Genomic DNA, 288,358 nt, shown 5'->3' on the forward strand with positions numbered 1-288,358 from the left:
ATCTTGTCATACATGACGTATTTATCAACCGATCTTCTTCAAATTTCGTATATTCAAATATTTTGAGAGTCTTGTAAATCTTGCATAATATCAGCCAATTCTATTTAGATTTAACTATAGCTACCATATATATCTTTCGCCCGATATGCATTTATATGGTGCCAGAGACCAGATTTTTATATTGAGTTGCCGAGGGGTACAACTAATGGTATCGTCAAGTGTGCCCCATGTGATTGAAATCTGTTGAAATTTAGATATAGCCTCCATACATATCTTTCGCCCGATTTACATTCTCATGACGACGGAAGCCAAAGTTTTACTCCGATTTACGAGAAATTTTGCATATATATATTAGCATTAACATTCTAACCATGCGTGCCAAATTTAGTCAAAATCGGTTGTGATTTAGATATAGCTCCCATATAAATGTATTTCGCCCGATGGCAGCCCGATATTTCAGGCTCACTTACACAATTCAGTCCATTGTGATACCACATTGGTGAACTTCTCTCTTATCACTGAGTGCTGCCCGATTCCATGTTAAACTCAATGACAAGGGACCTCTTTTTATAGCCGAGTCCGAACGGCGTGAAACCACCTAGAGAAGCTTTGAAACCCTCAGAATTGTCGCCAGCATTACTGAGGTGGGACAATCCACCGCTGAAAAACTTTTTGGTGTTTGGTCGAAGCAGGAATCGAACCCACGACCAAGGTGGGCATGCTAACCATTGCACCACGGTGGCTACCTTTTTTACCTCTAAACTAAATATGTTTCTTTTTGTTGTTTATAAAACACAACAAACATTTTTTTTTTTGAAAATTAACAAATACTTTGTTTTTCAAATTAATTTACTAAAATTAAAGCATTTATGTGCATATTTTATTATTTAAAGAAAATACAAATTCTGTAAACGTATGTAAACTTGTGTATGACTGTGTATATATATTATTCGTCCGATATACACACAAAGAAAATTTCATTAAAATTTAACCAACGAAATTTTTTTATTGATATAACGAAACATTTTCATTAATACCATGAAAATATTTATTAATAGTACGAAAATGTACGTTGTTTAGAAGAAAATTTGTTATAATAACGAAACATTTCGTTGTATTAAGGAATTTGTATCATTGACTTACTTTTAATGACACATTTCGTTAATATAACGAAACTTTTTCTATAAGTGTACACTCATATGGCCCAGAGGCCAGAGCTTCACCTTAATGTGCTTCAAATATTGTACAAAAAGTACTACTGATGGAATCGTCAAGTATGCTAGATTTAGTTGAAATCGGTTCAGATTTAGATATAGCTTTCATAACTTACGACCGCTATAAACTCATATGACCATCGGAGGCTAAGATTTCATTCAATTTCACTTGAAACTTGTGCACTGAGAGTAGAATTAACATTTTAGAAATACGTACCAAATTTAATTTAAATCAGTTAATATGTAGATATAACTACCATATATACACTAATAGAAAAAGTTTCGTTATATTAACGAAATGTGTCATTAAAAGTGAGCCAATGAAACAAATTCGTTAATACAACGCAATTTTTACGTTATTATAACGAATTTTCTTTTAATTAACGTAACGTTTCATACTATTAACAAATATTTTCATTGTATTAATGCAAATGTTTCGTTATATCAATGAAAAATTTTCGTTGGCTCAATTTTAATGAAATTTTCTTTGTGTATGGTAGAATCTAGTCTATCGAAGAGATTTAACATTATATTAAAGTATGCCGAATTTGATCCAATTCGGTTGAGTTCTTATGGTCTTGGCAAATATAGTCCAAATACCTACATTTTACTAAAAATTCTGTGATAATTTCCCCATATTATAGTGAAATCCTACACATTGTAATGCCTGACCAAAAAAAATTTGTTCAAATCGCTTAAGATTTAAATACATATATACAGTGAAACCTCTCAAACTTGGACACCCTGAAAACCGTACACCTCCCAAATGTGGACAGTTGTCTGGGGACGTTTGCTAAAGGGTGATACGGTCAAAATTTGGTCAATATAAACTTGACGTATTTCTTTCAATTTTGCATTTAAAAAACACCCTGAACACCCCTCATTTTGAAGGTGTGTGTGTGTAGAATGTTGCTCCTATTTTGATTTCGGAATTCACTGTTCAGTTGTCAAAATGCCGTCCAAGCAAGAAGAGCAGCGTATCAAAATTTTGTTCGCGCATCGCGAAAATCCGAGCTACTCGCACGCAAAGCTGGAAAAATCGCTAAAAGTTGCCAAATCAACCGTTACAAATGTAATTAAAGTGTTTGGGGAACGTTTGTCGACAGCCAGGAAGTCTGGATCGGGGGGAAATCGAAAACCGGAAGCCGCTGAGACGACAACCAGAGAGTTGCCGGTAGTTTCAAGCGAAACCCTAACCTCTCTCTCCGAGATGCCGCAAATAAGCTTGGTGTATCGTCTACAACCGTACATCGAGCCAAAAGACGAGCCGGACTATCGACTTACAAGAAGGTAGTGACTCCAAATCGCGATGATAAACAAAATACGATGGCCAAAGCGCGATCCCGGAGGCTGTACACGATGATGATAACGAAGTTTGACTGCGTGATAATGGACGACGAAACCTACGTCAAAGCCGACTACAAGCAGCTTCCGGGAGAGGAGTTTTATACGGCAAAAGAAGAGGAAAGGTAGCAGATATTTTCAAGCACATAAAACTGTCAAAGTTCGCAAAGAAATATCTGGTTTGGCAAGCCATCTGTACCTGTGGCTTGAAAAGCAGCATTTTCATAGCTTCCGGGACTGTCAACCAAGAAATTTACGTGAAAGAGTGTTTGAGTAAACGTCTGCTGCCTTTCCTGAAGAAACACGGTTGTTCCGTACTGTTTTGGCCGGATTTGGCATCTTGTCATTACGGTAAAAAGGCCATGGAGTGGTACGCCGCCAACAACGTGCAGGTGGTTCCCAAGGACAAGAACCCTCCCAACACGCCAGAGCTCCGCCCAATTGAGAAATACTGGGCTATTGTCAAGCGGAACCTAAAGAAGACCAAAAAAAACTGCTAAGGACGAGCAGCAGTTCAAGGTAAACTGGCTTTCTGCGGCGAAGAAGGTGGACAAGGTGGCTGTACAAAATCTGATGGCAGGTGTCAAGCGTGAGGCCCGGCAATTCGGATTTGGAAAAGCGAAAGCCTAAATGAATATTTTTCCTGAATTTTATACTAATTGAACTTGAAAATGAAATTTAATTTGATTTTTTAGATAAACGATTTCACCGATTTACACGCGTTTTCCCTTGACCAAATTTTGACCGTATCACCCTTTATATTAACACATTAAACCAGTAAGAACTGGACACCTTCCAAATTTGGACAAAATTTAGGCGGCCGTGGGTGTCCGCCTCTCAGAGGTTTCACTGTATACAGTGAAACCTCTGAAATTTGGACACTCTGAAAACCGGACACCTCCCAAATGTGGACAGTTGTCTGGGGACGTTTGCTATATTAACACATTAAAATTAACCAGTCAGAACTGGACATCTCCCAAATCGCTTAAGATTTAAATACATATATACAGTGAAACCTCTCAAACTTGGACACCCTGAAAACCGTACACCTCCCAAATGTGGACAGTTGTCTGGGGACGTTTGCTATATTAACACATTAAACCAGTAAGAACTGGACATCTCCCAAATGTGGACAAAATTTAGGCGGCCGTGGGTGTCCGCCTCACAGAGGTTTCACTGTATACAGTGAAACCTATCAAATTTGGACACTCTGAAAACCGCACACCTCCCAAATGTGGACAGTTGTCTGCGGACGTTTGCTATATTATTTAGAGCTTTATGCCGCTTCCAATAAATTTGATGAATTTCACATGGTACCAACAATTTTGGTTTAGACGGTGGTGGAGTGTATAATATAGTCGTCCCTGTCCAACATTCAACTGTACTTACTAGTTTTCTTTAATTTTGATTAATTTTTTCCTTTATGTGAGAGGGTAATTTCATGAATCGCAGTTGAAAAGTACAACAGGGCATTACATTTTCCTGGTTTTAACGAAATCTCAAAATATGGAGTACACACACAAAAAAAATATTTTTTGTCTCCAATCACAACATTAATTGATCCAATTAATTTTTAATTGAAATATCTTCGATCATGGTAGTATTAATTAGAAAATTAATTGATACTATTAATTTTTGTGATTGATTTTTGTTTCAATAAAAAAAAATTATTGAATCAATTAAATTTTTGATTGAATATTTTTTAAAACTCAATTAAGGCTTTAATTGGAAAAATTTTCGTGAAATTGTTTTTCTATGTAGTTATTGTTCTGTTTATGAATGTTTGGGATTGGCTACTCACTTGAGAAGTCTTTTTTTCCACAATCTTTTATAAAATCATAGCTTGTTTATATGATTTTTTTATTTATTATTTTTTTTTTTTTTTTGATTGGTCATGGTAGTATTAATTAGAAAATTAATTGATACTATTAATTTTTGTGATTGATTTTTGTTTCAATAAAAAAAAAATATTGAATCAATTAAATTTTTGATTGAATATTTTTTAAAACTCAATTAAGGCTTTAATTGGAAAAATTTTCGTGAAATTGTTTTTCTATGTAGTTATTGTTCTGTTTATGAATGTTTGGGATTGGCTACTCATTTGAGAAGTTTTTTTTTCCACACTCTTTTTTTTTATAAAATCATAGCTTGTTGATATGATTTTTTTTTATCCCATGAAATTTTCTTTAACAAAAAGTCCACACAAGTTTTTGTTTTGTTTTTTTAAATATTTTTCATTAACTTTATTATTAATTAAAGATAAATTGATTGGTTTCCATTTATGTATAATACAATTTATACGTTATTCAGTAAATATTTTAGATTTAAATATATAGTATATTTAATTATTTATATATATATAGAGAACATAAAAATAATGATAGGAAAAAATCAAGTAGGGAAATTTAAATTAAATAAAAATTCGAACACACTTTGAAAATATTTGTCAGCCATGTATGGAATAAAACCACACAAATACTAAAAACATGTGGTGGTAAGGCTTATGTTTATATTAAACAAAAACAAAAATAAAATTTAACACAAAATGCATGTAGGGGGGGGGGGAAACATAAAATGTTAATTAACTGGCAAAATATAATGCATAATGTCTGTCGTTGAATACCCTGGCTAATTCAGTTATAAAACATAAATTAAATCAACAGGACACACATCGAAGTGCGTGTATGACTTTGTGTGTCTGTGTGTGTGTGTGTGGGTGGGTGAGAATGTGTATAGTGGGGGGAAGGCAGGACATGTTTTGGTATGACATGGAAAGCGATTTTTGAACAATACGAGGTTACATACTAATATTCTTTTCCCTCCCAAATACAATTCTGTTTAGTGATTTATGCCTTCGAGTCATTGAAACTGAAACTGCACACATATTTAAATCACTTAAAATATATAAATTATTTTTGTATGTATATATAGAAAATATTTGTTGTTATTGTTAATACATATATGTAATATTAATGTATATATATAGGTATGTATGTAATAATTATTGGCAATGAATTTATATGTATAAATATATACGAGTTTTAAACATTTAGTGGCCAAAAAAATAAAATTGTTTATTTTATTGGTTTATTACACATTTGCTTATAGACATTTATTTTATGCTACACATTTGTTTTATTCATGTTTTGTTTTTCATTATATTATTGGATATAACAAATTAGGGATGGTGTTTAGTAGCCAAGAAGAGAAAAAGAAACAGAAAATATTTTATTTCTATATATATATTTTTTTTTTGTATGTAATTAGTGAATTCACCACAGTTTATAGATTTAATTATTATATTTGTTTTTTATTTTTCCTCTATGCTATGGTTGCTATTTTAAAAATACATTGATTTTTTTTTATATCTCAATAGGGGATGTATGGTGGTGGGGATATTGTTCCATTAACATATGTATTTAATTACTTTGTTCTGTTTTGGGATTTGATTTGATTGTATTGTATTATAAAAGTGATAAGAGAATAATAAAATTGTTATAAACCATTTACAGCTGGCCTTAGATATAAAAATTCTATGCAAATTCATTGTATTTGTTGAGTGGTGAGTTGTATAAGAAATTCACCACACTTGAAACATTTAGTTTATCTGGCGGAAATTCACAAGGACCACTTAAGGAATGCTGGTAATTTCCAATTTCATGAAATTCACCCTGTGGTGAGTATATGAAGAAATTCACCACACCTTAAATTTTATACCATTTAAAAGCCTTTCTCCTTAACATCCATATTTAAGTCTTCCTTTAGTTTTATTTGTTGTTATATTTCCAAATGATGAATTTCTTTCTATCCACTCTTCCAAACTCTCTATTCGTTTCTCTGTCAATTGAGCAATATTCTGTTTCTAGTTACTTAAATACTATAAATATATTCTGTTACTGGAAACTGTGGTGAAAATTCTTTCTTTCTATTCAATTCTATTTATGTAATTGTTCACATACATATATATCTTGATCACTTTTTTTGTTTTGCTTAATTATACGTTTGATTTGCTTAATTTCTACTATTAATTATTCTTAATTGCTATTGAAAAAAAAAGAAAACTCTTTATTTTAGAAAACACAGCTTTTTCATATTTTAATCCCAGTAAAACTCAATTCAAACTTCTTTCTCAGGCGGACCCTTATCCTACGTCACCCTTAACCCAGCCCCCCCTTTTCAGTCATCATTATTATTGGCTCTTTCCATTGCCTTTCATGTCTTCGTTTCATTATCCTCCGCTGCCAGTTGCTTCCACTTCTAGCTCCAAAAATCCACCATATTGACTAGTTTGCATTTCTTGAGCTCGAGTTTTGTGGGACGAGCGCGAAGTCAAGCACGTCCAAAAATGGCCGACACATCGCCAGTCGATTGAGAATGCGACATATTGATATTATTATTCGAGGCTGTTGAATGATGTGAGGAGGAGTTTAGCTGCGTTACATGATGATTGCCATTGTGATGGGTATGACCCAAAGTAGCTATGCCACCATATTTCGCTGATGATGTGGAGCCCACAGTGCCTGTGATTAAATGTTTACGGGAAGCGGATTGGGTGAGATGCGAGTTACTGTGGCCCCCCACTAGGGTACCATTTGAACCGCCTGTGGTTCCATACAGGCGATGCAACGAATATTGTTGCACCGATTCGAGATCTGAGACCGACGATGTAATCTTAGAGCGCACAGCCATTTTTTGCATGCTATTGTATTTATCACCAGCCGATAACTTAATGTCGGGTAAATGTCCCGATGATTGGGCATGAGTGGGATGCAGTGAGGAGGAGACATGATGATGACCATTGCCACCACCACCGTTAGTGGTGGATGTGGACATGTGATGCATATTGGAGCGTGTGGATTTATTGGTTGTTGTGGTGATGGCAGCATTACTAACTGTTGTTGTACTGGTAATGGAGGCCACCACTGGACCTCCGCCATTAGCGGCCGACGGTGAGATATCGGCAAAACTATAGCAGGATGATTTCTGCGATGATGAATTAAGCCCACCAGTGGAAGATGATGTTGACATACGGCAAGAGCGATGTCGCGAGGAGGAAGACGGTTGCAGGAATTCATGACGAGCTGCCTCATCGGGAGTCATACGCTCCGCTGGATCCCATTCCAAACAACGATGCAGGAAATCAATAAAATGACGATCATTGCATACGAGTACCTGGGCCAGGGTTTTGGTGCCCGGGGTACGTTTACGGCCCTTTGAGTTTGTGATACAACGTGGTGCACCACGTGAATCGAAGAACAAACGGCGACGGGTAGCATTGGCAATGAGATCTTTAGGTGGCAGTCCAAAAATTTCCATAATGCAGGCTAATTGTTCAACTTCATTTTCGCCGGGAAACAAAGGGAAGCCAGTATAGAGTTCAAAGAGAATGCAACCTGTGAATGAAAAGACCAAAAAATAAACATTAATTAACAATTTAATTTAAGCAATTTATATAATTTAATTTAAGGTGTTTTAATTTTTTTAATTTAATTAAATTTAGTTAAATTTAATATAAAGGTATACCCAAAAACTGATAAAACATCTCATGTAATTTTGGTTAATTTGTATTTAATTTTATAGAATTTAGCTTAATTCAAATAAAATTAAACGAATACAAAAAATGATAGTCAAGATTAATATCTTGGAAAATGCCAAACTACGTCGTTACCCTTGGCTTCTCAACAAAAAATTTTATGAATTTTCTGCGAAATTGTAAAGGAGAACTGTCGGAGGTGACGCTTGCCAATGTGGGGAATTCATTGGTGAATTTAACAAGAAAGGTCTCGCGAAAACGCGCTTGCTTTATGCATACTTAGGAGCTCATAAACAAGCACAGTCAAGTCAAGAGCAGTCCCTTGGTTTTATTACCATTCATTAGTTTCCATTTTAATTAAAGTTTGAAATATTTTATATGCTCTTAATATATTCTTCTCAATTTCAAATAAAGCATTTTCTCCTCAATGATTTCTTTCTTTTAAAGTTTTGCTAAAAGCTTGTGAGTGCATGGACAGAAATAAGTATAAATACACTCACAAAAAAAGTATACATCCAAAGATTTTTAACGTTTCATAAGGACTTTGAAATTAACTCCAAAAAATGCGACTTCTTTAAATTAAAATAATTTAAGAAGCTATCTAGCTTTAAATCTAGGCTTTCTAACAAAAATTAGATATTGATCTCATTTTTTGAATTACTCGAATTTATTCTCCTTTTGCCATCAGAAAAGAAAATCAGTTTAAAAAAGATCAAATTACCCCAGACGTTTGAAAACAAAAACTGTATTTCTTAATTTAAAAAAAAATATATATACAAATCAAAAAGGCAAAAACTTCAAAATAAATTTTAGTCTATACTTGAAGTATTTTAATCTTTAATCCAATGATATGTTAATTAATTTAAAGGTTAATTGACATAATTAAATATATCAATTAATTTAAAGATTATTTTTTTAAATCACAAATATTTTTCTTTTCTCAAAGAAAATGATGTCACCTTTGAAAAGCAACTTTAACGGAGACACTCACATTTAAAAGATTCGTCTCCTAAATTTAATGAAAACAATTTCAAGAGCAAGCGAAAAACAAGTATATACGGCCAGGCCGAATGATTTGAACAATCCAAGCGAAAAACAAGTATATACGACCGTAAATTTGGCCAGGCCGAATCTTATCTACCCTCCACCATGGATTGCGTAGAAACTTCTACTAAAGACGTTCATCCACAATTGAATTACTTGGGTTGCGACCGATGGCAAGGCATCTTAAAACTTCTTCACATCATCTTCTAAATTGTAAGTTAGTCCATGTGGGATATATATTAAGCAAAACAAAGACCGATTACATACGTATATATTCTGTTCTTGATTGGTATATATAGGGAAGGAATAATTACGAACCGATATGAATTTTTGTGCGGTAATTATAAAGCCAGAATTGAAATATGGGGGTCACTTTATATAGGGGCTATATACAATTATGAACACGATTCTACCAAAAATGGCAGATTTTTTACTGTTTGGTAGATTGGTAGAATTCTCTATGTTTTGGAAGATCTTACAAAATATTCCTCTCCAATTAAGAGATGCTTCATAAATATTCTATAGAAATAAAATTTTGACAAAATTTTCTATAGAAATAACATTTTGACAAAATTTTCTATAGAAATAAAAATTTGACAAAATTTTCTATAGAAATAAAATTTTGACAAAATTTTCTACAGAAATAAAATTTTGACAAAATTGTCTATAGAAATAAAATTTTTGGCAAAATTTTCTATAGAAATAAAATTTTGACAAAATTTTCTATAGAAATAAAATTTTGACAATTAAATTTTAACCGGATCGGATTCTGGCATGGTTGTTAGATATCATATACTAACACCACGTACCAAATTTCAACCGGATGTAATGAATTTTGCTCCTCCAAAAGGCTCCGGAGGTCAAATCTGGAGATCAGTTTATACACTGAAACAAATATTGTCGTGAGGCCAAAGATTTCATTGCATAGCATAAAAGACGCATTTCTCTAATATAACGCTTTTTTTCTATGTCAAAAAGTCAATAAGCTTTTCAATGAAGTCGTATTGTCCTTATAATTAAGTAATTTGACTTAAAAATGGGTATCATAACATGAAAGAAATTATTTTTGGGGTAAGGTCAACTTGACTTTAATAATTCAGAAAAATTCTTTAAAATTAATGAAATTGTCTTTAAATTTGTTGTCATTTTGCATCTTGACTACAAAGCAAAAAATCGTTCAAAATTAGGACATGGTTTTCAACACTTTATTTTAAAGACGTTTTTTACTTGAAACATAGTATAATTTCTACTGGAAGTCGAGTCTGAATTTGGAAAATAAAGTTGTCGTTAACTCGCTTAGCATATGAAGAAAAAAAGCTAAAAAAACGAAAATTTAAATTTCCTTCATAAAAGCAAGAACACAAAACCTAAATTTAAAAGAAAATTGTGTCTTAAAAGCATCCTTACTTGTATTCTTTGGCTCGTTATCAATACCAAATAATTTAAAGTAGGTTAGGTTAGGTGGCAGCCCGATGTATCAGGCTCACTTAGACTATTCAGTCCATTGTGATACCACATTGGTGAACTTCTCTCTTATCACTGAGTGCTGCCCGATTCAATGTTAAGCTCAATGACAAGGGACCTCCTTTTTATAACCGAGTTTGAACGGCGTTCCACATTGCAGTGAAACCACTTAGAGAAGTTTTGAAACCCTCAGAAATATCACCAGCATTAGTGTTCGGTCGAAGCAGGAATCGAAGCCACGACCTTGTGTATGCAAGGCGGGCATGCGAACCATTGCACCACAGTGGCTCCCAAAAACAAAAAATTTTTAATGTAAAGACAAAATCTTTGGAACCGGACATGTTTTTTTCCCAGGCCACATCTGGGGATCGGTTTATATGGGGGCTATATATAATTATGGACCGATATGGACCAATTTTTGCATGGTTGTTGGAGACCATATACGAACACCTTGTACCAAATTTTAGCCGGATCGATTGAAAATTGCTTCTCTTACAGGATCCGCAAGCCAAATCGGGGGATCGGTTTATATGGGGGCTATATATAATTATGGACCGATGTGGACCAATTTTTGCATGGTCATTAAACACCATGTACTGACTCCATGTACCAAATTTCAGCCGGATCGGATGAAATTTGCTTCTCACTATGTACTATGTTTCAGCCGGATCGGATCCAATTGGCTTCTCGTTGAGGTTCTGCAAGCCAAATCTGGGGATCGGTTTATATGGGGGCCATAAGCGTAGGAAGGCCTCTGGGGAGGGGGCTTAGACCCCCCCCAGACAAATTTTAGCCCCCCCAGAATTTGAAACTCTATTTATGATTTTCCATTTTTCAATAAATGTCAATAGTTTTTTTTAATTTTTATAACAATTAAACAAATATAAACAATCGCACAAAGTTCCGCTAAAGACTTTCATGAACAATCGAATTACTTGGGTTGTGGTAGCAGTTGCCGATGGCAATGTTTGAAGTCAGATATTTATGAAATAAAGCTGTGGTTGACCTTTTGATTGATTTAGTTTAGTCAATTTAATTAAGAAAATAGTAATTGATATTAAAACTATTCTTTCATAAATTAATATCTTAATAATGCTGCGAAAAAGCGTCGCCAAAAAAGTAGTGAATATGTTCTTTTTGGGTCTAGAAGTGGTGCAAAATTGGCGGAGAAGCAATGAATGTAATATGAGGTTGTCATAGGACAAATGTGAGATCCGAATTCAGTGTTTTGAATGTGAATTAAAAAATGTTGTGATATTTTCCCAAATAAATAATTTTTTTATTGTTTTTATGATTTTTAATGCATTCTGACGCTTGTTTGAAACGTTTTTCCTCGAATAATTTCCTAAATTATAGATTTTTCTATAATGGATTAGCAGTTTTATGGCAAAATTTGAATAATTTGTACCAAATTATTTATTTTTACTCTTTTTTTAAACTATTTGAAAAAAAAGAAAACAAAAAATTACACATTAAAATATGAAAAAATGAAGTAAAAAAACTTCCTGTGTAGTTAAACTAATTGAGGACATTTTTGGAGGTGCTTTTAAAGTTGTGCCTTTAGAACAACTCACAATTTTTTTGCTGGGAAAAGTGTGGAACTACTTTTAGTTGCTTTATTATAAATTAATTGTCGAGTTATTTTGATGTCTAATTTTTTATTCAATTTTATGAAATAAAACATTAATTGAACGTATAAGTTCAGTCTATAAATTTTTAGCTAGGGGGGCTATAGCCCCCCCTAGGAAAATTGTCTAGCTACGCTAATGATGGGGGCTATATATAATTATGGACCGATGTGGACCAAGTTTTGCATGGCTGTTAGAGACCACATACCAAAATTAGGCACCAAATTTCAGCCAGATCGGATGAAATATGCTTCTCTTAGAGGCTCTGCAAGCCAAATCTGGGGGTCCGTTTATATTAAGTGGCCCGATATGGTCCATTTACAATACCATCCGACCTACATCAATAACAACTACCTATGCCAAGTTTCAAATCGATAGCTTGTTTCCTGCGGAAGTTAGTGTGATTTCAACAGACGGACGGAGTTGCTTAGATCGACTCAGAATTTCACCACGACCCGGAATGTATATACTTTATGGGGTCTTAGGGCAATATTTCGATGTGTTATAAACGGAATGACAAAGTTAATATACCCCCATCCTATGATGGAGGGTATAACAAATCATATGGTTGCCTCGATCATACCTGGGGTAACCACCAACAAAGCCGAATATCCTTCGAAAGAAGCTTATGCTTTATATGTTATTTTGTGGCACTGGTTGAGTGTGCTGTACTATGAAAAATTCTTACGTCTAAAAATGTAGACCGAATTCTATGAAAGTGAGTTTATTGCATTTAAAACATCATAAGGCTATTTTCAAAAAATATGCCTTTCCGAAAATTTTTGTAGTACTTCTAAGTAATCTGCAGTTAAAATTAAAAATTAAAATTTGACCAAAAATGTAAAAAAACGGCAAATTCGAAATTAAATAATATTTAACACATTTGAAAGTATGTTAATGTTGATAAAAAAAACTGTGTAGTGTAAAAAATAATACACAATGAAAACGGTATTCCGTGTTGATTTTTCATGAACTTTTTCGTTTCATTTTGTTACCATCCGTTCACGATTTTGGAAAATAATTTTTCTCAATTAGTGTAACACTTGATCTGATTGAGGACGCATGAGCAGGCCGATCAGAATCATTCTTATGAGGAAACCAAAAATTTGGTCGATTTGCGGATTGAGTCTCTCATATCTATGTAGCCAGAAAGATAAAAAATAGTGATTATCGATGGACAATACTTCGATTGATTACAATTTTCTTCGAAATAAATTCTCAACATTCGATTTTTTTTATTTGCGCTCCATATATCAGTATTTTTTTTCCAGCGTATATCTCTACTATCCTTCACATTAAATCTTAATTATCCTATCCTATATCCTCTTCCGTCCGGAAGACTTCCAGAAGACTTATTTATTATATGCGTCTGCATAGAATGCCAATGACGCTGAAATGGTGTGAATACCATCTTAAACCACACGAGTAAGCAAAGGCTATGAAATTCTATAGTATTCTTTAAGAAGCTTTTATCGCATTGCTAATTTGCAAAAATTGATAATACATGAACAACGTTAAAACAGAAAACAGAGTATCCTTACGCACAAAGGACAATTTTATCCAGCAAAATTAACTTGGAGGATATATGATAATGTGTGTCTAGTACACGCAAAAAAATAATTCTTTCCCCCCAAACGAAATTTTAGACAAACAAAGTTCGTTTCTCATTTGCTTTTCGCTGTAAGGAAGTGTATTTGGAAGAAAAGTATATACTTTTTGTTATAAACGTTTATTCTTTTCCAGGATGTAAAAACAATTTCATAAAGACAAACGCAAAAAAAAAATTGTTTTCTTGTTTTTTAGTTCTTAACACTTTTTCATGTAATACCAACAAGGTAGAAGAAATTATACGATTTTATAAATTTTAAAATTTTTTTTACCTTTCGCCTGGGCGGAGAATCGAACCGCGGACCATGCACTTTGTAAGCCAACACACTAACCACTGAGCTATGTTCCTGTTATGGTCATCAATAGATAAATATCCATATAAGTTATATTTATATAGCATAGCTTGCGGCGCCCACGGACCGAATAAACAAAGTTTATTTAACAGAAACAAACATTTAGTTTGGCACCGTGGAGCAGTGGTTGCTACGTCCGACTTGCATGCCAAGGGTCGTGGGTTCGATCCCTGCTTCGAGCAAATTGTTTGTGTTGTTTTTCTTTTTTGTACATATATTCCAGATAGGTTCGGAAGATTCCGAAAAAATGTTCAACATTACATTGTAGTATATTAAATTTTGAACTGTAAAATGTGTCTTATTAAAGACCTAAAGTCAGAAAAGAACAGTGTTTGATATAAACGAAATGGACTGTGTTGTTGTTTCAAAAATAACATTTTTTATTGAAAAAATAAAAATTTTGTAACAAACGAATTTTTTTGGTGATAAAAGTTTAAAATTTTCGAAGCAATTCAAAAAACTCTAACAAAAGAAAAACGTTTTCGGTACACGTTTTCCAAACGTTTTTTTTCTTTGCGTGTACATATATGTTATGTGGCCAATAAAGGATATTTCCCTTGTTGTTCTTATCTTTAACGTATATTTAATATATGGCCAAAGGATACAATGAATATGGATTGGCATGTGGTTAGAGATAGAGAGAGGGAGAGATGGAGAGAGAGTGAGAGTGATTGTGTGTTTGAAACCCTAGTAATTTGTTAAATGTATACTTAATGACTTTATCCGGTAGGAAAAATGCGACACTTAGGAAATGTATGGGGGAATAACAATGGTGATGACGATGATATGGAGACTTTATAGAATAATACTAACAACGGAAACATTAGAGAAACGGCCAACATTGTAGTAAATGTCTTTTTGTTAACCATATGCACTTGAATTTGCCATTAAAAAGGAAAAAAAGTGACAACACAAAAGTGATATCTTTACATGGGGTCATTTACTTTTTATTACTTGACCCAGTTCGGGTATACAGTGGATCGGAATTGCTATAAGTTTTAACAAAATTAAGAAAAGTCATATTGGAATGTGATCACCACAACAAGTTAATTGTCTTAAAGGACATTTTACTCAACACACCTATGTGTGGATCAAAATACCTCTAGATTTCCAATTTCAAGTAAGTAGTAAGTCGTATAAAAATTGAGGCAAAGACCATGATATCAAATTGGGGATCTATTTATAAAGAAGCTCTATCCATATCATCTCCCAACTTGACCTGGTTGCAGACAGAAAAACGAATTTTTGTCACCTTTCGAAAGGATATCTCCATTATTGAAGGTTAGATTACGGGGCAACTTCATATTTATTCTACGAGTTTAGGTCAGCATTTTAAACAAGTTTTCCTAAAAGTAGGCAATATTGTCTTAACTCATCTCATACTATACAAACAGTAAGCAAAAAGGCTTTAATTAAAAAAATCTCCAAATCTCAATGGAACCACAACACAAGTATGAATTTAAACCATATCTATAGCTGACCAGATGGCTAAATATGAAACTATAGTTTCTTGTTGTGGTTTGCAATTTGCAGAAAAAATTTATGAGATACTATTTTTCGATAAAATAAGCAAATGTTTTGTAGATTTTCTACATTTCATAGAATTTCCCCCCAAAACCTTTTGTTTCAATATTTGGCTCTCAATCAAGGATTTTTCTCATAGTTTCCAAAAACAAAAACTGGACAAAATGAATTCGTTTTTCTTTCTTGCAGTTTCAATCCTACTAAGAGTTGGTTGGAGAACAAAATCATTAGCTGTAAAAATTTATGTTTTTAAAATCAAATACTCGTGCAGATGACCACAATGACAAAAACACTATTTGTGATTGTACATGGAAAGGTCAAGGATAATGCAGAATATTTTATGTGGTTGGATAAATTAAAAGAGAGACGATAATTTGTCTCAGCATTATCATCATCGTTGCTAGTCAAAGGGCTATTGAAACACAAATAGAAAAAAAACCTTAATGAAAGAAGATGTAAAAATTAACAGAAAAATATGTTAGATTCTTGGAAATAAGCAATAATTAAATGCTTGTATATGATTCCCAAGGACTTTTGTATATCAAGGAGAGCATTGTCATAAAAAAAAACACTAATTACAAGGATATGCAAGGTGATTTTGTTTGACATATTTGAAGTCAAAGTAGATTGGCTGCTAATGAAACATTAGAAAATGTTGTCAAACTTTTATTTTTTTGTCAAAATTTTATTTCTATAGGAAACTTTGTCAAAATTTTATTTCTATAGAAAATTTTGTTAAAATTTATTTCTATAGAAAATTTTGCCAAAACTTTATTTCTGAAGAAAATTATTCAATTTTTTATTTTTAGCGAAAATTTTGTAAAAATTTTATTCCTATAGAAAATTTTTTCAAAATTTTACTTCTATAGAAAATTATGTCAAATTTTTATAGAAACTTTCGTCAAAATTTTATTTCTATAGAAAATTTTGTCAAAGTTTTATTTTTATAGAAAATTTTGTCAAAATTTTATTTCTATAGAAAACTATGTCAAAATTTTATTTTTATAGAACATTTTGTCAAAATTTTATTTTTATAGAAAATTTTGTCAAAATTTTATATCTATAGTAAACTTTGTCAAAATTTTATTTCTATAGTAAACTTTGTCAAAATTTTACTTCTATAGAAAATTTTGTCAAAATTTTCTTTCTATAGAAAATTTTGTTAAAATTTTATTTCTATAAAAAATTTTGTCAAAATATTATTTCTATTGCGAATTTCGTCAAATTTTTTTTTGTGGAGAAAATTTTGTCAAAATTTTATTTCTATAGAAAATTTTGTCAAAATTTTATTTCTATAGAAAATTATGTTAATTTTGTATTTTTATAGCAAAATTTTACCAAATTTTTTTTCTAAAAAATTTTGTCAAAATTTACTTCTATAGAAAATTATGTCAATTTTTCTTTATAGAAAATTTTGTCACCATTTTATTTCTATAGAAAATTTTATCAAAGTTTAATTTCTATAGAAAATGTTGTCAAAATTTGACTTCTATAGAAAATTTATTCCTTTAGAAAATTTTGTCAAAATATTATTTCTAAAGCGAATTTCTTCAAAGTTTTATTTCTATAAAAAATTTTACTTTTATAGAAAATTTTGTGAAAATTTTATTTCTATAGAAAATTTTGTCAAAGATTTTTTTATAGAAATTTTGTCAAAATTTTTTATAGAAAATTTTGTCAAAATTTTTTATAGAAAATTTTGTCAAAATTTTATTTCTATAGAAAATTTGTCAAAATTTTACTGTTATAGAAAATTTTATAAAAATTTTATTTCTATAGTAAACTTTGTCAAAATTTTACTTCTATAGAAAATTTTGTCAAAATTTTATTTCTATTGCGAATTTCGTCAAAATTTTATTTCTACAGAAAATTATGTTAATTTTGTATTTTTATAGCAAAATTTTATAAAATTTTTATTTCTAAAACAATTTTTTAAATTTTATAGAAAATTTTGTCAAAATTTTATTTCTATAGAGAATTTTATCAAAATTTTATTTTTATAGAACTTCTTTTTAAAATTTTATTTCTATAAAAAATTTTGTCAAAAATTTCTTTTTATAGAATATTATATTAAAATTTTATTTTTACAGAGAAGTATGTAAATTTTTTTTTAGCAAAATTTTATCAAAATTTTACTTCTATAGAAAATTATGTCAAATTTTTAGTTTTATAGAAAATTTTGTCAAAATTTTATTTCGATAAAAAATGTTGTCAATATTTTATTTCTTCAAAGTTTTATTTCTAAAGAAAATTTTATTTTTATAGAAAATTTTGTCAAAATTTTATTTTTATAGCAATTTTTGTCAAAATTTTATTTCTATAGAAAATTATGTCAAAATTTTATTTCTATAGAAAATTTTGTCAACATTTTATTTTTATAGAAATGTTTGTCAAAATTTTATTTTTATAGATAATATGTCGAAGTTTTATTTCTACAGAAAATTTTGTCAACATTTTATTTCTATAGAAAATTTTGTCAAAATTTTATTTTTATAGAAATTTTGTTAAAATTTTATTTCGATAAAAAATTTTGTCAATATTTTATTTCTTCAAAGTTTTATTTCTATAGAAAATTTTATTTCTATAAAAATGTTGTCCAAATTTTATTTCTATAGAAAATTTTGTCAAAATTTTATTTTTATAGAAAATTTTGTCAAAATTTTATATCTATAAAAATTTTGTCAAAATTTTATTTCTATAGAAAATTTTGTCAAAATTTTATTTATATAGAAAATTTTGTCAAATTTTATTTCTATAGAGAATTTTGTCAAAATTTTATTTCTATAGAAAACTATGTCAAAATTTTATTTTTATAGAAAATTTTGTCAAAATTTTATTTTTATGGAATATTATGTCAAAATTTTGTTTTTATAGCAAATTATGTCAAAATGTTATTTTTATAGACAATTTTGTCAAAATTTTATTTCTATAGAAAATTTGTCAAAATTTTATTTTCATAGAAAATTATGTCAAATTTTTATTTTTGTAGCAAAATTTTATCAAAATTTTACTTCTATACAAAATCATGTCAAATTTTTATTTTTATAGAAAATTTTGTCAAAATTTTATTTCGATAAAAAATGTTGTCAATATTTTATTTCTATAGAAAATTTTATTTTTATAGAAAATTTTGTCAAAACTTTATTTCTATAGAAAATTTTGTCAAAATTGTATTTCTATAGAAAATTTTGTCAAAATTTAATTTCTATAGAAAATTATGTCAAAATTTTTTTCTAATAATAATAAATAATAGAAAATTTTGTCAAAAATTTATTTCTATAGAAAATTATGTCAAAATTTTTTTCTATAGAAAAATATGTCAAAATGTTATTTCTATAGGGAATTTTTTCAAAATTTTATTTTTATACCAAAAATGTAGCAAAATTTTATTTCTAAAAAATTTTTTCAAAATTTACTTCTATAGAAAATTATGTCAAATTTTATTTTTATAGAAAATTTTGTCAATATTTTATTTCTTCAAAGTTTTATTTCTATAGAAAGTTTTATTTTTATAGAAAATTTTGTCAAAATTTTATTTCTATAGAAAATTATGTAAAATTTTTATTTGTATAGCAAAATTTTATTTCTATAGAAAATTTTGTCAAAATTTTATTTTTATAGAAGATTTTGTCAAATTTTATTTTTATAGACAATTTTGTCAATATTTTATTTAAAATTTTATTTCTATAGAAAGTTTTGTCTGCAAAGCCATATTATAATATCATCAAAATGGAAACGTATTCAAATCTCCGTTCTTGATCATAATATTTTGCAATCCTTGTAGAGGCTACCTTCTCTTTAATTTGGTGGCTTTTGCTGTACTTTGGTCATTATGTTTTTAATTTAAGCCAATACCCTTAAGAATATCTAATCCTATTTTACCCATGCCTCCGATACTCATTGCGAAATGCTAATATTTATTATATTTGCCTTAAAATACTTAGGAAGATTTTATTTTGGTCTTTTGGGGATGTTTGTTTTTAAAAATTGAAAGTGTTGACGTAAAAAAAGTACAAACAAAAGTAGCTTTTACACTGATTAGCAGTCGCATATGAAAGAAAATATCTCCCTGATATATAACATACAAATACCCACTTGTGATACATGAATGTATTAGGATGCCATGGCAAAGAAAGTATTCATAAAATGCTATTTGCATTAAAAAAAATCCAAGTTTAAGGGTATATTTAAGAATTAAAAAAATAATTTCATCAATAGATCTACGTATATATTTTAAAAATCTTCTAATTAACAAAAAATAAAAGTTGAATATGATTTTTTTTAATAAAGAAAATATTTATTTCTCAGCGTACCCTAATATCTGTTTTTTTTTAATAAAGGATTGTTTACCACACAAACACCAACGGTTCTAGATGACACACATACTGAGAACGTAGGTTGCTTGTTGGTTTTTCCAGAAAGATGAATATGTATATTTTTAATTAAAAATATATGTAGTGAGAAATATTACACCAATTTTCAAACGTATGTGTCATAATATTAAGAAGATAAACACAATAATAATATACGTACATTTGTTTTAATATGGCACATGAAATAATTGACGCATTTTATTTAAACAACAATTTTAAATGACATTTTATTTTATAACATATTTTTAGGCGGTTGTTGTTTAACATATGTACTGTCATATAGATTTTTGGGTTATTTTTAAAATCCTTAATTCAGTATGTTTTTAGCTTAGGGGTTTTCATATATAGATAGCGATTTAAAAAGGCTATTGTTGAATTGGAGACATACGGGCAATAGACTTGCATCGTAGCCACGGGTGCCACAGTTCATAGAATTCTACCAAAAATGTTAGATTTTTAGTATTTGGTAGTTTGGAAGAATTCTTGACCTTTTGGTAGATTTTGCAAAATATCCTTCTTCACAAATTTTCTATAGAAATAAAATTTTGAAAAATTGTTTATAGAAATAAAATTTTGATAATATTTTCTATGGAAATAAAATTGTGACAAAATTTTCTATAGAAATAAAATTTTGTCAAAAATTTTTATAGAAATAAAATTGTGACAAAATTTTCTATAGAAATAAAATTTTGACAAACTTTTCAATAGAAATAAAATTTTGTCAAAAATTTTTATAGAAATAAAATTGTGACAAAATTGTCTATAGAAATAAACTTTTGACAAAATTTTCTATAGAAATAAAATTTTGACTAAATTGTCTATAGAAATAAAATTTTGGCAAAATTTTATTTTCTATAGAAAAAAAATTTTGACAAAATTTTCTAAAGAAAAAAAAAAATGTGACAAAAATTTCAACAGAAATAAAATTTTTAGAAAATGTTCTATAGAAATAAAATTTAGACAAAAATTTCAACAGAAATAAAATTTTTAGAAAATGTTCTATAGAAATAAAATTTTAACAAAACTTTCTATAGGAATAAAATTTTTAAACAAAAATAAAATTATTACAAAATTTTTAAATAGAAATAACATTTTGACAAAATATTCTATAGAAATAAAATTTTGACAAAAATTTCAACAGAAATAACATTTTGAGAAAATTTTCTATTGAAATAAAATTTTGACAAAATTTTCTACAGAAATAAAATTTTGACGAAATTTTCTATAGAAATAAACTTTTGACAAAATTTTTAAATAGAAATAAAATTTGAATTTCTTTTTTTATAAAAAATTAAATTTTAATTGTCGTTCTTCGTAAAATTTTTGTAGATGTTTTTTTTTCGAATTTCGGGTTGATATTGACAAAATTAATGATTGATTTCTTTCAGAAATTCTACTTTTGACTTACGTGAAAAATAATCTTTGAAATTTTTTGAAAAATTTAGTTTTGTTTTATTGAAATTCTATTAGCATTTAATAATTTAAATTTTACGGAAATTTTAACATAAGATAATGTCGAGTAGGGATTTATAATACTCTTTGATATACAGGCATATCTGTGTCGTATATTGTACCCAAGGTGAATCGATTCAGGACTATCTTTGTATTAAAAAAATTTACGGCAATAAAAATTATACATTATATATCAACCCAAGTGTTGGAATGGATAAAACCGCCAAAGGGCAGGAAAACATAACTCACAATGTATATAGAAAGAAGGTGGGGATTTAAGGTCCTATCTCATATCAGGGTTTGTGATTAAGCTGTGTACCAATTCTGCTTACAAGCCATCGAAATATTTATACTATACACAGAAAACATTCCAATTAATATTTGAAATGAAATTTTAAAAATATTAAATTAATTGATTTTACTATTTTTTTTTAATTAAAAACAAACCTTAATTCTAGCAGTTATTTTCTTAATTGGCATTGGTGATTGATATTATCATTTCTGTCATTGAAGGAATTTCAAAAGTTAATCAAAATCTTTCGTGAATGATTGTTGCCACTAAATGGCCTAATTCATAGGTTTTTTGACACCTTTACTTTTTAATTAAATCTTTTCTAAGTGCAAAGGTTTTCATAAATTTTGATGCCGGAATCCTTTAAAATTATGGATATGATGGGTTCGCTGTTATCAAGTGGAAAATTATGACGCCTGAAAATATGCTAAGATTTTGCTTTTTTTTTTTGCTTTCATAGATTTCTATTTTTTTATTTTATTATTATTTATTTTATTTAGATCTAATTTGAAACTAAAGGTGACTTCTTAATACCATAGAAGAAAGTTTAAAAAAATTTTAATTCGTATTTTTTTCTTCATAACAATGTGGGCACTTACTGTGCAAGTTTTGGAATTTTTCAACGGTAATACTGGACATTATCCATAGTGGAAATTATATAGGATTTCGAATCACTCATTTTTCGTCTATATTCATTTGCTATTTTTATAAAAATATTTGATACTTGTATATATATCAGCCTACAGGTATGCAATACTTTTTGTTAATTAAAATTAATGGATTTTTAATTTTTCTTAAATATAACATTTACAAAAAAAAAAAAAAAAACAACAAGAACAATCTTACCTAAACTCCACATATCAATAGCTGTGCCATAGGGTAGACCCAAAATAACCTCTGGCGAACGATAGAATCTTGATTGGATGTATGTGTAAATTTTACGATTGACATAACAGGAGCTGCCAAAATCAATAACCTTTATTGAACTGCTGCCACGTTGTTTCAATAGAATATTTTCCTTAAAAAAATTAATTAAAATTAAAAAATTACTTAATTATAATTAAAAAAATAAATAAATAAATGGCTACAATACTTACTGGCTTGAGATCACAGTGTATGATATTCTCCTTATACAGCAAACGAAGACATTTTACAATGGAGTTACAGAAACGTCTTATTAAACTCATGCTAAAACCATTGTAGTTATTCTTTTTTATCAGTTCATACAAATTAAGACTGTAAAGAAAAGAACGAATAAACAATAAACAATTAGAAGTTTAAGTATTGATTAGATTTTGTAACTTTTCCAATTTGAAAATCAGGCAATTAAATGTCTTCCACCATAAAATAACCAATCAAATCTTTTTTTTTTTGGCAAAATAATATTTTATACATTAGTTTAGCAAGGCAAGAACATCAGTTTGTCCTTGAAATGGTTGTCATAAATGAGCAGACAAAAAATATATTTTATCAGAATCCCCCTTATTCTACTGATTTAACAAGTTCTATTCTTATCAGCTAATTAATCTGTTTACCTTAACTTTAAGCATTTATCATTTCGCCATTTGATTTTTTTTCTTTTGTATGCAAATTTGTATGTTTATACTATAAGGTTGTTGTGCCTATAACTAACATTGCATTTTGCCAGTTTCTACAATGTAAAGGCACCACTAGTCCTTTTTAGCTAGTTAGTTTCTTTTTTTTCGGTTTCAGTGTATGTCGCCTAAATTTTTATTAAACATGCAAACCAAATTAAAACCACATAAAAATATATATAATAATAACAAATACAAACAAGAGACTTGTTGTTTTTTTGTTAAAAGGTTTCCATTGCCTATTGTTAGGCATGGGTTCTCTTCACTTGTTTGCCGGTTTATCGAAGACTTTTTGTTCTAACAAGAGATAGGAAAAGTCTTAGCATGGAATAAAATAAAAGTCAAAACAAAGAAAAATTCGTAAAGAGGTTTGTTTTTGTGTTTGTTTGGAACCGGCATCGACAACTTTGTTTATACTATAAATATATGACAAGCTGTAAAATCACTTAATTTTATTGATCCTTAAGGTAGGCAACAAAAATATTTGGAATTTTAGGATTTTGTTATGACTTAGGTGAAAAAGGTTCAATTGTTTTTATTTCATTGAACGCCAACACAAATTGGACTATATTTGCAGGATATTGTCAGGTCAATGGCTTACTTGTGGATTTGTATTGATCCTTAAGGCATGCAAGGTTTTTTTGTATATATTTGTATGCACATTAAAATAGGCCTAGATTTTCATTTCATTGTGGGTCTAATGAAAAAACTAGAGCTCTAATGACGATAAGCATAAACAAATATATAAGAATGAAGATTGGAATTTAAAGTACCAAAACCAAAAGCCATTTACTTATTGAATAATTTGAGACGGTCTTAATATTTTATTGTTGGACGTTCGGTTAACTTGCTTTTTTTAATTTTCTTCATAGCATCGATGCTTTTTGGAACTACAGGATTTTTTCGAAGCTTAGGTGAAAAAAGTTAAATTGAGTTTTCTTCGCCGAAAGATTTGTGGGGCTAATAATGTACTTGTGGAATTTTATTTATCCTTAAAATATGCTATGGTTTTTGATACAAGAGATATGACTTAAATAGGCTAACATTAAATTGTATTTTTCTAATGTTCACTTTTTTGTGAAGAAGAATGGAATTTTTTGGAATTTCAGGATTTTGTTTGTACTTTAGGTGAAATAGGTTAAATTGTTTTTTCTCATTGAATGCTAACACAAACTGGTCTAGATTTGGTTTATTTATAGATTTTTATTTATCCTTAAGATATGCAATGGCTTTTGATGTAAGATATATGTCTTAAAATAGGCTAACATTTTGATTTCAACATTTGAATATTTGAAACTGAAAACCCCAAGGTAAAAATTCATCTTCGTCCGTCCATGTACTTGAATGATTAATCTCAAATTTATTTTTCTTTTTCTTATTTCAAAGCCTAGAAGTGTGCTACATAAAAATACTTAACAGATTTCCTTTACAAATAATTTTTGAGTTTTACAAAATTCCAAATTATAAACCTTCTAACATTTGTTCAATTTGTTTGCAAAAAATAATTAAATCTAGATGAAGTCTAGTGGACGATTAGAAGACTTTATCATATATACATCGTTAGGCTTTGAGGCTTTCAGAAAATTAAGACAAGTCATTTTTTATAATAATCTTTAAGTTGACACTGACATCAGATCAGATTGAAATATATAAAATATATTTTTTTAATTAATAAATAATCAATATTTTTAACAGCCGTTTAGGAATTTATACTATTGCGCAGTTTTTTTTTTAATTTTTGATTGGCCTTAATTTAAAGGTACTAGACAGTCATTTAAACCCTTGAGACAAACAGCAAACAAATATGTTTCAAATATCCTCAACACCCACTTGTCGTTTTATACCTTGCCTGCAAAAGTTTCTTTGGAAAAGATTTATTGACCAACGATAAAAAGAAATGAGTTCATTACAAAGGATTTGTGTAAAAATTCCCCAAAGTATGTTGCCAATAAACAAATAGTCGTACACATTTGGCAAACATTTACCATTTTATGAGCTCACTTTCAAATGCGCACATTGCCACGTATGTAAATATAAACGTGACATTAATGCTTGAGTTTTAAAATATGTTAAGCTCCTAAAGATAGGCAATATAAATTTGTTCAAATTGAAATTGTGTGGGAGAAATTTGGTATTTGAGATTATTTCAGGTTATAGAGAAAAATGGACAATATTTTTTAACATTTTGACAAATTTTTCTATTGAAATAATATTTGGGGGAAATTTTGTACAGAAATAATATTTTAGGAAAATTTTCTACAGAAATAATATTTTGACAAAATGTTCTATAGAAATAAAATTTTGACATAATTTTCTATAGAAATAAAATTTTGACAAAATTTTCTATAGAAATAAAATTTTGACAAATTTTCTATAGCAATAAAATTTTGACAAATTTTCTATAGAAATAACAAATTTTCTATAGAATAAATCTATGAAATAAAAAAAGAATGTTAGGGTTTCTAATAACTAGAGCCTAAAAATATACCCCATATTTAGAAAATTTGACTTGAACCCTAAAGTCTATTTACATGCTACATAATTGTATACTTGAGTTTATATCAGGGTGTAGAGAAAATGCTTTGAGACAATTTTTTATAAAATAGAAATATATAAAAAAATAATACTAATATTTCTAATAACAAGAGCCTCAATATATACCCCATATTTAAGACAATGTGACTTGAACACTAAAGCCTAACTATATGTTTTTTTTTAAATACCCTTTTGTATAAAGAAATATACGTAATTTCAAAAACTCATACGGTGATTTATGGTTATACCTCATGTCCATAAACAACAACCTCTGACATATGCATCGCAAATTGTCAGCAATCAAGTGGGGTAGCAAAAAACACCCAACAACCTGTTGTTTTTACCTACAAAATTTAATTGATTGTATTAAAACGAAGCCTCTAACAATGAGCATTTGCTGTGGCGTGTAGAAATCTAAAATACAAAAAAAAAAAATCACTTAAATGGTGTACGTCGTATAGAAAGGTCTGCGCAAAAAACGCAAACGTATGCAATTGTAACCAATTGATGTCAAACAATCTGACATTATCGCAGAAATTGCGATTCGCACGCGATGCACTTTTTATAGAGTTTAGTTTCAGTCGAATGGCCAAACCACAAAATGCATTGCCTACACATGGGCGCAAAAGTTTTGCCGGGCAGGCACCATGGGGGAAAACCAAGGCAAGCTATTTAAGCCAGAAATGTATTTAAATTCTAGTGAAAACCTTTTATAATTTTTATGGTGGCAAATTGTTTTACTTTCCTTTTGGTGGCTATGAAGGTTAACCATTAAAGAGAAAGTAGCCTACTTTTAGGCAAAATTGACATTTTCAGCATTCAGCAATGGCAAGGAGCCTATTTAAAAAAAACTAATTGCATTAAAACATAGTTGTGGTTACTTTTAAATACCATACGAATTGACTAAAAAAACTTTTCTAGTTGACATTTACGGCAAATGAAAATATAAATTAAAAACTTCAAATGTTTATGGCTATACATCACAATGTTGACATCATTTGTTGTTGCCTGAGGTTTTATCGATATAGAATTAATAAATAAACAGGTGGAAAGTTATGCACGCAAGCATAATTAATTATATTTGTCATAAGTTATAAGAAAAAGGAAACTTAAAAGTTCGACAAATGTATTTTCCCCAAATAACTTGCAACCCCTCAAGATAGGCAACAGTTTTTGTTTGGGTTTCTAGAAAAACCCCAGAGTGTATGCTATTCAAACTACATAACTACCAATTTATGTAAATATTTCTACTTGTTATTTCTTGTCAACAACTGTTGCTTTATGTGGCATTGTTTGTTTTCGATTTTTTTGTTTGTTTATTTGTGGAATTCTCCACACTTCAAACTGAATTGAACTGCGTGTTTTCTTGTCATAATTACCATGTTTCCCTTTTGCTATTTTAAATAAATTATTTACCATTAAACAATAATATAATAAAAAGGCCAATGGCAAGTTTGTTATTAACACAGACGAGAAAGGTATATCGAGTTACCCATTTTTTTTATGTAACTTAGAATGAGTGAGCAACCATTTCAAAATACTTAATACGCACGCAAATTCTTCGATAGATTATATTTTTATTCAAGGTTCATTCAAGCCAATTAACAGGCTGGTATAAGGCTAAATAATTTTTTTCATTATTTCTCAAACTACCACCTAATTGTGGTGAATGTTGGTTACACCGCCTATACTCACTTATACGGGAACCTACATGAATGGCTTCTCCCACTTATCCGTGAAATAAAGTGTTGAAATTCATTTGTTACATATTTATAGGCATTTCATAAGATTGCATGTCTAGGAATTATATGTTAAACAAACAAAATTTCATGTTTGTCGTTTATGGTGAATGTTTGGGAAAGCGCGATTCCATTTTAGTACTTAAAATGGGAGTTCATGGGAGCCTATTTTTGGGGACATGTTTGACGATTCCACGAATGCGAAAAATTTTGGTTGATTTTTGGTTTCCTTGCAAGGTGAGAATATGTCGAAATAATTTCTAATTATTAATTTTAAATTTAGTTTTCACTATTTTTTTATTTAGATACTTCGCGTATAATCATACCGATACGATGCTTATATTTGGGATCCTAATACATTCTAGAAATATTTTTTATTTAGTTATATTCATTTAATCATATCATAGGCAATACAAACGATTACAGGCACTATCAGTGGTAGTGTCAGATGCAAGTTAAAGCATTTAACTTAAATCTCTAATACAAGTATTATTTACACAAGAAAATATTGAAATGTTTTAATCATCGTGGTATAGTTTGGGGACATTTTATATTTTAATACTTCGAGGATTTTTTAATATTTTCTATATTTTATGTTTCATACATATTTGCACTTGTGAAAGCGTATTATGCAGATCTTGATTGATAGTACGAAAGATTTCTTGAAAAAAACGTGCCTTGACGGAAAAAAAAATTCTTTAGACAATTGCAGAGGAAGAGGTGTTTCTTTGAGAGACGAATAAGCACAGTACTCAACTGTCCATTCTGAATTCTTTGAAATCTACCACCGCAGTAAGTTTGCAATGAATATTTCTATTAATCAATTTCATTAGTTTGGGGACATATTACTATACAGTGAAGATATAGTTTGGGGACACTTTATTTTGTTATTATTTCGAGTACATGTTGTTTTTTTTTTTTTTTGATGTATGAAAAGTTAGAAAAAGTCTTGAAAGAACTTTATGTTTATTTCCATTGCTAACGTTATCGTTGCAGTCATAATGTGCAGATAATGCTGTGCTTGGAGCATTCGAACGTCAGATAAATTGAAAAATAATTGAGGCAATAAACCGTTAGTGGAAATATGGACGTGTTTCTGGCCGCCTAATTATATGAACTATTCGTGGAAATAAAATTGCGGAGAAAATGGGAAGAAACGAAGTTTTTGTGAAAAATATTCGATACTATTAGTTCGGGGACCTATTCCTATACAGTTGTGGTATAGTTTGGGGACATTTTAGTTTTATTATAATTTCGAGGATATATTGGAAATATTTCTTTTCCATAGTACTTGCGAAAGCGTAGCATGAAGATATTGGATTGATAGTACGAAAGATGCCTAAAAATTAACTGTCTTGACAGAAAAATCCCTTTAAACAATTGCAGAGGAAAAGATCTTTCCTTGAGAGACGACTAAGCACAGTACTCAACTTTCTATTGTGAATTCTTTGAAATCTACCACCGCAGTAAGTTGGCAGTGAATATTTATATTAATCAATTTCATTAGTTCGGGGACATATTCCCATACGATCGTAGCATAGTTTGGGAACATTTTTTTTATTATTTCGAGGTACATGTCGTTTTTTGATGTATAATAAATTAGAAAGAAAATTGAAAGAATTTTATATCCATTGTCTATTTTAAGGTTTTATGTTAGAAGTGGTATGCCGATAAAGCAGAGCTTGGAGTGTTCAAACGTAAGATAATAAATAATTGCGCCGTGAGGGTTTCTGACGTGATATGAACTTTTCCTGGAAATAAAATTAGGGAGAAAATGGGTAATGGGCCGAAATTCTTATAAAAAATTAGATTATTCGATGCTATTAGTTTGGGGACCTATTCCTATACAGTTGTGGTATAGTTTGGGGACATTAAAACGAGTGCATTTTTTGTTTCTTTGATGAGTTTGAGTTAATATATTGAAAGGATTTTCTATTTATTTCCATTAGCTTTTTTTATGTTGTAGATGTGGTCATATTATGCAGATAATGCATTGCATCGAGTTCGAACGTACGATAAAATGGAAAATAATTAAGCCAATAAGCATTAACGGGTTATATAAACGTGTTTATCTACGTGTATATAAAATTACAAGAAGTTCTCGTGAAATTTTAGATTATTCAATACGATTAGTTTGGCGGACATATTCCTATACATTGGTGTCATAGTTTGGGGACATTTTACTTTTTTATTAATTCCAGTACATGTCCAATTTCATTGATATATGGAAAATTAGAAAAGCTATTGAAGAGGTTCTTGTGAAATTTTAGATTATTCAATACGATTAGTTTGGGGACATATTCCTATACAGTGATGTTATAGTTTGGGGACATTTTACTTTTTTTTGTTAATTCCAGTACATGTCCAATTTCATTGATATATAGAAAATTAGAAAAGCTATTGAAATTAGAAAAGCAATTACCTATTTTTCACACTAATTGTCTGCGCATTATGACCACAATGTGCAGACTATGAGTGTGCTTGGGTTACTCGAACGTGAGATAATTCGGAAATTAATTGAGCCATTAACCCTTGATCGGAAATATGGACGTATTTCCGACTTCCTAAATATATAAACTCTACGTAGATAAAAAATTGCAGAGAAAATGGGAAGGACCGAAGTCCTTGTAGAAAAATTAAATTGAGGAATGCATGTCAGTAATCTAGAAAAACCCTTGGAAGTCCAAGAATCATTGGCCTTTTTTCTCCCCAGAAATGTATGAGCAACACGCTTCCTCCGATTAAATAATAATTGTGCAAAATGAGAAATCCAAGGCTCCCATGGATAAAGATCATAGAAACCTGAAGAATTTCTCTACATTGAGCTGGAGGACAAATAATGATTTTCCGAAAACTGTCCAAAGATGCGTCATTTCTTAATTGTAAATTTATAGCAAAAAAGGCCAACTTAACTTCGTGAAGCGAATACAACTTTCCGAATTTCAGTAAACTTGGTCTTCCCCTCAACTGATAATTGAGAAAGAAAGGGTATATGAAATAAAAGGGTATATGTATATGAATTGCAGTCTCCACATTTCCAAATTTGTTTCCTTTCCTCAAAAAAGTCTTTATGCAGAATCCAATAATCTATTGCATACTTTTACGATCCAGTCTATTATGTTTAATAAACGTTTACAACCAGATAAGGTGAACAGCAACCCCAAATCATTGTCACCCAAAATTATATGCACAAGGCATTTGAAATATTTCTTCTAAATCGGATATGGTAATGCCATGCTACTCAACACATCATTTTCACAATAAGATTCATACTTAAGGCTGTTAAGCTAAATATTTGTATAGTATATTTTCCGGATGAAGGGCATATAAAGACTTTATTAGCTTCGAATAAGTCCTTCTCTCAGAAATACAAATTCCTAAGAACTTCATAGAATTTCCAAATGGTGGTATGCATACATTTTTGTATTTCTTTTTAAAGGAAACATGCCAGAACGACCTTGAATGTTTTTTCTCTTTCATGCTTATGGTGAGACTGGTATAATTTAATTTCCTAGCATAAAGTTAAAAAGTTCACATGATGTCATAAGCTATGTGTGCCAGACAGAAAAAAAATCGCAAGTTGAGTGACATTTTCTGCAGAGGGGAGATATTCTTTGGTTGTCATGGTTTAGTCGTTTAGGTTTTTTGTGAAAATATTAAATTATTCCTAGTAGCAAACTCTCATATAATATATACTTTGGCAATGAATGCCTAAAAATATGCAAATAAGTTTATTTGTTTAATTAGCCTTGTTCTCACACTTTACATGGATTTTTCTCTTCCCCTTTCTCTTCACTCTCTATTTGATTGCTGCTGCCATATCTATTTAATGATGACGACAGATTATTCACAAAGAAATTTATCTATGTGTCAGGCAGCACTTGTTACATTATTATTGAATCCATAAAATCCATATATTTTAACAACAGCCATGAACACTACAATAATTTATTAAATACCAATTTGTCATAATCCATCATTTGCATACATACATGGTTGGTGTAACTGGTAGTCAAATATACCGAATATCGGTGAGAACACGCAAGCAAAAATCCCTTCATATAAATTCTGCATGTGTGTGTATGTGTTTGTGTGAGAGGGAGGACTAAATCTTCTTATGTGTCGTTTCCAAAAATTATCTTAGGATTTTGGATACAATAGTTTTTCATTTATTTCTCTTTAAACTAATTGAGGTCTAAGTTCGGTCAACACTATACATATGTCATGTTATAAAATGTCAGCTACAACTATTTTTTGTGGCATTTGTTGCAATTTTTATTACATCTGTCACTGCCTAAAATTTTGTTATTTATATCTTAAGCATGATATCTTTGAGATGATGTTCGGAGCCATGTCTGTTTGGAACAGATGATGGTCAACCCATAAAGAGTATTCTAGGACAAAATGTCATAAACAAATTATGATATTATATTGTGGATATGAACAATATCAATGTGACAAGAGAAACGAAAGTAGGCTGACCACTACAAAAGCCTTAAAATAGGCAATGGATTTTAAGACAAATGCGTATATAACTCTTTCAATAATCTTTTCTTAATTTATTGTGAATTTCTTCGATATCCTTGTGCTATCTCTGATAAGAAAATATGCGTAAAATGAATATGTTCTTGAAAGTAGATGTAAAATAAATTTGTATAGTGTTATTTATGGACTTTATTTGCGTCGAGTTTTTAGCCTAATGGTATGCAATAATATATTTTTATTATAAAAAATAAATATTTCCGAAGAGAATTTCGCATTTTCATAGAAAAATAATATGAATTTATACAGCAGTTTTAGAAATAATATCGTCACACTGAAAAAAAAAAAAATTACTCGGTTCCAAAGACTTTCTCCCATGTTCTCAAATTCGGAATCGCAAATCGCAAAATTTTCGTTTGGCAATAATTTTGTAACGCTGAAACTTTTATACTTAAATCATTACCAAGATATTCCTCCTTAATGAGAAGTTAAAATTAAAATTGTATATAAGTCCCAGATTATATCTATTTGTTTCGTTACAAGAAAAATAAATTATTTCGATTTGCAAATTTCGGAATTTTGGTATTGATTCCGAGCTAACACTGAAAAAAAAAACTTACTCGGTTCCAAAGACTTTCTCCCATGTTCCTAAATTCGGAATCGCAAATCGTAAAGCTTTCGTTTGGCAATAATTTTGTATTGCCAAACGAAATTTCGGAATTTTTGTATTGATTCCGAGCTAAAGAAGAGGAGAATTGTACTAAAGAGATATTAAAACACATTCTTTTTCTAAATTTGAGATCTGTGTACTTTTTACTTGGAAACTAATTGTAATTTATTTTTTATTATTATTTATTTTGATTTATTATTATTTATTATATTTATCTCTTTACAAAGTCCGGAAATAATTAAAGAAATTATCATGAAAACGATTAAGGACATTTTTTTTCTTTGTTATAATTCTTAATAATTAATAATTTCTTTTGTTTATAATTTTATTTTTCATCGATTTTTTCATTTTGTGTTTATAAATATTCCCTTTTAATATTCTAGCACCTAAAACTATGCAATTATGCAAAATTAAAAATAAACCTAAAAGTATACTATACAAATCCTTCATAAACAAATTCCATTCATTCTTCTCCCCATGGCTCATAATCCATTTACCACTTCTTATGCAAAATGGAATTATATTCACATGCATAGACCACATTTATTGTTCAAGGTTTCATTCTGATATTTCAGAGCCCCTTAGCAATTGGTTTTAATTGCATAAAGTGTGTCTCGGTGGTGGTATATGCGGTAAAAATGCGTGCATTCAGTATGATAACATTGAGTTGCCATCTTATAATTAAAAACTGTAACTTTTATGGATGGAATAGAAAGACAAAGATAGTGAGTGCAGTAAGAACTATGGCATTTCATCCCCCATACCATAACAAAGATTTGATTTATGTAGTTTGAATGGCAGATTTGTTTGTGCATACACGCAAAAAAATAATTCTATCCTCCCAAACGAAATTTTAGACAAACAAAGTTCGTTTCTCATTTGCTTTTCGCTGTAAGGAAGTGTATTTGGAAGAAAAGTATATACTTTTTGTGATAAACGTTTATTCTTTTCCAGGATGTAAAAACAATTTCATAAATTTCATAAAAACATTATTTTCTTGCTAATTGCATTGTCCCGCACATCTTTCTCATATCCACGAGGATTTTTAGTTCTTAACACCTTTTCTTTTTGCTAAATAGTTTATATTGTAGCAATGGGGTATCAGGGGATCATTGTTAGAAGAAATTATACGATTTTATAAATTTTTAAATTTTTTTTACCTTTCGCCTGGACGGAGAATCGAACCGCGGACCATGCACATTGTAAGCCAACACACTAACCACTGAGCTATGTACCTGTTATGGTCATCAATAGATAAATATCCATATAAGTTATATTTATATAGCATAGCTTGCGGCGCCCACGAACCGAATAAACAAAGTTTATTTACCGGAAAAAAACATTTAGTTTGGCACCGTGGAGCAGTGGTAGCTACGTCCGACTCTCATGCCAAGGGTCGTGGGTTCGATCCCTGCTTCGGCCAAAGTTTTTTTTTTTTGCTTTTGTTTTTTTTTTTACATATATTCCAGATATATTCGGAAGATTCCGAAAAAATGTTCAACATTACATTGTACTATATTAAATTTTGAACTGTAAAATGTGTCTTATTAAAGACCTAAAGTCAGAAAAGAACAGTGTTTGATATAAACGAAATGGACTGTGTTGTTATTTCAAAAATAACTTTTTTTAATAAAAAAAAATAAAAATTTTGTAACAAACGAATTTTTTTGGTGATAAAAGTTTAAAATTTTCGAAGCAATTCAAAAAACTCTAACAAAAGAAAAACGTTTTCGGTACACGTTTTCCAAACGTTTTTTTTCTTTGCGTGTATGTGAATAATTGTTCTCATAAACTTCAACCGAAATCTATAATTGAGAGTGAAATTGCAAAATCACACATGTGGATTGATTGATATGTTTGGGTTTTGACATATTGCGTAGGAAGACAGAGGTAAAAGAAAAAATGTTTGTGGTAATAAAAATTTTACAAGTGAAATTTGAAAATCCCATAATTGGAATATATCAAAGACTTTGTGGTAACTATATTCAATTAATGGTTCTGCTTTATTTTTTTATTTCGAAAAACCCTAAAAAACAACAAATATACATACAAAATTTCAAATTTCCTTGAAATATGAAGCATACTTCTAGGAGGATTTATTTGTAATCGTCACCCATATTAGTATAACAGTTTTGGGGGAATTTTGATAAAAAGTTCCAACCGAAATTCATATGTGAGAATACATTTCAATATAAAAATTCATTGAAATGTGTGATTTTCGTTTATTTGAAATATTTAATTTGAGTAAAGAAAAAAATTATTGTCATAATAATTTGCATGTTTTAGTAGTAGTTTATATTCCGTGGCATACGTTTGGAATAATTTTGACAATTTTGAAGCATATGTTCGGAGGTTGATTAGTCCCTATAGTCACAACTAAATTCTCTACAGTGTACTTAACATACAAACTATCAGACGGAAAAGTGTCCAAACTTGGATGTTTATATGAGGTTTCTATAAATGTGTAGTGTTGCCAGCATTTTTCTGGCTCTTGTCCCCAAATTATGATGTTTTCGTCCCCAAAAATCCCCAATTTAAATTTAAATTCCTCAAAAAAGTCCCCAATACATTTTTGACAATTTTTTTGAAAACAAAAATAAAGCAAAAGGCTCTGCTGTAGAAAATCAGTAATAATAATCCAGCAAACTGGGGACATTAAAATTCAAGTTCGGAGTTCCTTGTATTTATGAATGAATATAGAAAACAAAATTTGGGAAAATGTTCTATATAGAACAAAAAAATTATTTGACAAAATGTTTTATATAAAAATACAATTTTGACAAAATGTTCTATAGAAATGAAATTGTGACAAAACTATAAATAAAAGAAACATTTTGACAATGTCGTATATAAAAAAAAAATTGACAAAGCTTTCTACAGGAATAATATTTACAAAATTTTCTATAGAAATAAAACTTTGACAAAATTTTATAAAAATAAAATTTGACAAAACTTTCTATAGAAAAAAAATTACAAAACTTTCTACAGAAAAAAAATTTACAAAACTTTCTACAGAAAAAAAATGTACAAAATTTTCTTAGAAATAAAATTTTGTCACAATTTTCTATAGAAATAAAATTTTGACAAAATTTTCTATAGAAATAGAATTTTGACAAAATTTTCTATAGGAATAAAATTTTGACAAAATTTTCTATAGGAATAAAATTTTGACAAAATTTTCTATAGAAATAATATTTTGGCAAAATTTTGTATAGAAATAAAAATTTGACAAAATTTTGTATAGAAATAAAAATTTGACAAAATTTTCTATAGAAATAAAATTTTGACAAAACTTTCTATAGAAATAACATTTTGCCAAAATTTATAGAAAAAAAGATTACACCGATTTCCCGAAAAAATACCCAAATTTATGGAAATTCCCCACCAAATCCCCAAGTCCCCAGCTCAAAAATTTCGTCCCCATTCACGAAAAAATATCCCCAATACTGGCACATTTTATAATTATCTTATCTGATTTTCAGGAAACTAACAAATCCAGCAAATTACGATATATTAATGCCGCGTTTCTTGAAATCGTACGAAAGCCCAATCGATGTAAAAGCAAACACTCGAATAAGAATCAATTTGTGTTTTTCTAATTCTGATAGGTAGTTTCGTTTGTATGATTCTCAAACTTTTCGATGTGGAATAATTGACACAATTTTTTCTTTTGAAAGAAAGAAAGATTGTATTCATGGGAGATAGGAAGCGGGGTATGAGATTAATACACAGAAAGAAATTTCACGAACATTTTTCCAATTAAAGTTTCAATTGAGTTTTAAAAAATATTCAATAAAAAATTTAATTGATTCAAAAAATTTATTAATTGAAACAAAAATCATGAACAAAAATTAATAGTGTCAAATTTTTTTTGAATTGGATCAATTAATTTTTTAATTGAGTTTCAATTAATTTTTAAATTGATATTATCATTTCTGAGATAGAAGATTATTGATCCAATTAAAAATTAATTGGATCAATTAATTTCGTGATAAAAGACAAAACATATTTTTGTGTGTGTAGTGACGTGGCTGCATACGGGCCACCCATGGTTGCATACTGCGTGGTGGAAGGTGTGTTTCCGCACATCCAGTATTTCCTACTGACCATCTATGAATCTTCATAATTGAAAATCTTAATTAGGAGAATGTTGAAAACCTGTGAGGCTCATATGCACAATGACTCGTGTTGTTGTTTATGATAAAAATATTTTCCATTAATTTAAAATTTATGCTTAACAATCTTTTTTGATATTTTAAAAGTGTATGTCAACAAAAATATAAGTTTACCAAAATTTTGAAGCATACTTTTCGGATGATTTATTCGATTTACCCAAAAGTGAATGCTTTGCATTTTTAATAAATTCTAGGAATAGTATTACAACTTCTTGACAACTATACCACTATTACATTAAAAAATTTTAAAAAAAAAGATGAAGTAGATGAATACTAAACATTATTCTGATCAAGAATATCTATGTAGTCCTAATTTGATATTTTGATGTGTTACACATGGAATATGAAATTGATTGTAGCACTATTGAAAGTTATACCAAAACATATATTCACTATAAAATATACAAGCTATAATATACAATAATTTGTATAAATATTTTTTTATATATGATTGCCTTAAAGTATGCTTTACTTATTTATAGAGCATATACCGACATATGGTAATATTCCATTTTGTCTCACATTAATAATCTGTATTTATTTATATAAATATATGTTGCTAAGCATTAATCTTTATAATTGAAAATCTTTTTCTGAATATAAATCATAATTTCATGGGACATGTTCAGCTTGGAAAACTACACATTAATATACTTGTCAACAAAAACCTTGAGGTATCCAGGTAACATTAATGAGTCTGTATACCATGGTCATGAATTGCAAAAATAAATTTTAAACAAAATTAATCCAGACAAAAATGGATGAAAAGGAAAGCCGGAATATATTGCAAGTGACAACATAAATTTTATTACGTATATTTTTTTTTTGTATTAAAAGACAAGGTAAGTGCTCTTCAAATTTATATCATATAAAAGTTAATAAAGTCTCAGGAAAACCATGTCAATTTAACCATTTATAATCTGGGCAAGTAATAACATTGAACTCACCTACACACACACACACAATTGTGAACACATTATTGTCCTACGATAAAATATTATCATCCTGCTTTTCTGTGTTTGCTCAACCATTTATGGCAAAAAAATATACTTCCATACTTATGGACTTTAGCAAAAAGAAAAAATTCTCTTTTTTCGTATATGTTCATAATAGCCCAACATTGTATCAGTAAAAGCCAACACGTTCAAAAAGGGCTTATGCCATATCAATATATCTATATACATAGACCATATTGTATGTGACTTTGTTAGCCATAATATTGAGTTTATGGTCAACACTTTTACCATTACACATTGACCATTAGTTCCAAGTAAATCACCAAGCATACACATTACAATGTAATAGTGAATTCTCTGGCAAAATCGTTCATACTTACATCTAGGAAACAATTTCGTATTACCCCACCTTTTCGATGTTGGTGGAGTTCTGTTGGCATCGGATTTTTTATGAGTTTTCTTTATATGAACGAATTTACCTAGGCCTCAATATGGTCTTTAAGTACTGTTCTGGTTTGCATTTTCTTTGTGTCACTATTTGCCTTGCGGATTGTTGGTGATGTTGTTTTCTATGTGGTGAGCATGAATTTTCTCTAAACTTTTTTCTGTAGGAGGGAAGTGATGAAAGGAATGGAATGGCCTTTTTCTATGTTAGGAAATTGCTTTTCCATGATGTTTTTTAGTATGTCTAATTTTACAATTTAATTAGTTATTTAGTATGTATATCCGACATACAAATTGTCAATGCTGATTTCGGTCGAACTCCAACAATAGTTCACGAATTATATTCATAGTTCATCAATAAACTAAGTCAATTGAACGAATCTCTGAATATAATTTGATTTCGTTAATCGTTTTCATCATGTCACAATGTCCAACGTTACAATTGAGTGATTTCTAAACAGTGGCACAAAAAGTGTCATTCGCCACAAAAGGTGGCATGAACATTTAAATACGAGTAACAAACAGTGTCATAACAAAAAACTATATGTATGTAATGTCGTTTTCTATAGGATTGTGAATTCACTTCTTTAAAGTTAAATTTAAAATATCCGAACAATCATTTTATCTCGATATCATAGAAAATCACCCTTTGAACTTATAGTTAATAGGAGTAATACGATGTACTTACTATAGACAACTTCCCTTGCATAGCTTTAGGTGTTACAAGTGTCCACTTGAAAACATTTTGGTATACGAAGGGAAAAGTGATCAGCAATACCGTACTGGTAACGTAAACTCGATTTAGTCAGTCGAGCTAGGCAGTCATAACAATCGCAATCCTAATAGGATATAGTCTCAAAATTTACAAAATGCTTGAAGTCGATAGCATTTGTACCTTATGCTTTAATATTTATTATATTTTTTAAAAATTTTAATATATAATAAATAAACTGATAAAAAAAAATATATTAAAATATAAAGGAAGGAGGAAAGGGGGCATAAAATTGTAAAAATATGGTATGTTAAGGCCACAGTTGGTAGAATTCCACAAAAAATGGTGGATTTTTTACTTTTTGGGAGATTGATAGAATTCTTGATGGCTTGGTAGATTTTGCAATAAATTTCTTTCCAACTAACAGATACCTACATTATATATAGAAAAAATTTTGGCAATATTTTCTATAGAAATAAAATTTTTCGTTTTGTTTTGTTATTGTTGGTTCGTACTTCATTCACATTTGTTGTTTTGATCTCAGCTTAAAAACCATTGTGTTGACTACAAGAGTAGCTTAACCAACTGAGGAAAAGAATGTTTGTCAAATGTATTTAGGCAAAGCACTAAAGACTGCAAGATGGTTGGATGGACCCACGTTTCTGAATTACCACATTCCTCATCAGCATCCTCTATTGCAACAAAACTATCAACCAATTATCAGAACAAATTCTGGTAGTTCACCAAACCCAAAATGAAACACACTTGAACCTTCCGAAAAAAAGGTAGTCGACTTTGGCCGAAATAAATCTTTGTACAAATATTTCCCTTTTCTTGACAAAAAAAGTTTTAACAAAATATTCTTATTCTATAAATATAAAATATTCTATATTTTATAGCAATAAAATTTTGACACAATATTCTATAGAAAAAAAATTTTCACAAAATTTTCTATAAATAAAATGTTGACAAAATTTTCTATAGAAATAAAATTTTGACAAAATTTCCAATAAAATAAAATCTTGACAAAATTTTTTAATAGAAATAAAAATTTTGACAAAATATTCTATAGAAACAAAATTTTGAGAAAATTATTTATAGAAATAAAATTGTCAGAAAATTTTGTTTAGAGATAAAATTTTGGGAAATTTTTCTATATAAATAAAATTTTAACACAATTTTCTATAGAAATAAAATTTTGAGAAAATTTTCTGCAGAAATAAAATTCTGACAAAATTTTCTATAAAAATAAAATTTTGACAAAATTTTCTATTGAAATAAAATTTTGACAAAATTTTCTATAGAAATAAAATTTTGACAAAATTTTCAATGTAATAAAATTTTAACAAAATTTTCTATAGAAATAACATTTTGACAAAACTTTCTATAGAAATAAAATTTTGAGAAAAATTTTCTAAAGAAATTAAATTTTGACAAGATTGTCTATAAAAATAAAATTTTCTATAAAAATTACATTTTGGCAAAATATTCTATAGAAATTAAATTTTGACAAAATTTTCTATAGAAATAAAATATTGACAAAAATAAGTTTTGACAAAATTTTCTATGGAAATAATATTTTGAAAAAATTTTCTATAGAATTAAATTTTGACAAAATTTTCTATAAAAATAAAATTTTAACAAAATTTTCCATAGAAATAACATTTTGACAAAATTTTCTATAGAAATAAAATTTTGACAAAAGTTTCTATAGAAACAAATTTTTGAAAAAAATTTCTATGGAAATTAAATTTTGACAAAATTTTCTATAGAAATAAAATCTCGGCAAAAATGAAGCTATGACAAAATATTGTAGAGAAATAAAATTTGGACATTTTATTTAGAAATAAAATGTAGAAAAATTTTCTATAAAAATAATATATTGACAAAATTTTCTAGGGAAACAATATTTTGACAACATTGTCCATAAAATTAAATTTTGACAAATAATAATAAATAAAATTTTTATAAAATTTTCTATAGAAATAAAAATTTGAGAAAAGTTTCTAAACATATAAAATGTTGACAAAATTTTCTATAGAAATTACATTTTGACAAAATTTTCTATAGAAATTTAATTTTGACAAAATTTTCTCTACAAATTAAATTTTGACAAAATTTTCTATAAAAATAAAATATTGACAAAATTTTCTATGGAAATATTATTTTGACAAAATTTTCTATAAAAATAAAATTTTTACAAAATTTTCTATAAAAGTAAAATTTTAACGAAATTTTCTATAGAAATAACAGTTTGACAAAAATTTCTATAGAAATTACATTTTGACAAAATTTTCTATAGAAATTTAATTTTGACAAACTTTTCTATACAAATTAAATTTTGACAAAATTTTCTATAAAAATAAAATTTTTACAAAATTTTCTATAAAAGTAAAATTTTAACAAAATTTTCTATAGAAATAAAATTTTGACAAAATTTTCTAAAGAAATTAAATTTTGACCAAATTTTCTATAGAAATAAAATTTTCACAAAATTTTCTAAGCAATAAAATTTTGACGAAAGTTTCTATATAAATAAAATATTGACAAAATTTTCTATGGAAATAATATTTTGACAAAATTTTTCATAAAATTAAATTTTGACAAAATTTTGTATAATAATAAAATTTTTACAAAATTTTCTATAGAAATAATATTTTGAAAAAATTTTCTATAGCAATAACAATTTGAGAAAAAAAAATCTAAACATATAAAATTTTGACAAAATTTTCTGTAGAAATTTAATTTTGACAAAATTGTCTATACAAATTTAATTTTGACAAAATTTTCTATAGAAATAAAGTTTAACAAAAATTCTATAGAATTTTGAGAAAATTTTCTACAGATATAAAATTTTGACAAAATTTTCAATAGAAATAAAATTTTAACAAAATTGTCTATAGAAAAAAAATTTTGACATAATTTTCTATAGAAATAAAGTTTAAAAAAAATCTATAGAATTTTGAGAAAATTTTCTACAGATATAAAATTTTGACAAAATTTTCTATAGAATTAAATCTTGACAAAATTTTCTATAGAAATAAAATTTTAACAAAATTTTTATAGAAATAACATTTTGACAAAATTTTCTACAGATATAAAATTTTGAGAACATTTTCTATAGAAATAAAATTTTAACAAAATTTTCAATGAAATAAAATTTTAACAAAATTTTCTATTGAAATAACATTTTGACAAAATTTTCTATAGAAATAAAATTTTGAGAAAATTTTCTAAGCAATAAAATTCTGACAAAATTTTCTATGGAAATAAAATTTTCTATACAAATTAAATTTTGACAAAATTTTCTATAGAAATAAAATCTCGGTAAAAATGAAGTTAAGTTAATAATGTATAGAAATAAAATTTGGACTTTTATTTAGAAATAAAATGTAGAAAATTTTCTATAAAAATAAAATATTGACAACGTTTTCTATGGAAATAATATTCTGACAAAATTTTCTATAAAATTAAATTTTGACAAAATTTTCTATAATAATAAAATTTTTACAAAATGTTCTGTAGGTTAGGTTAGGTTATGTGGCAGGCTCACTTAGACTATTCAGTCCATTGTGATACCACAGTGGTGAACTTCTCTCTTGTCACTGAGTGCTGCCTGATTCCATGTTAAGCTCAATGACAAGGGACTTCCTTTTTATAGCCGAGTCCGAACGGCGTTCCACATTCCAGTGAAACCACTTAGAGAAGCTTTGAAACCCTCAGAAATGTCACCAGCATTACTGAGGTGAGATAATCCACCGCTGAAAAACTTTTTGGTGTTCGGTCGTAGCAGGAATCGAACCCACGACCTTGTGTATGCAAGGCGGGCATGCTAACCATTGCACCACGGTGGCTCCCATAGAAATAAAATTTTTAAAAAATATTTTTAAAATAAAAATTTGAGAAAATTTTCTAAACATATAAAATTTTGACAAAATTTTCTATAAAAATAAAATATTGACAAAATTTTCTATGGAAATAATATTTTGACAAAATTTTCTATAAAAATAAAATTTTGAAAAATTTTTCTATAGAAATTAAATTTTGACAAAATTTTCTATAGAAATTACATTTTGACAAACCAAGACAAATAATCCATATTAAGCGCAACATCGCGTATTATATATAGTCATTTATAATTTTTAGATCTGGACAGCTAAGTCCTTTTTCCCTCTCCCAAGCTAAACGGCCAAACATCTTACCGTCCAAAAATAATATTTTGCTTAAGGAGTTGATCATATTTCTTCTCTGGGTGCATGGTAATTGCCGCACGCTTTTAATCTTTATTTAGGTAGGTTTCAAATTGTATATAATTTCTACTACTTTACTCAATGTGTTTTTCATTATCTCAAAGATTTTAATTTGCTATACCCCACCACATTATTTCTTTAAATTAAAAAGCCTTAGATAATGCACTAGAATTTGTTTCTTCAAAATATTTGCTAAAACATAATTACAACCAAATATTTTGCTATTTGTATTCCCTGACACAGTTATTCATCAATGTAATACTTTTTTTTAGATTTTTTCTATTTGAGTTCATATGCTTTTAATTTTATCAAAATTATTTCAAACAAAAATTTTTCTCTATACTTTTGTTTGCTGTAAATAAAATTCTATGATTTGAATATCTTATTCAAAGAAATTCTTTTCACTATCGCAAAATGACTTTTCATTCTCATTATTTTGCATGAGGCGAAAAAATTTTATTACATCCTAAAAGTATGCTTTTTTTGCTCAGCCCAAAACTATGCCATCCATTATTATTACAGCACCCTTATACAAACACATGCAGCTATGGCATATGTTCTAGATGTGTTTTCCGTTTATTTTCATTTTTATTTCTTCTTTTTTTTTTGTATGCTACCTTTTACTTTTTGGATGTGTGATAGTGCACTATAATGTCACTTTCTTCTTGGCACTTTAGCTGTGAGACTTTTGCTACTGTTTTTCTCTGTCGCTGTTTTGTCAGTACCTTTGCCTGGAATGGGGAATATTTTTGCTATTGAGGTTGTTGTTGAAAATTCGTATTTGGAAAAGACTAAATCTGGGTTATTGGGCAAATTGCTGGTATTTTATGTTGTTAATGGATTTTTCTGTTTTTATTTTTTTTTTTTGGGTGAGACGAAATAGCAACAAAACCCATAGACCACAAAAGAGAGACACAGCGAGTTAGAAACGGAAAAGGACGTTAAGGATAATAATGGCAATGGTTGGGTAGAGCAACATAACAAAAGAAAAACAATATCTGATAAATATTTACTATGTTGACCCATTGACATTCTTTTCTGGAGGGAGGTTAGATAGACCCTCAGTTACAGGCTATTCGTTTATTTATTTAAACACAATTTGTTAGTGACTGTCGGTTGGTGGCCAAGTCTTAGTAATCTGATGATTGCATATATCCTTTATTGCAAGAGGGAAAAATGAAAATGTCATGGCAGGAAATAGAAAAAGGCTGGGAAGGGAAATCAATGCTATTCTTTGTCAACAAATTGATGATGAACATTTTGCGTCATTTTCTATTCAATTAATACGTAAAAGAATGCTATCTGCCCCTCCAGAAATTTCTGCCTTCGTCTTGTGTAATTTCATTAGCCTTGAGGCTTGTTTTCAATATGAATTGCTAGAAATGTATCAATTTATTTCCAATGTCCTTTTTGTCGTCCTTTTTCTCTTAAGGCATCATAATAAGGATGCTATGCTAATGGTGTTAAAGACTAAAGCTTTCCATACCTTAGGATGGGGAGAAAAGACTAAAATTCTTTCCTATGTTATTTGTCAACTGTGTAAAAATTTTTATTTTGGTTTCACTTAAATGTGGACATTTTATTATACTATGGTGGTTGTGTAACAAGGACTGTCAAATAATTTGTATTTTATGGGTCTGCTAAAGTTTTTGGGCCAAAGTTGTAAAAAATGTCCACGACAAATAAAAACGAAGAAGTTGACAGAAAACCAACAACAAATTTTAAAGCCTAACTCTTAGGCTTTTGGAAAATACGAAACACAATTTGCATACTTTTAGCCTTTGGTATTTATCAAATGGCATCAAAATAATGTCTCATTATATTAATAAGGGTGTGACAATTTCTTTTTTCCATTTTCGATTTAGAATTTTTTCTGGGCTTTTTTCTTTTTTCCTTAAAGGCTAAGGTTGAGTATAATGCCTCCAGGAATACTTGAAACTTTTGCAATTTTTTTGTTTTTAATACAAAAAAATAAAATAAAACTTCTAAAAAGTACCCACAATTCATATCAACATAATTTGAAATGAACTGTTAAAGAACACCATCGGCAATAAACGCAAATTAGAACCTTGACTTTGTCTACGCCCAAAAATAGGTTGATATTATTATTAGTTTTGAAAATTTTTGTTATTGCATTTGTCCCCCTTTTTGAACTTCTAACCTTAGTGAAGGCTAAAGACAATGAACTTTTTAATGGAGACAGCATGTGGAAATGTGAATGGGTCATAAAGAGAATGGGTAAGAATTTTATGATAAATATTTTATACAGAATAATAGAAGACATAATATCACAAAACATTACAAAAAAATAACTTAAGAGCGTCTCCAGATATGCAGTATCCTAACTAGTTATCCCACTCTTAAAAGTATGCTTCAAAAATCACACACAAGTTATGAAAAAAATAATAACCGAATCAAATCCTAAAACTATGCTAATGATCTTAAAGTTTCGTCCATAAATTCAAAGCAAATGCAGTAGATTATTTGCCATATAATTTATCACATGTGGCACTAAATTACCTCATAATATCAATGCCTCAAAATAGAGGCTGTAATAAAATCTAGCAAATTTATATGTTGCCCTAACATTTTTATTCCACTCCTAAAAGTATGCTTTAAAACATACGCACAAATCTAGAAATAAAAAAATATAAATACAAAAATTTAATAAAATATATTTATGGGTCTGAAGAGACTTCATAATCAAAAATTAAGAACGAATATGAGAGAAGTTTAATTTTAAATACTAAACACGTTAAAAATCGATTATTTATTTATTTATTAACCTTAAGTTAGAACAAGAATATACGACCGTAAGTTCGGCCAGGCCGAAGCTTATGTAGCCTCTACAATGGATTGCGTAGAAACTTCTTCTAAACACTGCCATCCACAATCGAATTACTTGGGTTGCGGCAACGCTTACCGATGGCATGGTATCTTAAGACCTACTAACACCGTCTTCTAAATTGTAAGTAAATCCATACGTGGTATATATTAAATTAAAACCGTCCGATTAAATACATATATAATTCAGTTTGACAAACTATTCTAAAGAAATAAAATTTTTACAAAATTTTCTATAGAAATAAAACTTTGACAAAATTTTCTATAGAAGTACAATTTTGACAAAATTTTTTATAGATATAAAATTTTGACATAATTTTCTATCGAAATAAAATTTTGACATAATTTTCTATCGAAATAAAATTTTGGCATAATTTTCTATCGAAATAAAATTTTGATAAAATTTTCTATAGAACTAAAATTTTGACCAAAGTTTCTTTATTGAAATAAAATTTTGACAAATTTTTCTTTATTGAAATAAAATTTTGACAAAATTTTTTATAGAAATAAAATTTTTACAAAATTTTTTATAGAAATAAAATTTTGACAAAATTTTCTATAGAAATAAAATTTTGACAAAAGAAATAAAATAGAAATAAAATTTTTACAATTTTTTTTTTTTTATAGAAATAAGACAATTTTCTATAGAAATAAAATACCCTTTGTAACTTTTCGTCCGGTGTAGCACGAATAAATTTTCGATCGAAATAAAATTCTGGCAAAATTTCCTATGGAAAAAAAATTTTAACAAAATTTTCTGTAGAAATAAAATTTTGAAAAAAACTCTATAGAAATAAAATTTTGAAAAAAAAATCTATAGAAATAAAATTTTGACAAAATTTTCTATCGAAATAAAATTTTGACAAAATTTTCTATCGAAATAAAATTTTGACCAAATTTTTTATAGACATGAAATTTGGACACATTTTTTTATAGAAATAAAATTTTGACAAAATTTTTTATAGACATAAAATTTTGACAAATTTTTTTATAGAAATAAAATTTTGACAAAATTTTTTATAGAAATAAAATTTTTACAAAATTTTTTATAGAAATAAAATTTTGACAAAATTTTTTATAGAAATAAAATTTTGACAAAATTTTCTATAGAAATAAAGTTTTGACAAAATTTTTTGTTGAAATAAAATTTTTACAAAATTTTTTATAGAAATAAAATGTTGACCAAATTTTTTATAGAAATAAAATTTTGACAAAATTTTCTATAGAAATAAAGTTTTGACAAAATTTTCTATAGAAATGAAATTTTAACAAAATATTCTATAGAAATGAAATTTTAACAAAATTTTCTATATAAATAAAATTTTGATAAAATTTTCTATAGAAATAAAGTTTTGGTAGATTATTTTTGGCTCGAGTGGCAACCATGATTATGAACCGATATGGACCAGTTTTTGTATGATTGGGGATCGGCTGTATATAACTATGGACCAATTTTGGTATGGTTGTAGCGGTATATACTAACACCACGTTCCAAATTTGAGCCGGATCGGATGAATTTTGCTCCTCCAAGAGGTTCCGGAGGTCAAATCTGGAGAACGGTTTATATTGGGGCTATATATAATTATGGACCGATATGGACCAATGCCGGCATGGTTGTTATACTAACACCATGTTCCAAATTTCAACCGGATCGGATGATATTTGCTTCTCTTAGAGGCTCCGCAAGACAAATCAGGGGATTATATGGGGGCTATATATAATTATGAACCGGTGTGGATCAATTTGCAATACCATCCGATCTACATCAATAACCACAACTTGTGCCAAGTTTCAAGTCTTAGCTAGTTTCGTTCGGAAGTTAGCGTTATTTCAACAGACGGACGGACATGCTTAGATCGACTCAGAATTTCACCACGACCCAGACTATATATAATTTATGGAGTCTTAGAGCAATATTTCGATGTGTTACAAACGGTATGACAAATGGGGGGTATCCCCATCCTATGGTGGAGGGTATAAAAATCAATGTAATGGGAGTTAGAAGCATACTATAGGCGCATAAACAACATTGGCCCCGAAAGGGTTAATTTTATTCTTAATTTCCATCTTATTAAGGCTTATTAATTCTCTCGCCATAGACTGTATATATTGCATCGATAGGCCATACAAATATTGGCCATGAATTGCTGTTGGAATAAATGTATCAAGAAATGACAGCATAGCGTAAGGGGCTCTGGTTTGGTTGGGGGTTTTTATCGGAATGCATGCGAGCAACAAAAAAAAAACTACAAGAGAGAATAAACAATGTTTAACGTCATAAAAATCTACAAAAACAAGAAAAAAAAGCACTTGCATGTTCACCATGTGGTTTGAACCGATTTTTCACCCCTTTTTTCGACATTTCCTCTTTTCAGACGAAAGTTTTTGTCTAACTTGTAATAAAGAATAAAATAAGTCAAATCAAATTTGGAAGTAACAAAATGTATCGAAGAAATTCAAGTTCATGTATGCATGCTGATATCGTTATTCCAATCGTTACTTTTGTTGTGCTGCAGTTGATAGTAATAACACGAAAATGCATATTTTCTACGGTTGACTGCCGCCTTATTTTATTTCGATTGGTGGGAGGATAAGGAAAACAGTCTACGCCCCATCTTGGTAGTTCAATTGTTCAAGTTTTTTTTTATTTCTTATTATGTGCCCTTTTCTGTCATAATGCAGATTTAATATTATTATGAATAGCCCTGTGGAAGGGCGTCGACATCGACGTGCATGAAAACCGGCATTTCCAGCCATTCTATATTAAGGACCTTTTTTGTGGAAAGGAAGCAAGGGACAGGAGGAGGAGATTGTTCGCTTAGTTGTTGCTGGTTTTTGTTTATTGGCATATTATGACATTTTGACGATTTTTCTATGGATTTTAGTAATGATGTTAGCAAATATGTACACAAAGGATTTACTGTAGTTGTTTTGTATATTTTAGTAGGAAGGGTATACAGATCGTTGCATTTATTGAAATAAAAATAGGGAGATATTAAAAATTTAATTTTTTTGATACAACGCTAATAAATGTACTGATTTACTGTGTGCTGGAGATTTGAATAAGATCATTTTGTTTGGAACGCCTAGAAATATGCTGTAAATTTTAGATATTTTAAAAACGACAAACTGTTAGGTTTCCTACTACAATAGGAGGAAATGGTGCCACCTAAGTTGGCATTAGCCGAAATGGTTTATAAATTGGCTAAAATTCGGGTTACTGCGTCATATTTACAACGCCTAGAAATATGCTGTAAAATTTAGATAATTCAAAAACGACAGACTGTTAGGAAAACTACTAATCTCAGGTTCAATACTACAATAGGAGGAAAAGGTGACACGTAAGTTGGCATTAGACGAAATGGAGTTTATAAATTTACAAAAAATTCGGGTGATTTGGTCATATTTCCCATACACACAAACATTTTTTCTGATTCAATCACGATATTATTTTTTAATTGAAACATCTTCAATCACGACAATGATAGTAGCAATCACAAATTTAATTGGGCATTAAAAAAGTACTTGATTAAAAAATTAATTGATTTCATTAGCAGATTAATTTTTTAATTGAATTAAATAAAAAATTTAATTGATGTCACTTGCAAAACTCAATTAATTTTTTATTAAAAACGTAACTACCCTATTTTCAATTACTTTCTTAACTGACTTACGGCCATTTTCATGTAGCGTCGTTAGGCTTTAACTGCCAGTTAACAGAAAGTAATTTGCAAATATCATCTACCCGGTTAACTGAATAAATTTCAGCAGTTAAGTTCCTAACTGGTATGTGGAATACATCGGCAAGATATGTCCATAGTACGGTTTAAAAGTTCGTTAGCTAATGAAGCATAAACGGAGCTTCATGAAAATGGGCGTTGTATCAATTAGCTTTTTAATTAATTAATTTTAAAATTTTATCCCGGTTTTCCCACCACTATAAGAACTGAGTCGATGCAGATTACTTGTTCAGACAAATATCCTCAGTGTTTATTATTATAATTATTTTATTTTTTATGAAAAAAAGAAACGAGAAATAAAGTTTTTGCCTTCATACTTGTACAAAAGTAAGGGCTAAATTTCCTATTTGCAAAAATTTCTACAATAGGGGATTTTTTAAATTAAAAACGAAAAATAAATTAAAAACAAGTATATACGGCCGTAAGTTCGGCCAGGCCGAAGCTTATGTACCCTCCACCATGGATTGCGTTGAAACTTCTACTGAAGACTGTCATCCACAATCGAATTACTTGGGTTGCGGTAACACTTGCCGATGGCAAGGTATCTTAATACTTCTTAACATCGTGTTCTAAATTACAAGGTAGTCCATACGTAGTATATATTAAACTAAAAAAGGCCGATTAAATATGTATATAATTAAGTTTAAAGTTTCTATAGAAATAAAATTTTGACAACATTTTATATAGAAGTAAAATTTGGAAAAAAAAAAGTTCTATAGAAATAAAATTTGGAAAAAAAAAATTCTATAGAAATAAAATTTTGACAACATTTTCTATAGGAATAAAATTTTGACAAAATTTTCTATAGGAATAAAATTTTTACAAAATTTTCTATAGAAATAACATTTTTACAAAATTTTCTATAGAAATAACATTTTTACAAAATTTTCTATAGAAATAAAATTTTGACAACATTTTCTATAGAAATAACATTTTGACAATGTTTTCCATAAAAATAAAATTTTGGTAGATTATTTTTGGCTCGAGTGGCAACCATGAATATGAACCGATATGGACCAATTTTTGTGTGATTGGCGATCGGCTATATATAACTATGGACCGATATGGACTAATTTTGGCATGGATATTAGCGGCCTTATACTAACACCACGTTGCAAATTTCAACCGGATCGGATGAATTTTGCTCCTCCAAGAGGCTCCGGAGATCAAATCTGGGGAACGGTTTATATGGGGGCTATATATAATTATGGACCGATACACCCTCAAAAAAAATCGCTTCTCTAACATATGTTCCAAACATATTTTGCAGGAAACACATATATTATTGGATACTGCAGAAACATTAATATGTTTGTTTTATCTGAGCGTATTATATGTTTGGAAGCATTTTGAGTCCAAAAATAGTATATGTTTGGAAGAATTCCCCAAAGAAGATTGTGCTCATTCCCTCACATAATTTTCACTACCACGAAATTTTTGAGTTCTTCGCATCTTTTTCTGTAATACAAATATGCTGTTTTTTCTTTCAAATGTCTATTCTCTTGGTTCCGAATGTATATTCTCTTTATTCTGAATACTCATTCTAATATTCAAATTAAATAGTAATTAGACTTAAGCATATAAAATTTTTGGCCTTATCATGAAACAGTTTTCCGAACCAACATACAAGCGGTTTCACAGAAATTGCTCTCATTTCATTCTATCGCTGTGTTATGTTGATATCGTTTTATTCAACCATCCCGGTTTCCATCTCTATTTATTTCTCTATACTAACTCTCTCTCTCTCTGGCGCTCTTTGAATAAAGTATCACAACATATATATGTTTACTCGAAATTTGTAAATTTATATATGTTTACATTCACACATATTATTTTTATGAAACATTCATGCCCCAAACATAATATATTCTAACATATTAACATATGTGTCCCAAACATTTTGTGTTAGTTTAGGAACATTACATGTTTGCACTTAAATATATTGTGTTTAAAAATTGTGCCCGAAACACATTTTGTTTATATCGGAACATATTAAAAACATATTTTTCTAACAGTGTATGGACCAATGTTTGCGTGTTTGTTAGAGACCATGTTCCTGATACTAACACCATGTTCCAAATTTGAACCGGATCGGATGAATTTTGCTCCTCCAAGAGGCTCCGGAGGACAAATCTGGGAATCGATTTATGCGATTTATTAGAGACCATATACTAACACCATGTACCAAATTTCAGCCCGATCGGATGAAATTTGGTTCTCTTAGAGGCTCCGCAAGCCAAATCGGGGGATCGGTTTATATGGGGGCTATATGTAATTATGGACCGATATGGACCAATTTTTGCATGGTTGTTAGAAACCATATACTAACACCATTTACAAATTTCAGCCGGATCGGATGAAATTTGCTTCTCTTAGTGCGATCGCAAGCCAAATTTGGGGGTCCGTTTATATGGGGGCTATACGTAAAAGTGGACCGATATAGATTAATTTTTGCATGGTTGTTAGAGATCATGTACTAACACCATGTACCAAATTTCAGCCAGATCGGATGAAATTTGCTTCTCTTAGAGCGATCGCAAGCCAATTTTATGGGTCCGTTTATATGGGGACTATACGTAAAAGTGGACCGATATGAACCAATTTTTGCATGGTTGTTAGAGACCATATACTAACACCATGTACCAAATCGGATGAAATTTGCTTCTCTTAGAGCAATCGCAAGCCAAATTTGGGGGTCCGTTTATATGGGGGCTATACGTAAAAGTGGACCGATATGGCCCATTTGCAATACCATCTGACCTACATCAATAACAGCTACTTGTGCCAAGTTTGAAGTCGATAGCTTGTTTCGTTCGGAAGATAGCGTGATTTCAACAGACGGACGGACGGACATGCTCAGATCGACTCAGAATTTCACCACGACGCAGAATATATATACTTTAAGGGGTCTTAGAGCAATATTTCGATGTGTTACAAACGGAATGACAAAGTTAATATACCCCCATCCTATGGTGGAGGGTATAAAAAAATAATAAAAAAATAAATTTGTATTTTTTTCAACGTTTTGAAAGCCAAGGCTAAATTTTTTAATACAATTAATAAATTTAAAATAATAAATTAATAAATTTCCCCTTGAAAGTCATTCCTAAAATGGGGAATATTTTAAATTAAAAAAAAAATAAAAATTATTTTTTAGATCAAAATCTTGAAAGAAAAGGCTAAATTTCCTATTTTACAATCATTTTTATATATGGAAATCTTTAATTTTAACATTCTGTTTACAATTTAGCACATATTACAAACTTTTAGTTCGAGCCTAAATATATGCTATAATTTTTTGTAAATAATGTTTCCAGACAATAGAAAATTTAACCCAATTAGGATTATGATATAAACACTTACCTCATCAATTCAAATGTAATGCACAAATGTTTCCTAAAATACATATAATCCAGCATATGTATAACATTATGAGATCCATCGGCATCTTTTTCACGTAACTCATCCAAAATATTCAGTTCAACCACAGCCTGATTTAAGAAACGTTTCTTATTGCGTATGATTTTTATGGCCACATGTGTATTGGTCTTGTGATCCAATGCTCTAATGACTTGGCCAAAACTACCCTTACCAATAATTTCTAAAATTTCATAACGAAAAGCGATATGATCATGTTCCACCTAAGAAAAAAAAAAGAGAAAAAGGTCAGTGCAAAACAAAAATTGATTTCGATATAATAATATTGAAGAAAAACTTACAATTTTATAATTGCCCAATTCATCATCGTATCCCGAATTAGTAGAAGAAGCTGATGGTTTATTTGATAAATTTTTATTGGTTGCATTTTGGCCAAAATACCAGATCTCTTTGTAGACATTGAGTTCTACGAATTCTAAGTCAGTCAAATAGTTGTTGTATTTTCTAACAAGTTCTGGAAAAGAAAAGAGTATAAAAGAAATACGAATTTTAATAACCTTTCTTAGGAATTGAAAGAAATTTTTGGCAATAAACAAGTTTTTTATCATACTTGTTCATATTTCCCCTAACAGTATGCTGTACTTTATGGGTTCTCGGGAAAGTATGTTTTAGCTTCTATTCTTATTTTTTTTTTTTCACAAAACATAATGGGGACTTAGTTAATGAAATCTTTTCTACGTTTTCTTTTGAGTTTATTTTCGCTCCCTAATTAATACTTGACATTTTGCCCACTTTGAAACATTGCCTTTTGGCATGAATATTTTTGTATATGACATTTCCATTGCGAATCAAAAGCAGCTACGCATTATGGCCTTGACCTTATTGCAGCCTCATGATCAAATACAAAGGACGTTATATTTTCAATTTAAACAAAAACCACCAGGTCGCAATTTGCCATTCACAGCTATTCAAAACACTTAAATAAATATTCTAAAACCAAAGCATACCTTTTGGCGTTTAAATGCTTCAAAAGCAATGCATACAGCAAAAGGAAAAGAAACAGAAAAAAATATCTCCCAATGCCCTTACCTTTTGGTGTCATGGGGGTTGTACATTTCACATCATCTCTGCCTGAATTGCCACTACCCGTACTACTATTGGATTTTGTCGATGAACCTCTTTCACCACTTGATGAATTGCCATGCGACGAAACCGTATTCGATGATACTGGCGAACCAAGATTATTATTATTGTTGTTTCCATTATTATTGTTGTTGTTGTTATTATTCATATTATTCAAATTGCCATTTGATGGACTTCGTTGCGTGGTATGATGTGAATTTTGCTGTTGCATTTGAGACTGATGGTGATGACCATTTGTGTGATGATGATTGCGGGAGGAGCCACGAGTAGTGCCACCATTACAGAGATTTGGTAAATCAATGCGTGAATTGGAGAGACGTGCATCACGATCGCGACGACATTTGTCGTTGTCGATCTGAACCTGGAAAATTTGCAAAAGGAAAAAAGGAAGAATTAAATAAAACAAGTATAAAAGAAAGAATTAAATAAAGAATTCATTTGTAATTATGGAGAATTTTTTTCTAAATTTATTCGTATAGTATTAATTACCATTTTATAGTAAATATTAACAAAAAGTTTTATTATTGATATTGAAAATTTTTTTTATCGATATTCTGGTCTTATTTTTATAATATTTTTTTTATATATTTATATATTTAGTTTATATATTTATATATTTAGATTAAGATCAAAATTTGTACAATTTTTTTAATTTTTTTTCATGATACCACATGACAAACTAAAATATTACAAAACTGTATTATTTATAGAATAGCAAAAGAAAAATCATTAATTTTAGATATAAAAATTTCAAAGGCAAAATGTATTTCATTGTCACGCATATTGCATGTATAATTCCACTTTTGAAGATCTTTCAATATATCCTTGACATTCAAGGAAAACTAAATACTTTTGCAAGAACTTGAAATGTATTTTTTGCAAAAATTTCCTCATATCGATTAAGTAGAAGTGCGGGTCAGAAGTCATACAAGGCATATGGCAAAAAGTTTGTATACGCTAAACACACAAATTGACAAAGTTTGTCATTTGTTTAACAATTTCTTTGAATATCTAATCAAATTAGTTAAATTTATGTGTGTTTATTTAGTTTTTGGTTTGTAAGCAGAAATTATATCCTTTTGGGTTTTTGGGCTAGGAAAACTTTGTACTTGGGGATTATTTGCATAGTCTTGAAATCATTGTATACTTTTGGGATGATTATATTTGCTTAAAGTAGGGTATAAGCATTTACGGTTAACTAACCCACAAAATCATAGCATACTTTAAGGATATTTACATTTAATTAATATTTGATTAGTTAGGCCAGTATTTGTTTGCTAAACTCTGATTTTATCCTTTGAAAGTTGTTGGTTTACTTTTATTGTATTTATTTTGGGTTCCTTACTGTCCTGTCTAGTATCCTATTGACTTAAATGTTAGGCTCTCATATGAGTTTTTTTTTGGTAAACTTACCGGCATTTCACATCGATCCAACATTTTGTTTATTTTTAATCTTCCAGTTTTATTAGTCTGGTTAGTACAAATATTTTGTATTGTATACTTTTAAGAGGACTTTTAGAGATTATTTTCAAGTTACCGGAGACGCGTTCATTGGTGTTGAATGTGGTTGCGGTTTGCAAATCTGAAAATAGGAAGAAAAAATATATAGAATAATTAAAATATAATTAAAAATATATGTAATAAAAATAATAAAAAAAATATATTTATTTATTTAAACATTTGTATTGCTTATAGTTTTCTACAAACTTAAAATTTTGTACTGCATAAAATTTCCATAGAGATGAGCGCAATTTTAAGAAGTAAAAATATTTAGAAATATTATAACTTAGATGTAAGAAAATTAGGATTTCTAAATTAAACAAGTATATACGGCCGAAAGTTCGGCCCTGCCGAATCTTATGTACCCTACACCATGGATTGTGTAGAAACTTCTATGAAAGACAGTCATCCACAATTGAATTACTTGGGTTGCGGCCGATGGCAAGGTATTTTAAAACTTCTTAACATCATCTTCTAAATTGTAAGTTAGTCCATGCGGGATATATATTAGACAAAAGAAAGGTCGACTAAATACATATATATTCAGTTCTTGACAGGTGTATATAGGAAAGAAATAATTATGAACCGATATGAACTTTTGTGTGGTAATTATAGAGCCAGAATTGATATATGGGGGTCGCTTTATATGGGAGTCTATATACAATTATGAACACGAGTCTACCAAAAATGGCAGATTTTTTACTGTTTGCTGGATTGGTAGAATTCTCCAACTAAGAGGTGTTTCATAAATTTTCTATAGAAATAACATTTTGACAAAATTTACTATAGCAATAAATTTTTGACAAAATTTTCTATAGAAATTCCATTTTGACAAAGTTTCCTAAAGAAATAAAATGTAGACAAAATTTTCTATAGAAATATAGAATTTTGACAAAATTTCCTATGGCAATACAATTATGGTAGATTATTTTTGGATCGAGGGCAATCGTGATTTTTCTGTGATTGGGGATCGGTTTCTCTTGGGACTATATATAACCATAGATCGATACGGACCAATTGCGGCATGGCTGTTATCGGCCATATTCTAACGTACCAAATTTCGTTTAGATCAGATGAATTTTGCTCCTTCAAGAGGCTCGGGAGGTCAAATCTGGGGATCGGTTTATATGGGGGCTATATATAATTATGAACCGATATGAACCAATTTTTTCATGGTTATTAGATACCATATACTACCACCATGTACTAAGTTTCAACCGGATCGTATGAATTTTGCTCCTCCAAGGGGCTCCGGAGGTCAAATCTGGGGATCGGTTTATATGGGGGCAATATATAATTGTGGACCGATATGGACCAATTCTGGCATGGTTGTTAGAGACAATATTCTAACACCATGTCCTAATCTTCAGCCGGATCGGATGATATTTGCTTCTCTTAGAGGCTCCGCAAGCCAAATCTGGGGATCGGTTTATATGGGGGCAATATATAATTGTGGACCGATATGGACCAATTCTGGCATGGTTGTTGGAGACAATATTCTAATACCATGTACTAATTTTCAGCCGGATCGGATGAAATTTGCTTCTCTTAGAGGATCCTCAAGCTAAATCAGGGGATCGGGTTATATGGGGGCTATATATAATTATGAACCGATATAGACCAATTTTTACATGTTTGTTAGATACCACATTCTAACGCCATGTACCAAATTTCAGCCAGATCGGATGAAATATGCTTCTCGTAGAGGCTCCGCAAACCAAATATGGGGATCGGTTTATATGTGGGCTATACGTAAAAGTGGTCCGATATGGCCCATTTGCAATACCATCCGACCTACATCTATAACAACTACTTGTGCCAAGTTTCAAGTCGATAGCTTGTTTCGTTCGGAAGTTAGCGTGATTTCAACAGACGGACGGACATGCTCAGATCGACTCAGAATTTCACCACGACCCAGAATATATATACTTTATGGGGTCTTAGAGCAATATTTCGATGTGTTACAAACGGAATGACAAAGTTAATATACCCCCCATCCTATGATGGTGGGTATAAAAAATAAATTTCATCCCCGCTGGGATTTGAACCTGTGCCGTTTAACTTTTTCGCTTCCATGGAAGTTCTCTTGAGAAGGTTTTGCAAATTACGAGAATTTTTAATTTTTTGTTTATTTATAATGGAAAAATATATTTATATGAAAATATATGCCGAAAATAAAAAATAAAATCGATGCATCACATAAAAAAATAATTTTTTAGAAAAATATTTGATAAAAAAATTTCCGCTGGTGAGATTTGAACCTGCGTTTCTTATTTTTTCGTTCATACTAATAAAGAACATCTCGAGAAGCAATTAGAATGTTATTCCTTGGTGTCGTATTGCGATCATATCACAAACATTTGAAGTGACCTTTCGACGCTTTATGTTCAATGGCGTTTGCGGCTGAGTGTGCTAAGGCTTTCTGTTATGGTGCCAGCAAACCCAGGTTCAACCCCTGGTCGGAGCGAAAAAGTTTTTCAAATTGTAAAAATTAGATAATAGGAAAATAATTGTGTAATAAAACATATTGATGAAAAAAAGTGAAATTGGTTGAAAATTTTTTTTTCGCTTTTTAAATTCCTTCATTCAAATTAACTTCCAGGGCACAACTTCTAAAGCAATGCAAAGGATCCAAAAAAGGAGTACTTCCATCCTATGACAAGCCCATGTAAAATTCATTGGAGATAATCCAAGTTTGCACTACTTCCGGATCACGGATTGGGGATCCAAACTACTTTTTTGGAAGCTCTTTTTTTGCTGGGATGTTAATATATTCGATTAACAAAATTTTATATTATTCACTTATTGAAATTTTTGGAAAATAAATATTGAGCCTATTATATGTGAATCAGAAAAATACAATAAACAGCTAACGAAACTCCTTCGACCAAAACTCTCACAAGACTGCATATTCGATTGATAAATCCCAATTACACTAGATTCCCTCTCAACCTACTCGGTACAACAAGTTTTAAAAGCAAATGCTTCTGATGAGTATACAGAAATTCCAATAAAACGTTGTCTCATTTATGCATAGAAAATTTATTTAAAAATTTAAAGCATGCTTATAGGCTGGTCCAATACAAAGGGAATTATATACCCAGCAAAAAAAATTTGGAAGGCACAACTTTAAAAGCACTTCTAGAAGATTCACTCCCAATGATGTTCTTTATTTTAACTACCCAGGAAGTTCTTTTAATTCAATTTTTTATAAATTGGTTTTTTCATACTTTAAATGGGTAATTTTAACTTTTTTTGTTTCAAATAGGTTAAAAACAGAATAAGAATTCATAAAATGGTACAAATCATTTAAATTTTGTCAAAAAAAAATGCTAAATCCAGTCTGAAAAAATTGCGAATTTTTGAAAATATGTGATGCCAAACGTTCCACACAAGCGTAAGAATGCATTAAAACTCATAAAAAATTGTAAAAATTATTTATTTGTCAAAATATCACAAAATTTCTTAGTTCACATCCAAAACATTGAAATCGGATCACACCTACAGAAGTGATGCAAATTCAGTGCAACGGCTGTTGAAATGGAGGACTTCCGTCCTGTGACAAGCCCATGTTAAATTCATCGCTTCTGCGTCAATTTTGCACCACTTCCGGATCCAAAAAGAACATTTTCATTACTTTTTTGGCGACGCTTTTTTTGCTGGGTATTTAAAAAACTGTTACTCATTATCATTATATTCGTTTAAAGGAAATCCTTTATACTCAATTCCCACATTAATTTTATATTCGCTTAATAAATCTCTGTTCTTTTCATTTGAGTGAGATTTTCATATTTCCTGGCATTTACCATAATTCAAACATATCATGATGACATTATGTGGGAAACTTGAAAAAAAAAAAAAAAACAAAACACCAAGAGACATATAAAGTGAAAACCTATTATTATAAATCAATAAACCAAGGTAATATTTATAAAAGCGAATTCACACTTTTGTACTCCTGAGGCTGGCCAATGGAACTCTTTTTGGTTGTGGTAAATATACTTTCATTTTTTTTATGATCCATGAATGAAAAACTAGTCTTCAATAAGTGGGAAATTTTCTTTTAGCCGGATTTTATTTATTTTTTTTCTGAAAAGCTCCAGTCATTTGTAATACCAAGTAGTGTCTTATGTAATTTGTTTCTTTAGCTAATAATTTTCATAATTCCATCTCTTGCCAAGTTTGTTAATCCATTGATGATGACGACAACTGGTTGACTACAAAAGGTCATCCTTACAGGATGCACGGGTATAGCTGTTGGCGTTTGAACTGCTAAGACTCAACGACAAAAACTTTCGCTTATCTAATGTGACAAGATACAAAGTAACTACGAAAAAAATGGCAAAGTGCTAAATACAATGGAAGATAGGGTTTGCAGATATAGAAATCGGGTTATGATTTTGTGTTTGAAATATAATGAATTTTTTTCTCTATTTTCATATTCGGGAAAGAGATTAAAAAAGTAAGAGTATATTTATTTTTAACTCCACATGACATTTGAAAGTACATTGACAGGAATCTATAGCATACTCTTAGGCAGCTTCAAGGTTTCAAAGAATCACAAGAATCTATAGGATACTTTTAGGCAGCTTCAAGGTTTCAAATCAGAAAAACGGGTTCTTGTTTAAATTTCGACGATGTTTTTAATTTTTCGTTGAAAAATTATACTAATAAATGCAGACATGTCACGGCTAAAAACTTCTAATGAGGAAAACATTAATAAAATATGCAATTTCATTTCGCAATAAAATGTGATCATATAAAACAATTATAATTTAATTTATGTTAGTTAGCTGATGGTCTCAGTAGCCCGTGCTACTTTTCCTTTTAATATTATTCTTATATTATACTATAAGTCTAGTATTGTAAATAAATATATATGTAAGTAGATTTCTTAACTAAAAAAATATTTTTTTTTGTAAACATTTCTCATTTTTAAATTTTTTAAGTCGTCTTAGCTTGTCAATGAACTTTCTGTTTTCAAGTTTTCTATTTTGGAATTATCGACTTTTGCAATATCGATTTTTTGACAAACTGTTGTATTTCTTTATTAAATTGTTAAAAATAGTATGTATTTAATTCACACCTTAAGCTAATGAAGATATGTTACCTAAACCCACAATAATCCCAAATAAATTGGGATTAAAATATTCCTATTAGTTTATTCAATACACAAAACTCTACATGTTGAAATTTATCAAGAAAACAAACCACAATGCAAACCCTAATCATAACCCCAAAATGTTTTTCTGATGATTTCCATTCGTCCATAACCATCATCGTGACTGTTAGTTGGGATTAGAGTATGCAAGTTGGTTTGCTGTAATAATAATGGATAATCGTTTAACGTCAAATGTCAAAAGTTTGTCTTTAACCAAATAGCAAATGGCCAAAAAGTTTTTTCGGCTAAAATAATAATAACTTTATGTTATTGTTGGCCACGAAAACCACAAACGAAACCGAAACTATGGTTGAAATATAAAGCTTCCTCCTTTTCAACAGCCAGTCGCCTCCAAAATCTTGCAGTTTTGACAAAAACAAAAAACACACCATTTTTTTTTGTCTGCCGCAAGACTACCAGATTTGGTTAATAGCGACTGTCAAAATTTGTTTGATTTGGATTTCTCCTTTTGGGAGGTTTTTTTTTTGGTTGGTTTCTGTATCTGTTTCGTTTATGGAAAATCGAAAAACCACTTGTATGTTACTGTCATGTAGCCTTCATCACGTACGACCAGCTAGACTTACCGTCTGGCTTAGTTTTACGTCGTTTTAAATGCAAAAAAAAAATAAATAAATAACACCACCAAAATGGTAAGTGATTTTGGTAAACTAACAACTAACGAAATTATAATGAACATTGCTCGATGGCTTGGCCAAAAAACTATCTGCAAACCATTTTTCAATGTGTCAGCTGAAGAGGAAGTCTTCGAGGGTGGTCGGCCACCCGCTATTGGTTGGCTTCTCTGGAAAATTTTAGCACACATATGTGTTACGTACGTGAACCGAGGTAGGTCAACATAAATCAGAAAATACACTTCATGATATATGAAGTTATTAAATCATTTAAAGATTTGTGAATGAAAAAGAGCGATGGGTTAAAAGGTTAAGTGAGACAAGTTGATGAAGTTTATATATTTGATAACCACAGTTGGTTAACTTCCGTGAAAATAAATAAAATCTAGTACCATCGCACAACGCAATAGACGTTGTGAAACCTTCTAGCTGCCCGTTATTTTAAATTCACTTATAGTGTTTTCTTTTCAAAAAAAAGAAAAAGATTTGCAATAAATTTGTCATAGACTATTAAAGCTTTGTAACACCACTCCTGAACTTCTTTTTTCTATCACTGAGTGCTTTTTAATTCCTTTTTTTTATAGCCGAGTCCAAATGGCGTTTCACATTAGCTTTGAAACACTCGCCAGCATTCCTGGGAGGGCATAAACCATCACTGAAAAACTTTCTGGTCTTTGGCTGAAACTGAAATTGAACTCATTACCCTGTGTTTGCAATGCACGCATTATCCTGATCCTTTTTTTTCGTCCGTTATTGCGTATCTATAATGGTATGTCCACTGTAGAGAACATCGGTAGTCAAAGGGTTAAGAATATTATCGTGTCGAAAAAAAAATCTTTTTGTTTTGTTTGTAGAATTAATTCATTCTTCAATTTTGCTTCTTATTTTTCTAAAGATATTTATAGAATATTTAGGTTTTAAAGAAAATTTTGTCAATATTTTATTTTTATAGAAAATTTTATTTTTATAGAAAATTTTGTCCAAATTTTATTTTTATAGAAAATTTTGTCCAAATTTTATTTTTATAGAAAATTTTGTTAAAATTTTATTTTTATAGATAATTTTGTCAAAATTTTATCGTTATAGAAAATTTTGTCAAAATTTTATTTTTATAAATAATTTTGTCAAACTTTTATTTTTATAGAAAATTTTGTCAAAATTTTAATTTCATATAAAATTTAAGTTTTAAAGAAAATTTTGTCAAAATTTTATCGTTATAGAAAATTTTGTCAAAATTTTTGTTTTGTCAAATTTTTATATATATAGAAAATTTTGTCAAAATTTTAATTTTATAGAAAATTTAAGTTTTAAAGAAAATTTTGTCAATATTTTATTATTATAGAAAATTTTGTCAATATTTTATTTTTATAGGAAATTTTGTCAATATTTTATTTTTATAGAAAATTATGTAAAAATTTTATTTTTATAGAAAATATGATCAAAATTTTATTTTTATAGAAAATTTTGTCAAAATTTTATTTTTATAGATAATTTTATAAAAATTTTAATTTTATAGAAAATTTAAGTTTTAAAGAAAATTTTGTCAATATTTTATTATTATGGAAAATGTTGTCAAACTATTATTTTTATAGAAAATTTTGTAAAAATTTTATTTTTATAGAAAATTTTGTCAAAATTTTATTTTTAGAGAAGATTTTGTCAAAACTTTATTTTTATAGAAAATTTTGCCAAAATTTTATTTTTATAGAAAATTCTGTGAAAATTTTATGTTTATAGATAAAGATTAGAATTGTCGTATAATAAATTAAATTTTTAGGTTTAGTTTTTAAGGATGATGGGTTTGAAAAAATTAAATAAAAATTAAATTTGCCTTAGTATCTGTACCTTTTACTGAGCCTTTCTTTGTCCTCTTATTAAGCTGGATGCAGATTAATTCATTTGGAATCTCTTGAGAACAGTAGATTAAAATGTTCTGATATGTTTGTTTTTAAGGTAATTAATAGATTTATTAATTACCTTCTAGAGATTATTAGTTGTAATGTACCAGTACGGTATCTTAGACGTCATGCCTATTTTACTTTTCCTTTTCATAGGAGTAATTATGCTTCTTGCGAGCCCATTTTGAGAGTTCTAAAAGAATTTAACAAATTGAATAATAATTTTAATTGAGATTTTTCAATTTCCCTAAATAAATTTTTTAATATTTAAGATTTAATTTATTTTTAAAATTGCTACTCTGTAAGGATTGTAATCCATAGACTTAAATAATAAATAAAAATAACTATTTTCAAAAACCTTCTATACAAATATAAGTAGAAAGATTTATTAAACCATTTTTGACTACTGATACCATCCCAGCGAAACAATTGGTAAGAGTTTCTAAAGTCACCACACGTAAAATGGTTTCTATAATTAAATTATTTAATAAAATGGCCCAAAAAAATCCCTTCTAAAGAAGCTGTAAATATTTGAGAATAAACATTTTGGATGGATTAAATATCATAAAAATCATAAAACTCTTTAAAAATTATTTATATGGTAAAATAATTAAGGCACATCAAATGCACAGAATTTGGTTCATACCTTGAGAACTAATGGCAATTCAGTACAAAGGATACTGAAGGGTTGGACATCTGTCCTATGACAAGTTCGTATTAAATTATTCTTCTTCTGCGCTAATTTTGGATCTCTTCCGGATCCAAAAAATTTCATTATTTTTTAGCTACCTTTTTTTTTGTAGGGATGTCTTATTTGATGAAGGATTGACATTGACACTATAGCCATCCTTATTTTTAAATATAATATTTCAGCATTAAAAAATTTCATATGAATGGTTGTGTAGTTCTAACAAACAAAACGTTTATGTTTTTAAACAAATACTTGGTATATAAATAACCAATAGCAAACCAATTTTAGCAAGATAATATTTAATGACTTGGAATTCATTCTAACTTCATTTCCGTTGTTATTTCTACAATCATCTAAGCATAAATCATTCTAAAAGCAAACATTTTTCAATTCATCAGTAGATAATCGTAGTTTCTAATTTCTCCCTATGCAAATTACTTTATTCCATATATATGTTATATGGTATTTCTTACGCTCTCTCTCTTTCTATCTCTACAAACGTCACATCAATTAATGGCAATCATATGCATTTCTCATATTCGTTTAACAGTGATTAGCGTATGAATGAATCAGTTATGCATCAAATAAAATTAATATGTTAGTTATGAGCCCCGCCGTTGGGATTCTTTCATCCGTTATGTCTTTGTGTAGGTATCATAGTTTTGAACAGCAATTTCTGATGTTAACTTAATAACTTCCGTTTTGGTTTTTGAGTGTAACGACACACGTTCACATCAATAGCTCTGTGGTTCAATAGTTGTCTAACGTCTAGACTGCAGTAACAGAAAGCAGTATAGCAAACAATAACAGCAGGTCGATGTCAATGACGCCTCGTTACAATTACTCTAGGCAATAACAACATGGGCTGGAATGCGTGTGTATAGCATAAAATGTTAACGACCACATTGTACTCACGAGTGAGTACACAGAGCCAACACCATACATATTAGAAAACAGGAGTATCTTTACACACATGGTTTGTTGTCACTTGATGTTTGTTTTGTTTTGTACTAAAGTAACATGTAGTTACATATAAATATAATAAATAAATCATGCAGTGCGTTTGAAGTCAATTCACATATATTCATATATAATTCTCTATAGCGAAGTTCAAATGTATTTCTTAAGAGAGGGCGATTTTTCAGAAGTTTTAAGATCATTTATAAAACATAAAATACAGACGTATATACGAAATATTTAGTTGAATCGATAAGACGGTTCATCTAATTTAATTTAATTTTCTATAGAAATAAAATTTTGACAAAAATTTTCTATAGAAACAACATTTTAACAGAACTTTATATGGAAATAAAATTTTGACAAAATTTTCTATGGAAATAAAAAATTGACAAAATTTTCCATAGAAACAAAATTTTAACAAAACTTTATATGGAAATAAAATTTTGATAAAATTTTCTATGGAAATACAAATTTGACAAAATTTTCTATAGAAATAAAATGTTGCCAAAATTTTCTATAGAAATAAAATTTTGACAAAATTTTCTTTAGAAATAAAATTTTGACAAAATTTTCTAAGAAATAAAATTGTGACAAAATTTTCTATAGAAATAAGACAATTTTCTATAGAAATAAAATACTCTAAAATACTTTTCGGCCGTTATAGCACGAATGAATTTTCGATCGAAATAAAATTTTGGCAAAATTTCCTATGGAAATAAAATTTTAACAAAATTTTCTATGGAAATAAAAATTTAACAAAATTTTCTATACATATAAAATGTTGCCAAAACTTTCTATAGAAATAAAACTTTGACAAAATTTTCTATAGAAATAAAATTTTGACAAAATTTTCTATGGAAATAAAATTTTGACAAAATTTTCTTTAGAAATAAAATTTTGACAAAATTTTCTATAGAAATAAAATTTTGACAAAATTTTCTATAGAAATAAAATGTTGACAACGGTAAGACGGTTCATCTAATTTAATTTAATTTTCTATAGAAATAAAATTTTGACAAAAATTTTCTATAGAAACAACATTTTAACAGAACTTTATATGGAAATAAAATTTTGACAAAATTTTCTATGGAAATAAAAATTTGACAAAATTTTCCATAGAAACAAAATTTTAACAAAACTTTATATGGAAATAAAATTTTGATAAAATTTTCTATGGAAATAAAAATTTGACAAAATTTTCTATAGAAATAAAATGTTGCCAAAATTTTCTATAGAAATAAAATTTTTTACATAATTTTCTATGGAAATAAAATTTTAACAAAACTTTATATGGAAATAAAATGTTGATAAAATTTTCTATGGTAATAAAAATTTGACAAAATTTTCTATAGAAATAAAATGTTGCAAAAATTTTCTATAGAAATAAAATTTTGACAAAATTTTCTTTAGAAATAAAATTTTGACAAAATTTTCTAAGAAATAAAATTGTGACAAAATTTTCTATAGAAATAAGACAATTTTCTATAGAAATAAAATACTCTAAAATACTTTTCGGCCGTTATAGCACGAATGAATTTTCGATCGAAATAAAATTTTGGCAAAATTTCCTATGGAAATAAAATTTTAACAAAATTTTCTATGGAAATAAAAATTTAACAAAATTTTCTATACATATAAAATTTTGCCAAAACTTTCTATAGAAATAAAACTTTGACAAAATTTTCTATAGAAATAAAACTTTGACAAAATTTTTTGACAAAATTTTCTTTAGAAATAAAATTTTGACAACATTTTCTAAGAAATAAAATTGTGATAAAATTTTCTATAGAAATAAGACAATTTTCTATAGAAATAAAATATCCTAAAATACTTTTCGGCCGTTATAGCACGAATAAATTTTCGATCGAAATAAAATTTTGGCAAAATTTCCTATGGAAATAAAATTTTAACAAAATTTTCTATGGAAATAAAAATTTAACAAAATTTTCTATACATATAAAATTTTGCCAAAACTTTCTATAGAAATAAAACTTTGACAAAATTTTCTATAGAAATAAAACTTTGACAAAATTTTCTATAGAAATAAAATTTTGACAAAATTTTCTATAGAAATAAAATTTTGACAAAATTTTGTATAGAAATAAAATGTTGACAAAACTTTTTATTGGAATAAAATTTTGACAAAATTTTCTGTAGAAATTAAATTTTCACAAAATTTTATATGGAAAAAAAATTTTGACAAAATTTTCTATAGAAATAAAATTAAAAAAAAAAATCTATAGAAATAAAATTTTGACAAAATTTTCTATAGAAATAAAATTTAGACAAAATTTTTATAGAAATAAAATTTCGACAAAATTTTCTAGAGAAATAAAATTTTGACAAAATTTTCTATAGAAATAAAATATGACAATATTTTCTATAGTAATAAAAATTTGATAAAAATTTTCTATATAAATAAAATGTTGCCAAAACTTTCTATAGAAATAAAACTTTGACAAAATTTTCTATAGAAATAAAATTTTGAAAAAATTTTCTATAGAAATAAAATTTTGACAAAATTTTCTACAGAAATAAAATTTTGACAAAATTTTCTATAGAAATAAAATTTTGACATAATTTTCTATGGTAATAAAAATTTGACAAAATTTTCTATAGAAATAAAATGTGGCCAAAATTTTCTATAGAAATAAAATTTTGACAAAATTTTCTTTAGAAATAAGACAATTTTCTATAGAAATAAAATACTCTTTGCAACTTTTCGGCCGGTTAACACGAATAAATATTCGATCGAAATAAAATTTTAGCAAAATTTCCTATGGAAATAAAATTTTAACAAAATTTTCTATGGAAATAAAATTTTGACAAAATTTTCTATACAAATAAAATTTTGACAAAATTTTCTATACAAATAAAATTTTGATAACATTTTCTATACAAATAAAATTTTGATAAAATTTTCTACAGAAATAAAATTTTGACAAAATTTTCTTTAGAAACAAAGTTTTCTATAGAAATGAAATTTTGACAAAATTATCTATAGAAATAAAATGTTATCTAAATTTTCTTTAGAAATAAAATTTTTCCAATATTTTCTATAGAAATAAAAGTTTGCCAAAATTTTCTAAGAAACTAATTTTGAACAACATTTTCTATAAATAAACTATATAAGTCCATTGTGAGTTTTTGTAGAAGTAGTAACTTTTCCTTGTTAGTGCAAGCTAAAATCATTAATAATATCATAATATATAATAAAGTAAAAAGAAAAAACACATAATTTTATCAAAAACTTTAAAATAAGATTTTTTAAATTTGGTAGATTTTTGATAAAATTGTGGTGCATAGTTTTTGACACGAGTGATAATCATGCTTCCAATGCGAGAATTACCGCGGGATTGTATCTTTAGATATGAGCATAGCCCTACAAAAATGGGCTAAATCGCACAATTTAGACGGCCAATTGACCGGCCCCGAATGTGAACTAAAATGTTCACCGAACTCGCCTCTTAATAACTCCATTGGTCACCAGCAATGCTCCAGGCTGATATTCACTTCAAATTTAACAATTCTGCTTGCTCACGTACCATTAAGCCAAAAACGATGGCGCGATGAACTTTCTTAACATATGACGCATTTTGATAATAATATTCAATAATTATCAATCATTTATTGAATTAATTAAATTTATGTTGGTGCGAATGCTAATACCACGTTCACACTATGTCCTAAATCTCGATTTTTTTGGCATACAAAACCAAGATTTCAAATGCCATTGTAGGAACTTAGTAAAAGTCAACCTTATACACAAATTGAGTTAACTCTAGCATTGGAAAAATATTGGAATTTAACATAAATTCCAATCTAATTAATGTCGTTCAGATTATCAGTTTATTCGGACGAAATGTCTGTGTAAATAATCTTACAATGCAGCCAAACACAGAGGATAAAGACGATCCAATTTTGCCGGTGGTGGCTGACACTAAAGTTTTGCCTCCCGCGGCAGCGGCTTGACAGCTAAGCCAATATAAATATGTCTACTCGACGGCGGGCAATTAAGGTTGAATTACATATCATGCGTTAAGCCGTGCGTTGATGGAAGGGTTGATATTTTTCAGTTTGAAGCACTCTAACAAAACTGTCCCTTTCAAAGAGAAAATTCAACTCTTCAATCAATGGACGCATTAACGCATGGTATGTAATTCCACCTTATTATAGTCACTTGATACTGACGGATTTTGGGTGGAAAGTTAAACATTTTGCCAAAAAATACAACAATTATTAATAAATTTTTCTGATTTAAATCAATATTTTTGATTAACTGGTATAGAGTCGAGATGAGTCGACATATTCGGCGGCAGCTTCACTGACAAAAACCGGTCTCGAAATGTTGTTGGATAATGCCCGTTATAATCCGGATAAACTTATACTATGAACGATGCATAAAGTAATTTAAATAACGTCCTTTATCCCTATTATCCTTTATGAATTTCCATGAACATCTTTAAACTTGTTCGCCCTTTAATAATCCATGTTTCTCACATTTCTAGTGGGTTAACTTACAAAATGCTTTTACTTGGTCAATGGCTTTTTCTTGATTCTTTAAACAATTTTTCTCTCTACGTTCTTCCAATGTGTCTAGCAATGGGCAATAGTTGCGTTCTCCCCCTATTCGTGTAAACTTTGTATACCTTTTTGTCATAGGTCATCGTTTTAGAGTTCATAGAGTTTGTTGTTAGTTTGTTAGTTCCATCCGCTATTTTTTGGCTGGTTTGTTTAATACTATTTTTCGCCCTATCCGAAAAGCCGGTATGCTTTTTTTACCGGCATGCCGTGTGGCACCCCTCGCCGCAAACTAACTAAATGCCAAAGAGAGTGTTGAAGCTCCAAAAGTGTGTCGTTAGCTAGTATGTAATTGCTGATATTATGTTCAACAAAAACCAAAAGGGAATTATGGTTTATTGGCTTAAGTGCGAGTCCATTCGAACGATCAACGAACCTGGGGGACTGGGAACAATGTGTAAGTTTGGGTTTCTAGCAAACTATTGAAATGGGAATTTTGAAGCAATTTTCCCCTGATTAAATGAAGTTTATTTCACTTTAGTTCGTCGAGTGGCACTTGTGTGCTTGAAAATGGTGAGGTTGTTTGTTTGGTGGGCTTGATTGCCGTTGTTAGAATTTCGGCAAAGACCGGAAATATTTAATTTGTTGCCGGTAGAATGTTTTACAAGCGCGATGACAATAGCCTTCCATAACCGTATAATAAACGGGCAGTAGTGAAGCCTCCCATTTGTTTTTTTTTGAACAACATGGGAAATGATTTAAATATTAGTGAAAACTTGGAGAAATAACGGTAAAAATTAGGTTAATTTTCAATGTAATGGAGTGGACTTATTGAGGAAGGGGCGGCATTTTGTTATGGCAATTAATTGTTTAGATAAATTGCTATGGTACACAAATTTATGGATATAGGCCAAAAAAGGTTTATGGCATACTTGGGGTATATTTAAAGAAATTACAAATACAGTTAATCGTTATGAAGAGGATTTTAAATAATTGCGTATAACACTTCAAGAAGAGAAGAAGAAGTAATGTTCATTTTTATTGAAAGATTTTAAAATTTCAAGCCTATTTGCTCGATTTTTGTATTAAAAAAAAAAAAACAATATTATCTTTGAGCTTAAAAAATGTATACATTCCATATTTCATGTTAGCCTCACACCGAAACAGGCACTTGACGTCCAAATGCATTATATCTAATTATACAATTATTTTTCGAGCTTTATGGACAGATATAGATTACTTTGATACTTTTTTCTCTTTTTAAATACCACCAACTATTGGTGGTATTTATTAACCCATGAGAAAGCAATTAAGTATAAATTGCAAAATATTGAAGATAATTGAATAATTAATCAATAACCGGAATGTATAGTGATATTAAGCTCAAGGAAAATATATCACTTTTATTTTGGCACGAAAATTTTTTAAACTCATTTAAAAAAAAGTAAACAGTACGAAACAGGCGATTTCGATATATAAACTTTATACAAACCATCATTAATTTTAACAAAAATTGACGAAAATTTTTCCAATTGAGTTTTAAAAAAATATTCAATTAAACCTTAAATTGATTCAAAAATTTTTTAATTAAAACAAAAATCAATCACTATAATTAATAGTATGGTCTTTCAATTAATTTTGTAATTTATACCATCATTTCTGTAAGTCAGTTAAAACAAATAAGGAAAGTCTAAAGTCGGGCGGGGCCGACTATATTATACCCTGCACCACTTTGTAGATCTAAATTTTCGATACCATATCACATCCGTCAAATGTGTTGGGTGCTATATATAAAGGTTTGTCCCAAATACATACATCTAAATATCACTCGATCTGGACAGAATTTGATAGACTTCTACAAAATCTATAGACTCAAAATTTAAGTCGGCTAATGCACTAGGGTGGAACGCGATGTTTATTTATTTATTAATGATGTATCGCTCGATATATATGTATTAGAAGTTTAGGAAAATTAGGAACTTTTCGACTAAGCAGTGGTGATTTTAAAAGGAAAATATTGGTATTTTGACCATTTTGGTCGAAATCAGAAAAATCTGAATCGATTTCAATTAAATTTCGCACGCATAGCTACGATGCTAATTTTACTCCCTGTGCAAAATTTTAACTAAATCGGAGTTAAAAATTGGCCTCTGTGGTCATATGAGTGTAAATCGGGCGAAAGCTATATATGGGAGCTATATCTAAATCTGAACCGATTTCTATAAAATTTGACACGCATAGCTACAATGCTAATTCTACTCCCTGTGCAAAATTTCAATTAAGTCGGAGTGAAAGATTGGCCACTGTGGTCATATGAGTGTAAATCGGGCGAACGATATATATGGGAGATATATCTAAATCTTAACCGATTTAAATAAAATTTGGCACGCATAGCTACAATGCTAATTCTACTGCCTGTGCAAAATTTCAACTAAATCGGAGTAAAAAATTGGCCTCTGTGGTCATATGAGTGTAAATCGGGCGAACGATATATATGGAAGCTATATCTAAATCTGAACCGATTTCAATAAAATTTGGCACACTTAACTACACTACTATTGGTACTCCTAATGCAAAATTTCAACAAAATTGGGGTAAAACTCTGGCTTCCGGGATTATTAGTCCATATCAGGCGAAAGATATATATGGGAACTATATCTAAATCTGAACCGATTTCAATAAAATTTGCCACACTTGACTATAGTTCTAATTGTTCTTCTTGTGTAAAATTTTTAAGCAAATTAGGGTAAAAATCTTGCTTCTGGGGCCATATAAGTCCATATCGGGCGAAATATATATATGGGAGCTATATCTAAATCTGAACCGATTTTTCCAAAATCAATAGGGTTCTATTCTGAGCCAAAACACATACTTGTGCCAAATTTGAAGTCGATTGGACTAAAACTGCGACCTAGACTTTGATTACAAAAATGTGTTCACGGACAGACGGACATGGTTATATCGACTCAGGGACCCACCCTGAGCATTATTGCCAAAGTCATCATGTGTCTATCTCGTCTCCTTCTGGGTGTTACAAACATATGCACTAACTTATAATACCCTGTTCCACAGTGTAGCGCAGGGTATAAAAAGTGATAGAAAATTTTTTATTAAAAATTTATTTCAAACAATCAATTTTTTAATCAAATAGTTACGTTATTAATTAAAAAATTTATTGAATTTTGCAATTAACATCAATTAAAAATTTATTTAATTAATTAAAAAAGTAATTGAAATTTGCTAATGCAATCGAATAAATTTTTATCCAATTATTTTTTGTATGTTCAGTTAAAACTGTGATTGATACCATCATTTTTGTGATTGAATGCATTTCGATAAAAATATTAATTGAATCAATTAACCCTTAAATGGGCCCTGTACCTGTCTTAAAATTTTGACCGAATTCTATGAAATCAAGTTTGTATTTAATATAGCGCTTTTTCTAAAAATATGTTTTTCCGGGAAAATTGGTTGTACTTCTGAGTAATCTGCAGTCGAAACTAAAAATCAAATTTTGATCCGGGAAAATTGGTTGTAATTCTGAGTAAAGGGTGATACGGTCAAAATGTGGTCAATATAAACTTGACGTATTTCTTTCAATTTTGCATTTAAAAAACCTGAACACCCCTCATTTTGATGGTGTGTGTGTGTAGAATGTTGCTCCTATTTTGATTTTGGAATTCTCTCTTCAGTTGTCAAAATGCCGTCCAAGCAAGAAGAGCAGAGTATCAAAATTTTGCTCGCGCATCGCGAAAATCCGACCTACTCGCACGCAAAGCTGGCAAAATCGCTAAAAGTTGCCAAATCAACCGTTACAAATGTAATTAAAGTGTTTGGGGAACGTTTGTCGACAGCCAGGAAGTCTGGATCGGGGGGAAATCGAAAACCGGAAGCCGCTGAGACGACAAAGAGAGTTGCCGGTAGTTTCAAGCGAAACCCTAACCTCTCTCTCCGAGATGCTGCAAATAAGCTGGGTGTATCGTCTACCACCGTGCATCGAGCCAAAAAAACGAGCCGGACTATCGACTTACAAGAAGGTAGTGACTCCAAATCGCGATGATGAACAAAATACGACGGCCAAAGCGCGATCCCGGAGGCTGTACACGACGATGCTGACGAAGTTTGACTGCGTGGTAATGGACGACGAAACCTACGTCAAAGCCGACTACAAGCAGCTTCCGGGATAGGAGTTTTATACGGCAAAAGGAAGGGCAAAGGTAGCAGATATTTTCAAGCACAAAAAACTGTCAAAGTTCGCAAAGAAATATCTGGTTTGGCAAGTCATCTGTACCTGTGGCTTGAAAAGCAGCATTTTCATAGCTTCCGGGACTGTCAACCAAGAAATTTACGTGAAAGAGTGTTTGAATAAACGTCTGCTGCCTTTCCTGAAGAAACACGGTTGTTCCGTACTGTTTTGGCCGGATTTGGCATCTTGCCATTACGGTAAAAAGGCCATGGAGTGGTACCCCGCCAACAACGTGCAGGTGGTTCCCAAGGACAAGAACCCTCCCAACACGCCAGAGCTCCGCCCAATTGAGAAATACTGGGCTATTGTCAAGCGGAACCTAAAGAATACCAAAAAAACTGCTAAGGACGAGCAGCAGTTCAAGGCAAACTGGTTTTCTGCGGCGAAGAAGGTGGACAAGGTGGCTGTACAAAATCTGATGGCAGGTGTCAAGCGTGAGGCCTGGCAATTCGGATTTGGAAAAGCGAAAGCCTAACTGAATATTTTTCCTGAATTTTATATTAATTGAACTTGAAAAAGAAATTTAATTTGATTTTTTAAATAAACGATTTCACCAATTTACACGCGTTTTCCCTCGACCAAATTTTGATCGTATTACCCTTTAATCTGCAGTCAAAAATAAAAATCAAATTTTGATCCAAACTTCAAAAAACTACAAATTGGAAATTAAAAAATATTTACTAGAGATGAAAATAAAATCAAATTGTTTATTTTTAAATAAAAACTTAGTTTAATTCCACCGTATTTTTTAAGATACAACCATTATTAAAAAAAAATTAACACATCCATTTTTTTTTTAAAAATGTGTTATGTAGATGTTCTGTATTTGCCATTTTGTATAGTATATTTTTTTTTCAGAGGAATCGGTGACCTTGTGCATTTAAGGGTTAATTCTGTTGTTGAAACTGATTTTTTTTGTTTGTACTTGGCCCAACTGCTTCATATACAAGGAACATATCTACACCGAAAAAAATTCCCTAGTTAAAGTAACGCAAAATTTATCTTATTTATATTGCACAAAAAATTATTTGTTTGTAGTGAAATTTTATAATTCTTTTTTAATTTTCCACAGCCCAATGACATTTTCCTTTTTTTAAGTATGTCTCAACATTTTATGAACTAAATGTGGGTATAATTTCAATATGAACTAAAGCAAAACAAAATTTTTCGTATGATTTCCACAAATAGTAAGAATGAATTATTGTATGGTTAAAATGGTCATGATTTGGAGCCAATGATTTTTTTCTTTACTTTTAGTTAATTTTTTCTTCTATGATATCTCTCGGCTATAAAAATAAGGTCCTTTGCCATTGAGCTAAAAATGCAATCGGGCAGCATTCATTGATGAAAGGGAAATTCACCACGTGTGCTATCTTAATGGATTGTATAGTCTAAGTGAACCTGAAATATTCGGCTATCAACCTATTCACAAAGGTTTAAGGCTGCAATGACTTTTGATCTGGAAATGTTCCATATATATGCCTGTAAAACATTTTCCCATTTTTATTAAACAATAAACATTGGAATTTTTCAATATTTCCCATAATAATTACATTATTGAAAATTTTTTTTAAGGAAAAACAATGAAGATACTGTAATGCACTGTAATGACTCTGCACATAAATTCTTTTCTCAAAAATATCTTAAAATTTTTATTTTTTTATACCATGTGTATTATTTTCCTCATTTTAAAAAAAAAGTGTTTACCAAATAAACAAAAGAAATTATTATCTGTATGGGCAATAAATGTCACATTTGTGTGCAATGTTTAAGAATTTATGTATATAAATAAAAATTTATGTTTTGACATAAACATTTATGAAATTCACGGAAAATTTTTCTTTGTTACTGCATATGCCAGTTTCTTGGACCACTATGAATTATTCATTTTAAATTGAAAATCTAATTTAAATTGTCAAATTGTTGGCAACTCAACACCTTTTTAGGTATGATTTATATAAAATAAAATTCGGAGGAAAAAAAAATCCAAATGATACTTGTGACAGACATTGTGAATATTTTTTGATGACAATGGAATGACTGAGCGCTCAATGTGAGTTTAAAATTATGTGCGGTTATTTAATAAAAAAAAGTTAAATTCGTTTTATTTCTTTTTGGCATAGACGTTTACTACTTGTACGCATTGTTTTCTTGGTGTCACTTATGATTAAATTGATGTTAATGAAGATGTCAAAAGCAATTTAAAATTCTTAAAAAGATGGACGCATTTGTTTAAAATTGATATGACAATGATGATCTTAATGTTTGCAAATGAAAATGATGACAATAATGTGGTTTTCTTATTTACGTTAATTTCAAAATAGATCAGAGGAAATTTAGCGAAAAATTAATAACAAATAAATGAAATTCATTTAAACCGTATTTAATTGCTAGGTTGAAAATTCTTTCTTTTTTCATAGGAATTTACTTTATTCGTTTTGTTTTTATATATTTCTGGTGTAAAATTACTTTTTATTTATTTTTTTTTAACGGATATACCTTTGAAAAATTTGTTAAAATTATTCTATTTTTTGTGTTTCCACCTTGTTGCCATCACTTTTATTTTGTGAGCTAATTTCAGCTTTATTTTGTTTTGCCGCCACAATTTCATAGTAAAAACAACGTCATTTAAAATTCCATGAATTTAGTGGAACGTGATATATTTACGGAAATAGTCTTAAAAGAAGTTTCTTATTATATTGATATAAAACGTAGTAGAAATAACGTCTTCGTTTTAATCAATGAAAAAAATGGAGCAGAGCAAAGTTTAAAGTTCTCTCCCCAAATATAATGGAGAAAAATATCAAATTTCTATTATAGCAGTAAAGTATGAAAGATTTGCATTTCATGAATCTCCTTTGTTATAAATTATAAAAAGCAAGGGAATATATAGTAAGCTTACCCAACTTATATTTATATTTTTTGGTTTGAAAACATACCTGAAAAATAAACATAAAAAATTTTAATTAAATATTAATTTAATTTGTTTATTAAATGTATATAAAGTAAAATATGTTAACGTCGAAATTTATTTCTATAGAATTAAAATCGTATTTTGAAATTTAGGTTTGTTTTGTATTAAAATAATACTAAACTTATAGTAAATATAAGATGAATATGAGAGTAATAGAGGGACGCTTTAGCAAGACAGGCCATTAAACTAAACAAGTATATACGGCCGTAAGTTCGGCCAGGCCGAATCTTATGTACCCTCCCTCCACCATAGATTGCGTATAAACTTCTACTAAAAACGGTCATCCACAATAAAATTACTTGGGTTGCGGCCGATGGCAAGGCATCTTACAGCTTCTTAACATCATCTTCTAAATTGTAAGTTAGTCCATGTGCGATATATGGTAGACAAAAGAAAGGTCGATTAAATACATATATATTCAGTTCTTGACCGGTATATATAGTGAAGAAATAATTACATATATTAACTTATGTTCTGTAATTATATAGCCAGAATTGAAATAAGGGGGTCGCTTTATATGGGGGGCTATATACAATTATGAACGCGAGTCTACCAAAAATGACAGATTTTTAACTGTTTGGTAGATTGGTAGAATTCTTGATGTTTTTGAAGATTTTCAAAATATTCCTCTCCAACTATGAAGTGCTTCATAAAATTTCTATGCAAATAACATTTTGACAAAATTTTCTACAGAAATAATATTCTGACAAAATTTTCTATAGAAATAAAATTTTGCCAAAATTTTCTACACACAGAAAACAAATTTGTTGTGCCAACCAATTTTTTTACCAACCAAATTATTTGGTCCCATCTACTATCAGAATATAACCGACAAAATTTGTTGAAGCAACCAATTGTTGTCTGACACAACAGTATATAAAATAGTTTAAAGAACTACATTTTGGGCACATTAATAGTCTAATTGGCAATCACAACCAATAAAATTGCATTCGTGTGTTAAAACAACTAACTATTTGCCCGATAACCAATGCTTGCGAATTTAAAGAAAAAATCCGTTGAATTCATTTTAGTTTTTATTTTATTATATATTAATGTATATTGTAGTTATTGATCAAAAAGGATCTTGTAACAAGCCTTTTATGAAGGGTAAAAGATAACCCCATGAAATAGCTAAGGTGGAGATTGGCAAAATCTGCAAAAGCACAATCAAATATTTCCAGTTGTTGTTGTAGTACCATATTATCATAATTGGAAGCGTTCCCTAGCAAATTAATAACATGGATTTTCCCAACTTCCGCCAATTCTCACGCCCATATATTAACTTTGTTAGTTCGACCACTCACAATCACGTGATCAATTTTCAGTGTGACTTGGGATTCAATCAGACTCATGAAATTTTTCTTATATATCGGCAGCAGGGGAAAGTTGAGATTTTGAGACCGATGATGAGGCAGACAAACCTTATATTTACCTTTCCCAACCTCGGTAATGCTCACATTTGCTAAGATATCTCTACATATGTTATGGAAATTAAGAGAAATGTGTTATGGAAATTAAGAGAAATGGTGAAGAGTGAGTTGCAATTTGATGTTTATCTTACTTACCATGAAAAAAAAATCCAACTTGATTTTTAAAATTTTATGTAATTAATGAAACAAAAGATTATTTGTTGTCCATAGCAACAAGTTCCCTTTATAACTATCAAATCTGTTAACACAACTAACTTATTGACCAGACAGACTTTCTGTTGGGTTTGGTGACATATTGGCAAAACAAATTAGTTATCACAACAATATGGAATAAATTGAAATGGTTGCTTACTTCAATATATAAATAACGACCAATATTTAGTCGGGTGTACGAACTTTTAGTCACACAGCTATTATATTGGTTATAGAAACCATTAAACAAGGGAAGTAACTAGGTTAGGTTATAGGTTAGGTTATGTGGCAGCCCGATGTATCAGGCTCACTTAGACTATTCAGTCCATTGTGATACCACAGTGGTGAACTTCTCTAACATTTATTCCAAACAACTAAAAATTGTAGGTCTCCACTATCTATTTGTTGTCGTACTTGAATTCCAATCAATTATTTCTCTGGGTGTATAGAAATAAAATTTTTAACAAAATTTTCTATAGAAATAAAATTTTTAACAAAACTTTCTATAGAAATAAAATTTTTAACACAATTTTCTACAGAAATATAAAATTTTGGTAGATATTTTTTTTGTGATCGAATGACAATCGTGATTGTGAACCGAAAAGGGCCAATTTTTCTGTTATTGGGGATCGGTTTATCTCGGGACTATATATAACTATAGATGGATACGGACCAATTTTGGCATGGTTGTTATCGGTCATATACTAGCGAAATGCACCAAATTTTAATCGGATCGGATGAATTTTACTCTTTCAAGAGGTCAAATCTAGGGATCGGTTTATATGAGGGCTATATATAATTATGAGCCAATATGGACTAATTTTTGCATTTTTGTTAGACACCATATGCTAATACCACGTACTAAGTTTCAACCGGAATTTTGCTCCTCCAAGAGGCTCCGGAGGTCAAATCTGGGGATCGGTTTATATAAGGGCTATATATAATTATGGACCGATATTGACCAATTCTGGCATGGTTTTTAGAGACCATATACTAACACCACGTGCCAAATTACAGCCTGATTGGATGAAATGTGCTTCTCTTTGAGGATCCCCAAGCCAACTCTGGGGATCGGTTTATATGGGGGCTATATATAATTATGGACCGATGTGGACCAATTTTTGCATGGTTGTTAGAGACCATATACCAACACCATGTACCAAATTACAGCCTGATTGGATGAAATGTGCTTCTCTTTGAGGATCCGCAAGCTAAATCTGGGAATCGGTTTATATGGGGGCTATATATAATTATGGACCGATGTAGACCAATTTTAGCATGGTTGTTAGAGACCATATACTTACACCATGTACCAAATTTCAGCCGGATCGGATGAAATATGCTTCTCTTAGAGGCTCGGCAAGCCAAATCTGGGGGTCCGTTTATATGGGGGCTATACGTAAAAGTGAACCGATCGGATGATTTTTGCTCCTGCAAGAGGCTCTGGAGGTCAAATCTGGGGATCGGTTTATATGGGGGCTATATATAATTATGGACCGATGTGGACCAATTTTTGCGTGGTTGTTAGAGACCACATACTAACACCATGTACCAAATTTCAGCCGGATCGGATGAAATATGCTTCACTTAGAGGCTCGGCAAGCCAAATCTGGGGGTCCGTTTATATGGGGGCTATACGTAAAAGTGAACCGATATGGCCAGAATTTCACCACGACCCAGAATATATACTTTATGGGATCTTAGAGCAATATTTCGGAGTATTACAAACGGAATGACAAAATTAATATACCCCCCATCCTATGGTGGAGGTTATAAAAATAGTCTTGGTGGTGGCCTCAAATTTAATTAATTTAATTTTCATTTATTCATTTTATCTAAACTGCAAAAATATTGGTCTAATATTATATAAATATTAGGATACACAATTTACACATTATACGTTTTTTTAATAAAGAAATTGTAATTCAAACATGTTCACAACCTTTACATTATTTTTTTTTTATTACACACAATTTGGTTTTTTTCAATCACGATATTAATTGATCCAATTAACACTATTAATTTTGATGATTGATTTTTGTTTCAATTAAACATTTTTTTGAATCAATTAAATTTTGAATTGAATATTTTTTTAAAACCCAATTAAATGTTTAATTGGAAAAATTTTCGTGAAATTTTTCTCGGTGTAAATATTAGACACGCATCTTTGAAAGTTGAGTCTCTTTGTTAAGGTCGTATGTCTTTAAAGTAAGGGACATTTCCCTTAATGTAAAGAAAGGCATTTTTAATTTAAAGAAATAATCTCTAAATCTCACTGCACAGATAAAAATATCACCAAAATTTTTTCAATTAAAATTTGAATTGAATTGCAAAATTTTAATTTGAATTAATTGTATCAATTAATTTTTTAATGGGAACAATTAACTTTTTATTTAATTAAAAATTATTTTGACCACTAATTTCGTGATTGAGGACAAAAAATATTTGTTTCTGTGTGAGATAGTGAAGGTTAGTTTAGGTTAGGTGGCAGCCCGAAGTATCAGGCTCACTTAGACTATTCAGTCTAAGTGAGTGGTGAACTTCTCTCTTATCACTGAGTGCTGCCCGATTCCATGTTAAGCTCAATGACATGGGACCTCCTTTTTATAGCCGAGTCCGAACGGCGTTCCACATTGCAGTGAAACCACTTAGAGAAGCTTTGAAACCCTCAGAAATGTCACCAGCATTTCTGAGGTGGTATAATCCACCGCTGAAAATCTATTTGGTGTTCGGTCGAGGCAGGAATCGAACCCACGACCTTGTGTATGCAAGGCGGGCATGCTAACCATTGCACCACGGTGGCTGCCATGAGATAGTGAATCTTTCGGTTGAAGATAAAAAGCTTCTATTGTGGATTAATAAATATTTTTGATTTATAGTTACCTCTTGAAATTAAGAAAATTGTTTGTAATAATTTGGATTATCAAACTTATTTGTACATGAATAGCTTAGTTAATAAATAGCCAAAAGATAATGAAATTTCGATAAATGAGAACTGTATCCTAATCCTAATTTTTTAGAGTCCACATTTAAAATTAGATAGGCTCCTAACAAATATTTGGATTTTAAAGCCGCATCTATACCAAAATCCTTTAGGTCCAAGTAAAATTTTTTGAGTACACTTCTAGGATACGTTATTTTTTGATATGTTTGCAGCTTCTTATCTTTAAACCGAAGATTTAAAATCTAACATAATTTGAATATTATTTCTTAAATCTAAAAATTACTGTCTTCATATTAAAGAAAATTATATGGACTTTAAGTTCCGTTAACTTTATTTTAAAGACCATTATCATCATTAAAATCATTAACATTTTTTAAAAACAAAGATTAGAAAATTTATTTCAATCAAATAATTTTGTCCTTTTATTATTAAATGCAACGATGTCAATATTTTCTTCAGTGCAAAAAGTTTACTAAATTTGCCACATTTTTATTATTGTTAAAAAGAAGACCTTTTTGGCAACTGACAAGACTTCATTTAACCTTTAGTATTTTGACGTCTAATATTTAAGAGTATTTTTTTCTTAAAACTTCAAATGATATTTTCCATCAAAACATTCTATTATTTTAAATTGTATTGTATTTTTAATTTGCATTAATGTTTACTGCTAATGTAAAATAAATCACAATAGTCATTTGTTCATCTAAACAAAAAAACAAACGACAAAATAAAATGTCATTCGTCAACTAAAGTCACGTTTTACCTTTACCACGCGTTCAAGATAAGAAATACAAAATGATTTTCAAAAAAAAAAAATACTTAGAAATGAAGAATTTAAAGCCCATGCCAAATCTAAGCACCTCAGCGTGAAGGTTAGGAGTGTTTTAAGCTACGAGATTTGGTTAAATGCAAAAAGAGCAGACAATCAAATGGGAATATATTTTAAGTTTTTCTTTAAGATTTTAGTGGTATTCTTCTTTAAATCGTAATGAGTGCATGCGAAAATTATAATGGCAAGTTTTGAAAATTTTTTTTTGTGGTAATATTTTTGTATCTCTTTTGGGTAATGTCACTAAATGTTATACGTTTTACATTTTTGTGCCACCTTTTGGTCATGATGCCACTTTATTATGAAATGCAGATACCAATCCCACACCCAGAGAAGGAATATGATCACCTCAAACATGTTTCAATTTTATTTTTATTAAATTTTATTTCTATAGAAAATTTCGTCAAAATTTTATTTCTACAGAAAATTTTCAAAAAATTTTATTTCTATAGAAAATTTTTTCAGTGAAAAATTTTTCAAAATTTTATTTCTATAGAAAATTTTGTCTTAACATTATTTCTGTAGAAAATATTGTCTAAATTTTATTTCTATAGAAAATTGTGTCTAAATTTTATTTCTATAGAAAATTTTGTCATAATTCTATTCCTATAGAAAATTTTGTCAAAATCTTATTTCTATAAATATTTTCTAAAAATTTTATTTCTATAGAAAATTCTGTCAACATTTGTGTCCATACAAAATTTTTTCAAAATTGTATTTCTATAGAAATTTTTGTCTAAATTTTATTTCTATAGAAAATTTCTTCAAAATTGTTTTTCTATATATAGAAAACTGATGTACCTCTTAGCTGAGGAAGATGAAAAATGTACCAAAATATCAAGAATTCTACCAATTTACCAAAGAGTAAAAAATCTACCATTTTTAGTAGAATTCTACAAACTGTGGCAACCGTGCTCAAACATCAATCAAATGAGGAGGCAATCGCCTTAACAAAGGCCTATTCCATCGGCCTCGAAAAAGCGTTTCATTTGAATCCCTGGACCAAGTGTCGATTTAAACGGAGAATGTGTAAATCACTATGGGATTACCCCCATATGCTTGGCAATTTATACTACGTTAAGTGATTTTTAACTCAGAATTTCCCAGCGATATAATTGAGTGGCTTAAAATTCATCCAAAATTAATGCTTACTAGGGAAGATGATTTAGTAGAGATATTTTATAAATTCCTGGAGAACTGGAATTTATTTGAATATATTTTGTAAATTAAGTGTCTTTTCGGTTTATTTTCTAAAATGTTTTTTTTTATATAATTTTTAAATGACCCGTTTCGATGGCATAATATTTTTGCACATTTTTATGTCCCATCTACAATTCTGTGCATACTAATAAGAAGCAATTGGATGTCGGCCTCAGAAATGAGTAGCATACATGACAAATAGCCTTCCTTCGTGAGGGAACCGAAAAACAGATTTTTTTATTTTGACAAAAAAATATAAAAATAAAGAAAACGACATTGTTATGGTGTATTCTGTGTCTGTCCATATCCGTTCAAGTTCCCTTTTTATCAAAAATGCTGAACAAAGCAAATTCGAGTTTTTATTTTGTGAAAAATAAATTTACCAAAAAAAATCTTGCAATTTTTGGCTATTCATACATATGCCAAAGAACAAAAGTCTTTATAAAATCACCGAAGAAAGAATCAAGCACCAGTTTTGTAACAGTGACCCATATTTGAAAAAAACAAAAATACAAAAAACCACAGAAAAATGAGAGGAATAAACCATAAAGTGAATGAGCGCTTTGCTCTTGCCCTGCAGCCACTTGTGATGAATAATTAAATGATTTCTTAATGTTTTACTTTTTGGAATTACAAAGAAAAATTGCTTTTATTTTAATTATATTATTTTAATGAAGAGGCAATTTCGTTATGTCTCGAAAAGAGACATATTAAACTGAAATCTTTTGAAATTACGCAGAAATCGAATTTGTTTTTGTTGTTGGCTGTTGTTATAGTATATCACAAAGCTCATTCATTTAAATTAAAGTGTCAGGTCAATTTCAAGTTCCAATGTCGTCTGTTGTTTAATTTAGTTCCAGTTGAGTTGGTAGCCAGGCAATGGCCACTTATTTGGTTGTTGACTGTTTTCCTAAGTGGTGGTTGTTGTCCTCACCACTCTTTGGCGATGGACAAGACAAATGTACACTCGAAAATTAATGTTAGTGAGGGAGTAGAAAAACTATCAAATATGGAGGTGTGTAATCTCGTAGAATAATCTTCAACCACATGCACTGAACTGTTATACAGAAATAGACTGTTATACATAATTTTCTATAAAAATAAAATTTTTACAAGATTTTCTATAGAAAGAAAATTTTGACAAAATTTTCTATAGAAATAAAATTTTGACAAAATTTTCTATAGAAATAAAATTTTGACAAAATTTTCTATAGAAATAAAATTTTGACAAAATTTTCTATAGAAATAAAATTTTGACAAAATTTTCTATAGAAATAAAATTTTGACAAAATTTTCTATAGAAATAAAATTTTGACAAAATTTTCTATAGAAAAAGAATTTTGACAAAATTTTCTATAGAAATAACATTTTGACAAAATTTTCTATAAAAATAAAATTTTGACATCATTTTCAATAGAAATAAAATTTGGACAAAATTTTCTATAGAAATAAAATTTTGACAACAGTTTCTATAGTAACAAAATTGTGACAAAATTTTCGAAAAAAATGAAATTTTAACAAAATTTTCTATGGAAATAAAATTTTGACAAGATTTTCTATAGAAAAAAAAAAATTGACAAATTTTTCAATAGAAATAAAATTTTGGCAAAATTTTCTATAGAAATTATATTTGGACAAAATTTTCTATAGAACTAAAATTTTTACAAAATTTTCAATAGAAATAAAATTTTGACATCATTTTCAATAGAAAAAAATTTTTTTTCATTTTCAATAGAAATAAATTTTTTTTTGTAGAAATAAAATTTTGACGTCATTTTCTATAGAAATAAAATGTTTGCAAAATTTTTTATGGAAATACAATTTTGACAAAATTTTCTATAGAAATAAAATTTTGACAAAATGTTCTATGGAAAGAAAATTTTGACAAAATTTTCTATAGAAAAAGAATTTTGACAAAGTTTTCTATAGAAATAAAATGTTGGCAACATTTTTTGACAAAATTTTCTATAGAAATAAAATTTGGCAACATTTTCTATAGAAATAAAATTGTTGGCACAATTTTCTATAGAAATAACATTTTGCCACAATTTTCTATAGGAATAAAATTTTGACAAAATTTTCTATAAAAATAAAATTTTCTATAGAAATCAAATTTTGACAAAATGTTCTATGGAAAGAAAATTTTGGGTAAATTTTCTATAGAAATAAAATTGTTGCAAAATTTTTTATAGAAATAGCATTTTGAGTGTAACTAGGAGATACCGAATACTGACATTTACTAGGCATAACATCTCAAAACTACTTGGGACAGCATCATAAACTTTACCCAATAAATTTAAAGTTTATTAACCTTTATATGATTATTTTCTATGTGCGTTTGCAGGCGTTCAACTGCAAACCCCCAATGGTCTGATCATAGGCATCACCATGATCTTCACCATAATTTACTTATGCACTCACCCAAACATATATCCAATTGCCCATCAAAAAAAAATAAACCCTCTTCTTTGTGGTTGCCTTGACTGGAACGAATAGTAGTTGGGAGTAAGTAGCTTTACTATCTATTGTCCGTCCTTTATAATTTCCAAGTTTGGAACATGATCAGCAGCAAATGCTCGTTGACTGAGTGACTGACAGTCAACAGCAACTTTAGCTGATTACGCCAAGTGGTTTTGGGTTTGCCGAATGCATACAAAGGCCTCCTTAACTATTAGTTTTGGTCTTTGGAGGAGAATCAAGGCAAACTGACCATGATCTTCAATTTGTTTGGATACAAAAACGACTTATAAGTCCACATAACATAAAAATAAACATCAAAATGTCTGTGAAATGTGCATCTGAAGATGAAGTGATGAGTTAATTCATTGTAATGTTACGTTCAAGTTGATCTGAAGGAGCTAGTTGGGTTAGTTTTTTTTTTTTGTTTCTATAGCAAAGTGATGGTATGATGAAGAAGGATATCTTAGATAATCGAAGTGACAAGGGAATCCAAATATAGAAACATAAAATGAGGAATCAAACCACGCATGAATAACTACTGACTCCAAACGAAATGAAGGTCGACATTTTTTTATGGAAAAATTCGTTGAAATATTATTTTTATAGAAAATGTTTGTAGAAAATTTTGTCAAAAGTTTATTATAAAAAAAATTTCGTAGAAATTTTCTTTTCAAAGAAATTTTCGTTGAAAGTTTGACTTATATAGAAAATTTCGTCAAAGATTTATTTTTAGAAAAAACTTTCAACAAAATTTTATTTTTATAGTAAATTTCGTCGAAATTTTATTTTCTTGGTTCGTCAATATTTAAAGGGAAAATAGTGAACATTTTCTTTTCAAGAAACTTCTGTTAAAAATTTGATTTGATAGAACATTTCGTCGAAATTCTATTTTAATGGAAAATTTTGTAAAAATGTTTTTTTTTTTTTCAAAAATATTGTCAACATTTTATTTTTACAAAAATTTCGTCGAAATTTTATTTTTACAAAAATTTTATTGAAATTTTCTTTTTATAGAACATTTGGTCGAAATTCTATTTTTATAGAATACTCAGTAGAAATTTTATTTTTTTTAATTCGTCAAAATTTTATTTGTATAGAAAATTTTGTCGAAATTTTATTTTTAAAAAAATATCGCCGAAATTTTTTTTATATAAAAAATGTCATAAAATTATGAATATTTTGTCGAACTTATATTCATGACAATTTTCTTTTCATAGAAACTTTCGTTTGGAAATATGATTTTACAGAAATTTCTTAGAATATTAAAAAACAACTATCGCCTAAATTTTATTATTATAGGAAATTTCGACAAAATTATATTTTGATTGAAAATTTCGTTAATATTTTATTTGTATAGCAAATTTCGTCGAAATTTCGTTTTTATAAAAAATTTCGTCGAAATTATGTTCAAAAATGATAAAAACTTTACTAAAAATTTTTCATTTTCGAAATTTCATTTTTATAGAAAATTTCATCGAAATTTTATTCTTTCAAAAAATATCTTAAAAATGTTATGTATATAGAAAATTTCGTTGAAATTTTATTTTTATAGAAAATTTCGTCGAATTTTCTTTTTATAGAAAATTTCATCGAAATTTTATTTTTATAGAAAATTTCGTCGTAATTTTATTTTTATAGAAAATTTCATCGAAATTTTATTTTTATAGAAAATTTCGTCGTAATTTTATTTTTATAGAAATATTTGTCGAAATTTTATTTCTACAAAACATTTTGTAAAAAAGTAAAATTTTGTCAAAATTTTATTTCTGTAGAAAATGTTGCATATATTTTATTTCTATAGAAAATATTGCAAAAAATTTATTTCTATAAAAAATTTTGTCAAAATTTTATTTATATAGAAAATTTCGTAGAAATTTTGTTTTTATAGAAAATTTCGCGGAAATTTTATTTTTATTAATAATTTGTCGAAATTTTTTTTTATAGAAAACTTCGTCGAAATTTTATTTTTATAGAAAATTTCGTCTAATTTTCTTTTTATAGAACATTTCTTCGAAATTTCATTTTGATAGAATATTTCGTGATAATTTTATTTTTGTAGAAAATCTCGTCGAAATTTTATTTTTATAGAAAATTTAGGCGATGTTATTTTTTTTTTGGAGATGCTACATTTACGTCCTACGATGTGTACTTTCTATTTCCAGTTATGTTATTTTTTTATTTTTTATTGATAATTCGTCAAAATTTTATTTTTATTGAAAATTTCGTGGAAATTTTATTGTTATAGAAAATTTCATCGAAATTTTATTTGTATAGCAAAATTTCTAGAAATTTTATTTGTATAGCAAAATTTCTAGAAATTTCATTTTTATAGAAAATTTCATCGAAATTTTTATTCTTTCAAAAAATGTCTTGAAAATTTTATTTATATAGAAAATTTCGTTGAAATTTTATTTTTATAGAAAATTTCGTCAAATTTTCGTTTTACAGAAAATTTCGTCAAAATTTTATTTTTATAGAAAATTTCGTCGTAATTTTATTTTTATAGAAATATTTGTCAAAAATTTATTTCTACAGACCATTTTGTAAAAAAAGTAAAATTTTGTCAAAATGTTATTTCTGTATAGAAAACTTTGTCGAAATTTTATTTTTATCGAAAATTTCTTCGAAATTCCATTTTGATAGAAAATTTCTTCGAAATTTCATTTTGATAGAATATTCCGTGGTAATTTTATTTTTGTAGAAAATTTAGGCGATGTTATTTTTTTTGGAGATGCTACATTTACGTCCTACGATGTGTACTTTCTATTTCCAGTTATGTTATTTTTTTATTTTTTATTGATAATTCGTCAAAATTTTATTTTTATTGAAAATTTCGTGGAAATTTTATTGTTATAGAAAATTTCATCGAAATTTTATTTGTATAGCAAAATTTCTAGAAATTTCATTTTTATAGAAAATTTCATCGAAATTTTTATTCTTTCAAAAATGTCTTGAACATTTTATTTATATAGAAAATTTCGTTGAAATTTTATTTTTATAGAAAATATCGTCGTAATTTTCTTTTTACAGAAAATTTCGTCGAAATTTTATTTTTATAGAAAATTTCTTCGTAATTTTATTTTTATAGAAATATTTGTCAAAAATTTATTTCTACAGAACATTTTGTAAAAAAGTAAAATTTTGTCAAAATTTTATTTCTGTAGTAAATTTTGTCAAAATTTTATTTCTATAGCAAATTTTGTCAAAATTTTATTTCTATTGAAATTTTTTTTTTCAAAATTATATTTCTATAGAAAATTGTTCATTTCATTTTTATAAAAAATTTGATCGAAATTTTATTCTTTCAAAAAATGTCTTGAAAATTTTATTTATATAGAAAATTTCGTTGAAATTTTATTTTCATAGAAAATTTCGTCAAATTTTCTTTTTACAGAAAATTTTGTCGAAATTTTAGTTTTATAGAAAATTTCGTCGTAATTTTATTTTTATAGAATTATTTGTCAAAAATTTATTTCTACAGAACATTTTGTAAAAAAGTAAAATTTTGTCAAAATGTTATTTCTGTAGTAAATTTTGTCAAAATTTTATTTCTATAGCAAATTTTGTCAACATTTTATTTCTATTGAAAATTTTTTCAAAATTTTATTTCTATAGAAAATGTTGCAAAAATTTTATTTCTATAGAAAATTTTGTCAAAATTTTATTTCTATAGAAAATTTCGTAGAAATTTTATTTTTATAGAAAATTTCGCGGAAATTTTATTTTTGTTGATAATTCGTCGAAATTTTATTTTTATAGAAAATTTCGTCGAATGTTCTTTTTAGGACGAAGAATATTTCGTGGTAATTTTATTTTTGTAGAAAATATCGTAGAAATTTTATTTTTATAGAAAATTTCGTCGAATTTTCTTTTTACAGAAAATTTCTTCGAAATTTTATTTTTATAGAAAATTTAGTCGAAATTTCATTTTTATAGAAAATTTAGTCGAAATTTTATTTTTATAGAAAATTTAGGCGATGTTATTTTTTTTTGGAGATGCTACATTTACGTCCTACGATGTGTACTTTCTATTTCCAGTTATGTTATTTTTTTATTTTTTATTGATAATTCGTCAAAATTTTATTTTTATTGAAAATTTCGTGGAAATTTTATTGTTATAGAAAATTTCATCGAAATTTTATTTGTATAGCAAAATTTCTAGAAATTTCATTTTTATAGAAAATTTCATCGAAATTTTTATTCTTTCAAAAATGTCTTGAACATTTTATTTATATAGAAAATTTCGTTGAAATTTTATTTTTATAGAAAATTTCGTCGTAATTTTCTTTTTACAGAAAATTTCGTCGAAATTTTATTTTTATAGAAAATTTCTTCGTAATTTTATTTTTATAGAAATATTTGTCAAAAATTTATTTCTACAGAACATTTTGTAAAAAAGTAAAATTTTGTCAAAATTTTATTTCTGTATAGAAAACTTTGTCGAAATTTTATTTTTATCGAAAATTTCTTCGAAATTTCATTTTGATAGAAAATTTCTTCGAAATTTCATTTTGATAGAATATTTCGTGGTAATTTGATTTTTGTAGAAAATTTAGGCGATGTTATTTTTTTTGGAGATGCTACATTTACGTCCTACGATGTGTACTTTCTATTTCCAGTTATGTTATTTTTTTATTTTTTATTGATAATTCGTCAAAATTTTATTTTTATTGAAAATTTCGTGGAAATTTTATTGTTATAGAAAATTTCATCTAAATTTTATTTGTATAGAAAAATTTTTCGAAATTTCATTTTTATAGAAAATTTCATCGAAATTTTTATTTTTTCAAAAAATGTCCTGAAAATTTTATTTATATACAAAATTTCGTTGAAATTTTATTTTTATAGAAAATTTCGTCGTAATTTTATTTTTATAGAAATATTTGTCAAAAATTTATTTCTACAGAACATTTTGTAAAAAGTAAAATTTTGTCAAAAATTTATTTCTATAGCAAATTTTGTCAAAATTTTATTTCTATTGAAAATTTTTTCAAAATTTTATTTCTATAGAAAATGTTGCAAAAATTTTATTTCTATAGAAAAATTTGTCAAAATTTTATTTCTATAGAAAATTTCGTAGAAATTTTGTTTTTATAGAACATTTTGCGGAAATTTTATTTTTATTGATAATTCGTCGAAATGTTATTTTTATAGAAAACTTCGTCGAAATTTTATTTTTATAGAAAATTTCGTCGAATGTTCTTTTTAGGACGTAGAATATTTCGTCGTAATTTTATTTTTATAGGAAATGTCGTCGAATTTTCTTTTTATAGAAAATTTCTTCGAAATTTTATTTTTATAGAAAATTTAGTCGAAATTTTATTTTTATAGAAAATTTAGTCGAAATTTTATTTTTATAGAAAATTTAGGCGATGTTATTTTTTTTGGAGATGTTACATTGACGTCGATGTATACTTTCTATTTTCAGTTATGTTATTGAGGCAAAGAGTTTTAAATCATTGATCTCATACCTCATTCCATTAGTTTTAATATTTTATGACAACAGTCATAAATTTCCATTTTATTTCAAAATGTCTCTTCCAATATAAAATAATAGTGCAGTCAATTTGAATGATATTAACTTCTGCGGTAACCAAACACACAGCCTCTGAAGCAACTGATATATAAACGATTGTACTATTTTTAACCTTTCTCTCCGCCGTCCTTTCAGATGTAAACGACTATGACATTGAATTCAAAGCAAAAGTCTTGTTACCAACAGTTGTTTGATTCAATTTTTATGATTTTTGCCTTCGATTTCCCTAAACTCTCTCACTCAGGTCTAGAAATATTATTACTTTTCGATTTTTATTACAATATATGAGTAGCACTCGTAGTATTTGTAATATGAGTTCAAATACAACAGTGGTGACTTTTTATAATGTATGTATGCATATATTTCCCATCAATATTCATTTTGATTTTGATTTCATATCGTACAAAATGTGGACTCTCCATTTTGGCGATGAAAACTTTCCATTTGTATTTCTGTGGTGTGACAGCGATTTCAGGGATTGATCAAAGAACATGGGGGAAAAACAGAAAGGCAAAAATGATTTATGCAAAATGTAAAAAAAGAATGTCATTGATTTTCGAAGAGAAGCAAAAAGAAGTGAATTTGTATTGTTTGAGATTTAAAATTTATAGCTTCTTGATTGATTCCCTGTAGGATGTGTAATATGGTATTGCCACTTACATGGCTTGATTTACGAATGGAAATTAAAGAAAAAAAAATAAAATGGAATTGATTTTCTTGGGAAAGTCAATATAATTGATGGAGGTTGGCGCTAAGGTAAATGAAAAACTTGAATTTAAAGCAAACAAAACCAAAATAAATGTTGAAGTAAAATTAAAAAACCTGGAAGGCTGTCCACTTAGTTGGTTGATTGTTTCAAGAAAATTTGTTCGAAAATTAAATTAAGTTATTATAAAAAAATGTTTACTTAAATTCAAATTAAATTGTCTTTGTACTTATGACAATTTGTGTCCAGCTATCAATCTTATTTTAACCTCGATAATCTTTTCTTAACTTTTGTGACATGACAGATTGCTGCCTAATATAAATAACTCTTTAATGTTTTGTCACAATCAATTGAAAATGGCAGCAATTTATGTTTTCAATCTCTATATTCATATCGGATATGCAAATAAGTTGTAATAAATAAATGCATAACAGTGGCACACATATACAGCTAGGAGTCATGTCAATCAGATTATTTGAATGGCAATTGTATAGCAAAAAACGCTAAAATGCATAATTTTTGTAAAGACTCAAAAAAAAAAAAAAAACAAATTGAAACTAATTTATTAAACTTTGTTTATATGGGTCATAATATAAAATGCTTTATAGTTTTTTTATTTATTTTTCTAAAATATTTTTCTTCAATATTTAGCTTAAAAACAGATTTTTGTGGAAAACATTTTTTATATTATCCAAATTAATTAATATATATTTTATAGAATTAAAAAATCCTTTATTTTATAAAATATAAAAAAAGGAATATAAAGAAAAGGAAACAAAATTGAGACTAATATATTATGTTTTACTTCTATGAGTTGTAATATAATATAAAAAGCTTAAAAGATTTTTTTTTATTTAGTTTAAAGAAACGACCTTTGTATAAAATATTCTTGATTTTATCGAAATTAATAAAAAATGTATTATATAAAGTATATTATTTTATAAAATTTTATTTCTGTAGACATTTGTTGATTAATTAGTAAATTTCTCAGTATATTCCTCCACTAGTAAATATAAAATACCTCCATACATATTTTTTGTACGATTTATTTGTAAACGGAAATTTATAAAAAGAAAATTGGATGGTAAATGTTTTCCTTTCTAGATATTTTTGTGAATATTATTATGAAAAAAAAAAAAATAAAACAAATATATTGCAGAGATTAGGTTGAGCTAAAAAAAGGGTTTTATTTATAGCAGTTTTGAATATATTATTTCTTAGAAATATCTGCAAAAAATATATTGCAGAAATTATATTAAATTTAAAATAAGTAAACAAGTATATACGGCCGTATGTTCGGCCAAGCCGCATCTTATGAACCCTCCACCATGGATTGCGTAGAAACTTCTACTAAAGACTGTCATCCACAATCGAATTTCTTGGGTTGTGGTAGTATTTACTGAAGGCAAGGTATCTTAAATCTTCATAACATCGTCTTATAAATTGTAACTTAGTCTATATGTGGTATATATTAGACAAAAAAGGTATATATAGGTAGGTCTACAAATAATTACGAACCGATATGGACTTTTGCGTGGTAATTAGAGATCCAGATATGGACCAGTTTTGGCATGGTTTTCAAGACCATATAGTACTACCACGTACCGAATTTAACCGGATCGGATAAATTTTGTTCCTCCAAGAGGCTCCGGAGGTCAAATCTGGGGATCGGTTTATATGGGGTGCTATATATGATTATGGACCGATATGGACCACTTTTTGCATGGTTGTTAGAAACCATATACTAGCACCACGTACCGAATTTCAACCGGATCGGATGAAATTTTCTCCTTTAAGACGTTCCGGAGGCCAAATCTGGGAATCGGTTTATATGGGGGCTATATATAATTATGGACCGATCTGTACCAATTTTTGCATAGTTGTTAGAGACCACATACTAGCACCACGTACCAAATTTCAGCCGGATCGGATGAAATTTGCTTCTCTCAGAGGCTCCGCAAGCCAAATCTGGGAATCGGTTTATATAGGGGCTATATATAATTATGGACAGATATGGGGATCGGTTTATATGGGGGCTATGTATAATTATGGACCGATCTGTACCAATTTGTGCATGGTTGTTAGAGACCACATACTAGCACCACGTACCAAATTTCAGCCGGATCGGATGAAATTTGCTTCTCTCAGAGGCTCCGCAAGCCAAATCTGGGAATCGGTTTATATGGGGGCTATATATAATTATGGACAGATATGGGCCAATTTTTGCATGGTTGTTAGAGACCATATACCAACACCATGTACCAAATTTCAGCCGGACCGGATGAAATATGCTTCTCTTAGAGGCTCCGCAAGCCAATTCTGGGGGTCCGTTTATATGGGGGGTATACGTAAAAGTGGGTCGATATGGCCCATTTGCAAGTTTCAACTCAATAGCTTGTTTCTTTCGGAAGTTAGCGTGATTCCAACAGACGGACGGACGGGCGGACAGACATGCTTATATCGACTCAGAATTTCACCACGACTCAGAATATATGTACTTTATGGGGTCTTAGAGTAATATTTCGATGTTTTACAAACGGAATGACAAACTAAATATACCCCCATCCTATGGTGGAGGGTATAAAAATTTATTTTATAAAATTAATAAATAATTTTATTTTATGAAATTTTATTTCTGTAAAAAAATGTAAATTCCTCCAACAGAATATTTTATTTAATCTTTAGGTTCATATATATGTTTTTGATTTGATTTTAACTTAAATATTGGTTTAGTCTTTTTTTTTTTTTGTTTTTTTAAATTGTTTTTTTTTTAATTATTAAAAGATTTTGTAAAATTTATCAAAAAATGGATATTAAAAGTGTCCTTTCTGGAAGCTTTTATGAATATAATTTCTTGAAACAACAAATAAATAAATAAAAACATATATCGCAGAGATTATGTTGAGTTAAAAAGGGAGGGAGGGAATGTAAAATTTTGTATTATATGGTTTTATTTCTAGAGGTTTTTTAATTGTACTATATATAACATAATTTCTGCAATATATTTTTTGCAGATTTTTTTACAGAAATACACACAAATTATTTCTTTAAAAAAATCTGCAAAAATATATTCCAGAAATTATGTTATATATAGTGTAATTAAAAAATATATATTATTAGTTAATATTATTTCATAAAAATATAAATTAATATTATTTCACAAAAATTCTTTCATTTATTTTAAATGTCGGAAAACAGCAAAATATCGTTACCTAGCAAGTAGAGAAAATATTTTTTTTGGATTCGAAAGAGAGGCGAAATTGACGCAGAAGCAATGCATTTAACATAATACAAGACAAATACTGTTCTATAATTGTTTTTATTATTTTTAATACATTTTACCACTTTTTAATGAATTTTTATTAAAATGTAAAAATGCATTAAAGAACGAAAAGTATTAAAAATAATAAACACCTTTTTCTTTTTTTTTTCTTTCTGATATTCTTCAGGTATCTGAATATACATTTTAATCTTATGGTGTTACACCCTAATACACCCTTTGATATTTTATAATCACTCAGAGTATTCGAAATTGTTGTTAACATATGTTTTAATATATGGGCAATTGCAAATTGAAATGATTGACAATTAAGATAACCGTCGCCAGAATTCACAGATTTTTTTTGTCTTCTCTTCATGTCTGGGAGTAAAATGAATGAATAAAATCATTAAGGAAAACATGAAGCACTTGTTGGCATTAAAAGGCGTATTGCATAAAAAAGATGTTGTAAGAAGGCAATTTAAAAATGTCAATGGGCGAATAAAAATTTATTCTTTCACAATTTGAAATATTCTTGAAATTCGGAAAAAAAGATTTTTAATGTGGAAGTTAAAGTTACACAAAATTTCAAAGTTACAATTAAAATATATTTTGCTAAAAATATCTTATCGTTTTACCATATTTTTTTTAATTTTTCTGTCTGCTATTGACCTTTTTTAGATTAATTACCCCTTAATTGGATCTGAACTTTCATCATCAATTATATCAAAATCTTTGAAATTTACAAAACTTTTTTACCCCCAAAATAAAAAAAAAAACGCAATAGAAAAATTGGCACATAATTTCATAATTGTTCTATAATTGAAAGTATTTCTAATGGGTTCAAACCCTAAGGCATTATGCCAACAAATGATCGTTGTCTATGGCCTATGATGTAGCCACTAAATGAAATCAAAATCAAATTTTATTTCTCATTCATTCATGATCTGACACAAGATTGACAGCCAAAATTGTTTAATATTTACTTACATTAAATTGAAATGGACACATGTCAATGTTTGTCCTCCCCTCTCTCTCTCTACCATTCCCCAACCATGATACATGATATTATGTTTTGTTATTTATTCATTAATTAATTAAACATATTCGTTTATATGGTCTCGTTTTTTTCTATGAATACGTTTTGTAATCAAAAATTAAAAAAAAAGAAATTAGGTCATATTTTCTATCCGACTTATTGTTATTCCTTTGATATTTGAATGTTTGTTCTATTCATTATTTGTGCTGAAAACTTGCCACTTTTATGATGGTTTCTAGAGGCGACCATCAAATGGAAGCAGCAAATGAGGCGATTTGTATATTAGCATGCAACTATTTACACTAGGCAACAAAATTATTTGAATTTAATGTTTAAGCTTTAGTGCAGAGTACAAGGATTAACAAGTATATACGTCTGTATGTTCGGCCAGGTCGAATCGTATATACCCTCCACCATGGATTGCGTAGAAACTTCTACTAAGGACTGTCATCCCCATTCGAATTACTTGGGTTGTGGTAACAGGTTGGTTTGATAAGTCCCCGGTCTGACACATATATGGCGTCGCTAGTATTAAATGCATATTATTTTTATATAGCACCAACCTTCAAATGATTCGTGTCAAAATTTGATGTCTGTAAGTCAATTAGTTTGTGAGATAGAGCATCTTTTGTAAAGCAACTTTTGTTATTGTGAAAAAAAAATGGAAAAAAAGGAATTTCGTGTTTTGGTAAAATACTGTTTTCTGAAGGGAAAAAATACGATGGAAGCAAAAACTTGGCTTGATAATGAGTTTGCGGACTCTGCCCCAAGGAAATCAACAATAATTGATTGGTATGCAAAATTCAAGCGTGGTGAAATGAGCACGGAGGACGGTGAACGCAGTGGACGCCCGAAAGAGGTGGTTACCGACGAAAACATCAAAAATATCCACAAAATGATTTTGAATGACCGTAAAATGAAGTTGATCGAGATAGCGGAGGCCTTAAAGATATCAAGGGAACGTGTTGGTCATATCATTCATCAATATTTGGATATGCGGAAGCTCTGTGCAAAATGGGTGCCGCGCGAGCTCATCACTACACTCCTGAGTCCAATCGACAGTCGGCTGAGTGGACAGCGACCGGTGAACCGTCTCCGAAGTTTGGAAAGACCCAAAAGTCCGCTGGCAAAGTAATGGCCTCTGTTTTTTGGGATGCACATGGAATAATTTTTATCGATTATCTTGAGTCTATATCGGGCGAAAGATATATATGGGAGCTATATCTAAATCTGAACCGATTTCAATCAAATTTTGCACACTTAACTGCACTACTAATTGTACTCCTAGTGCAAAATTTCAAACAAATTGGGCCAAAACTCTGGCTTCTAGGACCATATTAGTCCATATCGGGCGAAAGATATATGTGGGAGCTATATCTAAATCTGAATCGATTGCAACCAAATTTGGCACGCATAGCTACAATGCTAAATCTACTCCCTGTGTAAAATTTCAACCAAATTAGGCCAAAACTCTGGCTTTTAGGACCATATTAGTCCATATCGGGCGAAAGATATATATGGGAGTTATATCTAAATTTGAACCGATTTCAATCAAAGTTTGAACACTTGACTATACGACTATGTGTTATGTTTGTACAAAATTTCAACCAAATCGGTATAAAACTCTGGCTGCTGGGTCCATATTAGTGCATATCGGGCGAAAGATATATATGGGACCTATATCTAAATCTGAACCGATTTCTTTCAAAATCAATAGGGTTCTATTCTGACCCAAATTAGGAACATGTGCCAAATTTGAAGGCGATTGGACTTAAATTGCGACCTAAACTTTGATCACAAAAATGTGTTCACAGACAGACGGACGGACGTACAGACGGACATGGTTATATCGACTCAGGGACCCACCCTGAGCATTATTGCCAAAGACACCATGTGTTTATCTCCCTGTTCCACAGTGTGGTGCAGGGTATAAAAATTAAATGCAAAATTTTTCGTGAATTTTTTTTTCTATGTAAACGAATAAAGTTTTATGCATCATCTTCATCCTTCGTCATTTATGTAAGATAGTGTAATAAATATTTTTCTCCCCTTTTTGATAGAAATAAAACAATACTTGAAAGTTTGTTTTTTCTTTCTCACAAACGAAATAAAACCAGAGCATAAAAAACTTAGTTGAAAGAAATAAAATAAAAAAATAAAACAAAAACATATAATGGCCATAAGTCAAGAGGTTTTCTGTTTTTCTGTCATTCCTTTAATGAACAGCACAAAATAGATTTCTTTCCTAACAAAGCCATTTCCATGACAAAGACAAATATCCGTCACTCAAAATTATGAGTATGAATGATTTTACATTGAATCGATGAATTATAGAGAAAAAAATAATAAACAAGCCTCAGGGTTGGTAAGTGGACTTGACAATTGTATGGCAAGTATCAATGAATGCATTTGACAAAAACACCAAATAAATGCTAAACAATTAATTAATGTTACGAGTACTTATAAAGATGCAAGTGGTAAAACTGTCAACTGCGCAGACTCAACCCACATAGATATGGGGGGGTCTGCCCCCCTGGTAGCAGATCAAAGCAAATTTTGCCTTGAATTTTAATGCTTACGCACAACTCTCGATCATATCAGACCAAACAATAGACATATGGCCTTACATGGTAAGGCATACCCCTTACCTTGTAATATGGAAACTACTGGAACACTAAATATTAGGCATTTCATTCAACATTCAAGAAGAAAAGTTTTTTTTTTTTTATTTTATTTAAGAGTGATATGAATGGATGGTACATCCCCACCATCATTCACTCACTATTCCATATTTCAAGGTTTTTCTTCAAAGTTTCTCTATTTAAGAAAAATAATAAGAGTATAACAAAAACTGTATTTTTTGTTAAATTGTAAAGCTTATTGCAGTAGCAATTGGAGTCTCTTTGGTATTGTACTGTTGGGTGTTATTTGCTATATCAATTTCATGAAGCGTTTGTTATTTTGTGCTTAAGAAAATCATAAAGCGTAAAGCTCATGCAATTTTTAAAAGTAATGTCATAATTGTAATTAATACTTTTATTTTTCGTTGTTGTTTCTCTTCCATTAAGTCTGGGTTTCTATTTGTGATTTTTTTTGGATTTTATGTATGTATGTACTTTTCAAATATCTTGCTTAAATTTTATTTTAATTTGCTTTTAGTTGAAAATTTTCGATGGTTTAAGTGCAAATTTAACGGTGATGATTATGTGGGTCAATAAGAAGTTGTATTTAAAATTGTTTTTTTAATAGCAAATAAAGAATAATATGGAAAAATTTACTTTATAAGAAATTAATTTAAAAAAATATAAAAAGTTTTCATCGATTTTATAGGAAACAAAATAAAAATGTCTAGGCTATTATTTCATGATTTTGGGGCTTTTTGTAATATATAAGATATATAAATTAAAACTTACAATTATATATGGATTCAAAAATATGTTGCTCAAAGTGAATCAAAATACATAGCTATATTCCATATTTGATTGATGATTGATTAATGTTGGAATACTTTGGGTTCTATTTACAGGAGAAAATATTCATCTTTGAAATAACTCACTTTATTTTAATTATTCTAGGGATAATTATATGAAAATATCGCTACAAAATGTTTAAGTTGAGAGTCGAAAACGAGATTCCTACAGTCCTTATCTACTCTTGATAGTAGACGGGTACTGTAGGAATATCGACTGCGAAATTATTTGTTTTTTTTTTTTAATTTCAAATTAATATTGTAGATAGATTCACACAAAATTTTTTTCTGATTCAATCACGAAATTAATTGATTCAATGAATTTTTTAATTGAAATGTCTTCAATCACAGATGAATTAAAAAATTAATTGAAGGTGAAATAAAAAATTAATTGTTCCAATTAAAAAATTAATTGATACTATTAATTTTTATGATTGATTTTTGTTTCAATTGATTTCAATTGAAAAAATTGACGAATCAATTAAAGTTTTATTTGAATATTTTTTTAAAACTCAATTAAGACTTTAATTCGAAAAAATTTCGTGAAATTTTTTTCTGTGTTGAAAAATGGGTTGCACAAGGTCAGTTCAATTTGCAATATTTCATGTTTGATTCAAGTAAAAAAAAACTTCAAGAGAAAATCTTTCTGTCTGTTGAACGAGCTCTATTGATCTTCTGAAATGCATAGAAATTAGAAATTCAACTTTGTGTGCCCATTTCAGTCGATCGATAGAGTTCGTTCGACATACAGAAACAGGTTATAAATCGTCGGGGCAATTTTGATTTTTATTGAGGGAAAATTGTACCAAAAAATTTCGCCAAAAAATGTTTAAAGAGAGAGAGAGTCGCAAATAAAATTCGTATATGCCTTATCTTATTTTGATAGTAGAAGGGTTCTGTAGGAATCATGTTTTTAAAATGAATTCAAATGAGCTCTATTGATCTTCTGAAATGCGTAGAAATTAGAAATTCAACTTTGTGTGTCCATTTCAGTCGATCGATAGAGTTCGTTCGACATACAGAAGCAGGCTGTTAATCGTCGGGTTAATTTTGATTTTTATTGAGGGAAAATTGTAATAAAAAAATTTTGCCACAAAATGTTTGAAGAGGGAGTCGAAAATAAAATTCGTACAGGCCTTATCTTATTTTGATAGTAGAAGGGTTCTGTAGGAATCATGTTTTTAAAATGAATTCAAATTAAAATTGTATATAGATTCAAAAAAGTTTTGCGAAAGATGAATCAAAACTGCGATCGTCTATGTTTGATTCCAGCTAGAATATTTTAGATTCTATTTACGACAGAAAAATTAATCGCCTCCACGATTAATTTTTCTGTCGTAAATAGAATCTAAAATATTCTAGCTGGAATCAAACATAGACGATCGCAGTTTTGATTCATCTTTCGCAAAACTTTTTTGAATCTATATACAATTTTAATTTGAATTCATTTTAAAAACATGATTCCTACAGAACCCTTCTACTATCAAAATAAGATAAGGCCTGTACGAATTTTACAACAATTTTAGGAAAATATCGTTACAAATGTTTAAATTTTGTGTCGAAGATGGATTCCTACTTTTGATAGTATATGCGTTTTGTAGGAATCTCGTTGAAATCTTAAATTGTAAATTAAAATTATGCATAAATTTTTTTGTGCCAGTTGAAACAACATTTCTATATTCCATGTTTGATTCAAGTTAGAATACTTTAGAGACCACAGAGAAAAAATGTTCACCATTACCAATTCAAATTAAATTTAAAAAATATGCAATTAAAAATTTAATTGATTCAATAAATTTTTTAAGTAAAACAAAAATGTTGCAAACTTGTTCTTATTGTATTCGACCTGTATTTGATTTTTCCAAGTACAAAATTATTGAAAATTTTATCAATAATTTTTTTATTGTTATAACAAAAATCTTCAACAAGAATTAATAGTATCAATTAATTTTTTAATTGGATCAATTACTATTTTAATAGACTTTAGTGATTAATACTATCATTTCTGTGGTTGACGACATTTCAATTAAAAATTAATTGGATCAATTAATTGCAAATCTAAAATTTTCTTTATTTGTGTCTAGTTACAGGAGAAAATCTTAATACTAGATGCAATTCACTTCATTTCGATGATTATATAGGGATAATTGTACGAAACTGTCGCTAAAAAAAAGTTTGAGTGGTAGTCGAAAACGAGATTCCTACAGTCCTTTTTTGTACCTTTATTTGTGTCTAGTTACAGGAGAAAATCTTAATACTAGAGGCAATTCACTTCATTTCGATGATTATATAGGGATAATTGTACGAAACTGTCGCTAAAAAAAAGTTTGAGTGGTAGTCGAAAACGAGATTCCTACAGTCCTTATCTGCTCTTGATAGTAGATGAGTACTGTAGGAATCTCGTTTTTTATTTGTAGTGAGTAAAATAAACCAACAAAAAAAAAATGAAATGAACAGAATATAACAAACTTTTTTTATTTGAGCCTAATTTACATAAATTTTGATAGTATTTAAATTAGTGTGATATTCCTTTTTGTGATCTAAACATGGGCACACATTACTTCTAATTTATGTCAAATTTCTAATTTTCTTTATGTTTGAAAAACATCAGTATATAGATTTAAAATAATATATGGTAGATCCTACTTACAGTAGAAAATCTTTATCCTGTAGGCCATTCACTTCATTTTGTAGGGATAATTGTATGAAAATATCGCTAAAAAAAGTTTGAGTGGTAGTCGAAAACGAGATTCCTACAGTTCTTATCTACTCTTGATAGTAGATGAGTACTGTAGGAATCTCGTTTTTTATTTGTAGTGTGTAAAATAAAAAAATGGACAGAATATAACAAACGTGTTTTTTACTTGAGCCTAATTTACATACATTTTGATAGTATTTAAATGAGAGTGATATTACTTTTTGTGATCTAAACATGGGCACACATTACTTCTAATTTATGTCAAATTTCTAATTTTCTTTATGTTTGAAAAACATCAGTATATAGATTTAAAATAATATATGGTAGATCCTACTTACGGTAGAAAATCTTTATCATGTAGGCCATTCACTTCATTTGGTAGGGATAATTGTAGGAAAATATCGCTAAAAAAACGTTTGAGTAGATATTCGAAAACGAAATTCCTACAGTCCTTATCTACTTTTGATAGTAGATGAGTACTGTAGGAATCTCGTTTTTTATTTGTAGTGTGTAAAATAAAAAAATGGACAGAATATAACAAACTTGTTTTTTACTTGAGCCTAATTTAAATAAATACTGATAGTATTTAATCAATTGACCTGAATTCTGTTGGAAATCAAATCGATCTAATTTTTTGAACCAAAAAAAAAAAAAATCTTTTCTTTTTCATTTCTAATTTTTCATAATTAAATTTTTCATTTCTTAGCTATAATAATTTACTTTACCGAGATCCCTTATGGTAGTCATTATTATCACTAACATTGTAAAGATTACTCCACCCTCTGTAATAACTATTGCCACTAATTTCATTAAATCACATAGTATATCATTAATTCTCACATGTAAGGCAATCCCTACATTGTAAACATTTCTAAGAGCTCTGGTGATCTTCGACATTGTTCGACCCCTTTCACCATATCTTCCACTATTTTGTTTTTTATACCCTTCACCACTACTGTGGTACAGGGTATAATAAGTTTGTGCATTTGTATGTAACGCCAAGAAGGAGTAATCATAGACCAACCTTTTAGTATACGGATCGGCTTAGAATTAAATTCTGAGTCGATTTAGCGATGTCCGTCTGTCTGTCTGTCCGTCTGTCTGTCCGTCTGTCTGTCCGTCTGTCTGTCTGTCTGTCTGTCTGTCTGTTGATGTATTTTTGTGTGCAAAGTACAGCTCGCAGTTTTAGTCCGATTGTCCTAAAATTTGGTATTGGGTCCTGTTTCGGCTCAAAGACGATCCCTATTGATTTTGGAAAAAATCGGTTCAGATTTAGATATAGCTGCCATATATATTTTTCGCCGATCTGGTCATAATTGGCGTGTATATCAACCGATCTTCCTCAAATTCCGTACATCCGAATATTTTATGGGTCTCGCAAAACTTGCAAAATACCAGCTGAATCGGTTCAGATTTAGATATAGCTGTCATATATAGCTTTCGCCCGATTTACACTCATTTGCCCAAAGAGGCGAATTTTTAACTCCGATTTGGTTGAAATTTTGCACAGGGAGTAGAATTAGCATTGTAGCTATGCGTGCCAAATTTGGTTGAAATCGGTTCAGATTTAGATATATCTCCCATATATAGCTTTCGCCCGATTTACACTCATATGACCACAGAGGCCAATTTTTAACACCGATTTAGTTGAAATTTTGCACAGAGAGTAGAATAAGCATTGTTGCTATGCGTGCCAAATTTGGTTGAAATCGGTTCAGATTTAGATATAGCTCCCATATATATGTTTTTCTGATTTCGACAAAAATGGTCAAAATACCAACAATTTCCTTGTAAAATCGCCACTGCTTAGTCGCAAAGTTGTAAAATGACTCTAATTTTCCTAAACTTCTAATACATATATATCGAGCGATAAATCATAAATAAACTTTTGCAAAGTTTCCTTAAAATTGCTTCAGATTTAAATGTTTCCCATATTTTTTTACTAACATTGTGTTCCACCCTAGTGCATTAGCCGACTTAAATTTTGAGTCTATAGATTTTGTAGAAGTCTATCAAATTCTTCCAGATCGAGTAATATTTAAATGTATGTATTTGGGACAAACCTTTATATATAGCCCCAAACACATTTGACGGATGTGATATGGTATCGAAAATTTAGATTTACAAAGTGGTGCAGGGTATAATATAGTCGGCCCCGCCCGACTTTAGACTTTCCTTACTGGTTTTTTTTTCATATATTGTGTTAATCGAAAATAATTGGATAAAAACTAGCATCTACATATAAAATAATTGTCTTCAATTATATTCGCATTATATTTCAAGAGTATGTTTCCTATGATTAGATTAACAAAAAACCCACAAAAGAAATTGTAACCCAAATATAGAGAAATGGTAGTGTGGTTAGTTTATTATTATACCCACCACCATAGGATGGGGGGTATATTAACTTTGTCATTCCGTTTGTAACACATCGAAATATTGCTCTAAGACCCCATAAAGTATATTTATTCTGGGTCGTGGTGAAATTCTGAGTCGATCTGAGCATGTCCGTCCGTCCGTCCGTCCGTCCGTCCGTCCGTCTGTTGAAATCACGCTAACTTCCGAACGAAACAAGCTATCGACTTGAAACTTGGCACAAGTAGTTGTTATTGATGTAGGTCGGATGGTATTGCAAATGGGCCATATCGGTCCACTTTTACGTATAGCCCCCATATAAACGGACCCCAAAATTTGGCTTGCGAGGCGTCTAAGAGAAGCAAATTTCATCCGATCCGGCTGAAATTTGGTACATGGTGTTAGTATATGGTCTCTAACAACCATGCAAAAATTGGTCCACATCGGTCCATAATTATATATAGCCCCCATATAAACCGATCCCCCGATTTGGCGTGCGAGGCCCCTAAGAGAAGCAAATTTCATCCAATCCGGCTGAAATTTGGTACGTGGTGTTAGTATATGGTCTCTAACAACCATGCAAAAATTGGTCCACATCGGTCCATAATTATATATAGCCCCCATATAAACCGATCCCCCGATTTGGCTTGCGAGGCCCCTAAGAGAAGCAAATTTCATCCGATCCGGCTGAAATTTGGTACATGGTGTCAGTATATGGTCTCTAATAAACATGCAAAAATTGGTCCACATCGGTCCATAATTATATATAGCCCCCATATAAACCGATCCCCCGATTTGGCTTGCGAGGCCTCTAAGAGAAGCAAATTTCATCCGATCCGGCTGAAATTTGGTACATGGTGTAAGTATATGGTCTCGAATAACCATGCAAAAATTGGTCCACATCGGTCCATAATTATATATAGCCCCCATATAAACCGATCCCCCGATTTGGCTTGCGAGGCCTCTAAGAGAAGCAAATTTCATCCGATATGGCTGAAATTTGGTACGTGATGTTAGTATATGGTCTCTAACAACCATGCAAAAATTGGTCCACATCGGCTCATAATTATATATAGCCCCCATATAAACCGATCACCAGATTTGACCTCCGGAACCTCTTGGAAGACCAAAATTCATCTGATTCAGTTGAAATTTGGTACGTGGTGTTAATATATGGCCTCAAACTCCCATGCAAAAATTGGTCGATATCGGTCCATAATTATATATAGGCCCCATATAAACCGATCCCCAGATTTGACCTCCAGAGCCCCTTGGAAGAGCAAAATACTTCCCATTCGGTTGAAATTTGGTACGTGATGTTAGTATATGGTATCCAACAACCATGCAGGAATAAGAAGTTTTAAGATACCACAACCCAAGTAATTCGATTGTGGATGACAGTCTTTCGTAGAAGTTTCTACGCAATCCATGGTGGTGGGTACATAAGATTCGGCCTGGCCGAACTTGAGGCCGTATATACTTGTTTTTGTTTTGTTTTCTATATGGACATCCCGAATAAAATGAATGTCATCGTTCAAGTTTAATGTCCCATTTTAAATAAGACCACAAATTGTGACTACCCCAACCGTTTATAGACCACATGGTATATGTATGTATAGTTTTCTGTATTCCTAATTGCAAGATGTTAGCTCTTCATGATAATGTGGACGATGACAGCTAGATGTAGATGTTGAAGATCCTCAGACATCATTTTGATCGACATCAACCTTCATATAATGGCTGCAGCATGATGCTCGGCTGATGTAGTGATGAGGATGATGCCACCACCACCATTATTGTCATAAAATGAATCTAATTTTAATGTTATGTTGATTTCTATTTTCCGCCTGATCATTGTGTCGAGGTTATTTCGTTTACTTGGAAATTGGAAGGTTTTTTTTTTCAGTAACATATGGAGATATACCCCACTCCCCTCACCAACAATATTTTTATCCCATAATTTTTGCAATCAGCATAATAATTGTCTCGCTTCTAATTGCTTTTAGTCTATGCATATGAGTTTGCTTAGTTCTCTGTTGATTATGTGGATCTCTTAATTTTTTGCATGAGTTTCACATTTTGGTAATTTGATTATATTCAGACAAGTCATAGTCTTCGTTGCCTCTTCACAAAATAGATTATGGTCTGTAATAATATTATCTTGATATGATTATTATTATTATTATTTATATCTACTCTTTTTCTATTGTTTCTTACCATAAACCCAGACTCGTATAGATATAGAATATTGTCTATACTAATCGATGATGATTACATAGCCCGATTGAAAGCCAACACTTTGAGAAAATTATGTGTTAGGCAATTAGTTGAGATAATCATGATTTAGAGAAATTGTGGAAGATGGGTATTAAATGGTAAACAATTAAATTAAATTATTGATTTCAGGCTAAAAAATAAAATTAAATTCCGGGATGCCAAAAAAGGTTTTAGCTGTTCAAAAATTAAGAAATTCGCAATATTTTGAAACATTTCCATAAAAAAAAGAAAAAAGCCACCAATGCAATTTTTGCTGTAATTGGAAAAAAAAATCATTAACTATGAGCTGTTCTCGTCATGTCGAACTATTTATCCTACCCTTTACTGTCAACAACTGATGAGATTGATGGATCAAACAAACGAAAAACAAAGGCCACAACTGATCAACGCAAAGGACTTCGGACTTTTTCAACAGGACAACATTGTGGATTACTCGGCAAAATCTAGTACTAAACTTGGATCATCGGATTACCATCTGGTTAGGTCAAAACAGAACTCACAACATTGTGGATTGCTCGGCAAAAGCAAGCACTAACCTTGAACCATCGGGCTACCATTTGTTTAGGTCAATACAGAACTCCCGAATTCACATTTTCTAGAGAAAACTTTAAATATCACCTGCCTCATTTTTCCCCCGAAAACCTACTACATCACATTGATGGAATATTGACTAGCAGAATGGGTCGACCAACATTTTAAATATTTAGTTGTATACGGATCACTATACGTATAAACAAAAATTATTTTAAATTTATAAATAAATATGAAAGGACTTTTTCGACTTTTTCGACTACTTCGATTAGTAGATTGATACAGTAGGTATACCTTACTGCGTTTTGAGACATTAATTTGGAGTTTAATTTTTTGAGTTTACGAAATTTATTTAAACATTTTATTTATTTTTTTTATTTGAAATACATTTTATGTATTAGTAGACTGGTACAGTAGGAATATCGTTCTCCTATATAAGACATTCTACATATTACACAGGATTTAAAAAAAATGGATGCATTTGAAAATGATATACATATAGTAGAAATCACAGTTGCTCATGCTGTAGCTAAAATTTATTAATTTTTTCATTTTATTAAATTTTTTACTTGAATAAAATAAATACTCGCAAAATCAATGATTGCCATGGATAAAAACTAATATAACCTTTAAACATAAAATTTTATTATATTTAACATTTTTTTTCATAAACAAGCAAATTTTATCAAAAGTGTTTTTCTATAGAAACTTTTATTAAAAGTTTATTGCTATTCAAAAATTGTGAAATGTCTCTTAGTTGGAGAGGAATATGTTGCAAAATTTACTACAACATCGAAAATTCTACCAATCTACCAAACAGTAAAAAATCTACCATTTTGTTAAAATTCTTCGAACTGTGGCAACCGTGATTGCTATCTCACTATAACTGTTTTATTGATTCTGATTTGAGATGTCATAAAATTATTTTCAATAGTAGATATTGACAGTAGGAATCTCGCAAAAGAAAGATCTTACCCCAGGATGGATATGACCTTTACATTTATCAGAAAATTATGCTTCATAGCTCTTAGAATAAAATCTCATGCGTATTTAAAAATATTCGTCGTGGCCATACTGACTCTATTTCTGACTTTAAAGTGGCCATTAAATTTTGTCTGAAAAATATGCCATAAATACATATAAACAAAAATTATTTGAAAAATGTATATAAATATGAAAGGACTTTTTCCACTATCTCTATTAGTAGATTGATACACAGAAAAAAATTTCACGAAAATTTTTCCAATTAAAATCTTAATTGAGTTTTAAAAAATATTCAATTAAAAATTTAATTGATTCAACAAATTTTTTAATTGAAACAAAAATAAATCACACAAATTAATAGTATCAATTAATTTTTTAATTGGATCAATTAATTTTTTAATTGACTGTCAATTAATTTTTAATTGATACTATCATTTCTGTGATTGAAGACATTTCAATTAAAAAATTAATTGGATCAATTAATCCGTGATTGAATCAGAAAAAAAATTTTTGTGTGTACAGTAGGTATACCATACTGCGTTTTGAGATAGTAATTTGGAGTTTTATTTTTGAGTTTACGAAATTTATTTAAACACTATTTATTTTTTATTTGAAATACATTTTATGTATTAGTAGACTGGTACAGTAGGAATATCGTTCTCCTATATAAGGCATTCTACATATAACATGGGTTATAAAGGATTTAAAAAAATGGATGCATTTGGAAATTAGATACATATAGCAGAAATCACAATGGCTCAAGCTGTAGCTAAAATTTAAATTTTTCTTTCATTTTACTAAATTTTTTACTTTAATGAAATTAATAGTGGCATAATTTAATTTTATAAATATGTCAATGGATAAAAACTAAGGTAACTATTAGCCTTTAAACATAATTCAACAAAAATTTAATTATATTAATATATTTTTTTTTTTTTTTTCAAAAATAGGTCTCTTCTTTTATAACCTCGTTTTTTAATGCTGAGACCAAAACAACAAATATGATTGAAGTACAAACCAATAATAAAAAAAAACGAAAGCGAATCTCGTTTTTATATTTTAGACAATTTTGTCATTAATGCGTTTTATTTACTTTTCCCTCAGAATATATTTGTTATTAGTTACTCAATTATATATAGGCACTTACCGATTAAATACTGCTATTTTCAACCTTTTATGCGATAAAACCAAGAAATGTCCACAATGTTGGCAAAAAATTGAATATGCTGAAAGTAAAAGAAAATTGTTTCATTAGGATTGTTATAAAGGGAGATGAGGCAGAGAAGAGTTAGAAAAAAATATTATTTTATAGTAAATGTAAAAATATAGATATCAAAATTTTTGGATTTTGCCAGAACAAAAATAAAATAAACTAAAATAAATTAAATAACATAATATAAAATAAAATAAAAAATATTTATAATTTTTTATTTTATTATATGTTATTTATTTTATTTTATTTTATTTGTAATTTTTTATTTTATTATATGTTATTTATTTTATTTTATTTTATTTTTTTTTTTTGAGAAAATCTAAAAGTTTTGATATATATATTTTTTACATTTACTATAAAATAATATCTTTGTTCTAACTCTTGTATTATTTTCATTAATAAACTATATGTTTTGCAGACATAAAAACTTTATACATTAATATATAAAAAAAAAACTATAACAATTATTTTTTACAATGGTATTATCAAACTAATGTTGTCTGAGATTTAAAGGACTGTGATAAATTTTATAAAAAAAAATCAGCATGATTTTCACAAGTTTTTTGATATTATTTCTATACAAGTTAAATACTAAAAAAAACCTCTAAGTCAAATATTTAAAAAATATTATATTATGGATTATTTTAATTTTTTCCATATCAATTTTTTATGTATTTGTGTTTTTATTTATATTTCCTTAAATTTTGTATGGGCTTTTATTTTATTTTCCCCATAATTGCAATCACTGGATTGACTTTGCAAATAATGGCTTTTCTCACAAAAATAATTTCGTGATTTTATGATAACCAGTTCAATTACAGTTTTAAAGGTGGAGAGGGAGAGAGAGCAAAATTCGCAACAGCAAAGTCTAAGTCGATAAGATTATAAAATTAAATAATATCGAAGGCCTTGTTGTGGCGCCTTGGCTAATTAAATATTAGGAATATTATTTTCTATAATAAAATCATGAAAAACTACATCCACTCTCCCACCACATACACACTCACAAATTTTCACATATATTCCATCATAAAATGAAACGACTATAACATCTATAAATATGGAAATCCCATAGTAAATTGTAAAGGCACTCAACGAGGCATCAACTCTAAGCATGCAATGTTCAGTTGTTTTCCTCCTCTCATCACAATAAAGAAGACGATGAAACTGCTAGACTGGACATTTACCATTCAACTACTCAGGCCAGGCGGTATATAGCCAATAAATGGAGGACATTGGTCCGCCTGATGTTGAACAACTATAGTTGGTCGCAAAACTGGGTTTACGTGACTGTGAAAAAACGACACAAAAGAAAACCTCTTCAATCGATACGAAATAATAATTTCCACTTGATAGTTGACAAAGGAGAGGAAAAACATGAAAAAGCTCAGGGAACAATTGTAGAGGAGTTGTTGGTTTTTAATTGTTTACAATTTACTTTGGTTTCAGTGGATTTGTTATTGGTTTACAGAAGGCAAGCGTAGACCAGAAAGCTAGACAGAATAAACAAGAAAATTCACCATCATAAAGAGGAGACTACACAGGAGGAAAATTTGATGGAAAATGGAAAATACAAAGTTAATTAATACAAATAATTTTTATTGAAGAGGAACAAAAAGGTTTGTAGGTTTTACGAGACAAGTATTATCTACTAAAATTTACAGAAAATTCTACGAGAAAACTACCAAACAAAAAATCTTCTATAGACAATTTTGTCAAAATTTTATTTCTATAGAAAATATTTTCAAAATTTTATTTCGATAAACAATTTTGTAAAAATTTTATTTCTATAGAAAATTTTGGTAACATTTTTCTATAAATTTTGTTAACATTTTTCTATAGAAAATTTTGTCAAAATTTTATTTCTATAGAAAATTTAGTCAACATTTTATTTCAATAGAAAATTTTGTCAAAATTTTATTTCTATAGAAAATTTAGTCAAAATTTTGTTTCCATTCTCAATATTTTATTTCTATAGAAAATTTAGTCAAAATTGTATTTCTGTAGGAAATTTTGTCAAAATTTTATTGCTAAAGAACATTTTGTTAAAATTTTATTTCTATAGGAAATTTTGCCAAAATTTTATTTTGTTAAAAATGTATTTCTGTAGAAAATTTTGTCAAAAATTTGTTTCTCTAAAAAATTTGTTCAATATTTTATTTCTATAGAAAGTGTTGTCAAAATTTTATTTCTATAAAAAATTTTGTTAAAATGTTATTTTGCATAGTAGATAGGGACAGTAGGAATCTCGCAAAAAGGAAGATCCTGCACTAGGATAAATATGAGCTTTAAATTCATAGCTCTTAGAATAAGATCTCGTGTGTATTTAAAAATCTTCGTTTTTCAGTACTGACAGACAATGGACTGGAAGGTCGTGGCTAAACTGACTCTATTTCTGACTTTAATTAATGGCCATAAAATTTTGTTTGAAAAATATGCTATGTAGGTCTTCTGCTAAATTTAATGGTCATATCCATTATGGTACAGGATCTTCCTTTGTGCGAGATTCCTACCATCCCTATCTACTATTGAGAGGAATTTTATGACATTTCAAAAAAGGAATCTATATGACAGTTATGTTCGGCTTGTGTACCTAAGGATAGACTTTAATTGATATCCTTAGGTACACAAGCCGAACATAACTGTCATATAGATTCCTTTTTTGAAATGTCATAAAATTCCTCTCAATAGTAGATAGGGATGGTAGGAATCTCGCACAAAGGAAGATCCTGTACATGAATGGATATGACCATTAAATTTAGCAGAATATTATGCTATATAGCTCTTATATCAAAATATAATCTGTCTTTGAGAGTCTTCGTTTTTCAGAAATATAGCTTGATAGTACTAACAAATAATAGACTGGAAGTTTGTGGCCATACTGAAACTTTTTAAGACTTTGATTAATGGCCATAAAATATGCTATATAAGTCTCACGACTTAAAATGATATCTGCAGGTATATAAACTTCTTTCTAGCCCACAATAAATTTAATTTAAAATTCATTCTGAAATTGTATAAAATTCTTCGCACTAGTAGGGAGGGACAGTAGGAATCTCCTGAAAAGGAAGATCCTATACCAGAATGGATTTGAGCATATAATTTTATACACTAAATTAAATTTAATACTCTAAATAACTCTTGCACTATATAAATCTTATACTATATAAATCACACATACTATATAATTCTCTCAGAAATAAACTTTACATTACTGCCAAACAATAGGAGTGAAGATCGTGATCTATTGAATCTTTTTATGACTTTTTTAATGGTCATTAAATTTGTTGGAAAATTATCATATAAAGACCGTTAATCTTTGATTGACAAACCTAGATTTTTGCTAACCGAATTGTGATATGATTCGTATTTCAATAGTAGATAGAGACTGTAGGAATCTCGCAAAATGGAAGATCCTACACTATGATAGATATAAGCATTAAATTTACCAGATAAACATGTTGCATAGCTCTTTCATAGTCGAATCGACATATATCGGATTTGACGGCACACCATTTACAAAACTCGTTAGGTTTACGTTTTTATTCTGATTGCAATCTCTAACATATATTGGTATAAATAAAAGTTTTCGAAAAAAATGCCTTTAAAAATAACGACATCCATATGCGTTGTTAAAAAAATATAATTCACTTCTTCCTTTGCTGAAATATTTTGTGGGTCTTTAATTTCCGTTGTACCAAAACCATAAATTTCTAATATTCACTAGTAGACATCCGTTTTCGGGTTTTTTTAAGGAACAAAGTCCAATTAAAACCTTAATTGTTTTCATTAAATCAGTGATTATATCCCAATCTATGTTTTTTTTTCTGTGTATCCATTATTCGTAGTATCAAAAGAAAACTTGTTTAACAGTCTTGTTTTGACCAAAGTCAACGAAATAACTGGCCATTCACTGTTGGATGCATATCTAACAGCACAGGGTGTAGAAGGATGGGTAAAATGCAATCACTATACCAGGAAAGTAAATCCAAAATAGTGTAATAACACCATAGATGTCCGGACTGTAATAGAAACTCTAAGAAAACTGCAACAACACTCCTTGTTACCGAGCTGGTCAATGGTCAGAAAATTTTCCAAAAGTTGATTAAACTGTGGACATTACATTTGGTGGTAGCTGGCTGATGGCAGCATGATCCATGATATTGATGCTTTTCACCCCATTGGCGAAATAACAGTAACAAAGTAATTGTTAAATAATTATTATTAAAGCTCATTTCAGTTTTTTTTTGTTTGCGATGTAACAAGATTTTTGTCATAATACAAGATAATAACCCCTCCCCCTCCCCTACAAGGGGATATTCGAAATAATAACCGGAAATTATAAGATATTTGGAAGAGAGATAGTGCAAAAAATAACTATATTTATGGTATAGATTACACTTTGTTTCATTGGCATTTCAAATTTTATATCGATGTGATTGCAATAAAGATTAAGAGATGCAATTTTCAATGAAAAATGAAAATTGTAAGCAAATCTAGTTAGCGAAACTTGATGTTAGGCTTCAATGCAAAAAGGAGTGGCGGAAAAAGAAACATAAACAAAATTTGCAAAAACGCTTTAATGGATTTAATTTTCATGAAATAAATTTGAAAAAAAAGATTTATGAGTATAATACTTTTATGTGGGGAGATAAAAACGTTAAATGTGGTATTGCAACTTTGTAATTGGGAAATCATTAGCAAACAGTGGTATATATTTAAAAAAAAAACACTAAAACATCTAAGACCTAATGGCGTTTTCTTTTCTTGTAAAAAATGCACACTTTTTTTGCATTTTGCCCGGAAAATGTACTCTTTAGGTTCTTTTCTAAAAAAACAGGCAAAAGTGCGAAAAGGCTTCGAATTCTGTTGTGAAAATAGCGCCACGCATAGAGGCAAATTACGGGCATTTTCAGCACTGCCAACAAACGAGAGTGCTGCGATTGCCCTGTTTCCTTCTTTGAATTCTTTTCTGCCCGCTGAAATGATAGCATTTTTTTAGGTTTCTGGTAACATTTTAAAAATGCGCATTCTGTACAGACAAAATGAAGGCAAAGTACTTTTTTCAGAAAAGAAAACACCATAAGACTATCATCTGACAAGGAGTTAAAGATACCTCTTTAAAACTACGAATTGTTAGATTAGAAGTACTTACAAGTCCAGAAACTATTGTATAATCTGAGCATTGCTTTTGGGGGGAGCTGGATATATATGGAAGTTTCCATGATATTGGTGTTTTCACCACATTGGCGAAATAACCGCGAAGTTGGTCATCTTGGATCAGTTTCAACTATTGAATACTTCAAGGAATTTTCTTTGTCAGCCACCTTTTCTAGGATTAACCTCCCCCATTGGATGGGGGTATACTAACATTCTTATTCAGTTTGTAACGTATCGAAATGTTGGTATTAGACCCCGTGAAGTTCCGAACCAAATATGATATCAGCTCGATAAATTGGGCAATTAGTTATTTAGCTCTTTTATTGAAGTAGGATCAGATGAGCGGATTGTATTGCAAGTGGGCCATTAGCTATAGCGTTCATACAAACCAATCCCCAGATTTGACTTCTTGAATTAAATATATATTAAATATATACTATTAAATATATATCCTCACATAAGTCGATCAGTAGATCTGACTTCGCGAGACTTCTGGATCCGAAGTTTCATTCGATTCGAATGAATTTTGTTAGGTAAAGTCAGTATCCATACAACGTCATTCGTTCTGGTTGAAATTCAGTTGTCAGTACCGGTCCACTAATAATCGCATAAGTAGACAGTCCATCCTCATTAGAATTTTCATAAAAATCTATTTACGATATTGTCTTCTTTCCCGTCCATGAAATTTAGTTTAGTTTAGTCCTCTCAGTACAAACAGAGAACTAATTTGTTATGGTAACCAATTGTTTTGCCAATCGAATTAGTTGGTCCCAAATACTCTCAGAAACTAACTGACATGATTTGTTACTACAACCAACTGTTGTCTGGCATAACGTACACATATTTGTTTGGATAACTAATATATGGGTAGCAAAGAGATGGTATATATCGCTCTATAATTATTTAATGTCCCTATATAAGACGATCCATAATGGGATTACTCGATCCGAGATAAACACTTGGGCAAAGGGAGCATATGTAGGACTATGGAACAGTGAAACTGTTGGAAAGGCCATGAAGATCATATGGGGAAATACCGATGAGGTCAAAACAACAAAGCTACTGAAATGGAGTAAGGGTACGATCTGTAGGATTTTTGGATTTGTGACGGGAAACTTTGACCTCAAGGTACACTTGTACCGTATGGGTGTAGTAAAGTATAGTTTTTGCAGGGCATGTAGAGAGGATGAAGAAACACTTGAACACTATCCAGCAGTAGCAAGATAAAGGTTCCAGCATCTAAGAGTCGAAACTTACCTAACACTAACCGATTGTAGGGAAAAATTAATGATTTCATCCAGATCGAGGAATTCTTATAATCAGAGAAACTAGAGAAGCGCACAACAACTCAACAAACATGCGTCGCCAAACAAGTAGTGAAAATGTTCTTTTTGGATCCGGAAGTACGGTTGCTACTCGAAATTTTGTCAAAATTTTATTTCTATAGAAAATTTTGTCAAAATTTTATTTCTATAGGAAATTTTGTCAAAATTTTATTTTTTGTAGGAAATTTTGTCAAAATTTTATTCATATAGAAACATTTTTAAAATTTTTATTTCTATGGGAAATTTTGTCAAAATTTTATTTCTATAGAAAATTTTGTCAAAATTTTATCTGCATAGTAAATTTTGTCAAAATTTTAATTCTACTGAAAATTTTGTCAAAATTTTATTTATATAGAAAGTTTTGTCAAAATTTTATTTGAATAGAAAATTTTGTCAAAATTTTATTTCAATAGAAAATTTTGTAAAAATTTTATTTCTATAGAAAATTTTGTAAAAATTTTATTTCTACAGAAAATTTTGTCAAAATTTTATTTCTACAGGAAATTTTGTCAAAACTTTATTTCTATAGCAAATTTTTTCAAAAGTTTATTTCTATAGAAAATTTTGTCAAAATTGTATTTCTATGGGAAATTTTGTGAAAATTTTATTTCTACAGAAAATTTTGTGAAAATTTTATTTCTACAGAAAATTTTGTCAAAATTTTATTTTTATAGAAAATTTTGTCAAAATTTTATTTCTATAGAAAAATTTATCAAAGTTTTATTTCTATAGCAAAATTTGTCAACATTTTATTTCTATAAAAAATTTTGTCAAAATTTTATTTCTACAGGAAATTTTTTCAAGATTTTATTTCTACAGGAAATTTTGTCAAAATTTTATTTCTATAGCAAATTTTGTCAAATTTTTATTTCTATAGCAAATTTTGTGAAAATTTTATTCAATGGGAAATTTTGTGAAAATTTTATTTCTATAGAAAATTTTATTTCTACAGAAAATTTTGTCAAAATTTTATTTTTATAGAAAATTTTGTCAAAATTTTATTTCTATAGGAAATTTTTTCAAAAGTTTATTTCTATAGGAAATTTTTTCAAAAGTTTATTTCTATAGAAAATTTTGTCAAAATTGTATTTCTATGGGAAATTTTGTCAAAATTTTATTTCTATAGCAAATTTTGCCAAAATTTTATTTCTATAGCAAATTTTGTCAAAATTTTATTTCTACAGAAAATTTTGTCAAAATTTTATTTTTATAGAAAAATTTGTCAAAATTTTATTTCTATAGGAATTTTTTTCAAAAGTTTATTTCTATAGGAAATTTCTTCAAAAGTTTATTTCTATAGAAAATTTTGTCAAAATTGTATTTCTATGGGAACATTTGTCAAAAGTTTATTTCTATAGCAAATTTTGTCAAAATTTCATTTCTATAGAAAATTTTGTCAACATTTTATTTCTATAGAAGTTTTGTCAAAATTTTATTTCTATAGCAAATTTTGTCAAAATTTTATTTCTATAGCAAATTTTGTCAAAATTTTATTTCTATGGGAAATTTTGTGAAAATTTTATTTCTATAGAAAAATTTATCAAAATTTTATTTCTATAGCAAAATTTGTCAACATTTTATTTCTATAAAAATTTTGCCAAAATTTTACTTCTACAGGAAATTTTTTCAAGATTTTATTTCTACAGGAAATTTTGTCAAAATTTTATTTCTATAGCAAATTTTGTCAAATTTTTATTTCTATAGCAAATTTTGTGAAAATTTTATTTCTATAGAAAATTTTGTGAAAATTTTATTTCTACAGAAAATTTTGTCAAAATTTTATTTCTATAGAAAATTTTGTCAAAATTTTATTTCTATAGAAAACTTTGTCAAAATTTTATTTCTACAGAAAGTTTTGAAAAAATGTTATTTCTATAGAAAATTTTGTCAAAATTTTTTCTGTATAGTTAGGTTAGGTGGCAGCCCGATGTATCAGGCTCACTTAGACTATTCAGTCCATTGTGATACCACATTGGTGAACTTCTCTCTTAACACTGAGTGCTGCCCGATTCCATGTTAAGCTCAATGACAAGGGACCTCCTTTTTATAGCCGAGTCCGAACGGCGTTCCACATTGCAGTGAAACCAATTAGAGAAGCTTTGAAACCCTCAGAAATGTCGCCAGCATTACTGGGGTGGGATAATCCACCGCTGAAAAACTTTGTGGTGTTTGGTCGAAGCAGGAATCGAACCCACGACCTTGTGTATGCAAGGCGGGCATGCTAACCATTGCACCACGGTGGCTCCAATATGTATAGTGAATTTTGTCAAAATTTTATTTCTATTGAAAATTTTGTGAAAATTTTATTTCTATAGAAAATTTTGTCAAAATTTTGTGCAAAATGCTTCCAAACATATTATGTGGTCTCATAATAACATATTGTTTTTTGGAAGACAACATTATTGAATTTGGATGCAAAAATACAAAATGTTTGGAGCTTAAACTACTCAAACATATATTGTTTAGACCAATATGCTTCCAAACATATTATATATTGGAAGAGATCAAACATATAAATGTTTGGGCAATACCCAAAAATGTATATGCTTGAAGCAAAATATGTTTACAGAAGCGATTTTTTGTGAGGGTGTGTGAGTTAAAATAAAGAACATATTTGGGAGGATATTTCTGGAAGAGCTTTTAAAGTCGTACATTTAGAAGAATTTCTAAATTTTTTTGCTGGGAAATTGATTGCTGTCTTAAGTGTATGTCATATGAATTTAGACGGAGAAATCAGTCATCTCTTCTCAAACTAACCTAACCTAGGTCTATAATCTGCATGTTTTTATTCAACCTAGGCTACGTATTAACTTACAATCTTCAGAAGTTGCCCTTGAAATAATACATATGTAAAAAGATGGCGGAGGACTTTTTTATTCGAAATTCTTGGTATAGGATGCATACGATTTGATCCACTGGGTCTCATTGAAGTCTAAAGGAAACATCGGGTAGAATAAACGTGTTCTATTCGAAAAGCTTGACCGAATTGTATCATTTTTTTTTTAAATATAATTAAATGAACCACTTTACTATGAAATATCGGGGAATATGGACAACATTCTAAGTGTGAAATTGCGATAATCTTATCTCTTATAAATGAGTGTTATCCGATTCTATATTTCGCTCAAAGATAAGGGAAATCCTTCTAATACCCAAGTTCAAAGAACACCCAGAGAAAGAATAAGATAAGACCTCAAAAATGTTTAATATGCAACAATGAGACAAAATATTAACATCAGCTGTAAAAAAATCTTTGGTGTTCGACCGAAACTGGGCTAGAACAATGTGCATATTCGCAATGAAGAAAATAAAACTGGTTTCATAGTCAAACATATAAGATAACTCCATAATGAGGTGCTTATAAAATTACTATATTCCCATTGATATTATTGACAAAACTATGACCTTTGAGCCACTGTATACGTAGTATATGAATAGTATGATCTCTTCAGCAAACACCCAAAGTCCGTGACCTGCCACAATATACCTGGGAGAATATGGAATAGTTCTGCATTCATAGCAACACTTTGCACTCTTGGCAAAGACCACTCACGATTACGTTGTTAAAATTGATGTTGTTTTTTTTTTTTAACTCTCCGATGGAATTAAAACATTTTCAACTTTAATATGAATGGTCGTTTTTTTTGTGTATTTTCACTGTAATTAAATTGTTTTCATAAAGTCATACACATGGATGTTTAAGGTATTATTTGTTTACACACTTCAACCGTTTACACATGAGGAAATTATGAGGAGCTCCATAACAACGCCATAAAAACCATAGCTAATGGTTAGCTGTAGATTGGTGTGTTTCACTCTTACTGTCGATGGTTCACGTTTTTAATTTAATTTAGTGCATTAAACATACAATGATAAAAACAAAAAACTAAATTAAATAAACAAAAAAATAGAAAAGTGGAAAATTTACTTTTTCTCATAAAAGTGGATTTTATGTTTTTTTTTGTGATTTGTTTTGTTTTTGTGCTCCAATTCCTTTTGGTCTAAAGAATTTCGCAGGGGTTGTAAACGCATTGTATGGCATTTTTGCGTTTCAAGAGTTTCACTTTTTCTACTTGTCTTCACCATTTTGTTTTTTTTGTGATGTGTAAATTCAAATTTCGCAAATACGTAATCGACACAATGAAATTATATGCGTTAAAATTAACTCATCCGCTGAAAAGTGTTACACAGTTTGTTTCTTTTTTTTTGGTTATAAATAAATGCGAGTGTATTACAACAATCTGTTCTAATTTGTAGGAATTTCGATTGTAAATAAACTGAAGAGATTGCAATCAGATTGAGTTGGTATTTTAAGGGAAATCAATTTATAGGCTATTTGAAAATTAGATAAACAAACTATTTACAACTAAGTTATTCCATAAGAAATTTATAGACAAACAGCATGGCATTTTTTATTTAAAATTAAATTCAATTCAATCTTTTTTTTAATTTATTTGAAAATAATTGAAATTTGAAATAGAAAAAAAAAAATAGAAAAAATAGAATTTTAAAAATATAAAAGAATTTTTCAATGTTGAAGAAAAAAAGATAGAATAAAATCAAATTATCTCATATGAAAAATTAAATTTAAATCAAAAATTAAATTGAAGTTCTCACAACCAGGGTTTCCAATTTTGCCGATTTATAGGCATTTTGACGATTTTTTACTCAAACAATAGCAAATGCCGATTTTCCGATTTTTGCCCCAAAAATGACGATATTAGCTCGGTTCAAAAATTTGGACTAGAAGCCGTTCGTTTACACATTTAGGGCCACCAAAGAGAGAATACATTTGACAATAGTCAGATAGAGAAATTGCAAGTTTTTGCTATAGATTTCATACATGTAGGAGATATACCTCATTTTACATCTACAGTATTAGTGTCACGGTTGCCACTCGTGCCAAAAATAATCCACCAAAATTTGAAGAAAATTTTATCAAAAATCTACCAAATTACAAAAATATTGTTGATCAAATTTTTGTGGTTAGTATATACAAAAATTTTGTTTTATTCGAAAGAAATATTTTATATGGAATTTAATGAAAATTTTGTTAAAATTGTATTTTTACAGAAAAAGTTCTCCAAATTTTATTTCTATAGAAAATTTTGGCAAAAGTTTATTTCTATAGAAAATTTTGTCAAAATTTTATTTCTATAGACATTTTTGTTGAAATTTTATTTCTACAGAAAATTTTGTTAAAATTTTATTTCTACAGAAAAAGTTGTTAAAATTTTATTTCTATAGAAAATTTCGACAAAATTTTATTTCTATAGAAAATTGTGTCAAAATTTTATTTCTATAGAAAATTTTGTCAAAATTTTATTTCTACATAAAATTTTGTCATAATTTTATTTCTATACAAAATTTTGTTAAAATTGTAATTGTAAAAAATTGTCAACATTTTATTTCTATAGAGAATTTTGTCAAAATGTTATTTCTAAAGAAAACTTTCTCAAGCCTTTATATCTGTAGAAAATGTTTGCACATTTTTTATTTCTATAGAATATTCTTGCAAAAATTTGTTCCTATAGAACATTTTTGGCAATTTTTTTCTATAGTAAGTTCTTGCAAAATTGTTTTTCTATGAACATTTGTGCAAAATTGTATTTCTAAGAAAATTTTGCAAAATTTTATTTTTAAAAAAATTTTTGGCAAATTGTCAAATTTTGGAAAATCGGGCAACACATATGTTAATATTAATGATCTTTATTTTTATTTTTAAATAAAAAAACTTACTGAAGTAAAACTATTATAAATATTTTTTATATTATTTTTTGAATTGCATAGCATAGCATTGCATAAAAATGTTTTTGTTTTTTTTTTTTTATTTTTATACAAGACTGAATTCATTATGATTTTATAGTTGAAATGCATAGTTGTGTTAATTTTTTGTTCTTTATATGAAATAAATATTTTTGTTTTTAGCCAAAAAATTTGTTTGGTTTTAATATTATTAACATTGCAGATTTTTTGACGATTTTTTCGGAAAAATGTGACGATTATTCTTGAAATTTTATTGGCAGCCCTGCTCACAACTAATCGCCTTAAGCATAGTGTCATAAAGATGGTATAAAAATGCGAGGGTCTGGATGAAGAAAAGTTGACGTCCAACCAGGGATACCAGGTTATGACTCTGATAGGTTTCCACCACTTCGATATTCACACAATAGCAATAACGGTTTTGTAGTCTACTCACTGAACTAAATAAATCGACAATAGATTTGATTTTATATTCTAAAATATTCTGTAAATATTTGCCAAATCAAAAAGGGATCAATTCCAAGAAAAACCGAGACACAATTTGATTTGTACAGATATGATCATTGACTGACCATATAGGATAATATTTTTTATTCCCATTCTTCAAAAAGGATAAATAAAATTCGGTTGTCGAATCGATTCCTTTTTTCATTTGGCAAATAATTATAGAATACAAATCTATCATCGATTTATTTAGTTCAGTGAGTAGACTACAAAATTATTATTGCTACTATAGACAAAAAAGAAAAACTAAACACAGAAACGAAACCTCATGAATCTTCAGCATCTGCCAGTCTAATATCCACATCTGCTTTATTGATTTGTTTTGGAATAATAAATTTCAAGAGAATTTTTATTATATTCGCGCAATTCATATGAAAGGAGGAGAACAAGAGTCAAAGAAAATAAAGAACAAATGAAAATAATATAGGAATTGCAATTATTTTGTCTTTCCTGATTAAATGGAAAATGTGCTGTTATTTTCTTTTGCACAATGATTGGCGCTTGAATGCTGCTGACAGAAAGCAGGGCAGGATGTTCCTACAGTTTAGAATAGATTCATTTTTGTAGAATATTTTCTTTGGAAATACTATTGAGTCAAAGATCCTTATAATTTAAATTTTTGTAATAAAGTTTTCATTTAATTTCCTTTTATAGACAAAAGCATACTTATAGAATGAAAAAACTATGGAAATTAAAGCATAATTTTAGGAAAATATTATTGGATGCATTTTTAAAGAATATTTTCTTTTGATAGAGTAGTGAGTCAAAAATCTTTATAATTTAAATTTGTTAATAAAGTATTCCTTTAATTTCCTTTTATAAATAAAAGCATACTGTTACGGAGAGAAAACCATGGAAATTATTACATACTTTTAGGCACGATTTAATGGATGCATTTTGATAGAATATTTTCTTTTGAAAGAGTAGTGAGTAAAAAATTTTTATAATTTAATTTTCTTAATTATATTTAAATTGAATTTTCTATTATAAATACTTTTAGGATGAAACAACATATACCTTTTTTATATACTTTTAGGGTGAAACAACTATAGAAATTAAAACATATTTTTAGGAAAATATTAGCAGATGTAGTTTTGTAGAATATATTCTTCTGAAGAACTATTGAATCAAAGATCTTTATAATTTAAATTTCTTTGTAATTATTTTGTCTTTCCTGATTAAATGGAAAATGGGATTTTTTTCTTTTGCACAATGATTGGCGCTTGAATGCTGCTGACAGAAAGCAGGGCAGGATGTTCCTACAGTTTAGAATAGATTCATTTTTGTAGAATATTTTCTTTGGAAATACTATTGAGTCAAAGAACTTTATAATTTAAATTTTTGTAATAAAGTTTTCATTTAATTTCCTTTTAGAGACAAAAGCATACTTATAGAATGAAAAAACTATGAAAATTAAAGCATAATTTTAGGAAAATATTATTGGATGCATTTTTAAAGAATATTTTCTTTTGAAATAGTATTGAGTCTAAAAGCTTTATAATTTAAATTTCTTAATAAAGTATCCATTTAATTTCCTTTTATAAATAAAAGCATACTGTTATGCCTACGGTCCTTTTTATCAAAAATTAGTTAATATTATCTTCACTTTTACTTTATAATTTTTAATTTATTTACAAAAAAATAACTGGCAAAATAAATTGATTTTCTATGTGAAAACTGAAAATTGTACCGGTCTTTAAATGTTGACTTGTTCCGTTATCCATGAGTGCTGTCCTATTCTACGCTAAGCCTAATGATAAGGAAGCACCCTCTTATAGTCCAGTTCTAATGGTCTTTCACTTAGAGAAGTTGAAAGCCACTCCAAATGGTCATTAGTTTTACTGAAAGAAATAAATCATCGCAGAAAAATTTTTTTTAATCGAAACTGGGATTGAACCCATTACCCTTTGTATGCAAGTCCTTCATGTTAAATATTACAATATTAAAGTTCTCTGTTTTGGCTTTTAAAAAAATTTATTATTATATTTTTCTACAAGTTTTACCAGGAATTGGAAATTTCCCATATGCCCCTGAAAATATGCTTTATTTTTGTATTGCAAAATATCTGACTTTTAGAAAAACACAACCAATATCTATTAACTAATGAAGCAGCAATGCAAATGAAAAGTGGTCTTTGTGAAAAAGGAAAACAAACTATCAACAACATACTCATCAAAGAAAACAAAAGAAATAATACTCGATTTTCTGGTCAGCCTTTGAGAAAAAAAAACATTGTTGTGGACCAACTACCTCACCAACGAATGTCTAACAAACCAACTGAAAGTATTGTGCTGTATGGTTGAGCATTTAATAATAATTCTGTAGATTTTTTTTCTATTTTTTTGTTTTGTTCAATTTTTAACCCAGTGACCAAGTTTAGTCGCTGGCGTAGATAGACGTGCGGGCATACAGATAAACTAACAAATGGCAGAAGCAACTATTGCACAAACTATAGCAGCAACATCTTGTTTGTAGCCTGCAACAGCTGCTCTTTGTAATATTTAAGAATATTTATATCAATAACAATGAAACAGACGCTGCTGTTGTAGAAGAAAAATCTGCTTCAGCATCTTTAGCTATGGCATCGACAATCATCATGTAAAGAAAAACTGCGTGTGCATTGCATCTGTGATCTATGGCCCACCAATGGAATGGGAGCATCATCATCATTTCTATGGCCATTCAATGCGGCCTTTGGTTGTGTTGCTGTTGCTGCTACTGCTACTCTTGTTGTTTTCGGTGCGAACGTGTTTTGTGAAAAGTGTGCTAATAAATCTACGATAGAGAAGACCCACATAGGTGTTTACATAGCTTTTAGGCATTGGAAATCATTGAATTAACCAAGATTTACAATATAAGAGAAATGATGGCGCCCCATTGTGTCTTAAGGATCAAATATGTGTTGTTCTGATGTTCAAATAAATTTTCAATATTAAGTTATATGTATATATATGTTTTCGTAGGAAATTGAGAAAATATGAAATGATAATTGGTAATGAAAGTTTTTCAATGGAGAATTCACATAAATGTAGTATATGAAAACTATGAGATTTGAATTTCAAATTATATTAATGAGAAACAAAGAAATCTTGCTATTACCATTTAGTTAAGTATATGAAAAAATTCCTACTGTTCCCAACTACTATTAGATTTAATGTTAAATCATGTCCCAATTCCTACTGTTCCTATCTACTATAAGCTTTAGTGTTATCCTGAGTTGTAAAGTGAGATTATATCTGCCACTATAGAATAACACATCAAAACTTAACCTACTATATATTGAGGTATAAAAGGATTCCATAAGTAGGGGAAATTCCCTACATGTAGGTTTTTTATTTAGCGTCTATAGGGGCGTAAGGCCACAATGTAGGGACTTTTTCACTCAACACAATTTTTAATAATTTTTACATTTTGGTTGCTTTAGAGGAGGAAATTAGAAGCCTGAAAGGCTTGATCTTTAACAATGTGTGGTAACCATAGTTACCACTTGTGCCAAAAAAATCGACCAAAATTTTAAAAAAATCTTAGTACAAATCTACCAAACAAATATTTCTATAGAAAATTTTGTCAAAATTTTATTTCTTTAGAAAATTTTGTCAAAATTATTTTTCCATAGAAAAAGTTGTCAAAACTTTGTCAAAATTTTTATTCTATAGAAAATATTGTCAAAATTTTATTTCTATAGAAAATTTTGTCAAAATTTTATTTCTATGGAAAATTTTGTCAAAATTTTATATCTATAGAAAAGTTTGTCAAAATTTTATTTCTATAGAAAATTTTGTCAAAATATTATTTCTAAAGAAAATTTTGTCAAAATTTTATTTCTATAGAAAATTTTGTCAAAATTTTATTTTTATAGAAGATTTTGTCAAAATTTTATTTCCATAGAAAATTTTGTCAAATTTTTATTTCTATAGAAAATTTTGTCAAAATTTTATTTCTACAGAAAATTTCGTCAAAATTTTATTTCTATAGAACTTTTTCTCCAAATTTTATTTCTATAGAAAATTTTGTCAAAATTTTATCTCTATAGAAAATTTTGTCAAAATATTTCCATAGAAAATTTTGTCACAATTTTATTTCTAAAGAAAATTTTGTCAAAATTTCATTTCTATAGAAAATTTTGTCAAAATTTATTTCTATGGAAAATTTTGTCAAAATTTTATTTCCATAGAAAATTTTGTCAAAATTTTATTTCTGTAGAAAATTTTGTCAAAATTTTATTTCCATAGAAAATTTTGTCAAAATTTTATTTCTATAGAAAATTTTGTCAAAATTTTATTTCTAAAGAAAATTTTGTTAAAATTTTATTTCTAAAGAAAATTTTGTCAAAATTTTATTTCTATAGAATTTTTTCTCAACATTTTATTTCTACAGAAAAATGTCTTAAAATCTTTTTTATAGAAATTTTTTTCAAAATTTTATTTTTATAGAAAATTTTGTCAAAAATTTGACAAGCATACTTTTCCTCTGTTGGTTAAGCTACACTTGTAGTTTAGTCAATGCATGGCTTTAAGCTGAGATCAAAAACAACAATAACGATTGAAGAGAAGCCAACAATAACAAACAAAACAAAAACTTTATTTCTAAAGAAAATTTTTTCAAAATTTTATTTCTATGGAAAATTTTGTCAACATTTTATTTCTAAAAAAAATTTTGTCAAAATTTTATTTCTGTAGAAAATTTTGTCAAAATTTTATTTCTATAGAAAATTCTGTCAAAATTTTATTTCTATAGAAAATTTTGTCAAAATTTTATTTTTGAAGAAAATTTTGTCAAAATTTTATTTTTAAAGAAAATTTTGTCAACATTTTATTTCTATGGCACATTTTGTCAAAATTTTATTTATATAGAAAATTTTGTCAAAATTTTATTTCAAAAGAATAATTTTGTCAAAATTTTATGTCTAAAGAAAATTTTGTCAAAATTTTATTTCTAAAGAAAATTTTATTTCTATGGAAAATTTTGTCAACATTTTATTTCTATAGAAAACTTTGTCAAAATTTTATTTCTATGAAAAATTTTGTTAAAATTTTATTTTTATAAAAATTTTGTCAACGTTTTATTTCTGAAGAAAATTTTGTCAAAATTTTATTTCTATAGAAAATTTTGTCAACATTTTATTTCTATGGCACATTTTGTCAAAATTTTATTTATATAGAAAATTTTGTCAAAATTTTATTTCAAAAGAAAAATTTTGTCAAAATTTTATGTCTAAAGAAAATTTTGTCAAAATTTTATGTCTAAAGAAAATTTTGTCAAAATTTTATTTCTAAAGAAAATTTTATTTCTATGGAAAATTTTGTCAACATTTTATTTCTATGAAAAATTTTGTTAAAATGTTATTTTTATAAAATTTTTCAACGTTTTATTTCTGTAGAAAATGTTGTCAAAATTTTATTTCTATAGAAAATTTTGGAAACATTTTATTTCTATAGAAAATTTTGTCAAAATTTTATTTCTATCGAAAATTTTGTCAAAATTTTATTTCTATAGAAAATTTTGTTAAAATTTTATTTCTCAAGAAAATGTTTCCAAATTTTATTTTTAATAGAAACTTTTTCCAAACTTTTATTTTTATATAAACTTTTTCCAAAATGTTATTTCTGTAGATACAAAAAAATACCAAGAAGTCTACTAATCTACCAAACAGAAACAAATTCACTATTTTTTGTAGAATTCTACCAAGAACCATTTATGTTTGGTAAATTTTGTTTAAATTTACCGAAAAATATTATTTATTTATTGTTTACTTTAATCGTACAGTAACTATATGATAAAAAATAGAACGAATCATTGGCTGCTTAGCCATTTGCTACTTAACGAAAAATATTGTAGTGAATATTGTAGTGAACTTTGTCATTGTAGGATAAACCGAAAATTTTCCCTGGCAACTCTGATCCCAACCCTTATACTAGAGGTAGCCTTATAAACCTTTCCAGATTTACATTTTAACATTTGATTTCATCTTCATACTCCGCTATTGGAATTATGGCTTGAGCCCGTATAAAATTGCAGTCGAGCCAAAGGTATGTATATCATATTTCAAATAATTTCCTTTTTATTGAACTCAGTTGTAACTACCTACCAGTCGAGGTGATCTACTTGCACCAGTAGGGTCATGCCAATATCATTTGCCATTATAAGCATGTGACTCCACCGTACCACAAGACATTATGAGACAAAGGGTCACATTTGCGGTTAACCCATTTCTCATTGCATGCAATGACCAATATAATGGTCAAAACAACATAACTGAAAAAAGGAGACAAAACAAAAACCCACAAGAAATTGGCAACTGACGCCAACCAACAGAGTCTGTTGGTCAGTTGCATTGGGGAATTTTGCTTGCAATAGTTTCAAACGGAAGGACGGACATAGTAACCGTAAAAAATAAAGACAAAGAAAACAAAAAAATTGCATCAGAATTTGGGTTTTTTGGTCAGCTAATTTTGTGGCATGATGTCTTGATGGCTATTACACACTTTCGCAACAAGTGCTTGACGTTGGCCGGCCGGTCACACAAACACCTATCTTACGATATTTCTTCAGAATTCTTTTGTGACAAAGAACTTTTCATTTTCTTATACACAAAATGAATTTGTAAATAATTTTCACCAATTTAAATGTGGGTTATTTATTTATTTATTCTTTTTGGCTTACGGAAAAATGTCATGTATATGTTTTTTTTTGTATTTTTTTTTTGTTTTTACGAAATGTTTTTTTGTTTTTAATGGGGGGTGGTTGACAAAGATTTACAAAGAATTTTCGCAAAAATTTCAATTATTCAAACTTAATTTCCTTTGATATAAATCTTTACTTTTTGTTCCGCCATTTACAGTTAATTCACTTTTCTTTGTTATGAGCTAAATATAAATCTTTATTTATTTAATAATGAAGGAACACTAAGAAACAAAATTGTTTTTCTTATTACTTATCGATATATTAAAAAACTAAATATTTTGGAAAAAATTAAAAAGAGCGAAATTTGTAAACACATAATTACCTACTGCTCCTTAATCTCGAGAGAAATATTAATAACAATCCAAAATCATATTATTTTTTGTTCCAAATATTATTAAACATTTTTATTATTACAAAAATAAAAACAAACAAATATTATACACAAAACTAAATTCCTACTGTTCCATCTACTATATATGCGAATTTCATTAGCAATTGTATTTCAAGTAGAATAGTTGTCAAACCATTAACTCTAAGGTGTCAAAGTTAAGATTAACATTGTGAGAAACTCATTTCATTTATTTCTTCAAATTTCTCTGTAAAGGTGAGTACTAAGTTCGAGTTTAGCCGCTAAAGTGAAAACTAAATCAGTAAAAAAGGCATAAAATTATACATATTTGTTGCAAATTTTATTATAACTTGATGGGGAATTGCTCAAAGCAAATTTTCACAAAGTTTGTATTCCTTAAAACGGATTATTAAAGAAAAGTAATCGTTAAAAAATGACGATTTTAGCGGCTAAACTCGAACTTAACACCCACCTTAAAAACGGAAATTGTACACATTATTAAATAGCTCCCCGGGATCGGTAGAAAACTGGTTCCTGGCGTATTTAGTCATTTTAAAATTGTATAAACTTGTTATGGAGACATTAAATGTATACTTTAGAACATATCTTTTGCTCTACAAATGAAAATTATGTAATACTGTTCCATCTACTATAAACACATTTTAATAAAAGTTACAAAATTTTCCAGTTAAGTGTTACAAAAAGTTCATCCAAATATCAAAACTAATAACAAAACCTAGAAAAGTTAATATTATTAATTTAATAAATGATTTTTGTACAAACGAAAATTATATGCATAACTAAATTCCTACAGTTCCATCTACTAGATATAAGTTATTTATCTGTAACTCTGTTTAAAGTAGAAATTAATGTAAAATTATTTTCCAACTATGCATTATAAGAAGTTCACAAAGATATCGAACAAGATCTTGAGACGTTCATCTTATTTAGTCACATGTCTCTACACAGGTGAAAATTATACACATATTTAAAAGAATTCCTACAGTGACACCTACTATCATCGAATATTGTATGTAATTTTAATAAAGTTTAAATTTTGTCCAGCTATGTATTACAAGAATTACACGTCAAAACTAAAAACAAGGTCTTGAGACTTTAAACTCATTCATTGTATCTCTATACAAAAGAAAATTATATACATAACCAAATTCCTACTGTTCCTTCTACTATATTTATATTGTATCGGTAATTTTTAAAAATGTTGTGGTTAAAGTAAAATATAAGCCAAAATATAAATTACAAGAAGTTTTGTGATGTCAAAATTTTAGTTAAATTTAAGAACCGAAATCCTTCAGAATCGATAATGAGATCAATTTTAAAACCCCCATAGTATGAATACTTTCCCCAAAAATTCTCATGTATCCCAGTGTTTCCCATTCAATATGACGACAGTATTTTCTTTTTGCAATTGTATTTAATTTTATCTATGGTTTATTTAGCGTTGAAACAAGACCTTGAAAAGATCCATCTTATTCATTTAATCAAATGTCTCGGAACAACCGATTTATTTTCCGACATCATAGAAATAATGGCTAGAAATACAACCTAAAGTGTTTTATAAATAAAACACTTAACAAAAATGTTTTTTTTTTTTTTTGGTTTATTGTTTATTCGTTTGCTTTCGTTTCATTGTAGCGCTTTAATAGCAATGAAATTTTAGATTTCATGGCATCAAGACATGAATTGCCTTTCATTTCGTGATTTCCATGACTAGATTTTCTTTTTTTTTGTTCTCCATTCTTCAGTAGCATCAAACGTGATGACAAATTATTTGGTGATGCTTGTGAAAGTATTCATGATTCTTGGGGATACATTGTCTTTATTGGATTCTATAAAAAAAGATATAGAAAGTAAAAAATAAAACTCTATGGAATTTCTTGAGATTTTTGGAAAGTGGAGAAGCAAATTTTGGTTTGAATTTTTTCTGTCATAGATAAACATTAATTTTCTTTATCAATTCTTAAAATAGGATTTTCCCAACAAATGACTCTATGGTTTTGTTGTTTTGGCAACTCTAAAAAAGGATTAATTTTTTTCCTATTCTTGCCCTGACTTAATGTTTGTGCTTGATTGGTTTCTTTCTTAAAAATATTTGGCATTTTGTTTGGCAAAATTTCTTGCCCTAGTTTCTTGTTAATCTGATATATGGATATTTGTGTTTTGCTCTGCAAATGATTGATGGCAAGCATGTAACCCCAATGCATTTCAAGAGATTAAATTGATTCTTTGTATGGGGAAAAATGTAAAGCTATACGAATGATGCTTTAGTAATTTATATATCTGTGAGACTGTATCTCAATATGGACAAAAGAAATAAGAAAGAGGTTTATGTCATTACAAGAATTACAAGATATTCAAATTCAGTAGAAGGTTCTTTTGAATAGAAAATAATGAATATAATGGAAAATAATAGAAATACAAAATTTTAGTTTTCGTAAAGCTATTGCAAACATTTCTTATGGTGGAGATTAAAGACAAATGATTGATTTTTGAAAAAAAATGTTACAAATTTACAATAAAATTTTAAAATATAATCTAAGCAATTTTGGGTGAGAAGGACCAGTGTTGCCAATATTTTTCTGGCTATTGTCCCCAAATTGGTACGCTTTCGTCCCCAAGAATTCCCTATTTATATTAAAATTGGAATTTTTCACTGACCAATATATTTGTTTAATTTGTGATGTTTTTTTTTCATGGGCTTTTTGGTTAGTTAAAAATTTTAGAAACTGACCAGAAAGCCCATGAAAAACTTCCAAAAATTTAATTAAAATTCCACACAAAAATTCCGAATACATTTTTGACAAGTTTTTGAAAAATAAAAAAAAAAATAATAATAATGAGATATGCCCTGCTATAGAAAATCGGTAGTAATTTAAGAATCAAAAAAATACAAAAATTTACGAGCCGCAATAAGATCAAAATTTCGAAACACAAAACCAGGAGACCGTCTACCAAATGCTTGAGAAATAGAAATGGGATTTCGGTCACCATGTATTATGAACCAAACTTTACTCAAGGTGATAGATCAATATGATAGATCGATATGAGATATATTTTCCAAATTAGTTTAGAACTCTGATGAGAGGGAAACAATTTACAGCCATTTCCTCTATCATCACCAAATGTCTTAGCCAAGACTAGAAAAATAATAAATCAGCGCTTGGGACCCCACAATAAAATCCTTTGCCCGTTTCTAGACAAAATGCTCTATTTGTATGCCGTGGAATAAGAAGGAGAAAAGTTTTCGATGTTAATTTTTTTAATAAGGTGGAAATAAGAAGAATTTCATGTATATCATTTTTGTAAATCTGATTTATTATACTGAACTGATTGTGAAAAAAAAAATCCCACAAAAATCCCAAAATTTATGGAAATTCCCCATTAAATGCCCAAGTCCACTATTCAAAAATATTGTCCCCATCCACGAAAAAAATGATGTAGAACTTCTAAATTTGTAGAAATTCCCTAACTAAACCCCTAAGTGTCAATTTAAAAATGCTGTCCCCATTTACGAAAAAATATTTCCAATTTTGGGCAAAATACCCAATACTGATAAGGACTCCCGTTGATATCATCTGGTACTCTGATACTATTTCATGATCCTTTTAATGGTGATAAATATAGGCAAAATAATTATTACAATATTTATTCGAGCTTATTGGACACAAGAAGATGAAGGGAATTGGCGCTATTAAATTTTTCGAAAAGAAAATACCAGATACCAATTTACACAATCCTGACTACACACAGGTTTCATCGTTGGCTAATTCGAATTTCCGCAGCCTTTATTATAGATCTGGAGAAAGGAAATGATTCATATGCTAGCTTCTTAAGGAAATTTCATTTTCTTACCAAATTTTCATTTAACTACAATCCCTTAATCATATTTTTTATGAATTATTTTTAATAATATTCCCTTTCATCCAAAATGTAAAATTTTCAAACATTTTGAATATTTTGTATTATTCGTAAGGCATAATATCCTGTATATATTGAAAAACGACTGAGGTTTGCATAGTCCAAACTGTTGTATAGATTCCTAATGTCCCCATCTACTAAAGAGGGGTTAATATTATTTATTATTATTTAATTTATTTATTAATTTCCAACAATTTTAAAAAACTATATGAGGATAATATCCTGTATATATTGAAAAAACGGCTGGGGTTTGCCTAGTCCAATCTGTTGTATAGATTCCTACTGTCCCCATCTACTACAGATGGGTTAATATTATTTTATTTATTTATTAATTTCCAACAATTTTAAAAAACAATATGAGGATAATATCCTGTGTATATTGAAAAACGGCAGGGGTTTGCCTACTCCAAACTGTTGTATAGATTCCTACTGTTACCATCTACTACAGAGGCGTTGATATTATTTTTTATTTTTTATTATTTATTATTATTTCATTTATTTATTAATTTCCAATAATTTTAGAAAACTATATGAGCATAATATCCTGTATATATTGAAAAACGGATGGGGTTTGCCTAGTCCAATATTTTTTATAGATTCCTACTGCCCCCATCTACTATAGAAATGTTGATATTATTTATTATTATTTCATTTATTTATTAATTTCCAATAATTTTAGAAAACTATATGAGCATAATATCCTGTATATATTGAAAAACGGCTGGAGTTTGCATAGTCCAATCTGTTGTATAGATTCCTACTGACCCCATCTACTATAGAAATGTTGATAGTATTTAATATTATTTCATTTATTTATTAATTTCCAACAATTTTAGAAAACTATATGAGCATAATATCCTGTATATATTGAAAAACGGATGGGGTTTGCCTAGTCCAATATGTTGTATAGATTCCTACTGCCCCCATCTACTATAGAAATGTTGATATTATTTATTATTATTTCATTTATTTATTAATTTCCAATAATTCTAGAAAACTATATGAGCATAATATCCTGTATATTTTGAAAAACGGCTGAGGTTTGCATAGTCCAATCTGTTGCATAGATTCCTACTGTTCCCATCTACTACATAGGGGTTGATATTTATTATTTTATTTATTTACTATATACTACAATTTTTGAAAAATATATGAGCATAATATCCTGTATATATTGGAAAACGGCTGGAGTTTGCATAGTCCAATCTGTTGTATAGATTCCTACTGTTCCCATCTACCACGGAGGTGTTTATATTATTTATTTATTATTTTATTTATTTACTATTTACTACAATTTTAGAAAACTATAATGGACATTAAATTACTATTTACAAAAGCAGTCGTCTTAGAATTTAAAAGTGAAATCTGTTCTTTAAAATCTTTTAACTTTCCGTTTCCTTTTCGTTTAGCTTAGAAGCTTTTAATATTGTCCATATTAATTATTACCTGATTTAATAATTGTTCTTGTTTTATTTTTTTTTTGTATTGCCACAAAATTGATATTGTTCATGTCATGGGTTTTTATTGTTGCTACTAATTTTTGTTGTTATTATTTTTTTTTTAACTATTTCCTTACCATGCTTGTTTGGCTTTTAGTGACTAATGGTGTTGTTGCTATTTAGGCGGTGTAATAGAAAACCACTCTTGTAACTTTACCACACACACACATACATACATGTATTTTATGATCGATGTTGTTTTTGTTGTTATTGTTGCTTTTTAGAGAATGCTGTTAGCGGGTGGCGAAGGCAGTGGTTTTTGTTGTCGTTTTCTGTCATTTTTATGCATTGTAAAACTTAATTTTATGCCTATTTATTATTGTTATGGAAATGTAAAGACAAAATCAACGAAGCAACCAGTCAGGCAAACAGAGGGGCTACTACTGAACAAAAATAAGGAGAAAAAATGCACTCAAAGAAATATTTGGTAAACAAAATTCTGATAAGAAATATATAGAACTATATTAAAATTGACCACTTTTGTGTGAATAGGGAAGAGGTATTGGGTAAAAATGTATAAAAAAATAAAGAAAATCATATAAATACTCATCCGCTCACCAATTAAATTTAATTCAATTTAAATATAATATTCATACATTCTTCGTTTTCATTTTTTTTTTTTATTAAAAATTTAGTTTTAATTGTAATTTTAAATTGACGTTTTAATTGTGCTCCAAACCATATTGTGGTCAGGATATAATAACTTTGATCTGCATGATAATTTACCTACCAGAAATATTGATTTTCGACTCCGCAAAATCTATATATCGATCGACTAAGAATCACTTCCTGGGACGATGTAGCCCTTGATGAGCCCTATTCGTGAGTCACGGTATTTTTTGTGAGTCACGACATTTTCGTGCATGAGTGTGCATGAGTACAAATTTTCTTTTCGTGAGTGTGCGTGAGAGTGAGTCCTATCAAACAATATCGTGCGTGAGTAAGATTTTTCCGTCGTGAGCGTGAGTAAACTATTACTCACGCGCACACCTCAACACCATATGTCTACCTTGTCTCCTTCTAGGAGTTGCGAACACTGTGGCCTAGATTTTGGTTAGAAAGACGTGTTTGCAGACGGTCGGACATCGCTACATCGAATCAGATAATGGAGATATATCTATCTCGTCTCCTTCTCGGTGTTGCTCTACCTTATAGTGTTTTCAGACGGTGGGACATCGCTACATCGAATCAGATAATGGAGATATGTCTATCCCGTCTCCTTCTGGGTGTTGCTCTACCTTATAGTACCCTCTTCCACAGAGTGGTACAGGGTAAAAAATCAATTTAATTTTAATTTTATATTTAAATTTAATTTAATTTAAATTTTAACTTTCAACTCCAAATCATTCTTCTATTATAACAAACTTTTACCTATTTCCACAAAATAATTTTTTATCAGTGTGTGTGTGTATTTTTTTATGCATTCTACAAAGGCTAGTTAAGTTAGACACAGACTACTGGCTTTGATGCTTTGCCACTGGGACCATGTGTGGTAGGCAGTAAAATTACTAGCGGAGGTGGCTGTGCTCAACAACGACCGTTTAAATAGAAGTCAACAAAGTGTGACGCTATGATATTAAGTTTTGGATTAAAACAACAACAACAGCAAATAGCAACAAATAAATGCCACCGCAAAAAAAGTAAAAATAAAAAAAAACCAAACGATTCGTCGCAGAAGAAAAGCAGCAGGGAACCAGCCACAAAAAACCCCAAAGAAAAAAAAAACAAAAGTGATGAATGCATTTTTATGCCATAACAGCAGAATAAACGAAGCATTAAACCAAAACATGAAGAGAGCAGGCAGCAAAGTCTGTAACAGCGAAGCTATAGAGGCCTATTTGCTTAGCAGAAGTCAGTAATCGGCGTCAGCGGCAGGAAAAAGTCAACACCCAACAAATTCGCTTAAGCTATTCGCATGCCATCATTGCTTACCATGGACATAGTTTTTTTTTTTGATGAAAAAAAGGGGAGCCTGAGCTTGTAATGAGCAGTTAAACCTCAAACAAGTTCAGCAACCAACTCGGGCGAAAAGGGGTGACAGGATTGCATACTTGAATGCATCAGAACGTATAGCCCACTAGTTGTAGTTGGTACGTAATGCCAATAACTCCAAATGTTGCATGAATGAATAGAAGAAAAGTTCATTGTTAGGCCATTGCTGATGTGTGTTTGTTTTCCAGACAGGGAGCTAGAGGGAAAGTGAAAAATCCAAAACGACGGGAAATGCTTGATGATGGCCACAAATAGGCTAGGCTCTAAGCAAGACTATGGTAACTGACTGGCCTCTAGCTAGGAAAAGGGTTCCATTTAGATAATGCCTCTGTTTCGGAGGAAATGCCAACGTAGCAATGTCAATGTTTTTCTTTGTCTATTTTTCACTGTCGGATTCTTGGTGAGTGAGTTTTTTGTCGAAGAGATCATTTCACCCTCATATATCATCCACATGCAGGAAGTTCTATCTATGGCCTGTTATGCATGCGAGAATATGCATTTATGACCCTAATAATGACCCTCTGCATAAATGGATGAATGCAAAATGTATAAGGTCTTCAACTATGATTGCTATTCTTAGAGGATAGTTGTGTTTTTATTTTTGTACCATTGGGAATTTTATTAAATGTTATGATCTCATATGGAGAAAATCCAGTGAATAGAAATTCTTTTGTAATTATGGTATAATGGATAATTTTATTAAGAACTTCCAAATGCCCAAAGAGTAAAGGAGATTTGATCTTCATTTAAATGATGAATTTGACTCAGAATCACCCTCTTAGGCGATCTAGCCTTGGATGTATTTTTCTTCCATTATTTTCTATTCGCGTGATGGGTAAAATAACATTTAACAAATCTTCGTAAGAACTTAAAGTCTTCAGCAAAAAAAACGCAGACTGGACTTAGACAAATAGAGACTCAGGACCTTGATACCAGCAGTTTCATATCTCTGCTTGAAATTCAGTATTCAATAAACAGGACCATTCAGAGGTGTAGTTTCAATACCGATTCCCTTGGTGACCTTCAGGCCTGCAGATACCAAACTCATATCTTTGGGTCAACAGTTCCCATACAGATTTCATTTCCTGAATAATTCTGATTATTAACGTTCTTTTTCCAGAGAAGACGGAGACTGAAATGAGATACTCGGAACTCTCATACCAGCACTTTGGTGCTTTTATTTCTACTTTAGATACTACTGATTCCGTTGGGCCTACAGAGACCATCGGACATACAGATTCAAAACTGATACCTTCTGTTACACAGTTTTCATTATGAGACATTCGAGCCTGCATTTTCCACATTGAAACATTCTGTCATTAAGTTCCCAAACTGAGACTTTTAGGTCTGCAATTCCATACTAAGGCTTTCAGGCCACAGTTTCCAAGCCGTGATCTTCAGGCCTGCAGATACAAAATTCATATCTTTGGGTCAACAGTTCCCATACAGATTTCATTTTCTGAATAATTCTGATTAGTAACGTTATTTTTCCAGAGAAGACGGAGACTGGAATGAGAGATTGGGAACTTTCATACCAGCAGTTTGGTGCTTTTATTTCTACTTTCGATACTGATTCCGTTAGGCCTACAGAGACCATCGGACATACAGATTCCTAACTGATACCTTCTGTTACACAGTTTTCATTACGAGACTTTCGAGACTGCAGTTTCCACATTGAAATATTCAGTCATAAAGTTTCCAAACTGAGACTTTTAGGTCTGCAATTCCATACTAAGGCTTTCAGGCCACAGTTTCCAAGCCGTGATCTTCAGGCCTGCAGATACCAAACTCATATCTTTGGGTCAACAGTTCCCATACAGATTTCATTTTCTGAATCATTCTGATTAGTAAGGTTCTTCAACAGACTTCAGAGACTGGAATGAGAGATTGGGAACTTTCATACCAGCAGTTTGATGCTCATATTTATACTTCAGATTTGGTGGTAAAAAAAAAACTGAGCCATTCAGAACTACAGTTTCACTTTGGGGTTTCATTTCCCTTACAGAGATCATGGGATATACAGTTTCCAAACTGATATATTCTATAAAAAACTTCCCTTTGTGAGACTTTCGGACTTAGAGTTTGCACACGGAGACGTTGGACTTGTAGTTCCACACTGAGTAATTCTGTTATGCAGTTACCAAACTGGGAGTTTTGGACCTACAGTATCCAAGCCAAGATCTTTACGCTTGCATTTGCTAAAAATTGCAAAGCTTCTCTAAGTGGTTTCACTGTGGAACGCCATTCGGACTCGGCTATAAACAGGAGGTCCCTTGTCATTGAGCTTAACATGGCATCGGGCAGTACTCAGTGATAAGAGAGAAGTTCACCAATGTGGTATCACAATGGACTGAATAGTCTAAGTGAGCCTGATACATCGGGCTGCCACCTAACCTAACCTAACCTACAATTCCCATATTGAGGCTTTCGGGCCAACAGTTTCCACACTGAAACCATAGGTCCACATTATACACATTGGGTCATTATGTTACACCGTATCCAAACAGAGACTTTCGTGTCTGCAATTCCTATACTGATACTCCGAGATGTTCATGCCTTCAGATCCCAAACTAATACCTTCGAGCCAACTGTTCTCATATAGATTCCATTTCCTCAACCAAACAGAAACTCGAGGCTTTCGTACCAGCAGATCTCATATATCTTCTTGAAGTTCTATGTTCAAAACACTGAGCCATTCAGACCTACAGTTCCCATACAGCGACCATAGAACCTACAGTTCCAAGTTGATGCCGTCTATTACACAGTTCCTATATTTACCGAGTATACAGATTTCACACTGAGGCATTCTGGTATACAGTTCTCAAACTGAGACTTTCGGGACTGCACTTCCCATATTGAGACTTCCGGCCCAACAGTTTCCACAACGAGATACTGAAACACTCAAACCTACAGTTCCAGTACTGATACCATCGAGCCTATAGTTCCCGACACTGAGACATTCAGACCGATGAGAAGCTATTACCGACCCAAAATTATTGCAGAAACCAAAGTTATTACCGACCCGAATCTACTACCGAACTCGAAGCTGTGGTCGATTCCCATAGTCTCGAATCGTATGGCGGCTACCACATCGAGACTGAATGCTTACACTGAGGTCATCTCACTTCTACGAGCAATCTTAGTGGCAGTATCAAACCGAAGTTCTCTGAAAACCAACAAACGCCCGGTCAAATGAAAACTGAAGAGTTTTTCAACTCCCTTAAATTGCAATTTCCCATAGTGATAACTTCGAGACTACAGTTCTTGAACTGAGACATTCATTACAGAAATCAAAGATTTTGGTGATATGAAGCTACTACAGAACCCGAAGCTGTTATCGATCCTCATAGTCTCGAATCGAATGGCGACTTCCACGACGTGCACGAATACCAAAACTGAGGCTAATTCACTTGCACGAACAATCTTAGTGGCCGCATCAAGCCTAAGTTCGCATCAAGTATCGGTAGACTGAAAGCCAAACCAACGCGCGGTAAATTGAAAACTGGAGAGTTCTTCAACTCCCTAACAGTTTATTTTTTTAATACTGCAAATTTGTATTTACATATTACATATTTTTTGTTATGACGCTTTTAATCTATTTAAGACAAACGAATAAAAATTAACTCAAAAACAAATCCTCGTCTTATCTCTGACTGCTCGTGTAGACAGACTGCATACCACATGCAGTCTGTCTACACGAGCAGTCGCAAAATGTCAGTAAACGATTTTGAATTATTCTTCTAGACTTCTTTTTTTTCGTTTGCGAAATGCCGCAACACCAACTTACTATCATTATGCCTAAAGGAAGATAACAAAAGTGGGTTACAACATTATAGCATGCTCGGTCATGCACCCAACACCAATAGGCTGGTGGAGGCAAACAGACCAACCCATCACCATCATCAGATGATGGAGAGGGGGCGAACGATGAATGAGTTGGTGATATTTACAACTTTGGCAATACCGACATTTATTGATACCCGGGCCACTTTGCTGCTTAAAACAATTTCCGTTGTTTGCGACAATTGCGACAAGCGACGAGAAGACAAGAAAAGAAGCGCAGGCGAAATGTTTCGCAATAACGGTTTTTGTTTTTCGCAATACCAAAAAAAAGTTTTAGTTTCAACGAGACAACAGTCACTTATTCACTCATTCACTCGCTCGCTTAGTCAATCAGACAGCCAGTCAGCTTGCCAGAGCTATACAAGAAAATTATCACACCTAAATTTAAACATTTTGCAAAATGCTGCAAATGATATCGCGATTAAGACAAGCCAAAGGCAAACAAATCTAAAGAACCAGATAAAGAGCTAGAGCTAAATGCAAATTTGCTGCTATTGAGTTGCCATTCACCTACATCTTCTCAACCTCCTCTATAACTTAGCCGTTTTGTTGTGTCTTACTAAAATTATATTTCATTTGGTGGCGGAGACTGTTAAATGGTGGGGACGAGATCGGGAAATGTTGGATTGGATTCATTTACATAGAAAATTGAGAATAAACGAGCTCACTGCCGTCACACAAGATCGACGTACAGGGTGGGCCAAAAGAGGGGTGTTCTAAATTTAAAGGCTTCATTTAATAGAAATAATTTCATTTAATAGAATTAAATTTTGAAAGAAATTTCTATAGAAATAAAAATTTGGTAAAATTTTCTATAGGAATAAACTTTTTTAGAAAATTTTCTATAGAAATACAATTTTTAGAAAATTTTTTATATAAATAAAATTTTGAGAAAATTTTCTATAGAAATAAAATTTTGAGAAAATTTTCGATAGAAATAAGATTTTGACAAAATTTTCTATAGAAATGATATTTCAAAAAAATGTTCTATGGAAATGAAATTTTTTGAAAAAGTAAAATTTTGCGAAAATTTTCTATTGAAATAAAATTTTGAAAAAAATTTATATAGAAGTAAAAGTTTGAGAAAATTTTCTATAGAAATAAAATTTTTAGAAAATTTTCTATAGAAATAAAATTTTGAGAAAATTTTCTATAGAAATAAAATTTTGAGAAAAATTTCTATAGAAATAAGATTTTGACAAAATTTTCTATAGAAATGATATTTAAAAAAAATTTTCTATGGAAATGAAATTTTTTGAAAAAGTAAAATTTTGAGAAAATTTTCTATAGAAATAAAATTTTGAAAAAAATTTATATAGAAGTAAAAGTTTGAGAAAATTTTCTATAGAAATAAAATGTTGAGACAATTTTGTACAGAAATGAAATTTTGACAACACTTTCTATAGAAATAACATTTTAACAAAATTTTCTATAGAAATAAAATTTTGACAACACTTTCCACAGAAATATAATATAAGAAATATAATTTTGATAAAATTTTCTAAAGAAATAAAATTTTGAGAAAATTTTGTACAGAAATGAAATTTTGAAAAACTTCTATAGAAAGAAGATTTCAACAAAATTTTCTATAGAAATAAAATTTTGACAAAATTTTCTATAGAAATAAACTTTTAACCCAATTTTTGATAGAAATAAAATTTTGACAAAATTTTCTATAGAATTAAAATTTTGACAAAAATTTCTATAGAAATAAAATTTTGAGATAATTTTCTATAGAAATAAAATTTTGACAACAATTTCTATAGAAATAACATTTTGAAAAAATTTCTATAGAAATAAAATTTTGACAAAATTTTCTAAAGAAATAACATTTTGAGAAAAATTGCTATAGAAATAAAATTTTGACAAAAATTTCTATAGAAATAACATTTTAAAAAAATTTTCTATAAAATAAAATTTTGCCGACATTTTCTATAGAAATACAATTTCGAGAAAATGTTCTATAGGAATAAAATTTTCAAAAAATTTTCTTTAGAAATAAAATTTTCAGAAAATTTTCTATAGAAATAAAATTTTGTAAAACATTTCCATAGAAATAACATTTTGACAAAATTTTCTATAGAAATAAAATTTTGGCAAATAAAATGTAAAAAAAATCTATAAAAATAAAATTTTGACAAAATTTTCAATAGAAATAAAATTTTGACAAAATTTTCTATAGGAATAAAATTTTGAAAAAATTTTCTATACAAATAAAATTTTGACAAAATTTTTTATAGAAATAAAATTTTGACAAAAATTTCTATAAAATAAAAGTTTGAGATAATTTTCTATAGAAATAAAATTTTGACAAAAATTTCTATAGAAATAACATTTTGAGAAAATTTTCTATAGAAATTAAATTTTGACAAAATTTTCTATAGAAATAACATTTTGAGAAAAATTTCTATAAAAATAAAATTTTGAAAAACATTTCCATAGAAATAAAATTTTGACAAAATTTTCTATAGAAATAAAATTTTGGGAAATTTTCTATAGAAATAAAATTAAAAAAAATCTATAAAAATAAAATTTTGACAAAATTTTCTATAGAAATAAAATTTTGAGAAAATTTTCTACAGAAACGAAATTTTGAGAAAATTTTCTATAGAAATGAAATCTTGAAAAAAAAAATTCTATAGAAATAAAATTTTGACAAAAATTTCTATAGAAATAACATTTTGGGAAAATTCTCTATAAAAAAAAATATTGAGAAAATTTTCTATAGAAATAAAATTTAGAGAAAATTTTCTATAGAAATAAAACTTTGAAAAAAATTCTTTAGAAATAAAATTTTGACAAAATTTTTTTTAGAAATAAAATTTTGACAGAATTTCCTATAGAAATAAAATTTTCTATAGAAATAAAATTTTAACAAAATTTTCTATAGAAATAATATTTTGAGAACATTTTCTATAGAAATAAAATTGTGACAAAAATTTCTATAGAAATAAAATTTTTACAAAATTTTCTATACAAATAAAATTTTGCCAAAAATTTTCTATAGAAATAAAATTTTGACTAAAATTTTTCTATAGGATTAACATTTTTTAGAAAATTTTCTATGGAAATACAATGTTGAGAACATTTTCTGTAGAAATAAAATGTTGAGAAAATGTTGTACAGATATGAAATTTTGAAAAAAAAAATTCTATAGAAATAAAATTGTGAGAACATTTTGTATAGAAATCAAAAAAAATTTTTTTGAGAAACTCGAGTATTTCGTACCATCAGATCTCATATTTCTTCTTGAAGTTCTGTGTTCAAAACTCTGAGCAATTCAGGCCTACATTTCCCATACAGAGATTATGGGACATACAATTCCAAGTTGATGTCTTTTACTCGAAGCTGATGCCTTCTGTTACACAGATCCCATATTGAGTCTACCGAGTGTAAAGATTCCACTCTGAGGCATTTTGTCACACAGCTCTCAAACTGAGACTTTCGAGACTGCAAGAAATAAAATTTTTAGAAAATTTTCTATAGAAATAAAATTTTGAGAAAATTTTCTATAAAAACAAGATTTTGAGAAAATTTTCTATAGAAATAAAATTTTGAGAAAATTTTCTTTAGAATACAGAAATAAAATTTTGCAAAAATTTTCTATAGAAATAAAATTTAGAGATAATTTTCTGTTGAAATAGAAGTTTTAGAAAAATTTCTATAGAAATAAATTTTTAAAAAATTTCCTATAGAAATAAAATTTTTTTGTTTGGAAGTTTTTTGGTAAAATTTTCTCCAAATTTTTGTAGATTATTTTTGGCTCGAGTGGCAACCGTGTTTGCCATAGGACGGATATCCACCATTTCAACAGCCTTTGCACTGAATTTGCATCAAAGGGTGATTCGAATTCAGTGTTTTGTATGTCAATTAAAAAAAATTGTGATATTTTGCCAAATATATATTTGTTATAATTTTTTATGATTTTTAATGCATTTTTACGCTTACCTGAAATTTTTGTCATCAAATATTTTGAAAATTTGCAATTTTTTAGATTATATTTAGTATATTTATTCTTTTATTAATTAAAAAAATTAAAATTACTCATTAAAAATATGAAAGAAACGAGTTGAAAAAATGGAATTAGAAGAACTTCCTTTGTAGTTAAAATAAAGAAGGAAATTTTTGGAAGTGTTTTTCAAGTTTTGCCTTTAGAACAACTTCCACTTTTTTTGCTGGCATCAAAATGTCCTGAATAATATGAGTAAACTAAAAAACTTGATTTTTATTTCACATCACCCTGTATTTCAGCAAATCCCTCATTCATTTGAATAGACTAAATTACCATTACAAAACAAACGGAGAACAATTAAATCTGATGCCAAATGGACGACGTCAAGATTTTATTTTATTTTTATTATTATACATTTTTTTGTTGTTTCTAAAATGTTTGATGCTGTGATATTGTTATTGCTGCTGTTGCTAATGCCAATGTTGATGTTTATGTTGCCGATACTACAGCCACTGGTTTTTGACACTGTTGCCGCAATCATCAGCCAGTGTTAGTTAGCTCTTTTTCGGATCTTGGCAAATTGCACAAAATGTGACATACAATTGTTACCTCATATTAAGAAAAAAAAGTATTTTTATTATTTTTATATCTTATATATTTAGGTCTTGTGAGTCTTTTGGTTTTTTTTTTGTGAATGAGATGATATAATAAAATAAAATGTAAATAAATAACCCAGAAATCGACACATCGAACATGCAACAAATGTGTGTTTTCAGGGGGAAAGACAATATTTTTTCTTAAAGATTTATGTGTCATTTATCGCTTGTGATAATACAACATGTCCGCCGATATTTAACCATGCTATTAGGGCCGCAATAAAGATGAGACCAAATGATTTGTTGGAGGCGTCAAAAATGTTTAGGTTACATGCAAGACCTAATCTCTTTTAAAAACATTATGAAATATTTGCTGCTTGTGGTAATTTGTTGTTTGTTTTTCTTAAAAGTGAAAATTAATTTTACATATAATAGGCAATTTAACATTTTTGGGTGGTTTTAGAAAATATTATCGTGCCGTGATTTTGTCAAGGGAACATAATGAAATATTTAGGAGGGGACCAAGTTATAGAATTGTAATACAATATATGTATTTTTCACGAGTTTATTAAAGAAAATAAATAATGTTCATGAAATAATATAAATTGCTTCTATTTTAATTTAGTAATGAGGAACATGTTTTCTTATAATCTAGCCCACCAATTTTTAAGAAGTTTTGGAGTTAAAATTTTATTAAGTTTAGGACACTTCTCCAACGCTAAATATTTTTATACCCACCACCATAGAATGGTGACGGGGGTATAATAAGTTTGTCATTCCGTTTGTAACACATCGAAAAATCGATTTCCGACTATATAAAGTATATATATTCTTGATCAGGGAGAAATTCTAAGACGATATAACGATGTCCGTCTGTCCGTCTGTCTGTCTGTCTGTCTGTTGTAATCACGCTACAGTCTTCAATAATGAAGCAATCGTGCTGAAATTTTGCACAAACTCGTCTTTTGTCTGCAGGCAGGTCAAGTTCGAAGATGGGCTATATCGGTCCAGGTTTTGATATAGTCCCCATATAAACCGACCTCCCGATTTGGGGTCTTGGGCTTATAGAAATCGTAGTTTTTATCCAATTTGCCTGAAATTTGAAATCTAGAGGTATTTTATGACCATAAAGAGGTGTGCCAAAAATGGTGAGTATCGGTCCATGTTTTGGTATAGCCCCCATATAGAGCGATCTCCCGATTTTACTTCTTGGGCTTATAGAATCCGCAGTTTTTATTCAATTTACCTGAAATCGGAAATCTAGAGGTATTGTAGGACCACAAATACGTGTGCCAAAAATTGTGAGTATCGGTCCATATATTGGTATAGCCCCCATATAGACCGATCTCCCGATTTTACTTCTTGGGCTTATAGAAACCGCAGTTTTTATCCAATTTGTCTGAAATTGGAAATCTAGAGGTATTTTAGGACCATAAAGAGGTGTGCCGAAAATGGTGAGTATCGGTCCATGTTTTGGTATAGCCCCCATATAGACCGATCACCCGATTTTACTTCTTGGGCTTATAGAAACCGCAGTTTTTATTCAATTTACCTGAAATCGGAAATCTAGAGATATTGTAGGACCACGAATACGTGTGCCAAAAATTGTGAGTATCGGTCCATGTTATGGTATGGTCCCCATATAAAACGACATCCCGATTTGGGGTCTTGGGCTTATAGAAACCGTAGTTTTTATCCAATTTGTCTGAAATTGGAAATCTAGAGGTATTTTCGGATCATAAAGAGGTGTGCCGAAAACCGTGAGTATCGGTCCATATTTTAGTATAGCCCCCATAAGAACGATCTCCCGATTTAACTCCTTGGGTTTCTAGAAACCGTAGTTTTTATCTGATTTGCCTGAAATTGTAAATATTCTGGTATTTTAGGCTCACAAAAACGTGTATCGGATTAAGTTTTTATCGGTCCATTTGGTAATGCCTCCATATAGACCGACTTCACTTCTTGAGGGTGTAGAAGGCGCACTGATCATGAAAATTGCTTGAAACTCAATGTAAAATTTCCAGATTTTACTTCTACAGATTTAAGATTTCAAATCAAGACTTTATTTTATAATTTTCTTGCACACTTACAAGATATGTTGATTCCTCTAAAACTCAAACAAAAATGGTTCTTATAAATCCAGAATCTGATATAGTCCTCATAGGTGAAATCTTTAAATTTATCTTCGGGAAGTGTCCTCAAGTCCTCCTGAAATTTCAAAGGAAACCCTAATATTTGGTTCATGGTGGTGGGTATTTAAGATTCGGCCCGGCCGAACTTAGTGCTGTATATACTTGTTTTTATTCAACTTACTTTTAATAATAATTTTGATTTTTATTTTACACATTTACTTAATAAAAATGTTCATTTAATATATTTATATTAGCCCGATATCAATACAGGCTGGTTTTTCGTCTAAACTAATTACTTTACATTTCATTACATTTGTAATACGAACTTATTGGAAATGAAGATTAAGGAAATGGTATTCTTAAGCTTTTGGAATGAAAATGCCAGGTACCAATCCCTCAAGCGTAACTAGACATATGTTTTATTGCTAAATAAAGCAAATTTCCATAGTATTTAGTGTAGATCTGGCCGGTGAGCTGATTCAATTTGGGTCTTATATGTTAAATTTCTAAGAAAATTACATACGAGAATTATTTCTCCCAAATTGACCCGCACTTTTTCAACCACTGTGTATTTTTCGATTTTGGTTTGTTACTACAGTGATATAACAATAAATCGAAATCTATTTCTAGAGACATTGATGAATTCGCCTGATTGGTGAACGATTTTTCATTTAATCATAATTTTAATTTTAGCTTTACTTCATTTAACTGAATATTTTTCCTGAATTTTATACTAATTGAACTTGAAAAAGAAATTTAATTTAATTTTTTAAATAAACGATTTCACCGATTTACACGCGTTTTCCCTTGACCAAATTTTGACCGTATCACCCTTTATTAACTTTCATATTTACTTGAAATATTTAATTTTGTTTTTATTTTTTAAATCTATTTAAATTTTACTTTTAATAATAATTTTAGTTTCAGCTTTCATGAAATTTTATAAAATGAACCTTAAACTTTAATTTAATTTTAATTTAAATTTTATATTAATTACATTAAATTTTAATATTATGTTCAATTTTAATTTTTGTTGGTGATTTAATGTTTATTTTTTTCTGTAGATTTAGTTGTAATTGTACTAAAGAAATATATATTTTATTTTATTTTTTTATTTTGAATTATTTTTCATATTTAGTATTATTTTAATTTTGTATTATTTTTATATATAATTTAATTTTAATATTAAGTTTTATTTTAAATTTTTATTAAGTTTTGTATATTCCGAATTTACTTTTAATATTTAGATTACTTTTAATATTAGATTTATTTTAAGCAAATTTAATAAAAATGTACCTTAATTTTATTTAATATAAATTTTTCAATTGTATAAACAAATTGTTAATGCTTTTTGTACATTGGTGACTTTTAAATTTACTTTTAATATTTATTTTAATTTTGTTGTTAGTTCTTAAATTTACTTTAAGTTACATTTTTCTTTTAATGACAATTTTTCATTTAGCTTTTTTTAAGCAATTTTATTAAATAAAATTATATTATTTAGTTTTTATATTAACTACATTAAATTTTAATATTATGTACAATTTTAATTTTTATTGGTAGTTTTGTGTTTAACTTGTACTGTAGGTTTTGTTGTAATTGTATTAAAAAAATTATATTTTATTTCAATTTTTTCTATACCCTGCGCCACACTGTGGAACAGGGTATTATAAGTTAGTGCATATGTTTGTAACACCCAGAAGGAGACCAGATAGACACATGGTGTCTTTGGCAATAATGCTCAGGGTGGGTCCCTGAGTCGATATAACCATGTCCGTCTGTGCGTCCGTCCGTCCGTATGTCTGTGAACACATTTTTGTGATCAAAGTCTAGGTCGCAATTTAAGTCCAATCGCCTTCAAATTTGGCACATGTTCCTAATTTGGGTCAGAATAGAATTGATTTTGGAAGAAATCGGTTCAGATTTAGATATAGCTCCCATATATATCTTTCGCCCGATATGAACTAATATGCACCCAGCAGCCAGACTTTTATACCGATTTGCTTGAAATTTTGTACAAACATAACACTTAGTCGTATAGTCAAGTGTGCAAAATTTGATTGAAATCGGTTCAGATTTAGATATAGCTCCCATATATATTTTTCGCCCGATATGGACTAATATGGTTCTAATAGCCAAAGTTTTGGCCCAATTTGGTTGAAATTTTGCACAGGGAGTAGAATAAGCATTGTAGCTATGCGTGCCAAATTTGGTTTAAATCGGTTCAGATTTAGATATATCTCCCATATATAGCTTTCGCCCGATTTACACTCATATGACCACTGAGGCTAATTTTTGACTCCGATTTAGGTGAAATTTTGCATAGGAAGTAGACTTAGCATTGCAACTATGCGTGCCAAATTTGGATGACATCGGTTCAGATTTAGATATAGCTCCCATATATATGTTTTTCTGTTTTCGACAAAAATTGTCAAAATACCAACATTTTCCTTGTAAAATCGCCACTGCTTAGTCGAAAAGTTGTAAAAATGACTCTAATTTTCCTAAACTTCTAATACATATATACCGAGCGATAAATCATAAATAAACTTTTGCGAAGTTTCCTTAAAACTGCTTCAGATTTAAATGTTTCCATATTTTTTTACTAACATTGTGTTCCACCCTAGTGCATTAGCCGATTTAAATTTTGAGTCTATAGATTTTGTAGAAGTCTATCAAATTCTGTCCAGATCGAGTGGTATTTAAATGGATGTATTTGGGACAAACCTTTACATACACGCAAAAAAATAATTCTTTCCTCCCAAACGAAATTTTAGACAAACAAAGTTCGTTTCTCATTTGCTTTTCGTTGAAAGGAAGTGTATTCGGAAGAAAAGTATATTTTTTTGTGATAAACGTTTACTCTTTTCCAGAATGTAAAAACAATTTCATAAAGACTAACTCAAAAAAATTTTTTCTGGCTAATTGCATTTTCCCTCACATCTTTCTCACTTCCACGAAGTTTTTTAGTTCTTAGCACCTTTTTCTGTAACACAAACAATGTAGAAGAAATTATACGATTTTATAAATTTTTAAATTTTTTTTTTACCTTTCGCCTGGACGGAGAATCGAACCGCGGACCATGCCATTTGTAAGCCAACACACTATCCACTGGGCCATGTAGCCGTTATTGTCATCAATAGACAATTACCCATATAACTAAGTTATATTTATATAGCATAGCTTGCGGCGCCCACGAGCCGATTAAACAAAGTTTATTTAACAGAAAAATACATTTAGTTGGGCACCGTGGAGCAGTGGTTGCTACGTCTGACTTGCATGCCAAGGGTCGTGGGTTCGATCCCTGCTTCGACCAAAGTTTTTTTTTTTTACATATATTCCAGATATGATCGGAAGATTCCGAAAAAATTTTCAACATTACATTCTACTATATTAAATTTTTACTATGAACTGTAAAATGTGTCTTATTAAAGACCTAAATTTAGAAAAGAACAGTGTTTGATATAAACGAAATGGACTGTGTTGTTGGTTCAAAAATAACTTTTTTTTATTGAAAAAATAAAAATTTTGTAACAAACGAATTTTTTTGGTGATAAAAGTGCATACTTTTCGAAGCAATTCAAAAAACTCTAACAAAAGAAAAACGTTTTCGGTACACGTTTTCCAAACGTTTTTTTTCTTTGCGTGTCGGATGTGATATGGTATCGAAAATTTAGATCTACAAAGTGGTGCAGGGTATAATATAGTCGGCCCCGCCCGACTTTAGACTTTCCTTACTTGTTTCATTTTTATTTTAATATCAATTTTATTATTGCATACAATTTTAATTTTTATTGGAGGATCACCACTGTGGTATCACAATAGACTGAATAGTCTAAGTGAGCCTGAAATATCCGGCTGCCACTAACATGGAGATTCCTATTGTAGTTTTAATTGTAATTTATTAACAAATTATTTTTTTTATATTTCGAATTTACTTTTGGTACTTAGTGTTAATTTAATTTTGTTTTATTTCGAATTTGGTGTTGTTAATTTTTTTGTTAAAATTTCTTCAAATTAAATTTTACTTTTATGAATAAGTTTAATTTTTGCTTTATTTAGTTTAGTTTAATTTTAATTTATTAGAGTTTCAATATTTATTTTTTGAAACTTTAAAAAATTTTAAAATTTACTTTAATATTTAAGTATATTAATAATTAATTTAAAAAAAATTATTTTAGTTTAATATATTTTTTTTTTAATAAAAACACACATTTTCTTTGAAAATGTCATTATGTTATTTTTTGCCTTGAACTTTTTCACTTTTCCACCAATGTTGATAGCAAAAAATCTCTTAATGAAATATCTTCATTAATAAAACAGTGTCAATCTGCTAAAGTGATGTGGGAACCATTGCACGAATACCCATAACAGCAGCCAACCAACCAACGATAATAAATGACAACCATAAACTGTAGCATGAAATGCAGCTTCAACACTTAAATATTTGATAAATGGCATAATATCTACGTTAGTGATAAAAATTCATCACCTGTGATTTATTGTGAAAAATGCTTATATTTCGGTGGGTGATGAGCAACAAGAGTATTTTTCCAAATGAAAAATTACAATAATGTTTATACATTGTGATTTTAATGGTCAAAATGTTGTTGAGGAATTTTAGCTATTATATCCAGCAATAGTAAATTTCGCCAAAAACGGGCCTGGATCGAGTTGAAATAGTCACTTTCGAAATGTTTAAAAAATACAAGATTTTTTTTACCATTGAACAAAGAGACCAGCCTCTCATTACGCACCTGTTTAAAACTTTGGCAATAGGTTTATTTCATACTATTATGGGCAAAAAGTAAGATGAACTTCTTTGTAAAATTAAAAATCTTTGTCTTCTAAATCAATTTAATCTCCTTGGAGGTAAGCCCCTACCAATAATATGTATTTATGCCAACGTTTTTTCCAAGTCTTCGAAACATGGCAAATAGCTTTTCATCCCCTATCCGAATTATTTTAGCTACACCTAGAAAAAAAAATACTCCTCAGGAACAAATTTTTACACAAACGAAAATCGTCTTTGTTACAAATTATTTTCTCCGTGAACAAATTAACCCAAATTTATGAGCAACATTGCAGCGATTGCATCGAATATTTTTTATTTGCTTTTAAAGAAAATCTTTTAGTGTCAAACTTCGTTTATATAAATTTTCATTCCTCAGAAATAAAAACTCTTCATTCAGTGTAGAGAATTAGAATCTAATATATAGTTATAATTCCTCTTATTCCCTAACAACGCCATTTTATTTTGGTCCTGCTTTCCTTTAAGTGTCATACAAAGTTCGTTAAACTTTATATTGTTGAAAGTTCTTTCTCAGTTTGTAATACTTTTTGTTGAAAAACTATACAAAAAATAAAAAAAAAACATAAAAATAATAGGAAAACAAAATAGTAAAGTTGAAAAACCATGAAGCCCTTTGCATCCTTAGCATTATGGCACTCTAGTCCTTTTCTTTGGCTATAGTCAAGCAATCTAAAACAATGCTTGTGGCATCCGGCAAAAGCTTCAGTACCATAAATTGTAGTATCATCATGTTGGTGGTGGTACTACTGCTGCTGCTGATGATGATGATGATGAAGTAGACTATAATAGATCTACTGTTGCAAGTTGGGGTTGTCATATGAAATACTTGGAAATATTATTTTTTTTTTTTTAGATATAAAAAAATGGAGTAATTGTACTAAGCAATCATATGAATATTTTTAATAGAGAGAAGGGTGTCATATTTTCATATGTATGAGTGTCCGACTATGCAATATCATTTTTTGTCCCCAAGTCCCTATTTTAACTTGGCTATAGTAACCATATATTCCAAACTCTTATATGTGAAATGTTTACAATCAAGTCATGGTGCATGTAAGGGTGATCGAAATAAATAAAAAAACAAGCTTTTAAATATATTAAAGTTTTCCGGGTTATTGTTTCATGATAAGGCTGAAAACCAATAGCGAAACAATGAACAGAAATACACAGAAAATTATTAAACAGAAACTTCACATTATTTTATTACTTTAAAAATTAGCTATACAGAACAGAATATCATCAACATATTTCCAATTACAAAGATGATGGCAGATGAAAAACTTAATCAATTAAAACACGAACTGATACAATTAATGTTTTAATCAAATTAAAAATTTTAAAAATATTTTGTTATTCGCTTATTAATTAAACCTAAGAACTTATAACAACTTTTCCATTTAAAATGTGAAGAAAAAAATATTATGTATATTTTTTTTCTTCACTCCAATCTATTTATAAAAATTAAATCATATAAGTTCCCAAAGGAACAAAAATATTATTTAATAAATATTAAATGTCTATTTTTTTTTATTTCACAAAGTTTATTATTTATTAAAATCAATGAACTGTTTAGCTAAAGAAACCGCAGGCCAAACAATTTTTCGATCATTAAACTTTAGAATTTAGCAAACGCGAAAAAATATATAAAACAATAGCCATATAAGAATATCACAAAAGTCATTGACTTTAAATTTTGTGTGTGTTTTTTCACTCATGTTTTTATACGATCGATACAACCAATCGAATTTTTTTTTTGCGGGCCATTTCATATCATATTTTTATATACATACTTAAATTATTAATCAGTAATGGTATCTGATACCATATTGCAGGCAAAACGAAAAAGCTCAAAGATCATTAAATTTGTTTTCTTTTGTTTTGGCCATCTCATCTGGCTTTAAAGGCTTCAAATGACGCAAAAAAAAACTCATTGACCATATTTGTAATTAAATCCCGGAATAAGAAACACATTTTGCAACTGAGACTTAGATCTGGCTGCAGACCTCAGCTTTATATGGTTTACAAAATATTATGAAATGAATGATTTATTTAAGAGGCGTAATAAAAAAGGAATGGAATTAAGCATTTTATAATTGTTTAAAAAAATATTAAGACATTACCTAATATTTTGCAAGCATTTTTTGGCTATAAAGAAACTTGAACATTTTTAATATCGCATCTTGAGGACATGTCAGAATTTCTATAGAAAATGTGGAAGACCAGTTTAACAACTTCGTATAAAACAAAAAAATAACCAAAAATATTACTCTCTTGAGTTTTGTTTTAAAATCACGAAATAGTTTATCTACGGAGAAACCTGAAAATTTTGTATCACACATTTTGGGGACCATTCTAAAAATCTTGAAATTATGTTTTATGATTTTGAATACAAAAATTGAGGTAAATCTGTAATAACATATTTCCCATTTTAAATTATGAAACGTTTCACAACATTTTTTGTTTGAATTGAAGCTTGAATTTTTTCAATTACACACTTTGGGGACAAGTCTTAATTCATATACCAGACTTCAAGCACAAGCTTTCCAATGTCGTATACAAAATATGACGGAGAAATCCTTAATATGATTGGCATTCTTTAACTATTAACAAAATCAGTTTCTATACAGGACGTTAGAAATTTGGAATTGTACATTTTGGGGACAAGTCTTAATTCGTAGGAGAAATTTTGAGCATTACCAGTTTAAGGTAAAAACATCTCAGTTTGTTTTAGCCGCCGTGGTGCAATGGTAAGCATGCCCTCCTTGCATACACAGGGTCATGGGTTCGAATCCAGTTTCGACCAAACATAAAAAAAAGTTTTTCAGCGGTGGATTATCCCACCTCAGTAATGCTGGTCACATTTCTGAGTAATTTAAAGCTTCTCTAATTGCTATCACTGTAATGAGGAACGCCGTTCGGACTCAGCTACAAAAAGGAGGTCCTTTGTCATTGAGATTAGAGAAGAAGTGATTAGAGAGAAGTTTACCACTGTGGTATTATAATGTAGAAAATAGTCTAAGTGAGCCTGAAATATCGGGCTGCCACTATACCTAACCTAACATTTTAAAAAATCAATGGAAAAGCTTGAAGTTTCAGAATTTTTCATTTTGTGGAAGCAGCCTATGAAAAATCGTTAGAATATGAAAAATCTTTAGAATAAATAATACAAAAAGTTGAACATTTTTATGTATTTTAGAAATCTGAAATTGTTTGAATTTTGGGGACAAAGAAATGTAGCAATTCTTTGTGAAAATAGTACATCTAGAGGACAATTATTAAGTCATTTAGAAAAGAGTAGGGCAAGCTTAAAATTTTTTAATATAAAATATTAATGAAAATAGCTACTATGTGAGGCGCTCTCGTATCGATAAACTGCACACTTTGGGGACAAGTCTTAACGCCTCCCAAAATTTTCAGGACATGTTTTAAAATTTTTATTTTTTTTTAAGGAAAATATATTAAGTAGTCCAGATTGTGCTATGGCTAGAATGTCTGTCATACATACAAATGGTCATGGGTTCAATCCCAGTTTTAAGCGTATTTGTAGGGAGAAATAATTAAATATTGCGAATAATACATTTTGGGGACGGGTCTAAAGGAAACTTTGAGGACATGTTTTAAATCCTTTATAATATTAGGGAAAAACTATTAAGCAGTAAACATTGTGCAATCATTAGGTTTGTCTGTCGTAACATACATAATCTCATGTTTTCAATCTCAAGCGACCACCAAAAATTGTTTCCGTAGAGATTTATTCCCCTGCAGTAATGTTGATGACATTCCAGAGTGTTTCAATGATTCTCTAAGTGGTTTCAACATAGTGTGACATGGAATTTGGTCTCGGCTATAAAAATTGGATCCTTTGTAGTTCAGATTAAGCACAGAATCGGAAAGCACTTATGTGAAGAGAGAGGTTCACCAAATGTGGTATCACAACGGGCTGATTAGTATAAGAGAGCTTATACAAAAGGGCTGTTCCTATTAGCTATAGAAACTATCCTAAACTCTTTTTGAATCGCATAGTTTGGGGACAAGTGTAAAAATTATGTGTGGGAAATTTATATTAAAATCTTTCTACTTATGAGGAAATCTTGGGAATAAACTTGAAGATTTTGGACAAGATGTCCTTATGAAACCCTAAAGGTTTCTCCTCGGAGATTTATAAAACGTAATAAACACATATGTTTTATTGGAAATGTCTGTTTAACATCTAGTGTAACGGTTATGATGATTCCTATAAACCTCATATAAATGTTTATATAACAATATACAATTTTAATTATCAATTTTTTTTTTAATTATTTTTCTTAATAACACAATATGTAGTTTTAGTGAATATCTGTATAAACAACATATTGTTTATTAGCCAAAGGCTATTAGCTTATCAAAAATTGCAATTCATCTTCATGTAATTGAAACAAATTGAAATTTATGAAGGTGTAGATGTTTACATTGATGCTATAATTTGGTAATTTCCATTGAATGCTGTTTTAGATACTTGACCCAGTTTGTAGATTATACCAAATTTACTAATGGAATTGGCCTTTTGAGGTTTGTATTATTTCATCAATATTGTAGGACTTTGATGGTGAACTTTGGCATTTTTTGTATTTGTTATAGGATTGAGAAAAGTGCATGAGTGGATGTATTTACTAATTACAATATTTTTTAATGTATTATATATAAATAAAACTAATGGAAATTATTCTTACGTCATTAAAAAATAGTCTTCAGACCACTAAGTATTGTCGCTAATTTTCAGTTGTTGACAGCATTTGTATACTTGTATATTAAGTTATAAATACAAATTCTCTTCACGTAAATGTAATTTAGTTTTATCTTTTAATTAAATCAATAAAGAAGAATAAATATTGTAGGGATTATTATAATATTATTTATAAATATAATACATCAATTAAAAAATACGATATCATCTCAAACCGTGCCTGGGAGAAGAGGCGCAAAAGATAAATGTGCTTAACTTCCATCTAAAGGCTCATATAGTCCGCATGTATCCACTTAGTTATTAAATTAATAATACTATTTTATAACATACCTTTTAAATTGTTTATTAAGTTTGTTTTACTGCTGTGAGAATTGCTTTTCAATTGGAATCTGAAATATAAGGTAAAAGGAAAATAAAAATCAATTAATCATAAGAATTCCTTGCATGTCCATAGTTTGTAGGGATTTATATCAGTACTGCATATCACTAGGAAGCACTTCATTAAAATTCATTACAACTTGCTTATTCGTTTGAATATGCTGTTTTTTTTTTAGTTTGTTTGTTGCTCAGACAAAATCAATTAATTAAAAAGTAAGTGGGTAGTTAATAAGTCAGCCAGGAAAATATATAAGGGTGGAGTGAAATGGGTTTTTATCAATAAATATATTCGAGCTTTATAAATCATGTAATTTTATATTGATAAAGGTGGAATAAAAGGAAAACTTATAAATATATTAATTTTATTTCATAAATATATTCATTAATTTAGAACCCAAAATTTATATGATGGATGGAGATTTATTAAATCTGGGAGAAATAAAGAATGTGACTGAGAACGTAGGCGAGAGGCAATGCTGAAATATCGACAAGGAATAAGCTAAATGGCAAGAATTTTAAAACAAATCAAGCCAAATTTCGTTGTGAAAATTGGTCACTTGAAAATGAGCACCAATATCTGAATGAAATAGGACCCCAAAAAATGAAATACACCGAATTTTTATGGTTTTTGGGGGAACGTTTGTACTATGAAAAAAATCCAAATATTTAATATGAAAATGAACCCAATTTGCTTTTAGAGATTGTGGGCACGGTTGCCACAATTAATAGAATTCTACCAAAAATCGTATATTTTACTGTTTGGTAGATTGGTAGAATTCCTGATGTATTGATATATATTTTTTATAGAAATAAAATTTTGCAAAAAATTTCTATCGAGTTAAAATTTTGCAAAATTTTTCTATAGAAATAAAATTTTGCAAAAATTTTCTATCGAGTTAAAATTTTGCAAAATTTTTCTATAGAAATAAAAAAATCTCTAAAAAAATTGGTCAACATTTTCTATAGAAATAAAATTTATCAAACAATTTATTTTAGAAAAAAAAATTTTTTATTGGGATAAAATTTCGCAAATATAAAAATAAATAGAAATGAAATCTTGCAAAAATTTCTTGTAGAGAAAAAAAATTCGCAACCCATTTGTATAGAAATAAAATTTTGGAAAACTTTTCTGTAAAAATAAAATTGTACAAGATTTCTTTAGAAAAAAATTATGGACAACATTTTCTATAGAAATAAAATTTTGCAACAATTTCTATAGACATAAATTTTTGCAAACAATTTTCTATAGAAATAAAATTTTTTATAAGAATAAAATTTTGCAAAAAATTTTTTTTTTTTAGATAAAAAAAATCGACGCTATTTTCTATAGAAATAAAATATTGAAGCCCATTAAAAAACAAAGGCTAAATTTCGATGAAACTTTCTATAGAATTAAAATTTTGAAAAATTTTTCTATAGAAATAAAATTTAGCAAAAAATTTTCTGTAGAAAAAAAATGTTGGCAAAAATTGTCTATAGAAATAAAATTTTGCAAAAAATGCTTATAGAAATAAAATTTTGGAAAAATTTTCTATAGAAATAAAATTTTGCAAAAATTTTCTATAAAATCAATATTTTGTAAAAATTGAGCAAAAAATGAAATTTTCTATGGAATTAAAATAGTGCAGAAATTTTAATTAGAAATTAAAATTTGGCAAAAGTTTCCTATATAAATAAAATTTTGCAAACTTTTTCTATAGAAATAAAATTTTGCAAAATTTTTCTATAGAAATAAAATTTTGACAAAATTTTCTATAGAAATCAAATTTTGCAAAAATGTTCTATTGAAATAAAATTTTGACAAAATTTTCTTTAAAAATATTTTTTTTTTTTGTAGATTTATGGTAAAATTTTCTTCATATTAGATTATTTTTTACACGAGTGGCAACCTTGATTGTGTACACATTTTCATATTTTTCCAACAGTTAGGTTTCATTTCGGCATTTTAAATCAAAAAAAAGAAAATAGGCCCTAATTTGAGTTTAGGGTCGATTTTCATGCTTCAGTTAAATTTTCTCGGGACTCATATTCATTATGAAGCATTGCACCTAACTTGTGGCCGTTCCGTTTAAGTTTTGGGAATCATATTCGTTAGGAAGCGTTTCCCCATATTTGTGCCCCTTCCATTTTGGTTTTGGGTCTTATTTTAATATCTCCCAAATTGAATATAAATTTCCAATTCATCCTAATAAACACCTACGCATGGCAATCAACTCTTCGTTGCATTGAAGGTATGCTTGAGGTATACCCTCAAAGGCAACTCTTAGATGCAACTGCCACAAGCATTGGCCATCGTAGTAATTTATGCAAAAGTCTATTCCATCGATATCAAAAGGAGCCGGGAATCTATAGACAAAATTATTCAACTCCATCATATACCCAATGATTTACTTACAATCGTTGACTGTTGATTTCACATAGCTTTCCTAGGAATTGTGTGTGTGGTTTTTTTACAAATTTCTTTTATTCTCATTCCCCAGTAAACGCCCGCAACAGGATTTAAACTATTGACTTAAGTATTTCCTGCGTTGTTCAACAATAATATTTCTATTCCTTTTTGATTCCACTTGGCTATGACAGGAAAAACCACGCAAAAAAAGCAAAACTACTTCACACTCACGCGATGTGGCCATGGTTTGTCAGCAATACGAAAAGTGGAGGAGTGAAATCCCAAATCGAAAAAAAATATTGAACAAGACTTCAACAAACTGCTAGGGCGTTGTTATGTGTGGAAATACAGGTTTACCCCCTTCCTTGTGGCATTTAGTTCCCAAAGGTTTGCCAGTTTTTTTCTCCCCCCCCCAGAAGTATATCTATTTTGCAGTATGGTCTGTCAAACATTTATGGAAAGCAAGGAAAGCTAACTGTTAGGAAGGAACACAAATGCTTAACTACCCACCACCTATTGTGAAGGAAGTGTATCCTGTGCTCCTTTTACTAGAGTTCGCACAATTCCCAAAGGCTAGTAGTTTTCATATACATACTTAATTTGTGCGGAAATTAATAATGACTTTAGTTGTCAAAAACTATTATTAAACATTTTCTACGAATCGAAGAAAAGGGATTTTTTTGTGTCCTATATGGGGAAGAAGAAACCACAAAAATTTTCATAGTATGGCCTTAAAGAAATTTTGAAAAATAAATTCCACAGCTAGTGCTGCAATCTGGCAACATTCGATTTGGAATTTCAGTTATGATGGCATTCAAGAATGGCTACCAGAAGGAAAATTTTTAGTTGGGTACTATAACAATTTTGCAGCGTCAGCTCAGCGATTTTTGAATCAAGTGAGCTACCAAGGTTAGCCAGATTTTTGAACAAAGTGCGCTAGCCAGATTAGAGCTAGGCAGGCACACGCAGTTCCTTGTAGTATTCGGACGAAACTAAATAGGTAAGACGGAGTAGATATTCCTAAAAAACGAACGGTTAACTATCTTACTATCAGAATGGACACTGAGCTCACTTTTGAAAATTCTGTCAAAATTTTATTTCTCTAGAAAATTTTGTCAAAATTTTACTTCTATAGAAAATTTTTTCAAAATTTTATTTCTATAGAAAATTTTGTCGAAATTTTATTTCTAAAGAAAATTTTGTCAAACATTTTGTCAAAATTTTATTGCTATGGAAAATTTTGTCAAAATTTTATTTCTATAGAAATTTTTGTCAAAATTTTACTGCTATGAAAAATTTTGTCAAAATTTTATTTCTATAGATAATTTTGTCAAAATTTTATTTCTATAGAAAATTTTGTCAATATTTTATTTCTATAGAAAATTTTGTCAAAATTTTATTTTTTAGAAAATTTTGTCCAAATTTTATTTCTTTAGAAAATTGTGTCAAAAATTTTATTTCTATAGAAAATTTTGTCAAAATTTTATTGCTATAGACAATTTTGTCAACATTTTATTTCTATAGAGAATTTTGTCAAAATCTTATTTCTATAGAAAATTTTTGTTTCTTAAGAACATTTTTGAAAAAAATTATATCTACAGGAAATTTTTTGAAAATTTTATTTCTATTGAAAATTTTGTTTTATTTCTAGAGAAAATTTTCTCAACATTTTTTTCTATAGAAATTTTTGTCAAAATTTTATTTCTATGAAAAATTTTGTCAAAATTTTATTTCTTTAGAAAATTTGGCAAAATTTTATTTCTAAAGGAAATCTTATCAAAATTTTATTTCAATAGAAAATTTCGTCAAAATTTTCTTTCCATAGAAAATTTTTCTAAATTTTAGTTCTATAGAATATGTTGTCAAAATTTTATTTCTATAAAGAATTTTGTCAAAAGTGTATTGCTATAGAAAATTATTTCAAAATTTTATTTCTATGGAAAATTTGGTCAAAAATGTATATTTACAGGAAATTTTGTCAAACTTTTATATCTACAGGAAATTTTGTGAAATTTGAAATTTTCAGTTTTATAGAAAATTGTAGGAATTTTTTTTTAAATTTTATTTCTATAGAAAATTTTGTCAAAATTTTATTTCTTTAGAAAATTTGCCAAAATTTTATTTCTAAAGGTAATCTTGTCAAAATTTTCTTTCTATAGAAAATTTTGTCAAAATTGTATTTCTATAGAAAATTTTGTCAAAATTGTATTTCTAAAGAAAATTTTGTCAAAATTTTATTGCTATAGAAAATTTTGTCAAAATTTTATTTCTATAGAAAATTTTGGCAAAATTTTATGTATAAAGGAAATTTTGTCAAAATTTTCTTTCCATAGAAAATTTGTCAAAAATTTAGTTCTATAGAATATGTTGTCAAAATTTTATTTCTTTAAAGAATTTTGTCAAAATTGTATTGCTATAGAAAATTATTTCAAAATTTTATATCTACAGGAAATTTTGTGAAATTTGAAATTTTTAGTTTTATAAAAAATTGTATTTAAATAAATTTTTATTTTAATAGAAATATTTTAAACATTTTATTTTTATAAAAAATTATATCAAAATTTTATTTCCACAGAAAATGTTTCGATTTTTTTCGCTCTATGAAAAATTTTGTCAGCATTTATTTTCTATGGAACATTTTATTGAAATGTTATTTTATAGAAAATTATGTCAAGATTTTATTTAGACCAAACAGTAAGAGGTCCACTATTTTTGGTCGTCGCGGTCTACCGTAAATTCCTCATACATAAGACTTTAACATCTTATTGCGTTTAATAGTAAAGAGAGGATTCTAGTACTTAATCGTAGTATCTTTATTGATTCAATGAATTCGAAATAATTTTCAGTCAAGAACCTTGAACTCTCCTTTTTCAAACAAAGATTAAATAGATTATAATAGTTGTTAGAATCATCCTACTTTGTGTTAAAAAAAATGTTTCTAGTACTATAATTATTTCTCAAAAAGATTATAAATTTAATTATAATGTATATACTTTAACATATTGTGAATTACTCATTAAAATATTTATTTGTGTTTTGTTAATCTTTAATCATTAACTCTGGATAACTGGTTTGTCATAAGGCTTTGTATCTATACTCTATATTTGGTTTCATATGGTAGCAGTTTAGAACAAATATTTCTTAATTCTCCGAATGATCTAAAAATATAACACCATTAATAATCACGTAATAAACTAATAATATTTAAACAAATAAAAAACCTTGAATTTTTCTTACGAAAAAAAGAAATTCATTTATTTTTGGAACAAATTGTTAAGTGTGGTCTATAGGAAGCAAAAGAAACAACCAAGAAGAGAATAAATTTGTAGCTCCAGGTATAACATATTAAGATTAAGACTTGGGCAAATTGAAAGTTAAAAATACAAACATTATTACATTGTTAAGACTGGTTACAATTCCGAAACATAATCAAAGTTTTAATGAAGTTTAACATTGTAAACTTGGTATGACTCAATATCAAATCAAAGAGTTGAGCTATTGAATTGGCAAGAGTTGAATGTGGAAGCACCTTATAATGGATTGAAATCAATACCCAGCAAAAAATGTTGGAAGCTGGTCCACAAATAATTATTTTTAATGGGATCCTATATCCACTTCCCTTATTCTATTCTTGAATGTAAATAAAAAAATATATTTATATAAAAATATATGTCGAATATATAAAAAAAAAATTAAAAAAATAAAATAAATAAATAAGAACTTATTTCCGATAACATTTGGCATTTATATAATTATTTAATTTATTTAATCCATACGGTCGATCGGAAAGCGATTGACGACGTTTGATTTTTGGGGCCAAGTGGAAGTGTAGATTTTCAGCTTATCTCATTGCCAAATAAACCTAGATCACAAATTTGGAATGGTTTTTTATCGGAGAAAACCAAATTCAGTGCCTGGCTACTTTGGTGCAACCGAGTGTTTTTTCAGTCTATTTTTTCACTTTTTTGTCAAATTGGTATTTTTCCAGTTTTTTAAAGGTTTTTTTCACCTTTTTTAATTTTTATTGAATTTCCATAATAATAATTGAATTTCCATAATAATAATTTCCATAATAATAATGAAGTTCCATAATAATAATGTGAAAAGGAAGATGTTGCATTTTTTAGGAATAAAAACATTATCAAAATTTGATGTTAACATAAAATTGTAGATGTTTTCTTAAATTCTAAAATTCTACGTAAATATTCATTTTTTTTAATTCTAAAATTCTCTCTATCCCACAACCAAGTGTAGGGTATAAGAACCTCTTGTATATTGCTGGCATCTAATATTCCAAACCTTTTGCCATATCTTAGTTTTATTCTTGTTTTTTTTTTCTATTCTATATTTTGTTTTGTGCTCCATGTCTTCCTTACTCATACGGATGATGGTGTTGGCAAAACGTCATCAACAATTCAGTAGCCAAGTCATTAATCAAAGTCTCTAACAGTCGCCTAAGACCATAGCTCCAATAAAAAAAACGCCAACCACACAACAATGTTGCTAGCTACAGTCCAAAAAAACATGCCTTTGTTCAATAGAGGAGCTTAAACTATTCATGCTTACTTGTAATAATTTAAAATGTTTAATATATTGTTTTTTTTTTTGCACCACACATAATAACAAGAACTGGCAAACCTGCTGCTGCTGTTCCACACTTCAAAATTATTTGATAACTTTAAATTACAGCCTAAGAAATAAATGTTCAACCATAAAGAAACTAAAGCCATATGGAACATAATAATGATTAGCAATTAACACTTCGGGGCCTTTTTAATAGACAGAAAAAAAGGCCAAATGAAACCGGTCACAGAACATAGCCACAGACAATGTTTTCTTTGGAAGATTAAAAATTGTAGAAACAATCACAGTAAAGGGCAAATGTTAATTGGATCATCGATGGGATCGATGGGTAACATTAGAATTAATCTTACAATAAAACTATAGGCGATATTTGAAAGGTGGATGGAAAGATTTTGCTGTAATTTTCAGGGTACGTGTATTTTCAATATGTGGTTGTCATATTTAAAAAAAAATCTTTAAGGTTTGTTGATATATCAAAAGAGTGGATCAAGGGGAAAGAGATCGATTTTTTTATTTTATTTTTTTTTTTTTTTTGTGAAAATAGGGCATTTAACTTTTAGTTAATATTCGTAAAAATTTAATTTTAGATTTTCTGTGATTTTTTTTTTGTGAAAATAGAGCATTTGGTATCTGGATGGAAGGGGTTCCTCTCTATATCATGACTTTAAAAATTAAAATTTAAAAAAAAAATATTCTTGAAAATTTAATTTTAGATTTTTTGTGACATTTTTAAGGGGAGAGAAGATGCTGGTCGCGTGAAACCAATTCTGTTTTTTATTTTTGTTACATTTTAATGGAGGACTCTTCTCCTTTGACCGTCTTTATAAGAAAGCTTACAAATATCAATTTTTTGATTCGAAATATATATTTATATTTAAATAGAGAAATGACATGTACCATGTTCACACTGATATTTGGAGGGGAACGGGCATTTTCCCTTAGCTTGATTTTTGTTAACCATAGTTATGTTCCCCAAAATTTTTGAAAATTTATTTATTTCCCTTTTTTATTTAACGGACAATTTTTAATAATTTTCGCGACAAGTTTGATATATTTCACAGTAAAGTTAAATTCTCATTACTGACACCTACTAAATATGGATACAATTTACATCTATGAGAGTTCCAGAGAAGTAACTTCTTTATTTGGAACGTAGAGATATGTCATGTGGCATTTTGTATTATTATGGGGGCGACTGGACTTGACTTTTTAATAAATCAAGTTATATTTTCCCACTTCCCAGAAATTTGGCGTGAAGTTAGAGATCGGTCTCGCAACATAAATTTGATGCGAAAATAACTAAAATATCGAAATAGTGAAAAACATTTTTTTTTACATTTGCCCGATTTTTATAAGAAACTGGGGAACAAGCGGTAGGAAACTGGGATTCAAGCGGTGATATTTTGTGCCACTTTTTGCAGCTCAATTCCGTACTTTTTTCATTTTTGTGCCACATTTATGTAATCTTATTTACAATAATTTATACTATAATATTTTTATGTATTTTGATCCCAAATCCCGGAAAATAGCGTATTCTTAACAAATAATGCCGTCGACTATTATATTTGTGAGCCTAAAAGTATAACAGAAATTTTTAGATAAACCGACCTAGAAACTATGGAAATTTGAATTGGCCGACACTGAAACATATGTATATTCAGGCTTGTGAGATGGGTATCTGGCATTTTCTTTTCAATAGCTTGCTAATAAAATCAGCTTCATGTTCAATTAGCTCGCATTAAAATTGTAATAATATGTAAAGTAATTGATTTGGACGAGAAACCAGCCTGCGTTGATATCAGGCTAACATAAACTTCGGAATATTAAATTTCATTGCGAACCAAATGAAGATAAATTAATTGTAGGGTTAGTAAGGATCGAAATTGGTCCAAAAAATTATTAATTTTTAAATTTGGCCCGATGATCGGACCAAATTGAATTTATAAATAAAATTTTGATATAGAAATAAAATGTTGTAAAGAAATAAACATTATAAAAATGTGTATAGATACAAAGTTATGCAAAAATGTTGTATAGAATTTTGTGATAACATTATATAGAAATTTATTTTTGACAAAATTTTCTATAGAAATACAATTTTAACAAAATTTTCTATAGAAACAATACTTGGACAAAATTTTTATATAAATAAAATTTTGACGAAATTTCAATACAAATAAAATTTTGCAAAAAAATTCTATCGAAATACAATTTTGACAAAATTTTCTATAGAAATAAAATGTTGACAAAATTTTCTACAGAAATAAAATTTTGACAAAATTTTCTATAGAAATAAAATTTTGACAAAATTATCTATAGAAATAAAATTTTGACAAAATTTTCCATAGACATAAAATTTTGACAAAATTTTCTATAAAAAACAAATTTTGACAAAATTTTCTACACAAATAAAATTTTGACAAAATTTTCTATAGACATTTTCTATATAAATAACATTTTGACAAAATTTTCTATAGAAATAAAATTTTGACAAAATTTTCTATAGAAATAAAATTTTGACAAAACTTCTATAGAAATGAAATTTTGGCAAAATAAAACTTTGACAACATTTTCTATAGAAATAAAATTTTGACAAAATTTTCTATAGATATAAAATTTTGACAAAATTTTCTATAGAAATAAAATATTGTCAAAATAAAACTTTGAGAACATTTTCTATAAAAATAAAATTTTGACAACATTTTCTATAGAAATACATTTTTGACAACATTTTCTACAGAAATAAAATTTTGACAAAATTTTCTGTAGAAATAAAATGTTCTCAAAATTTTCTATAGAAATAAAATTTTGACAAAATTTTCTATGGAAATAAAATTGGGACAAAATTTTCCATAGAAATAAAATTTTGCAAAAATTTCTATAGAAAAAAAATTTAACAAAATTTTCTATAGAAATAAAATTTTGACAAAATTTTCTATAGAAATAAAATTTTGACAAAATTTTCTACAGAAGTAAAATTTTGACAAAATTTTCTGTAGAAATCAAATTTTGACAAAATTTTCTGTAGAAATAAATATTTCGTTTTGTTTGTTATTCTTGGCTTCTCTTCAAACGTTATTGTTGTTTTTGATCTCAGCTTAAGCTACAAGTGTAGCTTAACCAACAGATTTTTGTCAAAATAAAACATTGACAATATTTTCTATAGAAATAAAATGTTGACAAAATTTTCTATAAAATTTTGCAAAAATTTCTATAGAAATAAAATTTTGACAAAATTTTCTATAGATATAAAATTTTGCAAAATTTTTATAGAATAAAACATTGATAAAATTTCTATATAAATAACATTTTGACAAAATTTTCTATAGAAATAAAATTTGGACGAATCTTCTATAGAAATGAAATTTTGTCGAAATAAAACTTTGACAATGTTTTCTATAGAAATAAAATTTTGACAAAATTTTCTATATATATAAAATTTTCTATAGATATACAATTTTGACAAAATTTTCTATAGAAATAAAATACTGTCAAAATAAAACTTTGAGAACATTTTCTATAGAAATAAATTTTTGACAACGTTTTCTATAGTAATACATTTTTGACAACATTTTCCACAGAAATAAAATTTTGACAAAATTTTCTGTAGAAATAAAATTTTCACAAAATGTTCTATAGAAATAAAATTTTGACAAAATTCTCCATAGAAATAAAATGTTGACTAAATTTTCTATAGAAATACAATTTTGACAACATTTTCTATAGAAATAAAATGTTGACAAAATTTTCTATAAAATTTTTTAAAAATTTCTATAGAAATTAAATTTTGACAAAATTTTCTATAGAAATGAAATTTTGACAAAATTTTTTATAGAAATGCAATTTTGAAAAAGTTTTCTATAGAAATAACATTTTGAAAAAATTTTCTAGAGAAATAAAATTTTGACAAAATTTTCTACAGAAATGAAATTTAACTTTTAAATAATACTGACACTTTTTGTGCCACCTTTTTTTTTATAAATTCTCAACCGTAACGTTGATGGGAGGATGTAGAATAAACACAGAACATTTTGGTAGGGGAAGGGCCCATTCTTCTCCTCGATATTGTCCGACTTAAATAAGCTTATGGTCTTTAATTTAGTTGACATTTCCCGGGTCAGTTGTTAGTGGTTATTTGACAAAAATTTCATAATACATTATTTGGTGGAAAATTGACTTCTATGGGTTTTGTGGGATATAATGGACATAAATTCTTCATATTTAAATGCAGATGTCTCCTCTCCCAATTTTTTTTTGCGTGTACCCGTTTTGCCCTAGAGTTCGCATAAACTAAATTGACCTCTAAGATTCACGCTCTATCTAAAGTTGATTTCTTGACCACTTTTTCTTAAAGCTCATATGGTTGGTGTTGCCTTTATTACAGGGAAACCAAGAAAAACAGCTGGAAAAACTGGTCATTGCAATACAACTAAACCAACAACAACAGCATCATCATCCATTATGCACTTCACACCGAGTATAAGACAAAAACGTATGTGTCTGAACGTAAGCACTTACGTATATTTAGGCTTGGCAAAAGAAAAAACAAAGCAAGAAAAAAAACCAACTGAAACCAGCATCGTGGACCAACTAGACCATATTGTTAAGGCTTTGTTTAGGGTATAAATAGCAACTTTTCTATTCTATCAAATGACATTGAGAAAAAAAAAAACAAACAGAAAAAATTGTAAGAAAAAAAATTGTATGGCAAAAAACAAAACACAAATAAACGTAACGAAAATAACTATTGTAATGAAAAATGCTTGATTCTTTTGTTCTTTCTGGTAAATGAATGGAAATAAATAAACGCTTGATGCATATTTTCGTACCCCTCCTCCGACAGAGTGACAGACAAATGAATGGAAGCTGACAGCCAGAGAATCACACTATGTAAATTTACTACAAAGTTATGAATAATTTTCTATAAAAATATCAAAAAAAATAAAAATAAATACATATGTATGTATAGCATCAAAAGTTAACACTTTATGAGTGTGCCCAGACTTAATTACCTCCTGTTGCGAATCGATATGATTCAAAAAAAACAACTGCAATTATAAAACTCAATGATATTTTTAATGAGTTGTAATCACTTTGCTTTCAAATGCTTTTTTCGAATACAAAGGAAGCTGGTAAGTATTAGAACTAAATAGACTAAATATAGATATAAAAACCACACACATAAATAAATTAAGATAAAGAAAGAAATATATGACATTGTCTCTGCAAATAAAAAATTAATAATCAAATTGTATAGAAAATATTTATCCTTGACGTCAAAAAAATTATATGAATGGAATCTTTTACGAATGAAACCTTTCGGTTTCATAGGTTAGGTATAGTGGAAGCCTGATTTCTTTTTTTGCCTCATTTTAGCTATATAGTCCATAAGAGAGAAGATCACACATTGTGAACTCCTCTATTACTAATGAGTGCTTTCTGATTCTACAGATTCTGTGTCAATTATTATATACGTTATGAGGTCTCGAATTAATTTTCTGATTGGTACAATCTGCCGTTGATATAGGAATGCCACTCCACCTATCCAAATAACCAAATTAAAAAAAAATTGGCAGTAGAAGCATGATCCTGAAGGTATTGCCAGGTAGCAGTTGGGATCTTTCAACTAGAATACCTATGAGTCTATTGGTCATCCCCTTATCGATTATGCGGCCTCTGTTTCGACTCCCAGCATTAGCGAGACCCAATGGAGAAATCTTCCAACAGTGCAAAATACTACGTTACGAATTTCCACTGGATGTCAATCCAAAAACAGCAGAGCAGCATCTGCACAAAATGCTCTCGGTAAGGCAACACTGCTACCTCCTCACTCACCAGCTCCTCTGACCATGTGCAGAGGGATAAACCAACCAAATCATGTCACATCCAGGAGGGCATAATCTAAACGAGCCAGGCTCATTCGGTTTGATTTTAAAAAGGATTTCTGATCGTCGGTGACAGTGATGAGGGAATAAGTACGTCATTGAAGGCCCGGCGCACACGGCAGCGGTTCAGATGGAAATATCTTCCTACCAGTGCATCATTCGGCTGGATGGTAGGCCACCACCTGTCACCGATGACGAGAGAGACCGGGTCGGTGCTATCTCAGCTACAGGAACAGTTAGCTCTGTCACTTCTGAAGCCGGCAATTCAAGATTTCTACCCGAATTGTGAACATTCACCTCACATCAGGAGGCATCTTTTTGCTTGTCCTGTGAAACCAACAGACCTGATATGTCCTTCACTCTGGATAAGTCCATAGTGGAGGCAACTCTCTTCTTCGAACTTGATGTAGAAGCTTAAATGCCCAGCAAAACAAAAGTATCGCCAACAAAGTAGTGAAAATTCTCTTTTTGGATCCGGAAGTGGTGCAAAATTGGCGCAGAAGCGATGAATAAAACACGGGCTTGTCCTAGGACGGATGTCCACCGGCCGTTAAACGGCCGTTGCACTGAATTTGCATCGCTTCCGAATTCATAGTTTTAGATGTGAATTAAACCATTTTGTGATATTTTGCCAAATAAATAATTTTTAAAATTTTTTGTGTTTTTGTAAGGCATTCTAACGCTTGTCTGAAACGTTTTACCTTCAATATTTCCAAAAAATTGCAATTTTTCTAGAATGGATCCATCATTTCTTCCGACAAAATTGTAATAATTTGTACCATTTTATTATTTCTTACTCTGTTTTTGACCTACTTGAAACAAAAAAAGTTCAAATTACCCATTAAAAATATGAAAAAATGCGAGTTATAAAAAATTGAGTTAAAACAAGTATATACGGCCGTAAGTTCGGCCAGGCCGAAGCTTATGTACCCTCCACCATGGATTGCGTAGAAACTTCTACTGAAGACTGTCATCCACAATCGAATTACTTGGGTTGCGGTAACACTTGCCGATGGCAAGGTATCTTATAACTTCCTAACAACGTCTTCTAAATTACAAGGTAGTCCATACGTAGTATATATTAAACTTAAAAAGGCCGATTAAATACGTATATAATGAAGTTTAAAGTTTCTATAAAAATAAAATTTTGACAACATTTTCTATAGAAGTAAAATTTAGAAAAAATTTTCTATAGAAATAAGATTTGGAAAAAAATTTCTATAGAAATAAAATTTTGACAAAATTTTCTATAGAAATAACATTTTGACAATGTTTTCCATAAAACTAAAATTTTGGTAGATTATTTTTGGCTCGAGTGGCAACCATGAATATGAACCGATATGGACCCATTTTTGTGTGATTGGGGATCGGCTATATATAACTATAGACCGTTATGGACCAATTTTGGCATGGATATTAGCGGCCTTATACTAACACCACGTTGCAAATTTCAACCGGATTGGATGAATTTTGCTCCTCCAAGAGGCTCCGGAGATCAAATCTGGGGAACGGTTTATATGTGGGCTATATATAATTATGGACTGATATGGACCAATTCTTGCGTGTTTGTTAGAGACCACATTCTAACACCATGTTCCAAATTTCAACCGTATGGGATGAATTTTGCTCCTCCAAGAGGCTCCGGAGGACAAATCTGGGAATCGATTTATATGGGGGCTATATATAATTATGGACCGATATGGACCAATTTTTGCATGGTCATTAGAGAACATATACAAACACCATGTACCAAATTTCAGCCGGATCGGATGAAATTTTCGTTTCTTAGAGGCTCCGCAAGCCAAATCGGGGGATCGGTTTATATGGGGGCTATATTTAATTATGGACCGAAGTGGACCAATTTTTGCATGGTTGTTAGAGACCATATACTAACACCATGTACCAAATTTCAGCCGGATCGGATGAAATTTGGTTCTCTTAGAGGCTCCGCAAGCCAAATCGGGGGATCGGTTTATATGGGGGCTATATGTAATTATGGACCGGTATGGACCAATTTTCGCATGGTTGTTAGAGACCATATACTAACACCATGTACCAAATTTCAGTCGGATCGGATGAAATTTGCTTCTCTTAGAGCGATCGCAAGCCAAATTTGGGGGTCCGTTTATATGGGGGCTATACGAAAAAGTAGACCGATATGGACCAATTTTTGCATGGTTGTTAGAGACCATATACTAACATCATGTACCAAATTTCAGCCAGATCGGATGAAATTTGCTTCTCTTAGAGCAATCGCAAGCCAAATTTGGGGGTCCGTTTATATGGGGGCTATACGTAAAAGTGGACCGATATGGCCCATTTGCAATACCATCCGACCTACATCAATAACAACTACTTGTGCTAAGTTTCAAGTCGATAGATTGCTTCGTTCGGAAGTTAGCGTGATTTCAACAGACGGACGGATATCAATGCAATAGGGAACGTTGATTCCCCTTCCCAGTTAAGACTGTTAAGAATGTAGCTTGGGGACCATAAGCACCGAGAATATAAGAAATATGGCTGATGTTAGAAAATTGGTCTTTAGGAGAAGGTTCTCGCAAAACTGATGAGTACAAGAAGAGGACACTCCCAGATCAAATGAAGAAATCTAAATACGCCTCAATTATTTCCTCTACATTATCTAAAAATTTTCATAAACTGATTTGAATGGTAACAGGCAAAGGACTGGTCTCATTATATTTTCCTTACATTTACTGCATTTATCCCTTAATTAAGGAGTTCACCCCATGTTCATCGCTAATATGAAGTAAATTGGTTCAGAACGTATGGATAAAAATTGATGTGTAAAGAAATGCTACTGGTACTGGAGAATGAAATTTGATTTTTTAAACCTCATCTCGGTCCGCATCTACATTATCTAAAAATTTCGATAATCTTATTTGAATGGAAACAGGCACTGGACTGTTCCCATTACATTTTGCTTATATTTTGCTGACTTATCACTTATCTCAGGAGTTCTCCCTATGTTCACCGAAAATTTAAAGTAAATTGGTTTAGTTAATTCGACTAGCACGTATGGATAAAAAAATGGTCTGTAAAAAAAGGGAAATACTAGAGAACGAAATTGGATTTTTGAAAGCATAGGCAGAGGTCTTCCTCTCGGCCCATAAAATCAAGTCCCCTTTTCCAATCTAATAATAAATTTTGATTTTAAGAATATTCTACACCACTCTTCCTTTAAATTCCAAGTAAATAAAATAAGATGAGTTTAAGTAAAATTTCTTCAAAAACGGCGGGCAAAAGAGGGATTCGATTTTTTGCAACCATCTAAATCAGAGATTACATGTGTGTTAAGCGTACAACCATGGCAAAGACAAAAGCAGAATAAATATAAGAATAATGGATTTTTAGTTATATGAAGAGACGATACACAGTGGAAGTCGAAATGATTCGATTTGCAAGGGGATTATTCCCATATTTTTTCTCCATTAAAAGTTTGCATTAAGGGCCATAATTGAGTTAACTACCCTAGCCGGATTTATACTAAAGGCTATGGAAAAATTTATTCGCCCGAAAGGAAACATGTATAGATAGTCGTGTGATAGATTTGTATCTGACGATTTCCTTTCAATGATCCAATTGATCAAGTTCCTTAATCTTCTTTGTCCATAAAGCTCGAATTTTTTACTACAAAAACCTTAAGAAAATTTTCGGAAAAATTTATGGCCCGGCAGGATTTTAGAACGTTTTAGGTTAGATTATTTCATTCATAATTGAAAATTTATAGGTATTCGATTTTATCGTATACCATCAACATTTTCTAATTTATTACATAATATTTTTTTTTCTAAATCCATATGCCTACTGCAAATATGCAATATGCCTTCAATTGAATGGTGACTTCATTGAATTTACAAAAAAAAAAAAAAAAAATCAAGATCACCTTTTCAATGGACTTGTGGTCAAGTGATTGGTGGCTTGTCTTGTAATTCATCATTTTGTAAAGCAAACAATCAATACCCCCCATGTCAAGTAGAAACTTTTGGAAATCATTTTAATATGGACACATGATTTGCGACGCAAATGCATAAAATTGTTGGCCATCGTCATAGAATTGTAATTAATTTAAATGTGATTGAATAGAATCGTAAAACGTTTTTGGTTTGTCTGTTAAATATTCCCAATGTACTGGTGTGTGTGTGTGTGTGAATGAATCTTTGACCATAAATAGAACAGAATTGAATGAATATTCAATTTTCAAAATTCAGTTTCACTATTCGTATTCGGCCAACAAATTCAGTTTCATTATACTTCTATTTCAGTCAATCCAGTATTGTTTTGCATAGAAAAAATATTTTATTAATTTATTAGGCTAACACTTAATTTGGTTGGCACTACTACGAAGTGACGACCGCTTGATTATTTTATGATTTTATAATCGTTGTAATATTTTAAGAATAACAATAAAAACCGAATAATCGTTTAATTATTGTCATCATCCTTTGCTGGCAGACAAATATTGCTAGACCAAGAGACTAGTACGTTTGGCGTTTTTAGTAAAATTCTTACAATGAAACAAGCTTAGCCAAAAAACAAATGGCCATGACCAGAAGAAAAACCAAGCAGGGCGTTGTATAGAGGAACTGTAAGGAAAAAACTAATTGTCTATCTTTGTCATAGTCATCACAATCAGGACACAAGAGACTCTGACAAAATCAAGTTTTGACGGTAGAAGAGAAACCAAGACGATAACAAAAAACATATAAAAGGCGAAGTTTTAATTTTAATATAATTTTTAAAAATGCATAAATTATTTAAATTTGAATTACAAATTTTATTTTAATTTAATTCTATATTGAAAATTTAACCATAATTATTTTTAATTTAGTTTTAATTATAATTATAATAATAATTATAATTATAATAATAATAATAATTATAATTATAATTATAATTATAATTATAATTATAATTATAATTATAATTATAATTATAATTATAATTATAATTATAATTATAATTATAATTATAATTATAATTATAATTATAATTATAATTATAATTATAATTATAATTATAATTATAATTATAATTATAATTATAATTATAATTATAATTATAATTATAATTATAATTATAATTATAATTATAATTATAATTATTATTATTATTATAATTATAATTATTATTATAATTATAATTAAAACTAAATTAAAAATATATAATTAAAACTAAATTAATAATTATAATTATAATTATAATTATAATTATAATTATAATTATAATTATAATTATAATTATAATTATAATTATAATTATAATTATAATTATAATTATAATTATAATTATAATTATAATTATAATTATAATTATAATTATAATTATAATTATAATTATAATTATAATTATAATTATAATTATAATTATAATTATAATTATAATTATAATTATAATTATAATTATAATTATAATTATAATTATAATTATAATTATAATTATATTTATAATTATAATATACGATTTGCTTATTTGATTATAATTATAATTATAATTATAATTATAATTATAATTATAATTATAATTATAATTATAATTATAATTATAATTATAATTATAATTATAATTATAATTATAATTATAATTATAATTATAATTATAATTATAATTATAATTATAATTATAATTATAATTATAATTATAATTATAATTATAATTATAATTATAATTATAATTATAATTATAATTATAATTTAATTTTATAATTATAATTATAATTTAATTTTAATTTTATAATTATAATTATAATTATAATTATAATTATAATTATAATTATAATTATAATTATAATTATAATTATAATTATAATTATAATTATAATTATAATTATAATTATTATATTATTATAATTATAATTATATATAATTATAATTATAATTATAATTATAATTATAATTAAAAATTTTTTAATATTAATTTTATTTTTAATTTTTATTTATTTATTTATTACAAGATTTACAATCATAATAAATTATGAAAATAAATATTAAAAAGAATTAGGTGCTAACAACAAAGGTTTTTGACCTACTTTTGATTTTTATTTTAATGTTAATGTTCATTTTTTTAAATTTTTATTTTTATATTAATTTCGATTTCGATTTCAACTTTAATTTTAATTTTGTTTTTATTTGTATTTCTTATTTTTGTTTTAATATTATTTTGATTTTTATTTTTCAATTTTATTTTGATTTTTAATTTTACTTTTACATTTAATTTTAATTTCAATTTTATTTTTAATTTTTATTTTAAGGTTAATGTTAATTTTTATTTTAATGTTAATATTAATTTTAATTTTATTTTAAACTACTATTTCAATTTTGGTTTTAATTTTAATTTTAATTTTAATATTTGTTTAAAGCTGGAGTTATGGGGGACTGGTGACGACAACTGTTGTTAGAGAGAGAGAGACTAGTGGACACCAATTCCTGGAGTAGAGTGTGTATGGACCAGGGACGGAAAATGCAGTACTATAGTACTTTTTTCAATACTTTTTCACACTGGTCAGTACCGTAGTACTCCCGCGAATGACTTAGTACCTTTTGTGTAGTCATTTTTGAGCCGATATATAGTACAACAGTTTTGACAAAATATTTTAATATTTTAAGAAAGTCTTTAACAAACTTATTTGCTAATAGTCTTTTAAAAATTTGGCAAAACAGACAAGTTCACGCGGGAAGAAAATCTCGATATTGTAAAAGCCATAGTCACAGATACGATTTGCTTGAATTTCAATAGTGTTTTAGTCGAAAAAGCACGTGATACTATATTACGCTTCCACACGAACACTATCTAGATAAGAAGTTATCGATCGCGTTCTTAAATAATGCAAAATATTACAATTTATATCGAAACTTGAGAAAAAAGTAATCTACCAAAATTTGGAGAAGAAATTAACAACAATTTTTATTTTTCAAAAATAAAGAAAATATTGTCAAAATTTTATTTCTATATGAAATTTTGTCAAAATTTTATTTCTATAGGAAATTTTGTCAAAATTTTATTTCTATAGAAAATTTTGTCAGCATTTTATTTCTATAGAACAATTTGTCAAAATTTCATTTCTATAGGAAATTTTGTCAAAATTTTGTCAAAATTTGATTTCTATAGGAAATTTTGTCAAAATTTTATTTCTATAGGAAATTCTGTCAAAATTTAATTTCTATAGAAAATTTTCTCAAAATTTTATTTCTATAGAAAATTTTCTCAAAATTTTATTTCTATAGAAAATTTTCTCAAAATTTTATTTCTATAGAATATTTTGTCAAAATTTTATTTCTATAGAACATTTTGTCAAAATTTTATTTCTATAGGAAATTTTGTCAAAATTTTATTTCTATAGGAAATTTTGTTAAAATTTTATTTCTATAAGAAATTTTGTCAAAATGTTATTTCTTAGGAAATTTTGTCAAAATTTTATTTCTATAGAAAATTGTGTCAAAATTTTATATCTATAGGAAATTTTGTCAAAATTTTATTTCTGTAGGAAATTTTGTCAAAATTTTATTTCTATAGGAAATTTTGTCAAAATTTTATTTCTATAGAAAAATTTCTCAAAATTTTATTTCTATAGGAAATTTTGTAAAATATTATTTCTATAGAAAATTTTCTCAAAATTTTATTTCTATAGAAAATTGTGTCAAAATTTTGTCAACATTGTATTTCTCTAGAAAATGTTGTCAACATTTTATTTCTATAGAACAATTTGTCAAAATTTTATTTCTATAGAAAATTTTGTCAAAATTTTATTTCTATAGAAAATTTTGTCAAAATTTTATTTCTATAGAAAATTTTGTCAAAATTTTATTTCTATAGAAAATTTTGGCAAAATTTTATTTCTATAGGAAATTTTGTCAAAATTTTATTTCAATAGAAAGTTTTGTCAAAATTTAATTTCTATAGAAAATTTTGTCAAAAATTTATTTTTATTTATCCAGGGAAAATGTATGTAGTACCATAAAGTAGAGCTGTGGCAGCCGCGATTACAATACTACGGTAGTCTTTTTAAGCGAATATAAGACTAAAAAAAGAAAATATTTAAGATTTAGGAGTTGGCAAACAAAATCTTATTTGCTTTAAAATTCAATTTAAGGGAGCTCTTGACAATAATCTTACAATGGAATTTTTATTAAAATTTAGTGAAAAAAACTTTTTCGCTCAAAAAAGTACCTTTTATGTACTTTCTTAAAAATTTTATTTTCCATCCCTGGTATGGACTGTATAACAGTTTGTGGAGGAAGTACTAGGAGAATTGTGATAGGTCAGTATGTGGTATAAGTTCTCGTTGGTTGAGAACATATACCATCAAGATTAGCAACGCAGAGATAGGGGAAGATTTGGATGTAAAAACAGGAGTTACAATTTTGAAGTATGATAGGTTTATTTGGGGGTATGCTCACCGTTCGAGATATAGAGAAGAATAGAATGATTTCAATAGGTTTAATTAATCAAGTAAGTTGTAGATAGGAAATAATAATTCACAATAATACATTTCGATTAGCAATATCGATTAATCTTAAAAATTGTTTCAAATTACTTCATGGATTTTTCATTTACAATAATTTATTTATACAGTTATAAAATATAATTTATTTCAGTTATAAAAATTCAAATTCATTTAAAATTAAAAAAAAATGTTTACAAAAAAATAAGTATAAACTGAGGTCTAATATTAATTTTAATTTCAATTTTGTTTTAATATTAATTTTGAATTTAATTTTAATTCCAATTCCAATTTTAATTTCAATTTAAATTTTAATTTTTTTCTTAAATTTTATTTTATTTTATTTTATTTTATTTTTTTTAATTTTAATTTTTATTTTAATTTAATTAAAATTTAGTTTTACATTAAAATTTTATTTTTTACTTTCTTTTTAATTTTAAATTCAATTTCAATTAAAAAAAAATCTTTGCAACCTTATCCTACCAATTTATAAGCAATTTTTCTAAATTTATAATCTAATAATTTTTAAACAAACGTTTTTGTTTATGATAGTCTGCGTAGGGCCGTCAACGTTCAGTTGGTCTCCTCAGTGTATATCAATTACTTTCATGCCACACAGGGCGTAAAAACTATTTATTTGTTTGCTAATCGTGCAACACAATATTCATTGAATATCTGTACATTGTTTTTATTCTCTACATGAGCAGCAACGATATTATGGTATTATTTATCATTGTTTATATGGAAAATAAACAAAGAACGACAAATGAAAAAAAAAAAAACAAAAATAACAAAGACTGTGACGACGACTAAATTCTCAAGATACTTTCGTAGAAGTGCTAGAGGAGAAAATACTGATACTGGGGATTCCGCATGAGGGAGGCATAGAATTATTTATAAACTCATAAAATTTATTCACACGTGCAAGTAGCAACAGAAAAGTGGGAAATAATAGCCCAAGCCCATAGATGGATGGAAAGAGTTAGTGAACATTTTCGTAAATATTTTTTTCAATTTTGATTGGTTGAGGTGAGTTAAGGAGTTACATATTACCATGTGATTAATGATATGGCTTTTTAAGGAAACAATAAACCTCAAATATATCGACATATATATGACTTCAATTTCGTAAAAAGTTTTGCAATTTATCGAAGAATTTACTTACAATTACAAAATAAGGAAATACACAAAGCGTTTGCTAATCACAATGTGAACGACGAACAAATATGAACATGATGTATTTACGATAAAGAGAGAACATCAAGAGTAATGAAAAGTTTGTAATTCTTTTAAAGGAAATTTATTGACGAAAAAAGTTAAAATAATTACGATTTAGCATTTTTTTATATTTTGATACTAGGAAAGACCTCAGCAGTTTTTGTTGAACCAGTAAAAATTATTGCTAGATTTTTTTGTTTTATAAAAAAATTAATTTTCGCATATTTTTTCTAAGTGATGGACAAAACCACAAGGGTTTTTTTTAGATTCTATTCTGTTTTATAAAAAAACAATAATTTTGTGATTTTGTTTAACCCCAAAGATTTTTTAGATTCTATTATGTTATTAATTTCTAATTATTACAAGCAATTATTTTATCATAACTATTCCTTTAGTCATAAAAACTTTTTATCGCCTAACCTTGTAAACCTTGGTGATAAATTTTATACTCAAATAAAACGTTTTCATTCAAAATATATGTGAAACCAGCTCCCAATAAAATTAACAAAAATTCATAAAAAGCAATCATTAACAAATTTTAGAAAATTCATCAATCTTCGTATACATATAAAAACTCGATTTATGAAAAAATTCATAAAAAACAAATATTCACAAATTCTAGAAAATTCATCAATCTTCGTATACATATAAAAACTCGATTTATGAAAAAGTTCATTTATAAAACAACTCATTAAATATTTCGTGGCATTAGATTGAAAATGTTTATATATCCAATAAAGATTTTCTTAAACGCTTAATTGGTATTTTATGAAATAATTCATAACTGATATGAATTCTTATATTCTATGAAATATTTAAAAAAACTGGTAAAAATTTATCGAAAACATTAAAAAAACATCAATCCGATACTCATCGTTCCCATAAAATTATGAAACATGAAAATCAAGGGGACATTTGGCAACAAAGAGCTAAGGAATCAATTAAATTTATTGATGGAAGTGATCGTGAAAATACTATTTATGAAATAATTCATAACATTTATGAACAAAATTCATATAATTCAATTAATAAGGATATTCCTAGACACATAATTTGTATTTCATGAAATCTTTCATAACTGACACGAACTTAATTCTTAACTTCTAAAAAATATTTCAAAAATACATTCACGGTATATAAATAATAAGATGGTGGCAAAAATACTGAATTTCTTAACATAAAACAAGTATATACGGCCGTAAGTTCGGCGAGACCGAATCTTATGTACCCCCCACCATACATTGCGTAGAAACTTCTACGAAAGACCGTCATCCACAATGGAATTACTTGGATTGTGTTATCTTAAAACTTCTTAACATCGTTTTCTAAATTGTGAGTTAGTCCATACGTGGTATATATTAGACACAAAAGGTATGTATAGGTAAGTCTACAAATAATTACGAATCGATATGAACTTTTGCATGGTACGTAGAGAGACAGAATTGAAATATGGGGGTCGCTTATATAGGGGCTATATCCAATTATGAATTTGATATGGACCAATTTTTATGTCATTTGGGATCGATTTATCTGAGGGCTATATATAACTGTAGACCGATATGGACCTAGTTAGGCATGGTTGTTAACGACCATATACTAGCACAATGTACCAAATTTCAACTGACTCGGATGAAATTTGCTCTTCTAAGAGGCTCCAAAACCAAATGTCGTGATCAGTTTATATGGGGGCTATATATGATTATTGACTGATATGGACCACTGTTGGTCTCCAAAAGGCACCGGGGGTCAAATCTGGGGATCGGCTTATATGGGGGCTATATATAATTATGAACTGATATTAACCAATTCCTGCATGGTTGTTGGATACCATATACTAACATCACGTACCAAATATCAACCAGATCGGATGAATTTTGCTCTTCCAAGGGATTCCGGAAGTCAAATCTGGGGATCGGTTTATATGGGGGAGGGGGAGCCACCGTGGTGCAATGGTTAGCATGCCCGCCTTGCATACACTAGGTCGATTCCTGCTTCGACCGAACACCAAAAAGTTTTTCAGCGGTGGATTACCCCACCTCAGTAATGCTGGTGACATTTCTGAGGGTTTTAAAAGCTTCTCTAAGTGGTTTCACTGCAATGTGGAACGCCGTTCGGGCTCGGCTATAAAAAGGAGGTCCCTTGCCATTGAGCATAACATGGCATCGGGCAGCACTCAGTGATAAGAGAGAAGTTCACCAATGTGGTATCACAATGGACTGAATAGTCTAAGTGAGCCTGATACATCGGGCTGCCACCTAACCTAACCTATGGGGGCTATATACATATAATTATCAACCGATTTCGACCAATTATTAACACAACGTACCTAATTTCAACTGAATCAGATGAACTTTGGTCTTCCAAGAGGCTCCGGAGGTCAAATCTGGAGATCGGTTTATATGGGGGGTATATATAATTATGGACCGATGTGGACCAATTTTTGCATGGTTGTTAGAGACCAAATACTAACACCATGTACCAAATTTCAGCCGGATCGGATGAAATTTGGATCTCTTAGAGGATTCGCAAGCCAAATTTGGGGGTCCATTTATATAGGGGCTATACGTAAAAGTGGACCGATATGGCCCATTTGCAATACCATCCGACCTACATCAATAACAACTACTTGTGCAAAGTTTCAAGTCGATGGCTTGTTTCGTTCGGAAGTTAGTGTGATTTCAACAGACGGACGAACGGACATGCTCAGATCGACTCAGAATTTCACCACGACCCAGAATATATATACTTTATGGGATCTTAGAGCAATATTTCGATGTGTTACAAACGGAATGACAAAGTTAATATACCCCCCATCCTATGGTGGAGGGTATAACAACTACTTGTGCCAAATTTCAAGTCGATAGCTTGTTTCGTTCATAAGTTAGCGTGATTTCAACAGACGGACGGACATGCTTAGATCGACTCAGAATTTCACCACGACCCAGAATATGGGGTCTTAGAGCAATATTTTGATGTGTTACAAACGGAATGACAAAGTTAATATACCCCCTTGGGAGCCACCGTGGGGCAATGGTTAGCATGCCCGCCTCGTGGGTTCAATTCCTGCTTCGACCGAACACCAAAATGGTTTTCAGCGGTGGATTATCCCACCTCAGTAATGCTGGTGACATTTCTGAGGGTTTTAAAAGCTTCTCTAAGTGATATCACTGCAATGTGGAACCCCGTTCGGACTCGGCTATAAAAAGGAGGTCCCTTGTCATTGAGCATAACATGGAATCGGGCAGCACTCAGTGATAAGAGAGAAGTTCACCAATGTGGTATCACAAAGGGATGAATAGTCTAAGTGAGCCTGATACATCGGGCTGCCACCTAACCTAACCTAACCTAATATACCCCCTTCCTATGGTGGAGGGGGAATATTTTACCGACATTGAATCTTAAAAGTAAAAGCTTGTTTCTCTGTCCTTATTTTAGTAAAATTTGTTTTTCGAACTCTTCTTGGAATAAAAAAATTAGGACATTTTAGAAGTTTCACATCCCTTGGAAGTAATTACGATAATAGGCCGCCGTTGTTATTTAAAAAAGAGGAAAATTCTACCATTTCATATATCCATTTATTTGTCTAGGAAAATTGGATCATAACATTTTACAACTTCATCCCATTTAGGCCATTATATCCTGCCTTATACGATATAGGCTTATAAAACACAATTTCTACCCCCGTTCAAATTGGAAAAACATGTTTACTATGCTTAAATTTCTATTTTCGCATTGTTTTCTTTTCACATATTCACGTTTTGCAAGGTGATCATTATAAATCCATAAAAAGTCTTTATGTTTTACCACCAACACCACCACCACCATAATCATTATGTTGGATTTTATTTATGACAATAGAACGAGTGATGCAATGAAATGGAAAAGCACAAAATGTTCAATATACAATGATAATAGAATTGGAGAGGAAAACAAAAAAAAAAACTTGGAAGGTTTCATGGGTTCCGGGATTTTATGGGCCATGTCAAATGGCCCCTGTAAAATAGGCAATAGAAGTGAATGGTGTATTTTTAAATCTATGATTTGGGGGAAGACAATGTCAATGTTAAATAGCTTAGGAAAAATAACATATTTTGGACGACAAGCTAATAACCTGTCTCAGTTGGCCTTAATCGGGCTGCAAAGTCTATGTTATGGTAGACTTTCCGCCCAAAAGTAGACCGTTTTTAATAAAAGATAGACTCCTTGCTAGAAAAAAATTTTATAACATAGAAATCCTCTAAATTTCTTAATAAGATAGAGAATCTCCCACCAGAGCTTTTATTTTATTATTTCTATCGATAAGAACTGGTATTACGAATATTCTAAAATTGTCCGCCCAAAAGTATGTCATTTTACTTACAAGATAGGCTCCTTGCTAGAAAAGAAATTTCACCACATAAAAATTCACTAAATTTCTTAATAAGATAGAGAATTTCCCACCAGAGATTTTAGTATATTATTTCTACCGATAAAAAAATGGTATAACGTTTTGAAAAGAATATCTTTCAAATCGAATGGAGGTTTCTCTCTCTCGTCAAAGGGTTTTCGAGAGAGAACGGTATACATATTAAACGTGTTTAAAGAAAGGTCATAATCAAGGTCAGTTATAATAACTGGTCGTTCTAAAAATAAAATTTCTTTCCTACTTGCCAATTATGATGGATATTAAATCATATTATATATGCTCCCAAAAGTATGCACCACTTTACATGTCTAAAAGTAGGCACTATCAATATTTCAAAATTTTTAGATAGGCAATTGGAAATAAAAGCCATCTCTCATCGACAACATTGCACACCATTAATTTTTTATGAATATGCTTTTCCGCCCAAAAGTAGGCCATATAATTTCACCATAAAAAATTGAAATACAATTTCACCATAAAAAATGATTAAAAACCTCCTACTATATATTTTCCTTTGAGAATATACATATCACATTTACATAAAATGGTAGTAAGTTTGGAAAAGAAAATCATAAATCATGTGTTTAATGAATCTCTCTTTCATCCAAGAATTTTGATTATTACCTTAATCTGAAAGTAAGGTAATAATCAATGTCAGTGATAATAACTGTTCGCTTTAAACCTAAAAGATATTACCTCAATGCCCTCGCAATCACCTTATCATGCATAGGTTAGGTTAGGTTAGGTTAGGTGGCAGCCCGATGTATCAGGCTCACTTAGACTATTCAGTCCATTGTGATACCACATTGGTGAACTTCTCTCTTATCACTGAGTGACAAGGGACCTCCTTTTTATAGCCGAGTCCAAACGGCGTTCCACATTGCAGTGAAACAACTTAGAGAACCTTTGAAACCCTCAGAAATGTCACCAGCATTACTGAGGTGGGATAATCCACCGCTGAAAAACTTTTTGCTGTTCGGTCGAAGCAGGAATCGAACCCACGACCTTGTGTATGCAAGGCTGGCATGCTAACCATTGCACCACGGTGGCTCCCACTTATGAGGCATAATAAATCTAATATTTTTGCTCCCAAAAGTATGCAATACTTTATATGCTTAAAAGTATGCTCTAACAATATTTAGAAAAGTTTAGAAAGACAAGTGGAAATTTAATTTTTTACCTTTAAATTTTTAACTATATGAAGTCCTCCTAATGAATTGAGCCCTTAGTCTTTGTCTTATTAACCTGCCTCTTTTATCCACATTTCTACAATTTCAAACTTACACACCCTAATGTCCATAATCCTTAAAAGCTTTTGTGGTAATCTCCAAATATTAACGGTGTACTTTATTAACATCACCATTTATCTGAGAGGGAGATGGAACAGCACTTGAGGTTCTATGTAGGTGTTGTAAATACGCTTCAGGCTTTTATGGCATTTCCAAGAATACCATTTTTCTCGTGGTTCAATTACAGAGAATACAGTTTTTGTTTTTATCTCTTGGAATTTTCATGGACCACTTAGAAAACATTTTTAATGTCTATAAAGTTCTTCTGGCGAAACTTATTAAATACTTAGTAAATACAAAACGATTTTTTTCTTTCTTCATTAATTTCCAGTAAAGTTGCTTATTAAAAGCGATTCTTTATAATCAATGAAGCTTAGCGAAAACCAAAATTACCATGAACATTTTCTTTATCAATGACATTATTATGTCCAAGTTAATGGAAACTGATGGAAACATCATCGTCATCATCAGGGCCATCATCATTGGCCTGTGGCATTTGTCATCACTAACTGCGTGACCATTGTCATAATCGTCATCAGATTTCTGTCTATACGCTGGTCGTAAATAATTGATTTGATTTAATTAGCCCTAGAGACCATAAAGTGAGTACCGAAAATAATTACAAATAAAATACAGATTTGTATGAATTATTTTTAGGAAGATGAGGAAAAAAAATCACAAAGAATTGTAATACGAAGAAAAAGTGCGTGTTTAGAAAATGAAAAACACACGCAAATTTGAATTAACGTCACTAATTTGGGTCAAGCTTAATAGAAATACGAGCGAAACTAAGAGTCATGGCAATGCGTAGCGTGTTAATTTAAATGACAATTATTTTTGTTTGTTTTTCTTTTGTGATGAAAAATTTTAAAAAAATTAAATTTTTGTTAATAAAGAAAATATTTCTCTTTAGAAATATGTATAAATGTAAAGAAAAAACAGAAGCGGAATGTTATGAAATAAATGAAATGAATGAAGAAAATATTCTGAATTAATATGTTAGACTTAATTATTTCAATTTCATCTTTCAAAATTTATATAAAATTTCTTCCATGCCGATGGAAGGATAGACATGCTCCATTGGGTTCAAAACTTAGTTTATCAATCAAAACCTTCTATTGTATGATCGACAGCAAATATTCAACTCTTTTCCGAGGTATACTGCTTTTGAGTAACAAAGGTATTGCATACTTTTGGGATACACGAATAAATAAATCTTCTTTTAGTTATTCGTGTATCCCAAAAGTATGCAATACCTTTGTTGCCCAAAAGCAGTAACTTTAAATATTAACTAAATATATGGTAATGTTGTTAAAAGTTACTAAAACAAATTATTAAAATTGAAAAATTACAGGTACGGAATTTGTTTTACACTCTCAACAGAGATCAACGAGAATATCCAAATTTTTGCATGGATTTTTATTCTTGTATCCCAAAAATATGCAACACTTCTATTGCTCAAATATAGGTACTGCAAATAATGAACAAGTTATAGGATATTGGTATTAAAAGTAATTTTAGCAAAAAATACTTCATATATTGGCGTTAAGGGCAATGGTACACCCACCAAAATATTTATTTCATTCAATTACGAAATTAATTGATCCCAGTAATTTTTAACTAAAACCTCTTCAACCACAGAAATGATGGCATTAGCCACCGAAAGCAATAAAAGATTTATTGATCCAATTAAAGGTATAATTGTTACTATTAATTTTTGTGATTAATTTTGGTATTAATAAAAAAAAAAAATTAATCAATTCAAATTTTTATTGAATATTTTTTTAAAATTCAATTAAAATTTTAAGTGGAAATATTTTTGTGAAAACTTTTTCCGTGTACCAAAAACTATTAAAATTTAGAAACTAAAAATCTTAAAATGAGGAATTGTTTTTAGAATCTCAGTCCATGATCAAGGAAAATAACCAAATCCTTTCTGAGCCATTAATAATGTATAATTTTTCTTGTATCCTAAAAGCATGCAATACGTTTGCTTCCCAAAGGTAGGCATCTCAAATATTGAACAAGTTATTGGTATTAAAAGCAATTTTACAAAAAAAATACTTTAAATGGGAAGTTAAAAAGAGACAGTTACGGAAATTCGCTTACACTTTCACTCAAGTATCAACGAGAATACCCATGTCCTTTCTGAGTTGTTAATAAAGGATATTTATTCTTGTATCCCAAAAGTATGCAATACTTTTATTGTCCAAAATTATTAAAATGGTAAAAAATTATTAAAATGGTAAAAAGAGGCAGTTACGGAAATTCGGTTATACTTTCAGTCAAAGATCAACGAGAATACCCATGTCCTTTCTGAGTTGTTAATAAAGCACATTTATTCTTGTATCCCAAAAGTATGCAATACTTTTATTGTCCAAAATTATTAAAATTGTAAAAAGAGACAGTTACGGAAATTCGGTTACACTTTCAGTCAAAGATCAACGAGAATGTCCTTTCTGAGTTTTTCATAAAGGATATTTATTCTTGTATCCCAAAAGTATGCAATACTTTTATTGTCCAAGGGTACACATTTTAAATATTGACTAATTTGAGGGTAAGCAATATTACCAAAAATATTAAATAGAGAAATTATTCTATATAAAGTACAAGTAAGGAAGAACCCTCTCAGACAGCGGTCGATGAAAATACCCAAATTAGTCTGAAGTATTATTATTGCACAATTTTGGGATACAGGAATACTTTTGGGGTAAAAAGATAAAAAAATTTACTATAGGGTAGTGGTATTAAAAAGCAATTTTACAAAAAAAAATTATTGGGATAGAGAAAATTAAAAAACCAATAGAGGTACCAATATTTTTGTTACACTCTCATCCAAAGAAAAGGAAGGAAATCAAAAATAATTTTTTTTATATTATGCAGGTATTATTACAAATAAACTTTGTCTACTTCGAAAAATTCTTAGGGGAAATATCTGCATACTTTCAGGCGCCAAAATAAACTTTGAAGTTGATGCAATGTGACAGACTCATCATAGATTTATTACAGTAGCATGACTATTAGATGCGGCATGGTCTTTACGTACAGACTTTTTGAGTGTCAAAGCAAAATTTTCAAAAAAGGGGTTTTTTGAAAATTTTTTAATACTAATGAAATTTTAATAAGAGGAAAAATAGAATCAAAAAACTTCATCATTTTACACTGAAGCTGGACTACGGTTATCGATATTTGGTTTTGGGAATTTTTCATAGTTTTAGGCAGTAATTGAAAGATAAGAAAAAACTGCTGAGCAAAGGAAAATTTTGTGGACAAGCCCAAAGGTATGCTACAGATTTTGTCCCATCTTAAGGAAAATCCTAAGTTCATACAACATTTTATTGTAGTCCTGGACATGTACTCTCTATTAAATATGTTCGCAATCCAACTTTCTCGTTGTTTATATTTTAATATTAATTAGCTCATAATTGTAACTGAGAAACCAAAAAAAAAAACTAAAAAATCGTATTGCTATTTAAATTAATATTCCCACAAAACTAACTCCTACATACAATCTACATTTTATAGCCAACTGCTGTAAAAGTGATTTGAACCTGGCAATAAACTAAAACTCCATGGCTTAACCAACCAAATGTATTAGAAAATGTAACAATAACGAAATGAAGGAAGAAAAACCAGAAAATAGTGGACATCCAGAGAAACTGGTTTCAACTAAAAGTAACCACATACAGACCAAGTCAAAGAATGATCAAGATGATCAAGAGAAGGGGAATGGAGGATAAAAGTAAACTGACTATAACAAACATGAATTATGGATAGAATGGCCAAAAACCTTTTCAAAAGGTGGCCAACACTTCTGGTTTTGTAGCATGAATGGATGTGATAAAGTCTTTGCTATTGCTTTGACCATACAATTCCCATATAAATGGCCAGGAAGTCTTTGGGTAGTTATTGTCGATGTTTATTTGGTAAAAGCCCTTAAGCTGGGCATGTTTTAACTCCACAACTCCCAGGCGGAAAATACAAAAAAAAACAGAACACACACTCTAAACCTGATTGAAGTGCTTTTTGGCCTAAAACCTGATTTGGTTTCTTTTTTATTTTTTTTGCTGGTGACCGGCAACAAAACTCTCCATCACTGGCCGTAACAACAGCAGCAGCAGCTGTTCTTCTGGGGTACTTGGCTTTTGAATTAGTCCTTAATCCTGAGTTGTTACCAATAAATGTGGACACTTGAGCATTATATCAATTTTAAATTTAATCCGCAAGTAACGAAATCCTGTCATCAACCCAGAAGCGTACAAAAAATATGCAAAGTAAGTAATGCAATCTCTTTTGGAAACAAGGGATAGCTGACCTAAAAAACCAAGTCTTAAGACTCTGGAAATCTCTATAAAATTGGCAAATCGACAGATTGCTTTTATTCTTTGATATATTAACTGGACTTTCTTCAAGTTTGGAAATACCACAGCAAGACTTTCTAGTTAGCTTATGACCTTAAAAATCAACTAAATAAGGCTTAAAGATTTTTTTATCCATGGTCTCTTTTTCTGGATTTGAAGTCAATTTCCTCAACCATAAAATTAATTTTGTTTTTTGGGGGAAAACAATCCCCATTTTATATGGCTTAAAGTTTTCCACAATTGTTGCCAAGTGCCTCTTGTTAGCCTCCCAAACCTCATTGTCTACTGACTGACTGTTTGAATTTATGACCTGTAAACAATAAGGCAGATTTCTCATTCCTTTTCATGTGGGTGAACAAAAAAAGGAACACAAAAAAAATGTTGGGAAACTTTCAGACGAAAGTTTACTTTTCAAAATGTTATATACGCTTAATGCCAATCAAAGGTATAGCACGCCCTTGGTTATGCGTAATGAGACTAAAATACTTTCTGAGCTAATTTAAGATTACATTTATGCCTCACGCCAAATCATGTTTAATTCAGTTGTAGATGATTGTACTTTTCACGGTTAATAATACGTACATATATCCATGATGTTATTTGTTTAGCATACATAATGAGATGTTGTTTATTATATTAACTTTACGTCAAAGTGTTGTGTAAGATAAAAATGTTATATTTAATCAGGGAAAAGTAAAGAGAGTACGCTTAGGGGTAAATATCGTATATTTCTTATATCAGAGCAAATATATGAATTATGAAATAATTTTCTAAAAAAAAACAAATTTAGATCTCTCTAGAACTTTTTTGAATAAACAAATCTTCTAATAAAATATAATGGAACGCCCAAAAATATGCAACAGAAAATCTTTGCTACAAGCCTCAAAATATGCTATGGAAATTGATTATGTTAATGGTTTATGGTAGTTTAGCTTAGGTCAGTTATAGTGGCAGCCCATTGTTCCACTCTCCCTTAATCTATTCAGTTAATTGTGATATTACAGTGGAGAACTTCTCTCTTAAGAAACATTGAAAATGGCCCTTAAATTGGTAAGGAATTTCCAAAATTTTGCTAATCTTTTTTTCATAGCATACAATAGGGTGCAAACGGAACATTTGGGCTAGAAGATAATACAGGATTTTCTTTTGGGTACTCAAGCGCTAATTTATAATTTTACTCAGCTTGGCTAAGTCACTCTTCTGCAATTGTGAAACAATTTCGTTTGGACTCGAACCGAAATGTTGCCCTCTCATTAGTGTCCTCACTGATTTGGGCAACATATCCCATAAATATAGAAATTATGCACCTTCATATTGATGCATCACCTGATTTTATTACTTGAATATTTAGTAGTAAATTTTCGTTCATAAAAATATGGGATTGGACTCCATAAAAATATGGAGATTGGTTTGGATGTGCATTTTCCGAGCATTTGGAACAGGATCACCGATCTCATGGTTTTTATATCAAAATCTTGACCTTATTGCAGTCCGCAAACTGGTATGACAAGAATTTTATATTTTTTGTAATTTTTAAATTATTACTGATTTTCTATAGCGGTTTTTATATCAAAATCTTGACCTTATTGCAGTCTGCAAACTGGTATGACAAGAATTTTATATTTTTTGTAATTTTTAAATTATTACTGATTTTCTATAGCGGAGCCTAGTTATTTATTTATATTTTTTTGTTTTCATAAAAACTTGTCAAAAGATTTTTGGGAATTTTAGTTATAAATTGGGGATTTTTGCCCATTTCAGATTTATTTGAGGGAAAAAAATATCACCAAAATATTTTCAATTAAAAAGTTGATTGAAATTGAAAATTTTTTCAATTAATAATCTAATTGATACAATTAATTTTTTAATCAAGATAGAAACATTAAGTTAATTAACTAAGTCAATGATTGCAAATTTCAAAAATTTTTATTAAAAAATTAATTAACTTTAACTTTGTAACTTTTTAATCAAACTCGGAAGACTAAGGCTATGGTCACACTAGGCAAATATTTGACCAAAATGAGTGTCAAAAATTTTTCCAGAACCATTTTCCAAATATCTTGATACGGTTTTTGGAAAAAAATACTACCATGATGTTATATATCCAATATGAGCTAAATATATTTTCTGCTTTGGCTGTGGCGACAGATTCTTTTTTGATTTCTGTCAAATATTTGCCCAGTGTGACCATAGCATAAGTGATGAATTTTTTTTTAATTTTTAATTAAAAAAATATTTCAAGCAATCAATTGTTATTCAAACTAAAAACACTAAGTCATTTCTGAAATTAATTGCAAATAGTTAAATTTTTTAATTAAAAAATGAATTGAGTTTTACAATAAAATATCAATAAAATTTTTAATTGAGTCAATTAAAAAAATTAATTGAAATTTGGTAATGAAATCAATTAAATTTTTAATCAATTATTTTTGTATGCCCAATTAAAACTATGATTGATAATACCATTTTCGTGATTGAAGAAATTTCAATTAAAAAATTAATTGGATCAATTAATTTCGTGATTGAATCAGAAAAACAAATTTTTGTGTGTGGTATACAACATTGTATACCAGGGCATTATAGCTTTACTGAACTTTGGAATATAAAAACGATATTAAAAAATCTGCATAAAATGCCAAGAAATTGGATCAATTAATTTCGTGATTAAATCAGGAAAAAAATTTTGTGTGTGGTATACAACATTGTATACCTGGGCATTGTAACTTTACTGAACTTTAGAATATGTTATAACACACAAAAAAACGATATTAAAAAATCTGCGTAAAATGCCAAGATATAGGCAATGGAAAATCTTGTACACAAGCCCAAAGTTATGCTACAGAAATTTCCCATGTTAATTTTAAAGAAATTCATAAGTTAATATTGTCTCTTAACGTTGGTATATAATGCGGGAAATGTTCCTTTTCGCACATGTAATAAATATGCTTATTTATTAGTGTGTCACTTTTGTTTTTATAGTGTTATGGAAATATGTTATGGAAAAATTTATTTACAAATGTGTTGTTTTTTTTCATAACTACCACAAAACACATTAATATTATGCCAATGAATAAATCTATTCATTAGATATAGAAGAGGTGCCTTTTTAGTAAACATAGTTTTTGAGTGCATTATATTAATTATCAAATATGCAAAAAAAAATCAAAATGACTCCTAAAGATATGCTATAGAAATACTTTTTTTTCAACGTTTTAAAGAATGTCTTAACACATTTCCTTAAGCTTCTGTTAAAAATGTCGAAATTTATTTTAAAGAAATCTAATGAGGTGTCCTCAAAATCATGTTTAAATGAATACCCTGCAACATTTTTACTTGATACTCATGAATATAAATGAGCCCAAAAATAGGCTACAATAAAATGTGTCACATTCCACTATATGGGTTAATCTCAAAGACTTTTAAGTATAGACTTAAAAGTCCGCTGTGATATCATGGGTAGTGAATTTTTCTCTTATCACTTACCCAGCAAAAAAATTTTGGAATTTGTTCTAAAGGCACAACTTTAAAAGCACTTTGAAAATTGTCCTCCAAAAGATGTTCTTTATTTTAACAACACAGGAATTTCTATTAATTCAATTTCGATTTTTTTATTATATTTTTAATGGGTAATTTTAACTTTTTTATACCCTCCTCATTTTTTATGAAATTTTATTTGTGTGTAGATTAGGAATTGTCCTCTAGATCTTTTAAAAGCTCTCTTAAATCTTGTCCCCAAATTTGTTTTCTAGGAAATCTGAAGACTAGTCCTCAAGTTCAACATTCATTATTAATAAATTTTAAACTCCATTCAAAGAAAACTGCAACTCTTTAGAGTCCTTTGTTAATATATAACTTCGTAGCATAATCTTTCAATTTATAACCAATCCTAAAATTATAACAATAGCAACCATTTGGTAGATTTTTTGTTTTCATTGCTTTTATGCCGGTGATAATTGATGGCTAGTTGAGCTCTTGGTAGTATTATGGTACATAAATGTCCATTATCACCACACCCATGTACAATAATCAAGCGCTATGGTTAACTTATGGTGGCAGCCTGTGTTGCTAAAGTTTTGTTATTCATGGCGTTTTGTTGTCCGGTTTGCATTATACCCGACCCAGGTAAATGCAGTCTCAATGATAACAATTCATTTAAATTAATGAAAATGGACATAACAAAAGTCTTTGGATTTTTCTTTGTAGCTCATTTCATTTTTTTTTTTCGTTTTTCAAACTACAACAATTCCAGCTGTTGCTGACGACTGGTGTGGTTAGTGCTGTCAATAATTCATTGTTGCGGTTGCGCAGTTGCTACTGTTGTTGAATTGGTACCAATGATGCTGAGCTTACGCTCAAGGAAATTGTTAATAGATTTAATATACATTAAATATTAATAAATTTTAATTTTCATATATATTTCAAGATTTATTTTTTTTAAAATAATGTTATTAAAATTTTATTTATTTTTTTTTGTACTTCCGTTGTTATTTTTTATTATTTTCAATTATTTTTTTAATTATAAATTTTTTCTTTAATTTCCTACAGTGAATAATTTGATTTTTTTTTGGTTTCTTACAATTACATATTCCACAAAACCGCATAGAAAACCCGATTTGAAAACACGTGTTTTTTCCTTTAAAAAAAGGTGACAAAGAAATCCAAAACTCTTAGCAAACGAAAAAAAAAACAATATTCAAGATTAACCAAAACCACTCTAATTTTTCTCTCAACTCTACCTTATTTATGATTTAAAGGCTAAAACTTAAGCCAAACTCATGACTTGTTCATAAGGAAAATCAGAATTTTTTCTTTCGAAATTTATTGATGTTTTAAATTTGATAATTTTTTTCATATAAAAAAAATCGTAATTCAAGGTAGTTCCATTTTTGTTGATATGCCTCTCACGAAGCACGAACACCATAACACCCAACCAGTCATACCAAATGTTTGTAATAAATTTCTGAAAACAAAAACGTTTTTACTCGCTTTCATGAAAACGAAAACGTTTGTGGTTTTTGAAGAGTAATGCCGTTTTTTCTCTTTAAAGCCAATTAATTAACAACACAAAATAGTGCTTATCTGAAGTGAATTTCATATAAGCTCAAAAATAAAAGTGAAAGTTCAAGAGGGAGCTTATTACAAAATGGATTTATCAGTGTCATGATCTAATGAGTTATTCTAATTTGTGTATTGTGTAATATTAAGAAAGGAGGAAAAGAAAACATAGATGGACTTTAATGATATATGGAAACAATTGCAATGTGCTGACCTCCAAGTTAATCAAGAAAGAAGCTACTTAAGATGTAAAATTTCGTTAAAATATTTTACATCTACCCAATTTAAAATGAAGTAGGTAAGTAAATGATTGAATATTGCATGGTAAATATAGGAGAGTTATTGTTATACCACTTAAAAGATATTTTGGCCATTTTTTGCAGCGATGATATTATTGAAGATTTTCACTATCTTTTCACCCATTACAAAATATTTAAAAAAATTACTTCCAATTACTATCAAATATTGTAGCTTTTTTTACTGTTTGGTAGATTGGTAGAATTCTTGATGTTTTGGTAGATTTTGCAAACTACTCCTTACAATCTCAGAGGTACACGCAAAGAAATAAAAACGTTTGGAAAACGTATACCGAAAACGTTTTTCTTTTAATAGAGTTTTTTTAATTTCTTTGAAAATTTTAAACTGTTATCACCAAAAAACTAAGGTTGTTACAAAATTTTAATTTTTTCAATCAAAAAAAAAAATATTTTTGAACCAACAACACAGTCCATTTCGTTTATATCAAGCACTGTTCTTTTCTGACTTTAAGTCTTTAATAAGACAAATTTTACAGTTTCATGGTATAAATTTAATATAGTAGTATTGAATGTTGAACACCTTTTCGGAATCTTCCGGATATAACTGGAATATATGTAAAAAAAAAACCAAACAACAAAAAAAAAATTTTGGTGTCGGTCAAAGCAGGGCTCGAACCCAGGACCCTTGATATGCAAGGGGGACGTAGCTACAACTGCTCCAAGGTGCCCAATTAAATGTATGTTTCAGTTAAATAAAGTTTGTTTAATCGGCTCGTGGGCGCCGCAAGCTATGCTATATAACTATAACTTATATGGATAATTGTCTATTGGTGACGATAACAGCTACGTAGCCCAGTGGTGTGTTGGCTTACAAATTTCATGGTCCGCGGTTCGATTCTCCGTGCAAAAGAAAAGTAAAATTTTAACAATTTATAAAATCGAATAATTTCTTCTACATTGTTTTTATTACAGCAAAAGGTGCAAAGAACTAAAAAACCTCGTGGAAGTGAGAAAGATATGAGAGAAAATGAAATTAGTCAGAAAAGATTGTTATTTTTTTTTTTTTGAGTTCGTCTTTATGAAATTGTTTTTACATCCTGGAAAGGAATAAACGTTTATCACAAAAAGTATATATGTACTTTTCTTCCAAATAAACTTCAAAATGCAAATGAGAAACGAACTTTGTTTGTCTAAAATTTCGTTTGGGAGGAAAGAATTATTTTTTACGTGTACTTTGCAAATTTTCTATAGAGAATAAATTCTTTAAAAGTATTTCTTTAGACATAAAATTTTGAAAAATTTTCTATAGAAATAAAATTTTGAAAAAAATTTCTATAGAAATAAAATTTTGAAGAAAAAAATTCTATAGAAATAAAATTTTGACAAAATTTTCTATAGAAATAAAATTTTGACACAATTTTCTATAGAAATAAAATTTTTACAAAATTTTGTATACAAATAAAATTTTCTAAAAAATTAAATTTTGAAAAATTTTACTATAGAAATAAAATTTTGACAAAATTTTATTTGTATAGAAAATTTTTTCAAAATTTTATATCTATAGGAACAAAATTTTGACAAAATTTTCTATAGGATTGAAATTTTGAAAATTTTTTCTATAAGAATAACATGTTGATAAAATCTTCTATAGGAATAAAATAAAAAATTTTCGATAGAAATACATTTTTGAAAAAAACTGACAAAAGGGAAAAAAATTGAATACGATTTTGATAAAATTCTCCATAGAAATAAAATTTTGACAAAATTTTTATATAGGAATAAAATTTTGAGAAAATTTTCTATAAGAATAAAATTTTGACAAATAAAATGTTGACAAAATTGTCTATAGAGATAAAATTTTGACAAAATTTTCAATAGAAATAACATTTTTCTATAGGGTTAACATTTTTACAAAATTTTCTATAGGAATAAAATCTTGACAAATTTGTTTTTAAAGAAATAACATTTTGACAAAATTGTCTATAGAAACTAAATTTTGACAAAATTTTCTAAAGAAATAAAATTTTGACAAAATTTTCTATTCAAATAAAATTTTGATAAAATTTTTTATAAAAATAAAATCTTATTTCTATAGGAAAAAAATTTTGACAAAATTTTCTATAGGATTAAAAGTTTGAAAATTTTTTCTATAAGAATAACATGTTGATAACATCTTCTATAGGAATAAAATATTGACAAAATTTTCTATAGAAATACATTTTTGAAAAAAATTGACAAAAGGGGAAAAAATACGAATACGATTTTGATGAAATTCTCCATAGGAATAAAATTTTGACAAAAGTTTCTATAGGAATTAAATCTTGACAAATTTGTTTTTAAAGAAATAAAATTTTGACAAAATGTTCTATAGAAAATAAATTTTGACAAAATTTTCTACAGAAATAAAATTTTGACAAAATTTTCTATAGGAATAAAATTTTGACAAAATTTTCTATAAGAATAAAATTTTGACAAATTTGTTTTTATAGAAATAAAATTTTGAGATAATTTTCTATAGAAATAAAATGTTTCTATAGGAATAAAATTTTGACACAATTTTCTATAGGAATAAAATCTTGACAAATTTGTTTTTATAGAAATAAAATTTTGACAAAATTTTCTATAGAAATAAAGTTTTGGCAAAATTTTCTATAGGAATAAAATTTTGCAAATTTTTCTAAAGAAATAAAATTTTGACAAAATTTTCTATAGAAAATAAATTTTGACAACATTTTCTATAGAAACAAAATTTTGTAAATTTTTCTATAGGAACAAAATTTTGACAAAATTTTCTATGGAGATAAAATGAAATTGACAAAATTTTCTATAGAAATAAAATTTTGCCAAATTTTTTTATAGGAAAAAAATTTACAAAAGGGAAAAAATTGAATACAATTTTGATAAAACTCTGCATAGAAATAAAATTTTGGCAAAATTTGCTATAGGAATAAAATTTTGACAAATTTGTTTTTATAGAAATAAAAATGTGACAAAATTTTCTATAGAAATAAAATTTTGACAAAATTTTCTATAGGAATAAAATTTTGACAAAATTTTCTATAGAAATAAAATTTTGACAAAATTTTCTATAAAATTAAATTTTTCTATAGGAATAAAATTTTAACAAAATTTTCCATAGGAATCAATTTTTGCCAAATTTTATTATAGGAAACAAATTTTGACAAAATTTTCTATAGGAAACAAATTTTGACAACATTTTTTATAGGAAGCAAATTTTTTCAAATTTTTCTATAGGAATAATATTTTAACAAACTTTCCTATAGGAATAAAATTTCGAAAAACTTTCTATAGGAACACAATTTATATTTCATGTTAGCCTGATACCGAAACAGGCAATTGACGTCCAAATGCATTATATCTAATTATACAATTATTTTTCGAGCTTTATGGACAGATATAGATTAAGGAACATGGTTAATAGAGCCATTGAAAAGAAAACGCCAGCGTGTATAGATTTGTATCAGGCGTTTTCTTTTCAATGGCTCTATTAACCATGTTCCTTAATCTATATCTGTCCATAAAGCTCGAAAAATAATTGTATAATTAGGAACACAATTTTGATAAAATTATAGGAATAAAAATGTTTGAAAACATTTTCGATAGATATACAATTTCTATAGAAATAAAATTTTGATAAAAATTATTATATAAAAGAAATTTCTCTATAGAAATGAAAATTTTGACAAATCATATTTTAATTTAAAAATTTCTTGAAAAATATAGGGTAGCCGCAATTTAATTAAATTTATATTCCTTTTAATCCTTTTTATTGCACTGAAAAAAAAATGTTGTCGTAGGTCAAAGATTTCATGACTTTAAAATACGAATGCATATGTTGCTTAGCATAAAAGACTCATTGTTCTAATATAACGTTTTTTTTTCTTGTCCAAAAGTCGATAAACTTTTCAATGAAGTCGTATTGTCCTTTGACTTAAAAATGGATATCATAACATAAAAAAAATTTTTTTGGGCTAAGGTCAACTTGACTTTAATAATTCAGAAAAATTCTTTAAAATTAATGAAATTGACTTTAAATTCGTTGTCTTTTTGCATCTTGATTACAAAGCAAAAAATCGTTCAAATATAGGACATGTTTTTCAGGACTTTATTTCAAAGACGTTTTTATTTAAAACATAGCCTAATTTCTATTGGAAGTTGAGTCTGAATTTGGAAAATAGAGTTACCGTTAACTCGGGTTTAAATGACTTTGATAGCATATGAAGAAAAAAAAGCTGAAAAAACGAAAAATTAAAATGTGCTTCCTAGCAAGCAAGTACACAAAACCCAAATTTAAAAGAGAATTGTGTCTTAAAAGTATCCTTACGTTATCACAATGGACTGAATAGTCTAAGTGAGCCTGAATCTTAATCGGGCTGCCACTTTAACCTAATCCTTAATCCTGCGCTTCTTTGGCTCGGAATCAATACCAAAATTTTTAAAGTAAAGACAAAATCTTTGGAACAGGGCATGTTTTTTTTTTCAGTGTGCCTATTATCGGTTTGGGTTATAATATAGAACACAAGTTTACACCATATCATCGTGGGACTAAAATCGGTGATATTTAAGTTCAATTGTTGAAATAAAAACTAAATTTTGTAGAATTTTATTTAATTTAAATATTTTTAAAGATCCATTTAATTTATCTTATTTTTATTATTTTTTTTAATTTAATTCGTTTTGACTTTGCTTGATTTAAATTAAAGTTTTTTGTCTTTCTCACTTTCTTTAATGTCAAGCTTATAGCCCCTATTATTGAAATTTATAATACCTTAAAAACGTCTTGGTTCTCAAAATATATGTTTTTGCTTGGTTGGGATTTTATTTTCGCTTTTTTCTCTTTTTTTATGAGGATCATAAAAAACGTCTATGTATTACGTTTAGTATTTTGGGATACTTAAAGTTTGTATTTCCAAAATTGTCTCTTGCATTAAGCGATTTGTGGTGTGCATTAAAATATGACCAACGAAAGCCAGAGAGAAGAGACAAACGCATGACCATATCTGGACGGACATATAAATGAATGATCACAAAAACAAAACGAAGTGAAAAAAAAAAACCATATCGGTCAGCTGGTTTTTAATTTATATTTATTTTTCGTAATTTATTTCTCTTTTTTTTTAAATATTATTTTCATTTCCATTCAACAAAAGCCAGATATTTTAACGCTTTCACTCGCCAATGGCCCGAGTATGAATGTGGGCATATGCTTAGGTATGAAGATATTTGAGTTGGATTAATTTTGATTTGGAGTAAATTATCAATTGAATTAATGTTTTTTTTTTTGATACAACTTTTTGTTTTAATATTGAAGTTTAGCCACAAAATTATGTTAATTACCTTATTTATATTAAATATTGAAACCAATCTGAAAATAATAAAAAAAAATGTTTATTAATTATTTTAAATTTAGTACAAGAACAAAAATAATTAAAAATAAATAGACAAAGTGCGGTAGAGCTGATTATATGATAGCCTGTATAAAAACTTGGAAAAGACATTAAATTACGAATAAAATTTTTTTAGTTTGGGTCCAATATGGCCGGTGAGTTCATTTTTTTTTCACTAGATCAAACATATTAATCTGTTGTTGTTTTTTATTTTCTTAATCTATTCTATCCAATCAAATGTCTGATCGTATAATTATTCCACATTTATAGATCTTAATAACTTCTCAGGTAGTTGATTATGTGGGTTGTACTACTGGTGAGTAGCAAATAATACCGCAGACATATGAAACTGGATTGATTTAAGTTTAACATCGAAATAATTGATTTACAATAAACAAATTAAAATGTGATCAAATTTAGAAAATTGGATGGAAATCAAATCTTTTGATCACCGGAAACACATCTAGCATTTGACCCACAAACCTATAGAATGAAATATTTTAAAGGAATTCTCATGAAGAACATGAATTTACAATTAAAAATAGATTTTGTGCAATAGTGGAGAAACAAATTCCCATAAGATTTTATAGCCTATTTTATGTGGAAATCTCAATGTGGGCAGTAGATAGTAAATTGATGGGAACCTAATCTAACCCTTAGAGCATAATAATCTATTAATTTGAATTTTATTACCATTTTATTTTATTTCAGTTTTTTGTTGTTGTTGTTGTTGGCTAATATAAAATGACTGCATAAATTGAAGAACTAGTTTTCTTTCTGGAATGAAGTGGGTGTTTTGACATTGTATTTCGAAAACCGAAAAAACAAGCCCAAGAAAACTCACATATTTTATGTTCCATTGGCAGGTAGACAATAAAATTGATGGGGCCCATGATTGCCTCATGTAAATGTCTTTTAAATGTTTTGGGGAAATTTTGTATAGTAAAGTTTTTTTTTTCAAATAAATCAAAACTCAGACATTCATAAACATTTGAGAACATTTTTCTATTGTAAAGGGTGATTCTTTTGAGGTTAGGATTTTCATGCATTAGTATTTGACAGATCACGTGGGATTTCAGACATGGTGTCAAAGAGAAAGATGCTCAGTATGCTTTGACATTTCATCATGAATAGACTTACTAACGAGCAACGCTTGCAAATCATTGAATTTTATTACCAAAATCAGTGTTCGGTTCGAAATGTGTTTATCGACAAATTTTGTTCAGCGATGAGGCTCATTTCTGGTTGAATGGCTACGTAAATAAGCAAAATTGCCGCATTTGGAGTGAAGAGCAACCAGAAGCCGTTCAAGAACTGTCCATGCATCCCGAAAAATGCACTGTTTGGTGTGGTTTGTACGCTGGTGGAATCATTGGACCGTATTTTTTCAAAGATGCTGTTGGACGCAACGTTACGGTGAATGGCGATCGCTATCGTTCGATGCTAACAAACTTTTTGTTGCCAAAAATGGAAGAACTGAACTTGGTTGACATGTGGTTTCAACAAGATGGCGCTACATGCCACACAGCTCGCGATTCTATGGCCATTTTGAGGGAAAACTTCGGAGAACAATTCATCTCAAGAAATGGACCGGTAAGTTGGCCACCAAGATCATGCGATTTGACGCCTTTAGACTATTTTTTGTGGGGCTACGTCAAGTCTAAAGTCTACAGAAATAAGCCAGCAACTATTCCAGCTTTGGAAGACAACATTTCCGAAGAAATTCGGGCTATTCCGGCCGAAATGCTCGAAAAAGTTGCCCAAAATTGGACTTTCCGAATGGACCACCTAAGACGCAGCCGCGGTCAACATTTAAATGAAATTATCTTCAAAAAGTAAATGTCATGGACCAATCTAACGTTTCAAATAAAGAACCGATGAGATTTTGCAAATTTTATGCGTTTTTTAAAAAAAAAAAGTTATCAAGCTCTTAACAAATCACCCTTTACATCTCTAGTAAATGCAGAAGAAATATGCACTCAAAAAAAGTTTACTTGGATCCAAAGATTTTGACCTTCTCTTAAGGATTTAGATATTGATTCCGAGCCAAAGATGTGGCTTCTTTAAAATAAACACATTTTTAGCAACCTATCTGCCCTTAAATCTAGGATCAATAAAATTAACTTAGGATTCAGATCTCATTTATCGAATTTTAATTCCGTTAATTTAATTTAACTAAATTCGTGAGTAAATCAACAAAAGAATTTTTTTTTTGTGTAAGATACATATCTGATCTATAAAATTTTTATTTTATTTTTGCGATATATTAACAAAGCAATTCATATACAAATAAATGTCATTATAACAAATACTTCTGAGTAAAAAAAAATGTTTTTTTACTTTCAAAAATATTTAAAGCTTTTTATACCCTCCACCATAGGATGGGGGGTATATTAACTTTGTCTTTCCGTTTGTAACACATCGAAATATATCTCTTAGACCCCATAACGTATATATATTCTGGGTCGTGGTGAAATTCTGAGTCGATCTAAGCATGTCCGTCCGTCCGTCTATTGAAATCACGCTAACTTTCAAACGACATAAGCTATCGACTTGAAACTTGGCACAAATAGTTGTTATTGATGTAGGTCGGAGGGTATTGCAAATGGGCCATATCGGACCACTTTTACGTATAGCCCCCATATAAACCGACGCTCAGATTTGGCTTGCGGAGCCTCTAAGAGAAACAAATTTCATTCGATCTGGTTGAAATTTAGTACATGGGGTTGGTATATGATCTCTAACAACCATGCAAAAATTGGTCCACATCGGTCCATAATTATATATAGCCCCCATATAAACCGATCCCCAGATTTGACTTGCGGAGCCTCTAAGAGAAGCAAATTTCATCCGATTCGGTTAAAATTTGGTATATGGTGTTGGTATGTGGTCTCTAACAACCACGCAAATTGGTCCACATTGGTCCACAATTATATGTAGCCCCCATATAAACCGATCCCCAGATTTGACCTCCGGAGCCTCGTGGATGAGCAAAATTCATCCTATTCGGTAAAAATTTGGTACGTGGTGTTAGTATAATTGGTCTCTAACAACATGCAAAAATTGGTCCATATCGGTTCATAATTATATGTAGCCCCCATATAAACCGATCCCCCGATTTGGCTTGCGGAGCCTCTAAGAGAAGCAAATTTCATCCGATCCGACTGAAATTTGGTACATGGAGTAAGTATATGATCTCTAATAACCATGCAAAAATCGGTCCACATAGGTCCATAATTATATATAGCCCCCATATAAACCGATCCCCAGATTTAACTTGCGGAGCCTCTAAGAGAAGCAAATTTCATCCGATTCGGTTGAAATTTGGTACATGGTGTAAGTATACCGTCTCTAACAACCATGTAAAAATTGGTCCACATCGGTCCATAACTATATATAGCCCCCATATAAGATGATCCCCAGATTTCGCTTGCGGAGCCTCTAAGAGAAGCAAATTTCATCCGATCCGGTTGAAAATTGGTACATGGTGTAAGTATATGGTCTCTAACAACCATGTAAAAATTGGTCTACATCGGTCCATAATTATATATAGCCCCCATATAAACCGATCCCCAGATTTGACCTTCGGAGCAAAATCCATTCGATGCGGTTGAAATTTGGTACATGGTGTTGGTATATGGTCTCTAACAACCATGCAAAAATTGGTCCACATCGGTCCATAATTATATATAGCCCCCATATAAACCGATCCCCAGATTTGGCTTGCGGAGCCTCTAAGAGAAGCAAATTTCATCCGATCCGGTTGAAATTTGGTACATGCTGTAAGTATATGGTCTCTAACAACCATGTAAAAATTTGTCCACATCGGTCCATAATTATATATAGCCCCCATATAAACCGATCCCCAGATTTGGCTTGCGGAGCCACAAAAAAAGCAAATTTCATCCGATCCGGCTGAAATTTGGTACATGGTGTTTGTATATGGTATCTAATAACCATGCAAAAATTGGTCCACATCGGCCCATAATTGTATGTAGCCCCCATATAAAAAGATCCCCAGATTTGACCTCCGGAGCCTCGTGGATGAGCAAAACTCACCCGATCCGGTTGAAATTTGGTACGTTGTGAAATTTGGTACATTGCGCTACTATAAAACCGCTAACAACCATGCCAAAATTGGTCTATAGTTATCGGTCCATATCGGTCTATAGTTATAAAGCCGATTTTATTTCTATAAAAAATTTTATCAAAATTTTATTTCTATAGAAAATTTTGTAAAAATTTTATTTCTATAGAAAATTTTGTAAAAATTTTATTTCTACAGAAAATTTTATCAAAATTTCATTTCTAAAGAAAATTTTGTCAAAATTTTATTTCTATAGAAAATTTTGTCAAAATTTTATTTCTATAGAAAATTTTTTCAAACTGAATTATATACGTATTTAATCGGTATTTTTTTGTTTAATATATACCCCGTATGGACTAACTTACAATTGAAAAGACGGTGTTAGGAAGTTGTAAGATACCTTGCCATCGGCAAGTGTTACCGCAACATAAGTAATTCGATTATGGTTGACAGTATTTAGTACAAGTTTCTAAGCAATCCATGGTGGAGGGTACAAAAGATTCGGCCTGGCCGAACTTATGGCCGTATATATTTGTTTATCTTTAATCCTAGGATTCAATATCTCAGTGAATTTCAAAATCATTTCTTTAAATCAAAAATGTTTTTCTTTACTTTAAGAAAAATTTGCCTTACATGAAAGATATGCGGATTTAACAGAGGGCCGCGAATTTTAAAGATTTGTGTCCTAAATTCAAAAAAGAAATTTTTTAAAGCAAGGATTAAAGAAATCTGTCCTTAATATTGTGTCAATTGTGTTACCTAAAATTTAGTTTTATTTAATCCTTCCTATTAGGACAATATTTTTTCAGGGTAATTGTTATTTTTCCGCCAAGAATATTTATCAATTGAAATGAATTAATTTGTAACAAACGAGAAAGACATTTTCTTTATAATTTCTTATAGTTTATTTCACATATTTTGTAATTATGTAAGTGCATTTTAATGCTTACATCTAATGCGTTTTAAATTCTTTTGTCATCGAAACAAAGAAATGAAGAAATACATCTACGTTATAAAATAAAAAAAGCGAAACCTGTTATCGAATTTCAATTTAATATTTCATAAAAAAAAACCCTGTTTACTTCTTCGGACATTTCCTCTTTGTCCCCTCGCTAGCCCATTAGGCCATTGTTTTAAATTTTTTTACATTATATTTATAGTCATGGTCAAAATACCATCAATCATTTTGGCTTAGTCTTTGGCGGCAGCGGCGGTGACGACCACTTTTTTTCCACCCGAAAATGATGCAACAAAGTCATCAACTGACTTCTCTATCAATTTGGTCATTCAACATCCAACAAGTTCATAATTTCCAAAAGGGTTTCCCAGGTTAATTTAATAGTCATTTCACATATAACCATATGCCTTATGACATTATCTATAATCGAAAGGGTTTTTATGAAAATTATCTTTCTAAAAATGTTTCTGTGAGGAATTTCTAGAGATAGCCATATCAATGGGTTAACCATAGTGAAATGATTATCATAGATGGTGATGTGGGGCATTGGCATGGTTTCCCATAACGATATCATGATGATGTTGAAATCAATACCAGTATTAATGGAGCCTAATAAACTGTTAAGACTTTTGTTAAGCATAAAAATAACATTACAACATTTACCTTATAGGCAATTTATTATAGATAAGATTTTAGGCTAAGTAAAGAAAATATAGAAGAACACCTTCCGATCAATTCTTCATTCAACGAAATATAAAATAAAACTACTTAAATATTACAAAATATTTACAAAATAATTTGTTATCAATCATATCGACAAGTAAGCCACAGTAGATTTTGAAATTCAATATTGCTAAATATGATGTTAAACATAATGATGGTGGTTACTATATTAACTACCATGGCTAAGAAGAGCTTCAAGAAATTACCTCCATATCTATAGTATTATGAAATGAATTTGTTACTTTAATGGTTTCCATATGCCCCCTCCCTGTCCCCTAATTATGGCCAAAAAGTTGTTTATCGTTGTCCAAAACAAATGAGTACATTTTTCCAGTTGCTTTTATAACAGACATGACCATAAATTTGAATTACTCATACCCCTATAACTAACTTACATTTTTATTGCAATTAATTATTAGTTAACTGGTAATAAATGTTTTAATGAAAAATGTAGTTTACTCACTGGAATCACTACGAAAAAAACACCTGTTTCGTTACAACAAGTTTCTCTACAAATTACTTTGGTGTAATGAGCATTATCGTAATAGTGCCTTAAAATATGTGAAGTGAAAAGAAATGTTTTAATTTTTCTTTTTTGGTTTTAATATGAATGTCATTGATTTGTTGACAATATTGTTGGTGGTGATGAAATTTTTTAAATAATTAGTGAAATTAAAATAATTACCAGGTTATATAAAGCTTAAAAATATGTATTAAACATTGAAATATGTGGTATCTTGACATTGAAAATTATATGGAAATTATAATGCAAGGATAATGCACCCAACTACAATACTACTCTATTTGGAATGCCTGATCTCCTGGGAAATGTCACTTTCTTAAGCTCGTTCAATATCAATTCGTTGTAATAAATGGGAACCCACTTAATAAGAGTCCGAAATTGGTAATTTTGTTTACTCCAATAATGAGAAAGACTAAGACTAATGCACACAACTATAAGACTATTCCATTTTGAGGGCCTCAACTCCTAGAAAATATCGGTGTGTTAATTCCGTTCAATATCAATTCATTTTAACAAATGGGTTTTTTTTTACTAATTTATATTAGTATTATAATGCACATAAAGACGAGACTTTTCTATCTCGAAGGCCTGATCTCCTAGAAAATGTCGCTTTGCTAAGCTCATGCAGTATCAATTCATTTTAAGAAATTGGGGTCCTTGTAATAATGTAATAATGCAAGGATAATGCACACAATAACAAAAACTATTCTTTTTCGAAGGTCTGAACTATTAGGATATGTCACCTTTTAAGCTCGTTCAATATCAATTCATTTTAATAAATGGAAACCCACTTAATAATATTCCAAAATCGGTTATTTTGTTTACAACAAGACTAGTGCACACAACTTCAAGTTGTCCACATTTAGAATGCCTCATTTCCTAGAATATGTCGTTTTGTTATGCCTCTTCAGTAACAATTCATTTTAACAAATGGGATTTTTTTACTAATTTATATTAAAATTTTAATGCACACAAAGACAAGACTTTCCTATCTCGAAGGCCTGATCTCCTATGAAATGTCGCTTTACTAAGCTCATGCAGTATCAATTCATTTTAACAAATTGGAGTCCTTTTAGTAATTTATATTGAAATTGTAATGAAAAGATAATGCACACAAAGACAAAAACTATTCGATATCAAAGGCCTGATCTCCTAGGAAATTTCACTTTCTTAGGCTCTTTCAATATCAATTGATTTTAATAAATTGGAAACCACTTAATAAGAATTCAAAATGTTTTTTGTTTTTGTTTTTTTTTTTTGTTTTTGTACCAATAGTGAGAACGATTAAGACTAATGCACACAACGACAAGACTTCTCAATTTAGAATGCCTGATCTCCTAGAATATGTCACTTTGTTAAACCCGTTCAATAACAATTCATTTTAATAAAAGGGAGCTCTTTTAAATTTTTTTATTGAAATTATAACGCACACAAAGACAATACATTTCTATCTCGAAGGTCTGATCTTCTAGAAAATGGCACTTTGCTAAACTTATTCATTATCAATGCATTTTAAAAAATAGGAGTCCTTTCGACAATTTAAACTGATATTGTAATGCAAGGCTAATGCACACAAATACAAGACTATTCTGTTGCGAAGGCCTGATCTCCTTGGAAATTTCACTTTCTTAAGCTCTTTCAATATCAATTGATTTTAATGGATGGGAACCCACTTAATATCAATCCAAAATGTTTTTTTTTGCACCAATAATGAGAACGATTAAGACTGATGCACACAACGACAAGATTTTCTATTAAGAAGGCCTGATCTCTTAGAATATGTCACTTTGTTAAGCCCGTTCAATAACAATTCATTTTAACAAATGGGAGCCATTTTCATAATTTTGATGGGAAGTGTAATACAAGGATAACGCACACAAATACAAGAAAGCCTAATCTCTTATAAAGTGCCACTTTTCAATATAAATTCGTTTTAATAAATGGAAACCCACTTAATAAGAGTCCGACATTGGTTATTTTGTTTGCACCAATAATGAGAAAGACTAAGACAAATGCACACAACGACAAGACTACTCTATTTCGAAGCCCTTATCTCCTAGGAACTACCACCTTCTTAAGTTCGTTCAATATCAATTGATTTTAATAAATGGGAACCATCTTAATAAGAGTCCAAAATTGGTTATTTTATATACACCAAAAATGAGACAGACTCGGGTAAGAATCAATTCCCTTAAAAATTTCAGGGAAAGTAGAGAGTGACTTTGTGGTGATTTTTTTCAGATTGAGGATCTCTACTTGAAACAAATCATTAAAAAAGCCGCATGAGTTCTCCGTTTTGTTTTAAATATTATTGCAAAGGTGGTAGTAAAACGTAAATCCCTTAACTTTTTTCGATATTTAACAAAACCTTTTTTAACTATAATTTTTTCTCCAAATAGGAAGCAAATATGAAATTAATATGATTCACAAAAACTTTAAGAGACCTTCTTCGACCCCATGTGATTTTCTATTTTTTGCATTCTTTTAGTTATGTAAAAATAAATAACACATAAACAAATAATTAAATATCACTCATTCACAAAACATAAAGGCAACGGCCGGTGAGTGGATACTTCAAGAACAAAAACAATAGCAGAACAAAATCTATTAAAATGATAACCTAGACCCAAATTGTAGGCTTCCCTCCTAACAAAAATGACAGACTTATGTTTTTTGTTTTTGTTTTTCGCAAAGAAAAAAAAACTAATACAAATCTTCATATCTGCAATGTCCGTCCAGCGGCTGTCACAATTTGGAATAGTTTTATTTGTTTCATATTTTCAGGTGAACTTGAAGTAAGCGAAAGTGTTGTCTATTTCATATGGTCGATGTGACAACACTTCTATGGTTTTTTTGACGAAATCACAAATTGCTGCAAAAAACAACTTCCCCATACCTCCCACAATCAACTGACGCACTGATTATTGCCGGTTGCTAAGAACATGCAAGGCAAGCACAAAAAGAAGGTCTTTTTCTGCTGAATTGTAGGTGAAAAAACACGTGCGTGTTTACCAACAGCAAAGTGTATAGAGAACATGTCACACACCCACCTTTTTGCCTTCTTTCAAACTTAGACTCTTAGACATAAGTTTGTTAAGAAAACCCACGGAAACGTTATTACTACCTCAACAATTTTAAGATTAATTATTTTTATATGTGATTAATACGTTAAATTATCTTGGATTTTTGTACACAGCCAAAAAAAAATATCGGGGCTTGTTTGTATTTTAGTTTTTAATCTTAATTTAAATTATTGGCATATTTTTTAATATTATCATTTAGATCCTATGTTGTTGCCACCTATAGTTTCTGTTTATTTTCATAATTTATTATGATTGTAAATATATAAATAAATAAATTAATTGTATTAAAAATTTTATTATTATTTTTAGTTTTTAATAATTAATTGAATTAAAAATTTAATTTTTTTAAATTTTAATTTAATATTTAAAATGTTTATTTTAATATTACTTTTCACTTTAAATTAATTTAGTTTGGTTTCTTTTAATACCATTTTCTGCTCTTAGCGTGAATGATATTTTCAAATTCTAAGATTATTGTCCATAGCCAAAATAAAACATCGAGGCACGTGTATAACTTAATTTATTTAAATAATTTATATTATTTTTTTTTTTGTGTTTTTTTAGTGTTAATATTAATTTTATCATTATTTTTAATTTTAATATTTATTTTAATTTTAATTTAGTTTTATTGTTTTCAAGTTCAATTTTAATTAATATTTTTTTCTATTTATATTACTTTTAACTTTAACTTAATATAATTTAGTTTAATATAATTTTGTGATCTGTACATGAATGATTAAATTATTTCGAAATCTAATGATTATTGTATAGTTTATATTATATAATATTTAATATTATTTTTCAGTTTTAATGGCAAACATTTCTTGATATATGTTTGGTTTCATTCATATGGTTTTTCATTTAAATGGCAATTTAAGTTTTTGGTGTACGTTTTAATTTTAATATTTATATTTATATTAATTTTAATTTATTTTTTTTATTTTTTATTTCTATTTTAATTTAAAATTGTTATTTAGTTTAAGTTTATCATAATTAATTTTTGGTGTGTTTTTAATACTAATATTTATTAGATTATTAATTTTAATTAATTAATATATTAAATATATTTGAATTTTGATTTTTTTTTTTCAATACTAATTTAAATTTATATATATTTTAATATTTATATTTATATTGATTTGATTATTTTAATTTAAAATTGTTATTTTATTGTTAAGTTTAAGTGTAGCATAATTATAATTTAATTAGTTTAATTTAATATACTTTTCTGTTCTTAATGTGAACGATTAGATCATCGTATGGCCAAATAAAAAATATAGGGCACTTGCATAATTTAATTGTTTTTTTATTAGATTTTAATTTTAAATTAATTAGTTTGTTTTTTAATACACATATTTATTTGATTATTAATTTTAATTAATTAATTAATATATTTAATATATTTGAATTTCCATTTATTTTAAAATTAAATTTAACTTTAGCATAATTAGAATTTAATTAGTTTAATTTAATATAATTTTCTGTTTTTAATGTGAACGATTAGATCATCGTATAGCCAAAAAAATATGAGGCACTTGCATAATTTAATTTTTTTTATTATTAGATTTTAATTTTAAATTAAATTTTTTGTGTGTTTTTTAATTATAATACTTATTTGATTGTTAATTTAAATTAATTAATTAATATATTAAATATATTTGAATTTTGATTTTTTTTAATATTAATCTAAAAATTATACATATTTTAATATTTATATATTTATATAATTTTTATTTGATTATTTTTTATTTTTAATTTAATTTAAAATTGTTATTTTATAATTAAGTTTAAGTTTAGCATAACTAGAATTTAATTAGTGTAATTTAATATAATTTTCTGTTTTTAATGTGAACGATTAGATCATCGTATAGCCAAAAAAAATATGAGGCACTTGCATAATTTAATTTTTTTATTATTAGATTTTAATTTTAAATTAAATTTTTTGTGTGTGTTATTTAATTATAATATTTATTTGATTATTAATTTTAATTAATTAATTAATATATTAAATATATTTGAATTTTGATTTATTTTTCTTTTTTTTTTCAATATTAATTTAAAAATTATACATATTTTAATATTTATATTAATTTTTATTTGATTATTTTTTATTTTTATTTGTTATTTTAGAATTAAGTTTAAGTTTAGCATAATTAGAATTTTATTAGTGTAATTTAATATAATTTTCTGCTCTTAATGTGAACGATTAGATCATCGTATGGCCAAAAAAATATAAGGCCCCTGCATAATTTAATTGTTTGGTTATTATTAGATTTTAATTTTCAATTAATTTTTTGGTGTGTTTTTTAACACTAATATTTATTTTATTATTAATTTTTATATATATTTGAGTTTTGATTTAATTTTTTTAATAATTGTTTAAAATTTATATATTACTTTTTATTTCTAGTTAAATTAATTTAAATTATTTTATATAATATAATATAACTTATTATTTTTTTTTTTAATTTCGGATTTCTTATAATTATTGAAAATCATTTTGCTATTTAAAATAATATAGGATCAATTGTATAATTTAATTTTTTGTTTAATCTTATTTTTAATTGTACACAGAAAAACAAATTTTGTGATTCAATCACGAAATTAATTGATCCAATTAATTTTTTAATTGAAATGTCTTCAATCACAGAAATGATAGTATCAATTAAAAAATTAATTGAAGGTCAATTAAAAAATTAATTGATCCAATTAAAAAATTAATTGATACTATTAATTTTTATTTCAATTAAAAAATTTGTTGAATTGATTAAATTTTTAATTGAATATTTTTTAAAACTCAATTAAAATTTTAATTGGAAAATTTTTCGTTAAATTTTTTTCTGTGTAGTTTCAATTTATGTTCTTATGTTAATATTAATTTTCAATTTAATTATTTTTTTTAATACTAATTTAAAATTTATATATTAGTTTTTACTTTTAGTTAATTTAAATTTAAATTAGTTTACTTCAATGTATTTTTTAATTTACTAATTTACTACTTAAAATAATATAGGAGCAATTGTTTAATTAAAATTTTTGTTTAATCTGCTTATTAATTGTAATTTCAATTTATGTTTTTATGTTAACATTAATTTTAATATTTATTTTCATTTTTGATTTAATTATTATTTTTTTTTGTTTCTATTAATTTTGATTTTTTTTAATTTTACATTTTTTAAAATTTTTTATTTTACTATTACTTATAACTTTATCTTAATTTAATATAATTTTTATTTCGCCCGGAAAAAGATATCACGTCACTTGCATAATTTAATTTATTGTCTAATATTAATTTTTAGTTTTTTGTTTTATTTTTTTTTATGTTAGTAATAATTCTATTATCATTTCTAATTTTACTTATTTATTTTAATTTAATTTTTTAATTATTACTTAATAACTTTATCTCAATTTAAATTAATTTTAGTTACTTAAATTTACTACAATTTTCTGCTCTGTGCAAAAATGTTATAGAAAATGATTAGATGATTTCGAAATATTTGAAATTATTTGTCATTTCTTTAGCCCCCCACTCCATAACCTTCATTAGATATTCCAAAATGTTTCTTAAGAAGTTATCCAGCCATGGCCTTCTCACTTTCGGTTTGGTCTCAAGATTTTTTTGTTTGGCCAAAATAGTGATATAGACTCACATGTGATCAGTGTGTGTGTGTGTGTGGAGGTTTTTTAGCCATGGTTAATGTTTTGTTATAATTACAGCATTTCGTTTTTTTATCTACTCCAAGCCAGACTTGTATGCATCACCATGTGTACTGGGTTTGTTACCACCCACTTAGGAATCGAAATTGGTCATAAATATAGTTGCTATTGTGGTATTTGGTGATGGATGTAAGAAGTTTGGGTTTTTTTAATTTTTATTATTATTATTATGGTGGTTGTTCCACTCATTTCAAATTGAAGGTTGTTGATGAAAAGATATGTTTTTTTTGTTTTCGAGGAAACACTCTATTAAATTCCATGAGAAGTACTTTAATTAACATAAAAGAGTGAAATTTCACTTTTTATGGGTGAATAAATGGAAACAGAAAATAAAAATGAGAATTTCATAGAATTTAAATTAAAATAAAAACAAAAACTGGGATAAATTTGGGTCAATTTTTTATTATATTTTCAGTTAAGATAGAATAATAAAAACTAAAAAATTCTCACCATATAAATTAAAGCCTTTGATATTCTATGTTATTTTCTACAATACTTTAAAATACATTTAATTATTTTCATAGATTAAATAGGGCAAGTATTCCAAGCAATCAAAGGGCCATTCTCAAGGTATGTGAAGATGGTCTGTTAACTACTTTTGGCACCAAATTTACCAAATAATTGCGATGACCCTTTTCCTATAGGGAATGTAAATATAGTTATAGCGATGATTTTTAAATTCAAAAAAAAAAAATATTCATATAAAATTTCTAATTAGCATTTGCTCTTTCGTGTTGAAATGTCCTTGCCAGATCGAACCTCTCACAGATTGAGGTTTTCAACGTATTATCGCTTATTCAGTCACTCTAAAGAAAAGTTAATTTGCTGATCGTATTGCAACACTTGAAGGTTGTAAAGTTTTGCTTGATTGTTGCTAATTGTTAATGATTTTAAATTGTCATTACTAGTAGTTACTTTGTACTTTGTATTATGTAGTTGAGATGAAGCATAACACAAATGTCACAATTAGACACAAATAGGTAGATGAGGACCATAAAGTATAAAAAAAACACACAACCCTCAGCCTGCATACTTTAGTCATATGAGAAATCATATGTCACTGTTGGATTGAGAAAGAATAAAACAATGACAATCAAATTTTGAAAATCTGCGTTAGGGATTGGAATTGGAAAAAAAACTGGGATATTTTTAATGGCCTAATGTTGCTGAGTAATTTTAAACTAAAATTCTTAACATTGAAAACATTAAAAAGATTAAAGTTTTATGAATCAGAGAATATTAAAAATTTGGCTGATTCGGGATACTAAACTAAATGTCATCTGTTAGTAGTTGGCAATTTTGTAAGATAAAAATTGAGAAACTTAAAATACACTTCACTTCTGGCGTTCACTTGTGACCTATGAATGGGAGATTTGTGGCATTATGGCACTAATCCTCGTTATGAGGAGTTTTGTCATTTGATGCCGTATTTTTTTTTACTTTTGGGCAGCGTTGCCACAATGAATTTTAATTTTGGACCAACATTTTTCCAAGTTTTCCAAAACTGTACGTCGATAGAAAATTTTGACAAATTTTTATTTCTATTCACATTTTTATTTCTAATTAATTCTATAGAAAAATTTGTCAATATTTTATATCTATAGACATTTTTATAAACATTTTATTTCTATAGAAAATTTTGTCAAAACTTTATTTCTATAGAAAATTTTCTCAAAACTTTATTTCTATAGAAAATTTTGTCAAAATTTTATTTCTTTAGAAATTTTTGTCAAAATTTTTATTTCTTTTGAACATTTTGTCAAAATTTTATTTCTATAGAAAATGTTGTCAAAATTTTATTTCTATAGAAAATTTTGTCAAAATTTTATTTCTATAGAAAATTTTGTAAAAATTTTATTTCTATCGAAAATTTTGTCAAAATTTTATTTCTATAGAAAGTTTTGGCAAAATTTTATTTCAATAGAAAATATTGTCAAAATTTTATTTCAATAGAAAATGTTGTTAAAATTTCATTTCTATAGAAAATTCTGTTAAAATTTCATTTCTATAGAAAATTTTGTCAAAATTTTTTTTCTATAGAAAATTTTGTCAAAATTTTTTTTCTACAGAAAATTTTGTCAAAATTTTATTTCTACAGAAAATTTTGTCAAAATTTTATTTCTGTAGAAAATCTTGTCAAAATTTTATTTCTGTAGAAAATTTTGTCAAAATTTTATTTCTATAGAAAATTTTGGCAAAATGTTATTTCAATAGAAAATATTGTCAAAATTTTATTTCAATAGAAAATGTTGTCAAAATTTTATTTCAATAGAAAATGTTGTTAAAATTTCATAGAAACGAAATTTTAACAAAATTGTCCATAGAAATAAAATGTTAAAATTTCATTTCTATCGAAAATTTTGCCAAATTCTTTTTTCTACAGAAAATGTTGTCAAAATTTTATTTCTATAGAAAATTTTGTCAAAATTTCATTTCTGCAGAAAATTTTGTCAAAATTTTATCTCTATAGGCAATTTTGTCTAAATTTTATTTCTTAGAAAATTTTGGCAAAACTTTATTTCTATAGACAATTTTGTCTAAATTTTATTTCTTAGAAAATTTTGTCAAAATTTTATTTCTATAGAAAATTTTTTTAAAATTTTATTTCTATAGAAAATTTTGTCAAAACTTTATTTCTGTAGAAAATTTTGTCAAAATTTCATTTCTGTAGAAATTTTTTTCAAAATTTTGTTTCTGTAGAAAATTTTGTCAAAATTTTGTTTCTGTAGAAAATTTTGTCAAAATTTTTTTCTACAGAAAATTTTGTCAAAATTTCATTTCCGTAGAAAACTTTGTCAAAACTTTATTTCAATAGAAAATGTTGTCAAAATTTCATTTCATTTCTACAGAAACAAAATTTTGTCAAATTTTTGTTTCTGTAGAAAATTTTGTTAAAATTTTATTTCTATAGCAAATTTTGTCAAAATTTTATTTCTTAGAAAATGTTGGCAAAATTTTATTTCTATAGAAATTTTTGTCAACATTTTATTTCTTTAGAAAATTTTGTCAAAATTTTATTTCTATAGAAAATTTTGTTAAAATTTTATTTCTATAGAAAATTTTGTCAAAATTTTATTTCCATAGAAAATTTGATCAAAATTTTATTTCTATGGAAAATTTTGTGAAAATTTTATTTCTATAGAAAATTTTGTCAAAATTTTATTTCTACAGAAATTTTTGTCAATATTTTATTATTTTTTTCAAAATGTTGTCAAAATTTTATTTCTATAGAAAATTTTGTCAAAATTTTACTTCTACAGAAAATTTTGTCAAAAATTTTTTTTCTATAGAAAATTTTGTCAACATTTTATTTCTATAGAAAATGTTGTAAAAAATTTATTTCTATAGAAAATTTTGTCAAAACTTTATTTCTATAGAAATTTTTGTCAACATTTTATTTCTTTTGAACATTTTGTCAAAATTTTATTTCTTTTGAAAATTTTGTCAAAATTTTATTTCTATATAAAATTTGGTCAAAATTTTATTTCTATGGAAAATTTGGTCAAAATTTTATTTCTATGGAAAATTTTGTTAAAATTTCATTTCTATAGAAAAATGTGTTAAAATTTCATTTCTTTAGAAAATTTTGTTAAAATTTTATTTCTATAAAAAATTTTGTCAAAATTTTATTTCTATAGAAAGTTTTGTCAACATTTTATTATTTTTCAAAATTTTGTCAAAATTTTATTTCTATAGAAAATTTTGTGAAAATTTTATTTCTATAGAAAATTTTGTTAAAATTGTATTTCTATGGAAAATTTTGTCAAAATTTGATTTCTGTAGAAAATTTGTCAAAATTTTATTTCTACAGAAAATTTTGTCAAATTTTTTTTCTATAGAAAATGTTGTCAACATTTTATTTCTATAGAAAATGTTGTAAAAATTTTATTTCTATAGAAAATTTTGTCAAAACTTTATTTCTATAGAAATTTTTGTCAAAATTTTATTTCTTTTGAACATTTTGTCAAAATTTTAGTTCTTTACAAAATATTGTCAAAATTTTATTTCTATAGAAAATTTTGTCAAAATTTAATTTCTATGGAAAATTTTGTCAAAATTTTATTTCTGTACACACAAAAATTTTTTTTTATTCAATCACGAAATTAATTGATCCAATTAATTTTTTAATTGAAATGTCACGAAAATGATAGTATCAATCACAGTTTTAATTGGGCATAGAAAAAATTCTTGATTAAAAAATTAATTGATTTCATGCAAATTTCAACTAAATATTTAATTGATTCAATTAAAAATTTAATTGATGTTGATTGCAAAACTCAATTAATTTATTAATTAAAAAAGGTAACTATTTTCAATTACTTTCTGAATTGATTTAGAGTTCTTATTTAGATTAACAATCGAGTGTTTGAAAAACATTTTTAATTAAAAATTTAAGAAAAGTTTCATCACTTTTTTTAACTGAATTAGTCTTCCGAATTTGATTAAAAAGTTAATTGTATCAATTAATTTTTTAACTACAAATTTTAAAATTTTCTATCATTGACTTAATTAACTTAATGTTTCTATCATGATTAAAAAGTAAATTGTATCAATTAATTTATTAATTGAAAAAATTTTCAACTTAAATAAACTTTTTAATTGGAAATATTTTAGTGACATTTTTTTCTGTGTAGAAAATTTTGTCAAAATTTTATTTCAATAGAAAATTTTGTTAAAATTTCGTTTTTATAGAAAATTCCGTTAAAATTTCATTTTTATCGAAAATTTTGTCAAGATTTTATTTATACAGAAATTTTGTCTAAATTTTATTTCTATACAAAATTTTGTCAAAATTTTATTTCTATAGAAAATTTTGTCAAAATTTTATTTCTATAGAAAATTTTGTCAAAATGTTATTTATATAGAAAATTAATTTTATTTTTATAGAAATTTCTGTCAAACTTTTATTTCTATAAAAAATTCTGTCAAAATTTAGTTTTTATAGTAATTTTTGTCAAAATTTTATTTCTATAGAAAATTTTGAAAATATTACCGATGTGACGAAAATGTAGCAAAATAAACCAAATTGAATTTGGTCCGACCATCGGACCAAATTTAAAAATTAATAATTTTTTTGGTCCGATCGGAGCAAAATGGCAACCCTGCTTTTGGCCCACTTTGTGGTCCATAAGTGACACTTTTTTGATGCACCAATAACGATCATGGTAAAGTTGCATATTTTGCTCCTGAAAGTATGCAAATGTTTTAATGAGAAAAAACAAACAGGTTTACGCCCTTATTGGAATTGTATTTTTCCAAAATTGTCTGACACCACTTTGTAATCTCGTACTTTGAATTTTATCAGTTATTTATTCGTTGAATAATAAATTTATTAATTTAAAACAAATTTGATATTTCTTTGGCATTTTAAATTTTATGGGATTTAATATTTGCCAATTAGTTTGATATTTCGAACTGACATCCCTAACTCTAAGCATTTGATTAAATGTCTAGTATGCATCAAGATTTATTATTCAAACAATACTAATAATTGAGAAAACTCAAACAAACATTAAAAATCTTTAAATCATTGTTGATAGTTGGTTGACAATAGGAGGAGGAGTTTGTGAGGAGGTCAATGCAAGTGATGGAGAACCAATTATTTTTGTTTGAAAAAAAATGTAAGACAATATCTTAAAGTGCTAGCTAATAGTAGTGACTTGACCCATATAAGACTTAAGCAAAACCAAAAAGTAAGGAAATGTAAATTGTTTTAATATGAATAAGAAAAATGTGACAGGAAATTGTTTTTCTAACGAGTTAGGTGAAGTACCTCTTGGTGATATTTTTTTATTAACAAAATTTAAAATTTAATCATTCACTTTGCACAAAATCTTATCAAAATTATTTCGCTTCAATAATATTACTAAGCTATTTTTTAGCGTTTTTTCCTTATCTTTTGATATTTCTTGTGAGGGACAGTACATTTCTGCGTCATAGTTATGGCGTTTTTCAATGGAACTTATGCCAAGATAACACCCAAAAAATGTTGGACGATAATTTCCTATGAATTTTCTTTTTAAAAACCACACACAATCTCAATATCCATAAAGACTTAAATTTATTTTACTTTAAATCCAAAAAAGAAAAAACCTGTTGTTATCAATATACACCTGTTTTTCTGGGTAATTTCTTCCATTCCAACAAATCGTTGCTTCATTAATTGCCTTTGGCGTTACTGTTTGTTTTGGCGTCTGCTGTATTAATGACGTTTCGCTTTGGAATTGTTTTATAATTCGCGTGGCTCTGTTTCGGCCACCTATTGCTACTGCCTTATGACAAATCTATAATTCTGCTGAAATCGAAGATGATTCGTTAATATTTTACTACGAAATCAGTGCGAAAGTTATTTGTGCTATGGATTTTTTTTTTCACAACAAAATTTAAATACGGATTCCCCAGACACCGACAGCGACATTGTTATAGCTTGATTAGCTGCTCTGCTGCTGGAGATGTTAATAATAGATTGAACGATTTATCACAATGGTAAAAATATGTGATAATTAACCGAGATTTAAATGCAAATTTAAATAAAAACAAATGTCTGAGAGATATTTGGTTACGAGGTAGTGATGCAAAAGTATAAGAGGAAATAAATAAGTTTTGATAAATGTTTAAAGATATGGTTAAATTGTTTTTTTTTTATATATAAAAAATACTCATTGTTCTTAGGGTCATGTAGGATATTAAAATTATTAATCTAGCAAGATAAATAATAATTTTGGTTTTTAATTAAATTATGTAGACCAATAAGTTTTACTAACAATTTCCAGAAAATTATCAGATTTGTTGTTTATTCCACTTTTTCTTTTTTTGGCTCAAAAAAAAAAAAAAGAATAACAATCAATGACGGGAAAACAGTCCAATACATTAATTATCGATTTAATAGAGATTGAAAATACATGCGAGAAAATCCATATATAAAACAACTACACACTTTAAATTGCCGACCACAAATTCATGCCCAGAAAAATTATCAATTGAGGTAGGTTACCATTGTACGTTTGTTACCAACTATGAAATATGAAAAGATTGTCTTATCTTTAATGACCATTTATGAGATATAAACCTAAAGTGTTAGTATATAGTTTATAAATTTATAATACCATAACGTAGATATATTTGAACTTGGAAGGCTGGTTTGCGATATGAAGTTTATCACTATTTTTATATAGTAATACAAAATACATGAAATCAAAACTTTCTTTAGTTTACTTATTTTATGAAAAAGAAAATTTAATTAAATCGTTGAATAACAAACTATAAAGGATTTTTCACTGAAGCGGAGAGGTCTGAATTCTTCCAGTTTTTTATACAACAAATTTCAAGACTTTTAATTAAAGTTTATGAAAATATAAAATTTTGCTAATAATAATAATTCCAAAATAATTTCCAAAACGAAATAATCAACTCAAATATGATATAAATTTAAGGTTTCTGGTAAATTTTATTAATATGCTGAAAATAAAATTCGGTAAAAATAAAAAAACAACAGTTGATGAAGATAACAATAATTCTTAAAATGGCAAATAACCCGAAAACACTGAAAAATATTGTTTGTACTTGAACAGCTTTATTAATATATTGCAAAAATAAAACGAAAATTTGATAAATGAGAACGGAATACTAATTTTAAGTTTATTGATCCTAGATTTAAAGCTAGGTCTATAGAGCTTTGCCCAAATAAATTTGACAAGCATACTTTTCCTCTGTTGGTTAAGCTACACTTGTAGTTTAGTCAATGTATGGTTTTAAGCTGAGATCAAAAACAACAATAATGCCAGGTAGGTCGCTAAAAAGTGTCTTTGTTTTAAAGAAGCTGCTTCTTTGGCTCGGAATCAATACCCAAATCCTTAAGGGAAGGTCAAAATCTTTGGATCCAGATAAAGTTTTTTTGAGTGTAGCTTTGTTTAACATCGAGCTAGTTTTCATTTCCACAGAATGCAATATTGGACAAGCAAAGATGCAAAGCTAAAAGATTTTCGTTAAAAGCAAATAAAAAAGTTTAGAGACATTCGTTTGCTCTTAAGAGAAAGGGGTTTTAAAAGAAAATTCATAAGGAATTGTGGTCCAAAAATTTTGAGTGTTATCTTGGCAAAAAATTCCATTGAAAAACGCCATAACTATGACGCAGAAATGTACTGCCCCTCATATGAAATATCAAAAGATAAGGAAAAAAACAAAAACAATAGCTTAGTAATATCATAGAAGGAAAATAATTTTGATAAGATTTGGTGAAAAATATATTGACCTAATATGAAAGACTATGCAAACCAAATTTTTAGGACATATAAATGGCATATTTTAATAATGACATTTTAATTTTTTTCATTAAATTTTATTTAATTTTATTTTTATTAAATTTAGGACTCTAATTTTTGGACTTTGTGTTCCTCCTTTAAAAACGTAAGTCTTCGAAAGTAAGGCAAATTATCCTTAAAAAATTATTTATTAATTAAAGATATTGAATCTATGCATTAAAGATAGAACGCTTTAGATATACGCTGAAAGAAAACTGTTCTTTTCTTATGAACGAAATTTTAGACAAACTAAAATTTCTTTTGATGCTAAAAATTTTCTATTGAAGAAAATTATTCCATTGAATCAATAAAGAAATGAAATTAAAATCATTAGATAAAATCGGATTTATTTGCTCTTTATGAAAATATTTTGTAACAAAAAGAATTTCCTTTGTCTAAATTTTTTTCCTGAGGAAACTAGTTTTTGTTTGGTTGTAGGCTAAGACTTACATATGTCGTGGATTTTGAATTTCGGTTTAACATTTTCTAGAAATGTAGAAAATATTTTTTTACTTTGCTTTAATTTCGTTATAATTTTTAAATTAATTTTTTTTCATGAATAATAAAAAATATCGCAAAAAGAATACTAACAAGTATATACGACCGTAAGTTCGGCCAGGCCGAATCTTATGTACCCTCCACCATGGATTGCATAGAAGCTTGTACTAAAGACTGTCATCCATTATCGAATTACTTGTGTTGCGGTAACACCGTCTTCTCAATTGTAAGTTAGTCCATACGGGGTATATATAAAACAAAAAAAGGGCCGATTAAATAGGGATATAATTCAGTTTGACAAAATTTTCTATAGAAATACTATTTTGACAAAATTTTCGATAGAAATAAAATTTTGACAAATTTTTCCATAGAAATAAAATCTTGACAAAATTATGTATAATAATAAAGTTTTGACAAAATTTTCTATAGAAATAAAATTTTGACAAAATTTTCGATAGAAATAAAATCTTGGCAAAATTTTGTATAGCACTAAAATTTTGACAAAATTTTGTACAGTAATAAAATTTTGACAAAATTTTTTATAGTAATAAAATTTTGACACAAAATTTATAGAAATAAAATTTTGATAGATTATTTTTGGGGATCGGCTTTATACAAATATAGATCGATATGGACCAAAGAAATACAATTTTGACAAAATTTTCTATAGAAATAAAAATTTGACAAAATTTTCCATAGAAATAAAATCTTGACAAAATTTTGTATAGTAATAAAATTTTGACAAAATTTTCTATAGAAATAAAATTTTGACAAAATTTTCGATAGAAATAAAATCTTGACAAAATTTTGTATAGCACTAAAATATTGACGAAATTTTGTATAGTAATAAAATTTCGACAAAATTTTCTATAGTAATGAAATTTGACAAAAATTCTATAGAAATAAAATTTTTGTAGATTATTTTTGGGGATCGGATTTATATAACTATAGACCGATATGGACCAATTTTGGCATGGTTGTTAGCGTTCATATACTAACACCACCTACCAAATTTCAACCGGATCGGGTGAATTTTGCTCTAACAAGGGGCTCCAGAGGTCAAATCTGGGGATCGGTTTATATGGGGGCTATATATAATTATGGACTGATGTGGGCCATCAGTTTGCATGGTTGTTAGAGACCATATACGAACACCATATACCAAATTTCAGCCGGATCGAATGAAGTTTGCTTCTCTTAGAGGATCCGCAAGCCAATTTTGGGGGTCAGTTTATAGGGGGCTATACTAAAAGTGAACCGATATGGCCCATTTGCAATACCATCCGACCTACATCAATATCAACTACTTGTGCCAAGTTTCAAGTCGATAGCTTGTTTCGTTTGGAAGTTAGCGTGATTTCAACAGAACGACGGACGGACATGTTAAGATCGACTCAGAATTTCACCACGACCCAGAATATATAATTTATGGGGTCTTAGAGCAATATTTCGATGTGTTACAAACGGAATGAACGGTAGTTAATATACCCCCCATCCTATGGTGGAGGGTATAAAAACTATAAAATATTAAAAACAATAAAAATATTTTTTTCTGAAACAATTGCAAAGATTTTTTCTTAAATATGAAACAATTCCATTTCTTCCTCCCTCCCTTTCCCTTGGAAATTATAATAGGTTGTTAACACCTTAAAAACAAAAATTCAATAAATTACAAATATGGCAATGAATAATATTTATTTTGTTTTTGCAATTGCAATAAAAACGTGCTAATTTTCTAATGCATTGATTACACGACAAAGAAAAAAACATTGTGAAAGAAGAGAGTAACATTTTGAAATTCAATAAATATTACATAGTGCCATTGAAAAATCCATAAAAGGGATAAACTTTAACTTTAAATCCAAAGTCAGGGTAATGAATGATAAATTTCACAAATAGCTAATAAATAATGAGACAAACAAAAAACGACTCGTAGTCCTCGCCATTGAGATAATGATTAGTCATTATTTATTTGGCAAAAAATATTAATGTCGTATTGAAAATTTATTTTAAAGTAGCTATATTGAAATACTACTTGAAATAATGAAAGTTATATTATTTTTAAATAGACGTTTTTTTCTTGTCTCTCCATTGAGGTTTCTTAAACCACCATAATTTCTTTTCAAGTAAATTTCTATATTGAAGCTCTTACTATTGATTTTTTACCACTACCCCAAAAAGGGGTGGTGGAGGGAGGGAGTAAGGGGATTTTCTTAGAGATTTTATCAAGTGTTGTTTTTGTTTTTGTGATCTCTTTCATCGTTTTATGGCTAAATAAAGTTTTTTTTTTTGTTTCTTTCGCTAGTTTTCTTAGTCGAACGGTGTAAGATTGTGAAATGAGTTTGTATAACACTCTAATGATAGCCTACATTTCTTTTTATTTTCCTTATTGCTGAGAGTTTATTATGATTTTTAATTGGTTGTATCTTCTTCAAACTATCGCTATAAACGCCCTCTTTTTTTCTCTGTGCTTGCGAATATGAAATCATAGAAAATAAAAATAAATAAATAGCCAAAGGCTACAATATGAAATGTGTATCATGATAAGTAAGTACCAGTAATGAAAATCTTTAGCAAAATGATATGACAAAGGGGAAGTATAGCCAAACGGGAAGCTAGGAATAGTTAAGAATTTTGAGTAGTTAAAGAAAAAAAAATTATTGTAATTTTTCCAAATCCATAAGATTAATTTCAACTTATAAAGGATTCTAAAACCGACTGAAAGGTTAAAACTAATAAGGTTTGATTTGCTAAAGCCTTTAAGAAGCCTCTGCAAATAGTCCTAAAAGAAAAAATATAGTCGTGAAAAAAAAATATATATATATAAGTGGTGTCTAATAATATGACACGTGCTTTAGGTCTCCCTGTAACAAATTTCATTATTTATTATTTCAAATAAAAATTTGGAAAGCGATCTTTGACATCTAAGAGTTTTTAATTGATTTTTCTTTATGTGGTTATCATACATTGCATTTGTAATAATCTCATATTTTTTATAGTTTCTATCCCCCTTCGTTATTTATTAAAAAGTTCATTGCATTAAATCGAATAGTGTTTTCCTTCTCTAGTACACCCCTATCATAAACCAGAAGCAAAGAAAAAAATACATAGTTATTTTATTTTCATATTATCCTTCTACTTAGCCTTATAATACTGCTGCCGGTGGTGGTGGTGGTGATGTTGGTGGTTGCAAATAATTCAAATCAAACTGAAGGATTCTTTAGACAACAGAATTAAGTCAGCTAAGAAGGTACACACACACATTTACACAAGAGCAGATATAACCTTAAGGGTTTCAATAAAACAAACAAAATTATTCACCTAATGAGAATAAGAATAGGGAAGGCAGGAAATATCTAAGGATAATGGGGGAGGAGTAAAAGAGGAAAGAACTATTTTTTTCTTATATCTAGAGATATATCTAGATATAAGAAGATCTAGAAAAAAAAAAAACAACAATTCGTATGATAGGAAAATTCATAAGAAAAAAAGAACAGAAAACACGGTGGAAAAAAAAACTAACTTGAATTATGCTTAACGCAAAACACAGCTAAGAAAGCTTTAGGGGATTCATTGCAACTATTCTTGGAAATTGAAACTCATGAATAAATTAAGAAGCTCTATCCTAGGATAAGGATTCACTGAAGATGGTTAGTTATTGTATACAATATACTTCGTGGAAATCAAGTCAAGAAACTTGATATTTATTTAACAATTTTTTATATATTTTTGATTTATATTTTTTATAATAAATACAATCGAATATATAAAAAATATAAAAAGTTAAAGTTTTCCAAATAGAAATGAAATTGTTGGGAATTAAAAAAAAAAATTTAAAATTTATTGCTTTAATAATTATTGTGTATTTGTAAAAACTTTTAGAAAATCTACACTGATAGTACTGACCCTTGCCTCAATGAAAGTTTGGTGGTATGATGTAATGTATCTTTTTATTATTAAAAGGAATTAAAATTTTTATTTTAAATAAAACAAGTATATACGGCCGTAAGTTCGGCCAGGACGAATCTTATGTACACTCCACCATGGCTTGCATAGAAACTTCTACTAAAGACTGTCATCCACAATCGAATTACTTGGGTTGCAGTAACACCTGCAGGGTTGGCCTGTCACAAACTGTGACTTTTGCGACATACGTTTGCGACGGTATAATACGTATGTCGCAAAAGTCGTAAACCCACTGTAGAAAACCAAATTTTGAATAGAAGAAATCCTGAACATTTTTTAATTTAGTTTGACAGCATTTGCTGTGAGTTTCTGCAGAAATTTGTGAAAGTTTTCCCATGGTCAAGCCTATTTTCTTAGGTGGTATCGAAATTCCCGTTAGTAAGTGTGACTGAACTTAAAGCTAAGAAAGGACGAGGAAATCCACGGTTACCCTGTACTCGTGCAAAAAGCAATAGGGAAAATGTGGGGACTAAAACCGAAAATTGTGACCATTCCTAAGAATTGAAACTTCTTCGCACCTACCATCGTCTTGGATATCATCGAATTCGCTGCCTAGCCGACGCGACTAAAGTATTTTCAGTTTGCGACTTTTGTTACTTTTTCTACATTTACGACGCGTATGTGACGTTTACGACGTTTAAAACTTTGCGACAGTCGCAAACCTAAAAAAGTTTGATACAGACCATCTCTGAACACCTGTCGATGACAAAGTATCTTAAAACTTCTTAACACCGTCTTCTAATTGTAAGTTAGTCCATATGGGCCGATTAAATACGTATATAATTCAGTTTGACAAAATTTTCTATAGAAATAAAATTTTAACAAAATTTTCTATAGAAAAAAATTTGACAAAATTTTCTATACAAATAACAATTGACGAAATTTTCTATAAGCATAAAATTTTAACAACATTTTCTATAGAAATAACATTTTGACAAAATTTTCTATAGAAATAAAATTTGGACAAAATTTTCTATAGAAAAAAATTTTCTATAAGCATAAAATTTCACAAACTTTTCTACAGAAATAACATTTTGACAAAATTTTCTACAGAAATAAAATTTTGACGAAATTTTCTATAGAAATAAATTTTGACATCATTTTGTATAGAAATAAAATTTTCTATAGGAAAAAAATTGACAAAGTTTTCTATAGAAATAAAATTTTCTATAAGCATAAAATTTCACAAACTTTTCTACAGAAATAACATTTTGACGAAATTTTCTATAAGCATAAAACTTTAACAACATTTTCTATAGAAATAACATTTTGACAAAATTTTCTACAGAAATAAAATTTTGACGAAATTTTCTATAGAAATAAATTTTGACATCATTTTGTATACAAATAAAATTTTCTATAGGAAAAAAATTGACAAAGTTTTCTATAAGCATAAAATTTTTACAAAATTTTCTATAAGCATAACATTTTGACAAAATTTTCTACAGAAATAAAATTTTTACATAATTTTGTATCGAAAACAAAATGTTGACAAATTTTTCTAAAGAAATAAAATTTTGACAAAATTTTCTATAGAAATAAAATTTTGACAAAATTTTCTATAGACATAACATTTTGAAAAAAAATTTTACAAAAATAAAATTTTGACAAAATTTTCTATAGACATAACATTTTGACAAAATTTTCTATAGAAATAAAATTTGGACAAAATTTTCTATAGAAAAAAAAAATTGACAAAATTTTCTATAAGCATACAATTTCACAAACTTTTCCATAGAAATAACATTTTGACGAAATTTTCTATAAGCATAAAATTTTAACAACATTTTCTATAGAAATAACATTTTGACAAAATTTTCTACAGAAATAAAATTTTGACGAAATTTTCTATAGAAATAAATGTTGACATCATTTTATATAGAAATCAAATTTTCTATAGGAAAAAAATTGACAAAATTTTTACAAAATTTTCTATAAGCATACAATTTTGACAAAATTTTCTATAGAAATAAAATTTTGACGAAATTTTCTATAGAAAACAAAATGTTGACAAATTTTCCAAAGAAATAAAATTTTGACAAAATTGTCTATAGAAATAAAATTTTGACAAAATTTTCGATAATAATAAAATTAACAATATGGACCAATTTTTGTGTAATTGGCGATCGGCTATATATAACTATAAACCGATATGGACCAATTTTTGCATGGCTATTAGCGGCCATATACTAGCGCAATGTACCAAATTTCAACCGAATTGGATGAATTTTGCTCCTCCAAGAAGTTCCGGAAGTCAAATGTGGGAATCGGTTTATATGGGGGCTATATATAATTATGGACCGATATGGACCAATTTTTCAATTTTTCCATGGCTGTTAGAGACCATATACCAACACCACGTACCATATTTCAACCGGATCGGATGAAGTTTGCTCCTCCAAGAGGCTCCGGAGATCAAATCTGGTGATCGGTTTATATGGGGGCTATATATAAATAAGACCGGTGAGGACCAATTTTTGCATGGTTGTTAGAGACCATATACTAACACCATGTACCAAATTTCAGCAGGATCGGATGAAATTTGCTTCTCTTAGAGGCACCGCAAGCCAAATATGAGGATCGGTTTATATGGGGGCTATATATAATTATGGATCGATTTTGCATGGTTGTGAGAGACCATATACTAACACCATGTACCAAATTTCAAACGGATCGGATGAATATTTCTCCTCCAACAGGCTTTGCAAGCCAAATCTGAGCGTCGGTTTTTATGGGGGCTATACGTAAAAGTGGTTCGATATGACCCATTTTCAATACCATCCGACCTACATCAATAACAACTACTTGTGCCAAGTTTCAAGTCGATAGCTTGTTTCGTTCGGAAGTTAGCGTGATTTCAACAGACGGACGGACGGACGGACGGACGGACGGACGGACGGACGGACGGACATGCTCAGATCGACTCAGAATTTCACCACGACCCAGAATATATATACTTTATGGGGTGTTAGAGCAACATTGTGTTACCAACGGAATGACAAAGTTAATATACCCCCATCCTATGGTGGAGGGTATAAAAATTAAAGATAACTTCAAGCCTAATTTTACCATTGAAATTCCTTCAATAAACTATCAATAAATTCTTTTGCATATGGGAACAAGAATATATATGATTCAAAAAGTTTTGTGCATATTTGGTGAATTACAAAAAAGTCGGCAGCTGACCCGAAAGACGTTTTCAGTATAAAGTTAAAAAATGATTTTGTTTAGGAAAAAAAAACTAATATTTCCATTACACTCAAATTATTATATTTGGGGAAAGTTTCAGTTACTCTAATAATGTTTTGCGTACGTCAGTTAAATGAACTAATTGACGGGAAAAAAATTATACATAAATTAAGTATAACGATTCACTAAATTCGTATTTCTCACAAAATAGTTCATTATTTCTTCAAATTTCTACATTTTACTACAAAAGCGTCCATCATGAACTTCGTATGTCTCTAAAGACATTCTTGCAATTTTGAACTCCAATTTTTTCCTTCAAACTACAAAACTTTTCTTTTAAAAGTGAAATAAATGATTTATGTCCAATACATTTTCTTGAATTTGTCGAAAAATATTTACGTATTTTTGTGATATCGGCATGATGCCAGCGCTGCTAATACTGTTTAGTTAAAAATTTCTAAAAATATTAAAAAATTTCTAAAATTAATCAAAAGTTTTCTTCCTGGTAGGTTCACTGTTTTTTCAGTGTAGACTCCATGATAATTAGCTGTCTATTATGTATCTTCGATTTTATATAAGAAAACATTTTCAGTCAAGTTTGAGTTTCTCCTCCATTTAATATTTCTATAACTTCATCCTCCAATAGCATAGGACACTTTCCTATAAAATCTTATTTTTCTTTGAAATAAATTTAATTTTTCTTTGAAACAAATGCGAACTCAGTATTTTGCGATACGAATTAAGAAATTTTGTGATATTTTGAGAAGCAAATTTTTTATGAGTTTTAATGCATTTTTACGTTTATCTGTAACGTTTGACTTTAAATATTTTCAAAAATTCTCAATTTTGCTAGAATGGTTTTGGCATTTTTTCGGCAAAATTTAAATAATTTTTAACATTTTATTAATTGGTAATCTGTTTTTAAACTATTTGGAACACCGAAAAAAAATTCCCATTAAAAATATGAAAAAAGCGAGTTATAACGAAATTGACTCAAATGAACTTCCTGTGCAGTTAAAAAAAGAACATCTTTGGGAGAGCATTTTTGGAAGTTCTTTTAAAGTTGTGCCTTGAGAAGAACTTCCAAATTTTTTGCTGGGTTGCTAGAAGCTACACCAAAAAAAAAAACACCAGAAAATATAGGTTTATTTTAGAAAATTTTAACTAAAATAGTTTTCTAATTGCAACATGATACAAATAAGTTAACACTTTTTATCAAATTAAAGAAAATTTATTAAAAATAATACATTTAAGAAAATTTCATATGTTGACGGAAAAAATTGGATTTAAAAATTATTAAAATGTCTTTAGCACTATACGAAGTTGAAATGCAAAATTAAAGCTATACGAAAATTTTATTCAAATTTTCTACATTAATTTTTTCTTTTAAAAAATTAAATTAAAAAAAAATAAATTGCTCTAGAAAAAGAGGAATTTCTAAAATGATCAATGCAAATGCAAACACATAGACAAAAAGAAGCTCTCTATCTTAATAAGCCTTCATTCCATACAGACGATTTAGCCCATTGGGGAATTATAGTGATGAACTGCTCTCTTATCAATCAGTGTTGCTCTTACTCAATGACCTGCGTTTTACAGACCAGTCCGAACGCCGTTTCACATTACGGTGACACCACTTAGAGAATCTTTGAAATACTCAGAAATGTTGCCATTGCATTACTGATGGGCGCTTTTTAGTGTTCGACCGAAATTGGGATTGAACCCATGACTCCCTATATGCAAGAGCTAACTATTGCTCCACGATAGCACCCTTGGAAGGGATATATATATATATAAACTTTCGAATGGTGGTTAGGATACAAAAAAGTATGCACAGATAAATTACCATACATACCCTCAAATCCTAGGGTCAATCTAACAAGTTCAGTATTATTATAGTGTTTTTACGCACAACCTACATTTCCCATTAGTTTGAAAACTATATTCCACGATGAGATGTAGAATGAATATGTTTAAAAGTCCAACAAGAAATTTATGCCATTGTTTTTCTAATCCACTTTTATGGTCAATATATGCACGTCGTACAAAGGTTACTGCAAGCCATTAGCATATTCTAAATGGCTCTTTTAATTGTATATTCTCTTGCAATGGTCTAAGGCATTTCTTATTTCTTTAAATCTTTCAGACGATTACATTGAATTGAAGAAACAAAAAAAAAATTGCCTTTGTTTTTCGCTCCTTTTAAATCCTGTTTTTGGTTTGCGTTGAATTTCAATTGCAGGTAAATCCCAAAGATATTTTCAAGTTTTCCAACACTGGACAAGTTTTTGGAACAACTTCAAATATGGATGGTGGTTGGAGGTCTATAACAACCATCAAGCAATACTATCATCAATTTCACATATATGTATGTGTGGATGTGAAAAGGATGCTTGTTTGGTGAGTTTCTAAATTGAATGTTACGTTGATGCTATTGATGGTGTTGTTATTGTTGCTTTATTTTTATTATTATTATGTCTTGTTTATCTGCTGCTCTCCATCAACAACAAGAACAACAACGAACATAGTAAAACCACCAACACTCCTTTGCAAATATTATTATGGACGACTACTCTCACAAATGGTTTTAACTACGATTTGCTTGCTGCAGTCAAAGTCATCTAGGGTTTTAATTTTTGTTGTTGCTAGTACTTGCTCTTTGGATATATAGAGAGAGCGAGCGAGTTCTGTAGATAAAATTTGGGAGTCTGTATTTGAAATACATCTCAAATCTTGCTTATGTGTGTATACCTTAAAGGTGTAGGAAGGTAGGTTTGTTTTTGGTTTTGCTTAGCTAGACAAGGGTATTTGTTGGTGTATCTACCTTTTACTTGGATTTTTGAGTGGTGTGTGCATACAAAAAAAAAAAAGTTGAAGTAGATCAGAGAGGTTCTTGTTTCAAACGGTTTTGCTGTTTAGCCTTTATTTTGTTGTAATATGCCAAATGATTTTTAATGTTATGGTTTTTGTTTTTCTAGGGTTAATAGATTAAACACACACTTTGTATTTTATGTATGGATAAATGGTAAGCACAAGTTTCACATAATAATCAGTTGCAAAATATTTTTTGTTTCAAACAACTTGGTATTTTTATTCGTTTTTTTTTATATTATATTTAAAATTCTTATTTATTTATTTTTATTTCTACTCCAACTCACTTGATTTTTGATTTTGTTGTAATATTTGTTGCCTTTATTTTTGCAAACACTTCTTCCTATGGTTTTTGTTGTTGTTGTTATTTAGGTAATTTGCAACTTTAATTGGTTTTGGAGCAAACAGCAAAAGCAAACTCCCGTAGAAATACTTTTGCTACTTTTGTTTTGTCGCACAAACAGAAAAACCGTCGTAATGCTTGAAAACGAGTTGCAAGCAGCTTTTATCGATATACTTTAATTTTTTGACAGACAGATGTTGCTTCTTCTTGTGATTTATTGTGTGGGGGGAGAGATGCTTGATAGTAAACTTTTTTTCTACAACTTCTTTTTTCTTCTTCAACAAAAAAAAACTGAACTCTTTTTTTTTTGCTTATACAAAGAAAAACAATAATTGGGAAAAAATTCCTCCGCGCTATGTAATCGAAAACAACCGCACAGTCGCGTTTAACGTCCGGAACTGAATACAAGAAATTCACATCAGCCACTTCGCAGTCAACATGGCTGCTGCATACAGAGAATATACAATAATTCGTAACAGAGTAAAACATAACATAACGTTTAGCAGTTCCATTTAGTTAACAGAGCTCCCTCCTCATACAAAACAATAGCACAAACGAGAAACCAGTAACAGGCACAAAAAAGATATAAACAAACACACACAGACACACTACGTTCTCCAGTATCAAGAGACAGTGGTCCGACAATATTCATACAGAAGTCTGTATATTTCAGTCTTCGTTTAGAATAATCAATGGCATTAAGATATTGGATCCATTTGGTATAATTAAATCGGATTTATTTGTTAGCTTAGTTTTTCAAGCGAACTTCTGGTGACATAAATAATTAACAAATTCACGTTGGGATTGATCCATGCCAAATTGGTGTAAAATCAACACTTTAAACTCTTGATTGGATCACGAATGCTGTTACACAAAAGAAAAGCCCGTATTAAAATTAGCGCTATTTTTTACTTTATTTTTATTGCAAAATATATTTGTTAAATTTTATTAATATACCCTCCACCATAGGATGGGGGGTATATTAACTTTGTCATTCCGTTTGTAACACATCGAAATATTGCTCTAAGACCCCATTAGGTATATATATTCTGGGTCGTGGTGAAATTCTGAGTCGATCTAAGGATGTCCGTCCTACCGTCTGTTGAAATCACGCTAACTTCCGAACGAAACAAGTTATAGACTTGAAATTTGGCACAAGTAGTTGCTATTGATGTAGGTCGGATGGTATTGCCAATGGGCCATATTGGTCCATATTTATATATAGCCCCCATATACACCGATCCCCAGATTTGACCTCCGGAGCCCCTTGGAAGAGCAAAATTTATCTGATTGGGTTGAAATTTGGTACGTGATGTTAGTATATGTCCGCTAACAACCATGCAGGAATTGGTCCATATCGGTCTATAATTATATATAGCCCCCATATAAACCGATCCCGAGATTTGGATTTGGAGCCTCTTGGAGGAGCAAATTTCATCCGAGTCAGTTGAAATTTGGTACATTGTGCTAGTATATGGCCGTTAACAACCATGTCTAACTAGGTCCATATCGGTCTATAGTTATATGTTATATATCTCACACATAAATCGATCCCCAATCACACAAAAATTGGTCCATATTATGTTCATAATTGTATATAGCTCCCAATTCAATTCTGGCTCTCTCAGTACAGTGCAAAAGTCCATATCGATTCGTACCGTGCAAAAGTCCATATCGATTCGTAATTATTGTAGACTTACCTATAAATACCTTTTTTGTCTAATATATACCACGTATGGACTAACTTACAATATAGAAGACGATGTTAAGAATTTTTAAGTATCAACACAACTCAAGTAATTTGATTGTGGATGACAGTCTTTCGCAGAAGTTTCTACGCAATTCATGGTGGAGGGTACATAAGATTCGGCCTGGCCGAACTTACTGCCGTATATACTTGTTATACCCACAACCATAGAATGGTGACGGGGGTATAGTAAGCTTGTCATTCCGTTTGTAACACATCGAAATATCGATTTCCGACTATATAAAGTATATATATTCTTGATCAGGGAGAAATTCTAAGACGATATAACGATGTCCGTCTGTCTGTCTGTCTGTTGTAATCACGCTACAGTCTTCAATAATGAAGCAATCGTGCTGAAGATGGGCTATATCGGTCCAGGTTTTGATATGGTCCCCATATAAACCGACCTCCCGAAATCGTAGTTTTTATCCAATTTGCCTGAAATTTGAAATCTAGAGGTATTTTATGACCATAAAGAGGTGTGCCAAAAATGGTGAGTATCGGCCCATGTTTTGGTATAGCCCCCATATAGACCGATCTCTCGATTTTACTTCTTGGGCTTATAGAAACCGCAGTTTTTATTCAATTTACCTGAAATTGGAAATCTAGAGGTATTGTAGGACCACAAATACGCGTGCCAAAAATTGTGAGTATCGGTCCATGTTTTGGTATTGTCCCCATATAAAACGACCTCCCGATTTGGGGTCTTGGGCTTATAGAAACCGTAGTTTTTATCCAATTGGAAATCTAGAGGTATTTTAGGACCATAAAGAGGTGTGCTGAAAATGGTGAGTATCGGTCCATATTTTGGTATAGCCCTCATATAGACCGATTCCCCGGTTTTACTTCTTGGGCTTCTAGAATCCGAAGTTTTTATCCTATTTGTCTGAAATTGGAAATCTAGAGGTATTTTCGGGTCATAAAGAGAGAGGTGTGCCGAAAACGGTGAGTATCGGTCTATATTTTAGTATAGCCCCCATAAGAACGATCTCCCGATTTAACTCCTTGGGTTTCTAGAAACCGTACTTTTTATCTGATTTGCCCGAAATTGTAAATATTCTGGTATTTTAGGCTCACAAAAACGTGTATCGGATTAAGTTTTTTCGGTCCATTTGGTAATGCCTCCATATAGACCGACTTCACTTCTTGAGGGTGTAGAAGGTGCACTGATCATGAAAATTGCTTGAAATTCAATGTAAAATTTCCAGATTTTACTTCTACAGGTTTAAGATTTCAAATCGAGACGTTATTTTATAATTTTCTTGCACACTTACAAGAGATGTTAATGATTCCTCTAAAACTCAAACAAAAATGGTTCTTATAAATCCAGAATCTGATATTGTCCTCATAGTTGAAATCTTTAAATTTATCTTCGGGAAGTGTCCTCCTGAAACTTCAAAGGAATCCCTAATATTTGGTTCATGGTGGTGGGTATTTAAGATTCGGCCCGGCCGAACTTAGTGCTGTATATGCTTTTTTTCATTAATTTTTCCTGGTTTTAACTACGCTTTAGAATTTAGTAGAATTTAGTTAAATTTTCGCACGAGATATTTCATTCTTACAGTTTACTTTTTTACTGCGTAAAAGACTTTTTAAGTATTGTTAACATACTTGATTAGTTTTCGAATTCCCAACTTTAGATTCTCCACCACTGTGCAACTGCACATTGAACACCCATTTCTATACATACAAACAAAACATATGTTTGCTCCACTCTGTTAGCAACATTCCCCCAACTCTTTAAGTCTCTCACCATGTTATAACCTAAAATGTCTCTCAGTCTCTTTATTGTCATACTCTCAGTACGTTGTGCGCATTTCTGGTCTCTGTTGTGATTTTGTTATTCTTTGTTGTTGTTTTCTCAATTGTAAACAAAAAAATTTTGCTCCACCATAGTATTTTGTATGGATGCGTTTTAGGAGGGGGAGAAAGCGTATACATTTCAGTTTCCAGAGGGGAGTTTGCTTACTCGTCTTCTTTTGAGGGGATTTATGTGTAATTTTTTTTTTTTTTTTGTATTGAGAACTGTGGAGAGTAAGAATATAAATTTATTTGTGTGGGATTAAGACTCCACTGTACACTGTTATGGAGAATGTAGAGTGTAGTGAAGAGTCTTGAAATACGAGCACCCCTCCCCCCGCCAACAGACAGTAAACGCATAATCTAACTCACAAACTAAAACGTGTATTTAACAGTCCAAAGTCATTCAATCTGAAATGTTTACAGAAAAATGCATGGCCACCATAGCGAATAGAAAATACAAAACCAACGAAACCAGTGGCGTTTATCGAAAAAAAACCAAAAAATGATTAAATCCATAATGAGGGCGGAAAGTATGGTTCGAAGATTAAATAAACAGAAATCAAAGTATTCATAATTGTGTGTGAGATGGTTATAAATCGTTCAACACGTTTTACAATGACAAATTCCCTGTAATCTAATCATTTATCAAATCAATTAATCAGCATTGTCTCTCGCTAAACGAAAAGTATTCAATTTGGTAACCCACTCGATTTAAGCTTGTTTCTTTGGTTAACCTTGAATTTTTCGTCTAAGCCAAGTATCGTTTTGGCTACCAGAGTAAAGCGAAGGTTGCAATACAAAAAGCTGGTTACACGATAAACACCAAGAAGCTGTAGAATATAGGTAGTCATATGGAATGGGATGTTATGTTGTTGGTACACTGACAAAATATTTCATTCTTGAGAATTTATAAAAGGTTTCATTTATAGGAGGATCGAGTTTTAGTTTTTAAAATTTCATAATTTTTGTAGACCGATAAGTCCCCGGTCTGACACATAGATACCAACCTTCAAATGATTCGTGTCAAAATTTGACGTCTGTAAGCCAATTAGTTTGTGAGATAGAGCGTCTTTTGTGAAGCAAATTTTGTTATTGTGAAAAAATGGAAAAAAAGGAATTTCTTGTTTTGATAAAATACTGTTTTCTGAAGAGGAAAAATACGGTGGAACCAAAAGCTTGGCTTCATAATGAGTTTCCGGACTCTGCCCCAGGGAAATCAGCAATAATTGATTGGTATGCAAAATTCAAGCGAGGTGAAATGAGGACGGTGAACGCAGTGGGCGCCCGGAACAGGTGGTTACCGACGAAAGCATCAAAAAAATCCACAAAATGATTTTGAATGACCGTAAAATGAAGTTGATCGAGATAGCAGAGGCCTTAAATATATCAAAGGAACGTGTTGGTCATGTCATTCATCAATATCTGGATATGCGGAAGACCTGTGAAAAATGGGTGCCGCGCGAGCTCACATTTGACCAAAAACAACAAAGTGTTGATGATTCTGAGCGGTGTTTGCAGCTGTTAACTCGTAATACACCCGAGTTTTTCCGTCGATATGTGACAATGGATGAAACATGGCTCCATCACTACACTCCTGAGTCCAATCGACAGTCGGCTGAGTGGACAGCGACCGGTGAACCGTCTCCGAAGCGTGAGTAATGGCAAAGTAATGGCCTCTGTTTTTTGGGATGCGCATGGAATAATTTTTATCGATTATCTTGAGAAGGGAAAAACCATCAACAGTGACTATTATATGGCGTTATTGGAGCGTTTGAAGGTCGAAATCGCGGCAAAACGGCCCCATATGAAGAAGAAAAAAAGACCAAGACAACGCACCGTGCCACAAGTCATTGAGAACGATGGCAAAAATTCATGAATTGAGCTTCGATTTGCTTCCCCACCCACCGTATTCTCCAGATCTGGCCCCCAGCGACTTTTTCTTGTTCTCAGACCTCAAAAGCATGTTCGCAGCGAAAAAATTTGGCTGCAATGAAGAGGTGATCGCCGTTGTATCGCTCTTGAAGGGAACTATGTTAAATAATAAAAACGAATTTTGACAAAAAAATGTGTTTTTCTTTGTTAGACCGGGGACTTATCAGTCAAACTGTTAGGTTGTTTTCCATAATCCCCAAAATACACGATTCCTCAGAATTTAATTTAAAAAAATTCCTTTTGAACGTGAATTACGCTTTTTCTAAGGGATTATACTTGATTTGGGGTGTTGTGTCACGTGTTAAGGGATTCTTAGTGATCACAATATCTACAGAAGAAGTAAAGTTTGTTTTGCAGGCAAGTGAAAGGGGAGGTAAAAATATGGTAGCGCACGTTTTCATACAACATCCCAAAAAAAAAATCGAAGTTGTTCTAAAGGCCAACTTTAAAAACACTTCCAAAAATTTCCTCACACTGGTGTTCTTTTTATACCCACCACCATAGGATGGGGGGTATATTAACTTTGTCATTCCGTTTGTAACACATCGAAATATTGCTCTAAGACCCCATAAAGTATATATATTCTGGGTCGTGGTGAAATTCTGAGTCGATCTGAGCATGTCCGTCCGTCCGTCTGTTGAAATCACGCTAACTTCCGAACGAAACAAGCTATCGACTTGAAACTTGCCACAAGTAGTTGTTATTGATGTAGGTCGGATGGTATTGCAAATGGGCCATATCGGTCCACTTTTACGTATAGCCCCTATATAAACGGACCCCAAAATTTGGCTTGCGAGGCCTCTAAGAGAAGCAAATTTCATCTGATCCGGCTGAAATTTGGTACATGGTGTTAGTATATGGTCTCTAACAACCATGCAAAAATTGGTCCACATCGGTCCATAATTATATATAGCCCCCATATAAACCGATCCCCCGATTTGGCTTGCGAGGCCCCTAAGAGAAGCAAATTTCATCCGATCCGGCTGAAATTTGGTACATGGTGTTAGTATATGGTCTCTAACAACCATGCAAAAATTGGTCCATAATTATATATAGCCCCCATATAAACCGATCCCCCGATTTGGCTTGCGAGGCCCCTAAGAGAAGCAAATTTCATCCGATCCGGCTGAAATTTGGTACATGGTGTCAGTATATGGTCTCTAACAACCATGCAAAAATTGGTCCACATCGGTCCATAATTATATATAGCCCCCATATAAACCGATCCCCCGATTTGGCTTGCGAGGCCTCTAAGAGAAGCAAATTTCATCCGATCCGGCTGAAATTTGGTACATGGTGTTAGTATATGGTCCCAAACAACTATGCAAAAATTGGTCCACATCGGTCCATAATTGTATATAGCCCCCATATAAACCGATCCCCCGATTTGGCTTGCGAGGCCTCTAAGAGAAGCAAATTTCATCCGATATGGCTGAAATTTGGTACGTGATGTTAGTATATAGTCTCTAACAACCATGCAAAAATTGGTCCACATCGGCTCATAATTATATATAGCCCCCATATAAACCGATCCCCAGATTTGACCTCCGGAACCTCTTGGAAGACCAAAATTCATCTGATTCAGTTGAAATTTGGTACGTGGTGTTAATATATAGCTTAAAAATCCCATGCAAAAATTGGTCGATATCGGTCCATAATTATATATAGGCCCCATATAAACCGATCCCCACATTTGACCTCCAGAGCCCCTTGGAAGAGCAAAATACTTCCCATTCGGTTGAAATTTGGTACGTGATGTTAGTATATGGTATCCAACAACCATGCAGGAATAAGAAGTTTTAAGATACCACAACCCAAGTAATTCGATTGTGGATGACAGTCTTTCGTAGAAGTTTCTACGCAATCCATGGTGGTGGGTACATAAGATTCGGCCTGGCCGAACTTGCGGCCGTATATAGTTGTTTTTTGTTTTTTTTTTTTACATATATTCCAGATATACATTGTAGTATATACATTGTAGTATATTAAATTTTGAACTATAAAATGTGTCTTATTAAAGACTTAAAGTCAGAAAAGAACAGTGTTTGATATAAACGAAATGGACTGTGTTGTTGTTTCAAAAATAATTTTTTTTTATTGAAAAAACAAAAATTTTGTAACAAACAAATTTTTTTGGTGATAGAAGTTTAAAATTTTCGAAGCAATTCAAAACACTCTAACAAAAGAAAAACGTTTTCGGTACACGTTTTCCAAACGTTTTTTTTTTCTTTGCGTGTAGTATATGGTATCCAACAACCATGCATGAATTGGTTCCTATCAGTCCATAATTATATACAGCTCCCATATAAACCGATCCCCAGATTTGACCTCCGATGCCTTTTGGAGAAGCAAAATTCATCCGATCTGCTTGAAATTTGGTACGTGGTGGTAGTATATGATATTTAACAACCATGCCAAAAGTGGGCCATATCAGTCCATAATCATACATAGCCCCATATAAACCGATCCCGAGATTTGGTTTTGGGGCCTTTTGGAGGAGCAAATTTCATCCGAGTCAGTTGAAATTTGGTACATTGTGCTAGTATATGGCCGTTAACAACCATGCCTAACTAGGTCCATATCGGTCTATAGTTATATATGGCCCTCAGATAAATCGATCCTCAGTCACACAAAAATTGGTCCATATCAAGTTCATAATTGTATATAGCCCCCATATAAGCGACCCCCATATTTCAATTCTGGATACCTTGCCACCGGTGTCCATGGTGGAGGGTACATAAGATTCGGCCTGGGCGAACTTACGGCCGTATATACTTGTTTTGTTTCATATGGATTAAAAACTGAGTAAAAATTAATAAAATGGTAAAATTATTAAAATTTTGTGGAAAAAAATTCTAAATCCTATCCAGAAAATTGCGAATATTTGAGGTCAAACGTTTCAGACGAGCGTTAGAATGCATTAAAAATCATAAAAGATTACAAATATTATTTATTTGCAAAATATTACAAATTTTTTTAATTCAAATCCAAAACACTTAATACTCACTTAACAGTTGCACTGGATTTGCATCACTTCTTTAGGTGTGATCCGAATTCAATGTTTTGGATGTAAATTAAAAAATTCTGTGATATTTTGTCAAATAAATAATTTTTAAATTTTTTTATAATTTTTAATGGATTCTAACGCTTGTCGGAAACGTTTGACCTCAAATATTTTCAAAAATTCGCAATTTTTTCACATTGGATTTAGCATTTTTTCGACAAAATTTAAATGATTTGTACCATGTTATGAATTCTTACTCTGTTTTTAACCTATTTGAAACAAAAAAGTTAAAATTACCCATTAAAAGTATGAAAAATCCAAGTTATAAAAAATTGAATTAAAAGAACTTCCTGGGTAGTAAAAAATAAAGAACATCATTGGGAGTGCATCTTCTGGAAGTGCTTTTAAAGTTGTGCCTTTGGAAGAACTTCCAACTTTTTTTGCTGGGTAATCGCTTCTGGGCCAATTTTGCACCACGTCCGGATCGAAAAAAGAACATTTTCACTACTTTTTAGCGTCGCTTTGTTGCTGGGATAGAATATTTCGCCATATTGGTCGGTGATAGTTGGCATGCCCACCTTGCATATATAGTGTCATAGGTTCAACTCCTGTTTCGACCTAACACTAAAAAGTTTTTCAGCAGTTATTCAATATCCCCTCTGGTGACATTTCTGAATGTTTCAAAGCTTCTCTACGTGGCTTCACTGTAATGTGAAGCGTCGTTCGGACTTAGCTATAAGAAGGAGGTCCTTGTCAATGAGCCTAACATGGAATCGCACAACAGTCATTGGTAAGAGAGAAGTGCGACAAAAATATCGGCCTGTCACTATACCTACCCTAACCTAAAATACGCCAAATTGGAGGCTTGTTACGCTCTCCGGTATCATCTTACGATATTGTATTCTTTAGAATATCAGACTATTTGGCGTATTTGCAAAATTTCCTGTTGATAAGATGGTACATGCATCATACCATGTCTCCTCTTTAATGAAATTATAGTTCAATATTCAAAATGTTAGTTTTCTTTGCCCACAGAAGAGCAACCTCATACCCACATATTAATCTCAAATTTCCCGCCTTTACAGCTTTTCCTTTTAGCTTTTCCATGGTGACTTTCGTGGCATGTTCTACGAATTTCGTGTTATTTTTATTATAATTCGAATAGTTTTCATACATACAATGCAGCCATAATAGTTATTCATGTTTAATGCTTGTCGCTTCCGACTATGGACGATTAATTATATTGAACCATGAAGGAATACCTACCAATTGACCATGACTAATGCTATATGTAAACCTATGTTTTCTTGAGAATCTACGATTCTAAAAAAAAAAAATAAAAAAAAAACAAAAACAAAAACTAACAATAAAATAATATTTCGTGAGATTTTCACATTTCATTGAGGGTCAAAGAAATAATAAACTATTTTATATCACTATTCAATGCAATCAAATGTCATTATTATTTAACCATAAAACAATAGAAATGGTCATGAACATATTAAATAGAAATTTAAGTACCACCCAATTCAATGCATGTGTGTATGTATAGAAAAAATGGTATGGTACACAGTAAACATTAATAACGATGAGGGCTCTATTACCACGGTGCAGTGTAATAGAATCCAGATTGAATTTGAATTCGATAAGAATGACCACTTTAGTTACTGAGTCTGAGTATGCTTGGTAACCCTCATAGGGCAGACCTTAAGGAGAGCAAACAGCAATCATTGAAATATGAGACCAAGATTATTGAAGGGGTATGCTCATATAGCTACCCTTAGCTCTCTATGGTGATAGTGCATACGATATTGTGAATTGGTGGTGTTGCATGATAATGACCCTCCTTAATGGTGAGAATGCTCTCATTAACATTCGCTAGTTTCACATTGTAGTAGAGTGAGTAAGAGAGAGCATCATACTCCCTTTGGTTATAAACCAACCCAACCAAGTGTCAAGTACCCCCATTGTGTGTTGAAGTGTTGAAATTGTGTCATAAGTAAGAATAAGAAAAAACCAACAAAACATTTATTAAAAATAAATCCGAAATGAAACATTTAGCCCTTGTGCAAGAAAGCAAAGAGATGCCATATCAAAAATTAACAGCACAGCATGTGGTCGATCAACTGTTTCATATCATTGTTCGGGGTGAGGATGAATGAGATACCAATGATGATGGTAATAACATAGCTCACTCTACTATGCTAAACTCTATTCAAATTTACATTTAAAAGAGCGACCAATACAAGCAATGATGTCTTTAAAATTTACATAGAACTCTGTTCTCCTCTTAAGGTGTGAGACAATATGCGTGTATATGGTGAACAGAAGGATTAATAGTTGCCTATAAGATACTGAAGGTGGTGTGGATGATCGTCACATCTACCTATTGTATTGTTATATGGGATATAGATCGACTAATGGCTAAAAAATCTCAAGCTATGTTAGTGACAGCCTGGTCTTTTAGGGTTACTTATATGGTGACTGATATGTATTGCAAGCAATTTCAATTTATAAACCGTTCGCCTAACAGCTAACAGATTTATTCCAGTGCGACTTCATTTTATTGTTAGTGAGCTTACAAAAGCATTTTGATCTATTACATTCAGCAATAAAGTTATTTGTGATGGAATTCAAGTATGATAGTGTTATTTCTTTATATTTGGCTAGATATCTACTAGGGTCTTTAGTTAGAGTCCACCAGCATTTAAAGGTCAAAAAATATTTTCAACCATGCTCCGAAATTCGGAATTGCTAAATTTAGTGTAGCCATAAATTCTTAACCCCGAAATTTGGAAACTTAAATTTTGGTAATAAAGCTCTCTATAATGAGAAGTACAAATTAAAATTGTATTGGAGTCCGAGAGTATATCTATTTTTTCGTTTTCCGAATATCGGTACCTGAGGGTTTGTTCCTCGTACTATTGCTCGTTACCGTAATACTGCCAGTGTTGCATCGTGTCCAAAAAGTGGATGCAAAAAAAAAACGGTAAAAAACACCAGAAATAATCGTATCAACGCCGCATGACCGAAATCAACGCTGCAGTGATAAAAGATATGCTCGTTAGCTGAACATATTGCGTGGACGGATGCCAGACATATTGAAAAATTAGCTTGGACTAAAGCCACTGAAGTTCCACAAAGTACAAGAGCTTACCAAAGCACAAAAATGGTAGACAGGAAAGACATAAGGAGTTACTTCCCTTGCACGAAAGTGGCCAGTTACCCAAATTTTTTAAGAAACCAAATGTTCGGGTTTTACTTGCCAAAGAGGTTAGCTGAAAATATATACCTACGATTGGCCATGAAGTGCCGCCGATGGCAATGTACCGCCGTAATGGCCGATGTTCTCTCACGGTTCGTATTCATCGATCATAGGGCCAAAATAAATGTCGAATCTTATTGGGATAATTTCCAAAAGACAGGGGGCTAATCACGGCAGTCGATATCGACTTCATAATCCTATCGAAAAAATTGCAGATACGATTAAAAGTTTGGATCACGGCATTCGATCGAAATTTGATGCAATTTCTCTTGCATTGCCAACAGCAAAAAACGAAGCAGAACAAAATGAAATGACAAAATTTTATCTCTTTTTTATCTTATCTCTTTTTACATTCCTCCGAATATAAAATAATTTGACGACAAATAAGGAAAGGACACATTGTTATTGGTGTAAGTACATGGGTTTGAAATGGTGTGCACTGTTAGAAAGTCACCTTTTTGCAGGCTCAATGGACGATTTCGGCTGACGAAGGAGGCGTTCAAATGGAATATATCCCCATGTTCCGGTTTACGAATTCGCAAAATTTTCCTCAACCTCTATTTTCCGAACCACAAAGACATATAATATGAAATTTATACACACTGTTCTTATGGACAAGGAATTTATTTGGAAGAAGATGGAATTGTTCAGATGTTATTGACAATCCAAAATTTTGCGTTTTGCGAATTCGTAAACCAGAACAGTGGGTATAATTTTTGGTGGCATGTCAACGTCAATTCTACCGCTTTACAATTGTCTGCCGTCTTAAAACTTTTTGGCCAGTGGAAGCATTCATCATTCACTATTCTTACAAGGTGGTCCAGAAGCGTTATGTTGTCACGGAATGGTACGGTAATTGGTTGATCACAATCTCTTGGATATCGATCTAGTATGTGCACTTTTTATATGGTTCTTTGCCAAGCTAGGATGCTCGCTCCCGAACTCGACTATGACAAATTTTTGTTTAACTTTTATTGGAGTTACATTAGTCCTAAATATTTAAAATATGTTCATTATACATAAATTTACTACAAAGTACAAAGTACCAATCGAAAAAATTGTCGATCAAAAAAACTCGATATCGACTCCCGTGATCCGAAAAAATTAGATTTCGAATAAAAGTTCTCGATATCGAATGCCGTGATTAGCCTCCAGTATTGAAATCCTGGGCAGACAAAAATTTCAGTCGCAGACCATGGTCACCGTGGTGCAATGGTTAGCATGCCCGCATTGCATACACAAGGTCGTGGGTTCGATTCCTGCTACGACTGAACACCAAAAAGTTTTTCAGCGGTGGATTATCCCACCTCAGTAATGCTGGTGACATTTCTGAAGGTTTCAAAGCTTCTCTAAGTGGTTTCACTGGAATGTGGAACGCCGTTCGGACTCGGCTATAAAAAGGAGGTCCCTTGCCATTGAGCTTAACATGGAATCGGGCAGCACTCAGTGATAAGAGAGAAGTTCACCACTGTGGTATCACAATGGACTGAATAGTCTAAGTGAGCCTGATACATCGGGCTGCCACATAACCTAACCTAACCTAACCTATGGTCATTCCGACAGTACTCAGCACCATCGCACTCAGCACACGTCAATCAAGAATGACATTAAAAGGAGGTTCCCTATATCATTTCAACTACACGATGACAAAAAAATCTCCCAATCTCAATCTCATTTGGTAGAATTCTTCCAAAAAATTGTAGATTTTTTACTGATTTTTTTAGTAGATTGGTAGAATTCATGAAGTTTTTATAGATTTGGCAAAATATTCCTCTCCAACTAAGAGGTACTTTAATTTTCCATAGAAATAAAATTTTGAGAAAATTCTCTATAGAAATAAAATTTTGCGACAATATTCTATAAAAAAATTTGAGAAAAAAAACTGCTGAAAAAAAAATTTTGATAGAATTTTCTATAGAAATAAAATTTTGAGAAAATGTTCTTTACACTCAAAAAAAAGTGAACTCTCTATTTCACTAAAGCCAATTTAACTTTCGTTTAGTTCATGGAATTATTATGTTTGGAGAAAGTTTCCTCTACTCTAATAATTTTTTGTGTACGTTAGTTAAATTAACTGAAACCGAGGAAAAAAATACACACAAATGAAGGATAAAGATTAACTAAATTCGTGTCTTCCACAAAATAGTTCAATATTTCTTTAAATTTGTAAATTTTACTACAAATGCGTTCATCATGAACTTCGTATGTCACTAAAGACATTCTTGCAATTTTGAACTCCAATTTTTTCCTTCAAACTACAAAATTTTCTTTAACAAGTGAAAAACCTTAATTATATCTAATAAATTTTCTTGAATTTGTCGAAAAATATTTACTTATTTTTATGACATCGGCGTGATGCCAGCGTTGGTTATACTGTTTAGTTAAAATTTTCTAAAAATATTCCAAATTTTCTAAAATTAACCGAATTTTTTTTTCCTGGTGGGTTCACTGTTTTTTCAGTGTAGAATTAAAAATTTTGAGGAAATTTTCTATAGAAGTTAAATGTTAACACAATTTTCTATGGAAATAAAATGTTGTCAAATTTTTTTATAAATTCAATATCTTTAAAAATTTTAATTTTCTTGTTAGCTCATACTATCAAAATCCATTTTGAGTAAGTTGTTCTTTTTTGTAGAAATAATAACTGTCCCTTGATAGTCCAAGCTAAAATCCTTATAACATTTAAAATTCGACACATTGAAAATGCAAGGAATATTTATACACCAAAAAAGTTGTCGCTACTAGTAGAGATAAAAATATATAATAAATAAAATAATAAACATTTCCTTCGAAGAAAAAAAATTTTTTTCATACTAACCCCAAAAATTTGATCAAAAACTTCAAAATAAGATTTTTTAAAATTTAGTAGACTTTTTGAAAAATTTTCTTCAAATTTTGGTAGATTATTTTTGGCCCGACCGGCAACCATGATCTAAATCTGTTCGATTTTTGCACCAGGGTCATTTTAGAGAGAAAGGTTTGTACTAAAAAATACCAATGTGTCTTGAAACGGCTCTTGCCCGGAAATGGATCAAAATACCGCAGAGCCATTTTCTGTGTTGGCTTTGTGGCCCGTTTGAAGGTGATTCGTGCCAAAGATAGCAATTCAAAAAATTTAAACTGATTCTAAAATTACTCAGATCCATAGATGTTGACTGTACCTCAATGGTTACACTATTGATTCCGAACTAAAGACAAATCTTACCTCACCATGCTAAATTTAAACTCTACTCTAAAGTATAAATTATTCTTGTCTCGTATTTTTATTTTAAAAATTATTCCCGGCTGTATCAAAGTCACTATCTATTCATACATCACCACTTTATTAGGCATCTCTTTAAATAGTCCCAAAATAGTCCAATCTCATAGGGAACTTTGGCCTTTCTTCTAATGTTTTGAGTATATGAAAATTTTATGATGGGCATTAACCTACTGGCATTTGACGATGCAAGATATTTTCGCTTTGCTCAAACGTTAGTCAACCCCCTTTTCCTTTCGATTTCCCAGAATTATGACCTTCTCAAAATTTATTTGGCTTAAGGCTGTCAACACACAAATTTTTGCCCGCGGATTTTTTTGTTTGTGCTTTTTTGCGAAAGGTGGAAAACTATAAAAAGCCAGCATTAAATCTTTTTTTCCTTAAATAATAAACTTTTTTTTTGGATATCATCTCTTTTTGGCTCACGGTGTTTTAATAGTTCTTGAGAAATTTCTTTTCAAAAAAAAAAAAAAACAATACCGAATGTGGTACAAGTAGAGTAAGTGACTGAGTGAGTGGATCTTTCATTGCCCTCCCAGAAGAAAACCAAAAAAGACCGACTGTCTAAAAACAACCCAGCACGACAAGCGGCCAAAATCTCTGCCGCCAGCAATGGGCAACATTGAAAACATTTTAAAAATAATTTCGTCAAGTTGTCTCTAATGTCTGTCTCTGGGCGTTAAATGGGTCCATTTATATTCAACCATGGCTATTAAACGAGTGTTTTTTTCAAACGCCACTAAAATAAAAGAACTACACGGAGTGATAAACACCGACCACAAAACTTCACAGAGAAAAGTTTTTGTTTCATGTTTTTTTTTTTATTTCACTAAAAACAGTGAAGAAAAAATAAGCACCGACTCACTGAGGAGATTTATTAGTTTTAAAATTTTGGTGTTATATTTTTTTTCGCGATAGGCCAAAGGGCACAGTGTTTGGAAATAATGGATTTGAAATCAAGAGTAAAAAATCATAAATAAAAAATAACAATAATTTAATAAAAATGTGGACATTATCTAATATTTTCTTAAACGATTTTTTTTTTAAATTTTTTTATTTTTAATTTTAGTCTTTAATTGTAGTTTTATTTAATTTATTTTATTTTTGATAATTGTTTTTATTTTCTTGATTTAAAAATTCATATACATTAAAAAACCATAAAATATGAATAAATTATAAAAATTTTATGAGTTTTTGTCTTTCAAATAAAACTCATGTTGTTTTATATAATAATATAATATATATCAAATACTTATTAAATAATGATTTTCTTATAACATAATGAACACAAAGAAAATTTCATTAAAATTACGCTAACGTAAAATGTTCATCGATATTGCAATACTTTTATATTAAAATAATGAAAATATTCGTTCACGGTACGAAACATAACAGAAATCTGATGATTCAATACATCAGTTGATTTAAAGAAGATTTCTTAAAATTAAAAATGTTTTTCTTTACTTTAAGGAAAATTTTGCATTACTTCAAAGACCTACGACTTCAACAAAGGGACGCAAATTTGCAAAATGTTTATCCAAAATTTAATGAAAAAAAATTGAAGCAACTGTTATAATTTTTCTTTTAATTAAAATGTCATTTTAGGGAAATTTGTCCTTAACATTGCGTAAATTTCGAATCCTAAAATTTTGCTGGAATAATCGTCCATATTAGGTCAATATTTTTTTTTTTGTTTAATCAAGTATTTGGGCGAAGAAAAACAAGTATATACGGTCCTAAGTTCGGCCAGGCCGAATCTTATATACCCTCCACCATGGATTACATAGAAACTTGTACTAAATACTGTCATCCACAATTGGTGGCGGTAACACTTGCCGATGGCAAGGTATCTTACATTTTTTGACCGACGTCTTCTCAATTGTAAGTTAGTCCATACGGGGTATATATTAAACAAAACATGTATAAACAGCAGTAAGTTCGGCCGGGACGAATCTTAAATACCCACCACCATGAATCAAATATAATAGTTTACTTTGAAAATTCATCGTCGTAGCAGGTTACTTGATAATATATAACATTTTAGGGGGTTTGATGACAAATCTTCTCCCAAGCAAATCAGTTCAACCAGTACACTTCCCCAAGAAAAAAATTAAAGATTCTACCTATGAAGATCAGATCAGATTCTAGATTTTTGAGAACAAATCTTGTTTGAGTTTTAGAGAAATCATAAACATATCGTGTATATGATGAAATAAAGCCTTGATTTGAAGTCCTAGAAATAAATTCGGGAGTTAGGTCTATATGGGGCCTATACCAAAACATGGACCAATACTCACCACCTCTTAAGATAATGTTCCTCAAATACATCTAGAATTCCACTTTCAGACGAATTGGTGAAAACTACAAATTCTAGAATCCCAAGAAGTAAAATCGAGAGATCAGTCTATATAGGGGCTATATCAAAACATGGACCGATACGGACCATTTTCGACACACCTCTTTATGGTCCTAAGATACGTCTATATTTCTAATTTCCAGCAATTTGGATAAAAACTACGGATTCTAGAAGCCCAAGAAATAAAGTCGGGAGATCGGTCTATATGGACGCTATACCAAAATATGGACCAATAGGCACCATTTGCGGCACATCTATTTGTGATCTTAAAATACCTGTAGATTTTAGTCAATAGTCTCTAGACGCCCAAGAAGTAAAACCGAGAGATCGGTCTATATGGGGGTTATACCAAAAAATGGACCGATACACCTCAATTTCGGCACACATATTTGGGGTCCCCAAATACCTCTAAATTTCCAATTTCAGGCAAATCGGATAGAAAATACAGTTTCTAAAAGCCCAAGATGCAAAATCGGGAGATCGGTCTATATTTTCTATAGTAATAAAATTTTGACAAAATTTTCCATATAAATAAAATTTTGGTAGATTATTTTTGGGAACTATAAACTAATATGGACCAATTTTGACATGGTTGTTAGCGGCCATATACTGGCGCAATGTACCAAATTTCACCACGTACCAACCGGATTCAACCGGATCGGATGAATTTTGCTCCTCCAAGAACTCCGGAGGTCAAATCTGGGAATCGGTTTAAATAGGGGTTATATATAATTACGACCGGTATGGACCAATTTTTGCTTATTTGTCAGAGACCACATACTAACACCACGTACCAAATTTCAACCGGATCGGGTGAATTTTGCTCTTCCAAATTTCAGCTGGATCGGATGAAATTTGCTTCTCTTAGAGGCTCAGCAAGTCAAATCGGGGGATCGGTTTATATGGGGGCTATATATAATTATGAACCGATGTGGACTAATTTTTGCATGGTTGTTAGAGACCACATACTTACACCATGTACCAAATTTCAGCCGGATCGGATGCATTTTGCTCCTCCAAGAGGCTCCGCAAGCCAAATCTGAGCGTCGGTTTATATGGGGGCTTTACGTAAAAGTGGTCCGATATGTCCCATTTGCAATACCATCTGACCTACATCAATAACAACTACTTGTGCCAAGTTTCAAGTCGATAGCTTGTTTCGTTCGGAAGTTAGCGTGATTTCAACAGACGGACGGACGGACATGCTTAGATCGACTCAGAATTTCACCACGACCTAGAATATACTTTATGGGGTCTTAGAGCAATATTTCGATGTGTTACAAATGGAATGACACAGTTAATATACCCACATCCTATGGTGGATAGTATAAAAAGGCCGATTAAATACGTATATAATTCAGTTTGACAAAATTTTCTATAGAAATAAAATCTTGACAAAATTTTCTATAGTAATAAAATTTTGACAAATTTTTCTATAGAAATAAAATTTTGGTAGATTATTTTTGTGAACTATCGACCGATATGGACCAAATTTGACATGGTTGTTGGCGCCCATAGACTAGCGCAATGTATCAAATTTCTCCACGTACCAAATTTCAACCGGATCGGATGAATTTTGCTCTTCCAAATTTCAGCTGGATCGGATGAAATTTGCTTCTTTTAGAGGCTCCGCAAACCAAATCTGGGGATCGGTTTATATGGGGGCTATATATAATTATGGACCGATGAGGACCAATTTTTGCACGGTTGTTGGATACCATATACCAACTCCATGTACCAAATTTCAGCCGGATCGGATGAGATATGAGGCTCCGCAAGCCAAATCTGGGGGTCCGTTTATATGGGGGCTATATATAATTATGGACTGATATGGCCCATTTGCAATACCATCCTACCTACATCAATAACAACTACTTGTGCCAAGTTTCAAATCGATAGTTTCTTTCGTTCGGAAGTTAGCGTGATTTCAACAGACGGACGGACCCAGAATTTCACCACGACCTAGAATATATATACTTTATGGGGTCTTAGAGCAATATTTCGATGTGTTACAAACGGAATGACAAAGTCCCATCCTATGGTGGAGGGTATAAAAACATAACAGAAATCTGAAGATTCAATATATCAGTTGATTTTAAGACGATTTCTTAAATTAAAAATGTTTTTCTTTATTTTAAGGAAAATTTTGTCTTACTTCAAATACCTACGACTTTTGCATAAGTTTTGTCCTAATTTTAATGAAACAAATTTGAGGCAACGATTAAATTTTTTTTAATTAAAATTTCATTTTAAGGACATTTGTCCTTAACATTGCGTAAATTTCGAGTCCTAAAATTTTGGTAGCATAATCTACCATATTAGGTCAATATTTTTTTTTTTTGCAGCGTATAAGTATTTGAGCGAAAAAATTCAAAAGAAAAATAAATAAATTCTTATTTAATGTACGACGTTTTTGGTTTTCGTAAATATTATGTAAATGTACATAATTGTCAGTGCCGAAAGAAATGTACATTTTATTTATAATATACAAAGTTTTATAAATTGTAGAATGCATACATTCGTAGCCAATCAAAACCAGTATTTTTTTGTTTATGAAAATGTTCTTACATTGATGGACTTCCGTTTTCATGAACACTATTCATAAAATAAATGTATGACTTGGTGTTGTATAAATTTTATTCAAATAATTTTTTTGGAGTGAATTGATTTTTTTTGGATTTGGATCGGTAGTCAAACATAACCTAACCTATAGTTATAGAGTAAATTCAAAGTTACTCCGAGAAATCTGCCCTAAGGATTATTCTCTCCTGATCTGGAACTTCAAACTGTACAAACACTGTGCTTTGCCTTTTTTTTTGTATCGCCAATCTCTTGGATTCCCAAAAAGCAACGGTTTCAAATTGATAAATTAGTTGTTTTAACGTAAAACATTAACTTTTTTATTGAAACAATTCAAAAGAAAAAAAAAAAATAAATAAACAAACAAACATACAGAATATCAAAAAGGGAGATGTGATAGATTTTTTTTTTTGGTTTTCAAAAAAACATGAAATTCAGACCCACACCAAGCATCTGAGAATGTAATGAAATAAAAAATGAACTGGTAGGAAGACTGATGGATGGTGGAAAAGAAAGATAGAGAGATCGTCTGTGTGAGCTCTAATACAGACAGGCAGACAGAATTGCAGCCATGTAAGTCAACTTTACACATCATGATCCAGACCCTGACAGATAAATGAAACACTTTTTTTACCCCTTTTTGTAATTTTTTGTTTGTGTTCCTGATAAATGTTTATATTAAGACAGATGGAAGACTGGAAGAATATGGGGAGTGTTATTCCTTTGGGAGCTGTATTGCAATGGTTCATTGTATCCGTCCATCTTGGGAAACAAGTGGAAACGAGTTTTAGGTCAAACGGGAAGAATAATTTTGGAAATTTTTGGTACCTTTGGACTGAAAAATGTACGAATTTCCAAAAACTAACACACATCACCTTATACCAGTGAAGAATACAAAAGACCGATAAGCAGATGTCACTTTATTCAAGGAGGGATGTCACCCCAACAATTACACAGACAAAATTTTTTCCAATACCACACTAAAAAAATGTGAACCCTATATTTCACTAAAGCTGATTTAATTCTAATTTAGTTCATGCAAATATTACGTTTTAAGAAAGTTTCCATGATTTTAATAATTTTTTGCCTACGTAAGTTAACTTAACTAAAATAGAGGAAAAATTATACACAAGTGAATTATAAAGATGAACTAAATTCGTGACTCCCACAAAATAGTTCAGAATTCCTTAATATTTGTAATTTTTACCAATAATGCGACCATCATGAACTTCGTATGGCACTAAGGACATTTTTGCAATTTTTAACTCCAATTTTTTCCTTCAAACTACGAACTTTTCTTTTATATGTGAAAAATAATAATTTTGTCTAACAAAATTTCTTGAATATGTCGAAAATTTTTTACTTATTTTTGTGAGATCGGCTTGACATCTGTTTAGTTCAAATTTTCAAAATTAATAAAAATTTTCCAAAATTAACTGAGATTTTCTTTCCTCCTTTTAACCAATCCTATGATCAATCAATCCTCCCCCCTCCAACATTTTCTTTGTCATTATCATTAGTGTCCACTGGCTCTACTCCTTCTTTCCACTTCGGAAGGCATAAATGACTTGTAAATGCATTAGCTTTGTTTACTGTCCATCTAAATCTTCTCATTTCGCAAGTCATTCATTTCGATGAAATTGTTTCCCTTAGTTGCTTTGGCTCATCTACTGATGCAGTTTCAGTTTTTTGTACGTTTTTTTATTGCGTGCGTACAATATCAGTTTCTTCCTTCGAGGCTTAGACTGTTCCTTTTTCTGGATAGCTATTTAATTTGTCTGTCTGATTTTTTTTCGCCTTCGTCTCAGAGTGTTGCGTTAAAGCAATGCGACGACTAAAGTCCAGCCATCAGATGTTCCTACATACTGTTGCTCTTTGGTGAAACTTGTAATGAAATTAAAAAAGTTTTAGTTTCAAACTTTTTTTCGTGGAATATTTCGGTATGAGATTGCAACAAACGAAAATAAAATGAGAATTTAATGGCAACGTTCATAGGAGATTTAAATAGATAAACTATAGATATAGAAAATGTAAGTATTTTGTAACTTTTGGCATATATACAGAAAAACCGCTGAGAGAAGCTTTGTAGCACTTAGAAATGTCATCAGTATCAGGATAATCCACCGCTGAAAAACTTTTTGGTGATTGGTAGAAACTGGGTTTGACATAACTCTGCCAAAATGTTACCACAAACTACCAAACAAAAAAGAAAACTTTATCAAAATTTTATTTCTATAGAAAATGTTGTCAAAAATTTATTTCTATAGAAAATTTTGTCAACATTTTATTTCTATAGAAAACTTGTCAACATTTTATTTCCATAGAAAATTTTGTCAGAATTTTATTTCAATAGAAAATTTCGTCAAAATTTTATTTCTATAGACAATTTTGTCAAAATTTTATTTCAATAGAAAATTTTTTTCAACATTTTATTTCTATAGAAAATTTTGTTAATATTTTATTTCTATAGAAAATTTTGTGAAAATTTTATTTCTTTAGAAAGTTTTGTCAAAATTTTATTTTTATAAAAAAAAATATTTTTATAGAAAATTTTGTCAAAATTTTATTTTTATAGAAAATTTTGTCAAAATTTTTTTTTTATAGAAACTTGTGTCAAAAATTTATTTCCATAGAAAATTTTGTCAAAAATTTACTTCTCTAGAAATTTTATCAAAAATTTATTTCCATAGAAAATTTTGTCAAAAATTTATTTCCATAGAAAATTTTGTCAAAAATTTATTTTCATAGAAAATTTTGTCAAAATTTTGTTTCTTTTGAAAATTTTGTCAAAAATTTTATTTCTATAAAAATTTTGTCAAAATTTTATTTTTATAGAAAAATATTTATTTCCATAGAAAATTTTGTCAAAATTGTATTTTTACAGAAAACTTTGTCAGAATTTTATTTCTAAAGAAAATTTTGTAAAAATTTTATTTCTAAAGAAAATTTTGTAAAAATTTTTATTCCTATAGAATATGTTTTCAAAATTTTATTTCTATAGAAAATTTTGTCAAAATTTTATTTCTATAGAAAAATATTTATTTCCATAGAAAATTTGGTCAAAATTGTATTTTTATAGAAAACTTTGTCAGAATTTTATTTCTAAAGAAAATTTTGTAAAAATTTTATTTCTAAAGAAAATTTTGTAAAAATTTTATTTCTAAAGAAAATTTTGTAAAAATTTTATTTCTAAAGAAAATTTTGTAAAAATTTTATTTCTATAGAAAATGTTTTCAAAATTTTATTTCTATAGAAAATTTTGTCAACATTTTATTTTTATAGAAAATTTTGTCAAAATTTTTTTTTTGTCAGAATTTTATTTCTATAGAAAATTTTGTTAAAGTAAGAAAATTTTGACAAAACTTTAATTCCAAAATTTTATTTCTATAGAAATTTTGTCAAAAATTTATTTCCATAGAAAATTTTGTCAAAATTTTATTTCTTTTGAAAATTTTGTCAAATTTTTATTTCTTTTGAAAATTCTGTCAAAAATTTAGTTCTATAGGAAATTTTGTCAAAGGTTTATTTCCATAGAAAATTTTGTCAACATTTCATTTCTATAGAAAATTTTGACAAAACTTTATTTCCATAGAAAATTTTGTCAAAATTTTATTTATATAGAAAATTTTGTCAAAATTTTAGTTCTATAGAAAATTTTGACAAAACTTTATTTCCATAGAAAATTTTGTCAAAATTTTATATCTTTAGAAAATTTTGTAAAATTTTTATTTCTTTTGAAAATTTTGTCAAAATTGTATTTCTATAGATAATTAAATTCTATAGAAATTTTGTCAAAATTTTATTTCTTTAGAAAATTTTGTCTAAATTTTATTGTTATGGAAAATTTTTTCAAAATTTTATTTTTATAGAAAATTCTTTGAAAATTTTTATTTTATAGAAAATTTTGTCAAAATTTTATTTTCTTGAAAATTTTGTCAAAAATTTATTTCTATAGATATTTTCGTCAACATTTTAGCTCTATAGGAAATTTTGTCAAATTTATATTTCTATAAAAAATTTTATGAAAATTTTATTTTTATAGAAAATTTTGTCAAAATTTTAGTTCTATAGAAAATTTCGACAAAACTTTATTTCCATAGAAAATTTTGTCAACATTGTATTTCTATAGAAATTTTGTCAAAAATTTATTTCCATGGAAAGTTTTGTCAAAAATTTAATTTCTTTTGAAAATTTTGTCAAATTTTTATTTCTTTGAAAATTTGTCAAAATTTTATTTCTATAGATAATTTCGTCAAAATTTTAGTTCTATAGGAATTTTTTTCAAATTTTTATTTCTATAGAAAATTTTATGAAAATTTTAATTCTATAGAAAACTTTGTCAAGATTTTATTTCTTTTGAAAAGTTTGTCAAATTTTTTATTTCTTTTGAAAATTTGTCAAAATTTTATTTCTATAGATAATTTCGTCAAAATTTTAGTTCTATAGAAAATTTTATCAAAATTTTATTTTTATAGAAAATTCTAGAAAACATTTTATTTCTATATAAAATTTTGTCAAAATTTCTTTTCCATAGAAAATTTCTCTATAGGAAATTTTGTCAAATTTATATTTCTATAAAAAATTTTATGAAAATTTTATTTTTATAGAAAATTTTGTCAAAATTTTAGTTCTATAGAAAATTTTGACAAAACTTTATTTCCATAGAAAATTTTGTCAACATAGTATTTCTATAGAAATTTTGTCAAAAATGTATTTCCATGGAAAATTTTGTCAAAATTTTATTTCTTTTGAAAATTTTGTCAAATTTTTATTTCTTTTGAAAATTTTGTCAAATTTTTATTTCTTTTGAAAATTTGTCAAAATTTTATTTCTATAGATAATTTCGTCAAAATTTTAGTTCTATAGGAAATTTTTTCAAATTTTTATTTCCATAGAAAATTTTATGAAAATTTTAATTCTATAGAAAGTTTTGTCAAGATTTTATTTCTTTTGAAAATTTGTCAAAATTTTATTTCTATAGATAATTTCGTCAAAATTTTAGTTCTATAGAAAATTTTGTCAAGATTTTATTTCTATAGAAAATTTTAGAAAACATTTTATTTCTATATAAAATTTTGTCAAAATTTCATTTCCATAGAAAATTGTGACAAAACTTTATTTCCATAGAAAATTTTGTCAACATTTTATAATTTTTTTTATAGAAAATTTTGGCAAAATTTTATTTCTATAGAAAATTTTAACAACATTTTATTTCTATATAAAATTTTGTCAAAATTTCATTTCCATAGAAAATTTTATCAACATTTTATTTCTATAGAAATTTTTTCAAAAATTTATTTCCATATGAAATTTTGTCAAAATTTTATTTCTATAGATAATTTCGTCAACATTTTAGTTCTATAGAAAATGTTGTCACATTTTTATTTCTATAGAAAATTTTATCAACATTTTATTTCTATATAAAATTTTGTCAACATTTAATTTCTATAGAAAATTTTGACAAAACTTTATTTCCATAGAAAATTTTGTCAAAATTTTATTTTCATAGAAAATTTTGTCAAAATTTTATTTCTATAGAAAATTTTTTTAAAATTTTATTTCTATAGAAAATTTTGTCAAAATTTTATTTTATCAATATTTTATTTCTATATAAAGTTTTATCAAAGTTTCATTTCCATAGAAAATTTTGACAAAACTTTATTTCCATAGAAAATTTTGTCAACATTTTATTTCTACAGAAATTTTGTCAAAAATTTATTTCCATAGGCAATTTTGTCAAAATTTTATTTCTATACATAATTTCGTCAACATTTTAGTTCTATAGGAAATTTTGTAAAATTTTTATTTCTATAGAAAATTTTATCAACATTTTATTTCTATATAAAATTTTGTCAGAATTTCATTTCTATGGAAAATTTTGACAAAACTTTTTTTCCATAGAACATTTTGTCAAAATTTTATTTCTATAGAACATTTTGCCAAAATTTTATTTCCATAGAAAATTTTGTCAAAGATTTATTTCCATAGAAAATTTTGTCAAAATTTTATTTTTATAGAAAATTTTGTCAAAATTTTATTTTTATAGAAAATTTTGTCAAAATTTTTTTCTATTGAAAATTTGGTCAAAATTTTAGTTCTAGAGAAGATTTTGTCAAAATTTTATTTCTATAGAAACTTTTGTCAAAATTTTATTTCCATAGAAATTTTTTTCAAAATTTTATTTCCCTAGAAAATTTTGTCAAAATTTTATTTCTATGGAAAATTTTGTCAAAATTTTATTTCCATATGAAATTTTGTCAAAATTTGATTTCCATAGAAAATTTTTTTCAAAATTTTATTTCCGTGGGTTGAATGCATGACCCTTTGTATTGCACCAAGGTTGCTCCCTGATTTTGTTAATTGAAAACAAATGCCATGGCAACTCTGTTTCTTTAGCCTTTGGTTCATCGTCACCTCTCAGATTACAATTCAAGTATGTTTCCCTCCAATGGCACTGAAAGAGAACTGATTCCTGTAATTCCGTAATTGTTGTAAAAAAAGATATGTTAGCTTGTACACTATCCTCATACAGTTCATTAAGTTTCACCATAATAATGGCATGACTAAAGTCAATTACGATGTTTTTTTTTGTTTCATTTAATAAGGATGTAAAGCATACAATTGATTTCAAGGTTTATATCTTATTATGGCATACGAAATCCTTTAGGATAATTAAATTGGAGGAAACAGAGATGGTAGAGAAACCTTAATTGGCAAATATCAAAAGTAATCAGAGTAAACAGGTGTTCAAGGACTTTATTGACTATACAATAATGCCTTGTATGACGTACAACTTTATTGTATTCCTTAATTTACTTTTAAAATGGTCGTTGTTGATTAATCGAAAGATTTTGTTTAAAAATGATTACTGTGTTAATGGAAAATAAGTGGATTTGGTTAATTAATATGTACTGAAGGAAATCTGACTTAAAAATCTAAATATCTTCTCTCTATATTCAGTATATAAATGTAATCTTCTCTATCTCTAATTTGCTTATACAGCATTATATACGGATCCATGTGTTTATCTAATTCCTATGGCAATCATAGCATACAATTCCTCAAATAAACTATTGAACATGCAACTTCATCGCCTTAATGTATTTATCCAATTCTTATAAGGACCTTAGTATGCAATTCCTCACATTGAAATTGAAAATGCAACTTCATCAGTTGTGCATTGAAAATAAATCAGAAAAGTTAATAAAAACATGATTGAATAAAATCGAAACAAGCTCCTCTTTTCCTCTTCAATATCCAATAACACTCTCACTTAGTGGCGCCCAACGTGTGGCAAACGAATCAAAATGTTTCAATTTGTTCATGTTTGTGTTTTTTTTTTTTGCCCTACATATATTATTGTTGCTCAATTTTTGCATATTTCCATAACAAAAAAGGGAGATAGTCAATTTTTAGTGAATGAACAAAGTATGAGCCATGATTCCGATGATGATGATGATGATGGGGAGGAAAAATGCTTATCACATCTCAATTTCATGAACTCAACTGTATGTCAACCATGTCTATATAGATGGTAAGAACGACAACGCACTTGTAGCAAAGAACATTTATGTCTGTCGTTTTGTCTGGAGAGCAGAAAAAGTGGAAAGAAGGCTCCTTTGTTGTCCCCTAAGTCAGCATTTTCATTTGGTTGACTTACTAAAGCGGAGACATTTCAACACGGAAAGTTGAAGGCTGCCTATTGGATCATATGATAATAGTGCTTGTTGTATTGATGCTTCTGAATGTTGGATCTGCCTGGATGGAACAACTGGTGTTTTTATGGATTTTTAAGGAGGGCTCGAATGAATCGAATGACAGCTAGCTCATTTTCCATGTGGTAGAATAGTGGCGATATGGCTGATGATAATCATGATGTTGTCTTATCGCCATTGTATTTGCTTTTGTCACTGGTGATGATGATCACGATTCGGTAGGTAATAAACTGCCATTTAATGCGAAGATAGACAAAGTACATGGCATGCTTGAATGACCTGGTGTTTTATGGTAATATCTTGATATATTCATCCATATGAGGTCGTTTTAGCAACCTTCTAGAAGAGCTTTAATATGCCTTGCACTGTGGTTTCGATGGTAAGGAAGTCTTTAGTTGGAAGAAGGACACTCCATACGTGGACAATAGAAATACAATTTTGACAAATTTTTCTAAAGAAATAAAAGTTTGACAAAATATTCTATAGAAATAAAATTTTGACAAAATTTTCTATAGAAATAAAATTTTGACAAAACTTTCTATAAAAAAATTTTTTGACAAAATTTCCTATAGAAATAAAATTTTGACAAAATTTTCTATAGAAATAAAATTTTGACCGAATTTTCTATAAAAATACAATTTTGGCAAAATTTTGACAACATTTTCTTTAGAAATTAAATTTTGACAAAATTTTCTATAGAAATAAAATGTTGACACAATTTTCTATAGAAATAATATTTTGAAAAAATTTTCCATAGAAATCAAATTGTGGCAAAATTTTCCATTGAAATAAAATTTTAACAAAATTTTCTACAGAAATTAAATATTGACAAAATTTTCTATAGAAACAAAATTTTGACAAAGTCTTCTATAGAATAAAATTTTTACAAGATTTTGTATAGAATAAAATTTTGACAAGATTTTCTATAGAAACAAAATTTTGAAAAAATTTTCTATAGAAATAAAATTTTGACAAAATTTTCTATAGAAATAAAATTTTGACACAATTTTCTATAGAAATAAAATTTTGACAAAATTTTCTATAGAAATAAAATTTTGACAAAATTTTCTATAAAAAGAAAATTTTGACAAAAATTTCTATAGAAATAAATTTTTGACTAAATTTTCTATAGAAATAAAATTTTGACTACATTTTCTATAGAAATATAATTTTGACAAAATTTTCTATAAAAAGAAAATTTTGACAACATTTTCTATAGAAATTAAATTTTGAAAAAATTTTCTATAGAAATAAAATTTTTACAAAATTTTCTATAGAAATAAAATTTTGACAAATCTTTCTATAGAAATAAAATTTTGAAAAAATTTTCTATAGAAATAAAATTTTGGCAAAATTTTCAAAAGAAATAAAATTTTAACAAAAAATTCTGTAGAAATAAAATTATACCCAAGGTGAACCAGATTTGAACCTTTCGAAAAAGAAATCAAATTTTGACAAAATTTTCTATAGAAATAAAATTTTGACAAAATTTTTTATACAAATATAATTTTGATAAAAATTTCTATGGAAATAAAATTTTGACAAAATTTTCTATAGAAAAAATTTCAACAAAATTTTCTTTAGAAATAAAATTTTGACAAATTTTCTATAGAAATAAAATTTTGACAAAATTTTCTATAGAAATAAAATTTTGATAAAATTTTCTATAGAAATAAAATATTGAAAAAATTTTCTACAGAAATAAAATATTGGCAAAATTTTCTATAGAAACAAAATTTTGACAAAATCTTCTGTAGAAAAAAATTTTTACAAGATTTTGTAGATAATAAAATTTTTACAAGATTTTGTAGACAATAAAATTTTTACAAGATTTTGTAGGGAATAAAATTTTGAAGAAATTTTCTATAGAAATTAAATTTTGACAAAATTTTCTATAAAAAGAACATTTTGACAAAATTTTCTATAGAAATTAAATTTTGACAAAATTTTCTATAGAATAAAATTTTGACAAAATTTTCTTTAGAAATAAAATTTTGACAAAATTTTCTATAGAAATAAAATGATGACAAAGTTTACTATAGAAAAAATTTTGAAAATTTTGACACAATTTTCTATAGAAATAAAATTTTGACAACATTTTCCATAGAAATCAAATTGTGGCAAAATTTTCCATTGAAATAAAATTTTAACAAAATTTTCTATAGAAAAAAAAACTTTGACAAAATTTTCTATAGCAATAAAATTTTGACAAACTTTTCTAAAGAAATGAAATTTTAACAAAAATTTCTATAAAAATAAAATTTTGCAAAATTTTCCAACAATCTTGCAGTATATAGGTCTTTTCCCAAATAAATTTGACAAATATTATTTTCCTCTGTTGGTTAAGCTACACTTGTAGTTTAGTCAATGCATGGTTTTAAGCTGAAATTAAAAACAATAATAATGATTGAAGTATTAACCAATAATAACAAAACGAAATAAAAGTTTGACAAAGTTTTCTATAAAAATAAAATTATAATTAAAACTACAATTTTGAAAATACATTTTTATAGAAATATAATTGTGACAACATTTTCTATAAAAATAAAATTTTGGCAATATTTTCTATAAAAATAAAAATTTTCCATGGAAATAAAATTTTGACAAAATTTTCTTCAGAAATAAAATGTGGCGACCGGACATATCCCCCAACGGACATTTCGCCCAAAATGATTTTTGGGCGTTATGACCTCCAATGGGGCGGTCACATCGCCCAATTTTAGTTTGGGCTTTATGCCTCCCTCATCGCGGTCATATGTCCCAAAAAATAGGCGGTCAAAACGCCCAATATTTTATGGGGAAAATACTGTCGTAATACAAATCAAAAACTTTCCTAAATGAAGTAGTTTTGATCCCCAATTTTGGTTAACTAAATACGTACGGTATTTAATTCAAAATGCCGTAACTAGAAAGACAGTGCAGATCTCGTGGTCTATAAGAAAATTATGGAGAAAATCGTGCAAAACGCTCCACAAAGTCCCCAAGAACTCATAACACTATTTGCCAAATCAGAACATATGAGTGAATACTAAATGTGCGAAAGTGTGCCGGAAAAGATATTTTAGCAAACCACTATTATGGAAGCCGATTTGGCATACAGTCTCTTTGTGTTCCACCCCAGTAACTGAAATAATGAATGAATGAAATATGGATGATGGAGATGCTATTGTTTTATTGTTGTCCCTTTTTCGGTCGTTCCATTTTACAAGAAATTACCAATATTTACGAAGGTTTCAAACGACATGTCAGTATAACTGTGTTAATTTTTTAAATCAAGTTATTAAAACGAAAGATGCAAGAACTCGAGGACAAACTGAAAAAATCGCACGCGCGATTTATTTCAAGTACCCATCAGCAGCACGTCGATCATCTCATCTGCCTCCAAATCGCGCGCGCGAATCCTTTTTTAAATTCATCACATTCAGTTCATCCTCACATTCTTGCGTTTTATTATCTTGTTCTAAACATTAAAATTGGAAAGAGATGAGATGATCGATGTGCTGCTGATGGGTACTTGAAATAAATCGCGCGCGCGATTTTTTTCAATTTCCGAATTTTCATGTTTCAATATATAAATTCAAATGTCTTGGAGCTTAAACCGAGCGAAATAGGTCTTCGTAGTGCCACTTTGGCCGCTTTTCCATTTCAATCGTACGCTGAGAAGAAAAAGGGTAAAATATTTTGTTCCAGTCAAAAAGAATTAAAACAAACGATGAAGCCAAGATATGCTTCTTCCAGCATATACAATAAAAGCAGGATTCGATATTTGTCAATAAGTGGCATATCTATCTATTAAATATTTAAAAAAAAATTAATGGATAGGTAATCATATATAGCTTTTGAATGATTTAAAAAAATATATATTTTTTTATTTTTAACTATTGCTTATATTCAATTATATTCAAACGGTCATAACACCCACTTTTTTTATGGGGCTTATGACCGCGATGAGGGAGGACATAAAGCCCAAATTAAAATTGGGCGATGTGACCGCCCCAATGGAGGTCATAACGCCCAAAAATCATTTTGGGCGAAATGTCCGTTGGGGGTTATGTCCGGTCGCCATAAAATGTTGACAAAATTTTCTATAGAAATAAAATTTTGACAAAATTTTCTATAAAAATAAATTTTTAATTAAAAATAAAATTTTGAAAATACATTTCTATAGAAATACAATGACAAGACTTCCTATAAAAATAAAATTTTGGCAAAAATAAAAATTTTCCATTGAAATAAAATTTTGAAAAAATTTCCCATAGAAATAAAATTTTGACAAAATTTCCATAGATATAAAATTTTGACAAAATTTTCTATTGATTTGAAATTTTAACAAAATTCCCTGTTAAAATAAAATGTTGACAAAATTTTCCACAGAAATAAAATTTTGACAAAATTTTCTTTGGAAATGAAATTTTGACAAAATTTTCTATGGAAATGAAATTTTGACAAAATTTCCCACGGAAATAAAATTTTGACAAAATTTTCTATGAAAATACAATTTTGATAAAATTTTCTAAAGAAATAAAATGTTCATAAAATATTCTATAGAATAAAATTTTAACAACATTTTCTGTAGAAATAGCATTTTGCGATTTTTTTTTGGTTTGTAGTTTTTTTTCCAAATGTTGGTAAATTAGTGTCCGCTAGATAACACGACACCGGTTATCTAGCGGGCACTTGTGACTTCTGAAAATATGCAAAGAAAAAATCTCACAGATCCTCGAATGTTGACTCCTCCGTAAATAAACAAACTAAAGTAGGATTAGATCCTTGATTATGAGCTATCACATATTAATCGAAAAACATCTTGTACTTCCGTCCCATATCAGGATAGGCGAATTTCCTTCCCTCCTTACAGCAAACCCTTAGGAAACGTATGGTCCATCATTATTACCCTTATGCAAGTTTCCACAACCACTTTGCATTTTTATGCTCCCGTCATTCTTTCTTCTTCTGCATTCGAATGACAATCTCGAGAATCTGTTGATACTATGGAATGGAATTTTAGCTCCCACATGCAACAGCATCACCAGCATCGTCATCATCATCACAGTCAGCAGTAGCAACAGCATCAGCATCCTCTTCAGCATGAACTTACTGTGTGGCATTTTGTCAATAAATATAATATTACTCACACAAAAAGAAACCCCTACGAAAAGATGAGGAAGACAAAGAAACAAGAAATTGCCTTAATCAGCAGTACCATTATCGTCAAACAATTTTCCTTAAAAAAAAAAGTAAGGCAAAATGCTTGAAAGTTAAGCACAGCAGTAACAGTGTATATGCGCATCTTTATTAGTGACAACGGAATGAGAGACAAATTGTTAAAAAATTACAACTGTTGCTGGTGTAACATTGATTGGTGGTTGAAGATCGATGAATATGCCTTTTATTGCTTATACTTGCTGTCAATGAATGTTGTCTCCTCTTTTCATTGTCACTATGAACTTTCAATTTAAATGCTGAAGTTAATATTTGGAAGACCCATAAATAAAGAAGCAAAAACTACAAAACTTAATTCTGTGAATAAGTTTAAGGCATACGAATTGACCAGGATCCTCTCTAAATGTAGAACTCGAGCGGATAAATAGATGTTACAAAACGATTCTAAATTTAACGAATCTTATACCAAAAATTTTAGCTTAACGAAATCGATGAAGTTCTTGGTTTTGCGCAAAGCAAATTGGTTGGGAGGCTTTGGTCTATATAATGAAGAACAAATAATTAGTCAGCCAGAACAGGTACATCAGGGAATCCTTGGTTCATCATATACATAAAACGGGGTCTAGGACCTGAATATATTGGGTCCCAAACATTCAGCATTTTTTAAGAATCCACATATTAAATTTCTTCAACATGTAGAGATATTTTAACCCGTCCAACAGTATTCATACCGCAACCTAATAACCATCATAGGAAGCAATACCCACCAGAGTATTCAATCAAAATCTTCCCAAAAAACAAAAACACAAAATCTTCACCAATCTGTTTGGACTTTGCGGTTGGATGATTTGTTGGCCATCCTTTGTTCTTGTTTTTCGATTCTCTTGTTGTTTTTGTTGTTTTAATTATTCCATGAAATGTTCTGAGGCTTTCTTTATTTTACTACACTGATTGCACTTCATCTTCATCACATAAAAAGCGCTACAACTTTGATTTATTCTTACTCGGCGATTTTTTTTTATTTTTGTGTGTTTTGGTTGGCCTGGACTCTCGATGCTTTTAAATTCATCAAGCATTGACGGTTATTTTTTTATTAATCTCCTCTCCGCTCCTCCTACTATTTAGCCCATTGGCTTGAGTTCAAATCGTTTGCGTGGAATTGTGTCGACTGATTGTGTTGATGGCTGTGCCCTATCAACGGATCACGATTTGATCTTTTAATTGTTATGGACATCTCCACCGCCATCGTCCCAGTGACTACCATATCGCCATATAATGAAAGAAAAAAAAAACATTAAAGTTGGATTTTATTCCGTGTATATGTGGTGTTTTTTTTCTTGATTTGATTTTTTTATACCCTCTGTCATCTCCAATCATCATGGTACCGACTTTAACTCAGATCAAGAATAGCAATAACAGTAACCGCAGCAACGGTGATGACGATAGCATAGATGCCTATGGTCATCTTGGATATGACCAAAGCAATTATTTTCCAAGTTCTACTCGGTCACAATCAGAATTTCTTTTGTGATTTTGTTTTATTTATTTTGTCTGAAATAAAAGAAGATGAAAATAAAATTTCCTTTATTCACTTAAACGAATTGAAACTTTTGTACACAGAGAGAAAATTAAACTTATATTTTATATAGGGTATATTAACTGAAACAAAACGTCTAATAGGAAAGAAATTTGCATATGTAAATAGAGGAAAAATTCCCGCGAGTCGTATGCTATACACATGAAGAATGGATATGATCACCTCAAACATGCTTTAAGAGCCTAATATTATTTTTGGACCAGGAACAATGTTCACGTGGAATGTGGAAACCAAAGATTCCCCGATCAACTCCCAACCGATGTGCTCAACTTCTTATCACAATCAACTAGTAATTCAAGAATCCAACAGTTTCCAATCATCAACGAACCGAAATTCTCATCAATTCTCGATTATCTGCAGACCACTCGAAACTGCTAGCCCAAGATCACATAAAATTTTGATTGCCTTCATTTCGGCGTAGAAGCTAGTTCCCGATCAACCACAAATCGCAGTATACAACCGTTTCATAGTATCAAGGAACCTTAAATCTCGTCAATTAGCGATCATCTGCAGACTCATCAAATTTCGATTCTGATTATGAATAAAGCGAAGTTCTCACCAAACACCAGCCCTAGGACAGTAAGGAAAACAGCGAGTCAGTACTGACTCTAATGTCGAGTTGTGGGTCTATAAGGGTTCTGCGGTACTCAATAAGGTTCATCAGTTGGGTAAGTTGAGACCCCATTAAAGTACAAGGTTATAAAATTTCCAGACATCAGATAGTATTCAACAGAGCAGAACGATGAAAACGTTGGCAAATTAACGAGATCAAATTTATAATAATGTAGGTAACAAATTAGAAGGCACCAAAGCCTATTATCAAAGTATTATGTATAGTATCCCTGATGGCAGGGAGCCACCGTGGTGCAATGGTTAGCATGCCCGCCTTGCATACACAAGGTCGTGGGTTCGATTTCTGCTTCGACCGAACACCAAAAAGTTTTTCAGCGGTGGATTATACCACCTCAGTAATGCTGGTGACATTGCTGAGGGTTTCAAAGCTTCTCTAAGTGACTTCACTGCAATGTGGAACGCCGTTCGAACTCGGTAATAAAAAAAGGAGGTCCCTTGTCATTGAGCTTAACATGGAATCGGGCAGCACTCAGTGATAAGAGAGAAGTTCACCAATGTGGTATCACAATGGACTGAATAGTCTAAGTGAGCCTGATACATCGGGTTTCCACCTAACCTAACCTAACCTATCACCATCAGTTTAGAGAAAATACCAATTACTGATCAACTACAGGTCTACAAATTCACCTGATTCTAATCATCAACGAATCTGGAGATCAACCAATACCCAATCACTATGACTTAAGCTAAGACACCAGTTCTCGATCAACTACAAACCAAATATCCAAGATTGTTTGATAAACTGCAAACCAAAGAGCTCATCAATTATCGATCATTTGTAGACTAACCCGATCAATTGCGAGGAGGTCATCAAATTCCGATATACTTATCAGCGAATACTCCAGTTCCGGACCAATTACAAATCGATGAGTCATTCTATTAGCAATCTATTAGCGATCAACTGCAAACCCAAGAGGTCATGAAATTCTTATCTGTGAACCGAATTTCTCATCAACTTCCAATCATCTGGAAACAAACGTAGGTAGCCACCGTGGTGCAATGGTTAGCATGCCCGCTTTGCATATACAGGGTCGTGAGTTCACACCCAGTTTCGACCGAACACCAAAAAGTTTTTCAGCGGTGGATTATTCCACCTCAGTAATGCTGGTGACATTGCTGAGGGTTTCAAAGCTTCTCTAAGTGGTTTCACTGCAATGTGGAACGCCGTTCGGACTCGGCTATAAAAAAGGAGGTCCTTGTCATTGAGCTTAACATGAAATCGGGCAGCACTCAGTGATAAGGGAGAAGTTCCAATGTGGTATAACAATGGACTAAATAGTCTAAGTGAGCCTGATACATCGAGTTGCCACCTAACCTATCACCATCAGTTTAGAGAAAATACCATTTACCGATCAACTAGAAGTCTACAAATTCTAATCATCAACGAATCTGGAGATCAACCAATACCCGATCACTATGACCTAAGCTAAGACACCAGTTCCCGATCAACTACAAACCGAATATTCAAGGTTGTTTGATAAACTGCAAACCAAAAAGCTCATCAATTACCGATCATTTGGAGAGTAGGTTAGGTTAGGTTAGGTTAAAGTGGCAGCCCGATTAAATTTCAGGCTCACTTAGACTACTCAGTCCATTGTGATACCACATTTAACTAAAAGTACCTATTACATATGGACACTTCTAGTCTTAACCACTGAACCTTCTCTATTATTTACTTTTGTGGAACCAACCAGATTGCTCCAAAAACATTAACAAACTGCTTAAGTTAACGTTTTCCAGGTCCGTCAGTAATCTAAAGATATATGCTCCTAAAATTCGCTTACGCCTTACACAAAAAGCAGGACACTCACACAAGAGATGTTTAATTGATTCCTTTTCCTCCACATCATGACAGCTTATACAATAGTCATTATACTTCGCACCTATAGTTTTTGCAAATTCGCCTATCAGGCAGCGACACGTTATAGCAGATATCAGGAGTGCTATCTGACGCCTTGAGAACACTAGCATATCTAGTGTGCGGTTTAAGTTTAAATGAATATTGGCCATCATAACAGCCTTCTCACGCAGTACGAGCTTGCAGGTGGCCAGAGGCATACCAACAGATTCTAGTTCCCCTGGAATGTGTAAGGTAGTTCCTAGCCTTGCTAACACATCTGCTTCGCAGTTCCCCGGTATTTCGTTGAGAGATTTGCGGCAGTCTATGGCCGTTTTCGAGTTAAGGAACACAGATTCCAAGGATTTTATTGCAGGTTGACTGTCTGAGTATATATTAATGCCAATATTTATTGGAACGTTACTTCTCAGCCAATTCACCACCTCGCATATTTATACAAATTCTACATAAACTAAAAACAAGTATATACGGCCGTAAGTTCGGCCAGGCCGAATCTTATGTACCCTCCACCATGGATTGCGTAGAAACTTCTACGAAAGACCCACACAAATTTCAACGCACATGATTGTTAAATATCATATACTACTACCACGTACCAAATTTCAACCAGATCGGATGAATTTTGCTTCTCCAAAAGGTAACGGAGGTCAAATCTGGGGATCGGTTTATATGCGAGCTATATATTGTTATGGACTGATAGGAACCAATTCCTGCATGGTTGTTGGATACCCTATACTAACATCACGTACCAAATTTCAACCGAATGGGAAGAATTTTGCTCTTCCAATGTGCTCCGGAGGTCACATCTGGGGATCGGTTTATATGGGGCCTATATATAATTATGGACCGATATCGACCAATTTTTGCATGGGTGTTTGAGGCCATATATTAACATCACGTACCAAATTTCAACTGCATCAGATAAATTTTGGTCTTCCAAGAGGTTCCGAAGGTCAAATCTGGTGATCGGTTTATATGGGGGCTATATATAATTAGGGACCGATATGGACCAATTTTTGCATGGTTGTTAGAGACCATATACTAACACCATGTACCAAATTTCAGCCGGATCGGATGAAATTTGGTTCTCTTAGAGGCTCCGCAAGCCAAATCGGGGGATCGGTTTATATGGGGGCTATATATAATTATGAACCGATATGGATCAATTCTTGCGTGTTTGTTAGAGATCACATTCTAACAACATGTTCCAAATTTCAACCGGATCGGATGAATTTTGCTCCTCCAAGAGGCTCCGGAGGACAAATCTGGGAATCGATTTATAGGGGGGCTATATATAATTATGGACCGATATGCACCAATTCTTGCATGGTTGTTAGAGTCCATATACTAAAACCACGTACCAAATTTCAATCGGATGGGATGACTTTTGCTCCTCTAAGAGGATCTGGAGTTCAAATCTGGGGATCGGTTTATATGGGGGCTATATATAATTATGAGCCGATGCGGACCAATTTTTTCATGGTCATTAGAGACCATATACCAACACCATGCACCAAATTTCAGCCGGATCGGATGAAATTTGCTTCTCTTAGAGCAATCGCAAGCCAAATTTGGGGGTCCGTTTATATGGGGGCTATATATAATTATGGACCGATGCGGACCAATTTTTGCACGGTTGTTAGAGACCATATACTAACACCATGTACCAAATTTCAGCCGGATCGGATGAAATTTGGTTCTCTTAGAGGCTCCGCAAGCCAAATATACGTAAAAGTGGACCGATATGGCCCATTTGCGATACCATCTGACCTACATCAATAATAACTACTTGTGCCAAGTTTCAAGTCAATAGCTTGTTTCGTTCGGAAGTTAGCGTGATTTTAACAGACGGACGGACATGCTCAGATCGACTCAGAATTTCACCACGACCCAGAACATATATACTTTATGGGGTTTTAGAGCAATATTTCGATGTGTTACAAACGGAATGACAAAGTTAATATACCCCCATCCTATGGTGGAGGGTATAAAAACGCATATAAGGAACAAAAATTTTGTATTTTACTGAGTTTCTTATATCCGTTATCCTCTGTACTCCAGTTCCTAACCAACTACAGATCGACGAGTACAACTTTCAATTTCCGATTCTCAATAAACCAAAGTTATCCACAACTACCAATCATCTGGAGATCGAACATGCAAACCGAAGAGCTAATCAACTCTCGATCTCAGCGAAGATAGCAGCTTCGGATCAACTACAAGTCGACGGCTTTTTAATTTTCCGAACATCTTCTTCCATCAGATCTTCACCCTAGCTTAGAGAGATATATGTACTATTGATTTCACCTTAGAGACATAAGCACTTCGGATTTTATTCCGAAAGGTTATAATGGAGATTTCGAAAAAGGAGCTACCATGGTTTAACCGCATGTTTTCCATTTAATTTCTTTGTAAAGGGTGATTCTTTTGAGGTTAGGATTTTCATGCATTAGTATTTGACAGATCACGTGGGATTTCAGACATGGTGTCAAAGAGAAAGATGCTCAGTATGCTTTGACATTTCATCATGAATAGACTTACTAACGAGCAACGCTTGCAAATCATTGAATTTTATTACCAAAATCAGTGGCAGAAAATCCGCTTTTTTATCGACAAATTTTGTTCAGCGATGAGGCTCATTTCTGGTTGAATGGCTACGTAAATAAGCAAAATTGCCGCATTTGGAGTGAAGAGCAACCAGAAGCCGTTCAAGAACTGCCCATGCATCCCGAAAAATGCACTGTTTGGTGTGGTTTGTACGCTGGTGGAATCATTGGACCGTATTTTTTCAAAGATGCTGTTGGACGCAAGGTTACGGTGAATGGCGATCGCTATCGTTCGATGCTAACAAACTTTTTGTTGCCAAAAATGGAAGAACTGAACTTGGTTGACATGTGGTTTCAACAAGATGGCGATACATGCCACACAGCTCGCGATTCTATGGCCATTTTGAGGGAAAACTTCGGAGAACAATTCATCTCAAGAAATGGACCGGTAAGTTGGCCACCAAGATCATGCGATTTGACGCCTTTAGACTATTTTTTGTGGGGCTACGTCAAGTCTAAAGTCTACAGAAATAAGCCAGCAACTATTCCAGCTTTGGAAGACAACATTTCCGAAGAAATTCGGGCTATTCCGGCCGAAATGCTCGAAAAAGTTGCCCAAAATTGGACTTTCCGAATGGACCACCTAAGACGCAGCCGCGGTAACATTTAAATGAAATTATCTTCAAAAAGTAAATGTCATGGACCAATCTAACGTTTCAAATAAAGAACCGATGAGATTTTGCAAATTTTATGCGTTTTTTTTAAAAAAAAAGTTATCAAGCTCTTAACAAATCACCCTTTAAATTTCATATGAAACGGATATGTTATGCTTTTCAAGTATAAATAAAAACAAATAATAACAAAGTCGGATAAAGGAAGAAGCTTCACTATGCAACAATGAAGAACCAAATTTTTATCGCATATACAAATTCAACATAAACTAAAAAAATTCTTATCAAAAAAAAATCTACAAAATATTAATTTAATTTTTATAACTGATTAAACAAAATATGTTTATGTCTAATACATTGATTCAAACCATCATGTTGCTCAGAAAAGAAACAATTTTATTTTCTATGTGGAATTAAATTTCATTCAGAACCAAATCATACCAATTATTACATTTCATAGTAAATAAACTCTTCCCCTTGTAGGGTGTCCAGGAGATTTTTGGTTCACTTATCTTAATCAATTCAAACAAAAAATTTTATGTTAAATTAATGAAGTCTTCAATTTTTAGATTCATTTTTCATAACTCGCATTCCCGACAAAGAGTTTGAAGATAATTAAACAATTAATGGGTGTGAGAATTGCTTTTACTGTAGGTTTTCATGATGGAAGTTTGATGGTTTGTTGAATGAGATTTTTTTGCTTCGTCTGGCCTATGTCTGGGAATGACGACGATGATGTTCTTCGGGGGATTTTTTTATGATTTGGTTTAGAAGATAAGACAACGAATTCGATAAATTCTAATTGAATTAATTAAAAGCAATTGTATTGACTTTTATCTTAAGCTCAAAAGAAGAAGAAGAAGTCTACATGTTTGGGTGTGATAAGAGTTTATAGCTAACAATAGTGATTTGGTTGGACGTTGATTTTTAGGAACTGTTTATACCCTCAACCACATAGTGGTCAGGGTATAAAAACTTTGATCTGCCAAAAAATATGCCTACCAGAAATAATGATATTAGACCCATAAAATATATACCGATCGATTCAGAATCGTCTCCTGAGTCGATCTATGCTAGCGCTTGGCTTCCGTCCGTCTGTCCATGTATTTGTTGTTCACAGAATTCCGGTCGCAATTATCAACCGATTTTGATGGAATTTGGTACAGAGTGTGTTTTGGACACAAGGGCAAACGCTTTTGAATTTGAAAGAAATCGGATCAAATTTAGATATAGCTCCCATAAATATGTAACGCCCGATTTCGACAAATGCGGTAATGTTGCGCTTTTTTTCTAACCGATTCTCTCCAAATTTGGCAAAAGGTAATATAATTCGCCTTCCTTCAAGTGTACTTAATTTCATCGAAATCGGTTCAGATTTAGGTATAGCTCCCGTATATATGCATCGGCCGATTTTGCTAAATTTGGCCATAAGTCCCTTATTTATCAACCGATCTTACTCAAAATTGGCCAAATCTAAAATTCTATAGTACTGACTATATGTGCCAAATATCATCGAAATCGGTACAGATTTAGCTATAGCTCCCATCTATACGTATCGCACGATTTTGACAAATTTGGCAATAAAGCCCTTATTTATCAACCGATATTTATCAAATGTGGCTTACTCTAATCTTCTATATATATGACTATATGTGCAAAATATCATCCAAATCGGTTCAGATTTAAATATGGCTCCCATTTATATATGTAGCGTCCGATTTTGAAAAATGTGCCCTTATAACCTTATTGTTAACCATGGTGGCCTCATTTATTAATCGATCTTACTCAAATTTAGCACAAAGTAATCTCTTCTAATATCAACCAAACCTGAAAAATTTAATCCAAATCGGTTCAGTTTTAGATACGGCTCCAATATATATGTATAGCCCGTTTTTCAAAAATCTACCCTTATAACTTTATATCTGACCATAATAGCCTTATATAGTAACCAAACTTACTTAAATTTAGCACACGTTAACTTCCATTGTATCAAACAAACCTGGGAAATTTCATCAATATCTGTTCAGATTTAGATAAAGGGTGATACGGTCGAAATTTGGTCAATATAAACTTGACGTATTTCTTTCAATTTTGCATTTAAAAAACCTGAACACCCCTCATTTTGAAGGTGTGTGTGTAGAATGTTGCTCCTATTTTGATTTTGGAATTCATTCTTCAGTTGTCAAAATGCCGTCCAAGCAAGAAGAACAGCGTATCAAAATTTTGTCGCGCATCGCGAAAATCCGAGCTACTCGCACGCAAAGCTGGCAAAATCGCTAAAAGTTGCCAAATCAACCGTTACAAATGTAATTAATGTGTTTGGGGAACGTTTGTCGACAGCCAGGAAGTCTGGATCGGGGGGAAATCGAAAACCGGAAGCCGCTGAGACGACAAAGAGAGTTGCCGGTAGTTTCAAACGGACTATCGACTTACAAGAAGGTAGTGACTCCAAATCGCTCTATATACATCTATACATCGCTCGATTTTTTTCTTATTTATTAACCAATGTTATTCAAAATTCAAATTTTGAAATATTAGCCGATCGTAGTTAGATTTATATGTAACTCTTACCATTAGCGTAGCTAGGCAATTTTCCTAGGGGGGGGGGGCTATAGCCCCCCTAGCTAAAAATTTATATTTCATTTATTTATATTTCAATTAATGTTTTATTTCATAAAAATGAATAAAAAAAATTAGACATCAAAATAACTCGAAAATTAATTTAAAATAAAGCAACTAAAAGTAGTTCCACACATTTCCCAGCAAAAAAAATTTGGAAGTTCTTCCACAGGCACAACTTTAAAAGCACTTCCAGAAGATGTACTCCCAATGATGTTCTTTATTTTAACTACTCAGGAAGTTCTTTAAATTCAATTTTTTTAACTTGGTTTTTTCATACTTTTAATGGGAAATTTAACTTTTTTGTTTCAAATGCCTTAAAAACGAAGTAAGAATTCATGAAATGGTACAAATAATTTAAATTTTGTCGAAAAAAATCTAAATCCAATCTGAAAAACTTGTGAATTTTTGAAAATATTTGAGGTCAAACGTTTCCGACAAGCATTAGAATCCATTAAAAATTATAAAAATTATTTATTTGACAAAATATAACAGAATTTTTTAATTTACATTCAAAACATTGAATTCAGATCACACCTAAAGAAGTGATGCAAATTCAGTGCAACGGCTGTTGAAATGGAGGACTTCCGTCCTATGACAAGCCCAATTTTGCACCACTTCCGGATCCAAAAAGATCATTTTCATTACGTTTTTGGCGACGCTTTTTTGGCTGGGATTGTTTATTTTTTATAAAAATGGAAAATCGTATATAGGTTTTCAAATTCTGGGGGGGGGCTAAAATTTTTCTGGGGGGGTCTAAGCCCCCTCCCCAGAGGCCTTCCTACGCTTATGACTCTTACAGAAATATATTTCCCAAGTTTCACACATTTGGATTTATTACACACAAAAAAAAATGTTTTCTGATTCAATCATGAAATTAATTGATCCAATTAATTTTTTAATTGAAATGTCTTCAATCACAGAAATGATAGTATCAATTAAAAAATTAATTGGCAGTCAATTAAAAAATTAATTGGCAGTCAATTAAAAAATTAACTGATACTATTAATTTGTGTAATTAATTTTTATGTCAATTAGAAAAAATTGTTGATTCGATTAAATTTTTAATTGAACATTTTTTAAAACTCAATTAAGATTTTAATTGGAAAAATGTTCGTGAATTTTTTTCTGTGTACCCACACTAATTGAGCGATTTTTTTATACTCTCCACCATAGGATGGGGTGTATATTAACTTTGTCATTCCATTTGTAACACATCGAAATATTGCTCTAAGACCCCATAAAGTATAAATATTCTGGGTCGTGGTGAAATTCTGAGTCGATCTGAGCATGTCCGTTTGTCCGTTCGTCTGTTGAAATCATGCTAACTTTCGAACGAAACAAACTATCGACTTGAAACTTGGCACAAGTAGTTGTTATTGATGTAGGTTGGATGGTATTGCAAATGGGCCATTTCGGATCACTTTTACGTATAAACCGACGCTCAGATTTGGCTTGCGGAGCATCTTGGAGGAGCAAAATTTATCAGATCCGGTTGAAATTTGGTACGTGGTGTTAGTATATTGTCTCTGACAACCATGCAGGAATTGGACCATATCGGTCCATAATTATATGTAGCCCCCATATAAACCGATCCCCAGATTTGGTTTGCGGAGCCTCTAGGAGAAGCAAATTCCATCCGATCCTGCTGAAATTTGGTTCATGGTGTTAGTATATGGTCTCTCACGACCACGCAAAAATTGGTCCACATCGGTCCATAATCATATATAGCCCCCATATAAACCGATCCCCAGATTTGGATTGCGGAACTTCTAAGAAAAGCAAATTTCAGCCGATCCGGTTGAAATTTGGTACATGGTATTAGTATATGGTCTCTCACAACCATGCAAAAATTGGTCCACATCGGTCCATAATCATATATAGCCCCCATATAAACCGATCCCCAGATTTGGCTTGCGAAGCTTCTAAGAGAAGAAAATTTCATCCGATTGGGTTGAAATTTGGTACATGGTGTAAGTATATGGTCTCTAACAACTATGCAAAAATTGGTCCACATCGGTACATAATAATATATAGCCCCCATATAAACCGATCCCCCGATTTGGCTTGCGGAGCCTCTAAGAGAAGCAAATTTCATCCGATCCGGCTGAAATGTGGTACATGGTGTTAGTATATTGTCGCTAGCAACTATGAAAAAATTGGTCCACATCGGTCATAATTATATATAGCCCCCATATAAACCGAACCCCCGATTTGATTGCGGGGCCTCTAAGAGAAGCAAATTTCATCCGATCCAGCTGAAATTTGGTACATAATGTTAGTATATGGTCTCTCACAGCCATGCAAAAATTGGTCCACATCGGTCCATAATTATATATAGCCCCCATATAAATCGATCCCCAGATTTGGCTTGCGGAGCCTCTAAGAGAAGCAAATTTCATCCGATCCGGTTGAAATTTGATACATGGTGTTAGTATACGGTCTCTCACAATTATGCAAAAATTGGTCCACATCGGTCCATAATTATATATAGCCCCCATATAAACCGCTCCCCAGATTTGGCATGCGGAGACTCTAAGAGCAGCAAATTTCATCCCATCCGGCTGAAATTTGGTTCATGATGTTAGCCCCCATATAAACCGATCCCCAGATTTGGCTTGCAGAGCCTCTTAGAGAAGCAAATTTCATCCGATCCAGCTGAAATTTGGTACATAATGTTAGTATATGGTCTCTCACAATCATGCAAAAATTGGTCCACATCGGTCCATAATTATATATAGCCCCCATATAAATCGATCCCCAGATTTGGCTTGCGGAGCCTCTAAGAGAAGCAAATTTCATCCGATCCGGTTGAAATTTGATACATGGTGTTAGTATACGGTCTCTCACAACCATGCAAAAATTGGTCCACATCGGTCCATAATTATATATAGCCCCCATATAAATCGATCCCCAGATTTGACCTCCGGAACCCCTTGGAAGAGCAAAATTCACCCGATCCGGTTGAAATTTGGTACGTGGTATTAGTATATGGTCTCTAACAACCATGCAAAAATTGGTCCATAGGTTAGGTTAGGTTAGGTGGCAGCCCGATGTATCAGGCTCACTTAGACTATTCAGTCCATTGTGATACCACATTGGTGAACATCTCTCTTATCACTGAGTGCCGCCCGATTCCATGTTAAGCTCAATGACAAGGGACCTCCTTTTTATAGCCGAGTCCGAACGGCGTTCCACATTGCAGTGAAACCACATAGAGAAGCTTTGAAACCCTCAGAAATGTCACAGCATTACTGAGGTGGGATAACCCACCGCTGAAAAAATTTTTGGTGTTCGGTCGGAGCAGGAATCGAACCCACGACCTTGTGTATGCAAGGCGGGCATGCTAACCATTGCACCATGGTGGCTCCCAAAAATTGGTCCTTACCGGTCTTAATTATATATAACCCCCATTTAAACCGATCCAGAGATTCGACCTCCGGAGCTATGGGAGGAGCAAAATTCATCCGACCCGGTTGAAATGTGATACGTCGTGAAATTTGGTACATTGTGCTAGTATAAGGCCGCTAACAACCATGCCAAAATTGGTCCATTTCGGTCTATAATTTTATTGCTATAGAAAATTTTGTCAAAATTTTATAGCTATAGAAAATTTTGTCAAGATTTTGTTTCTATAGAAAATTTTGTCCAATTTTATTGCTATAGAAAATTTTGTCAACATTTTATTTCTATAGAAAATTTTGTCAAACGGAATTATTTACGTATTTAATCCGCCTTTTTTGTTTAATATATACCCCGTATGGACTAACTTGCAATTGAGAACACGGAGTTAAGAAGTTTTAAGATACCTTGCCATCGGCAAGTGTTACCTCAACCCAAGTAATTCGATTGTGGATGACAGTCTTTAGTAGAAGTTTCTATGCAATCCATGGTGGAGGGTACATAAGATTCGGTCTGGCCGAACTTACGGCCGTATATACTTGTTAATAATGGACTCAATAATAGTGGCATACTAACTCTGTAGGTTCAGAATCAACTATAGCTCCTAATATCAGAAATTTCTGTTCAGATTGTGATAAAATTCCCATAACAATGTACCCCTTCATTTTCTTAAATATGGAAATGCGGTTTATCTCCCAAACCTATAGTATTGATACATCACAAACAATGTTAACTAATTCAGTAGGAGTGGTTTAGGGTATCATATAGTCGGCCCCGCCCGATATTCTACTTTACTCACTGGTTTTGTATGAAATTGAATTTTTAATAATATTTTTTTAAGTAAAGGTGTAAGCTGCTGAATACCTAAAACCCACAAATTCATCAATGATTACAAGAGTTTCTGATCGCCAACGAATTGAAATTCATCCCATTTGGTCCCATTTTGTATAACTCAAACCTATACCAAGCTAGTCATTCAGGATATGATGGTAAAAAGAAAATGCACAATTTATAAAATTAAACATTACTCCGCAAATTATCATCTAAAGTGTTATATAACTCTTTCTCTTCCTCTCTTTTGGGGCTTTTTCCAAAAAACTGCTTTCGTCAGCATATTGTCATTTACTTTATAGTCTAACCGTCATTAATCTGTTTTTGTTAAGGCTCAAGGTCCACATCATAATTTACACAATAGCATCATTCAGGCCATACAGAAACCCTAGCCCAAGCGATTCATTCAACTTAATTAAACAGGTTCAATCATGTCAGTGGGTTGTTACATGACAACCCCAAGAAACTGGCAACCTTTGTTTCTTTTTTGGGGGGGGGGTCTGAGTGTCTGGTTGAATCGCAAACAAAATTCGAGGTTAGAGGACTTTGTAAATCACTATCCATTTATCCTTAAAATGACGACATCTTTTCGGCATGTCAATGCAAAAATTGAAAGGGTAAACTTAGTTCCATGGAATGTTTTTCCAATTTTCCACAAAATCACATTAGTTATACGGAGATGCTCCAGAGAGAATGGAAGGTTGATTAGATGATATGTGAATCTCTATGATTTGGTATTACAAACTGACAATGTCATTGTCCCCACAATTTGGAGGATTGGGGCAACAACGGATGACAAGGAAAGGATGACAACGACAACCACAACATCAATATTTTATGACATCCCACAAGATTGGAGGTTTATGCAAATCAGATAAAGATTTTTGAACAAACTACTGTCACTACAGCTACAGCATATCCACAACACAATATTGACACTAGCCTTTCGATATCATCCTCCAGTCAGTCCCCAAGCCCACTAGACATACTGCCAGCAGCAGCTTCATAGCCTTCATCTATCTTTCCATTTGGAATGGTAGTTTTTCCTTCAAAATTCACTAAACTGTCGACGGCAGTTTCTCCTTGTGTCGCCATCTCTCCCTCTCTCTCTGTCGTAGTTCGATCTAAGGTGATTGTATGTTTGGAGGAGTTTGTTCATTGGTTTATAGGTGTGCTAGACCTGTAGCTGGTATTTCGTTGAAGGTAAAGTTTCGAAAAGTGTGAATGATGACATTTTTCATTTCGTTGTTGTTGTTGTTTTTTATTTTTATTTTGCTTCTCAACATTTTTTAAATGTCAATTGTTGTGGGTTTTTATATGTCTGCTGTTTTGGTTAAAGTACTTTTACGATGATATCATTATGGTTAACCTGTGAAAATTTATAAAATTTAAAGAAAAACATAGGCCTACAAATTGTGTTTGATGTCAAAAATAAATTTTAATAAAATGCTTAACTTCATCTCTTAACATAATGAAAAATTAATTGAAGGTAATAGAGCGAGAGAGAGAATAAGTCTTCAGGGCCATGTAATTTTCTATGTGGCCAACTACAGGTGGAAATTTTTAAAAACTTAATTATTAAACCACTCAACTAAATTGACATTATTTTAACAATTTTATATTAGAAAATGCCTCTTGATATTTTAATATAATTAGTGGTGTGGTAATAAGAGGTACAATGAATTCGTTTAACAGTAGTTGAATCGGCTAGTTAAAAGGCTTAGCTAATTAAAAAATAAAATTTCAAATTAAAAAATAAAAATAAGAAACAGTTATTTTAGAAGGCTTTCAGTTTGAACCTAAGCTGAAGGCCTTGAAAATGGTTAATATGTATAATTTGAGGATAAGCTTTTAAAATTTTTGTGAACAAACTTTGGGGACAAGCCTTAAAGCTGACTGTAATAAACTTTGGGGACAAGCGATAAAGCAGGCTATAGTAAACTTTAGGGACCTACATTTAAACTGGCAATAGTAGACTTTGGGGACAAGCGTTAAAGCTGACTATAGTAAACTTTGGGGACAAGCTTTTAAACCTTTTGTGAGCAATCTTGGGTACAAACCTTAAAATATTGTATAGCAGGGCTGGAGTACAAATCACGAAAATAAAAAATCTTGGATTTAATTTTATTTAGGCTAGGGAAGGATAGATTATTTCAGACGGACTTACACTATTCAGTCCATTATGATACGACAAGTGGTGAACTACTACTCTTATCACGGAGTGTCATTCAATTTCATCATGACAAGGGACCTCCTTATTACAGACGAGACCGAACAGCGTTTCACATTACTGCTGATAGTAGGTAATTCACCGCTGAAAAAATTGTTGATGTTCGGTCGATAGAACCAGCACGTAGAGAAGGAATGTGGTCTCCCCAAACATATTTTAAAGTAAAATGTAATTTTTGAAGGCGAACGTGGAATATTTTAATACAATTGGTGGTGTGGTAATAAGAGGTATAAGGAATTCGTTTAACAGTAGTTTAATCGGCTTGTTAAAAGGCTTAGCTAATTAAAAAATAAAATATTAAAATATTAAAAGGCTTAGCTAATTAAAAAATAAAATATTAGGAAACAGTTATTTTAGAAGGCCTTCAGTTTGAACATAAGCTGAAAGCCTTGAAAATGGTGGGAAAAATTTTAATATTGTAAAATTTGAGGATAAGCTTTTAAAATTTTTGTGAACAAACTTTGGGGACAAGCCTTAAAGCTGACTGTAATAAACTTTGGGGACAAGCGTTAAAGCAGGCTATAGTAAACTTTAGGGACCTACATTTAAACTGGCAATAGTAGACTTTGGGGACAAGCGTTAAAGCTGACTATAGTAAACTTTGGGGACAAGCTTTTAAACCTTTTGTGAGCAATCTTGGGTACAAACCTTAAAATATTGTATAGCAGGGCTGGAGTACAAATCACGAAAATAAAAAATCTTGGATTTAATTTTATTTAGGCTAGGGAAGGATAGATTATTTCAGACGGACTTACACTATTCAGTCCATTATGATACGACAAGTGGTGAACTACTACTCTTATCACGGAGTGTCATTCAATTTCATCATGACAAGGGACCTCCTTATTACAGACGAGACCGAACAGCGTTTCACGTTACTGCTGATAGTAGGTAATTCACCGCTGAAAAAATTGTTGATGTTCGGTCGATAGAACCCGCACGTAGAGAAGGAATGTGATCACCCCAAACATATTTTAAAGTAAAATGTAATTTTTGAAGGCGAACATGGAACATTTTTATCGCAAAGATATACATGGTTGCCGAAATCATTTAAATCATTTTCGAGAAAATAATATGGTTGCGTCAAACATATTCCATGTTCATCGTCCAAAAGTAACAATCATTGTATAATGGTTTACCTTTTAATTTTATTTATAAGAATCTTCTGGGTAAGAAAATAAGTTTTCTATATCTTACGAGTAAATCAGGGTGAACCTTAATATTTGGTATTGTACAATCCTTAAAGCTGGTTATAGTAAACTTTGGGGACAAGCCTTTAAACTTTTGGTGTACTTTCTTGGGGACAAGCCTTAAAATCATCAACAGTAATGTTGGAGAACAAACCAAGAGAATTTTTGTAAAATATCTTGATTTTAATTTAAAATCTATTAGACAAGGTGGTACACATCTACAGGGTGGCTAATATGTAATGCAACCAAGTTAATATTTGTATCACTTCTAAACGGCTCATCGGACATATGACAGATTTATTCCACTGCCAGTTCAATTTATTATATACAATATTATAAAAGCATTGCGAAGTGAAAAAATAGAGTTATTCGTGATTAAATTCAAGCGTGTCATTGGTTTATATTTTGCTGAAAAACCAGAAGTGGCTACCGATTACCGTGGGCTCAAAATCAATGTCGTATATTATAGGAAACATATCCTAAAGACAGTGTTGATTCAGCACGCATCAACCAAGAATAGTTTAAAAATAAGATTCCTCGCTTCCTTTCTACCGCACAATGGCCATCAAATTTTCCGGATTTCAATCCGTTCTAGTTTCGCTACTGGCGCATTTGGGAGAGTAAGTTTGGCAATAAAAATACCAAAGTGTCGATCTTATCAAGATGATTCTTAGCAGGGAATGGGCCAAATTCCCGCAATGTTTTGAACACCAGCAAAAATTACAGGATTTCTTCGGAAGCCACAACTTCGTTGATCCAAGTTTTTGTGATTAAATTTTTTAAAACCCATATTTTTCATATTTTGAATGGATAACTTTAACAGAGTAAGAATTAATAAAATGGTACAAATTATGTAAATTTTGATAAAAAAAATACTCATACGTATCGGACAAACGTGAGAATGCATACAAATTATAAAAATGATATATTTGGCTAAATATCAAATATTTTTTTTTTTTGAATTTACATCCAAAACACTGAATTCGGATCACACCTTAAGAAGTGATGCAAATTCAATGCAACATCTGTTGGAATGGTGGACATTTTTTTGCACTAATTCCGGCTGCCACCACACCTAACCTTACCTAATTCCATATTCCAGGTTCGTCTCCCTTTTCCTAAATGTGAGGGTTGCTACAAAAACGACAAAAAAAATGTTTAAATTTTTTTATTGATGAAAAAGTTAATGCAAAGCAAACTCAATTTATAAAGCCAAGAATGACCGTTTACGAAATAATGACTAGTTTTTGTTGCGTCCACGATGTGGTAACGTTGTTTTTTTATACCCATCACCATAGAATGGTGACGGGGGTATAATAAGTTTGTCATTCCGTTTGCAACACATCGAAATATCGATTTCCGACTATATAAAGTATATATATTCTGGATCAGGGAGAAGTTCTAAGACGATATAATGATGTCCGTCTGTCTGTCTGGCTGGCTGTCTGTCTGTTGTAATCACGCTACAGTCTTCAATAATGAAGCACTCGTGCTGAAATTTTGCACAAACTCGTCTTTTGTCTGCAGGCAGGTCAAGTTCGAAGATGGGCTATATCGGTCCAGAGTTTGATATAGTCCCCATATAAACCGACCTCCCGATTTGGGGTCTTGGGCTTATAGAAATCGTAGTTTTTATCCAATTTGCCTGAAATTTTAAATCTAGAGGTATTTATGACCATAAAGAGGTGTGCCAAAAATGGTGAGTATCGGTCCTTGTTTTGTTATAGCCCCCATATAGACCGATCCCCCGATTTTATTTCTTGGGCTTATAGAAACCGCAGTTTTCATTCAATTTAGCTGAAATTGGAAATCTGTAGGATCACAAATACGTGTGCCAAAAATTGTGAGTATCGGTCCATATTTTGGTATAGCCCCCATATAGACCGATCTCCCGATTTTACTTCTTGGGCTTCTAGAATCCGAAGTTTTTATCCTATTTGTCTGAAATTGGAAATCTAAAGGTATTTTCGGGCCATAAAGAGGTGTGCCGAAAACGGTGAGTATCGGTCCATACTTTAGTATAGCCCCCATAAGAACGATCTCCCGATTTAACTCCATGGGTTTCTAGAAACCGTAGTTTTTATCTGATTTGCCTGAAATTGTAAATATTCTGGTATTTTAGGATTAATATTTTATCGATCCATTTGGTAATGCCTCCATATAGACCGACTTCACTTTTTGAGGGTGTAGAAGGGGCACTGATCATGAAAGTTGCTTGAAACTCAATGTAAAAATTCCAGATTTTACTTCTCGGGTGAACATCTGCATATTTAAGATTTCAAATCAAGACGTTATTTTATAATTTTCTTGCACACTTACAAGAGATGTTAATGATTCCTCTAAAACTCAAACAAAAATGGTTCTTATAAATCCAGAATCTGATATAGTCGTCATAGGTGAAATCTTTAAATTTATCTTCGGGAAGTGTCCTCAAGCCCTCCTGAAATCCTGAAAAGGAAACCCTCATATTTGGTTCATGGTGGTGGGTATTTAAGATTCGGCCCGGTTGAACTTACTGTTGTATATACATGTTTCTATTTGTGCATATACTCCCACAGTCACCTACATTTTGTCAATATTTGGGATGTGTGCCGTTATTAGAGATTAATTTTTAATTTAATTTAATAAGCAAACATTTCACGATAATCGTCCACTTTTGAGAGCCGAGCAAAAACTCTTATTACCAGGTATGGGTACAAGTATATTGGTAACAACTTTCACGTACAAATATCAGTAGTAATACTTTTACACGGGCATGACATTGGAGGAAAGTACTTCCGTTCAAACATACCGGCAGTTGAAAATAAGTACTTCTTCGCAAGTATACCAGCTCTCCAAAAATAATATCTTTACCATAAAGATACCCAAAAAGTGCAAACTCACCCCTGTTGTTTTGTAATCCAACACACTATACCACGCTCTACGACATGGATCTATTCAATGATGTTATTTTGTAATATAAATTATGTACTATACAACTTTAGAAAACAAAGGTATATTTTATTGGCAATTTTTTTTTTCTGAAATGTAATTTGGCATTACTTATCGCTACTATTAACGGTGCCCACTGTAGAGCCGAACCCGGACCTCGAGATATGATTTTGATTACCGGTATTAATAGAAAGAATCACTTTTTGCCAACACAGGTAAGTTATTATTTTTAAATCCCAGGTAATACTGCAAGTAGTAACTTTTTTATAACCGGTATTACTGAAAGAATCACTAGTGCTTACTCAGTTTTTGCTGGAAGGTGTCTGATTTTCGGAGTGTCCAAGTTTGAGAGAGAGAGAGAGAAAGGTTTCACTGTATCTGTTTACTTATTAGTATCATCCATCTATTTTCAAAGCTCCTTTGAACTTTTTTTCTTTTTATCCTAATACAAGACAAAATGCTCATTTATAATTCATTCAATATCTTTAAGCTCTTAGCACCTCATACTCCAAACGAAATTGGCCATTTTATCTAAAAATTTGCATTAGCAAGATAATAACAATTTAAGTAAATTACCTAGCAAATCTTAAAGATATGAGCAGCGGCAGTCAAATTATTCTATGGAAGAATTATGTGGCTTTAAGTATTAAATTAACAAAACATAACACTAAACAAAATAGCAGAGTTTATACAGGCACATTATGTTCTACATTTAATAGATTACTTTAATCCTGCTCCTCTCCCACACACACACACACACATATACAAGAAATACTTGGTAATGGTCTAACACCAAGTCATGGTATGGCAGAGAATACAAAAGGATACGAAAAATTCTGTCATCATTGTTGCCTGCTATTGATAGGTAGCGGTGGGCGGTAGTAAATGGATGCTTGCTTGCCCGTGCCTTCTTGATTTTGAATATGGACCATACGAACTCTCTCTCCCTCCCGCAATTCTGATAGACCAGTTAACCATGACAACAGCAACTGTCAGCACAGTTAACCCAGAATCACACATACGTGTATAGGGATCTACATTGTTACATATATTTGTAATAGCTTGATGAGTGTGAAACTCTCACCTACACCCCAAGCGTGGCCTTTCAGTATTTGTGGAAAAAATATAGGCTATCTGCCATATGTATTTTCTGTTCTGGCATCTTCATTTTCCCTCCCACGCAATAACCTGGCTACCTCATTACTATGTCCATATTTGACTGTTGGTATATTCCAGCAGTAGCATACGTTGACTTTTGAGCGAGCCTATTCAGGCATATTTCAATTCACTGACAAAAAATTGGCAAAATAAAACAGCAAGCCTTTAGTATAGCCTTTGGAGTGCCACATGATATTTGCTTTTTTCCAACAAGCATCCCTTGACGAGGCCATTTTCTCAATGCTCTAAAGTTCAAGGTTTCCTTGCGTGTTTTGCCATATCTATAAACTCAACTGCCATCATCATTAAGTTTATCTCGAGCAAACAGTGTTTCAGTGGCAAAATAAAACAAGAGATTTCTTGGAAATTCGGTAAATTTTAAAGTCGTTCCTTATTAATTGGCAGAATTGCTGAAACAACTTTAAAAGTTTATTCAAGGAAACTCGTTT

At 29.5% G+C, this 288,358-nt stretch overlaps 1 protein-coding gene across 1 annotated transcript; it reads right to left on the reverse strand.

Annotated features, from left to right (window-relative positions):
• Positions 1-4,996: 4,996 nt before the first annotated feature.
• On the reverse strand, positions 4,997-233,805 carry Dyrk2 (Dual-specificity tyrosine phosphorylation-regulated kinase 2). Its single transcript, XM_075293259.1, has 11 exons — positions 233,364-233,805; positions 201,112-201,139; positions 157,805-157,863; positions 110,132-110,210; positions 55,906-56,074; positions 54,439-54,853; positions 53,691-53,863; positions 53,335-53,612; positions 22,927-23,065; positions 22,676-22,847; positions 4,997-7,951 (listed from the first exon to the last, which is right to left on the reverse strand). The coding sequence occupies exons 5-11, from the start codon at positions 55,927-55,929 to the stop codon at positions 6,888-6,890; spliced, it is 2,265 nt and encodes a 754-aa protein (XP_075149374.1). The 5' UTR covers positions 55,930-56,074; positions 110,132-110,210; positions 157,805-157,863; positions 201,112-201,139; positions 233,364-233,805; the 3' UTR covers positions 4,997-6,887.
• Between the last annotated feature and the right edge of the window lie 54,553 nt (positions 233,806-288,358).

Source organism: Haematobia irritans, chromosome 2 (genome assembly GCF_050003625.1).
Source record: "Haematobia irritans isolate KBUSLIRL chromosome 2, ASM5000362v1, whole genome shotgun sequence".
NCBI lineage: Eukaryota > Metazoa > Arthropoda > Insecta > Diptera > Muscidae > Haematobia > Haematobia irritans.

Bases quoted from the DNA above. Each gene is read 5' to 3' on its own strand.
- Dyrk2 (XM_075293259.1), bottom strand. From the start codon at position 55,929: ATGTTGGATCGATGTGAAATGCCG. The intron at 23,066-53,334 runs GTAAGTGTTTAT...TTTTCTTTACAG, and splicing joins ATTACATTTGAATTGATGAG to TCTTAATTTGTATGAACTGA. The intron at 7,952-22,675 runs GTAAGATTGTTC...TTTCATTCACAG, and splicing joins TATTGATATGTGGAGTTTAG to GTTGCATTCTCTTTGAACTC.